We start from the raw sequence: 266,900 nt of genomic DNA on the forward strand, positions 1-266,900 counted from the left end.
CCTACCTCAGTCTCTAGAAGGAAGGTGTAGATATACATTATGATGTTTGCTATCAGAACAAGTTTCAGAATAAATTGCACACCCTTAGATATGAGAACTCTTTCCAGATTATCCAAAATTGCCAGAATGATCTATCCAAATAGAAAATGTGATGTATAAAACAATGCAAACCCTAGTCAACAAAAAGTTGGCCGACATGAAAAATATAATATACATAACTCAGCTTCTTTCATATTTTAATATTGGTAATAAAAAAGTAGCAATCATAGCGGCGGCAGTAGCGGTAGCAGCTGCAGTGTGAGTCGCAGTATTAGTAGCAGTAGAGTATTAGTAGTAGTCATAGTAGTAGCAATAGAAGTAACTCTTAGTCTGTAGTAGTTATAACAGTTGTAACGATAGCTGTAGTAATGTGTTAAAAAATTTGTATGTTCAAGTAATCATAAGTGAACTCTTACGTGTAACTGTATATAAATAAAGTTAGTAAGAAATCTATTAAAATAAATTTACTAAAAGTTTCATATTACACACAAGGTTTGTAACACTCATCAGATAAAATGCTTGGTCTACTTACTATTTTAATAAATTTCTTACCAAATTTATAAAAGGCTCTACTTTAGTGTCGTACACTTCGTGCCAGCTTTTAGCCTATAATTTAATGTAATATATTAATATATATATATATATATATATTAATATATATATATATATATAAGAGCCTGATAGGCTATAGAAAGCCAAGACAGAAAAGGTCTGTACCTACCATACTGACCGAGTTGGCAGACAAAATGAACCCGGCTGTAGCTTTCTAGAATTACTATAAGGCTCTGAAAGAACTCAACTTTGAGTAGCCAAAGAACAGGTCAAAGATTTAACATGTTCCAAATCAGACCAAGCCATACCAGGCTGGGCTGCCAGATGTGCGCTTAGAAATCAGTTCAAAGAACCTTGGAAGCCCATTCTAACGACCAGTTCATATTTTCTTACGGTCTTCTTTGGGTTTGATTCGACACCACAGGAGCCTGCTCCAAGAATGTGTTTTTCCGAGGTTATCCTCAGAACCGACTCAGAAATAAATTGGCCAGCACGCAGTCGGAGATCTGCCTTAAAAGCGGCAGGGCCAACTTGCCACATGCCCGTCTGTCACACTCAGAGGAAAATTTAGAAAGCTACGCCGACTGATTTAAGAGTATTTGGAACTCAGAAACTTGCTTAACAAAGCAAGGGTAGTGTAGAGTTGATCAAGGCACAAGCACTGAACCGGCCCCATTTTACCAGTTACTTCTTTCCTGAAAAGTTAGAAGGGTGGCTCATGCAGTTCCTGATCAACCCCGGTTGCACTAAAAACTTGCTGAGCTAGCTTTTGACAAGCACCCACAGGAAGGAACTTGCTGGAGAAGAATAACAGCTGCATTCCCATGGCCAATTAAACCTGGCTGCCATTCTACAGAGTTGTGCAATTGCCCATAGAGCTTCTTGGTGTAAAGGTTGATGAAGTTTCTGTGGTGAGTCACATCAGCGAGGAAGCCACCTTAGGAACGTCATCCTTAATGACGCAACGGTGTACAATAGAGTTTTAGGAGCCTGTGGTCTCTGTAGATGGTCGGCCCCTGGCCTGTATAGACAGATACATGTGACTGTTGCTCAGTGAAGCTCAGATGAAAGGACATAGGCGTGCCGGCCGAGACCAAAATGGGCAATCCGTGTTGAGTGACTACTGCTCATTACGGGTCATAAAAGGCTGTTCAAGTGAGCCACTGTTGGATAAAAGCTTAAACCAGCCTGGATCAAAGGGAAGCGTAGTCACGCAGTGCCTCAACCTCACGGATCAAGCCTCACACCTTCGAGCAGGCATTACGGATAAATAAGTAAAGGACCACTTGCGCGGAAGTGGTCCTCTACTCCCGTAGGAGTGGAAGACTACCACATGGGACTGGAAAACTTACACAAGAGTGGAAGACCACCAGGTGGATGACAAACCATCTCTCTCTGGCTCAGGTGTCCCACCTCTAAGTACGAGTAAGCCAGATGCCCTTTGGTAATACCTTTGCACCGGCTACCTTCCAGAGACTAGTAGAGTGCATGCTACATGGCATGCATTAAAAAACATTGCAACTTCACTTGGATGACATCATCATCAATGCCCTGACTTTGACACCCATCTGCAGCAATTGGAGGAAGTGTTTCAGCATTCAAAGGAAGCCAGGCTGAAGTTGAAATCCTCCAAATGTGAGCTGCTCTAGTCAATTTGCGCAACTTGGGCTAAATGATGCCGGCTTAGGCTGCCGACAGTGCAACCTCATCAAGCTGAAATTCGGAGAACCCACTTGGGAGCTTGCCATAAAAGGTCAGAACTTATTAGATAGACTCGAAGGAAGTCTAATAGCTTTTTAGGAGTCACCATGATCGCATGCCAGACACTTAGTCACACAAGTCTGGTCACTGCCACGGCAGCCAGATGAGCTTGCCTAGGGCCAACTGGGGCCACCCTGAAACTCTATGATACAGCGTGAGTGATGACTTAAGGAGAGGCCAACAAGAATCTGGCTCAGATTCAAGCTCCTGGCCAGGTCCAGTGGCCACCATGTATCATGCTATGTTGCTCGAGCAGAAGATTTGACGCAGGATCAGTTGAAGCTTGGAGAACAGGAACTCTGGTAGCCACACAAGATTCGGCCATTTCTCCGGCTGCGAACAAATGAGGTACAGGAGGCCTTGACTTCTCCTTAACAACTTGCAAAACAACTCTTTGGCAGACTTGCACCTTTGCTCACTTTGGGGTGGGTAAGATGATCAGCTGCCTACAGCTGACAACGGGAGGCTCTTAGTTAATTTGCAGCACTCAAAGTGAAACTTTGATGCATGAAATTAACAGGAAACTAACAAGTAAAATGAACTAATATTAACTTTTCCGTGTTGATGGTTTGAAACAAGATAAACAAGATATTTCATTGCATGCACTAACAAGTTTGTCAACTAAAGAAAAACTAGTTCATACTTCAGCACAAAGATAGCTGCAGCAGTTGTGAATCTATTACAGAACTCTTTTAGAGATGGTGATGTTATGTGATAGTAGACCAAGATCTGGCACTGGACGGTACTGTGTTTAATGAATTTGAATAAGGTTTGAAATTCAGAAGGAAACACAACATATTAAAAAAGCCAATAACAAAGTACCTTAAAAACATTTTGTCTAACACTTGCATTCAGTTGCAGATCAGCCCATGATTATTTGATCAACTTGTTGGCAATAGGAACAAATAGAGAATGTTATAAAAAAGAACAGAAGAAAACGAATAATGTGGATAGATTGTAGAAAGTTTTATCGTCAAACTGTTTGTCATAATTATTCTCTTTCTTCTCTTTGTTCTGTGAGGTCTGAGTCAAAAGGCCAGTGTAGTCAAGTAGACCATGTGCCTGCTATCTCCATTGCTTCATATCAATAGTGGCACATATGAACTTACCTGTGAAACTATGAAAATTGACTCAAAAACTGCCAATGATATCAAAAACTGATGGTGAAGAATGGTGTCAGAGATGAACTTCGTCCGCTCATGGTCTGCCACAACCTGCTGATAGCTCTGCAATGGTCTCAAGCAGTAGCTGGCATCAAATGCCTTCCAAATGATGAGAACCAGGGCTCCCTTAGCAAACATCATCACTCCAATACTGTTTCCTGGTGAGCCCAATGATTTCTACATTAGGCTTTAAACAAAAATTTGCAACTTTTATTTCACCTACAATGTTTATATACAACTTCCGCAAGTAGTACTTCCGCTAGTAAATTTACTCAGTATCACAGCGTATGAAACTTCTCAACTGACAAAATTTGAATGTTTTATCAACAAATGCTGACCTGTCATCGTTACAAATTTCTCCTACTGGTTCATGCATTCTTTCCATTTGGAGGTACGTGTAGCTTCCTGTTGAAGATTACCAGCTATCGGTTCAATAACCTTCCTGTATTTTTTGCTCCTATGTAAACAACCACCTAAAAATGTCAGATACAAAATACACAATTATATTATAAATATAATATTTATAATATAGTCATTGTTATTATTAAAATTATGAAGAAACAAACAAGACCATCTATTCTTGATTACTTAATGTAGTCTAAAGCAATAAAATAAAATGGCATGAAATGAAATTGGATGAAAGGAAACAAGCTAGAACGTAATATGAAGGAATGTAATGGGATAGAATGAATAAATTGGGTTGGGGTAGAATGGGATGAAATCTGTCAGAATGGGAAAAAATGGGATAGAATGGGATGAGTTAGAATAGGAACGGGTAAAACGAGTAGAATGGGATGAAACAGGGCAGAACGGAATGGGAAGGGACAGAAGGAAAAAAGTGGAAGGAGGTGAAATGAGACAGAACAAAACAAAACAAGATGACATGGGACAAGAACAGGGCGAACCGGGATGGAACAAAATGAACTGGATGAAACAAAATGGAATGAGACAGAACAGGATAGAACGAGATGAGATGAGACTGAATGAAGCAAGACGGAATTGGATATGACAGAATGGGATGGGACAAAATAGAACAGGATGAAATTGGATTGTGTGAAACGAAATGGAGTCTGACAACACTGGACGAAATGGAGCAAAACAGGATGAAACGGGATGTAGCGAGATGGAACAAGATAGAAAGGAATAAAACAGGAAGGAACAAGATGGAACTGGATGTATGTATAACTTTTGTTGGCATTGATAATCTTCACCAAAAGTGGCGTTTTTCCTTACATTCCAAAAGAAATTTTTAAAAAGTGGAAAGACAGAAATCAGAAATTATTGTGTAAGTTGAACAGGCGTGTTTTAAAGTTGGTAATCTAATAGTATTGCGCAAAAGCTGGAATATTGAATTGTAAGTTGCAGTAGCAGAAAGTTCATAAAATGAAACATGCAATGAAGGATTTAGTATGTTGATGTCGTGAAATATAAAATCATGTTGATCATATATATATATATATATATATATATATATATAAATATATACATGGAAGAATAAATATGAGTATCATGGGCATAGTTTACATAGAATTTTGAAACCTGTAACACATATGCGAAAATGAGCAGGTTTGGTTTTAAGCAATATGTTCTAAGATTTTGTGCTATGATGAGTAGAAGTGTGGTAAGCTGGAATATGTGATCAATAGTACACAAATCCTACCATAGATTTAAGTAAGAAGACTATCCTTTTCTGTTGTCAATATGGTGAGAGGGGAAGTATATATCAAAGCCATTAATCAGATGATAGTGGAGACATCGCAATTAAAACAGTAGAGCTATCTTGTTGTTTATAAAATACCTGAATTGCCTCAAAAAAAAACATGCTTGGTGAAAGCTTGCTGCAAACATGATCAATATGTTTAGGCCATGCAAGATCATCACTTGTGCTGAAGCGGATAATTTTGTTGATCTATGACAGACAGAATGTTATGCTATCTGAGAGAATTTTAGACAAAATGTGACAGAATCTCCCACATGTACAAGCATATTGAAAGATACAGTATCTATATTGAGATAAAAAGTGTGACTTGTGCATATTGATCTTCATACAATTGGGTGCTCAACACTGGTGAGTTTGTTTGATGGTAGAATCACACTCTCGTTTTAATAGTTTGATTTCGGTGTTGCATTCAACCAAAAATGTGGCATAAGTGTATGCATACACAGGGCACTCATCAAGGACATTGTAAGCAAATCATTTATGTATATCAAAAATTGAAGTAGCAAAAAAGGATCCTAGTGGCAAGTCAATTGAGATTGACTATAGATGGGATAAGATGGATGGGGTAGAAGAGGATAGCATGGAATGGGATGAAATGGGGTGGTATAGGTTGGAATTTTATGGAGTGGGTTGGAATGGAATAAAAAAGAATGGAATAGAATGAGATAGAATAGAATAAAACAAAATAGGGTTGAGCAGACCAGAATCAAATATGATAGAACAAAATACATGTAGAACGAAACAGGGTGAAATAAAATTTAAGAAGTTGAATAAAATGCAACAAAATAGAATAAAATTGTATAAAACAGCTCTAAAAACATAAAATTGTATAAAACAGCTCTATAAAACACTGGTGGGAAGCTCCTTACCAGGAGCTTCCCACCAGTGTTGTGGTTTATTAAGGCCATACTCATCACATAGACTTCTATACATAGACTTCTATGTACTTTTCTGATATGCACAGGTTACAACGCTACAAGCGTTGTAACCTGTGCATATCAGAAAAGTACATCATCCTCACAAAACCAGAAATGAGCTCACTCAACAAGCGTAACGAGCTAGCTTCCACATGCCGACATTCTATCAGTCGTTATAGTAATTACACCTCTCTTACATATATAACTCAGTTGGACCAAAACAATTTTATCTGATGATTGTCTGCGTAACAGACATGAAACTAATAGTAATGAAGTTGTTTTTTATCTAAGGTTTTACATGAATAAATTTTATATTTAAGCTCTGATCACTCATTGAGCACTATTTGGCAGCTTTAACACACTACATTGGAATATATATATATATATATATATATATACATATATATATATTTATATATATATATAAAATATTTATAAGTGGAACTTCACTCTATAAGTTAAACATTTTATTACTAATAGTTTCATGTGGTACAATCAGTATCACACTCTTCAGATAAAATGTCTAAAAAAATGTCTAAAATGTCTTTTTAGACATTTTATCTGAAAAGTGTGATACTGATTCTACCACATGAAACTATTAGTAATAAAATGTATAACTTATAGAGTGAAGTTCCACTTATAAATATTTTATAATTTAGCTCTGATTTATCATTGAGCACTCTGTAACGAACTGTGCAGCATCCACTTTGTCTATATATATATATATATGTATACCCATATTTCCGAGTTAGGAGTTGAATAAATATATACCAGTTAGGAGGTTGCGGAATATAAGGGATTAGGAGTTAACGCAAATATATATGGGTAAGCCTCCTATATGGTCTAATTTATCTACATTGTAGATATATATATATTTATTCACCTCCTAATTATTATATATTTTTATGGAAATTTTAGGAGAATATGGTATCATACAATATATATTCATCGCCTTATCATACTTTGTATATATGCATACTAGAAAAACTGTCAAAACTTGGAGAATGTCTAGATGGTTGTTGTAAATTACATATCAATTTGAAGGTAAAATAATTTATACCTCAATGAGTAAGCAAAAATAATGATTACCAGTTAGCAGATTGCTACAAATTACACATAAATTAGAATGTTACCATTGTAACTTATGTAATAGTTACAATGGAAACATTACATAGCATGGCATAGCTTACATACCCTTTAGTAAGATGCCGTAACTTATATCATTTAGGAGTTTGCTATAACTTGTTTCTTTTAGAAGTTGCTCTGATTTACATATAATAAAGTATGTTGCTATAACTTATAGATCATTTGAGAAATTGATATAATTTGAATTTCACATAGTTGGTAGCAATTATCTATATATCAGTTAGGAGGCTGCTATGGATTATATATTAATTAGGAGGCAGCTGATATTTATATATCATTTAGGAGGTTGCTATAACTTACATATCATTGCAGAGGCTGCGATGAGTTACATATAATTTAGGATGATGCTATCATTTATAGATCACCTAAGACCTTGCTATAATTTGAATTTTCCATAGTTGATAGCTATTATTTATATATCAGTTAGGAGGGTGCAATGGATTATATATTAATTAGGAGGCTGCTGATATTTATATATCATTTAGGAGCTTGCTATAACTTACATATCATTGCAGAGGCTGTTATGAGTTTCATATAATTTAGGATGATGCTATCACTTATAGATCACCTGAAACCTTGCTATATTTTGAATTTTCCATCGTTGATAGCTATTATTTCTATATCAGTTAGGAGACTGCTATGAATTATATATTAATTAGGAGGCTGCTGATATTTATATATCATTTAGGAGGTTGCTATAACTTACATATCATTGCAAAGGCTGCTATAAGTTACATATAATTTAGGATGATGCTATCAATTATAGATCACCTAAGACCTTGCTATAATTTGAATTTTCATAGTTTATAGCTATTATTTATATATCAGTTAGGAGGCTGCTATGAATTATATATTAATTAGGAGGCTGCTGAGATTTATATATTGTTTAGGAGGTTGCTAGAACTTACATATCATTGCAGATGCTGCTATGAGTTACATATAATTTAGGATGTTGATATCACTTATACATCACCTAAGACCTTGCTATAATTTGAATTTTCCATAGTTGATAGCAATTATTTATATATCAGTTAGTAGGCTGCTATGAATTGTATATTAATTAGGAGGCTGCTGCTATTTATATATCATTTAGGAGGTTGCTATAACTTACATATCATTGCAGAGGCTGCTATGGGTTACATATAATTTAGGATGCTGCTATCACTTATAGATCGCCTGAGAGTTTGCTATAATTTGAATTTCATATATTTGGTAGCTACAGTACTATTTATATATCAGTTAGGAGACTGCTATGAATTATATATTAACTAGGTGGCTGCTGCTATTTATATATCATTTAGGAGGTTGCTATAACTTACATATCATTGCAGTGGTTGCTATGGGTTACATAGAATTTAGGATGTTGCTATGACTTATAGATCACAAAAGAGTTTACTATAATTTGAATTTTATATAGTTGGTAGCTACTATTTATATATCAGTTAGGAGCCTGCAATGAATTATATAGTAATTAGGAAGCTGCTGTTATTTATATATCATTTAGGAGGTTGCTATAACTTACATATCAATGCAGAGGTGCCATGGCTTACACATAATTTGGGATGTTGCTATCACTTATAGATCAACTAAGAGTCTGCTATAATCTGTACAATAAAACAACAATCTGTATAAAACAACAATAATTGTTGTTAGAACCTACATATTGTATAGTATGTTAAACTTTAACGTAGGAATCAATAAATTTGTATTTAAAACAAGAACAGCCACCATGCTTGATACTAAAAAATTCAACTAGTCAAGTACCATAGAATGGTCGTTGCTTAGTCACCAAACGGAGTAAATTTATTCAGACGTCAAGTTTAATGCGATATTACAAATGCCTCAACAACAAGAAGACCCTGCTGCCAGTTTAATTTTGCAGCTTCTTGAGTAAGTTGTGGGCTCGGGCATAAGTCATCATTATAATTTTCAAACACCAATTTCTTTTAACAGTATACAGCTCTGGCATTTTTGGTAGTTTGCCTCAATCTTCCGATCATGGCTTTTTGAACTCTCAATTTTCTTTTAGGCTGCATAACTTTCTGCTCACTAATATAAACGAATAATGTAACTCAATATTTGTAAATATGGTCTATGTTATAGTTTCTTATTCAGTCACATATCGCTGCTGCACTGCATACAAAAACTTAAAAAAAATTAGTTGGTAACAATGCATGGACGCAACTCAGTTACTGTGATTGCTAAAATGAAACACACACATTTTTGCTTGCTGTGCATATTATCTACAGTAATAATATGAATTACTTGCACAACATACTTAGTTACTCAATCTAACATACAATAACAGCAATGTCTTTCTATTCATCTTAAGCCACTCTTAGAACGTAAAGTAAAAACATTTCCCCACTCGGGAATGGAGTGTCAGGTTGCAAAACCTGCGCAATACCACAGCACCGTAAATTGGGTAGATTCCAAACAAGCCCATTGTGCCTATGTAGAACCCAGGGGAAAACTTAATGTCACATAGAGAGCCAATAAAAATACAATAACATTCTATCTTGAGGGAATTTTCGCTTTTCAAAACTTCTTTCTTACTGCAATTTATTGTTAGCAATGTTCAGTCGGGCTGGACCCAGCACAGTACCAAATTTTTTCTAACTTTAGATCTCTTGACTTTGGGTGGTTTTATGGATTAATAGTAATACTGAGTGCTATTATTCACATTTTACCAGTAATAATAATGCCCTGAACTGTCAAGAAATTGATAGAACATTCTACTCAGACACATTCACTTAAATTTGGAAAATGACCCAAAAAGATATATTTCTCATTGTGTAGTGAATTTCTGATTGTTTTTAGTCAAGCACAGCGTTCTAAGTAATTTTTTGGGCTTGTCGGTTTGACAGTAAGTTGTCAGTAGACTGGCTGCTGCGGCATATTTCCTTATATTTAGTTTTTCTTTAAAAGAATTATTATAATTTATCTTAGAGCTTGTTTCTTGAATAATACATCATAGTGTACAGTGCAGTACAACAGATAATATCTATTGTTGGTATTGTATTATCTATCATAGTCATTGTTTTATGCACATTTTCTGTACATAAAATAATAGCTAAGACTGCTTGATACAAAATAACTATACAAGTGCATTACTGCATAGTTGGTCTCTTTTAGTCTTCAAAAAGAGCACATTTATTGACAAATACAACGCAATGATAATAAGAAGGTTCAACAACATAAAAAATTCAGCTGGCATTTTTTCTCGCAGCCTTCTTTAGCAAGTTGTTGGCTCGAGCCCGAATCACTGTAACACTTCTGTTAGGCAGCGTTGAGTGTTTAGCATCCAACACTGATCTTGTTGGCAGTTTGCCTGATTTTTCAGTCCAGTACTTGTCAAATTCTGCTATTTTCTCTGCACTTTACCGTTTTCTGCTGACTGAAATAGTAAATAATGTGAATTATCATTTATAAAAATCTGATAAGCTATGGCTTTGATGAATCACATATCATTGCTCAGCTCCATTCAAAAGTTAAATAAGCTGGTTTACGTGCTGCAAGTCAAAACAGAATTGATGGTTTCTAAGATACAAGTGAACAATAAGGACATTAATGCTCGTTAGTGTCATTTCTCATTTAGTAATATAATACTTAACCAATGTATTGTTATTCAAAACACACATATACTGTATAAGGTACTTTGATGACCACTTCTATATACTACTTTAGTAGCTAAATATGAAACTAAATGGTGTGCCACTTGCATGCATGCGATAGAGCAGTTTGGATTTCTATTTGCTTCAAATTATTAGAGAAATTATCAGGATTAACATTCATTGAGCAGTCTCAATGGCCAGTGTTCAGAACGATTGCTGCTAAGCTTAGTGTGACCTGACTGGGTAGCTATTTATTGAGTCATTAATTAGGCTAATACTTGACCTATGGGGTCAAGCAATGTGATTAAACACCATTGTTCAGGTGTTCATTGAAACCACTAATGCCTAGATTGCTTTAGATACCTAAATGCCTCTGACTAGGAGAGCTATGTTTTGTAACCTGACAGCAGCAGAACACAAAGACTAGTGTCAGCATTTATGTAGGCAACGAATTTGACTGAAATACTTGAAAAGTTAGACACCTTTATTTTTTCTACTGCATTTGAGCTACAGCAAAATAATCACGCTTGGTTCCCTAGTACATTGTGTTAGTTTAAAGCCACTTATCATAGCATCACCCACATTTAATTTGATGTCTGAAAATCACTCTTCGGTGTTGATAATCCATGTATGTCACTCTGCACTTATTTAAAATCAATGCATTTTTGATTAGATGCTACTACACAAAGAGAAATATACCCTTGGGTTCTTTTTTTAAATTCATGCACTAGTGATTTGCAAATATATGAAAGCAGAGCCTTATTTAAAACTAAAATCTTGTTGCGTCAATATTTGCAAAGTTATGCTTGCTATTTTAACCTTGACCCAAAACTCCAATATTATAACATTCTGAAATACAGCTAAATTGACATAAGGTAGAATCTTAATTTGAAGGCCATGTTCATTCGAGTGCTATTCTAGAAGTGTTGAAAACTAGAGTGTCACCCTTTAATTCACAACCACATCCAGCTGACTGCGACTTCAACATTCTTTGATCTTTGGATCCGATTTTGGACAGGATGGATAGAAAAATGTTGACAAATTTTTACTAACAATGACTCAGTTACAACAATAGCAATTAATACTTTTGTCAATGCATATTGAAGCGAGTTTTCTAACTTCTAAGCTTTACAGTGTTTTCGTTAAAGCTTTGAAAGCAGCACCGTGGAAATAATTAATAACTCTATCAGGCTGATAATAATTTTATTGTTTAAGCGGCCTTAATAGTTCGGCATATATGAAAAAATGGTTTAGCAAATATGATGAAATCTGTACTACTATTTGAGGCTAAAATTTCTTGCACATGCTACAGCTTTAGAATAAGCAGTTAACGATGGCATTTTGCAAGCTCAACGCCCAGTGTATATGTTATCACTGAATCACAGCTTAGTTTGTGTGTTATATAGTTTTTTATGTGTTTTTTTCAAAAGAAGTAACGTTCACTTGAACGGCGGCGTTCTATCTTTAACCATCATCTATTATAGTACAGGTCTAGTAGAGGGGCGTTTAAATAAATGGGAATTCAATTAGAGATTACATAATATTTTATTAACCCTTTCACCGCTGCATGCGCATTTAGGCGAAATCAATGGACGACCGGCATATGTGCATGTTGCGAATGTCCTGGCAATTGCGTAGTAACTTAATTTTATTATTCGTTGACAACATAACTAACAGTCTTTAAGACTTTTTATGGTATTGACAGTGTTGTCCAAAAGTTTCCCTGTAAAATTACCCTAAACTCACGAAGCAATTTTAAATTTTTGTTTAGGACTTCTCAACATAAAAAGAAACATTTGTTCTTTCTGATTTTCGAAATATTTAGTGCTATTATAGCTTTCGCAAGTACATCCAGAATTGAAAACAGATAATTACTTATGTTGATAACATTATTGATGATTGTTGATGACTGACGGATTAAGATTTTAGTGATTACACATATAATTAAAGTAGCAGCTCCAATAGTGACTCCAATGGTGGTCAAAGTAATAGTTTTTGTAAGAGTAAGGAACATGGTAGAGCATTGTTTTTTGAGATTCGAAGGGATCGTAGCTTCACATAGCATTAGCAAGGCACGAAGTAGGAATGCATTAAGTTTTTTGAATAGTACTATTTTTAACGTGTTGGAAAAATAAAATCTATAACAAAAAGGTTTTAGATAGAGTTGAAGCTAATAAAGATTGAACATATATTATGAAGCACAATCGACAATTTTTGCCACTATAATTGGAAGGGTTAAAAAATGCAGTGCCATGGCATTCAAACATAGATTTTATAGTAATATTATTTCTTATAAATTTTTTGAAATAAAACTTTTATTAATGTGGCACGCTCTTGTGGAAACTAACCGTTAATCAGCAACATACCCCCTTCAAGAAAGCGTCCAGCTGTGCTTCGTACCATTTTCCATCTGGTGGATATAGTGCTTGGATGCGGTGACCAGGTTTCTACCAAAATAAGCAAAACAATTTTAATAGCCCAAACAGATGTTATGCAGATTAAAAAGTGATGCAAAAGATGCCTGTTGTTTTTAGGTTTTTCAGCAAACCCGTGTCCCTACCTCCCATTACTAAAATTCTATGAAGCTGTAATATTTTATCTCATGCGATATTCTTCTACAAAATTGAAACATAGATTTTAAAGCTTCAACAATTTAAAGGATTTCATTTACTCCAGTCACTTACTTATGACTCAGCCTCTAGTTTAAATCCGTATCAAATTACGACTAAAATGCATCAACTTGTTAATTACAATGAAAATAATACATTATCATAACTTTATACTGCCCTAAGCAAGCAAAACGCCCTATCTGAAAAGTTTTTCAAAATTCACTTTTTTGTGCTTATATGTAATTTAGGTTGAGATCTAACATGTCTCGAAATTTCATATATCTGAGACCACCAGAAATAGCACTTTTCACAATGTGCAAAACGCCCTATCCACATTTACCACACATAAAGTGGCAATCAAAGCGCTCTATCTGCAGATACAGCGTTTTGATTGGCCTGAACATACACAAAGTTGGACATTATGAGCAGCATTATGTAATCAAAGAGTATATAAACAAAGGGAAGCGAAACTGAAGCATATATATTTGGTTGTTTCAAGGCAGCTCATACAAGCTAGTGCACTTCTAAGTGCTCAATCTTATTGCAATATTTTTTATCATAATATATTTATTATGACAAGACGATATTTAAGTGACAAAAGTCTCGTTTTAAAGATCCGACTCAGAGATTTGATGAAAAATTTGTTTTAATTACATGTCCATTGGAAGGTTTTGCTTTTTTAAAATACTGACATTATTGCACTCAGTTGTTTGCTTTAAATTATTTTTAATAAAAGCGTTTGATCTTTTTTAAACTACTATTTTACTTATTCCTTTCATTTCATGACATCTGGTTTGAAGGATACCTAGATCTTTGATCATCTCTTAACCTTTGAGCTAAATATGGCTATTACAGGGTTTTAATCCATCTGTTGACTGGATGAGTAATAGGAATTGCAACATATATCATTTTGTTGACTAATTGCGGGTTAATATCAGAATTTAAACTTGTAATCCTTTGATAATCCAGTCATGGCAAATGGTCTTGTGGCAAACTAACAATGAGAAACCAGTCCAATTAAGCAATCAAAAGGCCCTATCTGCAGTGATAGGGCGTTTTGATTGCCTAGTGCCAGCTTAGTAAATTGTCAATTTAAGCAAACAAAATGCCCTAAGTGAAATAACTCCTTTGATTTTAAAGTTTCACGAAAAAAAAATTCAGTAAAGATTGTTGGATATCTCACCATAATAAATAAAAAAACAACTAAAATACTGCTAATACTGATGCCAGGCTTGACCAAAACGCGTTTGTGCTTGTGCTGAACAATTTACAAATATCAAGATACAGCGTTTTGCTTGCTCAGGGCAGTATAGTATAGGCTACTAATAATTCTGCCTGTTTGGTGCTATCAATCAGCTAACACTACTAATCAGAATAAAAAGCATCCATAATTATTTTAATGCTTTTTAAAAAGTTACAAAAGTTAGGAGCATCGACAGAGTCACAGATATTCATCAATTGCTGGCTACTGTGCTATATGTTACCATAACTATTTTAATGTGTGTCGGTTAATCTCACAAAGCTACCCTTGTGTATAATTACAAAGTTATCATTTTATGAAAATTAGTAATAATTTCATTCTTTTAGCATTATAAAGTTGGGGTTTCTTGACCTTTTTAACTTGACAATATTACGATCTTGCAATTAAGGCAGTAAAATCCAAATCCAAATTAGCTGCGAAAACCTATGCATTGTTGTTTGCCGTCGCAATTTGATGACATGAGTAAGTTGCTTAGATATAGTATTTAAAGTGGCTCGCCCTAAAGGTCAAAAATGGCCACTACCGGTCTAACCTTTTGCATTGGTATTGAGGCGAAGTAAAATACTTTTTCATGATGCCTTTTCACCATAATATGGTACAATTAATTCAATGACAAAATTGGCAAAAGTAATATAAAACAATTGTGACAAACAAATATACCAATTGTGACATGATTAGTCTGTTCTTCTGCTGCTGCAAAACCCTAAATGGCTAGACGCGTGAAAAAAGCAAAATGTTTAGCGGCTACAATCTCGCTAGAAGGTTGAACTTATGTGATAAGTCTTTAGGTTGTGTAGGAATGAGAGGTTGGCTTGTTTCTTACAATCTATTTAATCAATTGACTAGCATGCAAGAAGATAGCAAGCCATGCCACATTAGGAGAATGAGTCACTTTAAGCACAAACCACAATTGCATAAGTACATAGGTCATTTCTGCTAGTGAGAAGACCTTGGAGAATAAGACCACATTATGCAATTCTGTGAAGATTTTATTACTGCAGTTATACTTGTGCTGCAATATTTCTAATAGAGTGAAAAGCAAATGAGCTGCCCAACCACAACCTCCTTCATTATAAAGTTACAAAGAATAGGAATAACAACAATAGCTTTCATTCGGAGGCTGAGGCTATTGAGAAGTAGAAAGTGAATTAGCTAAGCAGGCAATAGTAGAACACACATAATAAGAGCATAGGCATCATGATTGATGTGTATGCAGGCAATGAATTTATGTACAATTTCACTACCAAATATTTTAGTAAAGCTAGACACCTTTGGCTAAAGAGTGCTAGATATAGGTCAAAACAAGCCAGTGACAAATCTCATGTTATGCATCCTTGTTTGGACACTTTATTTCTAAAGTGTTTAATGCATTGGAAGTTTAACATAAAAGTGTGCCAAGAATGCACAAAGAACATTGACAGCAATAACTGCATAGTACTGACAGCAATAACTGAATAGAACATGATGTTTAATTAAAATGTAACATAAAAATAAACGTTTTATTTTGTTTTGGTAAGCTTGCAGCAAAAATGTTTGCTGTGCACATAAAATATTGTTTTGCTCCAAATACTTTACAAACAAGTAATAATAACTTTATTGATGCAAATTGTACTGAAATTATATTTGCTACGAGCACCAATGGAAGTCAAAATAAGTAATACAATTCTTACAGACCTTTTAAAAACAATGGCCTTTGCTGCTACAGAAAAGTGAGCAGACCCATAGGAAGAGAAGTATATGTTCTTATACTGCTAAAACTACCTTTGGTTCAGAAATGAGAGTTGAAAAGAGCAATGAATTATTATAAGCATTGGCAAAATGTTTGGGATGGATAGGAAACAAAGCTGGGTATTGCACATGCTGGTAATTTAGCTAATGTAAATAGATTTCCTACACTACCTAATTGAAAGCATCAATGCAAAATCTAAATACATGTAAATACTTACTAACCATAGTACAGAGTGACCGTTTAATGTTTGTTAACATAACATCCGTACCGCTTTGAGCATCTTGAAATTATATTAAAGTTGCTTTCATTATGAGCTCCCTTTGACATTTTAAAGTATTAAAATGGGCAAATACAAGTTGCATTTTCAGAGAACTTTTAAATTCAAGTCATATGCCACAAAAAGTTCCTCTGCGTTGTTTGTAGTATATTCTAAAAGTGCTAACACTACATTTGTTTTAAATTTTAAAGTTGACACAAATAATTGAGCAAATTATGTAGCTTATTAGTAAAACTTTTGTTAACATCAGCAAACAAACTGCATACATGCTGCCCGATACCGAAGGCCAAAAATAATAATATATATTGCTATTTATATTTTAACCAATAGTTTTGCAGTTTTGTTATTGTACAGTAATTTGTATAAAACCTACTGTATTTCAGGTTTGAGTAACTATGAGTTTTAGTAGTGTTCTGGCCCTTCCTATCGCGTGTTTTCAACATTTTGAGGTAATAATTAAAAGCCATGAGTTGAATTGCGCAACTTCAGCAGCATCTTATATATATATATATCATTCGCCAAACTCATTGTCTTGAATCATCAAAGTTCACTAAATCATTCAAAAGGAAATACATACACTTGTATCTCTAATTATTTTATAGCTTTACCCTTTTACTGCCACCCATGTACAAACTAAGCTACCGGCCTACCGCCAGCCATTTCACCGAAAATTGCCAATTTAGCTTCATGATATGTACATGAAGCATGTATACTATTTTGTTTCAACTTCAAAGTTTATCTATAAACTTTTTGTAATATATTTTATTTTGCTAAAATGTTAACGTAAAGTGCTATGCAAAAATCAATGTACCTTCACTTTGTGCATTGCTAAAGCTATGTGAAGCTACAATCGCTACAAAGCTAAAACGATGCTCTACAATGTCCCTTACACTTAAAAAACTATTATTTTCACTATCATCAGAGTCACTGCTGCTAATTTAATTATCTGTGTAATCACAAAAATCTGAATTTGAATTGACTATAATGTCATCAACATACATGTAAGTAATTATATGTTTTCTGACTTGCGCGATACTTAACAAAACTTACACAAAAAATGTCCATTTTTATTTTGGAAATTCTCAAAAAAAAATTTGAAACTGCTTGGTTATCTTAGACTAATCTATTAGAGAAATATTTGAACCACACTGACAATACCATCAAAGTTTTAAAATCATCCGTTATGTTTTTAATGAATAATAAAATTAGGTGACCACGCAATTGTTGGAAAATTTGCAAAAATATGCATACGGCAGTTGCTGATAGATTTAGCATAAATTCGCATATGGTAGGGTAAGAGTAAAAACCAACAAAATATTTGTCAATCTCCTGCCTCTAAACATGATATCTCAAATCTGATAATTACTCTCAGTGTTGACTGAGTAACTAAAAGTGGTAATGAGTAACCATGGAAAACTATTCATTTTATATAATTATGCAATTGCTCAGCAATTGCAACCATGACTCATAAAGACTAAGAAGAGCAATACTAAATCTCTTTGCTACGCTACATTCCTTTGATTGGTTTGCGCTATTTATATTATGTAATCTGCCAATAATAGATGAATAGAACACAAAAGTGGCATAATGGTTTATGTAAGCGTTTAAATAATACAATGCCTGTAAAAATTAACAACTTTTCTTACTGAAGCTATGGCTATATCAAATTATTACACTAATTTTTGGCTCTCATGTATAATGTGCTATTTTACAGCAACTTATTGCAATATCGCATACCTTTAATTTGATGTCTGCAAATCAGTCTTTGGTGTGGGCCATCAATGCTTCTCATCCAGCAGTTATCTATAACTAAAGCGTCATTGATTATTTGCAACTATACAAAGAAAAACTACTTTTGGGCATGCTGTTACATTCTTACGTCAGGTATACATTTGCTAGTTACAGTAAAACTTTGTACAGTATATTTTGTGTTGGTGAATTTAAAGTTTTGCTTATCATAGTGACTTTGCCAAAACGTCAAACTTTACTACATTTCAAAATACAACCTTACTGATATAATGTTTTATAGTTTGTAATCTATAATTATGTATATGTTAAAAAATATTATAAATTTCGGTAGATGAAACCTTGATTATTTTGACATATTTTTTATGAAAACCAACGTGTAATTAGCAACATACCTTTTCTAGAAAAGAACATCCAACTTTGTCTAATACTCTCTACCATCTGATAAATATGCCATCTTGGCAATAATGCTTACCAAGTTTCTACAAAAATGAAAAGATAATTCAAGTAGCATAAACAGATATACAAACCAAAATGAATGCAAAATACACATTTTAGTTCACTGGTTAGGTTTTTTTTGGCAAACTTGAATGTCTGCCTCCTACTACTGAAGCTCTATAAAACAGCTAAGCTCTTAATTACTACACAATTACTACACAAGATTCAAACTAAATACTAAAAGTTTCAAAATTCAAAGGCTGCATATACCCACTTACTTGCTTATGCCTATGCATGTACTACTATTACTTACAAAATCATAACTGAAATACGCAAACTCTCACTATTCATGATAACAATAATACAATTACTTTATGATCATGTTATTCTAATAACAGTTTTGACTGTTGGTAGAACCACATTAATAACGTTACTTATCATTATAAAAAACATCAAAAATTATAATAATAATAACTGAAAATAGATTAAAGTTGGAGAATTAACTGATTCACTAAAATAACTATTAATTGTCAGCTGGCGTGTCTGTGTTGATGTTACAAAACTGAACATTCGTGTAACAATAATAAAGTCAAAAATTAGGACTTTACAAAAAGTTTTGATTTTTTCCTTTTTGGTAATATAATGCTGACCTTTCTTGACTTTTCTATGCAGAACAATATCAGCAATTGGATGACATAAACGGATGTAAAAAATATATCAAACGTGTTCTGTGCTACATTCCTTAAAAATTATAATAATTGAAACATACTTTTTTCACGCTAGTCCTATTTCAATATTAAATAAAATTTATACTGCTTTTCTACAACTGTATGTTTCAAGTAAATAAACTGTAAATTGACTAAAATAACATGAACAACTTACCGAATGTGACTTGCTCCCTTACATGTAGTCATTCTGCTGCTACCAAGCTCTAGTAGACTACATGGGTGAAGAACTAATAGTCCTAACAGCCACAGCAACATTATAACAGCCACATCTCTCTAGCTGTTATATACTGTGGTTATACTTTTGCCACTTTACTTCAATAAATTTAAAAAATCAATTCTTCGACTAAAAAACCATCTCTCAGGTATTGCGTTTGGATGCAAAGTTTCAAAAAAAGATTTATTTTGTGGCTGGATGCAACGGCATCGAAAATATGAATTGTACTGATTATAGACTTATTTAAACTTTTACTACAGCCATGCTTAAACATCAGTTGAAACCATAATGTGCAATTATTGTGAATTTTCACAAAAGAGATCAGATCAATGAGAAACCTTGCAAAAAAAGGGAATGCTTAAATGGCAGTCTTGAAAACTATAAAGAGGGTCAGCAAATAAATTGTAATGTATTGTAGTTTGTTTATATACAACTTTATTTCTCAAATCTAATAAAGCTATCATGAATATTAGCAAAACTGACTGTATCCGACATAGCTGCTAATTCTTTGTATTTGCTGATGCTTAGTCATAAACTTATTGCAATATGTTTTTAAATAGATTGTGCTATTAACTGAAACGATACCAAAACAGTTAAAAGTAAGAATGTTTTAAAATTGATATATGCCTCCTAGTTCCATATATAAGAGCCTCCTAGGGTTTATAATTTATTGATAAAAAATTACACATTTATGTTGGAGTTGTCTCCTCTTTTCCATATATATGAATATATATATATAAGGCGATTATGGGAATCATGTTTAAAATACTTCTATAGGGTTGTTAAGCACTATAAACACTGCTAGAATTAGGAGGCTCCCTGGACGCCTCCTAATTTTTCAGAGCCTCCTAACATGGATTATATATTGATAGAAGCCTCCTAGTTGGGAGATATAGTTCTATATATATACATATATATATATATATATATTTATTTATATATATATATATTTATTTATATATATATATAAAATATTTATAAGTGGAACTTCACTCTATAAGTTAAACATTTTATTACTAATAGTTTCATGTGGTACAATTAGTATCACACTCTTCAGATAAAATGTCTAAAAAAATGTCTAAAATGTCTTTTTAGACATTTTATCTGAAAAGTGTGATACTGATTGTACCACATGAAACTATTAGTAATAAAATGTTTAACTTATAGAGTGAAGTTCCACTTATAAATATTTTATAATTTAGCTCTGATTTATCATTGAGCACTCTGTAACGAGCTGTGCAGCATCCACTTTGTCTATATATATATATATATATATATACATATATACATGTATATATATATATAGATTAATAGCTCAGATAATATGTTTACCAGCCGGAAAGTGTACATCAAACCTACAGTAGCAATTCTAAGTGAATATTGACATATAAATATTTAGTTTCCCTAAAAATTAAATCTAGACAAATAGGATCAATAAAAATGTAAGCTATAAATCGTTCAAATATGAGATTTCTACTTAGTATTGAAATTGCAACACTTAAATAGGCTTGAGAGTACGAATAACTAGATGAACTTTTTCTCTACAAGGAATGTTTACCTACTATGGCTACTACTATTACTATTGCTACCACCACTACTGTTACTGTTAATACTACTATTAGTAGTATTAGCAGTAACTCTCAGAGAAACGGTTTTTCTGCAAGATCATAAACTTGATTTACAGTTCTTTAAAAATTGTCACTTTTTTGGTAATACCACTATTAGTAGTATTATTACTACTAATCACTCCTGCTACTATTGCTGTAACTATTATTATTACTAGTACTATTACTACCACTACTATTACTACTAGTATTACTAATACTCCTACTATTACTACTACCACTAATATTACTACTACTACTAATAATATTACTACTAATATTACTACTACTACTAATAATATTACTACTACTATTACTACTACTACTACTACTACTACTAATATTACTACTATTCATACTACTATTACTACTATTAATACTACTATTACTACTAATACAACTACTACTACTACTACTTTTACTGCTAGTATTAATACTACTGCTACTACTATTATTATTACTTTCGCTACTACTTTCAGAAAAAAGGTTTTTCTACTATCATAAACCTTGATTTACAGTTCTTTAAAAATTGTAGCTTTTGTTTCTCTTAAATTCCTAAAATATTTCTATAGAAGACATTCTTTAAGCATGATGAAATATAATTTAATGGATATATATCAATTTTTTGGAGTCGACAGCCTACAAAAACTTTTTAACTTTAACTTTCCTGTAATTCACTTTTTAACATGAACATAAAGCAGAAACTTGCTTACCATTAGTTGATAGGAGCCTCGCAGGTGAATCTGCAAAATTTCTTTTTATCACTCTAAGTCATTCAGGTTTTACTAAAAAGACAAAAACACTTTACCTAGTGTACAGGTGCTCAAGTAGAAGCTACAAACAATACATTCCGCAAAATGACATATATATTATTTTTCCTCTCCATAGTATTTTATGTTTCATAAGGCAAACAATTTTTGACAGCTGAACCAATACTTTTGACCAATAAAACCTTTAATGCATTGTATTCATATTGAGTCAGGATGGTTATTAGTGACATGTTCTACAGAGCCAATGCTCAGCTGTCTAACATCAGACTTAAAATTGTGAAGGTGACCTCAGATCCAGAACTATTAAATGAGAAAGAAAAAACCATAGTCCTGTACATTATTGACTGTTTGTTTTATTTATTTCAAGTAACGCTTACTATGCAATATTGAAAAAACCTTTCAAATACATAGCTTTGTTGGATTGTTGGTTTCGTCGTCAAATTTAAACATACCAGAGTTGTTTTTTAAACGTCGTGAACCATTTAGCAAAGTGTTGTCACTTGAGCCAGAATTCATAGCTCGTCTGTGTCCCACAGCAAACATTTTTCTGATATTACAACAAAACAGTGTATACTAAGTGTACACTTGTATAACTTTATGTCTTTATGTCTTTTATAACTTTATATCTGGCTTTATGTTTTTGCCTCCAAATATGGAAGAAGTTTGAGTCACATACAAAAGCATTTGCTATTTGAGAGTAGTCGCATCGTTAATACTGGTGAGACAATAGCAAGAAATGTGGGCATAGTAAATAAACAAGTGTAACAGATCAAGGACAAAGTCAATTCAAGGTTACCACTTTGAAGCTACATATAAAACCCTGCTTGTTATGCTGGCCAATAAAGGCCCTACTAAAAATGATAGCAAGTCTAAACCCTGCATGTTATTTCAACATATCAAAAACTCTTGTAATAGTAATTAATTGAGCACTTAGCAGTACCCATACCAAGACCTTACTTGTGATATTAACCAATCATATCCTACTGAAGTAGTAATCATATCAAAGTACAACTAACAATGTTAGAAGCTTTTTGTTGCTAACGAATAGTGTTCAACTCTCCAATAATATTATAATCCATGTGACAGATTGCACAGAGTGAGGTATAGGGGTGAATGTGGGAGTTCCACATCTGCTGCCGGTTGCTTTTGGCAATGCAATCGACAAAAGTTTCAAATGCTACATTTGCCCTACAAGGGTAGCCATTAGCTGCCACACGAAGATGCTGGAAGAAATAGTAAAATGTCATGGCTTCAAACAACGGAGTAACAAAATATGAATAAATTATGCAGTAGAAATTATTAGAGGCATCCACGACAAATTGTCAGCTAAGTTTTCTCCAGCTATTCCCTTTTTATTGGTATTGAAAGATAGCATTTATTTTATAAAGTAAGCACAAGTTATACGTATATATCTATATATTTCTCAACGTTTGTGCATATGTCTGTAGTTCCAGCAATAGCTATTAAAATCTTGAAATAAAGAATCCATATTGCCTAAGATTTGATCTCTAACCCACCAGTTTGCAAGTCCAACCCCTTATCAATTCAGCCACACAAGCTTGATGTATTCATTAGGTGATTATTTTGCTAAATGAGAGCAAATACGCTTGTCAGTGACTTGTATTGAACAGTGATGCAGTTGCCTTTCTTCTAGTTAATGAATTAAGTCATTAGAATTGATGAATTGATGAACAGAAATGTCAGGGACTATTAACCTGCGCACAGACATATTAATCAATGCTTTATCAATACTGTAATAGCGGAGCTTATAGTCTGTACAATCCTTAACCTCGTGATTGGCAGTTATTGGTGGTGAAAGTGAATGCTCTATTGTAAGTAATATATTACTAGAAACTCCCCTGTCACACAGCCCACGACCAAAGTGATAATGGAAAAAAAGGGTACTGCTGGTTGTTGAAAAAGTAGTTACAAAAGGTCAGAATTCTCTGAATCAGATGAGTTGTTGTTATTATTTTGAGTAGCGTGTTGTTGAACATTAGCATTTGACGTTGATGGTTGCTGTGAGGACCTTCTATTTCTCCTCCGTAATAATTGGGTGGCACGTGGACGGCCAGTGTGACGACATGGTGTTCTAGGAGGTTGTATGTCCATGATAGTTGTCAAGTTGTTTTGAAATGAAATTTAATAGGTCAATTATGCAAAGCAAAAGGTTGTATAAAAATCAGACCTAATCTACTACTATCTCAAACCAATGTTTTACAACAATAAAATAAATATTAATTCAAGCTGTAGGCCTAACCTACCGTACGTAATTTAACTAACAACAGCAATAATGAAATATATTTATTATATCTTTGAAATGCAATATTAAAAGTAAAATGGCAAGCTGCTGTGTAATATACACAGTTTGAAAGTTGTGTTGGGAAGTTGAAAGTTGGTTGTGTTGAATGTAGAATGGTTTTGACAGCGATATGTAACAGAAAGCAAGCATTAGCATCACAGGGGTCCTTTAGCGAGATATTGCCAAAGTCGAGGCCAGGCCGTAGTCTACACACAAAAAAATAACAAAGGTCCACGTAGTTATGAGCAAAAACAAAAGAATCCACCCAAATATCTCACCAATCCGATGAGCAGCACACACAAAAACTAAACCAATCGACAGAACCACCCATCATGTCACAATATTCCAAGTTTCAAGTCATGTCTTGCACAACTCACCTTATGGTTTCTCAAAACTTGTCCCGAAGTCCCTATTAATTTGAGACTGTCCGATTGCTGTTTTAGAAATGGTCACCGCTAGCCTAGCCTAACGTCCTGATTCAACATCTCAGTAACTATCGGGGCATTGCTGAATGCTCCCGAACTTTTTGATTCCCTCTTTTAGCAATGCCCCGATAGTTACTGAGATGTTGAATCATGATGTTAGGCTAGGCTAGCGGCGACCATATCTAAAACCGAAATCGGACAGTCTCAAATTAATAGGGACTGTGGGACAAGTTTTGAGAAACCATAAGGTGAGTTGTGCAAGACATGACTTGAAACTTGGAATATTTTGACATGATGGGTGGCTCTGTCGATTGGTTTAGTTTTTGTGTGTGCTGCTCATCGGATTGGTGAGATATTTGGGTGGATTCTTTTGTTTTTGCTCATAACTACGTGGACCTTTGTTGTTTTTTTTGTGTGTGTAGACTACGGCCCAGCCTCGTCTTTGGCAATATCTCGCTAAAGGACACTTGTGATTAGCATTAACGCGTCTGGAAGTTTTCTGCAAACTCAAGTAAAATAAAGAAATATTCTTGTCACAAAGGGGCATTGTAGTTCGGCCCTAGCTTGTAGATAAGATGTAAAGAAATTTGGCTAATGTTCCAATTACCTTCGGTAATTGAACAAAAAACATAGGCTGATGAACTGTGTACCACATTTTCGTACCTGTAAATCGGTCTACGCCTCAAACGGTCTACGTTAATTAAAGAAACCTTCGGCAATTAGACAATTTCATCATTATATACTTCGATGTTGTAAATTCTAACGATTATTCTTATAATTAAATATTATATTTTTTTATAAAATCAAATAATTAATTCAAATAATAAAATCGGCAAAAAAGAAACGATAACTTTTTTGTACTTTTACGTTAATTACAGAAACCTTCGCTAATTAGACAATGCTACAGACTGGTGAAATGTGCACATTTTTCTCGTGAAATGTGCACCACTTAACAGTTCTACTATTTGTCGCACGGCCTTATTGGCGTTTCGTTGGCCGGTCTTAATTTTGATTAGAACAATCTTGTCAAGTTCTTATCGTGATTTTTGGCCAAATTGATCTATTTATGTATAATTCGATCAGATGGGTTATTTCTAGGGTCGTGCAGTAACCTTTCAAAGACTTGGTAACATATTTAAATAGGTTTATGTGTTTTGGTATCATTTTTATATTTAAACGATTCTACACAAAAATGGTTAAATTTGTTGATGAGATTTCGGTACAAGGGTTCGCGACGGCCGTTAATTAATAATTTTCGGGAGTTGTGTGCACATGTGCATTTATCATAAATCTCCCAAACCAGTCGCTTCGCTTGTGTTTGGTCGTTGGATAAATCTTTAATGGGTATTTGAATATAGTTAAATCAAAAGTATTAAATGTTTTTCAAGATATTATGCAGTATGTAAAAATGCATCAAATATAACTTCCTTTACTTGCATCAACAATGCTTTGCAAATAGGCATTTTGAATCTCTGGATTAAATATTGTTTCATATCTGGTTACATAAAAGCAGTAAAATGTAGTAAGTCTTCTGCATTTTGTATTTTTTCGAAAATTAAAAAATTTTTCAAATATGTATATTCATGAATCTATGAAAATCCAGATATACAGTTTTGGTGAAACTCACTTGAGACTAAAAATTTGAACCAACAATTTTGATAGCCTAGTTTTTAGCAGCGACTAGTCAGTGAGTGGCAGTGATAGCTACATCTCAACAAAACCATAAACTATTTGTGTTGAAAAATTACAAAAAAGTTTATGTAATCATTAAGGTTTCGACGCACAATGTATGACTACCAGAATTGTCCATGATTGCTAAAGGTAGATATATTTCATATTCAAAGTGATAACAATTGTTGCTTTGTTTGGAAGAGTAAGTAATATCTGCTTCAATTTTTCTGAAGTCTGGTTCCCATGCAGGCCGCAAGTACCAGCAACAAGCTTCCCAAATCATTGCAATAGAAACCTACCTTTAGTTAACAGTTGTGATTGCAACAGTTGAATGGTGTTTTACTTCTGCAAGCAAATGGCAAAACGTCACAAAATGCAACGAACTGGCAAAAGGCGTCATGATATTGTCTCCAGCGAATCCTGTCAGATATGACAGTCATGCTTATCAACTTTCTACTGCATCTAAGCCATGCAATTACTGGTTATGTCAAATTATTTGAACACAAATCGCTGAACCTTGTGCATCAACATTTTGCTGTGAAAGATCGCTGTAGTTGTTTCGTGGTCATTACAAAAACCAAAGTTTATGCTCTATTTAGGAGTGTTACCAAACAATCACTGTTAAAAGCCAAAAAAATAGCTAACAACCTTTAAACCACAAGTTAATTGATTCAAAATAAAAAATACTTTTTTATAATGTTTACTCTTATAAGAGTTATGTTCTTCCATCTGTTGAAAGCCATGATTGGAGGTTACGAAAAAGATTGCACCATAACGGATTTGAACTTATAACATTCACAGTTGCAGGCGAGACACTCTTACATTTGGGCTAATCACCAACCTTTCAGCATATCAGAAAATTAAACATTCCTACTGGTTGTGCCTTATAGGCTCACTTATTGACCTCTCATAATAATTGGATAATCTCTCAGTAATACTATATGTAAAGGATGAATAGATTTGTAGATTGACAAGTTGAAAGCTAATCACACTTGCAGCTGGAATGAGTACAGGCTGAAGCAAACTTGAAAAATTTTGAGTGATCCTACAAACACTAGCAGAAGCCAATGCTCTTGTTGAACATTAGCAGGTTTTTGTGTGTTAAAAAAACTTTGTTTTGCTTGGCTTTCTGAATGTTTTAAAATAAAATCCGAAACTTAGTGTAGGACAGTGGTTTGATCAGTAATACAACAAAACTGGTTTTAGGTCAAAAAGCAATTTTATCCTGAAACTGCTTAAAGTAATTACATAAATAAGGAGACACAAAAACTAGCAGTTTGCGAGGAAGAGTTTTTTCCGCCAATCCAATCAAAACCAAATTCGCTCAAGGCTGTCTTTCTCCGACCTAACCTGAAAGAATATGTACTAGATGATTATTTTAGCGTTTCGTCAAGACTACAGAACACATGTTTAGTGGTTAGTGTTAAAGCTTTAGCTAGCATAAACAAAAAAACTTTAACCTACTATGTGTTTCTTGTTTGTGGAAACATTCATACTAGAGCTAAAATTATAGCATGGCCACATGCTTTTCAAAGTGAGAGTTGTGTTCACTCAATGAAGTACAATTACAACTTGGTGCTTTGAAAGTAACAAACAATGCTGATATGTACTGAGCTCAATATAGTGTCAAAACAGAAGTTGTGTCAACATGGCTGTCAAACGTGCAAACTTGTTTGACACATCATTTAAAAGGCACTTTTATTGGGTGGTGAATTCCACCAAACATGCACAGCCCTTTTGTCAACGTGTAGAATATACCAAGCACATACACATAGCTTCACAACTCAGTCAAATTTGAACTCATTCAGACAAACTCACCCTTGTAAACATACCCTATAGAAACATAATAGCTCATAAAACACTCAATTCACCCCAGTCGAGTGACCACACCCATACAGGCTCGCCCACTTTATCTCAGTCAAATGACCACACGCATATTGTCTTGCCCACTTTATCTCAGTCAAATCAACACACTTCTACACGCTCCGGCCACTTTATCTCAGCCAATATGTACTTAATAACATAGAAGTACGACTTGTTGCAGAGATAGAAACAAATGATGTCGCCGGCAGCTGATATGTACTGAACTTTGTGAAAATAATGAACAGGAGTTGTGTCAACATGGATGTCAACTGTAAAGATTGCTTTACACGTCATTTGAACCGCATCCCGTTCAGATGGTAAATTTTACAAAATATACGCAGCCTTCTTGTTAACATGTAAATACACAAGAACGTTCAACCAGAATATAACAACCACATCCACATAGCTTCCCAGCGCACTCAAATGTAAGCACATACATACAAACTCATCTTGTCAACATATCCTGTAGAAAAATACTAGCTCATAAACACACCCAGTTTATTCCAGTCAAGTGGCCACACTCATGAGGCACACCCACTGAACCTCAGTCGAGTGAGTACACTTATACAGCCATGCCCACTTTGTTCCAGTCAAGTGACCACACTTAGACAGGCTCACCCACTTTATCCCAGTTGAATCAACACACTCGTATAGTGGGTATACACCCCTCTAGTGGGTACATTTTTCAAGCACTCCCAAAAAATTACAATTACACAAAAATGCACAAACCCGAGCAGGTCAGCCAGTTATTACACTTTGGATCAACATTGGCTAAAATGTACTTTTTTGTTCTTTTTTTGTTGATATAAAATAAGAATCATAAATAAATATATTAAAACAAGACTTTACAGGGAACGAAAAAATAAATTGAAGTGGGTAACAGCTGTGAGAAACTGTCCACTCTAAAAATACTAGATGAAACTACAAAGAGCTGTCATTCCTGTAATCAAATGTGGTCTCAGCTATGCGTTGTCAGAGAAAGTGTATAATGGGTAGTTGGATCAATAAACTGTTGAATGCCTGATCTTAAAAAATATTCAATATAAGGAAGGTTGGGTATCGAGACTTTATATTTTTATAAGAGCAATTGACGTGTATAAACCTCTTAAAGTACAATCTTTATTTTGGAGTTGTGTGATCTTTTTTTACTTATTTTAATAAATTACGATCCTTGATTCTTTTTACAGCCTCCAAGATTGAAATGGTAGTTTTCAAATATTTAAATCATGTGTCTAAAATGTTTATGTGTCTGTGCAATAAAACCTATGCATAATAATGTTCTATACTTATACAGTGCAGTTATCATCATTGTTATTGGTATCAATGTTATTGTTATTGGTTGTATTGGTGGAGTCCTTAGTAAATAGGTGACATCCTGTCTCATTAAGAATGTGCACGGAATGCAACCTATAAAAAAGCATCAAAGGTATTATGCATCGAGAAATCACTACCCAGGTAGCTCGTGAAAACACAACCTCTGACATGGGGTTCGTTTCATCTATTGTTGGCTGGATGAGACTGCTGTTTAGCCACATCTGCAGGTTGCTGTATGCCAGATATTTACATAGCCGCAGCATATCAGGAGAATCTTCTCTGAGGGCTGAGTTCATCTTGTATCCACGAAGTATTATGAATGTCTGTAAAAGGATCTCAAGTCCAAGAATTATATCATTACATATGCCCAGAGTTCCGAGCTCTACCACTGACTTGCCATTGAAGATGGTTGTGTCGTTGTGAGCCTGGAGGTGAAGAGCTTCAGTCCTTTTTTCTGGGTCAACGATTGACAAGATGGCGCAGACAGGAAAAAGATGGTAAATGATCAGAGCAACAGTAGCAGCCAACATCGTTAGATCTCCAAAGGTAATACCCACCTGAAATATACCAATAATGAGTGTATTCTATCGTTGTGTTTTCATTGTTTGAATGGGTTTCGAGTAGCCAACTGCCTATGAATTTGCACCCTATCGTTTCAACAATTCATAGATGTCCTATAAATATCTTTCCACAATTTGCTATGTATCCTTAAACCAAACTTGTTAAAGTAAACTCACTTTTGGCTCACGGTCACTTTTCGATTTTTGTGTAATTAACTAGTTGCACTAACTAAGCCAGGATGCCTGATCGCAATTGTATTTTTGTGTTACATATTCCCGGGTTCCATATCGTAAGATTAGAACACGGAACATATTACTTAGTAAACAAGTCTTATTTCAGAAGTTTTAAAAAGTCAAGCAGGAACAATAGTATCAGTGGAGTGTTTTTGTAGCAGAAACACATGTGGTTGTGTGCGCAAGTGTACTGAATCCTTTTTATCTCTACAAGAGAGAACTTAGCCGAATATTATAAATCTAGATCCATCAGCATTGAGCGTATGAATGATGTTGAAATGTACTCTCACAGCAAATGCCTTTGCACAAATTTAGCAAAGTTAAACGACGTCAATTGCTTTCAAATTCTATCATTTCCTTGATTCAAAGTAGAAACAACTCCAAACCTATTTGAAGCATGGAAACACAGGGTAAATAGATATTATTTGTCTGAAATGTTTATATTATTGATACAATTATAGCTGCATTGTCATTTTATTTAATTTTTCAGATACACAATGCTGAAAAGTTGAGTCTATCAAGCTTTTATGAACACAAAAAAACTGAGAGAATTGTTTATAATCTAGATGCATATCTAACTACAGTATTGTGCAAAAGTATAGAGCTGCCTAAAGCAAATTAATAATTTTAAACTTTAAGTGTCTGTAAATCTCTTTAGGAAAGCAGTACAGCAAATAAACCTGCATCATTTTAATTCTTAAAGTGTCCTTAATCTGTTTTTACTGTTAATGAGCTACAATATAAAGTATTTAAGTGGGTTACTCTTTTAAAAGTCACTAGTAAAACCATAACTTCTGAAGTCTCATTAGTGGCTGTCTTATTGAGTTATTAGTAAAGTTGAAATGATTTTTTATAGCAAAGACAAAAACACTAAAATGAAGAACACACACTAGAAATTGGATTGATATATCTTAGGTTTGAGATAATTAGAAAGAAGTTATCAAATCTGAAAGTGAAATGTATGGAAACAAACTGGGTGGCTTCATGCTTTTACACGTGACTGTATTTAAAATTTTTCTTCTAGACAGAGTTTATTTCATAAGCAGGTGTTGTACATTTTGTGTACAGAATTCAGAATTTCTGTAAATATTTTTAATGGCTGGAATAGAAATTCGTCGTTTGCAACGAATTTATTTTATATCGCTTCATCAAAAAAAAGAGCAAAATATAGGCAACATACGCTTCGCCCGTAATAGGGCTAAATTTATCTTCCGAAAATTCTGACGAGCCATTTGAAAAATACACAGCCAGCCTCTATTTGAGTGCCGCCTACAATTGGCCGCTACTATAAAAGAAGTGCTGAAATATAGAGTGCCATAATAATCAATTAGAGGTTTTACGGTAAGTTAGATTCAGAGTTTATGTTTCACGTCTGTCTCAAAGGTGAAAACTCTCTATTTAGTACAGTGTAATCTTACATTATCTTTCAGATCATAACCACAAAATGCACTGAAGTTATTGTAAGTACCTATAGTTACCATAGTTACCATAGTTACTAAGGTTAACATATTGTTTTTTTACTATTTTTTAATGATGAAGATTTTGATGATTTTTATCAGGAGATAATCGCATTAGCTAATTACTATGAGTTTCTATACCATTCTATATACATCTATAGCCCACAATATTTTTGCATTATGGCGTCAACACTGAAACAAACTAAAATCATATAATGGTATGCCAAATAATTTTTTATTGCAGGCGCCGCAAAACAGACTACATTAAGTTTTAGATATTACTTGCTAATGATTTCACATCTACATTTAAACACCTTTAAGTTTTTATTTTTCTTCCTAATTTATTTCAACAAAACACTTTTTTCATGATATGTAATTTAAAATTTACAGTTGTTTGAAACAGTTTGAAAACCTTTACACTTGTTTTTATTTTCCTCTTAGTTAATTTGAACTGCACAAAACTATTTTTCTCATTATATGAAGTTTAAAATTTAGAATAGTAAGTGTTGTGCATGTTAAATGTTGGAATAGTAAATGTTACATGTTGAATAAAAATAAATTTTCTGCCCAAAGACCTTTTTGTTACCCAAGCAGTGCCAGGCATTTAACTAGTTTATATACAAAAGGTAAAATTGTGTTGCCAAAAGATACAGACAAAGTCGAAAAGAAAGATTATTACACTTTCTTGTCTTTCTTTCCCAACTTCGGTTGTGCTTGGCTGATTCTCCTCCTTTGGTGTGTCATTGCATCGAGTCACATCACCTTTTGACTGGCAATACAATCAGGAACAAATTGTTGGACAATACCAAACTGAGCAAATAAAATAGTATGTTCAATATAAATTAATTTAAAATAGACTAGAGCTTCAGTTATTCTAATTTACTAATTATAATATGAGAGAATAGCACAAACTCAAAACAAAGTGAAGGTATATTGACATAGTGCAATCATATGAAAAAGATGAAAAATGGGTGAAATGTATTGAAATAGATAAGTCTAAAGGTCATGCTTCAACATCAAAGAAAATAGTGAGAAACCGCTTTACATTTTCGATTGTCCTAGTCAAAACTGTAAAGTAGTTTCACCTTGCAGAGCAATTCGTTGCCCATTTGCAAATATTCCACTACCTCGCGTGGGTAGCAACCCCAAATAGCACGAGTTGGGCAATGCTTTTAATACCTTATTGAAAAGTGCGGACTGTGTACACCCACTGTCAAGTAGCATGACTAATTTTTGTTGGTGTATCCGGACATAAACATAGTACGCGTTGATGAGCTGGCAAGTTTGTAATTTAGATTCTCCCACGCCGCGAGATTCAGGCAGTAGTTTGCCTAAACTTGCTCGTTTTCCGATTGTTTGGGCTTCTTGCAGTTGCGAGCCAAATGTCCTCTTCTATTGAAATTGTAACATTGAATTTCTCTTCGAGGCTGTTGGCTTTTCATTGTCGCTGATGTACCATCATCCCTTGCTGTGATGTGGCCATTTGCTTTTGCGTGTCCAACATCTGCTCCATAAATTTAGTCTGCAATTCTGCAAACTGCTTAAGCAAAGCTGTTTGGCTTGCCGGCATTTGCTCTGTCATTTTTTTCTTTATTTGCTGGGTCTCATCTAGCTCTACTCGATGAACATTTGTATCCAGGTTATTTTTACCAGGTTATGATACTTCTTAATAGCTTCTACAGCATCAGCCAGGGTACTAGGCGGAGATAAGCGCAGTGTCCTGGCCAACTGTGAGCTAGGCCGGATGGCTGCGATCAATTCACGCTTTGCCTGTTGGTCATGCTGATCGCTATCCAGTTCGAGAAAAGCCTTTTAAATTAACTTCTGCACGGTTTCAGCATATTGATACATATTATCTTTTGATTTTAATTTTACTGATTTTAATACGGCACTAGCTGTTTTTGTACTGAGACCATATTGTGCCCTAAGCTTGTGGCAAACTTCTTCATAGGTATCGCCACCCATTCCTTTGATAGTTGGACCTTCTAATGCCATTGCAAGTCGTAACCTTTTTTTTGTCCTGATTGTGGTTTGAAACTGCCTCGAAACAATGCAAAAACATTTTTACATCACTTGTCCCATCAAATTAGGGAGCAAAAGTAGACCGCCTAGCAACCATTACAGACATGTGCTCTACTTCTGTCATTCTAGTGTCTAAATCACATTTTTTTGCGGTACGCTTTTTTATGCACCATGTTTGGATTTAGAAAAGATTCATGAGAATTGCTTCACTATTATCCCACTGCTGCCACCAGATTAAACAACTATTTACATTTAAACACTTTTGCAACTTTTTTTTAATTTATTTCAGCGAAACACTTCTTTCATGATATAACATGTAAAAGTTAGAGTTGTTTGGAAAGGTTTGAAAAACTTTATAGTTGTTTTATTTTTTCTCTTAATCCATTTGAACTGCACAAAAATACTTTTCCCATAATATTAAGTTTAAAATTTAGAATGTAAATGTTGTATGGTAAATTTTTAAAAATTTTGTGTCCAAAGACTTTTTTATTACACGGGCAACGCCGGGCATTTAACTAGTTTATATACAAAAGGTAAAACTGTTCTACCAAAAAGATACAGACAAAGTCAAAAAGAAAGATAGTTACATTTTCTTGTCTTATTTCCCCAGCTTCGATTGTGCTTGGCTGATTTTCCTCCTTTGGTGTGTCATTGCGTCGAGTCACATCACCTTTCGACTGACAATAAAATCAGGAACAAATTGTTGGACAATACCAAACTGAGCAAATAAAATAGTATGTTCAATATAAATTATTTAAAATAGACTTGAGCTTCAAAAAATTTAATTTACTAATTATAATATGAGAGAATAGCACAAACTCAAAACAAAGTCAAGGTATATTGACATGTGAAATGCTTTTGTAGCAGAAACTCGTGTGTACGCAAGTGTACTGAATCCTTTTTACCTCTACAAGGGAGAACTTAGCAAAATATTATTGTTTTAAATCCATCAGAATTGAGCGTTTCTATGATGTTGTTGAACCGTACTCTCACAGTGAATGTTTTTACACAAATTTACCAAAGTTAAATAGCGTCTGTAAGGATTATGTGTACTTCCTATGCAGTTTATAAAATGTTAGATACAATTTTTGCTTGTCTCAGCCTTCAGGCTGCCTTGGTGGTATATCAGTTACTGATGGCTTGATTTGAATTCGGTGGGCTGCCGTGTGATTGGTTTGCGTTTGTGGGGCTATTTCTGTCAGTCAATGACGCGATATCTGTGTTGACGGCATGCGGTTTTTGTAACTTGCTTCTAGCCGGTCACGCAGTCAGCCAGTTTAGTAAAATCGATCCAGTCTTAATGTTGTAAGCAAATCACTGGAGCTTGTTTTATAATCAAATGAAACTACAGGAGGCAAAAGGTATTTACCACTGTTCCCTATTATAATATGTATCAATTTGTATCATTTCTTTTCTGTCAAATAATGTTACATTGTGTTACACTTGCTAATTAAGACTACTTCGTTCTATTTTTTAGTTGTACTGTTTTATTTTAGAACCAGGTTGTCGTGTGGTGTCATTAAAGTAAAGATAAATAAAGTTGACACTTACATTGAACCAGTAAAGTTCGTAACCTCAAAAGGAATCTAATAGTCAAAAGTCTAGCAATGCTCCCACATTGCTAAAGTGAAGTCTTTCTCCGCTAAAGATTGGAGCAAAGATTAAAGTTCGTTTAAGAGTTATGCAATCCGTTTGCAACAAAGTCATTCAACAGAACTGAAGTCTACAGTTAATTTACCAAGTAACCGAGGGCTAAAAGAATATCAGCCACCTAAGTTACAGAGACTCAACCCCATTCGTTACATTCGCTAAGGAAATACCCAGAGACAATTAACTTTATTATTCCTTAACATTTTCGACCCCAAGGCTATTATCGGCTAAACAATTCCAAGTCAACGAGCAGAGGTCAACATCACAGCTAAGTAAATGCGTTGTGCATTTGCTTGTGTCATCATATTGTATGGTCTGGTCAAACTGTATACGCGTGTACTCAATATTCACTGTTGTTCATTGCTAACTAGAAAGGAATACTGCTCTAGTTAATTCTGGATAAATTATATTAAAAGGTTTACAGTTTTAGCATACCTTTCCTCCATAGCCTTTTTGTAAAAACAACTTTTGCTTTCACACTGTTTTTCTTTTCATCTGTTTGTAAACTAAACAGGCTGACTGTGTGTATAATTCAAGGCAGTGGAAATTCCTAATACTTTGTTTTCACTGGTATCGCGCGTCATTTTGGCTGACAGACTGGTCCCCTGCACATCCAGTCTCACTGCTGTTCACGTTTGAGTGTTAGCTTGCAGTTTTGGTTTGCTTTCACCAGGTAGCTAGGCTTTGAAGCTCACTCGAGCATAGACATATAGCCTTAGTGGTTTCATATTTTACTGTATGCCTTATTTTTGACCGTCAATAATGTCAGAGAGCGAATCAGAGCCTGCTGAAAGCCAATCAGCAGATGCTGATTTAGCAAATGACAGTATACTTTCTGCGTCTAATGCTGTACATAGCCTAGTTCCTGAGAGTGTCTCAAACATTGAGGTTAGTGTTAGGAAATCAACTAGAACCAAAACGCTAAGCAGTGTGGCCAAACAAAACAAGTGCTTGGAATTAAATACTGCTCTGTACAAGCAGATTAACAAGGCCCAAGTGTATTTTGACACTGTATATAACAATTTTGAGCAGCTCACAGGGCTTGATGTTGCAAATAACACACTCGAAACAGTTGATGCAGTTGTACAATATGTCAATGAGCTGTATGATGAGTTATATGAACTTTCTGATAATAAAGTTGATTTGTCCGTCTCAAAACAATTTGATGAATATGTGGAAGAAGTTTCTGTACTAAAAGACCAAGTAAATGCCAGAATAAAGCTATTAATGGATACAAAGGCTGAAGAAATAGCAGAAGAGCAAGAGATCACAAGACTGGAAGAATCAATAGCGAAAATGAAGGAAGAACTGGAAAAACAGAATAGAATCTATGAAAGCAGGAAAGCTGACAGAGCAGCAATACAACGTAGGGCCTTCAGCCACCCCAAAGAGTTGTCCACTTCAGTAGGCTCTCAACGGAGAAGTTCTGTTCTGGATCCCCAAAGGGATAACTCTGAGGAAGTTTTCTCACATAAGCGACACTCACAGTTACATAGTTTAGCTTTCGAACAACAAAGGAATAACTTCGATGAAGTTTTGTCGCATCAACCACCTCAACTTACACCTATACAAGGAGCTACAGTCACCAATCAAGATGGAAGGATGCCCATTCAAAGACAAGATGATGGCATGAGTGCTGTAAGGGAGTTGACACAAAGTCTGGTAACTGCTATGAAGGCAACCAAGCGTTCAACACCAGCACCAACAATCTATGACGGCAATCCTATCAACTTCCAAGATTGGGAACAGGATTTCGAGGCCTACATTGAGTCAGAGGGACTTGTTGGAAAAGAACCACTTCGATATTTGAAAAAAATTGTGACGGGTAAAGCAAAAGATGCTATCAGTGGGCATTTGATGACCAACACAGAAGCTGCATACAAAGCAGCAAGATGTGACCTAAAAGAGAGGTTTAGAAGTAAGCATACTGTTAACAGAGCACTGCGAAAAAAGCTTGATGAATGGCCGCGAGTAGGTGCAAAAGACGCGAAAGCGCTACGGGATTACGCTGATTTCCTGTCACACTTGAGGGCAGCAATGTCAGATGTTCCGGAGCTACAGTCCCTTGATCTTAGTCAAGAAAATGAAAAAATGGCTGCAAAACTTCCAGACTGGATGATCAGGAACTGGGCAAGAAAAGTAAAAGAGCGCAGGCAAGATGAGTACCGCTACCCCACATTTGCAGAGTTCGTACATTTCGTGGTAGATCAAGCAGAAGTAATGGACGAACCTCTAATGAAAAATTTGGGTGGGAATAGAGATAACCCACGCAAACAGAAAGCAGCACCTAGCTCCAACACTAAAGTTTTCACTACTACATTGTCAGCTAAGGAGAAAGAGCAATGTAAATATTGCAAGAAAATTCACCTCACAACTGAGTGTTTTTCCCTAGCTAAGTTATCTGATGAAGATAAAGATGCGTTTGTGAAAGGAAACAGGCTGTGCTATGGATGTTTAGACACAGGTCATCAATCGAAGCAGTGTCCTCAAAAGGCTACCTGTAAGAGCTGCACTAAACGGCATCCAACTGTATTCCATAAGAATCAGTTCGAATGGAAACCTAGGAAGTCCGCTGTTGATCCACCAGAGAAAGAAGAAACAAAAGTGGTAGAGAAAGGAGCGCTTCCAAAGGAAGAAACAAGGAAACTAACTACAAAGACAACTAGGGCTGGAAAGATGATGCTAAGCATGGTTATACCTGTGTACGTATCAACCTTACAAAATCCTTCTGAAGAAACCCTCATTTACGCTATGCTGGACACACAATCCGATTCGTCCTATCTCAGTAAAGAAATCGCTCACATTGTTAAGCCAGCTTATTCTACCGAAACAGTAACTATCAGCACCCTTACGGGTGAAACTACAGAGTGGGTAAAAAGGTACAGCAATTTGCGAATCCGGGGTTACCAGCAGATTGAGTCTACAACCCTAGAAGCGTATGAATGGAGCGAGCTTTTGTATAGTGGTCAACAAATACCCAACAGTGTCAATGTTCAACATCTACCCCATCTCAAAGAACACGCCTATAAACTGCCACCTCCTTTAGATATACCAATTGGTATATTAATAGGCGCAGACTGTGTAGAAGCTTTTGAGCCTCTGGAATGTATACCAGGAGACAAGGGACAACCATTTGCGCAACGAACCATTCTGGGATGGACAGTTTTAGGTGGGAAAGAACAGCTAACAACAGTTGAAGGCAAACTGAATCAAAAGACTAAAGTCAACGCCACCTCAGTGTGCTTTAAGGATCATGATGAAACCACATTGATCTCACAAGAAGACATAAAATTCATGAATATAATGCATGAAGAGGCTCTCATCAAAGAAAATGGATCATATGAGATGCCACTGCCATTTAGACAACGACCGATCATGCCCAACAACAAAGTGCAGGCCGAAAAAAGGCTGATGGGTTTGAAGAAGAAGTTTGGTACAAATGAAACATTCCGCAAGGAATACACAACTTTCATGGCTGATCTGATAGAAAAGGGTCATGCTGAAGAAGTTCTTTCATCAGGAGAAAAAATCCGTACAGGCGAAGTGTGGTACATCCCCCATTTTGCCGTTGTGCATCCGAAGAAAAACAAGATAAGAGTGGTCTTCGACTGCAGCGCAAAGTTCGACGGCACATCACTGAACGATCACCTACTGCAGGGCCCAGATCTTTTTAACAACATGCTGGGAATATTGTTAAGATTTAGAGAAGAGCCTGTGGCAATAGCATGCGACGTTGAGAGGATGTTCTATAACTTCCAAGTCAACGCAGATGATAGAAACTACTTGCGATTCCTTTGGTTTGGAAACAGCGGAGAGATAAAACAGTATCGTATGACAGTTCACTTGTTTGGGGCTACTTCATCGCCAGCAGTGGCAACCTATGGCCTTCAAACACTAGCAGAAAGTCATAAAAAAACCTACCCTACGGCTTCTCAATTTATTCAAAAAAACTTTTACGTAGACGACGGCATTACAAGCGTACCTACAGTGGAAGAAGCGCTTGAGCTCATTGAAAGTTCGCGAAAACTTTGTCAAAAGGGAAACTTGAGACTGCACAAATTTGTTTCAAATAATGCACAAGTACTGAAAGGAATACCTGAATCAGAGAGATCAGTCAAAGATGTAGATTTGTACAATGGATGCTTCCTCACTCAAAGAACACTAGGCCTAGAATGGTCGATGAAAGAAGATTTATTGAAATTTACAGCCAAGGAGTTTCAACCAAAGCCTATGACACGGAGAGGAGTGCTGTCAACTGTAAGCCAGCTATATGACTCGTTAGGTTTTTTGGCTCCATTCTCTCTAAAGGGAAAGAATATCTTGCAGAAAATCAACAAAGTAGATGACGACTGGAACAAAGAGATTCCACCTGGTCTGATTCAGCCATGGAAAGAATGGGTGAAAGAGCTAGGCAACCTAGATGATGTGCTTATACCACGATGCATCAAACCGACTGACTTTGGACCCACTGCACAAGCAGAGCTTCACCACTTTTTTGATGCAAGCCTTAGTGGGATAGGAGCTTGTTCTTATATGAGACTGATAGATATAAATGGTAATGTGCACACATGTTTGCTTTTGGCAAAATCCAGAGTCGTTCCTAGTAAAGGCATCATTACAGTGCCACGCTTGGAGCTTCAAGGTGCAGTTGTGGCCACTCAGCTGCACTCTATTCTGAAAAAAGAGCTCAATATCAAAGTTAACCAAGAGCATTTCTGGACGGACTCGGAGATTGTTCTAGCATACCTATCTAACGAGAAGAAGAAGTTTCATGTTTATGTGGCGAATAGAGTGCGTGAAATAAAGATGACAACTAAAGCTTAACAATGGCACCATGTTAGCAGCTCTGAAAATCCCGCTGACATCGCCTCGAGAGGCCTAGATTGCAGTAAGCTACCAAATTCTATGTGGTTTACAGGACCCACGTTTCTCATGCAGCGTAACATACAGAGTAGACTGCAAAATGACCGCAAATTAGCCAAGTGTATCGCAGACGATGACCCTGAGGTAAAGAAAATAAAAGAGGTCAAGTTGACCAAAACTCAGTATAGTACCGCAATATATGACAAACTCCCCAAGTTCAGCAGCCTAAAAAGACTAATAACGTCTTTCGCATATCTGCAACAGATTGCACGGAAGAAATCATGGAGTGCGATCTCTACCCCCACAGTGACACAGCTGGAAGATGCAAAGCAATTGGTCATAAGGATTACACAAAGAAAGCACTTCTGGACAGAATTGGATGCACTACATAAAGGACAAACACTACCAGCCGCTAGTAGCATTATCGGTCTCAATCCTTACGTTGACAAGGAAGGCATACTTCGGATTGGTGGGAGGGCCACGAAATCAACAACTCTGAGCTTTGAAGAAAAGCATCCTATAATTGTTCCTAAGAATTGTCATCTAGCCAAGTTACTCATTAGAGACGTCCATAACAAAGCTCACCTAGGCATGGGTTACACCCTCAACATGGTGAGACAAAGTGGGTACTGGGTGATCTCAGGCACAAGGATAACCAAAGACATTGTAAAAAATTGTGTGGTGTGCAAAAAGTTGAGAGGAAGCTTCATGCAGCAGCAGATGGGCGAATTACCAGAAGATAGACTACAACAAACACCGCCCTTCACTATGACTGGAATCGACTGTTTTGGGACTTTCACGGTAAAAGAACGGCGTACAATGCTCAAGCGTTATGGCTTGCTGTTCACTTGTTTCTATAGTCGCGCCATACACATTGAAGTGGTTGATGATCTCACCACAGACGCATTCATAAATGCCCTTAGATGTTTCCTAGCTATCAGAGGCTCTGTCAAGAGAATATACTGTGATCACGGCATGAATTTTATTGGAGGAATAAATGAGATGAACAGACAGTTCACAACAATGACTAATGAGGAAGTAAAAAGGTATCTCATCAACAGACGTATAGAGTTCATCACCACAACTCCTACAGCTAGTCACCAAGGTGGAGTGTGGGAGCGCCAGATCAGAACTGTGCGTTCCGTGTTAAATCAAGCCATGTCGAAATATCAAGGTCAAATAGACACAGCATCACTCAGAACGATCCTTTTCGAAGTTGCATCTATCGTAAACCACCGACCTCTCTCTACCATGCACCTCAACAATCACGAAGAGGTGCCACTGACTCCAAATGCATTACTGACAGGAAAAGTTGAGTCAACACCTCCCCCTCCTGGAGACTTTGACAGTGAGGAAAGGTATTGCAAATGGCGATAGAAAAAGGTTCAGGCCATTGCTGAAGATTTCTGGAACTGCTGGAAGGTGGAATATTTGGACAACATAACGAAGCGACAGAAATGGACAACATCACAAAGTAATTTGAAAGTAGGAGACATAGTTATGATTGTGGAATCAGATCAGCCAAGGAACAGTTGGAGACTGGCAGTTATCGAAGAAGTTTTTCATGGACAAGACGGTCTTGTAAGAAAGGCAACGGTAAAGGTAGCCACAAAAATGTTGGATAGCAAAGGCAAACCTATAGAGAAATCTACTGTGCTTCAGAGACCAGTTCAGAAACTGGTTAAACTTTTGTAAATATTTGGTTATGTATAATGCAGCTTACGCATTCTGTGTTTAGTTTGTTTTCATACTCATGTATGCTGTGTATATTATTTTAGCTTTTGTGCTTCTAATTATCAATGTATGCACAACTTGGTTCCTGTCCTGTCATATAGAGTAGGTAAACGCCGCAGCGTACCTTGCAACTTTTGAAATTTATAGTGTAAATTTGGTGGGAGTGTAAGGATTATGTGTACTTCCTATGCAGTTTATAAAATGTTAGATACAATTTTTGCTTGTCTCAGCCTTCAGGCTGCCTTGGTGGTATATCAGTTACTGATGGCTTGATTTGAATTCGGTGGGCTGCCGTGTGATTGGTTTGCGTTTGTGGGGCTATTTCTGTCAGCCAATGACGCGATATCTGTGTTGACGGCATGCGGTTTTTGTAACTTGCTTCTAGCCGGTCACGCAGTCAGCCAGTTTAGTAAAATCGATCCAGTCTTAATGTTGTAAGCAAATCACTGGAGCTTGTTTTATAATCAAATGAAACTACAGGAGGCAAAAGGTATTTACCACTGTTCCCTATTATAATATGTATCAATTTGTATCATTTCTTTTCTGTCAAATAATGTTACATTGTGTTACACTTGCTAATTAAGACTACTTCGTTCTATTTTTTAGTTGTACTGTTTTATTTTAGAACCAGGTTGTCGTGTGGTGTCATTAAAGTAAAGATAAATAAAGTTGACACTTACATTGAACCAGCAAAGTTCGTAACCTCAAAAGGAATCTAATAGTCAAAAGTCTAGCAATGCTCCCACATTGCTAAAGCGTCGAATGCTTTCGAATTTTACCATTTCTATGAATCGAAGTGAAAGCAAATCTAAACCCATTTGAGGCATGGAAACACAGCGTTTGACAGAATTTTTAAACTTAGCAAAATCAGTAACTATTTTAACCAGTTTTCATGGGCCCCAACAGTTTCCCATAAGTCTTCAACTAGAATTTTCTGTAAATTTTTGAAAAGAGGATTGACAGCATCAAAGTTTTGGTTTTTTTGCAAAAATATTGTTGGACCAACAAATTACCTTAAAAATGACTTTGTTTCGAGAAAAAAAAGTTCTATTTGGGCTTGAACAGTGATGCAGTTTAGTGACAAACATATATTGCTGGCGATCTAATCGACTATTTGATAAATCTAATTCTCTCAACAACAAACCTTCCTGTATAGTTCTTTTACCAAAAGTTTTGTTTATGTTAAACAATATTTGTATAAAACGCTCACATTACTGATATATGTAGTTATAGCTGCATTGTCATTTTATTTAATTTTTCAAATACACAATGCTGAAAAGCTAAGTTTATCGAATTTTTATGGATACGACGAAACCGAGAAAATTGTTTATAATCTACATGTATCTCTAACTACAGTATTGTGCAAAAGTATAGAGCTGCTTACAGCAAGCTAATAATTTTAAACTTTAAGTTGCTGTAAATCTCGTTAGAAAAGCAGTACAGCAACAAAACCTCATTTTAAGTCTTAAAGTGTTCTTAATCTGTTTTTACTGTTAATGAGCTCAAATATAAAGTATTTAGGTGGGTTACTCTTTTAAAGTTCACTAGTAAAACCCTAACTTCTGAAGTCTTATTAGTGGCTGCGTTATTTAGTTATTAGTAAAGTCGAAATATTTTTATAGCAAAAACAAAAACATCAAAAGGAAAAACACGCGCTGAAAATTGGATAGATATATAAGGCTCTTAGGTTTGAGATGATTAGAAAGAAGTTATCGAATCTGAAAGTGAAAAAGTATGATAACAAACCATGCTTTTGCACATGACTGTATTTAAAATTTTTCTTCTAGACAAAGTCTATTTCATGAACAGGTGTCATACATTATGTGTACAGAATTCACGATTTCTGTAAATATCGTGTTAATGGCTGAAATAAAAATCCGTCATTTGCGAGTTTAATTTTGAACAATCATTTTCCGTTATGGTTACAGACTTATAAATTTATATGCAACATTCATAAATCCTTATAAATTTTGTGCCACGGTTTCATCTTCTGTATCTACGAGATATATATGTATATATATATATATATAAATATCAAATTTTGTGCTTTGGTTTGTCCAGCTGGAGCTGCAAAAAATTTTGGAAATAAAAGCTGCAGTTAAACTCTTGGAGATTGCAATCGCAAGTTTTAAACCAAGCACTTAACTACTGAGCTATACACTCCTTGACAATCCATCGCCCTTATCATATATAGTATACCGTATGCACACGCTAAATGTCGTAATATTTGAGCATTGCGCCTACGTGTTACGATGCCCTGCTATAAAATACTTTTTGCCTAACTCTATGAAGCACGATGCTTTTTTGTTATTTTTTTGTTAGGGCGAATTTCTTTCTGCCACACGATATCAACAATACTTTTTCTCGAAGTTGAAATTTGGTAATTTTTGTACCGATTATATAGGTTATTGTGAGATACCTATATGTTGCTCACCATGGAAAGTTCATCGTTTTCCATTATGGTAAAAGAAGATTCGCCAACAGATAATTGGTAAATGTTCAGTTAAAAATTTGAGGTCAACTAAAATATATACTAAAACTTCCTTCAAATACGTTTTCAGTAAGCTAAATTCATTTACCATAAAACCTCTAACTGAAAGCCACCTCTATTTGAACGCTACTTCCATTTGACCACCACATTGACTACCTTTGATTTTTATGAACCCATAATATCATGTGATCAGTAGAAAAGTGTTCACAAAATCGTATTAACATTTAATCAAGTAAATTATTAGCAATCAATTCCCTCGTTGTCCAACTCCAAAGATTTTTATTTTTTTTCGTTAAATCTTTGAAAGCAACACCATAGAAATAATCAATAACAGTCTAAGGCTAATAGTAATTCCTTGTTTAACGCAGTCTTGATACTTCGAAGTACATGACTGTGCTTATATAAAAAACTGTTTAAATTTACTTTGGTAGATTAACTTTGAAAGCGACACAATAGAAATGATTAATATTTGTCTCACGCTAGTAGTAGTTCTTTGTTTTAAGCGGTTTTAATACTTTGAAAAACATGCATATAGAAAAGTGGTTTTGCAAGGTTTGGGCTAAAGGTTACGTTTAGCAAGCAAACTTTTACGTGTTGCATTTGTGCTAAATGCAGCGAGAAAGGGTTTTGCTCTGCCAAAAATTGTTTGAATGTTAATATTGACTAGTTCAGCTGTGCAGAAGAAGAGTTGATGCCAGAAAATATTGTGGAAGGTATTGGACAACCAGAAGATGTTCGCTCCATCAAAAGCAACAATCAGAACGCAGCTATCCGAGCAAACGATAGAAATATTTTTGTTTTAAAAACGTTAGTTTTTGTTTCTTCATGTAACTTAAGTATGGTTTGTTTGTGGCACTTTTTCATGAACAATTATACGTTTGTATCATTTGATAGATCATCATTTTATAACTTATAAGTACATGTATGCAAATTTCTAGCATGTTATTTAATAGCATTCTTGCGGCTATCTTAACACGGCTTTTAATGGATAGATACTCATAATTCCACTTCTATTGCGCATAAAGAGCTAGTTTTGGCTGCAAACTGTAGCAAACATATCAATGGGTGAAATGGGCTTTTATAATGCAATGTTGTTAGATATAGAATATATGTTTCTCAAATTTTGTGTATATGTGTCTGTGTTTGTCCAGCTATAGCTATTAATATCTTGGAATTAAGAATCCGTATTGCAGAAGAGTTGATCTTGGACTGTCCACTTTGCCAGTTCAATGCTTGACCAATTCAGCCACACGAGCTTGATGAATTCATTAGGCGATATATGTCACTATATGGGAGCAAATACGCTACCGCTCTCCGTCACGACGCAACGCGATGGCGTAACATCATGAGAAGCGGTGGCTCTTATTAGTAAGCATACTAAAATTATCTATTGGCAATGTGCCAGGCAAATAGCAAGTGACAGTCAACTCTCATTACCACTCATTGTTTATAAGCTGATTTATAATACCTGGCAACGCCGGATAGCACAAAGGACACAGGCTATAATATCATCGCAGGTTAATTGCCAGCAATAGATATCAACTGGTAAAAATATTTCTCAAAGCATATTCGTTAAAAGATCTTTAATAAGTTGGAGGTAAGTTAGCAGATTTATTGCATACTAAAGGTTTTATATCACTCCACCAGAAAAATAGAGCAAAATATAAGCAACAGTTGCTTCGCCCGTAATAGGGCTAAATTTATCTTTTGAAACTTCTGATGAGCCATTTGAAAAATACACAGCCAGCCTCTATTTGAGCGCCGCCTTTGTTTGACCGCTACTATAAAAGAAGGGCTGAAATATAGAGTGCCGTAGCAATCAATTAGAGGTTTTACGGTAAGTTAGATTCAGAGTTTATGTTTCACGTCTGTCTCAAAGGTGAAAACTCTCCATGTAGTACATTGTAACCTTACATTATCTTGCAGATCATAACCACAAAATGTACTGAAGTTATTGTAAGTACCTATAGTTACCAAGGTTAACACATTTTTTGTACTATTTTTTAATGATGAAGATTTTGATGATTTTTATCAGGAGATAAATGCATTAGCTAATCACTATGAGTTTCTATACCATTCTATATATGTCTATAGCCTACAATATTTTTGCATTATGGAATCAACACTGAAACGAACTAAAATCATATAATGGTATACCAAACAATTTTTCATTGCAGTCGTGTCAAAACAGACTACATTAAATTTTAGATACTACTTGCTAATGATTTCACATTTACATTTGAACACTTTTAAGTTTTTATTTTTCCTCCTAAATTATTTCAATGAAACACTTTTTTCATGATAATGTAATTTAAAATTTACAGCTTTTTAAAACAGTTTGAAAACCTTAACAGTTGTTTTATTTTTTCTCTTAGTTCATTTGAACTGCACAAAAATATTGTTCTCATTATATGAAGTTTAAAATTTAAAATGGTAAACGTTGTATGTTGAATAAAAATAAACTTTCTGCCCAAAGACCTTTTAATTACCAGGGCAATGCCAGGCATTTAACTAGTTTATATACAAAAGGTAAAACTGTGTTAGCAAAAGATATAGACAAAATCGAAAAGAAAGATAGTTACATTTTCTTGTCTTTTTTCACCAGCATCAGCGGTGCTCAGTTGGTTCTCCTCCTGTGGTGTGTCATTGCGTCGAGTCACATCACCTTTTGACTGACAATAAAATTAGGAACAAACTGTTGGACAATACCAAACTGAGCAAGTAAAATAAAATGTTCAATATAAAGTAATTAAAAATAGACTAAAGCTTAAAGAATGCTCATTTACTTATTATAATATGAGAGCATAGCACAAATGCAAAACAAAGTGATGGTATATTGACATAGTGCAATGATATGAGAAAAGATGAAAAATGGGCAAAATGTATTGAAATAAATCAGTCTAAAGATCATACTTCAACATCAAAGAAAATAGTGAGAAACCTCTTTAAATTTTCGACTGTCCTAGTCAAATTTTTAAAGTAGTTTCACCTTGCAGAGCAATTCGTGGTCCATTTGCCAATATTCCACTACCTCGCGTGAGTAGCAACTTCAAATAGCACGAGTTGGGCAATGCCTTTAATACCTTATTGAGAAGGACGAATTGTGTACACTCACTGTCAAGTAGTGTGACCAGTTTTTGTTGGTGTATCCGGATATAAACTTAGTTCGCGTTGATGAGCTGACAAGTTTGTAATTTAGATTCTCCCACGCCGCGAGATTCAGGCAGTAGTTTGCCTAAACTTGCTCGTTTCCCGATTGTTTGGGCTTCTTGCAGTTGCGAGCCAAATGTCCTCTTCTATTGAAATTGTAACATTGAATTTCTCTTCGAGGCTGTTGGCTTTTCATTGTCGCTGATGTATTATCATCCCTTGCTGTGATGCGGCCATTTGCTTTTGCGTGTCCAACATCTGCTCCATAAGTTTAGTCTGCAATTCTGCTAACTGCTTAAGCAAAGCTGTTTGGCTTGCTTGCATTTGTTCTGTCATTTCTTTCTTTATTTGCTGGGTCTCATCTAGTTCTACTCGATGAACATTTTTATCCAGGTTATTTTTACCAGGTCATGATACTTCTTAATAGTTTCTACAGCATCAGCCAGGGTACTAGGCGGAGATGAGCGCAGTGTCCAGGCTAACTGTGAGTTAGGCCGTATTGCTGCAATCAATTCACGCTTTGCCTGTTGGTCATGCTGAACGCTATCCAGTTCGAGAAAAGCCTTTTAAATTAACTTTGCACTTTTTCAGCATATTGACAAATATTATCTTTTGATTTTAATTTTACTGATTTTAATACGGCACTAGCTGTTTCTGTACTGAGACCATAATTTTGTGCGCTAAGCTTGTGGCAAACTTCTTTATAGGTATCACCGCCCATTCCTTCGATAGTTGGATCTTCTAATGCCATTGCAAGTCGTAGCCTTTTTTTCTTCCTGATTGTGGTTTGAAACTGCCTCGAAACAATGCAAAAACCTTTTTACATCACTTGTCCCATCAAATTAGGGAGCAAAAGTAGGCTGCCTAGCAACCATTACAGGTATGTGATCTACTTCTGTCAAACTAGTGTCTAAATCACATTTGTTTGCGGTACACTTTTTTTAAGCACCATGTTTGGATTTAGAAAGGATTCGTGAGAATTGCTTCATTATTATCCTACTGCTGCCACCAGGTTAAACCACTATTTACATTTAAACCCCTTTGATAATTTTTTTTTATTTCTTTCAACGAAACACTTCTTTCATGATATGAAATGTAAAAGTTACAGTTTTTTAAAAAAGTTAGAAAACCTTTACAGTTGTTTTATTTTTTCTTTCAATCCATTTGAACTGCACAAAAATACTTTTCTCATGGTATGAAGTTTAAAATTTAGAATGGTAAATATTGTATGTTAAATTTTAGAAATTTTATGTCAAAAGACTTTTTTATTACCTGGGCAATGCCGGAAATTCATCTAGTTTATATACAAAAGTAAAATTGTGCTACCAAAAAGATAGACAAAATCAAAAAGAAAGATTGTTACATTTTCTTGTCTTTCTTCACCAGCATCGATGGTACTTAGTTGATTATCCTCCTGTTCTGTGTCATTGCGTTGAGTGACATCACCTTTTAACTGACAATAAAATTAGGAACAAATTGTTGGACAATACCAAACTGAGCTAATAAAATAGTATGTTCAATATAAATTATTTAAAATAGACTAGAGCTTCAAAAATTTTAATTTACTAATTATAATATGAAAGAATAACACAAACTCAAAACAAAGTGAAGGTATATTGACATGTGAAATGCTTTTATAGCAGAAACTTGTGTGGCTGTGTACGCAAGTCTACTGAATCTTTTTTACTTCTACAAGGGAGAAGTTAGCCGAATATTATTGTTTTAAATCAATCAGCATTGAGCGTTTCTATGATGTTGTTGAACCGTACTTTCACAGTGAATGACTTTACACAAACTTACCAAAGTTAAATAGCATCGAATGCTTTCGAATTTTACCAATACTATTATTCAAAGTGGAAGCGAATCAAAACCCATTTGAAGCATGGAAACATAGCATTTGACAAAATTTTTAAACTTAGCAAAATCAATTACTATTTTAGCCAGTTGTCATAGACCTCAACAACTTTCCATAAGTCCTCACTAGAACTTTCTGTAAAATTTCGAAAAGAGGTGTGACAGCATCAAAGTTTTGTTTTTTTTGCAAAAAAGCTTTTGGACCAAAAAATTACCTTAAAAAAAGGACTTTGTTTTAAAAGAAAAAGTTTTAGTTGGACTTGAACAGTGATTCAGTTCAGTGACAAACATATATTGGTGGCAATCTAATCGACTATTTAATAAATCTAATTCTCTCAACAACATACCTTCCTGTATAGTTCTTTTGCCAAAAGTTTTGTTTATGATAAACAATATTTGTATAAAACGCTCACATTACTGATATATGTAGTTATAGCTGCATTGTCATTTTATTTAATTTTTCAGATACACAAGGCTGAAAAGTTAAGTCTATCGAATTTTTATGGATACAACGAAACCGAGAGAATTGTTTATAATCTAATAATTTTAAACTTTAAGTTGCTGCAAATCTCTTTAGAAAAGCAGTGCAGCAACAAAACCTACATCATTTTAATTCTTAAAGTTTTTTTAATCTGTTTTTACTTTTAATGAGCTAAAATATAAAATATCTGGATGAGGTCCTCTTTTAAAGTTAACTGGTAAAACCATAACTTCTGAGTTCTTATTAGTGGCTGTCTTATTAAGTCATTAGTAAATTTGAAATGTTTTTTTTATAGCAAAGACAAAAACATCAAAAGGAAGAACACACGCTGAAAATTAGATTGATATATAAGGCTCTTAGGGTTGAGATGATTAGAAAAAGTTATCAAATCTGAAAACGAAAAGTATGAAAACAAACTAAGTGGCAGCATACTTTTGCACCTTACTGTATTTAAAAAATTTCTTCTATACAAAGTTTATTTTATGAGCAGGTGTTGTACATTATGTGTACAGAATTCAAAATTTCTGTAAATATCGTTTCAATGGCTGGAATAGAAATTCGTCGTTTGCGAGTTTAAATTTGAACAATCATTTTCCATTATATTTACAGACTTATAAATGTATATACGACATTTATAAAACTTATAGATTTATATACAACATTTATAAAACTTATAAATTTACATACGACATTTATAAGACTCATAAATTTTATGATGATCTATTAATTTTGTAACACAGTTTTGTCTTTTGTATTAATATGCCAAAAAGTAAAATTGTGTTGCCAAAAGATATAGACAAAGTCGAAAAAAATATTTTTACATTTTCCTGTCTTTCTTCCCCAGCTTTGGTTGTGCTTGGCTGATTCTCCTTCTGTGGTGTGTCATTGCGTCGAGTCACATCACCTTTCGACTGACAATAAAATCATAAACAAATTGCTGGACAATACCAAAACGAGCAAATAAAATAGAATTTTCAATATAAATTAATTTAAAATAGACCAGAGCTTCAAAAATTCTAATCTACTAATTATAATATGAGTAAAATAGCACAAACTCAAAACAAGGTGAAAGTATATTGACATGTGCAATGATATGAGACGAAATGAAAAATGGTCAAAATTTATTGAATTAGATCAGTCTAGAGGTCATACTTCAACAATAGAGAGAATAGTGAGAAGTAAGGAGTGGCCATAGCTGTGAATGAAAGCATAGGGGCAGATATTACCAAAACCAATAAATTAAAAATAATCTTATGCAATTTTTTCATAATGCTTGACTACCCAATTGTTAATCTAAATAGTCTTTAAAGCACTTTGGTAAATATTATATAGAAATATAATATTATTACTTAAAGTAATTTAGCCATATTTAGTATTTAAGTTTAAAGAGCAAATTCACTCTAAATAACAACTCGTGAGAGTTTTCGAAACTTATAAAAAAGGATAGCATAAGCAAGAGAAATGGTTTTCGAGATTCACTTACCATTGCAGTAATCTTGAAGACAATGATGGCTGCCGCAATGAGTGTAACAAACGAGCTGATTAGCTGTAGAATATAGGAGGTCAAAATAATACTGTAGGAAATGTCAATGCTGCCTTCCAAGCGCACAACAACAACCATTTGTAAAACGGGTAGTACAGTTGCCAGTATTGACATAAGCAATACGATGACACGCCTAACTATGTTCATCGGAGATCTTTTTCCACAATCTTGAGTTATAAATTGTTTCCATATGTATGGACCTAAGTTCACAGCTGCTCCTATTACCATGATGACCTCCTTGAAAAAAAACAGTAGTATTATGCGGCTAATGTTTCCCGTAGTAATTGAAGGTTGGCCCGCAGTTTCTGGGGTGTCATCGTCAGCGCCTAAAACAAGGAATGCCGCAGTGAGAAACCAATCATAGCAAGAGTTGCAGTATTATGGTAGTAGAGCTTATATAACTTTATATTTCTGTATAGCTCGTATAATACCTAAAGTTACTACAACTTTTTAATTTTATGTACAAATTTCTTCATTGCCTCATTGGCACTTTTGTTGAAATTGGCTCCCCTCTTATTGTTACTAGCGTTATATACATGTAAATAAGCAGTAGTAATGGCCATAAACAGTTCAAGTCCCTTTTTCATATAAAAACCTAGAGAAAACTACGCTAAAAACACTAAATTTACTTTTTGTTATAGCAATAAGCTCTTTCTGTTGTTTACCAAAAATAAACCTTTATAGAAAGTCTGACCCAAGGTTCTGGAAGGTTCTGGAAACTTGAATCAGTTACAGTTGTTCCACAGTTTGTTCATATGCTGCTGAGCTGTTGACCTGCTGACCTGCTGACTTGCTGACTAGCATTATGTAACCATCTGTTTGACACCCTAACCAATGCTGAAGCATGGCAGAGGTAGGAACTTTTGGTTGACTTCAAATTACAACAAATCATTTACAAAAAGGCTTTTGAGAAAAAGTTGTTTTATGAAAATTCACAGCTTGCAGTTATCTACCTACATGTATGTTATGTATATTTAGTTATCAAATCAGCTTATCATCAGCAATATGAAAAAATGGCTAAATCTATCGTAAATGGGTAAAAATTTCTTTTTAGAAAACCATTTTGAGTTTACAGTAGATAAGTTCCGCCTTAACATAGCACTAGTTTTCAAAAAATACCGTAAAACCTCTGTTGGCAGTGAAATAAACGTGATGTTCAAATAAAGGTATTATGGTAGTTCCTTCGGATATTTGTTTCTCTTGTTAATGAAGTGGAATCCATTAAATCATTTTCTAAGCGCATATTCATAACGTTGCAAAGTGAACTTTGTTAGCCATGGCAGCCGGAATTTAATTGCTACCGATTTCAAAACATGCTGCACAACTTACGTATTTAGCTGATGTGACAAATGACATAATCGAATAGGCAATGACTACTCCTGATTTTACTCATAATATTGTCTTTCAAGACGGATAACACTAATTTTTATTGTTATCCTTAACCTCACCTGAGCGTGCCAATATATTAACGATGAGAACAGATGATGCGAGGTAGAACTCGATGGCGAGTGGGTAGAGAAAGGGGCTAGCTCTGTCCACATACTTGTGATCTGTCTGCCAGGATTTTTTAGTTGCGTGATCTAAACACTCTTCTAGATCAGCTGGTAGGGTTGAACCATTAGCAAGTAGAGCATGACTACCTGGTCTCAAAGACAGCTCTTCCTGCAAGCAAAAGCTTCTAGACATTATTACCACACTATAGTATTTTTAGTAATAATTAATCTGCAAACATTTAGCTTTTATGAGTATTTAAACTTTTTCTCATTTTTATTTTGGAACTATTTGCAACCATGATTCGACAACCAGTAGTTGTAAACAAAAACACCATTTGTCTCTGTCATCATTTCTAGCTTGTAGCTTGAAAACATTTGAAATTAGGACCTGGGACTACAGATTTTTCCATAGCTAAAGTTTTCTATTACGAAAAAAGATTCAACATGCTTAATTTAATTCTGCAGAAATAAACTAAAATTAAAGAAAGAAAACATCTAACACAAAATCTATTTTATTGCATCTAAGTAATATTTGTATTTCATAACTATTAATAATTAAGAGCAATTATGAAAAAATTATTAAATATTATAAACTATTATTTAAAATTATAATAATTATGAGCAAACACCTACCTCGGTCTCTAGAAGGAAGGTGTAGATATACATCATGATGTTCGCTATTATGACAAGTTTCAGAATCAATCGCGCATACTTAGATATGAGAACTTTATCCATATTATCCAAAATTGCCAGAATGATCTATCCAAATAGAAATTGCATTGTATAAAACAATGCGAACCCTAGTCAACAAAAATTTAGCCGATATATATTATATAGCCGATATATATTATATATCGGCTATATATCGGTATATATATATATGCATATATCTATGTATACAATAAAGTTTAAGCTAAAAGTCGGCATATCTATATATACAAATATATATACAAATACAGTCAAACATGGATAACTCGAACTCCACGGGACCGAGCGAAAGTGTTCGAGTTATCAGAGCATTCAAGTTATCAGAGCACTGTCACAAGTCCATGTATTTATTTATTTATTAGTAGATACATGCACATATACAAACTATAATAGAAATCAAAAACATAAATGGCTTGTTTCAAATTAAATGCTTCTAATGTAAAGTTTAAAACTTTTTTATCAAAAAGTATAGGAGGTTTTTTTATCACTTGAGATTGTTTTGTTGTTTGAGGTGATGTTATTGCCAGGACGTTTTTTAGATTAAAATTGGCAAAACTTGATTGTTGTTAAAATGCTCAGAAGAAAAGACATCTTTTTCTTTTGAGCGTTTTAACCGTGATCAATTTTGTCGAGTTTTTTTAAGTTTATGCGAAGGTCACCTCACTTTTCCATGCTTCCAAAAGGCGATCGCTAAGCGGATGTTTGGTAAAAATCAAAGTTCACCAAACCTTTAGAAAAGTCATTGACAAAAACGTTTTGCCGACGGTAGTAATAACGACGCCTATGATTTACGAAAATTTGAAGTTTACCTCTATGATTTGAAATAAAGTGATTTTCTAAAGCAATAACAATCGTCTCAGTAGCCGTTGGGCAAAAAACTGTTTGAGTTAACAGAGTTGAGGTCGAGTTATCTATAGCAATTTATCATTACGTGAGAACGGACCAAAGAAACCGTTTGAGTTAACCATGTGTTCGCGCTATCCATGGGCGAGTTATCCAGAACCATCAATCAGCAGATGCCAGGTTTGAAGTAGAGGCATTGGCAGAAAGAACTTCAGTGGTCCAGAACCAAACTATCAGTCAGTCGCACTATTTACGCAGCAACTGACAAAACAGATCCAGTAGCTGCGGCAAGAGAAAGGTTTCCCTGAGAAGAAACCCTTGCAGGGCTGGGAGTTTGGGAGGCAAAAGGCACATACACAGGGATTGCCCAATCAAAAAGCTTTAACACTCAGATTACGGCAAAGGGTCGCAGCATTAGGGCCGACCACTGATTACACTAAGGCCCTGAACAAATCTATCCTCAGCAAAACAAACTTTGCCGATGCCATGTTGGAAGCCTGTCTTAAAGGTCAGCTCGACATGCAGGCAGTAGGAAACGTCCTGCCAAAAGGAGCTTTAGCCCTGAAGAGCCTAAGGAGCTATGTAAAACCAAGACGGAGGAAGCGTGTGCCTACCGCACTAGCCAAAATAGCAGAGAAGGAGACTCTGGCTGTAGCTTTCTAGAATTACTACAAGGCTCTGGAGGAACTGAACCTCGAGTGCCCAAAAGACAGGTCGAAAATTAAACATGCTCCAAATCAGACCAAGCCATACCAGGCTGGGCTGCCAGGTGTAAGCTTAGAGGTCAGCATGAAAAATCCTGGAAGCCCATCCTAACGACTAGTCCAACTTGTGTTATGGTCTTCTTCCGGTTTGATCCCACACCCAAGAAGCCTGCTTCAAGAGTGTGTTCTCCCGAGGTTATCCTCAAAATCGAGTCAAAAGGAAACTGACTGACAAACAGTCAGAGGTCTGCCGTAAAGGCAACAGTGCTGACTTGCCGTATGCCCGCCTTTCAGATTTAGAAAACAATTCAGAAAGCTGCTCGAGCAGATTCAAGAGTGTTTGAAACCCAGAAACTTGCCTAACAAAGCAACGGTACTGCAGAACTGATCAGGTGCAAGCACCGAACCGGCTCCATTTTACCAGTTATTTCCGCCCCCAGAAGTTAGAAGGATGGCCCATCCAGGTCCTGATCGACACCGGTTGCACTACAAACTTGCTGAGTCAGCTTTTGACAAGCAACCTCATGGAGGGACTTACTGGAGATGAATGACAGCTGCAGTCCCATGGCCGATGAGACCGGTGGACATTCTACGAAGTTGTGTGATTGCCCATAGAGCTTCTTGATGCAAAGACTGATGAAGTTTTTGTGGTGAGTCAGATCAGCGAGGATGCCACCTTAAGAATGTCATTCCTAATGACATACCAGTGTAAAACTGATGTTTCAGGTGCCTGTGATCTCTGTAGATAATCGGCATCTGACCTTTATGGACAGACACAGGTGATTGTTGCTGAGTGAAGCTCAGATAGTAATGGATATGAGGATGCCAGCTATGACCAAAATGGCTAATCGGTGTTGAGTGATTACTGCCCGTTATGGGGGATAGAAAGCTGTTCAAATAGGCCATCGTTGGTTACAAGTTTAAACCAGCTTAGACCATAGGGATGCATAGTCGCGCAGTTCCTCAACCTCACGGATCAACCCTACACCTTTGAGCAGGCATTACGGTCATGGGGGTAAAGAACTACCTGCACAAGAGTGGTCCTCTACTCCCGTGGAAGAGGAGGACTACCACATAGAACTAGAGGACTTACACAAGAGTGGAGGACCATCAGGTGGATGACGAACCAACCCTCTCTGGCTCAGGTGTCCCACCTCTAAGTGTGAGTAAGCTAGATGCCCTTTAGTTTTACCTTGGCACCGGCCACCTTCTAGAGGCTAGTGGAGCACATGTTACATGACATGCATTAAAAGACATTGCAATTTCACTTGGATGACATCATCGTCTCTGCCCTTGACTTTGACACCCATCTGCAGCAGTTAGAAGAGGTGCTCCTGCATTTAAAGGAAGCCGGGCTGAAGCTGAAACCCTCCAAATGTGAGCTGCTCCAGTCATTTTGGGCTACTTAGGCTATGGGGTTAGCACAGAGGGTGTATCTACTGAGAATATCTATCTTACAATGTTTTTCGAGAACCGCCTATTTCCAAAGGGCTCAAGGAATTCTAAAGCTTTTTGGGTATAACACGCTATTAACGACAGTATATACCTAGCTCTGCTACAACAACACAGCCTTTGCACCTTCTGATGCATCTTCAAGTTTTCAAATGCCCTTTGCTTTTCTTTGCTCCAATTCCACTACTCACTGGTTAAGAGAAAAAGTAGACTTGAGGCAAGAAAGAGCAGCGGGCTTTTGAAGAGCTGAAGAAGCATTTCTTTTTGGCCCTTGTGTTAGGCTACCCTGATCCGAGCCGGTCGAATATTTTGAATACGGATGGCAGCAGCTGCAGAGTGGGTGCTGTGCTGTCACAAGTTTAGGAATGGATTGAGAGGGTGATTACTTTTTTCAGCAAGCTCCTGGCACCTGCAGAAAAGACTTACTGTGTAGCCCGGAGAGAGTTGCCAGTATGGTGAAGGCGGTAAAGCATTTCCGGCCTTATCTTTTTAGTCAGCCGTTCCTTTTGTGTACAGACGACACTTCTCTCCAATGACTATGCGGTAGAAGGAGCCCTCAAATCAGGTGGCTAGAAACCTTAGCCAAGTTTCAAGACATGCTGAAACACCGAGATGGGCTCCTCCATGAAAATGCTGAAGAGCTCAGCTGACAGACCAGTGAGGACTGTCGATAGTGCGAGCTCATCGAGCTGAAATTTGGAGAACGGACTCACAGTGAGCTTGCCAGAAATATGTCTGATCTTAGTGGATAGACTCGAAGGAAGACCAACTGCTTTTTTAGAAGTCATTTCAGATCATGTGCGAAACGGTTAGTTACATAAGCCTGATCACTGCCAAATCAGCCAGGGGAGCCCGCCTAGGACCAACTGGGGTGATGACTTAAAGAGACGCTGATCAGAATCTGGCTCGGATTCGAGCTGCTAGCCAGGCCCCTGGCTACTAGCAATGTATCATGTCATTGCTCGAGCAGAGGAATTGACACTGAATCAGTTTGAGCTTGAAGAGCAGAAACTCTGGTAGCGACACAAGATTTGGCTATTTCTCAGGCAGCAAACAAATGGGGTACTGGAGGCCTGAACTTTTCCTTATGACCAGCCTCAGTGCTGCACGGTCTGTTCACCAACCATCAGCAAAACAACTTTATGGCAGACTCGCACCCTTGCTCACTTTGGGGTGGTAAAATGATCAGCTGCCTACGGCTGGCAACTGGAGGCTCTTAGTTAATTTGCAGCACTCAAAGTGAAACTTTGATGCTTGAGACTAACAGGAGACTAACAAGTAAAACAAACTAGTATTAACTTTTCCCTCTTGATTGTTTGAAACGAGATAAACAAGATATTTCATTGCATGCACTGACAAGTTTGTCAACTAAAAAAACACTAGTTCATACTTCAGCACAAAAATAGCTGCAGCAATTGTGAATCTATTACATTATTATTATAATTATTATTATTATTATTACATCTATTACAGAACTCTTTTAGAGATGGTGATGTTATGTGATAGTAGGCCAAGATCTGGCACTAAATGGTAAGTTAATGAACTTGAATAAAGTAGTTTCGGATTGCCTAAAAGTCCTTTCTGATACCGATGAAGGAAACACAACATATTAAAAAGCCAATAACAAAGTACCTTAAAGACATCGTGTCTAGCACTTGCATTCACATTACTTTAGTAGATAAATACAGTTTTAGTTGCAAGTCAGCTCATGATTATTTGATCAACTTGTTGGTAGAAGGAACAAATAGACAATGTTATAAGAAAAGACTCAGGAAAATCGATAATGTGAGTAGATTGTAGAAAGTTGTATCGTCAAACTGTTTGTCATAATTATTTTCTTTCTTCTTTTTGTCTTCTGAGGTCTGAGTCAAAATGCCAGCGTAGTTAAGTAGACTATGTGCCTGCCATCTCCATTGCTTCATATCAATATGGCACATACGAACTTACCTGTGAAACTATAAAAAGTGACTCAAAAATGGCCAAGGGTATCAAAAACTGATGGTGAAGAATGGTGTCAAAGATGAATTCCAGCTGCTCTTGGTCTGCCACAACTTGCTGATAGCTCTGCAATGGTTCCAAGCAGTAGCTGGCATCAATTGCCTTCCAAATGATAAGAACCAAGGCTCCCTTGGCAAACATCATCACTCCAATACTGTTTCCTGGTTAACCCAATGATTTCTGCATAAGTCTTTACACAAAAATTTATAACTTTTATTTGACCTACAATGTTTATATACAACTTTTACAAGTAGTACTTTCGCTAGTAAATTCACTCAGTATCACAGCATTTGAAACTTCTCAACTGACAAATTGTGAATGTTTCATCAATAATTGCCAACCTGTTATCGTTACAAATTTTTCATACTGGTTCATGTATTCTTTCCATTTAGAGGCAGCTTTCTGTCGAAGATTACCAGCCATTGGTTCAGTATTTTTTGTGTAGTCTTTGCTCCTATGCAAACAACCACCTAAAAGTGTCAGACGCAAAGTACACAATTATATTAGGAAATTATATTCATAATATAGTCATCATTATTATTAAAATTATGCACAAACAACACTATCTATTCTTTATCACCTAATGCAGTTTAATGTAATAGAATAGAATGGCGTAAAATGGGATGGAATGATAATGGATCAAAGGAAATACGAAACGGAATAGGATAAAATGGAATGGGATGGGACAGAATGAAACAGGTCAGAATGGGATAGAGTGGATTGGAGTGGAACGGGACGGAGTGGGACAACACTGGATGAAATGGAGCAAAACAGGATGGAGCGGGATGTAACGAGATGGAACAAGATAGAAAGGAATGAAACAGGATGGAACAAGAGAGAATTGGATGTATGTATAACTTTTGTTGGCATTGATAATCTTCAACCAAAAATGGTGTTTTTCCTTAGATTCCAAAAGAAATAAAGAAAAAGTGGAAAGACAAAAATCAGAAGTTATTGAGTGAGTTAAACAAACATATTTTACAAGTTGGAATATTGAACTGTAAATTGTAGTAACAGAAAGTTCATAAAATGAAACAAACAATGAAGAATGTAGTATGTTGATGTGACGAAATATAAAATCATGTTGATTATATAAAAAAAAATTGTTTCTCCACCCCGGTTATCCCAGACGGGTGGTAATTTCTGTTCTACATGTAACTCGGGTCTTTCACTAGAGACTTGGGAGTTTGGGCACTTGCCTAGAGATCTTAGCTGTTCCCAATAGCGCACTTTTTTGCAACTCACTTGAGTTGATTGCGGCCGGTATCTGGGCAAGCCACATTTTATGCGCAGGTGTTATTGCGCCTAGTGCCCCAATGACTACTAGAATTACAGTTGTTTTTACATCCCAGCATTTTTCAATCTCTTCTCTAAGAGGAGGATATTTCTCCACTTTTTCTATACATATATATATATATATATATGTATATATATATGTATAGAATACATATATATATATATATATTCTATACATATATATATATGTATATAGATATATATATACATGTATATATATATATATATATATATATATATATATATATATATATATATATATATATATATTATATATATATATACAGTGGTGTGAAAAATAAACGAACCGCCCTAGAATTTTGAGCACTTTCAAAAAATATGTTGTAGTAGCTGCCAGCCAATGTGTTCAAATTTAACTTTTTATATATCAAAATGAAGCTAAGAGTCTCCTCTATTCAGATATGCTATAAAAAACTTATTTGAGGTAGTTTAACACTTAAAATTCAGGCTTGGGCAGCTTAGTAGCACAAATACTGAAAATCAGAATAGTTTTGTCAACTAGCGTACTAACATTGCTACAGTTTTAACTTATTCATTTTGATATAAATTGCTGTGAACAAAATCTGCATAAGTTGGTGGCCCTGAAAAAAGCCGTTGGGGTTGGCTTGGGATGCTGTTAGTACTTGGTAGGCATGCCTTCAGCTTTGATAACTTCCTTACACCTTTTCGGCATGCTCTCCACCAATGGCGCCAAGCGGTCGTGAGTGATTACTCAATGCCAAGCGTTGATTACCTCTTCAATCAGTTTTACTTTAGTGGTTAGCTTGTTCCTTGCTATAATGATGCCAGTTTGGTACCAAAGGTTCTAAATGGGGTTTATGTCTGGTGACTGGGCTGGCCAGGGAAGCTATCGAACATTCTTAGTTTGGCACCAATCCTTAACTTTTTTCGCTGTGTGACAAGGCGCGTTGTCATGCTGGAAAATCCATTCATTGCTGTCAGCCCCATAGAAATCTTTTGCTGAGGGTAGCATTCTTTTTTCCAGAACTTTTAAATACTTTTCAGCATTCATTCTTCCCTCGCAAACTTCTAACCGACCTGGTCCTTTCATGGAGAAGCATCCCCAAATCATCACTGAAGTTGGATGCTTGACGGTAGGCAGAAGGCACTCGGGTTTGTACTCTTCACCAGTTCTTCTTCTAACATGACTCTGACCAGCATGATTTTGTGCTGTAATTTTGTGCCAACTGAGATTGGCTATAGATGGTATCGGATGGATAGGGTAGAAGGGGGTAGAATGTAATGGGATGGAACAGATAGAGTGGGATGGTATAGATTAGAATGCTATGGAGCGGGCTAGAGTAAAATATTAAGGGATGGAATGGAGTGAAATAGAACGAAAAAAAACAAGATAAGGCTGAGCAGACCAGAATCAAATATGATAGAACAAAAGACTTGTAGAACAAAACAGAGTGGAATAAAATTTGATGAAATTGAATAAAATGCAATAAAATGGAATTAATTCCTATAAAACAGAATATAATGGAATAGAACACAGCAGAACATAAGCTAGCTATTTTATAACCAGTAGTTTAGCTTGTAAGTATAATTATTAAGTTTTCTCCATTTTCTGGTATTATTATGCTTTTTGCTAACTTGAAGGAGTTTTAATCAAATTGGCAACTCTTTATCTGAAGGACTCTTAGCACATTGGTTACATCATTACGTCATCAATCTGTAAGTAAAAAGCATTTGATGATGTCATCAGAAAAAGCAAACCCAAAATTATACTCACACAATGTTAGAATTAAGTATAAGCCCTATTATAAGCAGTTTTTTTATACCATTTATCACACCTGTGCTATGGCTGGCTCATGTTTCGGTAATGTAATTCATATCCAACTTGTTCTATGAAAACTTATCTTGTTGAGTTTCTTTAAAGAGTGATAAACTATCACATAGTAGTAGCTGTTGCACGGCTCTGTAATCTTTACTATAATAAGAACAGTGTCCATTTACTCGGACTAATAGTGTTCAGACACACTCTTAGTGTGTCTGAAGCCACACTAAGAGCTTTAGGATAAACAAAAAACTTTTTGCGCAGGGATTAAACTTGGAGATACCAACTTACCGACCAGCACACAAACCACCTCACCACTCGATCTCCACACCCTTGTGTGTATTAATTATGCACATAGCTATTACTCATTATGATCTCTCGCAGTGCGTGGAACTGTCGAGCATACTGGTGTAATGTAGAACCAATCCATTCTTAACATGCAGGTCTCATCACTGTATTTACTAAAGTTACTAATCTCTTTGGAACCCTGTACTATAGTATAACACCATGGTATGACGGATTCCCACCAATAGGCTTGGAACTCACATCATTCAGAAATGTAGACGAACCATCTACGGACTGCGCCGTTTGACAACCTTGTGGCATGCTAGAATAATTGGGTAAATGGTTAATTGCTGTGCTTTGCCAGCAAACTGCTTTACAACCTTTTACAGCCTGTCACTGGTACTAATGAATGTTTGCTTATACATAGCGCTAGTAAGAAAATATAAAACTATCTTTACACATAAAATTTATTTGTAAATAACAGGTTACTTACCATTTCTTTTGCAAATAATCCCAATAGCAGTCAGTAGCAAGATTGTTCCAACTACTACAACAAATGTCATTGCTGCTTCTACAAAGTACTCTGTGACTGCGGGTGGGTTAGTCAGCCACCCCGTTAAAGGAGCGACTGCTGCAAAGCATATAAATATCATAGCCCCTAACACAAGGTTTAAAGTAGATTTTTTGACATTCATGCTGTAAGCTTGAATGAGCGAGTGTAACCAACCTAGCACCACTCTGCTACATGTTCGTTTGACTACGAGACTGTTTCTAATAGCATATCTACTGTTATCTCTGCTACACCTGTATAAAGTTCCTTTGCTTCATCGCTTTCTTCAAACACTAGTATCTGAGTTGTTAAGGAATATCATGAGCGCTCAAGTGCCTTATCTATCATCAGACCGAAACAATGATGGTATCTCTAGCTCGTTGAACTTTGCTCAGCTGCCTACACTAGTGTGGGCACTATATATATATATATATATATATATATATATATATATATATATATATATATATATATATATATATATATATACTCATGCTACAGACAGTACTGTTTCGGCTATTGAAGCCTCATCAGTGCAGCTCAGAGCTTAGGCAAGGGACACAAATCCCATTACCAATGAGAGTTGACTTCCTGCCACGAAACAACTAAGTTGCCTCGCAGACTTATATATATATATATATTTATATATATATATATTAATATATATATAGGCAGAGCATTATTGAGCATTTTTCAGTAGAGGTCGCACACAACAATTTCGCTATAAATATATATAAACTAGCTGTGCTACCCGGTGTTGCCCAGGTAATAAAAAGGTCTTTGGTCAAAAAATTGATTTGTATTTAACATACAACAACATTTTCCGCTTAATATATATATATTGAATATATATATTGAATATATATATTGAATATATATATTGAATATATATATTCAATATATATATTGAATATATATATTGAATATATATATTCAATATATATATTCAATATATATTCAATATATATATTCAATATATATATTGAAATGTATCATACTTAGAACTAAAATCAAAGTGCTCAACATAGGATGGAGCAGTATAAATTAGATAATTAAATAGTTCACTTATCTTTTTTTCAGCTACTGACAGTTTCCTGCTAGTTCATTCTTCAGGCTGTAGAATTCAACAAATGTAGTCGAAATATATATAGATTTGGCAACAAAGGTTGCCAAATTTATTTATATATACATATATATATACATATATATACATGTATAATGCAAAGCATTTAGTGCTGCTGGGGGCAATAAAAGATTTGTCAGGGTGTAAGACTAAATTGTTTCTCCCTTTTTCATTGAAACTATAAGATATGGAAGTAGCTGAACAATTCATTTTAGACCAGGTCATGTCTGAACTTCACCCCAAGCACCAGCCTACAGCTAGAAGTATGTTCTCAGCAATACTTACTCTGAGTTCTATTTGAAACTCCCTAAAAATAAACTTATTTCTCTTGTGGCTGAGATTTATAAGGATGACATCGATTTGTTTGGTTGTCCAGAAATTGTCTTTCAATTGTACCATGTATAGAAACAGGAAGCAATGATACAGATGTTTGTATTGGTATCGGGCACTTGCCTTTATACCAGCAATATGGCTTACTAACATTTAGGAAGAAACAAAACAGAACAAATGATATAGTCAGTAGCTTTTTGCGAAATACCTGTCTGCTGATATCTTACTGTCTGCTGATATCTTATTGTCTTTTGATAACTTACTGTTTTCTTATAACTTACTGTCATCTGATAACTTACTGTCTTCTGATATCTTATTGTCTGCTGATATTTTACTGTCTGCTGATAACTTACTCTTTTCTGATAACTTACTGTCTTCTGTTAACTCTCTGTCTTCTGATAACTTACTGTCTGCTGATAACTTACTGTCTGCTGATATCTTACTGTCTGCTGATAACTCACTCTCTGCTGATAACTTACCCTCTTCTGTTAACTTACTGTCTTCTTATAACTTAGTGTCTTCTGATAAACCGGTGAGCATCCAAGTTTGTCTCCCCCTTCAGCTCTGCTGGCTCTCACAAACATTGGTAAACTTTGCTGTGTTTGATTAAACTTTACAGCTAGGAGTAATGTTAGGGTTTGTTTAATAATGTTGTTAGTAGCAGAGTAGGTAGGTCCGTTACGAATACTAATATCTTGGCTTAATTTGGAGTGAGAGCTAAGTTTGTTAATTTGTTTATGACCATTTTTGGTGAAATGCAAATATGTCCGCCAGCTACATACGCCCTTTCTAAATGACTACTATGTGGTGCACATAAGAGCCACACAACTATTTTTTCAATCTGTCCATTTTTTTACGAATTTGTTTGTTTCCTCATCCACTGGATCCACATTTCTGTTATTCATCCACTTTTCCATTTTTCTGCTTGTTTATTTTTTGGCTTCTTGCCCACTTGTTTCAAAACCCGTTTATTTGTCATTCGCTGACAAGTTGCTTTTAACTGCTGGTTTCACCTGTCCAAATGCTTGTTTGCTCCATCTTTGTTCTCTCGATTTGTTTGCTCACCGAATTACTTCCTTAGCATGTCTAACTATTGTTTTCTCTACAGTCACTACATACCTTAAGTTATGATTAAAAAAGTCATCGCAACCCGAGGGCACACCGCTTCATAAAAAATATGCAATTGGCGTGTGTAATCACAAAAATGGTGTACAGTATATGGTAAGAGCGACAGATATAATAACATCGGTTCAGCCTTGTGGTGACGCACGCTTGTTTGTAGACTTGCGATTTTAATGTTTTGAGTTCAAATCTAGTATTAAAGCGATTTTTTGTTGCTAAAATTTATCGCTATAAAGCCTGGTTTCCATATGACAGCGCAATGATCGGGTCCGATGCAGTAACCGTACGCAATGCATTGCTTGGGCTGCGATGCAGTGTTTCCATAGCGCGCGTAGGCGCCATGCTTGCATCGGAAAGGGTACGTATTTTCTGCTTACTCTTTCATACGGGAGAGTGATTTCCTCCCGATATAAAAAACATGGTGACACACAGACGGTAAAACAACCCTCTGTTTGTATTGTAGGATAGGTTGAAAAAGTCGAGCTGTGTATTGTGGGATACATCATCGCACACACCCGTCGCAAAGATCCATTCGGCTGGATCCTTGTGATCGTCGCACGTTCAACGTGCGTTTGTCATGCGATGAGGTTTCCACATCACAGTTGGCCTAAGGACTACATGGTGCGCCTTATTGCGCACCTTGTGCTGTCATATGGAAACCAGGCTTAACCGGACAGACGAATGACAGACAAACACTGAGGTTTATATATATAGAATCTATATATCAGAGCTATTAATCTATATTATAGATTAATAGCTCAGATAACATGTTTAGCAGCCAGAAAGTGTACATCAGAGCTACAGTAGCAATTCTAAGTGAATATTGATATATAAATATTTAGCTTTCCTGAAAATTAATTCTATACAAATAGGATTACTAAAAATTTGAGCTATAAATCGTTCAAATCTGAGAATACAACTTAGCTTCGAAATTGCAATACTTAGACAGGCTTGAGAGTACGAATAACTAGATGAACTTTTTCTCTACAAGGAATGTGTTTTACTACCATGACTACTGCTATTACTATTGCTACTACTACTGTTACTAGTACTATTACCATTAATGATTCCTGCTGCTACTACTGTTACTACTACTGTTAGTAATACTACTGCTACAGCTATTACTACTACTATTACTATTACTAACACTACTACTATTACAACTAACACTACTACCATAAATACTAGAAGCTCCCTGGTATACAGAGCCCATGACCAAAGTGATAATGGAAAAAAGAAAGGGTACTGCTGGTTGTTAAATAAAAGTAGTTGTCAGTAGGAATTGACAGAGTATAGTGTAAATAAGAGTTGTTCGAGATGATATAAAATAAATTTGAGGGAGCACGACTCCGAAAAGGTGCAACGAACAATTTATTTTGGAGGTAAAGTTAGGTTGAAGCCAGGTATACAATTGGTTAATTGTTGATATTACAGTTGTATTTGGTAGTGTAATATAACTAGATATTTAAAGGTGAAAAACTTTAGAAGTGTAAGTATAGAAAAATGTTAGGAATGTTGTGAATGAAAAGTATATGAGGAATGTTAAGTTGTATATAAAGTAATAGAAATGGAATAATGGTATATGATATAGAATAATGTTGTAAATAAATTTATATGTAGGCCCTATATTAGTATATGTAAAGTATTCTGTATACAAACTAATAACAAAGGAAATATATAATAATAGGAATATAGAAAAAGAGACATATGAAGTATTTAGAGAAAGTTCATATATAGAAAATAATAGAAATAGTTTTGTTAGATAAGTGCAGTGTTCTGTTAAAGGTCGCACAGTCTAGTCTCCTCTCTTTTACGTTGTAGGATTTAGTCATTGATAGCTAATCGCGTGATGCACTCCCCAGCGAAGTTGTTAAGTTGTTAAGAAATGCTCTTGTGACAAAGGGGCATTGTAGGTTGGTCCTAGCTTGTACATAAGATGTAAAGAAATTTGGCTAATATTCTAGATAATTTAATGAAACCTTCGGTAATTGGACAAAAAACATAGGCTGATAAACTGTGTACTACATTTTCGTACTTGTAAATCGGTCTACGGTCTACGCCTCAAATGGTCTACGTTTATTACAGAAACCTTCGGCAATTAGACAATGCCATAGACTGGTGAAATGTGCACGTTTTCTCATGAGATGCACATGACTTTATGGTTCTACTTTCTGTCGCAAGGCTTTATGGGCATTTTGTTGGCCGGTCTTAATTTTGATTAAAAAGGCTTGTCAGGTTTTAATGGCAATTTTAGACCAAATTAATCTTATTAGTTATGTATAATCTGATCAGATGGGTAAGTTTTAGGATATTGTCGGCAATTTTCAACGACTTGGTAACATATTTAAATAGGTGTACATGTATCTGTGTTTTGTATCATTACTATACTTAAACGACTCCACAAAAAAATAGTTAAATTTGTTGATGAGAAATGGGCACAAGGGTTTGGCACGGCCGTTTATAAATAATCTTCGGAAGTTGTCTTCTCTTTACACACTCAATTACATTACAAGGTTTAAGGGTTACCAATATTTTACAGCCAGAGAGTCGTAATGGAATATTCTGTAATCTAAATGAAAAATTATTTATTTCTCAATGTCTGTCTTCTGTTCTCCTTCCGTATGTCCAGCTATAGTTATTATTAGCAATACTGAAGCAGATTTGATCTCGGACCTTCTCTTTCGCTAGTCCGATGACGTACCAATTTGGCCACAGAGATTGATAGACTAGCTATGCCATATATGTCATTATATGGGAGCAGATACCATGACGCAGTCATGGTATTTGCGTAGTATCTTACCATCATTAGAAGCCCTAGCTATTATTAGTAAGCTTACTGAAATTTTCCATTGGCAATGTGCCAGGCTAATAACCAGTGGTAGGCAGCTCTTTTTTCTTCTCATTGTTTATAAGCTGGTTTTAATACCCGGGCAGAGCCAGGAAGCACAGCTAGTTCACTTCGTAACATGAACATCAGGTAGAAACTTGCCTACCATTAGTTGACAGGAGCCAAGCAGGTGAATCTGCAAAATTTCTGTAGAGCCAATCTGCAGAGCAAATGCTCAGCTGCCTAACATCAGACTTGAAATTGAGAGGGTGACCTCTGACCAATAACTATTAAATGAGAAAGAAAAAATTTAGTCCTGTATATTATTGACTGTTTGTTTTATTGATTTAAAGTAATTCTAATCAAGCAACATTGAAAAAACTTTTGAAATACATAGCTTTGTTGGATCATTGGCTTGGTCATCGATTTTAAACATGCCCGAGTTTTTTAAAAACATCATGAACCATTTAGCAAAATTGTTGCCGCTCAACCTCATTCATAGCTCATCTGTGTCTCACAGCAACCATTTATCTGGTATTACAGCAATACAATGTATACTAATTATAAGGACTATCAGGGTATTCAAATAATTCTATATCAGTTCTATAGATCTCTTTCAACCGTTCTATCTGAAATTGTGTGACATTCTCATAATAGTTCGAGTATGTGTTGGTGTACTTGCCCTTAGCAGGTGGAATATACTTAATATTTCTGGTAAAATTTAATCTGCTGATAATGAAGGAATCTGCTTGCTCCAGCTCTTCCATTTTTGCTAAAACATAATAACAAATAAACAAACTTAAAGAGATGTCCACACTCCCAGGCTATATGAAACAGAAAATATTCTCAAAGTCAGCGTAGAAGGAAGAAATGTGAAGCTGGTCTTTTAAACAATTTTTTCTTTTGTAATTTGATACAAATTACAACAATATCAATAGGAAAACTTTTTATACAAAACAGATAAATTCTAAATCCTGAAGAAATAAATGGAGCCATGAAAAATACTTTGTCGTAATAATTTGCTCTCGCTTTGACTTCTTGTATGAATTTAAGCCCTTGCCTTCGGATGTCATTTGGTAATGACAAGTTTGACTAGCTGTTTTGAAAATATATTTACTAAAGAATGCTGCACTTTTACCCTATAAGAAAGTGTTGCAAGGAGCGGATGTATTCACATACAGTAAGACTTATCTTCTCTTTTCAATGACAAAGTAACTCTAAAAATGAAAGAAAAATGCTAAAATTTGTTTTTAGTATTTTTTCTTTGCTTGTAATTTATTATGCAAAAAATTGAAAGAGTGAAGGTCAAAACTGTTGGTACAGCAACAGATATTGTTGATAATAATAGTAATACAGATATGTTATAATATTACGATATGTAATATAATAATAACATATATTGTTTCAGAGCAACAGAGGGGGTCTCAGCAAAAATGTCACAAAACAAATAAAAAAAACAAATGTACTGGTAGTGACCAACGGTTTCACTTTCAAGTGTACTGGTCGTGGCCAGCGGTTTCACTTTCAAGTGTATTGGTAAGGACCAGCGGTTTTAATTTCAAATGTACTGGTGGTGACCAGCGGTTTCACTTTCAAGTGTACTGATAGTGACTAGCGGTTTCACTTTTAAGTGTAGTGGTAGTGACCAGCGGTTTCACTTTCAAGTGTACTGGTAGTGACCAGCGGTTTCACTGTAGTTGTTAATTATTCAGCAGTCTATAAAATTTACAAAAACAAAATGCTAATAAATTTTAAATCTATATTAGGTAAGTGCTACTTTGCTTTTTAAAATACTGAAACTGTAAAAGTGACATGACTTTTTGACTGTTTTTTTAAGTATTGCAGTTATGGTTAAGGCCATATTTGGCCTGATTGTGAGGCGCAGGACATTTGAATGCTTCTTCTCATACTTTACAGCCCAGATGTTAACTTTTGCTGTTATATATGCTGTTTTAGGCAGCACTTGACACCAACTATCACTGAATGAAGTTTCATCCTTGTCATGTAATGCATTGAAGAACAATTAAATACTAAAGCTGGTGTGACATGCCGGACTATAATTTGACATGAGAAATTACTTCGTGATCAATTGCAAAAATCTTATGAACAGATAAATATGAATGGATAAATCCATTACCGTTGCGGTATCCATGACATAACAGACTTTTTGTATCTGGGGTGCCGTAAAATAAACGACTCTACCGCATATCCAAATCATTTGCTAGTTTATATGACATACTTAAAGTGTGATAGTGTAACAACATGAACAGGAAACAAGATGTAAAAAAATTAGGCTCAAGTAGTAGCGAATCCTTTTTGAGTTTAGCTGCAACTATTGAGGAAATATAAATTATTTAATAATTTTTAGACTGAATTTATTTTTACAAGATTGTACTTGGATGAGCAAATCTGACTTTATGTTTTTGTCTTAAAATACGGAAGAAGTTGAAGTCATGAACAAAGGCATCGGTTATTTGAGAGTTGTCTCACCATTGATGATGGTGAGACAACAGCGAGAAATATGGCATAGTGAATAACAAAGTGTTACAGATCAAGAAAAAACTCTATTCAAGGTTACATCTATCAAACCATATTCAAAACCCTGCTGACCAATAAAGGCCTTACTAAAATTATAGCAAGTCTGAACTCTGCATGTTATTTCAACATATCAAACACTTTTACAATGGTAATTAATTGAGCACTTAGCAGTACCCATACCAAGACCTTACTTGTGATATTAACCAATCAAATCCTACTGAAGTAGTAATCATATCAAAGTACAACTAACAATGTTAGAAGCTTTTGGTAGCTAGAGAATAGTGTTGAGCTCACCAATAATATTATAATCCATGTGACAGATTGCGCAGAGTGAGGTATAGGGGTGAATGTGCGAGTTCCACATCTGCTGCCGGTTGCTTTTGGCGATGCAGTCAACAAAAATATCAAATGTTACATTTGTCCTACGAGGGTAGTGATTAGCTGCCACACAAAGATGCTGCAAGATACAGTAAAATGTCATAGCTTCAAACAACGGAGTAGTAAAATATGAATAAATCATGCAGTAAAAATTACTAGAGGCATCCCCGATAAATTGACAGCAGAGTTGTCTCCTGCTGTTTACTTTTTATTGGTATTGAAAGATAGCATTTATCTTATAAAATAGGCACAAGGTATATGTGTATACATATAAATATATATACGTATATATAAAACAACTATATATATAATTGTTTTATATATATAATTGTTTTATATATATAATTGTTTTATATATATAACAATTATTGAATATATAAATCTCAAAGTTTGTCATCTGCCGTTGGGTCTGTCCAGCTACAGCTGATTAGTATCTACATGTAGCAATGGAAAATCTGTATCGCAGATGATTTGATCTCGGAACCTCCCTTTCACAAGGCAATAATCTAACCCGTTAAGCTACATGAGCTGCAATGAGTTCATCGGGTAATATGAGTCGTTATCTGGGTTAAATAGGTTAAATAGGGTAAATATCTGGGTTAAATATCTGGGTTAAATTCTGGGTTAAATCTGGGTTAAAATAGCACTTCGCATTACGCAACGTCACTAAAGCTTGCTCCCACGGCTCTGATTAGTAGGTTTAGCAATACATACACTAGCCTACTCAAATTACTACATTACCTGTCACTGTTTATAAGCTGTTTTGTAATACCTGTGCAACGCCGGATATTTGGCTAGTATATGTATAAATCTTTTTGTTTGTTGTCTGCCGTCTGTCTGTCATTTGTCTGTCAGGTTATAGAGATAAAGTTTTAGCAACAAAAAATCACCTTTGTACTGTACATGAATGAGCAACATTCAAATCACGAATCTGTTAAAAAGCCCGCATAACGACAAGGCTAAACCGTACTTATCACACCATCGCTCTTACCATTTACTGTATATTTTTTTCATGATTACACATGCTAAATTAATAATTAATACAGTGTGATTTTGGATTACAATGCCCCTGCTATAAGATTTTTGGCTTACTGCATGTAACACGCAGTCGGTCTACTAATTACGACGAAATATTGAGAAATTATGAAAAGTATTGACGAATACGACAAAAACGCTGATATACTATTCGTCAAATTCCCTCCCACATGACTAGAAGAAATACGATGCTTGATTGCTCTATATCTCAGTTCAGCATTGTTCGTTATAAGTTATAATCAAAATGAAACTGAAAACAGATAAGTGATAGAATTTGACCCTATGACAAAGTTGAGGTTTAGTTTAGTAAAATATATACTAAAACTTAGCTTTGAATATGCGTTCAGTAAGTTAAATTTAATGTTTATGTCTGTCTCGAAGGTAAGAACTCCTTACGGTACGGACTGCACGTAGCACATTGTAATGTTACCTTTTCCTGCAGATCATAACGACTAAATATACTAAATTTACTGTAGGTAACTATAGTAACTAAGGCTAATATATTATTTTGTTGCTAACTTTTATTATGTTCAGTATGCATATACAATGTAGTGCATATATACTGTAGAACCTCCAATTGAACGCCACCTCCATTTGACCGCCACTTTGACATTACTTGATTTTTGTGAGCCCATAATATCAATTGATCAGTATAGAAAAGTGTCCACAAAATTGTATTAATAATTAATCGTTTATATCAATAATAATTAATTTTCTCGCTGTTCAATTTCCAAGCTTTTCATTTTTTCTCATTAGAACGTTGAAAGTAACACCATAGCAATAATCAATAACAGTCTCAGGCTAGTAGTAGTTTTCTGTTTAACGCAGTCTTTCTACTTCGAAGTAGCCTACATATATACAAAACGGCTTAAATCTATGATGGCAAATAAACTTTCAAAGCAACGCCATAGAAATGACTACTAACTGTCTCAGCAGTTCATTGCTTAACGCGGTCTTAATACTTCGAAGGACATGCACATAAAAACTGGTTCGCAAGATTTGGACCAAAGGTTACGTTAAACCGAGCAAACTTTTATCCATTGCATTAGTGCTAAATGCAGCGCATGAAAGTTTTGCTCTGCCATTAAATTGTTTGGACGTTAATATCAACTAGTTAAGCGGTGCAGAAGAAGATTTGAGGCCAGACAATATTGTGGAAGGCATTGCACAACTAGAAGATGTTCATTCCATCAAAAGCAACAATCAAGACGTTGCTATCCGAGCAAATGATGGAAATATTTTTGTTTTACAAAAGTTAATTTTTGTTTCTGCATGTAATATAAGTATGATTCGTTTATGCCACTTGTTCATAAATATGTATTTGTATTATTTGATAGGTTATTGTTTCATAACTTATAATTATGCAGATTTATAGTGTGTTATTTAATAGCATCCTTGTGGATATCTTAATACAGCTTACAATGAATCGATGCTCATAATTCCTCTTCTATTGCACATGCAGAACTAGTTTTGGCTGCAAACTGTAGCAAGCATATCAGAAAGTGCAATGATCTTTTATTCAACAGTATTAAATATAGATATAAAATAAAAATATGTTTTCAAATTTCGAATGAAATAAAAATTTAAAATGTCAACAAATTGCAAAGGAATAATAATATAATTATATAATAATAAATCTATAATATCATCGCAGGTCAATTGCAAGCAGTAGATATTAACTGGTAGAGATATTTTTCAATGTACATTTATTAGGAGATCTTTGACAATTTAGAGGTAAGTTAGCAAATTTATTGCATCCAAAAGGTATATTATCACTCCATCAAAAAAAGAGAGCAAAATATAGGCGACATTCGCTTCGCCCGTAATAGGGCTAAATTTATATTCCGAAATTTCTGACAAGCCATTTGAAAAATAGACCGCAAGCCTCTATTTGAATGCTGCTTCCAATTGACCGCTACTATTAGTGGAAGGGTTGAAAAATAGAGTGCCATGGGGTTCGGTTAGAAGTTTTACTGTAACTTAGTTATAAGTATGTGTTTAGTAAGCTAAATTTATTTAAGTTGAATTCAACGTTTGTGTTATACGTCTGTCTCAAAGGTACGAACTCCCTACAGTACGTACTGTACATAGTGCATTGTAATGTTACATTTTTTGCAGATCATAACCACTGAATACACAAAAGTTGCTGTAGGTAGCTATAGTTACTGAAGTATTGTACTATGACTATTGCTAGGTGTTGTAGTAGGTCTTACTAACCTATTGTTACTAATTTTTAATATGTAGGGCCTACTGTACGTATATAAAATTTTGATGATTTTCACCAGAAAGTGTTGGCATTAGATAACTACTCTGGGTTTCTATCCCCCTCCATACAACATTTTCGCCTTGCGATGCCAACACTAAAATGAATTAAAATCAAATAATTGTACACCAAACAATTTTTCAGTGTAATCATAGTAAAACAGACTTTATTTAGCCATTACTTGCTAATTATTTCACATTTACATTTAAACTCCTGTACAATTATTTCATTTTTTCTTATGCATTTATATATATATATACATCGGAACTTCAGTTCTCGAACGCTTCGGTTCTCGACCAACTCGATTTTCGACCAAAGATTTTGAGATTCGTTCATCTCGGATCTCAAACATAAATTCGGTTCTCGACTAAACCGGAGCATGCGCATTAGAATGGGAACAGCTCCAAAAACAGCATGGAAACATTTGTTAACAAACTGAGAAGCAATTTACGCTTCATAAATTTTTTACAAAAAGGGAGGAACCATTTGGGACAATGTCTCATCTACTGAAAATATTTGCTAAGGAAATAACTCCTCCAGCCGAGTTACCCTAAATTGTTTTGGAAGAGGGTTCTCCTTCATAAATGTGAAGTAAACTTGCCATTGCTGTTTATATTTTCTTTTTCCTACGATTTTTGATGTAACTGACCTGTTGTATTTTTGCTGTTTCATAATCAATTTCTGCAATTTTGGCATTGTATCTTAACCTTTAAGGTTTTTGATGTTTTAAGAGCAAAACATACAAAATGTTTACTTTCGTTTTGTTTTTCTATCATCATAAATAGAAAACCTTTTATTTAAATTAAACAACACAAGCGATATCTACCCATTTTTATTTATAGTATGCAGTAAAAAGTACAGTTTATGGTGTAAAATGTTAAAAAAATACTTTACCAATATTGTTTTTTTGCCGTGGAACAGATTAAAATATACATGCCTTTATTCTAATAAATAAAATTGTTTCAGATCTCAAAAAACTTGGTTTTCGAACAACCTTCTGGAACGGATTATGTTTGAGAACCGAAGTTTCACTGTATATAATTATATATATACATTTCTATATATATATTTCTCCAAGTATGTCTTGCGTCTGTCTGTCATCTTTCTGTCGTTCCAGCTATAGCTATTACTAGAATAGCTGTAGCTGGGCAACAATGCTGACACAACGTCATGGCGTACCACCATTAGAACCTACCACCTATTGACTAGCCTACTGGAATTACTAGCTTAGAATTAGTAAGCTTACTAGCTTTGTCAGGGCACACAGCCAACTGACACTTGAACTCGTTCTTGCACACAGCAACAAGTTCACTACTTAGTTATACTAAGTAACAAGTTTATCTTGCCTAGATGCGAATAAGTATATTTGAGTACGTATATACAAGCATTAGTGAAGGTTGTATACAACAGACTGTTGCATATAAAAAGTGTATTGCCTTTTATAGGTTTGGCAATACCAAAAGTATTTAGGCATCAGATAAAAATAACATCTGTCAGGATGTTGTAAGTATAATATGAATTTGTTATGAATACAAGAGCAGGTTGCGAGAGACACATACATAATTAATTTGCTGTATGAATTTAGTTACAGACACAAGAACAGACAATATCAGTAGAAATCCAGTTGCAAAACAAAGCACTAAACAGGTTATCAGTTGAGTGGGATACGAAGAGATAACAGGTGTCAAACAAACTGTAAAATTTTATTATTAAATATTCCAATGTGGGGAGATACGCGGATGGGTGGTCTGACAGGTGAATTGGTGATTAGTAACAGCTGTTGATTGCGATGTTTCTCGTTGAACAGAATAAAGGTCATTGTTGGTCGTTTTGATTTAGTTGTATTGTTCGTGAGGTATAGCTTGTAGCTATACCTTACAGCTTACTTAGTTTATAAGCTGATTTTTAACACCCGGGCAATGTCATGTGGCACAGCTAGTATACAGTATATCTATATGTATATGTGTGTATATATACCTAAGATATATATGTATATATATCTATATATATTTCTCAAAATATGTGTGTCGTATGTGGATATGTCTGTCTGCATTCTAGCTATAGCTATTAAAATCTTAGAATAAAGAATCCACACCGAAGGAGATTTGACCCCAGACCTTCCCAGTCGCAAGTCCAGCTCCGTACCAACTAGGCCACAGAGGTTGATTTCTTCGCTAACTGATATATGTCGCTACATGAGGGCAAGTATCCATCGGCTTTGCGTACTATGCAGGGTCATAGCATAACGTCAGAGAAGCTGGTAGCTCTCATTATTAAGCCTATTCAAATTTTCCATTGGCAATATGCCAGGCTGATAGCAAGTGGCAGGCAACTCTCATTACTTATAGGCTTATTTTTAATAGCCGGGCAGCGCCGGGAAGCACAGCTAGTATATATAGATATATAAATTGAGTAAGAAATTATTTAAAACTTAAATAAGCATAAAAATTACTAAAAGTTTCATATTAAACAAAAGTAACACTCATCAAATAAAATGCTTAGGGAGGACTATACATGAGATGGTCTCACAAACATGAAACTTTTAGTAATCTTATGCTTAATCAAACTTTAATCAATTTCTTACCAAATTTATAGTAAGCTCTACTTTAGTATCGAGCACTTTATGCTGACCTTTAGCCTATACTTTATTGTATATATATATCGTATATATATATATATACAATAAGCCTATACTTTATTGTATATATATATATGGTATATATATATACCGTATATATATATATATATCAAAGCAATAAAACAGACTATAACTTCAGATAAAACACTTGATTACTATTAGTTTCATGCTTGGTAAGAGCAATCTTCAGAAGACCTGAAGATTGCTCTTGCTAAGCATGAGCAATCTATATATATATATATATATATATATATATATATATATATATATATATATATATATATATAAACCAATTATTCGATTGTGTGACGTTCAAGTTCCATATCCATATTCTGAGTTTAGACTGTTTGAGTAACTTTAGATATGATGGTTTGTTAACCCTAAAAGTTACTGCTCGTACCAAGACACACTGACTTGCTGTCAAGAAGATATTTGCGAAGTAAACACAACCAGCTTGACGTACAGCTTAACATACATGACGTAACACTGTCATATATGCAGTATAAACACTGAAAAATTCACACGCTTGCATAACCAAAGACTTGATGTAATGCAATACTTGCCAAACAGTAAGCTCATAGCATTGAGATATGAATTGCTATAAATGAGTGAGAGGTCGACCACCTCCAATGGTTTGAATCGCTATTTAGAGATTGCTTCACATGAGCAGGTTCCTCAATTAACTCAAAGGTTTATACCTGACATAAACCTAACATAATCCTAACATATACCTATACCTAACATATACCTAACATATACCTAACATATACATAACATATACCTAACATATACCTAAATGAATTACACCATTGTTTAGTCATATCAGGTTTCCAAAGTGACTTGTATTGAACATTAATAAATTTGCCTTTTTTGCAGTTAATGAATTAAGTTGTTAGCATTGATGAATTTATGAACAGAAGTTTTATGGATTATTGACCAGCACACAGATATATTTATCAATACTTTATCAATACTGTAATAACAGAGCTTATAGTTTGTACAATCATTAACCTCGTGATTGGTAGTTATTGGTGGTGAAAGTGAATGCTCTATTGTAAGTACCATATTATAAATCTTCAATGCATGTTCAAATATAGTTAAACCAAGGTTATCAAATGCTCCTGAAGATGTTATGCAAATTGTAAAAATCAAATATGGATTCTTTTATTTGCATCAACAATGCTCTGCATGTAGGCATCTGAGTGTCTGGATCAAATATTGTTTCATGTCTGGCGGTTAAATGTTTTAAACTGCAGCAAAAGTCATCGCTGTTGAATTTTACTGTTTAGTTGTTACAAAATTATTGAGCAATTCAGTAAGTCTAACAATATGTTCAGGTGTATTTGAACTACTGAATATATGAAAAGCGAAAGTAGGACACCACGAAAGAATCCAGAAAGTAATTATGGAACCAAAGCACGGGTGTTGGTTAAACCAAGTGTCATTATGTAGGGCAGTTATTAGCAAGGTCATACGACATCAGCAATGTAAAACTAATACATATTTCAACAATAGCAACATAGACCTATCAACCTATTAAATATAGTTATATAATAGGTCGATGAATAGCAATCTCAAGTTGGCATATCATTACCTCAACATATTTCATGAGAAAATCTAACAAAAGTAAGTCACCCTAGCCATAAATATAACTTAGCTACTTTTTATGAATGTACCCTTTGTTTGACCTTTGACCTTTATGTGAACCAGAAATCACAGTCTCTGAATTCCTTCCCATTTGCAATTAATAAGGTCAAAGCAATCCTGTACTTACAATAATACCATACTTTTAATAATACCGTACTTTTAATAATACCATACTTTTAATAATACCATCCTTTTAATAATACCTTATTTATAGTTATATAAAATTTACAAACTAAATAATGTGATTATGTACAAAATTAAAAGATCTTTTGAATATATATATATTTACATGTATGTCTATTGAAATCCTGAAATGCAATAAGCAATAACTATTTAGCAATGTTTGATGATGTACGTTTGAAAAGTGTTTGGGCAAAGGCTGAAGCTCGCCGTTCAAACAATTTTTGGTTTAGATTTCTGACTTAAATTTGTTAAAATCCATTTGCTAAGTAAACCATTAAGAAATGGATTATGCTAGTGATAAAAGTTAGAGCCTGCTTAGCTAAACTAGGCTGTGTTTAGTAGCACAGTTTAATGATGGACTTACGCAAAGTTTACCATTCGGTATTATTATACCATTTGCCCGTTTTTTAATGTTTGATGGGTAGCCATAACGTTTCAAGATTAAAATCGATAAAACTTGATAAAGATTAAAATGCTCAGACCAAACGAAATTGCGACTATGATGTCTATAGTTGCAAAGAGACCAACAGAAAAGTGGTGCGTGACGCTGCAACTTGAACGCAATAGCCGATATCAACTGTTGGAACGCTAGCAACTAGTGATGTCATTTCAGCACATATTTGTCTTCTGAGCATTTGAACGGCAATCAAGTTTTGTGGATTTTAATCTTGAAACATCCTTACAGTCAGATCACCTCAAATATAAAAAATAATCGCAATTGATAAAGAATACTGACACTTTCTGATAAAATTTACAAAAATTTTATATAAGTTCATCTTACAGGTCGGTACATTTATATGTCGGAGTGAATCTTACAATACTTCGGTGATCGTCTGTCATAACAATATTTACACTATCGCAAACCAATCTGTGTTCACATCAGTTAATAGTGTGCGACATAGTGTTCTCATTATACTATGCGGTGGCAGAAGCGATGAAATGCTAGTCCCGCAGCGACTGTCATAAAAGAAAATATAAATCAAGCAATCCGCGACAGCCAATCACAATCGCCGAAGTGGTGCACATTGTACGGACTGTCGTGGATGCTCATGGAACTATTGGGAAAGTTTGCAGCTGCAATCTTTCCAAGCCTATCTACGTCACACCTTTATCGCTACCCCAACGATGCCATCGGATTACGGTGGCAAATAGCCGACAAATAATCATCGAGAGGACAACATCGGCATACAGCGATATTGTGTGAAGCAGCTTTTAGATATAAATAGTGACTGTGATAATGAAAGCAGCCATTAATTAGGTGAATAGCTATTCAATAGGCCAAAAGCCAGCCATCCAATAGGTGAAAAGACCCAATCAATGAGAAAACAGAAATTCATACCTTGTTTTGCTAGGGCAAGTTACAAGGATAAAGCATGCTGAGTTTTCATTGTTAAAGGTTGCTTGCAAAAAAATTCACATTACAGTTATTTGGTATCATAAGGTTCACAATGTTTTACTCTGCTGTGTTCTAGGTTCAAAACATGTGGAAATGTGATTACAAGCTTTTAAAAGCTCAAAAATGAACAGTTAATCGCAGCCATCACGAAACCGGCCATAGGTTGGAATTCCTCTCCAAAACAGCTTAAATGTGACATAGTTGAACACGATGTGCTTCTGTTTACAGTTTCATGCAATCTCGTTTGTCAACATATTTTCACAAATATACTCCACAAATTCAATAAAACCATGTCTATTGTCCTTACGCGTCTATTTCATCATCATTGTAATGCTGTCACTTCGAGCACGATATCTCAAAACTTAGCCTAAAATTTAGTTTAATCTTTTAACCTTAGCTCGAGGGGTGCATATCACTGTCTGATAACCATGAGGAGCCTGTTGGTCAACTGTGATAGTCAAAAAATGCTGCGGAAATTGTTCACACCATTTGGTCGGAAAATGGGTCACATGATTACATTACGACTAGATGGTATTGACCAAGCTGAAACGAAACTGTAAAGCAGCGAGCATCAATATTTGATAAGGCCTTTCCAGTAGAACCTGAAGTGTTTGTCATAAACTAGAGCTACGGAGAGGTTTTATATTGAGCATTTTATTGGCATTTCATTTTACGTGATTTTATCACGTGAAATAAAAGGCAAAATGTCAAAACAAATAAAAAAAATAAAGACAAAACAATAACCACGTCGAGTTGAGTACGTCATCAAAATAAAGGGATTCCAGCTTACGGTTGTTTCTTTAACCTGTTCGTTTTTGAGCTTTTAAGAGCTTGTAATAACATTCCCTCATATTTTGAACCTACAACACGGCAGAGTAAAACAAGGTGAAACTTTTAATACCAAATAACTGTAATGTGAAGTTTGTTGCAAGTCAACCTTTAAAGCTGATCCTTCAATGCTGACACTTACTTTTCTTGTACACAAATCCCGAGTAAAACGGAGGATGGATGTACTTACTCCAAGATTCCACTTGCTGCGAACTATTTTATCCTTGTAGGCAGAAACCAGCCTAGCCCAAGGGTTCCTCACTATCAGCAGTCTATTGGCTGGCCGATATTCTTCTAAGAACTGTTTGTATTCTTTTGTCTTATTCATCCTCTTCGCTACCCATTGCACTCCGAGCCTGGTGGCGGCGCTATGAAGGACAACGAGAACTTAAAATTGTGCCTCTTTTAGAAAAGATAACAACAGCGGTACATACTTTAATTCATGTTTGGTTTTGGTGAGATTAATGCTTGAGCGAGGCCATGAACCGTCAAACGGTTCATCAGAGTATGGCTATTCGAGATAATTTAGGCTTCAGTGGTTGAAGAAAATGTAAACAATACAAATTGGTACAATCAAAAATATTTTCCATTTAAAGTCTCTTCATTATTCTAAGGGAAGATTGCTTCAAAGTTTAAAGCAATAGCAGATAAATTTGTTTTCATAAATTGCCATTTGATACTATTTTATTAATTTGCTTCAACCACAATTTGAGTGATAGCTAGTTATGGGTTCTGCTGATTGTAATCTTTTCGGCTTGTATTCGCTCCCTTCGCATGTATTGTTTTAAACACGATCAAGTTTTATCAATTTTAATCTTGCACTGTCCTGTCACTGTCCTGGCAGTCAGAAGACCTCAAATAACAACAAAAATTGCAAGTGATAGAGAAATAACGATAGTTTCTGATAAAACTTACTAAAATTTTGTGTAAGTTAATATTTAATATGTTCCGCTGTTACCCCAAAGTCTAGCCCAATTCACCTACATACTAGGTGAACATACCTGCCAACTCTCACGCATTGGGCGTGAGACTCACGCAATCTTCCCAAAGAAAAAATAAAAATGCGTGAGATTTTTGCCCCAATTTCCACAATTTTATATATACTATCATTGATACATCAATTGCCCCAAAACCAAATCTCACGCATTGCCCCACTCTTTGGTTGGCAGGTCTGTAGGTGAATCTCTTGAGAAATTAATTGCAATACCGGCTACATCTGTCTGTACTTAGAGTTTGTGTTATGCAAACTTCATGTACCAAAAACTGGCTTTTTGGTGAGAAAATTTATTACCAACAATAAAGTATTTTAAAACAGACTTACACAAAGTTTTAGGGGATTTTATCAAAAATTATCAGTATTTTCTAGCATTTGTGATTGCTTTTAACGTTTGAGGTGTTCTTGCTGCCAGGATGGTTTAAGACTAAAATCAACCAAACTTGATCACAGTTAAAACTTTCAGGAGAAATATATGTGCAAAATGTAATCTCTAATTGCTATCTTTGCTATAGTCGATATCGGCTATGGCATTCAAGTTGCAGCGTTACGCGTCTCTATTTCGTCAATCTCTTTGCAACTATAGATGTCATAATCGCACTTTTGCCTGATCTGAGCGTTTTAACCGTAATCAAGTTTTGTTGATTTTAACCTTGATACATCCCGGTAGTCAGATCACCTCAAGCATAAAAACTATCGCAAATGATGAAAAATACCGATACATTCTGATTAAATTTGTGTAAGTTGATCATTAACTATTGAGAAAGGGTAAAAGGTAACCTACGTGTGCAAGTCTCCCTTCCACTTGTTACCCGTGTCCTCCATCAGGTAGTTTTTCCATGTTGTGCTTGAGCTCTTAGGGATTGCGCAGTAGAACAGCTTGTGTTTATCTGTTGCCATCCAAACATAAGTTGGAAGGCCAAAGTTATACACATATCCACCGTAGATGTCAACGTCCTTGTCACTCTCACAGAATTTTCTCACCCGAGTGACCAGATATTGGTTCCTGTCGTCATATGTGGCGTTAGTTTCTTGAGCCGTGGATTTGTTGCCACTGCCAGCACTAGTTGGCTGTGCAGAAGAACTATACCGAGATCTATAGATTGCAGAGTTAGTCTCACGAATTCCCAAGGTGATAACCGAGGTTAGGTTTTGCTCGGCTATTTTATCTGGCTTTTTTGTTAATATAAGCTCAGAGATGACTCCGTAAGACAGTGAAAAAGCAGATCTGTTGTTCAACAACAGCGATACCAATATTGCAGAAAGTACTAATAAGGAAAACAGTATTCGGTAGCGACTTGTGTAGCTGAAACACACCCGCATTGCTGTGACCCTCTCCTCTCGACAAATAACAACAGAGAAATAATAGGCTTTTCAAAGTACCTATTGATTTTCACAATCAGGCATTGAAGCGCAACGCTATTCTTCCCCTAATAGTGGGCTGCTGAAGCCATTAAAATAACACGAGACAATTAATTTTATTGCAAGCAGTAACAAAAAGCGTGGCTTCTATGTTGGATCATGCTGTGACTGTCTGCCCTTTTGTAAAATAGTTACAGCCAGATGGTCCCCTCCACCGTGTGTCACTATTCAATCTTGAAGGCGATCGAAGAACACTATTTTAAAAAGATACAGCAATCATTTGGTATACCTGAGAGTCAATAGATTGCTGGTTAGTATATATGTAGCCTAGGAAAAAAAAGCAATTTGCTTTTAACACAGGATTAATATTAATAGGGCTATGTACTGCTACCAGTACTACTATTATGTACTACTACTATGTACTACTATTATGTACTGCTACTATGTACTACTATTATGTACTACTACTATGCACTACTACTATGTATTACTACTATGTAGTACTACTATGTACTACTACTATGTACTACTACTATGTACTACTATTGCATCATCCGCAAGACGAAAATAGCAAAAATCTGTAAGTCAAGCGAGTTTTGTTACTTGCAAACTTTCATCTGTGTTTCGTGTCTACGGAAGATTGAAATGGCTCTTGCGAGTGCACACAAAATCTCGCACAAGCGACATTTTTATTTCATTTTACACATTATCCACACTCCAGTTGATGCCATTTTAATTTGAGCAGTTTCAAATGTGCCACGTTGACCTCCGGTGTAGAAATCCCCATCTTTTTTAATAAAGTCCCCGCATCAACCCACAACATGCGAATGCCCATTGAAACATTTATCATGGTAACTCAATGTGTGCACAACTCCAAGTCCATATTATAGAAACATAGTGATAGGAAACTGTCTTACATAATCGAAGGTGTTTAAACCAGAAAGACAAGTTTAAGGGACGAGAACAAAACAGATTTTGACAATATTTTTCCTTGTGACACTTCCTGACATAGCCTGGGGACCATACACTAAAACAATGTTTCAAGCGCTAGAATTAGCATTTCTAATGATTCACTCCGACAACTGCTAATACTCCTACCAGTATAGCAACAAGTTTTTATTATTAGCAGCAAAAAAACTAACCATATACTGATAGTATACAGAGTTACTTGGACAACCTAAGGTACCAGTACTTGTGCCAGCATGAGATTAGAGTGAACATACAATATAATATAGTGCGAACTCACCAGTCTACGCATCTGTCAGCAAGAGTGTAATATATCAATATGAGCAACAGAAGTAAAATGGATCCAGATTCCTTCATTTTGCATCACAAATATATGGGTTTCTTGAACATCAAGAAGGTTGTAAAACAGTTTTACAACCATCAATCGATGAGAAAGAGCGCAGCTGTAAGCTATTTTAAATGATGCTAATGGCTATGGGTCAGGTGCATAATATGTACTATTATATGTTACATCTTTTAATTATATATCTTTCTCAAGGTTGATCCTATGTATGTCGTTCTGGCTATAGCTATTAAAATCTTAGAGTTAAAATTCCGCGACTGACAAATTTGAACTCACGACAAATGCCTATGCAAGTTTCTTATCCAAGCGCTCTACCCCTGAGGTACAATAACATATTGATCTAAATGTTATCATATACTGTAGACCCTACGCGCGCGCTAACTATTTTAGCATTGATCACACACGTTGCGATGCCCCTGTTAAGAAATATTTTCCGTAAGGTTCAATTACTATATCTAGGGTCAAAGCCAATTCTTCTCACACGGACAATTATATTATCTCAGTGGGAAGAGCCTCAACATTATTGTTAACTTTGTTTATTTAGAGTAATATATTCTGAGTATGATAATAACACAACGTGTCTCATGGAGGAACAACGAGCAACTAACAAAAAAACATGGCCGCAACGAACAAAACATGGCCGCTACGAACAAAAACATGGCCGCTACAAAAAACAGATTGTCTTCCCTTAAGCAAAGGGGAATAAACTCCCATACAAAAACAAAAACCCAAAACTACATGTACACAATATCCTACACACCCCCTTAGTTGCAGGGTCCTTTGTTTTTTTTTTGTTTTTTTTTATAAAAGAAATAGACAAACCAAAAACCAAAAAGTGTAAAAACATCACACACAAACACCAAATCCTAATCTAGCATTTCCCAAACCGGCACCTATGCTACACCTAGTTTCAAGCAGAGTTCGTCGTATCGAGGTCGTGGGACAGGTTTGGTGAGTATGTCCGCTATCATCTCTACAGTGGGACAGTGTACAGTTTTTATATGCAGACTGTTGACTTCTTCTCGCACATAATGGTAACGGACATCCATATGTTTGCTTCTTTTCGTAGTCGCACTGTTATTTGCAATGCATATGGCAGAGGTGTTGTCGATGTACAACGTAAGCGGTGTGCACTCACATCCTGTTATATCCAAGTATAGTTGTCGGAGCCAAGCAGCTTCTCTTGTGGCGTCAAAAGCTGCTACATACTCTGCCTCGGCGGTCGACAGAGCAACAACACTTTGTCGCTTACTTAACCATAGGACTGGTCCTCCTGCATACATAAATACAACACCTGAAGTTGAATGACGAGTGTCATCATCAGCCCAGCTTGAGTCTGAATAGCCGACTGGTTTAGAACCGGACCTGGAGTAGCTGATACCGAGCTCTGGAGTAAACTTCAGTTTACTCCAGTTAAGTGGGTTTCTGTTGGCACGACTGTAAATCTACTGAGAACACTCACTGCATAAGCGATATCAGGACGAGTGGCAGTTGATAGATAGAGCAGACTACCGATGAGCGACTGATAGAGAGACTTGTCCGCAGGCTGACTGCCATCATCGGTACATAGTTTCACATCCATGGTCATTGGTGTGTGTACGGGGTTGCAGTCATACATCTTGTACTTCCTCAAGGTTTGATAGATGTAGTTAGGCTGGTACATCTTCAGTGACTCATCGTTTACTGCAACACTGATACCTAATACATAGTGAATCGGACCGAGGTCTTTCATTTTGAATTTCTGACTGAGCGATGACTTGATGTCATGCATAGACTTTTCACTATCACTAAGTATTACAATGTCATCTACATAAACAGCCAACAATGTTTGTTGACCACCGTCATTTCGTATGTAGACACACTGATCAGCAGACGACTGAGAGAACCCTAGTGATTTGAGATATTGATCGAGCACTAGATTCCAGCAGCGGGGGGATTGCTTCAATCCGTAAAGAGAACGCTTTAACTTGCATACCAAGTTTTCAGATCCAGGAGTGACAAAACCCTCGGGCTGTGTCATATAGATGTGCTCTGCTAGTTTACCGTTAAGAAATGCGGTGACGACGTCCATCTGGTGAATTATCATGTTTCGACTGAAGCCATATGAGAGCAGTGCACGCAGTGACGTTCGGTGCACAACAGGAGCGTATGTCTCATCGAAATCAACCCCCTGTTGCTGTGTGAAACCACGAGCTACGAGCCTAGCTTTGTAACGATCTACGGAGCCATCAGAGTTACTCTTCAGCTTGAATACCCATTTACAGCTAACAGACTGTCTACCTGGTGGTAACGGTACGAGATCCCAGGTATTCATATCAATGAGAGACTTGTATTCTTCGTTGGCCGCCCGCACCCAGTGGTTAGCCTCAGGACATGACATCGCATCAGCAAAACTAGAAGGCTCACTGAAAACATTATCAGTGGGTGCATGATGCTCAGCATTATTACAGAATTCATCGATACCAAACCGTATTGGCCTCTTAGTGTCGCGACTTGAGCGTCGGAGCTCACCAGGCAAGCTCACTCCATCATGAGGAGACAAGTCTAACATGAGCGTATCGGGTTCTGACTTACCGGCCTGTGGGATACCGAGCTTACTTTCATCACATATGACATCACGTCGTACTACAACCTGCTTACTCACAGGATCATACAGTCTATAAGCTTTCGACTGCTCACTGTAACCAACAAACATCATAACATCAGCTTTGACATCTAACTTCTGACGCAGCTCGTCGGGGATATGCGCATATGCTAGAGAACCGAATACACGAGCGTTACTGATGTTGGGTTTCTTACCATACCAACGCTCATAGGGAGTGATATGATCTCGGATAGCAGCAGTAGGTAAACAATTACGCACATATACAGAGGTAGCAATAGCTTCAGCCCAGAATGATTTAGGAACATCAGCTTCTATAATCATTGCTCTGGCTGACTCACACACTGTACGATTATATCGTTCGGCACACCCATTCTGCTGAGGTGTATATCTTGCTGTCAGCTGGTGTTGAATACCGTTTACTCTGAGAAAGTCACTAAACTGGTGTGATAGGTATTCACCCCCTTGATCACTACGTAACGTGGCTATCCTATTGCCGGTCTGGGTTTCTACCTTAGCCTTATAATCCTGAAATGCACTAAACACATCTGATTTGTTACATAGAAAGTAAACATGAGCATATCTAGAAAAATCATCAATAAAGCTGACAAAATATTTTCTACCACCTAGAGAATTTGTTTGCATTTCACCGCATACATCTGTGTGAACTAACTCTAATGTTCGCTTTGACTTGATACCACTAGACTGAAACGGCAATCTCGCCATTTTACCCTTAACACATGAGCCACACAGATCGAAGCTTACACTAGATAAATCTGCGCCATCTACGAGGGATTCGTTGTGAGCACGTTTTAGAGTGCTGATACCTGCATGAGCAAGCCGTTTATGCCAGATATCTATACCTGATGCTACATTGGCAGTGTGATCGATATCAGCTAGATCAAGATAATACAGTTTGTTTACCAGTGTACCCTTAGCAATGACCATGCTTCTCTGATTCTTGACCCAACACCGATTACGACCAAACTGCACTACATAGTCATTCTGAGTGGCTGCTTTGACTGAGAGTAAATTACCATTAAGAGCAGGTACATGTAAAACATTCTTGAGAGTTACAGTGCGTTGCTTAGTCTGACTTACCCGCACAGAAAGTCTTACACTACCTCTGGCGATGCCCTGAACTTTCGAACCATCAGCGACCGTCACATACTCTGGATTATCGAGCGTAGTGTACTCTGTGAATACATCCTTAGTCTGGCACATATGACTGCTAGCACCACTGTCTATAACCCACGGCTGTTGTACAGCATCATCATTGACAGCAGATTTGCTTTCTGGTACCAAGAAGGCTATTTCATCATCTGCTGAGGCAGTTGATGCTAGGTGTTGTGTGTGGCCACCACGTCCTCTGTACCTTCCACCACGACCTCGGCCGCGACTTTTGTTCTGTGGACAGAACCTCATATAGTGATTAGGGCTATTACAGATATAGCACCCCCTGACTTGTGAGCTATCGGCAGTTTTGGCTTCAACTGATAGAGCAGCATCAGATTTAACATTATGACTGGTGCTGCTGGAGATGCCGGCAGTTGCTGGTAATCTTTGTTCCTCCGACCGCTTTTGTTCCTCGTTAAGAAGAGCGTTCGATACGAATTCGAGAGTGAGTCTATCACCATGAGCCTCTAACGCTGTAACTAATGTGTCAAAACTCTCTGGCAAGCTACCTAATAAGGTCACAACTTGGTCCTCTTCACTTACTGGTGCTTTTATCGCGGCTAATTTGTTTGTGATTTCCTTCATATCCTTTAAATGGCTCTCGATGGACGCATTCTCACTCATAACTGTCCTGAAATATTTCTTCTTAAGGAACAAGCGGTTTGCGAGACTGTCTCTTTCGAAGTGCGATTGCAACTTTTCCCATGTGTCTTTTGCATCCTCACACTCTGTTATGAGATATAACAGTTCATCACTTATAGAGAGCACAATGTGACTGTGTGCTTTAGCTCTGCCACTCTGATACTGCTTCTTGTCATCTGCTGAAGCACTAGATCCAGGTGCTGTCTCAGAACCATCTACATAGCCAAACAGTCCTTTTGCAGTTAAGAGGTGTTTAGCCTTAAATTTCCATGTAGGATAGTTGTCTTTGGTGAGTTTGGTAATCTCTAGCTTATCACCCATCTTTATGTCAGCAGCACTGGGCCCATAACCTGTTAACTTTGTTTATTTAGAGTAATATATTCTGAGTATGATAATAACACAACGTGTCTCATGGAGGAACAACGAGCAACTAACAAAAAAACATGGCCGCAACGAACAAAACATGGCCGCTACGAACAAAAACATGGCCGCTACAAAAAACAGATTGTCTTCCCTTAAGCAAAGGGGAATAAACTCCCATACAAAAACAAAAACCCAAAACTACATGTACACAATATCCTACAATTATCTCTCCGTTCGGTCAGACAAAGACAATACGATATCTCATTTTTACATTTGTACCGGTATCGAGAGGTACCAGTATCATCGTATTCAAAGTTTTGATGGATAGCTTCTGGTGGATCTGTAACCTTTTTTAGTAACACACACGCACACACTTCTATGCACAAATTGTTATTATTAATTCAACCTATTCAAGGTTTTTATTTTGTTTTCTCAGCTTGTATCAACTGTATCATTACCAAATCATCTTTTAATGTAATCGTAGCAAAACTGACTTAATTTAGTCATAACTTGCTAATTATTTCACATTTACATCTAAACCCTTTTATAGTTGTTTTATTTTTTCAATTTGTTTGACCTGCACAAAACAATTTCCTCATGATATGAAGTTTGAAAGTTACAGTTGTTTGACAAAGTCTGCACACCTTTACAGCTGTTTTTATTTTCTCTTAAATTATTTCAACTACACAAAAGACTTTTTTTCATGAAATGCACATGTAGTTTGAAAGTTGGAATGGCAAATGTTGTTATATGTTAAATACAAATCAATTTTCTGAGCAAAGACTTTTTATTACTCGGGCAACGCTGGGTAGTACAGCTAGTATATGTTACATCTCTGTTATATGTACTACCATATTATGGTAGTACATTGTATGCAGGTGAAAAATTTGTGCGCACCAATTTAATAAGTGCCAAGAGTAGCGATAGCATTCTTGCATATGAAAAATACCATAAACACAAGAGACGAAACATCCGCAATGGCTGACTCTCCCTACTCATCAGTTTCTGTTTTACAACTTTTTAGTGATTTGGCCATACGCTATGTTTTCCTGACGCTCTGATGTGGATTTGGAGTTGTGTGCACGTTGTGTTACCATGTGATGAGTGCTTCATTGGAGTTGTGTGCACATTGTGTTACCATGTGATGAGTGTTTCAATGGAGTTGTGAGCACGTTGTGTTACCATGTGATGAGTGTTTCATTGGAGTTGTGTGCACGTTGTGTTACCATGTGATGAGTGTTTCATTGGAGTTGTGTGCACGTTGTGTTACCATGTGATGAGTGTTTCATTGGAGTTGTGTGCACGTTGTGTTACCATGTGATGAGTGTTTCATTGGAGTTGTGTGCACGTTGTGTTACCATGTGATGAGTGTTTCATTGGAGTTGTGTGCAGGTTGTGTTACCATGTGATGAGTGTTTCATTGGAGTTGTGTGCACGTTGTGTTACCATGTGATGAGTGTTTCAATGGTCATGTGCATGTTGCAAGTTAACACGAGCTTTTTGTTAAAAATATTGGGATTTTTAGGCCAAAATTGCTCAAATCAAAATAAGAATGACAGTAAAGTCTGAAAAATGTTTAAAATGGAATAGCTTGTGCGACGTTTCCTGGCACATCATTCACAAGTGCCATTTCCATATTTCGCAAGCACGAGACAGTCGGTAAAGATTTGCAAGTAGCAACTTGCTTGATTTGCGGATTTTTGCCCTTTAAATCTTGCGGATGACGCACTCGCGCACCATAGTAACCATAGTAACATAGTGATAGACACTAAGTTCTGCTTTATTTAAAACGACACGCTGACAATCAATAAGACTATCGGGATAAAATGTAAAGATCAATTATCTAGTAAGATGCTCTTCAACAACTGCATCAATGCTTACCAATTTCTGAGAGAATCCTTTGCTTTGAATTTGCTTCTGGGCCATGAAAAGGTTAGACCTGGTTCACATCGGACACCTTGAAACTCAACCCGAGTGCGACCATGTTTCCCATCAGATACCAAACATTTTCATTGGTATGGTACCATAATGCCTCTTATGCAAATGTTCACATACAATTAGCGGTTCATTAGTTTAGTACTGGAGAACTCTTAAAATCGCTGTAATACTGATCCAAATACTAGGATTCAATTTGTGTGATTACCCAACTAGTCTGTTGTGTTCTATAATCTGTTTTCTTCTGATCACCTCTGGCAAATTAAATCATTTATATAAAACACAAATTACGTTAGATATTCAATATTCTCAGGCTTATATAGTAAAGTAACTACGACCTGAATGCAAATCCATTTAGACCAACCATACTCCATATTCATCTACTAATTCACTTTATTTCATTAAATTTTGTCAGTGAGTATATCAGTACGTTCTAGCTTACAATATGTCATGCATGAGATTCGTGTAAACATGCAGATCACGCTACATTAACATAAACCCTACTAATTTCTGTCAGCAGTGAAGAAAAGCACAATATGCATTCATTCTGGGTGCCTCCTAGCGATATATTGATTGACCCGGCATAGCTACAAGTCCGACATTGCGGAATATCATCATAGCTGGGCAAATAGCCCTGATAGACCTCTCTGGCCAGGCAAAGCCCATGATTTCTACTTCGGTCGTCTTCTGCCCTTAAGACCTGCGAGATTCGGAGAAGTTTGAGTAGCAGTGGTAACTGTTTGCAAAGAATGCAGTCTAGGACTCCGGCCCTTCTCCGTGGAATCTAGGAAAGCACGTCAATAGGAGTGATAGCTTCTGGTGCAGATCAGAACACTGAGCATATACATCAAGTATAACAATCCACTAGGCCTGCATGGGTAGTTGGTACTGTAACCCCTGTATATATAGCTGGTACTGTAAATCCTGCATATATATAATGGTAATGTAAACCCTGTACAGTCATACTTCAACTTACGAGCTTAATGCGTTCCGAGACTGAGCTCGTATGTCAATTTACTCGCATGTTGGTGCAATTTATTTATATGTAGAACAATTAAATATATATTTATTGGTTTCCATACTCTGAAAAATGCAAATAAAACACTCAAAACAAGATATTGTAACAGAAAGGAAATGTTGGTTATTGTCCTAACTTACCACTTGCTTTCAAAAAGCAACAAATAAAAAATAATGCAAGGAAATGTGTTAAATTAAAATGTAAAATTAAATACATACAATAGCAGCTAAGGCTAGCATTTGCCAGAGAGAGAGAGAGATACAAGTAGTTATCCTTCATTACAACAGTTGACTTTGATAAATTTGGATTTTATCAAAGTCTTAAAAGACAAACTTAGAAGCAAATCTAAAAGCAAACTTTCATTTTTAACATAATTAAAATTTCTTCGACGTTCATAGTTTGAAGTTTCTCGCTAGTTAACTAATTTTTCCTTTGTTTCGCTTTCACGACTAGCCGGCCGTTTTAAGATGGACCTATCTAAGGACGTTTGCCTTTGTCGCCCTTTCAACATGTTGCGATTAGGACGAACACAGGTGTCGTCACAAAGGTTTACTGCATGACCACTAGCCAACTTGTCCGAATGTCTATTTTTATATTATTGTTAGATAGCACCGGCCTTTTCAAATTGCGTCGTTTCAGTTACGCTGTCACCGGCCAATTGTTTATCTTTTATCCAATGGCTGAGCGGTCTCTCCATCAGCGGTGATGAAGATCGCTGCGCCGTTTAGAAACTACGGTTAGTCCTTTTGCGAGCTAAATGCCCTGAATATAATCCTTCTGTTTGATAATTGTGGATGTATTTCTGTCATATTGCTGAGCTAGCTCAATCATGCATACACATTTCGCATATTTTTCAATAATTTTCTGTTTAATATCAATTGTTATCATTTGCTTTTTCTTTGCATTGTTTTTCATTTTACTTGCAAACTTTCGGTCTAGGCACAGTACTTTTAATTCACATAATTCTGCATTGAAAAGCGCGCACAAAAACACGGTACAAAAGTATAACCTGAGCAGTTGAAAAATACAGATTGATGCTGTTGTCATAAAACATCTCCGGCATACTTGGCAACTGACTCACGTGCTCGTATCTCAAACATGGCTCGCATGTTAGTGCTAAAACTTGTTGAAAAGCTGGCTCGTATCTCAAGTTTCTCGTACGTTGGAGCACTCGTAAGTTGAAGTATTACTGTATAGGAAGCTGGTACTGTAAATCCTGTATATATAGCTGGTACTGTAAATCCTGCATACATAATGGTACTGTAAACCCTCTATAGGTAGCAATGACTATAAACCCAGTATATATAGAAGATCCTGTAAACCCTGTAGGTGTAGCTGGTACTGTGAATACTGTAAAAGTAGTTGGTACTGTAAATCCTGTATATATAGCTATTACTGTAAATCATGTTCAATGAGGCTAGAAACTCTCCCGATGCCATTTGAATGGCACAGGCACAAAGTTTGTATACGAGGAGTATGATAAAGAATTGTGCACGAGGCACGCACATAAGATATTTGCATGGGGAATGTGTACAAGGCGTGTGTACGAGGCGTATGTACAAGACATGTGTACTAGGTGCGTGTATGTGAGATGGGTGGGTGTCATTTAGTATATGTGAGTCTCCCCTCTCTGTTGCACCAGGTTGCATTTCACCCAGTATCATTTTCACAACTGCCATGCTCAGACCGCCTCATAAATCAATCAGCATACATGTATACATTTTCATAAACAGAATTAGAAAATTAATGTTGGTTTGACATAAAAAAATTTTATTAACTAGAAATTCCCCTGTCATACAGCCCACGACCAAAGTGATATTGGAAAAAAGAAAGGGTACTGCTGGTTGAGAAATGCAATATTAGCAGTCAAATGGCACTGCAGTGCAATAGGAGAACTGCAATGGTAACTGCAATGGTAGCTGTAATGTACTGGGTGTTATTATGTACAACAAACAGCAATAATGAAAGGAAAATATTATTTATTATGTTTATATCTCTCCTCTGCAATAGGAGAAATGTAGTATTAGAAGTAAAATGGCAAGCTGCTGTGTAATATACACAGTTTGAAAGTTGGTTATGTTGAATATAGAATGATTTTGACCGATCTGCAACCAAAGTGAAGAAATGGGTCATGATCACAGAAACCATCGTTAAGTCGAATGTGTGAGATTTAGAGTTATCTACACTAGCAGAAGGAAAAAATTCTCAGTTATTTTGCAAAAAAAATTTGATTCCAGCTTAATTACAGCAGATTTTATGGTCAATAAACTGAATGCATGTTTACCATTAGTGCGAAAACATAGTTCTGAGAAAACTAGTGTTAAAGTTTGAGAAACGAAAACCGATGTACAATTTTGTTTTACATTTCAAAAAGTCATAGCAACCAATATCAAGAAGTTGTAATATTTATCTAAATTTTTGTATTTATATTTAAAAGATTATGCTAAATTTAAAAATCTACACAAATTTTAGTTGGTTGGCATAGAAATAGCTGTACATCTATAAGAAAGTGTAGGCCTATAACCTAATTTTGCAGATATTAAAATGGCTTGGCAGTACCGCGATATTGGGCACAGCCATAGTATCATCAACAAAATCTTTAGAAAAATAATAACAGTAACATATTGCACACCATCGGTCACTATATACTTCGATCTTATAAATTCAAATGATTATTCTTATAATTAAATCTTATAATCTATCTATATATATATATTTCTCAAAGTCCGTGTGTCTGTCTGTTGGAAATACGGCTATAGCTATTATTAGAACAGCTGAGCTGGACAACAATACAGGCGCAAAGTCATGGTTTACAGTCATTGGAAGCCTAATCTTATTAACTAGCTTAGTGGAACTTTCAATTGGCAATGTGCCAGGCTAACAGCTTGAAAGGTACAGTTGTTTGACAAAGTTTTAAAACCTTTACAGTTGTTTTTATTTTTCTCTTAATTTATTTCAACTACACGACACACTTCCCTCATGATATGTAGTTTGAAAGTTAGAATGGCAAATGTTGTTATATGTTAAATATAAATCAATTTTCTGTCTAAAGACTCTCCTATTACACGGGCAACGCCGGGTGGCACAGCTAGTAATCTTATAAAATCGAATAATCATTCTTATAATTAAATATTGTAATAATCTTATAAGAATCGTTAGAAAAATATCATCGTCATTTCCTTTAATTTCCCTGCTTGGGACATCAGTTGGAATACCAAAGTACTCATTATAAGTGCCCAAAATGTCAGTTATCTTTAAAATCAGAAAAAAAGAAACGATTAATTTTCAGTACTACTCCGTTAATTATAGAAACCTTTGTCAATTGGACAATGCCATAGACTGGTGAAATGTGCACGTTTTTCTTGTGAAATGCGCACGACTTAATGGTTCTACTCTCTTCTGTCGCACGGCTTTATTGGCGTTTCGTCGGCCGGTCTTAATTTTGACTAAAAAGGCTTGTCAGGTTTTAATGGCAATTTTAGGCCAAATTAATCTGTCAAGTTATGTATTATCCGATCAGATGGGTAAGTTTTAGGTTATTGTCGGGAATTTTCAAAGACTTGGTAACATATTTAAATAGGTTTATACGTGTTTTGTGTCGTTATTATACTTAAACGACTCCATACAAAAAGGGTTAAATTTGTTGATGAGATTTCGGTACAAGGGTTTGGGTACAGTGTTTATGAATCATTTTTGGAAGTTGTGTGCGCATATATGCATTTATCATAAAGCTCCCAAACACTCGCTTCGCTCGTGTTTGGTCGTGAGAAAACAACAATAAATTGACTTAAATAAAAAAGTCCAGTAACAGACTCAATCACTACCGCGCTTGCAGCCAACTAATTGCATCTAATAATATGGCAAATCAATATAATACATTAATATTAAACATTTGAAAGTTCTTTCAAAAAATTGTGGCAAGTAGCATCCACGGCTGGTATTGGATAGTGCCAGCGGATAGTCCCACTAATTATATTGGTTATATAATATTGGTTATTAAGCATTTAATATTGGAAATGGCCACAAGTAATATTGATTATTGATAGTCAGCAACACTTAACCACACTCAGTATTGGATACTGTCAGACTCAATTTTGAACGATGAAACTCTCACGGCATTAAGCATCAAACACTCAATATACTCCATATAAGGTATGAAGCTAACATCGTGCTTGTCGAAGCATCTGTCTTGATTGATAGACCTTATGCAAAGATGTATTTACTATAATAATCTCCAAACCCGTAGTATCTTTAAAACGTCAACCTTATAAGAAGATAGAATTTGTCTCTCTTTTCCGACCAGCAAAGGAAGTCTCTTCTTATCTAACAAGTACTGACAGTACTGACAGCAGCAGTACTGACAGCAGACAGCAGCAGTACTGACAGCAGACAGCAGCAGTACTGACAGCAGGCAGCAGCAGTACTGACAGCAGACATCAGCAGACTTATCAGACACTTATTAGCTACATGAGGCGCTACACGCTTCCATTTGTAATACTTCATAGCATTATACGCATTTCATGCAGACGTTAGGTTGTTCATCCAGCCTCATACAAGCCCGGGTAAATAAAAACATAAGAAAGGTTGGTATGTGGCTTGTATTAAAAATCTATAGTCTGAATTTCTCTTGTCAGTACATTGAAGTTTGTATATTGAGATGGGAGCGAGTACATGGGTTACTCACAGCAAATTTTAAACTATTCATATATGTTACCTTATTGGCAATAGTTTCATTTCAAACAGAAATGTTTTCCAAGTTATGCCATACAAAAATCATAAAACAAAAAAGGGTAACAGTCAGCCTTTAAAAGTCAAATAAATTGTTTGATAAATAGTGTTTAAAATACCTTTCTCTGCTAAGAGAACAGATATTAGGTTGAAGACTGTTAAAGCAGCTGGCAATGGTATTCTCAAAATAATTGGTATTGATTGTATGCAATTTGTTCATATCACTTAAGTTGAAATGAGTTGAGAACCTGTAACTGTTACGTGAAAATTGAGGACACAAACAATGAAAGATTTTGAAACCTTTCATCAAAAACAATTTTTTGAAACAATTCTATCAGGAAATATAGATACAGTGAAACATGGATAACTCGCCCTCGGATATAGCGAACACATGGTTAACTCGACTGGATTTGCTTGGTCCGTTCCCACGCAATGATAAATGGCTCTATATAACTCGAATTCAACACTGTTATAACGAACTGTTTTTTGCCCAACGGCTACCGAAACGGTTGCTATCGCTTTAGAAAATCACTTTATTCCAAGCCATAGAGGTAAACCTCAACTTTTCGTAATTCATAAGCGTCGTTATTACCTCCATCGGCAAAATATTTTTGTCAACGACTGTTCTAAAGGTTTAGTGAAATTTGATTTATACTGCTATACGATGAATAGCGCGGACTGGCCCGGCCACGGGCGCAAGGATTTTCGCCACGCACATACAAAACAAAAATCGCATGTTGTTTGTATGTGCGTGGCGAAAATCCTTGAGTGCGTGACCCGGCTAGCCCGTGACGAATATTTTTCCGAAGTTGATTCCGTGTTGAATCAACGTCGGAATGTTGAATGTTTAAAACGTCTTAAAATTTGTTTTTATTAAACGTATACGTTTTCTTAGCTAAAAAAACTATTCATCGTTTGACCTAAACACAGAATACGTGTGTACATTCAATAAGTATCCATTCAAAAAGCGTGAGTGATATACAATGTACTGTTAAACCTCGTAAAACTTTTAATTGAACTGCCTCGGAGTGTTGCTCTTAACGAATCCCAGGTAAAGTAAGGTAATCTTTCCATAAACTTCAAGAAATATCGGCAAAATTGATCGTGGGTAAAACGCTCAAAAGAAAAAGATGTCTTTTCTTTGAGCATTTCAGCAACGATCAAGTTTTGCCAATGTCAATCTAAAAAACGTCCTGGCAATAACATCACCTCAAACAACAAACCAATCTCAAGTGATAGAAAAATCTCTATACTTTTTGATAAAAACGTTTTAAACTTTACATTAGAAGCATTTAATTTGAAACAAGCCATTTGTGCTTTGATTTATATTATAGTTTGTATATGTTCATGTATCTACTAATAAATAAGTGAATACATGGACTTGTGACAGTGCTCTGATAACTTGAACACTCTGATAATTCGAACACTTTTACTCGGTCCCTTGAAGGTTGAGTTATCCGAGTTTCACTGTATATTCCTCCCATATGAGATTTTTTGTGTCGTTTGAGGTAATCTGACTGCCAGGATGTTTCAAGATGAAAATTTGATCGCGATTAAAATGCTGAGAAGAAAAGGATATGTCCAGACTTTTCCAAAAATAGCGTCAGCTGTCGGGCATATTGTTTATAAGTGATAGATATACGATCTCATCGGCATCTGGTATTCATATGTTTCCACAGCTTTTAGAGGAAAGCATCGGGACAAATTCTAACCAACGTATCTTTAACTTATTTGAAGCATCTATAGCAATGTATCTGAGGCTATATTTGAACAATCGTGAGCGGATATAAAATAAAATACATGTCCATGGCAACGTGTAACACTGTAACTTAAACACAATAGCCCATGTCTTAAGGAAAGGGACAAACAGGCAGTGTAGCTACTGACATTCTTAGATAAATCTTTTTCTTCTGAGCATTTTAACGCGATCAAGTTTTGTCGATTTCAATCTTGATACATCCTGTCAGTCTGATCACCATGAACAACTAACAAAACCTCAAATGATAGAAAATATATATACTTTCTAACAAAACCTTTTAAAATTTGATGTAAGAGACCCTTTAACTGCGCTTTATCCTTGCTCGCAAGGATTGTTCTATTGTATAACATATTATATATTTGTATTTAATATTTTCAGAAGGTTTATAAAATGTTTATAAAACTCACTATATGTCAAGCACTAGTGATATACCTGCATCTTTACAATTATTATAAAGTACACAATAACATTACTATTCCCACTATGGGTCACAAGAGAAGAGAACTCCAAAACAATGCTTTACAGCTGCGATATCCTCAGCAACTCGGCGGTAAGATTCAAGATGTTGCCTCAATACAGCAGATTTAAGCCTATCATTAATCTACCTGAGAGTGAAGGATAGCTCTTCATCGAAGAACTGGCAGTGTTCATATAAGCAATACTTCTGCAGACTGGGTGGCCTAGTGAAGAGCTCAGAGCAAATCATTTTCAATAAAAATGATTTTGTTAATGATAGCTTTAAAATGCCATGACACATGGTAGGGAAATCTTATAATTTTCAATGAGACACAAGTTGATTTATGCTGAATTCAACAATGTCATCTACAGAACTTGCTCAATGGGGGCTCTCTAGTGCTTTTTGGAGCCGATGTTTTTGGCTCTTATTTTTCAACATTTTTTCGGTCTCATGTAGCTTAGCATTGAAATAAAAGAATCATTTTGGCACAATGAAAAATATTCATTATTATATTTATTATGAATATTATTATATACTATTATTGTTATGTATGGATTCAGCTAAGCTAGGAATGTATTCAAACCGGTATTTTGAGAATAATGCAATATAGTGTTTAAAAATCAATCGTCAGTAAATTTCGTACATGTGGGCTAAGCCTGGCAAATATTCCAAAGTCTTTCTTTCCGCAAACTTTTTTCCGCAATTATTGAAATATTTTGGCTTATCTCGCCTGCTCAAGATTGTTCCTTCCATATTTGCCTTGGCAGTGCCAAAAAGAACTAGACTAAACTGGCCCCCCAACCATCAGGTGTCAAAACGCGGTCAGAAAAAATAATTTGGAGCCCTATAGATGGTGTCAAAAACCAACAACAAATAAATGGCGTCATATCGACCTATTCCGCAATGAAAAACCTTCCACATTCTCACCAGCATTAAAAGCTACTGCTAGACTAACATACAATATTCATAGACAATCTTCTATATCAACATTAAATATCGATTTAAATCTACTTTAACAGCAAAGCATGGCAAACCAACATCGAGATGTGAATACAGAATGAATCTTGCAAGTCCTTTGAGATTATCGAACAGCCTAAATCGACACAGCAAACAGCAAAAATTTTGTCAATTCAAACAGCAAAATATGGAATGGCTAGAGTACGAGTGATGAGGAGTATCACTAAACCAGGTTGTGAGAGGCCACAACTCCCCAAACTGATGGGGAACAATACAGTAGCTGTGTAGGGTGTTTTAGGTACTGACATACAATACCTGCGTATGACCTGACAATGGCTTACCTCTCTTCAGAGCCTTAGCTTTCCTCATTGTAGCAGCTGTTTGTGGGCTGATGGAATGAAGAACAGCAGCAGGTGCTGCCGGTTTTAAAGGCTTTTTCTCATTAACTTTTGTTTTCTTAACATCTGAATATGGAAACATATAGAAGTGAACATGGATCTGAAAGAGTACCCTAAATAATGGGAGGTTTGCGCTAGTATATAGTATATATATATATAGTAATTATATAATGAAAACATCCCCTGGTAAAAATCGTCAAAATTTTATATAGGTGCTGTATATATTAAAAAATTACAAACAAAATAGTATATTAACCTTAGTAACTATATTTACCTACAGTAACTTAATCATATTTAGTGAACTTATTGGTTATGATCTGCATTAAAATGTAACATTACAATATGTTATGAGCAGTGCTATGTACCTTCAAGACCAACATATACATAACAAAAACTTTGAATTCATTTCAAATAAGTTTAGCTTACTAAACACACATACTTAAAGCTAAGTTTTAGTATGTATTTTAGCTATTTTACTGAATTTCAACTTTTTATCACTAAAATTTTATAACTTAGTCTCTGTTTTCGTTTTCACTATAATTTTTAGCAGACCTGTTTAAAACCTTTTTCAACCTAATTTGGCAAAAAAACCCAAACGATGCTGTTTTCCTAATGAAGTGGAGTTTGGTTAGCAGGTTAAGAGAAGTTGTCTAACCACTGGACCTCCTGTATGAAGGGATCGCAACTCCAACTTTCCTATTGGATATAACTGGAAAATATCATTGTTTTACCCACGAAAATTGCTGAACTGAAAGAAATCGGTCACCATGTCCCTTTCAGGCGTTGTGAAAATATTTCCAGCGAACAGCATTTAGGTGTCTTTGTTATTTTGACGTACGTACTAAGCACATTGACTGCCAAATTTGAGTTCGGGCGAAAATTTTGTTGAATTCGTATGGTGAAATAAGATTTGTATGGTGAGCGGAAAAATCGTCATGTTTCACTTCGTAAGTTGGAAAAATCATATATCAGGGTAATTGTATCCTGAGGGTGCACTGTATATAGTTAGAAAGACTGCATTACAAATAAATGGCATCATATCGACTCATTTTGCAGGGGAAAAGCTTCCACATTCTCACCAGCATTAAAAGCTACTACTGTTAGACTAACATACAATATTCATAGACAATCTTCGATATCAAAATTAACAGCGAACTATGGAATGGCTAAAGTCGAAGTGAGGAGGAGTATCACTAAACAAGGTCATGAGAGGCCACAACTCCCCAAACTGATGGGAACAATACAGTAGCTATGTAGGGTGTAAAGGTACTGACATACAATACCTGTGTATGGCCTGATAATGGTTTACCTCTCTTCAGAGCCTTAGCTTTCCTCATTGTAGCAGCTGTTCCTGGGCTGATAGAGTGAAGGACAGCAGGTGCTGCCGGTTTTAAAGGCTTTTTCTCATTAACTTTTGTTTTCTTAACATCTGGATATGGAAACATAGAAGTGAACATGGATCTAAAGAGTACCCTAAATAATGGGAGGTTTGCGCTAGCTGGTTAGCTGAATGATTTTAGAATTATACACAGTATGCTATAAAAGCCTTGCCTGTGAGAATTGTGTCTGGTGTCACATTGACTGCATTTATAGTAACTTTTAGCGAATCACTTGTGCCGATTGTACAATAGTAAAACACGTCGCTTTTTCGCAATTACATTTCTATTATTTACTATCATGAAGCCTGGTGCTGCCCACATTTTTTAAAATTTTTAATCAGATAGCCTACAGCATGCGTAAACTTTTAACGTAGATTTCTACACTACTTCCACGACGACAACCCGTGAACACATTATAGTAAAGATTATTCTGTAAAACCACAAAGTGATCAATCAGTGAAGGGATTAGTGTGTCTGCAAGTAATAGAGTATCAGTCAACTAAGCAGAATGCTGCGGGTTCAAGACCCACACAAAGCAATCTTTTACAAGCACTATATTATTTTTCAGTGCAATAGTTTGAAGTAAAATTGCAAGGCAATTGAAGCTTTATAAGTATATAGTTAGAAAGACTGCATGAATAATTTAGTTCACAATTAAATCTTAAAGATTATTGGATATTCCAATTAAATTCTATTACCCAGTGTCGAAAGTAAACAACTCCAATATAACATATAACATATACACACACCATTATATGGGTGTGTAAACGAAGGAATTCAATGTCAACAACAGCCAGGAAATGTCATATACATCTCATGACATCAATCTTTCACATACAGTAAACTTTGGATTAAAATCGCCTCTACAAACGACGTTCCGATATAAGGGGTAAAATTTCAAGAGATATTCATCTTGATACAAGGTTTTAAATGGTTTCAACACACACAGAGGGTTCCAGGAATAATTAAATTCACATGCAGAGGTTGCGCAGAAGATGCTTAGAAAGGAAAACTCTAAAAGAGGACAACTCCAACAACAAATAGTACTGAAGAGAACATAACACCTACTTTTAGCTGCGACTGTTGACTTTGCCTTCTTGATAGCTTTTAAGGCTCGTGGATCCACAGATTTTCTCCTTGAAGAGTTGTTTTTATTTAAAATATTAGAAGTTGAACTCTCATCGCTGTCAGAAATTAGGTCATCAAGAGCTGTCGACAAAAAAATGGGTCGAGAGATATAATGGTAGCTGATAATACATAAGGGTAATATACTTCCATTGAGCACCTTGTATTGATCATTTAAAATGGTCACCAAGCTGCTAACAATAAGAAACTTTAAAATAATACAAATGCAAAATATATTAAATATTTGATAAGTGGAAACTGTGTCAATTATTTGAAACAGTATCCATCTATCAAATATTTAATATAATAATTTTCTATTAATTGAAACAGTTCACCATTACAAATGATTCGAAAATTAAAAAAAAAATTGATTAGGTTGAATAATTCTGTAACCTTCTAAAACAGATACTGAGAGAAGTCGATGAATAAATATTCTAAAGTTTTGAAAGTAGGGGTGACACGGTCACTGTAATGTCTAAAAGGCTGCAAAGGCATTCATAATCTGGGCCAAGACTTGACTATGGTTGCCAGCCGTTATCTGAGTATAATACTTCAGAAAATTCTCAGACAGCTTTGGAACAACCAAAGAAGGAATAAGAACTCCCATCAGTAAGTTACAATACAACCATAAACATCCTTCTTGTAAATGAAGCATCTATGCATAACTGCTCGACTGTGGAGTTGTCCACTCAGTACACAACCATTTTAATATCTCACCTACTGGCTTTACTTCGCTTGCGACTGCTCTGCCAGCAGCTGAGCCTTTAGCCTTAGCATAACTAGTCGAGGGCTTTGATGAACTTGCACGACTTTTCTTCGGAGTTGGCTCTTTTCTTTTTCCAAGAGATTTTCTTTTTGTGGATGGACAACTCTACAAAAATCTGATTACTTAATAAAACTAAGAAAAATAGGTTGTGCTGTTCATTATAAACAGACAACAGCTTAACAAGAACCCTTTGTCATACCTCATCCTACACTATCTTGTAAGTTTTCGCTAAAAGACAATACTGGTAATAATGTACAAAACATAGCCCACATGAGCTGCAATCGCAGGTAATCGCAGGTAATGCTAATGATGAATCAGTCATATCATGATGTGTAAATCTTCACATGAAATCCTGAACAGTTGATAAATGACAAAAACAGCAATCTCTCTTTGCCTCCTTTCATAGAGCTTTTTAATGCTAGATTTTAAGTGATTTCTGGCTTTCGCTGGACCAGTTTCACTCTTTCGACAGGAAGGAAATAGTATCCAGCAGGCAAGAAGAGGTCGAGAGATGCTAGCATTTCAATCCTGTTGCAGTGGCTGACCGATAGACAGGTCTGCCTATCCCGACACTCTAGATGCTGACACGGTGCATCAATGAAACATCAGTGCTTTTACCAATGTTTTTTGGTTCTGTAAGGGTGTACAGGTCACCCTCCCCCATTTCTATGTTGATTGACAGTTTAGTGGCCTTCGGCTTGACCCATGGACAGGTGGTGCCAGATTACATGTGTTACCAGTAGCAGGTTCAGATAGCCTGGCAAGAAGTTTGAGTATCGGTAGACAAGTGATATTAACATGAAAAGCTGGGAACTGGTTCCCAATGATGTAAGTTTTCCAAACCTGGTAGGTAAGTACTTGTCGAAGCAGTCCACCTAAGTCAAGTACTAACCAAGAGTGCATATTGAACTATTATTTGATGTAATAAATCAGGGCTAGCCACCAATAAACACACTTTACGTCGTAACTTCACCTCGCGTGCACATGAACTGATACAAATGGGCAGCATAGCAGTTAAATCAAATGGTCTTGACCTTTAAAAAATTATTCACTTCATGCTAAGTTGTTTTCTTAAGAACTGTTCTCGAAAATAAACATGGTAAAATACATATTTGCGCTGTTCCTTTTGTTAGAAGATGCTATGATGGAACAATGTTTGAATTAAGAGATCATGATAGGAGGCTATTAGGAGGCATCTGCAGGCAAAGAGACTAGCAACAGATGAGGCCAGTTAAGTGTTTCTTGGGTTGAAAATAGCTATCTGTTTGGAGCAAAAAGACAATCCATGATGTATCCTGCATATATCATCATATGGGCCAGTTATATGAGTACAGATATGAGATGGGCCAATCATATGAGTAGAGGGGTGAGGTGGGCCAGTCATATGAGTACTGGGGTGAGATGGGCCAGTCATATGAGTACAGGGGTGAGATGAGCCAGTCGTATGAGTACAAGGGTGAGATGGGCCAGTCATATGAGTACAGATATGAGATGGGCCAGTCATATGAGTCTTGGGGTGAGATGGGCCAGTCATATGAGTACAGATATGAGATGGGCCAGTCATATGAGTACAGGGGCAAGATGGGCCAGTCATATGAGTACAGGGGTGAGATGAGCCAGTCGTATGAGTACAAGGGTGAGATGGGCCAGTCATATGAGTACAGATATGAGATGGGCCAGTCATATGAGTACAAGGGTGAGATGAGAACATCGTATGGGTAAAGAGAGGTGAGATGGCAATTTCAACACACTCCGCTGCTCATCATCTATGATAAAAGTCATATTATTGTAAGAAAGCCACACAAAACTCCATGAAGAATAGCAAGTCCTAAGAGGCGCTGTTTATCAATCCGGTTCAATGAATTCAGCATTCAAATTATTGAACTCATACATATTGACAGCGACGGACTACATTGCGCACGTAATGACCAGAGAGTGACTAATAAAATAAATTCGAGGACTTTTATATTTGCCCAGTGAGCGTTGAATAAATTCTTACAACGTATAATGAAAACCTTCAGTGGAAATCCCGATAACCAGATATAAATTCCCATTACAATAGGGAAATCCCCGCAGTAACATCTCCAGCCAATTACACTGAAGCATCTCCGTTGACTTCAATTTCAGCTACGTATATTAGTGTTTGCAGATCTGCTGGGCTGTTATTTCCATCTGAACCTTAATGCAGCGATGGCCTACTCATGCTACAGATCTCGATACACAGAAAATGACTCATCTTCAGATAGCGAATTTGATGGTGACAGCATACTTCCAACTACCACCAGGTAAGCTTATGGTTGTACTTCAAGGAGTACGGAGGAAGAAGCTGGTAAGAGGTCTGCCTAGCATCTTGCTTATAAATCTCACGAATGCTTACTTTTGTTATCGTTCAAGATAAAAGCCTTTTTAAATTTCTAACAGCCATTAGAATATCTTAATGAGGATATACACCAATGAGAGAATGGCTTGTTATAAGTATGAAGTCTTACTTCAGAATGTTTAGGAGGCAGCAATGAATTACCCAAAGGTCATTTTTCAAAGGAAACAGCAGGCTTAATTGTACAAAAAAACTGACTTATGATCAATTCCACGTATGACACAAAATTTGTACAAATATTTGCCACGGCATTCTAAGCTCATTCTAAAAGAGAATGTCTGAAGTTCCTCGAGACCTTGCAGCTTTCTAAATCGGTACACATATGTATGTACGGATATATCTGTATGTATATACATGTATGTATATACATGCAAGTATGTATAATGTATATACATACATGTATCTATGTATATACATACATGTATGTATATACATAGATGTATGTACACAAATATTTTTCCCAATAGTTTAGTTATACTGTTAAATATGAATTTTCTTAAAGTTTTAGTAGCATTTATCAGAAATTATCGGTATTTTCTATCACTAGCGGTTGTTTTTGATGTTTGAGGTGGTCTGACAGTCGGGATATTTCAAGACTAAAATTAAAAAAAAAAACTAAATTGATCGTGGTAAAAGCAGTCAGAAGAACAATGTACACAATAACGTTACTAGCCAATATCGTTGCTATAGTTGATATCGCCTATTGTGTTCAAGTTGCTGCGTTACATGTCTCTATTCTATCGATCTCTTTGCAACTATAGACATCATAATCCCATTTTCTATAGATTTGAGCGTTTTAACTGTGGATCAAGTTTCATCAATTTTAATCTTAAAACATCCTGGCAGTCAGATCACCTCAAACATCAAAAGCAATAGTAAATAATATAAAAATACTGATACTTTCTAATAAAATCAACTAAACTTTTGTGTAAGTTCATATTTAAAGTGTGAAATAAATCAAATGAAATATAATACATTTTATGAGAATGCTTGTTGCAACATACCATAGCCTCGACACACAAAGTAAATATAAAAATGAAACAAGCTTGTATGTCAAGGTCTGAAAATACTATAGTCCATGACAATGTCGAGGTTATCGACTCAGTGACTTAAGATGATATACGAGTTATCTGTTAGTGGAAACACTCAAACCTCTTAATATAAATATAATATAATAAAGCGCTCTTAATATAAATATAATATAATAAAGCGCTCTTAATATGAATATTTGGTCAAATAGGCAACCCCCGCTTAGTGAAATACTTTGACATTTGATATTGATGAAACCACGGGTTGAGTTTAAATATTTCAACAGTGTTTTATAAGGACTTATTTATTAGACAAATAACAAGATACAACAAATATTGTCAATATATCTTGACAGATATAGAACATCTGGGGGTGCGAGCTTGCTCAATGAGTTGGTTGGAGGATTTCGAAAATTTAAAATAGGAGAGGAGAAAAGGAGGTATGGATACTTTCAGTGCCCAGAATGCCCCAAAAAATGGGAGAGTGGCAATGCATGGTGCATCTACAAGGGAATAACCAGAGGAAGCGAAGTTTGGGAGGTAAGGAAGGCTCTCTAGTTAACTTTTTGCGATGAGGGTAGAGCAGACGGAGACAGAATAGATGTCATCCTACATTTAGATATTATTATGAGGTCATACGAGTGGTTCGTGTTTATTTATTTGTAACACCGGCAGCAGAAACATGATAGTATCAAATATGTGCCTCCATGCTCTTTCTATGCCTTCCTTGAGTGATAGTAAATCTAGCTCAACAGAGTTGTAAGACAGCGTAGATCAACAGAGTTGTAAGACAGCGTAGATCAACACATTTTTTTAAATATACTAAAAATAAAAAAGTCCATCCTTAAAAGTACCTAAGTCGAATAGAGAATGACCAAGGCTGTTTACTCAGCATTCTGACTTACACTGTGGTGATTCACTTCTGAGCCAACATGTTCCAGCCGCATTAGGCTGATGGAAATAAGGAAATGTGAAGGAGTGATCAGAGCAGATATCACCAACATTAGTAGATCAAAACCCGAAGAAAGTAGAAAAAAGAGAGGATGTGATTAGAGAATGACACGTCTCTAGTTTAAAATATCTTTCAGTTCCTTTCGCTGATATTACGTTTGTTTTTGTATTTTTATTTATTATCTCAGTACAGGGCAATAAATAAACATACATTACACCACAAACACTATCACACCACAAACATCATCCCACAAACTATCATCACTGCACCACCACACACACTGCACCACCACACACACTGCACCACCACAAACACTGCACCACCACACCCACTGCACCACCACAAACACTGCACCACCACACACACTGCACCACCACACACACTGCACCAACACAAACACTGCACCACCACACACACTGCACCACCACAAACACTGCACCACCACACACGCCGCACCATCACACACACCGCACCACCACACACACTGCACCACCACAAACACTGCACCACCACAGACATTGTACCAGCACACACACTGCACCACCACACACACTGCACCAACACAAACACTGCACCACCACACACACTGCACCACCACAAACACTGCACCACCACACACGCCGCACCATCACACACACCGCACCACCACACATACTGCACCACCACAAACACTGCACCACCACAGACATTGTACCACCACAAACACTGCACCAGCACACACACTGCACCACCACAGACACTGCACCAGCACACACACTGCACCAGCACACACACTGCACCACCACAGACATTGTACCACCACACACACTGCACCAGCACACACACTGCGCCAGAACACACACTGCACCAGCACACACACTGCACTACCACACACACTGCACCACCACACACACTGCACCACCACACACACGCATGCAGAAAAAATTATCATAGCAGAACAGATGCGCATCATACACATCTGATGGTGGGTCATACCACAACCTCAAATTTTCTCTTCTCCTTGCAGCCGAGTTCGGAGCAGTCGTGTAAGAAATGCGATATAATGACTCCACCATATGAAACAAAGAAGCTAGATGCACCTGACCCTTTCGAAGTGAGACACGTCGACCAGAACAAGGCACACCTCGCAACACATTGCTCCAGATGCATTGCTGGTCGATTCTGTCGAGCTGCCTAATACTAAGAAAGTACGGAGGCTCACTCATTTGCAACTGTAACACAACCGACAATCTAACTGATCCCTATGAATGGCTTCCAAAGCTTCAAGAGATCTTATACTATCCTAATCTAACCTGTCCGAAGATATATTCATTTCTCATGACAGTTTTGGTTTTTGTGCAACTTTAAACAGAATATAGCTACCTAAATGAACTTTTGCAGCTGTTTGAAAATGAAGTGATTCCTCACTTGTCGCGGTGAGGGGGGACCGGCATCCCCCGAGATATGTGAAAATCCGTGAAATAGAAACTAATGTTTTAAAGCATATGTATGAGCCAAATTTTATCACCAGAACGCTTGTACTGCTTTCTAAGCATATTGTATTTATTTCCTTTATAATAAGTAAATAATTTGAGGTAATAAGTGAGTAAATTCAAGTTACCTTGATTGACTTTTAGTTTATATTTCAACTTCAGTTCCAATATATTAAGCCAGAGAATGTACTTACGTAGTGCAGACGTAGTTTGGTTTACATCTGGTCAAAATATTCGTACTTGTGATTAACTGGGTTCGTTTTAAAAAAATGTAATGCTTGAAATTTATGTACTTATGTATATTTATGTATTGTAATTTGATTGATGTATTTTATTAATTAATTTTCTTTTATTTTTTGACAACATTTTTGAACTGTGAAGTACCAAAACTATGAAAGGTGAGCCACAAAGTACGAGGGGTTGCTCTGGTCAGATATTAACAATACTTTACATATGAATATTGTTGCTTTTGGTGTGCATGTCAATAAAATTACCTCAGCTAAACAAGTTGAAGTCGTTTCATAAGCCTTCATAATTGAAAGATGAGAAATAATTTATGTATATTTGATTTGTTTAAATGAGTCATCCTCATTTTACAGTCAATGCTCATGTAATTCCTTCTATCTGAAATCAGCTTCATTTCAGAATTGTTTCACAGGACTAACAGATTCGGCATAAATAAAAGCTATCTTTCAAATCAATGTTAAATTATCAGAAAGTGCAGTATGGATGACAAATACTTTTATTTTTGTGTTGTGATAGCAGCTTGTTTAGATCTGCCAACTTTTTCGCACTCAAAAAATTTTGGACATGCAATTAATTAGATGAGTCAAAACTGCTGGCCTCTATGGGGTTCCTACAATGACACTCAGCTTGTTAGACTGTCACATATTGGAGTGGCACACTAACCAACTGAGCGAGTCAGCCTCCTTTCAAAGCATTCTGCTTTGTGACCATAGACCTATTAATTATATCATAGTATGGTTATTAGTATAGTTAATAATAATATAGCTAATACGTCTATGCTTGTGACAAAAAAAGGACAGGTGGATGGATCATGACCGATAACAAACATTTCAATAAAATAAGTGCCGTGCCATTCACCGAAGCTAAAGGTCGGGGATAAATGATTACTTCATATGGGATTGAAACCCATACATCAGGCTCAGCTGTCCAACATTCTACCACCCGTGATAGTGGTTTGCCTTCTGGCATTTTTGAATAGTTGTTATCTGTGCTTTACTTGCACACCTGACCATTCTCTCATGGCATCCCTGACTGACAGGGTTCTGCTATAGATAATATAGCTGATTCATTAAAGATGATCTCACACAAAGTTCAAGGAGATTTTATCCGAAAAGTATCAGTATTTTTCTATCATTTGCGATTATTTTGATGTTTGAACTGACTGCCAGGATGTTTCAAGGTTATAATCAACCAACTTGATAGCGGTTAAAACGCTCAGATGAAAAATATGTTTGAAATTATGTCGCAAGTTGCTCTCGTTGCTGTAGTTGATATCAGCTATTGGGTTCAAGTTGAAATGCTACGCTTTTCTATTCTGTCAGTCACTTTGCAACTAGAGACATCGCACCTTCACTTGATCTGAGCTTTTTAGCTGCGATCAAGTTTTGTTGATTTTAATCTTGAAACACCTTGGCAATCAAATCAGCTCAAACACAAAAAACAATCGCAAATGATAGAAGAATACCAATATTTTCTGATAAAATCAACTGAAATTAGGGGTGAATTCTTCGAGTGTTTCAAATAAACAGCTACTAATCCTTCTGCTAATAATAGTCAAACAATGAAAACTTTAAAATCGTCAAGTCGCAGCGATCTGAAATAAAATCCGAGCAAAGCAATCATCGCATTACCAGAGCAAACAGTAACAAACAGCAGCCAAAAGCTATAGTAGCCAAAATAGTTTCTTTGGTGAACTGGTCAGTTCGCCAGTCACAAATATCGGTCATACTTTAACACTATGTGAACAAATGAGCACGCGCTGTAAACGGAAAGAAATTACATGTACATCCAACCAGTGCCTATGGAACATACGTAACTACAGGAATGATGACAAAGAATGACGCAAATTTAAGGATATCGATCAGCCTTGCCAGCTTGTTGATAAACAACCGCGCCGAGATCTATTGCACAATATTTGGTCTATTGATAACAGGAATTCCAAATAATGAATTCAGTTTCTTTATGATATTTACATTTGAGATCCTTCTAGAACAATTTATACATGGCCGGGAAATTCCCTGCACTAGAAAAAAACCTTGCCTTGCAGTGTAAGATAAGCTATAGTGCTTTAACCACTGCGATAATTTGCGCTGGGGGAATTTTGTGAGTGATTATGGAGTGTGCAATGAGTAGTTAAGTGTTGCTTAGACTGCATCTGTGACACGCAATAGCAATCCATTTATAAAGGTGGAGTGGAGGCAATAGCCATGGAATTTGACTTGATCGGCAAGCAACATGGTTTTAAAATTTTTAGTTTTTGTCTTTTCGTATTGAAGAGCTTCTTTCTTTACTTAAAGCAATAATTCTGCGAAAAGACAATTCCTAACTTGAAAAATTTGGGGTCATTCATTAGTGAACGTTGTACTGTAGTAACCATGACACACAATAAACAAGCAATTTTTTCAGCCATAATTGCTCATTTTCATGCAAAATGAGCAGCAGAAATGGTCGATTGGACGGAATTTGTCACTTTCACTTGTTTTCCAAATGTTTTTCCCTTCACATTGATGAATAATCTCACAATACCTATAGTCTTCACAGAAAATATTATACTGATTAGCTGGAAAACTAACTCCATAAAAGAACAAAGATACTAAATTTCTAAGTGATGGTAGGAGATACGTGCTGACCCAGTCGCTGACTGCCCAATCGCTGACTGCCCAGTGCCGACTGCCCAGTCGCCGACTGCCCAGACGCCGACTGCCCAGTCGCTGACTGCCCAGTCGCCGACTGACCAGTGACAACTACAAAATTACGAAGCTCTGACTTCCAAAAATATAACTCAAGCTACTATAGACATTGTCTTAGGCACTCATTCGTAACAACTATAGACCCTCCCATACCTATATAGGGTGGTTTTGAATTTAAACTTTCTTGATTTATCTAGGATCTGATTGATTTTCTGGCAAGTCAAGACAAAAACGGACTTGATTGGGCTGCAATGGCCACACCAAGACTCCGTTGACTCGAGATGAAATTTTGTTTACTCGACTATTCGCAATTTAAATCTTTCGAAACAAAAAACTGGCAAGTTGTGCCAACTTTTCACAAGCACCTCCAATCAAAACCTTCTTTCTTGCATGTCTACCCAGCAGATATGTTGTGCCCGCTGGACGCGTTGTTCCCGTTGGACATGCTGTGCACAACATCAGGTGACCCACACTTACCCGAAGAGCTGATGAAAAATCAAGTTTACCATCATGAGTTATCTTTTCTTTCTTCATTCCATTCTTAAGGTACGACTTGAGCTGCCCGTAGTCTGGTTCCTCATCATAGTCCAGCTCCATCACATACATCATGTAGTCTATCAGGCACTGGGGTACCCCCTCTGCATGTAGAAAAATTAGCAGCTAGGATAGCCAAATACATGATTGAGAAGAGCTAACAGATACTTCGTAGCAAGTTATCTTGCCTATCTAGAACAGCCAGAGGCTAAGCATCGATCAATGCTTGCTATTGGTGGCTTGTCATTGCTTATATATGATGATGGCCAAATTCGCTGACCCCATTCCCGGACTGCATGCAGTTACTATAGGCCTACATGCTGATCTTACACGCAGACTAATTTACTGATCACCGACGCGAACTACATGTGCAGACAAAATGTAGTTGCACATGTGCTGACCACATGTGATGACCATATGTGATGACCATGTGTGCTGGTCACAAGTGCTGGCCACATTTGATGACAAAATGGACTGACTTGACCAACACATGAATAGTTCTGCCCAGCTGAAGCTGAGTGAGGAAAAGAGCAGAGAAACATTGATTTCAGAGTGATGTTATCCAACCAGTAATCAGTCAGATGCCATGAAGCAGTGGCAGGTCAAAGGTCAAATTCATTTTTATGGAAATTAGTTACCATGCTGAGGAATTGATTATCGAGTTATAGGTGGAGTGTCAAACTTGAAACTCTGCAAGGCACGCGTCAGTCTAAGAGTACAAAAGATGCCCAAGAAGGAGGAATTCGTGTGTACAACTGAAACTGCTACGTAATAGTTGAAGTAGGTGGTCGGTGTTGTTCAAGTATGTTGTGCACGGTTCAGACATGGTCAAGCCACTGTGTTGCTGAATGGCAACAAAATTGTTTATAAGTTGGACATACAGACACATGAGACAGTAGTTATGAACCTTGATAAAAGGAATTATGACAAATTTTAAACACCATATTTAAATTTATACTGCTCTAAGTTTTCAGCAAACTCCTGTTGATCAGAAAAGCAGATATGGCTTCATTTGGAAAACATTAAAATTATATATTTGATTAGCATCAATTTTCTTTCACAGAAATAGCCAAGCTCTTTCTTTTCGAGTTCTTGACAACAAAATGTTCATGTCATTGACCACTGCTCGTGTTTTGAATGAGCATCAACCATAATGTACATATTGTATTGTTCAACATACAACCATACATTTGAATATTTGAGACACCGTTGTCATATAGAAACTTGGCAAATGAGTCAGTTATGATGAGGCAAAAACTGACTTTACTGACTGTTGGATGTGAAATTGCAGGACTATTGCTTGATTGGAAAAAAATGGCTGTCTCGTTAAACAGAAGCAGCAAACATCACCTCCCAATCAGTGGATGATACAATACAGGATGATTTTATTAAATGGTGTAAAAAGTCGTGGGCAGACAATTCCGCAAAAGGTTAACATCTGAGAACAATTAGATAACTACTACTTATAAAATTACAACCTAGTTGTCAGGCGTAATCAGTAAAAATAGCCGAGTTTAAAACTCATTTTCAACCATCGCTGGGTGTTAGAGTTACACCGATTGCCAATGGGCGTAAATTCTTCAATTCTTCACAATTCTTTACAAAAGTATTCAAAGCTGTCACAACTTCATCAGAATTCAGTGTGCTGTCGTCACCGCATACGTCTCTTTTGCCATTTTTCATTGCAAAATCACTTCCTAGAGCTTCTAATACTGAAGTTGATGACATTGACTATTATGATTCTGATTTAGACATGGGATGATGTATAATGATGATTTATGGGTGATTAACCAATCATATCATCATCATCATATATGATGATGATATGATTTGATTGCAGATATGTTTACATAGAGAATATAAAAATCAAAAAGAACGTTAAACACGTGCTAATTCATTCACGTATGTCTTCCCCGACGAATGAAATAGTACGCAAAGATGCATGAGAAGACAACATCCGCAAAATATAACTCCATGAATAATATTGTCCGATAGGATTATTTACTACTACATGAGAGATGATATTTGTAATGCATGTGTCCTCATGGGGTAATACTGTTGTGTTCTCACTGTAATGTTCTTTATTCCAGTACTGAGTTTACAAAGAATTGGTAAGAGACATCCCAAGTATATATATGTATAGAGAGCTGTTGTAGCAAAAGTATTATCTTTGAATTATACATTAAGCAAGTAAACTTAATATGTAATTATTCCATAAATAACCGGTTATGTATGATACTATAGTGACATAGTAAATTTCATTCACGATGTAATGCATTGCTTGTTCATTGTAATGCCCTAACAAATACTATGTCTCTTGTCTGCATTGGGTCAAAATTTAATGCTTTTGAACATAACTTATCGGTGTGACTTTCAGATAACCTACTGCTTAAGATATAAAAGGCTTTATAGTTTAGTTTAGTCAAATTCTAACACATTCTGTCACACCCTCCTATGACTAATCATCTAAGACAAGCACAATAAAAAGTTAAAGTAGGTTAAAATGGCATTTGTTTGGTTAAATCAAAATTCATTTCCTGGTTGAAGCATTTCTGCCTCATTGATAAAGAATGTGCTTCACACGAATAACAATTCCAAATGAATCAAGGGCTGTCTAGGAACCCCCTCCCTAGTCTTACTTACGTGAGGCTAACTTCTTCAGTGACGTGGTAGTCATAAACCTAGAAAATAAACACAAAGATTAGCGAGTTAACTTCCCTCAAATAACAAAAGAGATAAAACAATAATAGAGTGATAATAATAAGATAAATAATAATTATAAAACAGATGTGATGGCGCAGACATCCAACTGGAGACAATGAAAAAAATTCATTACTATAGCGTAAGCATTGCAATGGTGAGTTGAAAATAACTCTTTATTTTTGACATCTGTGAACCATAAAAGATTCTACAGGCTTTGCTCCGATTCTTTGCCATTCTGTCTTAGACCATTGTCTTCCTTGAAAAAATATTTTATAACGCTGAGGCAAAGAATTGGAAAGGAAAATGTAGAATACAGTCAAAATGTTTGTAAATAACCTTAGGAGTAACTTCATTGTCACTTCAAATTCATTTAAACGTGAAATTGTGTGCTCTTCATGCAAAATTCCTAAACAGTCGACAAGGTAAGACAACTATTAAAGCTTGTAAAATCATGTGAAGTCTAGAGAGAGCTGCAGTTGAGATAAACAGACTGCAGTATTTAATGTTAGGTAACAAGTGTACCTACTCATTTTTCATAGCGAACACTTTGTTAGCCCGCACTCCCTCAGGTAGTGAGAGGCATGTTTCCCAGGGAAGCTGAGATACCAGCCATTGTATACAACAATAGCCTAAGATCTCAAGATCCCCTCTTCTTGAAGGCGCTGCAATAACCATAAAATAATAACTCTAGGATAAGTTTTATTGCAGAAATCCAAGACACACAATGACAGAAAAGAAATTAGAGAAAATAGTGGCAATATATTACATTCTCACCACAGCCTTTGTGTGCATCTCGGCTGGTGAACTCTATGGTGCCGTCATGAGCCTTGCGTGGGTCTTCTTTATATGGCTGGTGAACTCCGCTGTGGGTCACACATCGACAGCGCATTAACTACAGGTTACTTAGTAACAGTGGAGAGTAATGATGACATATAGTCATTGAAAATGAGCCGTGAGAAAACAAAAAGAGAATCAGACAACAAAAGGTGAATATATTCTACTAGAGTTTTAAGCTAAAAGGTATGATGAAAGGGGAAACGACTCTTGAGCCTACTTGTTGGAGTATATACGAGCGAGTCCAAAGTCAACAAGATAGACCTGGTGTGAATCCTTTAGCCCCAGTAGCAGGTTGGCAGCTTTTATATCGGCATGCACATAGTCATTTGTGTGCAGGTATTCTAGTACCTCCAGCTACAATAAGGCACCTATTTACAGACATTACAAGACACAGCGTATAGGCAAGTGTGGAGCTGGGATTACAGAGGATGGTGTTTGGGTAAACAGCCTTATGGACACAGTAAAATGATTGAGCGTAGGTTGACCACGAGTAATATATAATATAATCTTATTGTCTATATTTAAATCCGTTTTATATTATCGATCTATATATTCATCTATATTTTCCAATAAAAGAAATGACATTTCAAATGCTTCTTTCTTATTGCTTGATTGTAAAAATTATTCATCATTTTTGAAAGTTTGATAATTTCAAAAGTCAAAATAGTGTTCTAAGTCATAACAGAATTACCCAATGAAAACCTAGCAATGTAACAGTCAACACCAATGTGGTAGTACCGGTGACATCAAAAGCAGGTGCCTGACAAACACATTTGTGTCAAATATCAGTCAGAATAACAAATATATAAATATGAACTTACACAAAATTTTAGTAGATTTTACCAGAAAGTATCTGTTTTTTATCATTTGCGATTGTTTTTGATGCTTGAGGTGATCTAATTTCCAGGTTGTTTCAGGATCAAAATCGAAAATACATGTTGGCGATTAAAACGCACAGAAAAAGCTTTTGCAAAATAACATCACTAGTTGTTATCGTCGCAATAGTTGATATCGGCTATTGCCGTCAAGCTGAAATGTTAAGCGGCTCTTTTCTGTCGATCTCTTTGCGATGATGCTATAATCGCATTTTCAATTGATCTGAAGGTTTCCGCAATCAAGTTTTATTAATTTCAATCTTGAAGCATCCTGGCAATCTGATCGCCTCCAACATAAAAATCAATCTCCAATGATAGAAAAATACCGATACTTTCTGATAAATGTGTCAAAAATTACCTGCAAGTTCATCTTCGAAGCAGAAGTTCAACTAAGAGTGATGTTTGTCTACCTTTAACACTCCTAGGCTGCTGCTTATTCTGGTTTCGATAGTTTTAGGCTTTTTTCACATCAATATCACTCAGTTTTCACAAGAATACTAAACGAGTTCTATGAGTTTATTAAAAATCTATCTGAAGATTTTTGCTGCCATTTTAATAATTGCCCTAAATCTAAAAAAAAGCTTCACTTTCTTCCTTTTAGCCCCTTTACTTCCGCTCACACTAATTTTCCTGTGATGGATGTAATACTAGTGAGTGAAAGCAACAAGCATTCTTTATTGCATTATTTGAACAACATAAAGCAAAACAATGCGGAAGAGGGCTGTATGCACATCTACTGATTTATAAAACCACAATATTTCAACAAACTTTAGACACCCATATTAGAAATTTCTTCACATGTCGAGAAAAATACTTGTACAGTAATACTTCAACATACGAGTGCTCTAACGTACGAGAAACTTGAGATACGAGCCAGCTTTTAAGCAAGTTTTAGCACTAACATACGAGCAATGTTTGAGATACGAGCGCGTGATTCAATTGCCAAGTATACCGGAGGTGTTTTATGAGAACAGCGTCACTCTGTATTTTTCAACTACTCAGGTTATACTTTTGCACCGTGTTTTTTGTGCGCAGTTTTCAGTGTAGAATTATCTGAATTAAAAGTACGGTGCGTAGACTGAAAGTTTGCCAGTAAAATGAAAGATAATGCAAAAAAAAAGCAAATGATAACAATTGATATTAAACGGAGAATTATTGTAAAATATGCGAAATGTGTATGCGTGATTGAGCTAGCTCAGCAATATGACAGAAATACATCCCCAATTATCAAACCGAAGGGTTATATTCAGGACGTTTAGTTTGCAAAAGGACTAACCATAGTTTCTAAACGACGCAGCGATCTTCACGACCGCTGATGGTGAGACTGCTCTGGCATCGGATAAAGGACAAACAATTGGTCGGTGACAGCGTAACTGAAACGATGTTTCAATAAAGGCGAAAAGGCCGGTGGTTAAAAGGCGAAAAGGCCTATGTAAAAAGGCCGGTGCTATCTATAAAAATTATAAAAATAGACTTTCGGGCAAGTTGGCTAGTGGTCGTGCATTAACCCTTTGTGACGACACCAGTGTTCGTCCTAATCGCAACACGTTGAAAGGGCGACAAAGGCAAACGTATTTAGATAGGTTTATCTTAAAACGGCCGGCCAGTCGTGAAAGCGAAACAAAGGAAAAATTAGCTAACCAGCGAGAAACTTCCAACTATGAACGCCGAAGAAATTTTAATTACGTTAAGTTAAAAATGAAAGTTTGCTTTTAGGTTTGCTTTTAAGTTTGTTTTTTCAGACTTTGATAAAATCCAAATTTATCAAATTCAACTGTTATAATGAAGGATAACACTTATATCTCCCTCCCTGGCAAATGCTAGCGTTAGCTGCTACTGTACGTATATAATTTTACATTTTAATTAATCACATTTCCTTGCATTATTTTTATTTGTTGCTTTTTGAAAGCATGTGGTAAGTTAGGACAATAACCAACATGTTTTTTCTGTTACAATATCTTGTTTTGAGTGTTTTATTTGCATTTTTTAGAGTATAGAAACCAATCAATATATATTTAATTGTTCTATATATAAATAAATTGCACCAACATGCGAGTAAATTGACATACAAGCTCAGTCTCGAAACGCATTAAGCTCGTAAGTTGAAGTATGACTGTACATGCTTTTTGTTATACGATGAAGTGATCTAAGTTGATGTTGACTGTATCTGGTCGGTCTATCAGCAAAATTAGTTTAGATTTACAGGCAGAGGTTTGACACTCTAGAAGGCAGCCAAAGCTAACCATATATACTCACAACTTGGAGGGCTACAGTCAGCACGATCTTTAAAGGAAACTTTTTGTTACAGTCTAGGAATAACTTTTGCAGGTCCGTTTTGTATTGAGGGATGACCATGAATCGATATTTGCAGCCATCGTGTTCATGTTGGCCTGAGCTTATGTAGAGAGGCATTCCCAGTTTTTTAAGCCTTTGCGCCCCCATGTATTCCTCCACTGAATAAATTGTAGTAGGAGACAAGTCAATAGACAGGTACAAACAGGTGTTGTTAACAGATATGTCAAATGACAGGTACAAACAGGTGTTGTTACTAGGAGATATGTCAAATGACAGGTAAAAACAGATGCTGTTATTAAGAGATATGTCAAATGACAGGTAAAAACAGATGTTGTTATTAGGAGGTATGTCAAATGACAGGTAAAAACAGGTATTGTTATTAGGAGATATGTCAAATGACAGGTAAAAACAGATGTTGTTATTAGGAGATATGTCAAATGACAGGTAAAAACAGATGTTGTTATTAGGAGATATGTCAAATGACAGGTACAAACAGGTGTTGTTATTAGGAGATATGTCAAATGACAGGTAAAAATAGGTGTTGTTAAATTTTGGCATCATGAGTATGGGTCAGCCCTTACAGTCACAAGCACTGTGGATACTACTGTCACCACTGACATAAGTAGCAGGGAGTAGCACCCTAGCAATAGCATGTAGTGCCCTATTACTATAACATTGTAAGATTTTCAGTCCAGTAAAAACAGCCGCATAAAACAGGTGCTCAGCTACTGTACATATCTGAAGTATGCATCACAGGGCTGGGATTAACAGTTTTACCCACCTTTTTCCTTTTTGGCCTTTCTTTGATAAAAACTGAGTTCTGAGAAAAGTGGTCCATTGTCATGAGGTTCTATTTTTATAACGTAGTTCGAGCCAGTGCCATTTGATACATCAGTTACCTGCCAACAACAGTAAGCCAGTAAACCTTTTACCAAGATTATCATGTGGAGTAGTTTTTGATCAAATTTTCATAAAAGAACGACTAATTTTTTGTGTTCTATAGTGTTAATTGGAACATAAAACTATATGCTTGATGTGTAATAAAATAGACATGTTTAAACTATTTTCAGAAAAAATAGAATCTTTTTTGACCCAATCAAGACTTTACCAGTCAACATAGATTTGGAGTCCTAATTTTGTTTAGTATATCCATTGACTCAACAGTCTAATATGAATATCACAACTACCAACCTGATATAGTCTGCCGAAACCTCCACTACCAACTGGCTTGCCAATCTTCCATTCCTTTTTATACAAATCCTTGACTGTGAGTCCTTGGGCATCAATTGAAGCAAGTTGATATGCTTTGGACTTACCTTTACCTCTGGCTAACAAAGCAAAAAACAATACTATGACAAGAGGACACTAAGTGACAGTGAAAAAACCTAGGTCTCTATTTACGAGCCTATGAGTTTCAATTTTTTGCTTGTGCTGTTATAGAATTGCATCGTTAGTTTGTTACCAACAATAGAGTTAGTACTAGACTTATTCACTGTGTATTCAAGATAATTTACACTATCGGCAGACTCAACATCAACAAAAATTCCTTATAGCAGTAACAAAGGTTAGTATCAATGTGCTCAGATTGAATTTACAAAATATTTCACTACGTTTTTTTCTTAACAGACTGTGCTCCAAATGTACTGCCTGAAGAGACAAAAGCAATCAGCAAACGCTGTTTGCTATATCGTAATTCTGTGACAATATTCCAAAAGTACACACTAAGCTTCAGGGTTGGCTCGGTTTAAACCAATGGTCTAAACCGAGTGGTTTCAACCCGGTTTAAACCAGCGCGAAAAAAACCGGTTTTTATGGTTTAGTCATTATTTTTTGTGAAAAACATAATATTTTAAGCTCCTAGTGGTTCATGTGAAGTAGAAATGCAATTATATATAATTATCAGCTGTGGAAGTTTATTTAGGACACAGTAGCAAATTGATGGCAGAGTTCAAGTTGAAACTACATGAAATCCTAGCACAACAATGAATTAGTGAATTTCATTTTCAATTGGTTTTATCAAGTGATATGATGATCTCTTTACTGATGAAATATAAAAACCATGTGAAATAAACTAATCCAATCATCATTTCTAATAATGAATAAATACTTTCTCATGTCTGGCCAGTGAGAAAGGATTACTTATACAGTGCACCCTCGAGATACGATGTTAATCCGTTCCAATGTTTGCATCGTATGGTGAAAAAATCGTATGTCGGGGTATAGAAGCCATTGTAATTATACAATGGAAAAATGCAAGGTAAAAATCGTTCAAAATTTTATAAAAATGCGGTACATATTGAAAATTAGTAACAAAATAGTATGTTAATTTATGTTTTAGTATGTATTCTAAATTAGTTTACTGAATTTCAACTTATTATCACGAAAATTTATCCTTCATAAGTTTCTGTCTTCACTTTCATTATAAAATTTAGCGTATCTGGTTGAAACCTTTTTCAACCAGAATCCAATAAGGCCGAGCGATGCAGTTATCGAAAGCGGCCTCTCACACACCTGACCATTTAATGGCTACCGAAAAGACAAATGAAATTTTATTTACTATTATACAGGACGTACATACCTTTGGAGTAATGTGACTTTAGCTGGTACATGTAGCGAATAAAGCAGAGAGGTAAAAACGTATCAATGTTAATTATGTTGTTGTACACTTGAAGGTTAATTTAATACGTAATGAAATTGAATTTTTGGCAGGTGAAAGAAAGTTGTCTAGTCCTGTCCAATTTTTCTTCTGATTTAAAGGAAAAAATGCTGGTGCAATGCAGAAAACTGCTAGCTAGCTAACGCTTGTAAAAAGATCCAGAGAAGGTGCTACAGTAGTTTTTCTTGTATGAAACGTGCACAAGAATCAATGTAACCATACGTAAAAAGTTGGTACGTATTTATACACTAGAGGACAAGGCTTTAACAAGTTTCAGAAAGTAATGTGAATGCATTAACTATCTTGAGTAGCTAGTTATATGAGTTACATACATACGATGAATTGTATTCACATAGGAGATAACAACCCATCTGTAAAGACATGGTTAAACAAGAAAATAAAACAAAATCAAAAGGAAACAAACAAAATGAATAAAATATGAAAAACGTGCCACACAAGAGATAAATAATATATATTATACATTTATTGTTTTAATGTACCATTCTACATCAGTAAATTAAACACTTGAAACATTTCTGCCAATGTGGGGGTTTTCTGTATCTTCTACCTCTTCGCCCTTACTAATTGGTTGCTCCTTTTGAATGCTGATCGCGTGCATGGCCTTCTAACTCCTTCAAATCTTCAGTCGTAAGCTTCTTCTTGTGCTTGCTTTAATGGAGTTCTTGTTTTAATAATAATTGCAAATGCTGATTGGTTGCGATCATATTCCTTGACAATGTTAATAATACGGATGCCTTCTTCTTATTTACGACACCCAACTCTGTTGACATATAAATCATTTTTCTTTCGTTTTGTAACGTTTGTGTCGGTCTCAGATTCCATAGCTAACGAATTAGATGTAGATACTTGCAGTTATATACGTATGCTGACTTGAAAGTTTATAGTAAAAGATATAATAAAGCTACAAATGAATATTTGCTCTCGCTTGTGTATTTAACACGTAATTTTCCACATGGAATGCTGACATGAGAGAAGTCGATCATCGTGTCTCTTCTAAACGTTCTGAAAATGTTTTCGGCAAACTATGTTTCGGTGTCTTTTTTATTTCGACGTGCGTTATGAGCACACCGACTGCCAAATTTTAACTCGGGCGAAACTTTTCTCACAATCGTATGCTGAAATAAAATTCGTATAGCGAGGTGAAGATCTCACAATGTTTGACTTCGTAAGGTGAAAAAATCGTATATCAGGGTAATCGTATCTCGAGGGTACACTGTAATTTGAAATTACAGTCATTTGCAAAAGTTTAAGACCACTGTTGTAATTATCATCAAGTCACGCGTTGTTGGTACTTTTTTACATTGCTTTAGTTCCTGCTAATTGATTGATAAAAATAATATTTTCTCAACCTTAAACATGTTAAGAACAGAATATCAGTCTGCTATATCTATTCCAAGTGAACTTTTGGTGTGGCCACTGTGGTGTTTGATGACAGCCTCTAGACGCCTTGGTATACTCTCTATCAGGGTGCGGCAATACTGACGGCTGATTTCCTTCACCCATAAAACTTTTATGGCTTTTTTCATTGCCTCAAGACTTCCTGGCTGCTCTGCTGCTACTTTATTCTTCAATATCCTCCACAAGTTATTTTATGGGGTTGAGGTCGGGGCGGCTTTCTGGCCAGTCAAGCTCTGCGACTTTGTTTTGTTTCAAAAACTCTGTCACTATGTTTTATCGATGGGATAGTGCACCATCATGCATGAAGACTGTACAATTATGAGTACCCATGTGCAAGACCAATTTATCCTCAATGAGTTTTTGGCATTTTTCTCCATTCATGGTGGTGTTTTTCTCTAGGAAGACTAGACCTGCAGTTCCGATCACAGACATTGCACCTCATACCATTTGACTCAGAGGGTGCTTCATTGCCATGACAGTGTACCGATCAATATAGCGCTTGTCTCTAGGCCGCCTTACATGCTGCTGTCGGGATTTTAACAGTAGCAATGTTGATTCATCTGAGAAAAGAATCTTGGACCAATAATCTGCGGTCCAACTTTTTTACTTACTGGCAAAGTCCGGTCGCTTCTTCTTCATGGCTGGTGTCAACTTCGGTTTAGCGGCAGGTTTCCTCGATGGAAGTTGGAAATCCTTGCATAGTCTCCTTGATATGGTGCTCTGGAGATTCTTGCACCTGTTGTTTCCGAAGCAGACTTAATTTTTATCAATGAGCTGCTTGGTGAGTGCACCACAATTCTCTTCACCATGCTCTCTGTCCTCCCAGTTGTTATTCGGAGTCGGCCACTGCGCTGTTTGTCTTTGAATGAAGCAGTCACTTGCTGTCTTGTGATGGCCTGGTGTACAACTGTCTTGCTGCAGTAAAATCTTTCTGCTAGCTGTCGCTCAGAGTACCCTTCTCCTTTCAAAGCCACTATTTGAGCTCTTTTAGTTGGTAAGAGTAATGTTTTTTTGCCCAATTTTGTGTTGAAATTGCAAGCTAAAATTATCCGGGTGTTTGATCGCTTTGAGTAGTGTAATGCAACTGAGTAGTGTGTGAGTTGTGCAAGACATCAAGTTATGACTCAAAGTCATCCCTAATGAGACCACAAATGTGCTTTGATGATTTGAAAGCAGCATTTAGACTAAAAAATATCATAGTGTGAAAGCAATCATCGATAAGCCCAAAAAGCTGTGTGTAACTGGAAGGGGTCTTAAACTTTTGCAAATGACTGTAAAACAATAAAATCCTTTTGGGCAAAAGCTTCAAGTTTGCAAACTAATATTTTATTCATTGTGCACAAGCCAAAGTAGTTGGATTGTTACAATTCAGTTTATCAAGTTTGTTGTGTTTTGAAAAGTTTTGAAAGACAAAGGTGTTAAGGCAAAGGTTTTAAGGCAAAATGTAATAGGTGTGCTGTCGTAACGCGAGGTCACGAAGATAGGCTTAAAGCTCACGTAGCAAAATGTCAAGCTGAAAACACCAATTATGCAGTGATGCTAATATTCAAGTGATAGAAGTTGAGTCATCTGCCACAGCTCCAAACACTAGCAATGCATCTGCATTATGCTCTGCTCTACACTACCACACGACTAATCACTGAGATTAAAGTTTTTACTTATACATAGAGCTGTATGTAAAATATTCACTTTATGTGATAAGATTTCTGCTCTGTATTTCATCGATCATGTTTGATTTAAGACTCATTCTGAAATTTCCATATGTTTTCTCTCTTTTTTCCCAATAACAACTCCCACAGTACCATCTTTAACAGATGATTCCACATATGTATGTTCAATACTCAATCATGCAGCTATAGTAAGTGATGTTAATTCGACTTAAAATTGTAAAAACCTTGGTAAAATTATAAAAACCATAAAAACCGGTTTAAACCGAAAAAACCTGGTTTTTTTATCGGGTTTTTCATAAAAACTGTGGTTTTTTCCAAATCTGCTAAGCTTGCCCATCAAGTACACACCAATAGCAGTTTGCTATAGATGCTCATAAAACAGACCTATAAGGTATTTTTCTTTTAGGTCAGAGTAAAAGAGATCTACCATCTTACCAAAATTTGTGAAATGCTTTTCCCAATAGTGTCTCTCTAATTTCACCAACATACGACTACTCTACAGGTTTGCTACCTTAACGCGTGCTTTAGATGAGTGTCAGGAGCATGTGTGGTTACAGGATCTATTTACAGGTAAACGCTAAACTGTAAACAAGAGGTCAAGAAGACTGATTTTCAGTTGCTTTGCACGGGTACAATTGTAGAAGCATTTACATTGTAAGAGGGACGGAAGAGCAAAAGCTGAGAGAAAAATGAGTAAAGAACTGGGAGGATGATAAGTTCTTCATCCGAGTCAGTTATATACAGCAAAATATATATGGTCTCTCTCTTTTCGTTCATGCTTGCATTTCCCCACCACTCAGCTCCCCCAAAATATATGCAAGTGTGCCTGAGTTTATAAAATAATAAATAACAGCAATGCTCGCTATCTTCAAATTGATTATGACTAGGATGTGATATTACCATGATGGAAATGTTTGTCAACTTCTACACTGCTTTCTACTTTTACACAGAACTTAAGCAATTTGCATCTTTGCTCAAGAAAAGCAAAAAATTTATTCATAGTTTTTTTTTCGCAGCAGTTGTTGGAAACAGACAGAATTATTAAGTGCTAGTAGCTGAATACACAACATGGCTGCTGGGAGACTAATGAATGCCATAGCCATCTATACTGATGAAGCTAGCAATTGCAATGCGTTGTGCTTTTTGTGAACCGACTTTTAATTTGAAGCAATCATGGTCTTTTGCTCATTAAAAGCTTTTCAAGTTTTACAGAACCACAGGATTTTGATACGAAACTATAGCTTGAGATGTCTTCTTACTAAAAAGCCAAAATCAAAATAAAATAAATAGAAAAGAACTTTTTGCAATTTAATAATGCTCAGTCTATCTTTTGTGAACAGTCCTCAATCAATCGAGGCCAGATGCCCACAATAGGGTTGTTCAATTGGACCTCGCATTAGTTCGTAGATTTATTCATGTTATACCACCTAAGAGTGCAAGAGACATGCATCAGATAAATGCCAGTATAAACAATTTTAGGCCAGGTTTCCAAAAGCTTGATTCATATTTAGTATTTATTCAGACCAGTACCGGCAAGTTCAGTGTTTTTGTTTTGCTGATTTATTTAAGTTTTCTGATAGTTTTTGAGAGACAGCTATTGTGATAGAGACTGTCGTTTTTAGCACTGAGGAGGGATGGCCCAGAGACTGAGCCTTAGTTTTGATGAAGTTGTCTGGTCAATCCGTAATTTCAACAAATGATTTGTTAGAGCAGGATGGGTCTCTTCTCCGCTGAGGATTTTCATTAGCAGACACTGTTGCTGTCTTCTTTGCTGTAGCAAGATATAATGTTTTTCCATGGCATAGGTGATTCTTCTAGTGATTCCTGTTATAAACGTTCACATTTGGTTTTGAACCTGCTGCAAATTAGCCATTTCTCCCTTTTTACTTGGATCAAAGGCTGCAGTTGCATACACAAGATGAGGCAGAAAAAGAGATTCATATGCTAAAAGGTTAGCCTTCTGAGGCACCCAGTGAAGTGCACGCTTGATGCCTCATGTTCCTAGTTGCCTCTTAGCTGTTGTAATTTTAGATTGTATACGCTTATTGAATCTAAAATGGTCACTTTTAGGTAACAAATTTGTGCTACTTGCTTAAGTACTTTCCTCTTGTTGTATAACGGCATTGAAACTTTAATGAGGCCTTTGAACACTAAGATGTTGCTCTTGTTGACATTGAATTCAATTCCCATGTTAATGCCCATGTTTCAAGTTCAGATAGGTTTTGTTGGAATAATGTAACGTTTAAGGTGAATGAAACAGCCTAGTAAAGAGGTGAATCGTCGGCAAACAGAGTCACGGAGCAGTGTACCCTCTCTAGAATGTCGTTTATGAATAGTAAAATAGACGGCTAATAAACTTAAAATGCAGTCACGTTCTTTTAACCAACAAGAAAGTCTATGGAAAATACACTAACACATGACTGCTACTAGCTCACTCCAGTAATTTTACATCGACTTTAAACAAAAGCACTGAGCTAAAGTGTATGTGGTGGTTATCAAAAGCCTAAATTCGCTAATGTTTAAAACGGTAGAATTGTACCACATACATACTGGAAAGACAGAGCAGTTACAAATTTACTAAAAGTGCTATAGAATGTACGTATTAAAATACGTGTATTACCATTTCCTTTAGGAGGCATAGCAAAACAATTCAGATCAACGAGAATCCAGCAATTTTTAATTATTTGTTAAAAAAATTCCAGAGAGAAACAGCTATTTTCGGATTTGGCGCCAACTTGAACTGTTAACGGGAACGCCGGCTTGGCTCTCTTACTTGGAGCTAGTTTATGTTCTGAAGCTAAATAATATAAAAGCCAATAATGGGTACAAAACATGGCCTAAAATCTTAAACAGTTTTGGTTTTTACTATTTAACGCTATAGTGTTCTAGTATTGAGCTTTTAGGCGATGTCAAGGTTTGAGAAAGCTCCACCCTCTTGTTTGCGAGTGCGTAAACGGATTAGTACTCATTATCCAATGCTGCAATATTACATACTAGAATACCTTATCTTGACGCAGTAACTGTTAAGCAATCAATTAATTTACTGATTTATGATCGATTACGTTTTACACTGTTTTTCATTCAACATTTCGTCACGCTGCAGTAACGGTAGCAAGAGAATGGTTAAATCTGGATTTCCTAAAAGATTGGAGAACTAGTACCCATAAAAACATTTCCACCTAAAAAACCTACATTTCCACATAAAAAGCTTTTCGAAATTATTTAAGCTTATGATAGTTCATAAGTCCAAATTATGCATATGAGCAAATTATTGAGGCCGTTACCGATATACAAACAAGATCTGGTAAAAAAGCCTTTGCATGTAACATTGATCTTTACTTTTTCAGTTTCTAACCACTAGGGAACATAGACTAAATTAACACTATCTTTTGAAATTCTGCATACTACTCTTTCATGCTTTTCATGCTTTTACTAGACTAACTTAAGACACTTTAGTGAACAAAAAAGGAAATTACAAATCATCAAGGAGATCCTCCCTTTCCCCCATAAAAGAGGTCTAGAGGATAAATGAAGAAAAAATCTATTTAAATAAACTTCTGTTTCACCATTCCTTTCAATTGAACTGTGATTGCTGGGTTCCATGTTATCTTTTTTCATAGATAAATTTGTTTTTTTGTTTAAAAGCTTGGTTTGCAAAGTCAGCATGCAATCATTAAAGGTTAATGCTGCATGATTAAGCCAACTAATGTTACATTCTTATAAAAGATGATAGGAACTGTACTACACATTGATACAAAATAGTGATGCATACATTGAAGAGCAATACTTGACAAAGAAGAGACCATTTAAGAGCTTATTTGTAAAGTAGAGCTAGCTTTCATTTACATTCAGATATATGAGCTGCCCTAAGATGAGAACAGCTATACTTTTTACTGCTATTTAAAAAGAGGAAAGACTGCTAAATATTTGTCTGAAGGATAAGCGCACAATTCTGCTGATGACCCAATTGTTTATGCAAATATTTTAAATCAGCACTTACATAAACGGTGGGATGTCACATTTTCTCCTCTCTGTAGTATATTATTTTTACTTTTGTTTAAGGTTCATTAAACATATTAATGTTGTCTAAACTAGTTTTAGCATTTCATGGTAGCTTAATTTTTCAAAAATAAAAACTTTCAAGTTTGAATGTCTTTTGATGTTTCGCTTCTTTTCCTCAGGGCTACCACTTATAATTGCCTGTCGCCAAACTTTCTCTTAGACCATATCGATGAAGGGTCTTGAGGCACATTCTGATTGGTTTTGGATAAATGGCAAAAAGACAAGGCTGTTTAGTGGTGCAATGCACTATTTTCGAATTCCTCGTGAATACTGGCAAGATCGGCTCATCAAGCTGCGGGCCAGTGGATGCAATACTCTAGAAACGTACGTATCTGTAAGCAAAGGATATCTTCTGGATCTTTGCCTTATATTTATCATTTGATATTTCTGCCTTTGACTAGAAGCGGGTAGAGAGTTTGCTAGTTACACTTGCTGCCCATAAGTTTTTGATTCTTACATGTATGATGTTATGCAAATAAATTAGTAAGAAAGCTACAAGATTATCTATACATCTGTACTATTTTTGGTTTCAGATACATTCCTTGGAACCTCCATGAGCCAACGAGAGGCAAATATGACTTTCAAGGCATACTTGATGTTAGGTCAGCATTTAATTCATTATTCGTCTTACAGACACCTTATTTATAGTCTCACTTCTTCACTTTTGTTTGCAATAATCCTCAACTGGCAAGTTATCTGTGTATTTGAGTTGTCTATTCAGGGAGACCATACTATCAGCATCGGAAGCCCGACCATATGATCTTATTGCAATGTATTTTAGTAACATTTTTTCTCAAGCTTATCACAATGAACTGTGATGGTCAGCTGTTAGAATTTTTCTTGCAGTTACTTTTGTGCTGAGTAGGTAAGGCAAGTTATAATCTTTGCAGCTATTAAATAGAAGCTTCTTCACTCGCAATAGTTTACTAGATTTTGTTACTCTCCTAGGCTGTAAAGCTACGTCCCATTGACCAAAACTGTAAGTGCTGCTTCTCATCAGAGAAAGTAAGGTGCCAACAGCATAAATAATGCCAGGTCGTAACGTATATAAAAAGTTCATTTAAAATTTAGAAAATGAGTTTTGTCTTCGCTTAATAATGTTAAACCTTTTAAATTTTTGCAAGATTATTAGTCGGTTTTTATTGTTATCGGTTATTATTGTTTTTCAGTTGGCATCAGAGGTCAAAGCTTAACATTTGTCACTAATGATTGGCATTTCTTTATACAGATAGAGAGGTATCTCCTGCTACCATTTCGATGCAATCAAACTTTAGCCAACCTCTATGGGTTCAAAATGAGTTCATTGAAACAAGACCACTTCATTTAACAGTCTGATGGTTCTACATAAAGCTCCTTATCACTTCAATCAGAGAAGAATTCACTCATTTGACGGCATCAGATCTGATGTTTATATTTGTGTTTCAAATGCTTTCTGTACCAGCCAGTGATGCTGGTTATTTGGTACACTTGTAGAGAGTACATTCAACTGGCTGAGAAGTGCGGACTCTATGTAATAGTTCGTCCAGGTCCATATATTTGTTCTGAGTGGGATCTTGGAGGCCTACCCAGGTGAGCAGGGAATGACATAGTCTTTCTTCAATGTTCAATTGACTTAATTTTGTGAATTCTCATCGCTTTTTTCTGTACACAAGATGGAGGTATTACATGAGAAGGCGCAATATGCTTGTCTTTTCTTGCAAATTTTTTCCAGCACAGCTTCTACCTATGCGTGATGCATGTTTTCCTTATATATAATCAAGCAGAATTTTATTTACAAAACATTCAAGCATTCAACAGCACTGGTAAAATACAATTTACGATTTTGACAGCTGGTTGCTACGAGACCCACAAATGAATTTACGCTCAAACTATGAACCCTATATGGCAGCAGTTAAATCCTATTTTAAGGAATTACTTCCTCGACTCACAGATTTGCAGGTAAAGAAAACAACTCCTAGATTGTTTATAAATTTAGATACTGATTAATAGTAGATTGAGGAGATCAAGACTTCTCATACATTAACTGATAGCCTAAGCCTGAAAGAATAATGTCTTTGTCCAGGCCTGTATTCCCTGGTTGCAAATTGGGGCGGCTAATGTTAGGCGACTAGTTATGAGCATCTGTGGGTTTGGAGGGGCGGTATCAGCCCCCTCAACAGGTTTCTTTCATGTAGGGCCTCAACCGGGCATCTCACGTAAAGTTTTAAAAGATTTTATCGGAAAGTATAAACATTTTTTCTATTATTTTAGATTTGTTTGTTTTAGGTGATGTGACTGCCAGGACGTTTTCAGTTTGAAATGCTCAGAAAAAGACATCTTTTTTTCTTTTGAGCGTTTCAACAAAGATCAATTTTGCTGATTTTATTTTAAGTTCATCTAAAGGTTTTTACGCTTTTGTTGGGCCATTGCCAAACGGATGTTTGGTAAAACTTGACCTTTTGCAAACCTTTATAAAAGTCGTTAACAAAAATAGTTTGCCGATCATGATAATAATGACGCCCAAGAACTATTAAAAGTTAACGTTTATCTCTATGGCTTGGAATAAAGTGATATTCTACAGCGATAAAAACCATTGCCGTAGCAGTTGGGCAAATAACTGTTCGAGTTAATGATCTTGAGGTCGAGTTATCTAAAGCAGTTTATCATTGTGTGGGAACGGACCAAACAAATCCGTTCGAGTTAACCAAGTGTTCGTGATAAAATTTTACATCTTATGCGAGGGCGAGTTGCGAGACTATACTTAGCCGCCAAAAATTCCTACAAAGTTGGGGCGGCTCAGCCGGCCAGCTGCCCCAGGGAATACGTGCCTGTCTTTGTCTAAGCTAGTCTGAAGCATCTGCAGTACATCAGATGACTCTATTGTTGGCTTTTCGTTACAAATCATTTACACATATATATATTATATATATAAATCTCAATGTTTTTCTGTCGTTTATCTGTTCGATTATCTGATTCGAAAGTTCTAGCAACAAAAAATCACCTACATGGTGGATTTGAACTCACAACATTCAAATCTCAACTCTATTAACAAGTGCATGTAACCACAAGGCTAAGCCGTTCTTAACATTCCCGTTGCTCTTACTTTATATCTTTTTCACTATTGCACACGCTAAATGTGCAATTTTTTTTATTAATTAATATTACTTTTTGTGTTTATTATTTTTTTGAAACTTTTTTAAAAAGTAAATTTTTACTATTACCTATTTTTCAATTTGTAATTTTTAAATGTGCCGTTTCAAATGTGCCGTTACACCCCTATTTCCATTTTTTTAAGGTACGATGGATAAGTCTGCCAAGGCGAGGTACTTTTCACGTGGACAATTATATTATTTCGAGTAGGAATTGCCACTACATTTTTTCACCATTTGGTCAGACAAAGTATCAGACAAAGACAGCCTGATATCTCATTTTTATGTTTTTACCAGTTTCGAGAGGTATCAGTATCGGCCATCAACACTTTGAATACAACAAGTTTCTGCTGCAACAGTAAGCTTTTTATACACACACGTCAATGTAGTCATTGCTATTATGAATTCCACATAGATATTCCGGATTTTTATTTTGTTTTCTCAGTTCGTATTAATTGCAACAGTATCAAATCATTTTTTCATTATAGCAAAATAGACTATCTAGCCATTAGTTGCTAATAATTTCACATTTGAACATCTTTTTATTTTTCTCTCAATTTATTCAAACTGCCCAAAACACTTTTTATGATATGAAGTTTAAAAGTTTAGACGGTAACTGTTGTGTGTTAAAAAAAAATTTATTTTTTTGTGCAAAGGCTTTTTTATTACCCTGACAACGCCTGGCATTCACCTAGTATATATATATGCATATGTACATGCTATATATATCATAGCATGTACACATTGCATAGCATATGCATGTATGTGCTATATGCATTTATACGTATATATACCGTAAAACCTTTATTTGAACACCAATGCACGCTATTTTTCAACCCCTCTCCCATAGTTAGTGACCTTTTCTTAGAGGTGACGTTCAAATAGAGGGTGGCTCTGTATTTTCGACTAGCTCATCAGAATTTTGAAAAGATAAATTTAACCCTTTTACGAGTGAAACGATGCTAATCACACCGACATTTTGCGCTCTCATTCAGGCAGAGCGACATTAATGCCATTGCTTTCAGCATTTTTGCTAAATGTTTTTTTCATAAACGCCAAAGTATCAGACCGAGTTAAACAAAGACATACTTTGAGTAAAGAAATATTAGCTGGATGCAGTTATTAATTATTTTAATGGTGTCGCTTTCAAAGTTTTCAAGAAAAAATTGAATAGCTTTGGAGTCAGAAAACGGGCATTGGTAAGCCAGAACAATGGCTGCTATTACGTTATACGGTGTTCCTAAAAAGTATTTTCGTCGTTCATCAAAATGTTTTCAAGTCGTCACATCAGGTTGTATCCTATATTATGGACGAATCTGGAGACAATGGATCGGATTTAGAACTTAGTGACTAATAACCAGAGTGTAGTTCTGATGATTGTGATGATTGATCTTTTCAGGCACAGCGTTACTGAAACCATGGCAACCACTACTGCAATGACGAAATAATTACTTGTTATTGATGTAGTCGAGTCATTATTAGTACTATTTTGTCGGTGTTTTACTCGTGGCTTTCTATTATGGTTTCATTAAGATCAAAGAATGTGAAAGTGGTGGGCAAATAGAGGTGATGTTCAAATAGAAATTTTATGGGTTATATATATTACCTTATCAGCAATAAGGTAATATATATATAAATGATTTATATTATATTGAATTATAATCTACAGTATATAATATTATATATTATTTTATATAATACAGGTGTATATTATATTTAATATTATACATATCAATATATTATATATAATATATAAATTAAACCAATATAAATTAAATCAATACATAAATTAAAAACATTAAGAGCTGCTATTTTATGGACAGACTAAATGACATAGAAGTAGAAACTGAAGTAGAAGAATGACATAGAAGTAGAGACATACTGAGTTCATTACAGATACCACTAGTATTGTTGGTTATTTTCTTCTGCTTTTTCTCAGATGTAATATAAAAGATTAAAACTTGTCACACAAAGTCTGCTGTTTCTAAATGCAAGTCATCAAGACAGAGCATATTTTTCACAACTATCATCTGTTACTGTAATGGAACTAGTCTATTTGCAGTTGGTGGACTTCTGTAAAGCAGCATGATTTTAACTAGAGAGTAATGACACTGTTGACTCGCTGTATGTCGTGGTCGCTAGTTTTTGGCATAATGTAAACAATAAAGTTTTCGTTAAATTTATTTGCCGTTGTGACGTGCCATATACAGTATTCGTATCTATCATGGGTATCAGATATTTTTAAGTTTACGGATGAAGTAGACAAGACAGATGTTTGAGCATGTATGTTTCTGTCATCCGCTGTTGCTCACTTTAGTATGGCAGCGGTAAAGGACCAATCATAGCTTGGCAAGTGGAGAATGAGTACCTGACCATCAGCAAGAGCACTGATCATCTGGCAGAGCTCCAAAAAGTTAGTAAATCTTTAAGTTGGTTGCTGTGGATTGTCAGCATGTAATACAAGGAATAGTACAGTTAACAAGTCAAACGCTGACAACTGGTAGCCTGACATCACATCTCTAGTGTTCACTAATACATAAACAAGTAGGCCTAATTGGTAGAAATATTAACTTTATAATCATTGTTAGGAAGATAATATGACAATTGCCTGAATTTCTATTTCGTCATACCAACGTTATATATCAACCATCGTATGTTTCAGTTTATGAACTACAACCAGCATTTGCACCGTTGGTTTCAAAATCTTGTGTAAGCTATGCCCAGATCATTTTTATTTATTTTTCAACACAAATGATAAACATAGTTTTCTATTCCTTGACAACAATATGTTACATCTACCATTGTATGCTTCAGTTTATAAACTTTCTGCTACTATAACCTTCATTTCGCTGTTCTGATTCCTCTGCTGATCTAATTTCTCTGCTGATCTAATTTCTCTGCTGATCTAATTCCTCTGCTGATCTAATTCCTCTGCTGTTCTAATTCCTCTGCTGATCTAATTCCTCTGCTGATCTAATTCCTCTGCTGATCTAATTCCTCTGCTGATCTAATTCCTCTGCTGATCTAATTCCTCTGCAATATCAAATTTTAAAGCGGTTTTGTTCAACTCACTTAATATTTCCTCTTGTTTTGACTTCTAATAATTGTTTTGGCAAATAACGAAAAATATCATTTCGTTGGTTAATAATGCCAATATAAAGTTATACATACTATCATAATATTAATCTAAACCCTGACAAACAAATCCTGATATTTGCTTCATATGTCAAAACCTTCATCTTGTAACAAATAATCGGATAAGAGTACAATGTAAATTATTAAATTGCTTTTAGAGCTCAGAAAACAGCATTTAATACTCGAATAATTACATATTCATGTATAGAGTTAAAACAAGCACACACTATGAAGCTATGTTAAACCCTAAATTATATTAATTATATGATATAAATTATATGTAAAAATAAATTAATAATCAGTAAAACAGAGAATTTGAGCGTTACTCTTCTTTACGGACTCAAACGGAAGTGTAGATTTGACCATTTTAACTACAGTGGCAAAGTGAGCGATGGAAATCCGCAGGGTAACTTACTCTAAGTGACCCTAATTTGCACTGTATATACACTTGGTTTGAATTAATTTAATTCATATACTTTTCACTATATCAACAATTTGTTTTTATATTTGTCATCTGTTTTACTTTTCTCTCAAAATGAAATTGTTTTAACATTATATGTGAAAAATTGCCAAATAATTCTTAGGTAGAAGTGATTATGAGTCATGGTTTGACCGCTTCCTGTTCAGAGGACATCGCTTTGCCAATTTTAGCCATTTCACTTGCCTACCTAAGCAGACATTAGTGTTATATGAGTGTTACGGTTGTAATTATGTTAAACTAAGGATTTTATGCCGAATATTTAGCTGCAGCAGGACGAGTAGGAAGGTTGGGTTGGTAGTCCACCCTAACTTGATCTTGTTCTATCCTCTAGCTGATGTTGGAGTGCGGCTGCACAGAGCTTCTCTTCACCTCTGACAATGAGCAGGGCCTCCTTCATGGGCCTCTTAAGGGAGGTAAGTCTCACCAGCTTATTACTCACTCTCTCCTACCTGTTACTCCCATGTCATTGTACAGTAGACACTCCTAAAACGTAAACCTTCTGTAATGTAAATTCCAGTTAACATAAAGAATTTTTGTGAATCTTTTTTGTCGTATAAGGTAAAAGTTCTACATAACATAAAGTGTCAAGTCGGTGCAAGCTCTCAAATTCGATTCTTATGGCAAGAACTTCACAATTAGCTTTTAAAAATATCGTTTCTTCTTTTGCTGCACTGCGAAAAGAAACGATGCATGAGGGTAGCTCTATTATATATACTAGTACTATGGTAGTCTAGTTTGAGAGATCGTCAGGAGTGTCAATAAAACACAGACAACAAATAGCTGAGCAATTATTCAGAAATACCCTAATACCCATTGAGCGTCAATCTACCAAGCTGAATAGCACAAGTTGGAGTCTCATTGAAAGTGTTGTTTTATTCTAACTTTTAACTTTAGCCTCGGACAAACAGACACCAATCTTATTATAGTGAAGATATATTTTTGTTTTACATTATTCTAGACATATATAGTATTTTTTCTTTGCAGAATTGACCCTGCTGTGTAAAAGAAACATGAAAAAAAATTGATTTTCACTAAAATTGAAGGTGTGCACTTTCCGTAATTTAATAAAAAATTGCCATGATCGTGAACACTAAACCAAGTATAAGTGAGAAGATAAAAATTACTAATTATTGATACAAACCGACAGCACCATCGTTGTTGTACAGTCAATCAATGTTAAAAAGTTAATTGTAGTTTGTTTTCCCTTGAATGACCTGAGGGGAGAGTTTAGGAGGATCTTAGAACGTATTAAAACTTGACCTGTATTTTACTGCGCGTATTATGTATAATTCCTCTAACGTAAACATTCTCGCATTAGACTATTTACGTTGTAGGAGCGTCTACCGTATAATAATTGGCTTAGAGGTTATAGTAATACTTTAGGTCTGTATAATGCTGCCTTAGCTGTGTATAGTCACCTAACTTCGCATTTATAGTTCATTATTGCCTTTGCATGACAGACTCACTCTCTTGCTCACTGATAAATTCTCAATTCACCAGTGAAAACTGGTATTTAGAGAGGATTTCCATCTTTATTGTAACATTTGGTTTAGCTGCCTGCCGCAATATTGCTTTGAAATTAAAGTGTTTTTCGGATAAAAACAGATTTCATTGTTCGTTTCACATTAATTCAACAAGTTCGTTTATTTGTGCTGCACTTCTGTGAGTTTATGATGATGACTATAGTTTTTGCCTTTGTTCGATGATCTTTGGAGAGATTTACAATATCAGAGTAACTCCTGCTGACATCTCTTGTATTTATTTCCAGCTTCTCTGGTTTTACTTGTGATAATCAGTCACCAATCAGTGTTGAGCTGAAGTTATTAATTGCGGTCGATTGACCAATCACAGGCCATGATTGTTCTTCAGAGGTTTTATCTTTTCTTTTTGTAATAGTTTTATATAGATCATAGCTATGAAAATGGTGCTTCTTGTTGGGAACAGTTCCTGCACCTGTTTTGTAGCCCAATAAATGGATTGTTTGTAGTGGTATATTTCAAGGTCTCGCGCTAATATAGGGTTTATAAAAGTTAATGTACGACATGGTAGAGTGGCTACAATAAACTTGGGTAGTCTCCATCAGCAGTAAATCTCATTTAGTAGAGCAGACAACTCCCTTTTTGGAAATGTTCTGGTTTGGTGAATGTTAATTAGGTACTAGATATTGAAAACCATGTTACAATATTTGTGTGATACCATATCACGTAAAGCTAATAAGATACTAGCGTGTTCATAAAACTTTCTGCTCACTGTTATTTTTGAAGTGTAATAATCAAATGGTAATGAAAACTGTATACACTAAGCATTTATTCTATATTATCATTGCCTGTTCTTTATTATTTTTTGGTTGTTTTTACTGTATTGAGTTTTGTTAGCCAGTTTTAAACATAACCCAATCATGTTAGAAACTAAACTAGAGTATTATAAGTAGGTCGATTCTAAACTCTGTTGCTGGTTTCCTACAAGTTTTCAGTGCTTTAGTCTTACCTTCAGCTTTTTCGTTTGATCTCACTTTGGCAGCACCTACAAGATGTCACAACTGTTAAGTCTATATTTCCATTATCAGCTGCAACGAGTATAATGATAATTTTATTCAACTGCTTTGGTAAAGACCTGATTGCTTATTCATTTGAGGGTTTCAGTTTCTATGCGTCAGTCCCAGCGCTCTGGTCAAGCATTGAATTAGACCTTTTTCAGTGCGTTCCGTTTAATGTTAGCGCGAATCCAAGCTGCTAGAGGTTTCTAACACGTGTCCGTATCATGACTATCTTCACAGGCTTTTCTATACTCTTCTCCAGTGCTGATGATGGCCAACTTTCAAGACATAAAACTCGGACATGACATGCTCGAGCTTTGTAAAGCACGCCAGCCTGGCATGCCCCGCATGTGCATGGAATTTTGGACGGGCTGGTTTGATCACTGGGGAGACAAAGATCATCAGACTTGGTCGTTAGATGGTATGTAGATGCCTGGGATTTTGTAATGTTTTCTGTATGATGACATAGTTTACTAGCTTGTACTGACGTAATAAAACTTTCTACTTACATTCTTAAAAACATTAATTTTGAGCAAAACAAAACCAAGACAACATTACGACACCCACTACTTTGGACCACTTCCCACTCCTCGCGGTCTTCACCTAGCCTTGTCTAGATGGCCAACTCCAAAGGTACACAAACAAACTATTTTTAGTTTTTATTCATTATTTTTCTGTTTTTCTTATGCTCACTTTACTTTTAATTATGAAATAATATGATGTGAATAAATAATATAATTCTAACATGTTTTTGTTACAAGATTTTGCCATTACATGTATTTATAATTTATACAAATGTTAGGTCCGAGTTTTGTGGAGCTTTGAAATGAGTTAGGGCATTTATGTGATAAAATGGGTTTCTACTGACAAAATTTTCCTGTACAAAATGACTTCTGAAACGGATTAATTTCATTAGTAGAGGTTCCACTATATTTTCAATAATCGTTTATCCAGATAACCTGCATAATCTGATAAAATACTTTTATTGAATGTAAGTTCTACACACCAGCATTATCTGAATATTCCATGATTCAAATAAAGTTGGTTGTAATAATTAGGCTATACATCTGCGAAACCACCTTCACATGTTAAGAAGCATAATTGATGCTTTTTGGTCAATTTAAATTTTGTTATTATATTATGTTTACTCAAATTGTCATAGAAAAGTTTGTTAATATTTGAAATTAAAATACAATTCTTGACTGTATGGTGGAGGCTCATAGCAACCCTCATGAAGCTTTCACTTACCTAATGCTCAACTTTGATGATTAAAGGCTGACTCGCTACATCAGCTACACATGACGAAATTTTGGCACATGGTTGAACCTAGCTCTAGTACCTCCTGCACCTGTGCTAGGGCTCTTCATTTTTTATTTTCATCATTGAGTCACAGTTTTGTGTTTATCCAGAGTCTATGTACTCAGGCACTCCATGTACATACATGTACATGTATGTACCTCAACTTTGGTTTTATTAACTTGAAAGAATTCAACGAGACGCTGACGTACATCCTCAAGGAATATGGCAGCGTCAATTTCTACATGTTCCATGGAGGTACAAACTTTGGCTTCATGAATGGAGCCAATGAGCAGACAGAAAATGACCAACTTCAAGATGGGCAGGACTACCTTGCTGATGTCACCAGTTATGGTGAGTTGAGACTTCATACGACAAGTAATAGCAGGTTAGATTCATTAATAATTACCTTTAGTTTCATGCGACAACTGCTCTCAAGTGGTTGCTTTCAAAGATCATTAAAGGTTGACTTGCAACAAAATTCACATTACAGTTATTTGATATCAAAAGATTCACATTGTCTTACTCAGTTGTGTTGTAGGTACCAAATATGTGGGAATGTGATTACAAGCTCTTAAAAGCTCAAAAACGAACAGTTAATCGCAGCCACACGAGACCGCCGTAGTTTGGATTCTCTTTCCAAACGGCTCAACTATCCTGTAACAACTACGTCCCTAGTTTCTGTTTACACTTTCATGCAACCGTATTCGTCGAAATATTTTCACAAATATACTTCACGCATTCAATAAAACCATGTCTATTGTTCTTACGCGTCTATTTTATCGTCATTGTAATGCTGTCACTTTTAGCACTGATATCTTATTACTTTATCACTTATTACTTATCTTATTTAATTTTTTAGTCTTAGCTCGAAGGAGTACATATTATTGTCTGATAATCAAGACGAGTCTGTTGGTCATCTGTGATAATCGAAAAGTGCTGCAAAAATTATTTGTGAAGTATTGGGTCACATGATCAGATTACGACTTGATGATTAGACCAAACTGCCGAAACAAAACTGTAAAGTACCGAGCATTTATATTTGATACGGGTCTTCGGTAAAACCCGAAGTGTTTGTCATAAACTAGTGCTACGATAAGTTTTATATTAAGCTTTTTATTGGCCTTACAATTCACGTGAGAACATCACGTTACAAGACAATACCAATAAACAGATTCCAATCTACGGCGGCTTTTCATTTTTGAGCTTTTAAGAGCTTGTAATCACGTTTCCACATATTTGGCACCTACAACACAACAAAGTAAGACATGGTGAATCTTTTGATACCAAATAACTGTAATGTGAATTTTGTTGCAAGTCAACCTTTAAATAACCTGTCACAAGTTGCTGTTTCGCTTTACTTCTTCTGAAGAATGTGGAGATGAAACTAGAACAGCTGTAAACACTAGTGGTCTGTGTATTTTATTAGTTGCACATCCTTATGGAGGGTATAGCAGTAGTTGATTCTATGGATTTTGTAAAAATACCTGTAATCGTTAGATATATAACATTGATTTAATTTGGAGTCGGGTCCTCATGAACAGCATTTGAAGTGTGCAGTATTAATAGACTGGCAGTCTAATCGATACTTCAATCTGTTATGTTTACAGAACTTTTGTTTTACCACTAGTAAATGTCACAAGTCATGATTACAGAATAAATTATGAGAATATCTCACCAATACTCACACTCTAACTATATATGCTAAATAATGCTAGTTTATTGCGATCCAATACAAACCGTGTTAGGGTAACATGGCAAAAAAATTTTGGAATTTTAGAAATCCGTAAAAAGTGTTAACATTTCTGCATTGAGCTGTTTCTAAGTTTTGCACGTGCAAGTGTTGAGGCTTGCTCATCTTTAGTTAATCTAGAATTGCTTACAAAGTTACCTAGGATTACACAAACTGATATATAAACTATTGTATTTTTTCCCATAGATTGAACATTAGGCAGGGGAAAGCAAATTCAAATATAGTTTAGAACTAGAAGTTGCTTTATTTAAGTTTTAGAGCTTGCTAGCACATTTACTCATAGAAGTATTATTATAAGAATTTTAATGTAACCTTTTCATATGAAATGAGATTATTCGGTTGATGATCTCACAAATTTTTTTGATCAATCTGTTCTTTAGCAAATTCTGCCATAGCAGTTAACATAGCACGAGTTGATTAGTTGAGCCAGTGTTGGTAGCAGCTAACCAAATAGCAGCATGATCTATTGTTAGGAAGGTCAGCTAAGGCAGTACGCGGGTACAAGTGTGTATAGTTCCAGGTGCTGTCAGCTTCAGCATAGTTGCTGAAAAATTCAACTCTTGACCTCTAGCTACCATAATGCATGTAAACTAATAGTGGATGGAAAAAGATGTTAATAGTAGCAATAATAACAATAGATTGATTGTTATTATAATTGTCTTATAATAACAATCATTCTATTTTTCACATTGAAGATATTTGTTAAAGCTCACCCAAGTTTCTCATCTGTGCAGGCATGTCTGCTGCAAGCACCTGCTTACCTATGTTCTCACCTGTGTAGACATGCCTACTGCAAGCACCTGCTTACTCATACTTCTCGGTAATGTAAATGTAGCTGGTGCAACTAACTGCATAGCTGTGTTTTTGCTTATGCAGTCATGTCATCAGCAAGCACCTGTACCCCCATTTCTTATCTATGAAGAGATTTCTACTGTGAGCACCTGTACGTCCTGGTTGTATTCTGTGCAAAGATTACTTCTGCAAGTGTTCACTTGCTTAGTTCATTTGCTTGTGCAGACTTGTCTGGTGCGCTCACCTGTGATACTCACCTGAACAAGCATGTCAACCGCACACACTTGCATGTGTACACATGCCATCTGCAAGCACCTGTTTACCTTTGCTTTTTCCTATCCAGACTACGATGCTCTTCTCACTGAAGCCGGAGCAACGACACCCAAGTACGACAGAGCAGTACAATTGATGTCACAATATTCTAGCGAAGTTGTCTACCTCGCTGACTGTCCTGCTGCCACTCCTCTTCTAAAGCCAATCAAATATAGTGAGTTGCTGATTGCTTGCTGTTTCAACTTTCACTAAGTTTATGTGATGCAGATTTTGTGGATTTGGAGTTGTGTGCACATGTTGAGTTACCGTGTGATAAGTGTTGGAGTTGTGCACACCTTGAGTTACCATGAGAGAAGTGTTTCGATGGAAATTCGCATGTTGCGGACACTGCGGGAGCTTTATTAAAAAGATAAGGAATTCAACCCCCAGATGTCATAGCGGCGCACTCTTGTTTCATTTTTGCAGCACGTTCTTGAAAAAGGTCTGACTATATATCATGGAAACATAGTGTGTGTTTTAGCTGACGACTTAATTATACTAGCATGTGTTTGGTTGTTAAGAATAAAAAAAATTTTGAGCGCGGATTGGAAAAAAATAGACTGCATAAATGTATGACGTTTGACCGAACAGTTTGTCTCAGCGTTCATTATGTCTCGGCGTCTGCCAACAGAATAGTTCAATACGATGGATTTAATCTTTCCATGTTGTTTTTCCTTGACAGAGACTTGCGCTTTATACAAATACTGTTGTCAGAATAACTGCTAGTGATTTTTCTTTTGTTCTGACTCGGTAGGTAAAGCTGTTTCTAGGCAGCTGTCAACAGGTTTCTCTGAACCAGATGAGCTGTCACCAATTGGGTCAGTCAAACATCTACGTGCAGTTAAAAAACATTCATTTAACTTGTAGACATTTAACATTCATTTAACTAGATCACTTCCATCCGCCTGTGCAAGTTCTGACAGATTAGAGTAGTACAGATTAAAGCCATAATTTGGCTTTTGAAAAAAGTTCTTTTGACGTTGCCTGACCAAATCAAACTGCATATAGCAATATGTCTGCATCAATCGAATTGAAATCTTAGAAACCATGCTTTAGCTATAAACCCCATTGCAAATGGTTCATGATGGCATATGTAAATGTATTTACCTGGCCTGTCACACATGCCAGGGATTTTTTGAGTGTAGAATTTTGGACCCTCGTCTGGTTTATCAGAAACGTTGTTTATCATTTAATTAAAAAAAAAGGATTTTATGATCCAGAGTTGAAAAGCTGTCAATGATTTCAACTGGAGCTCAATTGGCACATGTATATGATAGCAATAACTTTCATACCAATATAGTATGTTTTAATCAACACCTTCTGTCCTTAAAACAATTGAACAAGTATTTTGTTAGTGGAAATGCCTGTGTATATTCCATTGTCTTTAAGAACCCTTTCATTGGAAATCAAAAACCAGCTAAAGCTCAATTTGCAAGGCTTAGCTGTAGCCTTTTGATGGACGAGTCTGGAATCTGCTGATCTAAGGCTATTTTATAGATAGCCAGAGTTTAGCCTCAAACAGCATCTTTATTGTTTACCATAGCTACAAAAGTGTGATAAGGCTGGTGGTGCCCTCACTGTCTATTATAGGGGAATCATGATAAAAGCTTGAAGATCAGCAATTTTATAAATTCATCTCAAAGCAAACAGTGGGATCATCTGCATGCGTAGGTAGCTGTATGGGTACAGGACCTGTGGTCATATTTTATTCTCATTTCAGCATTTTTAATACTCCTTGCTACTCCTCTTCTAGAACTCTAGAAACACTCAAAAATCCATTCCAAACTTTTGGTTCGAACAGTATAACCTACTGTTACCTTCTTGTTTGGGTGTAAAGACCAAATACATGTGCGAATATTCGCAAGTTGTCAGAACGCCTTTTGTCTGTTTTTATATAACCCATTGCACTTTATTGCATGCTCTGTGCTGCCCCCAGAATGTTTAAATTATGTCAGGTTTTCTGTGGATATAAGAGATAGAGGATATAGAGACAGCGAAGTTTATTATTCTGGCTCAGAATAATTATCATATACTATATATAAGATTTTACCATATTGTTATGTTATAGTGTATTATATATGCTATGATCTTACATTATATTTAGCAATATATACACTATATATAGAGTGTATTAGCTTATTGGCAATAATTTCATTTCAAATAGAAATGTTTTTTCAAGTTATGCCATACAACAATAATATAACAAATAAAAAAGGCAACAGTTAGCCACTAAAGTCAAATAAATAGTTTGATGAATGGAGTTTAAAATACCTTTCCCTGCTAACAAAATGAATATTATGTGGAAGGCTGTTAAAGCAGCTGGCAATGATAAAATTTCCAAAATAATTGTTAGATTCAGTATGCAGTTGGTTCATATCACATAAGTTGAAATGAGTGGAAAACCTGTAACTGCCCTGTAAGAAACGAGGACACAAACTATGAGAGATCTTAAAACCTTTAACTGAAGTAATATAAACATTTAGCATAGGTAGAGTAAGAAGATGCAAATATTTGGAAAGATTATTCGTTGGAATAAGATATGCTCGAATATAATTTCCCATCAGTCAGAATGCTCTCTTTTGCAACAAAATAAATCATCGGTTTGTAAAGATATCTTCAGCAATGTCATAGTGAAAAGAAGAACGGTGCTGCCAAACCTTCAAGATTCAGCTTGAATTTTTTGTGGCAGGTTTTTACTTTATATATTTCTGTATGGGGAATTAAATCATCTGTATACGCTCCTGAATAGCTATAATTATACGCTCCTGAATAGCTTTGATTTTTCTATTATAATTTTTGATGAGTTTTTTTTAGATCTAATATCCATAAATCAGCTCATCGCTTGGCGCCACCTTAAATGATGTTTAGCCATCCTTTAAAGGGAAACCTACGCACATGGTTGTATTATGTTAGCTGGCTTTTATGAAATCAGTCGAATTTAGATGTCAGACGGTTTTTTATGAGCGTGGCATGAGGCATGACGAATTACCTTTCAATTAAATCTAGTGAAGCTATAATTAAAACCTACACATTTCTATTAATACCAATATATTAATCAAAGAACCCGCTTGGCGTGAGTGGAAGTTTAGTCTTGTTTGTGGTTGGATTATGTAATTCATAGTCTCGCTGTAAGACTAAAACAGATATATATGCAATACATCATAAGGTGTTTGATTCATCTCCAAAGCCAAGTACAGGCTGAGTCTGTGTGTAGACAATCCCTTGAAGATTGAGTGTGTTGTCTGATTGGCTTACTGCAAGCAGAGGTTGTATGTTTTCAAGAGTGCTGTTGGACAGACAATGTCTCTGTGATTGTGGTTAAACATGTCTGACACCAGTGGTAGGGAGATCTCACCCATGAGACATGCCCAGCTGCAGATAACCATTTAAAATTGGATGTCATTTCGGTTACCACCAGTCACCACTTTTTTGGGAATCGAACCCGGACCTGTCGTTTGCAGGTCATACATTCTAGTCCACTAGGCCGCGGCTGCTCTGTAAGACTGAGTCCTTTGTCTGTTATAAATAGCATTATAGCTGTTGAAAAAAAAGATTTTAATCGCCACATTTATTTTATAGTTGATGTGTTAAGCTGAAAAATGTATTAAAATTTGAGCTATTTTCGAATTTTATAGGTTGAAACAAAACAGGAGAAAACATGTTGTTACAGCCTGTACAACGAGGGTTTCTAAAATACCTGCTACCTCTGGCCACTTACAGTTGAAAATCTGTGCCTACTGGCTCTGTATGACAATGTCTGTTTTAAAATGGATCTTTCAAAGAATTTTTACTCTAATTTTTACCTGTGTAGTTGCCACATCATCGATTTGTACTTTCTGGCTTGTGGCCTAGGTGATCTTATGACTGGTATCATAAATTATAGTTTTTTGTGGGAGTTGCGTCCTCACTTAGCAAGAAAAGACCATCATCATTTGTCAAAAATCTTCATTTGAAGAGAATTCCATCATTTTTTCTTTTGAATCAGCATTTACTAATCCAATCTCTAATATTGATAATTCTATTACATTTGCTGCATTTCATTTAAGAATTCATCTCCTTTCATGTAATCTTTAGTCTCAAGTAAGTGTGTTTGTTCATATGTCTACAATATGTATCTAAGATTTACTATGAGGACTGGAAATACACTGATTTACAGTTACACTTCGACATGCCGGGACCAAGCTCACATTTCAGTTCTCTCATATCGCAAATCAAATTTTCCTATGTGAAATAACTAAATACAACAATACAACAAAAAATACCAAAAAACAGGATGTTACAATGAAAAACGTGTTCTAATTGCTTTAATTAATTTAAGGGACCATCTACGCGCACAAAGTAACAAATACATATAAAGGGGTTATAATCTGTAATAGATTGTAACATTCTTAAGTGCAGTACTGTGTGGAGTTCTTACCCTCGAGACAGATGGTAGCGGCTAACCGCAATGTGAGAGACTTGATGGCAACGCATTCGGTATGCTACACTTTTGCGACGCAACGTAACATAACATACATTTTAAATTTTCCTTAGATGAATTTAACTTACTGTGCCCACACTTCAAAAATAAGTTTTATTCCTGCACTGAACCTAATTCTGATTATGTTTTTGTATTTCATTTTTCTTATTTTTTTCCGGGTTGGCGCTTTTTGCTTCAGATTTAGACTCACTTTCAATTTCACTTTTAGCATTTTTAAATCTTTTTTTTGATGATAAAAACTAAGCAATGCTGCTCTCACATACTCTGCCATATAGCAGCCACAGTGAAAATTGTTTCATATGATCGTATCTCAAATTTGTCTCCGCATCTCAATCCAAAACTTTTCTCAGGAATTTTCTTCAAATCTCAAATATCGCGTATGTTGGGACACTCATATCTCAAGGTATAACTGTATTTCGTTACCGTGTATATGTTCTGGCATGTGTACCTCTTGGGTTTCTGTTGTATTAGTGCAGTAGCAATGTCAACTGAAAGCTGTTTAGTTCTGCTGAAATCGGAGGGATGGAATATTTAGTGCTAGTAGAACATCAACATATGACACTTGCCTACATTGCACTTCCGAAGGAGTTATCAGAAGTTTGGTTCAGTTGTTTACCTATCCTCATTTGCCTATCATTCTTGTAATTGTCCTCTTTTTCACTGCTACACATCTTCCTTCATAGATGATGTGTCGTTGGTGAGCCATCTCTCACTCGATGCTGTCCTGCCACTTCTTGAAAGCAGCGATGTCAAGGGTAAACCGCAGCCAATGGAAATGCTAAATCTCAATGGAGGTGCTGGTCAGGCCTACGGCTGGTCACTGTATAGAAAACGTGTGGAAGCGTCTGGAAGCCTGCAGTTTGTCGGGCAAGTAAGAGATCGGACACAGGTTAGACTCTCCTGCGGAGTGATTCTTCGTGCTTTTGTCACATGTATTTAGGTGTATATAGAAGTCTATGGCTAGCTATTTAGAGTTATATCAACACAGAGCTGTAGCTGCATAGAGGTATATGTGTGGGAAATTATGTTAGCGTAGGGTTATCTCAGTATGCACTGATCAGGAACACTATTAATATGATACTCTCATAGAGTTACCTCAGTATGGACTGATCAGTAACACTATTAATATGATATTCTCATAGAGTTACCTCAGTATGGACTGATCAGTAACACTATCATTATCATATTCTCATAGAGTTATCTCAGTATGGACTGATCAGTAACACTATCTTTATCATACTCTCATAGAGTTATTTCAGTATGGACTGATCAGTAACACTATCTTTATCATATTCTCATAGAGTTATCTTAGGGTGGACTGATTAGTAACACTATCTTTATCATACTCTCATAGAGTTATCTCAGTATGGACTGATCAGTAAAATTATCATTATCATATTCTCATAGAGTTTTCTCAATATGGACTGATCAGTAACACTATCGTTATCATATTCTCATAGAGTTATCTCAGTATGGACTGATCAGTAACACTATCGTTATCATATTCTCATAGAGTTATCTCAGTATGGACTGATCAGTAACATTATCATTATCATATTCTCATAGAGTTATCTCAATATGGACTGATCAGTAACACTATCATTATCATATTCTCATAGAGTTACTTCAGTAACACCATTATGAGTATTATATTTTTGTTCATCGATGAGGAAAAAACCAAATATAAAAGCAGAATGCAGTTTTAGCGTCAGAGTTCTGAGAAATGCAAAGTGTAATAGACATAACAGGCACGTATGTCTAGGTATAAATAGCTCTTTGAAACTCCACAGACCTCGCTCTTATTTCTCTGAACTGTTTTGAGTCTCTCAGCTATTCGATACTGCTCTGTCCTATTTGTTTATACATACTGAGTTGAGCTTGAACAGAACATTTACATGAGGGCTTCTCTATTAGGGCTACTCGCACCTCAAAGGTATTCGAACTGTTATTCACAGAGGTCGCACGAATCCATTTTCATCTCTTCCATACATCAAAATACATATCGTAATGCCATTAGTCCTATAAGTTATTCGCGCATTTTACTCACTAACAAGTAACCACAGTTCGGTCAGATAATAGCAGAGAAAACAGTAACAGATAATAAAGTGAGTGTTTTATATCTTGCTGCTGTGTGAAAACATTAGACTCTTCTTAAAATGACCTTTCAATAACATATTGTTTTCATATATTCTGAAAATGTCCGTTTTTTATTGTTTTGACCTTTTTTGTTTTATTCAAAACAAGAGGGTTCGAGGTTGCCCATGTTAGTCATAGAGAAGCGCTGATCTACCTGTAGGTTGATTACTACTGTCCGCAGTTCAACTTGCATTCCAGTGTACACGCATGTGAAGTATCGGTACATCATGTTAACCAGTGCATAGTTGAGTTCTTTGTTTCATAGAGTTGATAAATCTTGTCAATAGAGTCATCTAACTAGATTAATAGTATTCTATTGTAAAATGTGTATTTACACTGCCTTTTTATAATACTGAAGGTCTTTCTGGATGGAAAGCCTGTGGCTACCTTTGATTGCAATACATCTGATTACAGCACCTCCCTGGTTAGTAGTTGTCTTCTTTCAGTTTCAACTATTTGATCAAATAGCAGTTGCATTTCAATGCTTTGTTTACATGTCGGAAAAAACTCCTTTGTGTTGTTATGCTTTAGCCGAGAGGAGGTATTCTAGACTTGCTAATTGAGAATATGGGACGTACCAACTACCAGCCTATAGACAAGGATATTCTCAATAATCAGAGAAAAGGTACTAGGATTCTCACCCATCAGAAGTTTGCTATGTCTTGTATCGAGTCTGAGTATTTGAGTTGCTATGGGATACTTCTAGTGTTTTACTTGCACTTTTTATCAGCTTGGTGCTGGATTTGCCTACTTGTTACTTAGAAAAATGTTTGGCAAGAACAGTCCCTTTTGGCTGTGTAGTTTTGTGAATGATACATTTGTTTAACACCATTTAGGGACTAGAATCATTTAACGGCTATTTCGAAAGCTGATCCAACTTTGTACCTCCGTCAACCACTTGTAGAATTGTGTACATTTTATCATTTTTTCTGTTTCCAGCAAATTGATTTTTGAAGCTCATAGCAATGTTTTTACACTCACGGATATCTTTGAAAGCGGAAATTATTGGGATGAGACGTCAACCATTACATCTTTTTGCGGTTGCTACTTTTTCCCATATTTATGTTGCCATGCTCTATCTCTTGCAGGCTTGAACAACCAAGTCATGCTAAATGGAGAGCTGCTGAGCGATTGGTCAGTCTATTGTCTCGACTTCAGTGAAAAGTTTCTCGCAAGGTATGACTCAGCAGTTTGACTCAGCTTTTATGTCTGCAGACAGAATAGCTCAGTATCAACTGTTTTGGAACAAAGACTCGTTCTTCATTTAAGTATCTGTTGGGTATCTGTCTTATTTTGACTTGCTATGAAAAGCTGTTACTAGACAGCTGTCAACAAGATGCTCTGTGGCAGGTAAGCTGTCAACAAATGTTCTGTCAGCAGTTTGGCCTGAATCAACATTTTAGACTATTGTAGTAAAGCTGAATTGTCAGGCAACTGTAGCAGAGATGACCATACATATATTAAAGAGTAGCTAATGCCGGGTATACTTACTCACTACAAACTGTACCACTTAGCCATGGAAACCTTAGGACTGGTAGAAGATGGTGTAGTCAACTTGACAACTGCTTCTTTGCTTGAATCTTCATCTAACATTTTGATCCTCTCTCGATAGACATGTGAGAATAATAGTTTACCAGGTTTAATCTCAGTTATGATTCTGTTGTCGTAGATCAGTGATAACAGATTCTTCTCAATCTTTTACTTTCAAATGTTTTATATTTTATTAGGTTGTGTATTTGGGCAAACTTGTCAGCTATGCATCGAACCTTTAGATGTGCTATCAGGTTGAAGAATGTTTTTATAAAATTCCTTTTGCTAGGAAGAGTCTCTTTTATCTCTGGCTGCTTCCTAACCTCATAAGCTGATGAGAAACCAATTAAGCTATATTACCTGTTTTGTTATCTCTATAACTCAACGTTTGTGTCATCTCTGTGGACTCGGTTGTCAGAATTAGAGGCTCATTTGTACAGCCATCTGCCTCAATCTAATTCATCCGCTGTCGAGTAGTACATGTTGCTTTGAAATACTTGACTGGCATCAACGTTCCCACAGGCTACTAAATGCAAAGACCTTTAAGGAAGGTTCAGGAGTAATGACTCCTGCACTGCTCAAGGGAAGTTTGGAAGTGACAGCCCCTACACCAGCGGATACATTTTTTGACATGCAGGTAAGAAGTTGGTGACAAAGGGCACATGCAGGTAAGAAGTTGGTGACAATGGGCACATGCAGGTAAGAAGTTGGTGACAGAGGGGCACATGCAGGTAAGAAGTTGGTGACAATGGGACACATGCAGGTAAGAAGTTGGTGACAAAAAGCACATTTGTATTTATTACTACAAAGAGCACCTGAAGTTGCCTCCACTTCTTGTAAGAAATAGGGACAACTGACGAAATCACAGTCTGACTTGTATGTTGTATTCATTAGATGAGGTGCTTGTTTGTCTCTTTTGTCAGGGTTGGGGAAAGGGAATAGTCCTAGTGAATGGCAAAAACCTTGGAAGATATTGGCCTTCTAAAGGACCCACAAAGACTCTCTACGTTCCTGGACCATTTCTCAAGCAAGGCTTAAATGAGGTAACCTTTATTTAGTTAAGCTAGTCCAGACCATTGCTTTCACAGCTATGATAATTGTTTCAGCAGATACATACCCTTTGTTTGGTATGAGTACACACTGGCTAGAGTGATAAACTTGATTTCAACAGTAAGGTTTGGTTCATATTAAGTCTATAGATGTCACATTAGTCTTTCCATCTCAGTGACCTTTTTTACAATATCAGAAGATGGAGTTGAACCAGGAATGTTTGATTCTGCTGATCTCCGAGAGGATGGAAGAGCAAGTCATTGATATGTTCCATAATCAGTGGTAGAATACACAGTGGAATCCAATAGTGGTGTATTTTATATAAATGGAGTACATATGAAAAAGGACACTTATTTGTTTTGTTAAACATTTATAATAATGTGTTTCTAAGCTATTAGCTACTTTTGGAAAATATCATATTTTGGCACAATGGTGTTTTAGTGTTTATTAGCCTTTTTATATTTTATTATAAGTTTACATTATACTATATATAATACATTATTTTATATTATACATAATATCTTATATTTTATATTATATTGTACGTAATATATTGAATATAATATTTTATATTATATATAATATATAATGGATAATATATTATATATAATATAATAGTTCTATATAAATTTATATTTTATTATGTTTTATATAAGTTGTTAGCTACTTCTGAATAAATTTTTACAGTGTGACTTGTATAATTGGAGACAAACTCACCGCTGCTCATAATTTTGCTATTCCTTGCTCCTATTAAAATGGCAGCTAATTCAAAAAACTTTTCTCTTTAAGAGTTTAGATACTGTTGGAACCTTTAAATGTTGGAGCAGAAGTTTAATAAGAATACATTATAATTCATTTAATTTTCTCCAAACGTCTGAAATATAAAATAGCTCTTTAGTAAATATATTACATTAAAGCAAATGCGCTGTATAATAACGTGAAAACAAATTGTAAAGCTGAAGTTATATAATGATTGGATCAAGAAACTGATAATCAGTCAAAAGATGTTTTTGTTATTATGTTACGAGGAAGTATTAGTTCAACAATGTGTTGATATGGAGGTAGAGAGGTAAGGATAAAGATACACTGTGTAATTTATTTTAACCTAGACTAGGAAATGTTCAACTTATTGTATACATCTTATAATCTTAATCTATATATATATTTCTCAAAGTATGTCTGTCTGTCACTCCGGCTGTAGCGCACGCTCATTATTTTACCGATGTGGCCACGCGTTACGATGCCGTGTTAAGAAATATTTTTCATAAGGTTCAGTTACTATATTTGGTGTCCATGCCTATTCTTCTCACGCGGACAATTATATCGTCTCTGTGGAAAAAGCCTCTACATTCTCTCACCATTCAATCAGACAAAGACATTACGATATCTCATTTTTATATTTGTACCGGTTTGAAAGGTACCAGTCTAGTCGCGTTCAAGTGTTTGATGAATATCTTCTGGTGTAACAGTTACTTTTTTTATACACACACACAATTCTATGGAAGAATTGTTATTATTAATTCTACATATTCAGGATTTTTATTTTGTTTTCTCTGTTCCTATTAATTGTATCATTACCGAATCATCTTTTATTGTAATCGTAGCAACATCGACTTAATTTAGCTATTACTTGCTAATTATTTCACATTTACTTCTAAACCTTTTTATTGTCGTTTTATTTTTTTTAATTTATTCGACCTGCACTAAACATTTTCCTCATGATATGAAGTTTGAAAGTTATTTGGCAAAGTTTGAAAGCTATAGATATGGTAAACCTTATATCTATGTTAATGGGTTTACTATATCTATGTTGAAAACCTTTACAATTGTGTTTATTTTCTCTCTTAATTTATTTTAATAATTTTGCTATCCTTAGAAAACTGTATTTTTAAAGTAATTTAAATTGTTGTTGGTTGAAAATGAAAACCTAATGTTCGTTCAAAACTTACATGATATGTTGGAAAGTTCATACATCGGTGTGGCCACAAGCAACAATTTAACTGTATGAGCATATGAAGCAGATAAGGGGAATAAATCTAATAAAGATAGCAACAGTATAGAAGTCGGCCAATGTTTTCTCTATTGTATGGATAGAATGGACAGTCTAGTAACAGTTAATATTTGTTTCTTAATAATGGTAATAACATTAGCAAGCATTTGATATTTCTTACTAATATTGTAAACCTAAAGGTCCGGTGTCAAAAAGTTGTCTGATATCTAGTGGAGTGAGAGTGACAGCCAGAGATATTCTTTAGATCCATGCTGAGTTCATGACAAACAGTATGTTCCGATGAATCATAAGCATCTAGGAGTTTGTATAGTATATCGTCTTGGACTGTCCAAGTTCAAGGTGAATTCATATGTACGTATATCTCTTACCCATAAAATAGTTTGTCTTGGATAATTATGTTTCAGGCCGTTCAAAGTCTATTATTGGTTGGGGTTAACTTCTAACCAGTTTTCCAGAATCACGAACAGTCTGTTGCAATCTCTACCTCTATTGGTCACTTTATCTAAGGAGTTATTGATCTTTTATATTTTGTTGTAACTTCTAATTAGTCAGTTATATTTCCTGTAGAGCTACTGGAATTGATGAGTTCAGAGATCTGCAGCTACTGAATATTCATAACAAGTGTTTTTTTTGCTCTTTTATGGTGTCTGTTAGTTCAAGCTAACCAATTGATCATAAAGCTTTATGCTAGCCTTTGTACCTGGCGGTCAACCATAGATTGTCATACTTTGTATCCCACCCTATCTTAATCCTTTTTATCAACTCAGTTGATATTGGCGTGTTACAGTAACCCTCTATCTTGTAGGTCCTCATCTTTGAGCTTGAGAAGGTGGAAACTAAACTTACCATGACAGGCTCACCTATCCTTGGGTAGCACCTATACTCTCATCGCAGTCACAGTCGTTGCTGTGCTCTGACTGTAGTCAAACTCTGCTTTGAGCGCCCTTCACAAGCCTATAGTCGAACTCTCTCATTTCCTGTTAGGCTAGTGACTTACCCAACCAGTTTGTGTATTTTAGCGTCGATTATCAGGCTTGCACCATGTTATCTTTGTGAACCTTCAAGTATGATCTTTGCACTCAAGTTATAGCCCCTACATCGGTCTCTATTGTGCACATACTAACCAAGCTCAGTCAACTAGGACTATGGCAGATTAGAGCAATAGCCAAACAGTAACTAAACCAAAACTTCAGAACTGGGTTTATTTATGCCAAACTAACTAAAGTTCTGATGTACAACCGCATAGGTCAGACCTAAGGCAGAAGATTGATGCCCTTCAAAATATTTCCTTTTTTATGGTAGTGCAATTCTATTCTTACATTCTGCATCATGATTGGATCAATTACTTGTAACAAAATACAGTATATATTTTCCATTTGCTGATGATGTGGTTTCATATACAAGATAAGCTGCAACCAAGCTGAACATGGTCAACATGTGATTGCAAGCTTCAAGGCTTATTTGAGGTTTTACTATTTCTCGCATGAAAAACTCGGTATTAAAAACTTAGGTTGCCGTAGAACCCCGACTTTTAAACACTTATTACCGTAAAACTTCTATTTGAGTACCATGTCGCTATATTTTTCCACCCTTCCCTTATAGTGGTATTCTGTTAGAGGTGGCGTTCAAATAAAGGTGGCACTCAAATAGAGGTTTTACGGTAAATTAGTCTCATCTATTTTTAGTTTTTTCCACTTTGAACTTGTCTGTTGATGCTTAAACATACACATAAGACGCATGTTTTTGTTTTACTGAAGCTATATTGTGTGCCTGTTTGTACATGTGAGACGGCTATAATGCTGGTGTTAAATGTATTTCTTTCTGAATCAGAATGTTGCTATTATTTGTGTGTTCACTTACATGTCTGTTTTGCTATCTGCATGTTTTCCTACTACCGATCTCCTAGTTTGATTGATGGTTGTCAGTTAGTCTCTTACCCTTAAAAAAGGTTTCGTAATGTCTGTATCTTGTATTTGGGCAGAGTGGATTTATCTTTTACAATTACCAGAGTATCTGTATCCCGCACACTTACCAGTGTATCTGTATCCTGTACACCTACCAAAGTATCTGTATCCGGTACACTTATCAAGGTTTCTGTATCTTGTACACCTACCAGAGTATCTATATCCTGCACACCTACCAGAGTATCTGTATCCTGTAAACCTACCAGAGTATCTGTATCCTGCACACCTACCAGTGTATCTGTATCCTGTACACCTACCAAAGTATCTGTATCCCGTACACTTATCAGGGTTTCTGTATCTTGTACACCTATCAGAGTATCTGTTTCCTACACACCTACCAGTGTATCTGTATCCTGTACACCCGCCAAAGTATCTGTATCCCGTACACTTCTCAGGGTTTTTGTATCTTGTACACCTACCAGGGTGTCTGTATCCTGTACACCTACCAGACTATCTGTATCCTGTACGCTTATCAGATTTTCTATATCTTGTGCGCCCAACAGAGTATCTGTATCCTGTACACCTACCAGTGTATCTGTATCCTGTACACCCACCAGAGTATCTGTATTATGTACACTTATCAGGGTTTCTGTATCTTGTACACCTATCAGGGTGCCTGTATCCTGTACACCTACCAGACTATCTGTATCCTGTACACTTATCAGGGTGTTCGTATCTTGTACACTTGTCAAAAAGTAAACCTTTACTTTTAAGATATCACTTATCTAGCTCCTCACTAGAATATGAATTTATATAAATTATCAATTAATATTTGGTTTATTAATAATGTTATCCACATGTACAACATCTTATAATCAGGTATATACACATATCAAAAATTATAAAAAAAACTCCAGAGGTGATGCTATAAAAGGACTCAGTGTCACAGTATTCATCTTGAAGCACCCAATATTGGGGTTACGCGTTGAAACTTGACTTTCAAAGTAGGAATAATGTGTCAAGTACTTAGTCAATCATTAGCATGTGTGAAAATAGTACACAAAGTTGTGTCGCTAAGATTATGTCTGACAAAAAGTAAAAGCAAACAGATTTGTATAACAACATAATAACAGCTATTATATTATATACATCATGTACAAGGATGGCTAAATGTATAAAGTAATAGTATATGACCCGTAAAAGTATCTTTAGGTATGGATAAATCCCACAGCAAAATAGTTTTCATATTTGCCTCACCCACAATAAACTCAGTGCTGTCACTGACTAATCAGACTAATTTACTAACAACATGAATCAGCAAGAAGAACTTTCTTTGGTGAATCATCTCTAATAACATTTGGATTCAAGTCTAGTTAAATGTTATGTCCTGGTTCAGAATTACTGGCTGGTTCGGCTGTTACAAAGTGGAGCAAAGTCTTGCTGTTAACCTGTAAGGGCTTCAGTATAGCTTCAATCTTTTGCATAGTAGAGTTTAGTTGCAGAAAAGTATTTTCAGAGCATAAATATAGATAATCAAGTTAACTAAGTTTTTGAACACTTTATAACGCCTATGAAAGCAAGTTATTGCTTTTTAGTCAGTGTTCAGGTAACTCTCTAGTCCTCCAAGGGGGATCTATGAGCTCAGCTGCGGTCCGTGTGCACAGCAGTTTGCAGGCTGTTGTTTAGTTGATGCTACCTCCTGCTAACGGGATATGGCTTTGCAAACACTTCTGTTTGTTGCCGCTTCGCCAAGGTAACAGCTGTTCGCTGCCTCCGCTGACTAATTGCCAACTTATATCTCTGGTTTGCATTTGCCAGGAGCCGGCACTTAGGAAGATGGTTTTTGAACATTGTCTGGCATTTTTTGATCTGATCTTTTGTCAACTGAATCTGCCTTTCGTACTCTCTCCCTTCTTTCGTCAATTTTTTTACCGTCTACAAAAGTTGCTTGGAAATTGAATAAACAAACAGTTAGCATGTTGAAGTTAAACAGGCTACGCGATGAAAGGGTCTAATGGAAAACACAAACTTTGCAAGTTTGTTATGCTAGATTGATGAGGAGATCGTAATCAGTTAGATTTCTGTCGTCGCAGGTCAATCAACACCGCTTAAAGGTATACAAATATGTAGGAATCTTTTTTAAGAGTAACCACTCGATGAGATAAGCAAAAAGATATTGTCATTTCAATATTCAGATGTATCGTTCTGCTCGTCTCGATAGAAAAATTAATTTGATCTTTATTAAAGCAATGATAACTAACAGAGGTGCTTGTTTTAATCATGGTCACTATCATCCTTGACCCTTTGAGTCCTAACCATGTATATACATGTATAAGCAGGGCTCTTCATCCTGGAAGGTATTAATAACTTTCCATCGACTGTAAAAGTACTTAGAATAGCAAAAGTCCTTTTTGAACTGAATACCATTTGAAGTTCCAAGCTTTTGTAATACAATGAAACAAGCGGAAATCAAACAGAGTAGTTAGATTTAATTTCATCACCTTTCGAAGGAGTGATGTTCTGGAGATGAATTAGCAGAACAGGATGGTTGCAGTACATAAAGTCTGATATATTGTGTATATTTGTTTTAAATAGAAAAACCAATAATTTTACTGTAATGCTCTTGTTGCTGAGGAAAAACTTTTTAGTTTTGTCTATTTTTTATTCTTCATTACCAAGAACTTAATCAGTGTGTCATAAGAAACTAGTGTTCTGTCAGCAGCAATTTCTTATTTTTTCTGCTGGTTAGAAGTGCCTTCAATATTTCGGCAATATCTCAAAAATTAATACTTTTATTAACTTGAAATTTTGAAGTTCTTCTTAAAAATATTATGCTCAAACCGACCAGAATTTTGTAACCCTACGTAAATTAGAAGCACGAAAAAAACTACGCAGCCAAGTTTACTCTGGTTTAGGATCAGGTGGAAAAACAACTCCAAATTATATCAGACCAGGCTTCAAAGTTTTACACTCAAATATTTGAGTATTCTACTTTCTAGTAATATACTCCGAATACAGTTTGTCAACTTTTCACATCTTTCGGACCGGTTTGTAGTCAGAAGAATGTGTGACGGAGACAGCCAGCACCCTATCATAACAAGGTCTAGGAGTCAACATTTGCACTTCCTGATATTTAAATTATTTTCTACACACAAAAATATGGTCATCAGAAAACACAGACAATCAACAAGTATGTAACCAATCACCAATTTAAAAATGGCCACCCTAAAGTGAAATATATTGAAAACAAGGGCAGCTGATAAGAACTTCACTAGTTGAAGTTTTAGTAGCCAATGGGATGATGAAATCAGCCTTTTTTTAATGAGACATGAAAGCAATCAATGTCGTTTTGATTTCTATTCTTAAGTCATTTCGCTTTGCAGACATGTGCTGATGGTTGCCAAGCTAAATACAGTATCTATGGCAACAAGGAGGATCAAATCTAGACAAATAAGTAACATAACTCTAGTTATGCTCCGTGTGTTTGAATAGATGATCTTTCAAATAGCAGTACGGGTAGACACAATATTTCGGCGTTGTAGATTTCCTTTTGCCTCATGAATTATTTTTTGTTATTTGAGAATTATTGTAGGATTCCGCCAGATAGGATATCTGGAGGTCATCAAAGGGCCAACAGTTGTTAGTAATCCATATTCTCTATAAGTATTCATAAGAAATAGAGTGCGACTTCAAGTCTCACTTTGTGCATTCCATTCTGCTTTTTCAGCAGTGAGTTGCAGCAATATTCTTTGGAATAGGATAGATGGAATATTTGCGAATATCGGTATATCTTAGCAGCAAGTATGTGAAACATCATTTTTATAAAAGTGAATATGGCCTGCCCAATAAATGTGCAATTATAAGTAGTTTGACTTACCTCTTCTAGCTTTTCTATTTTTTCCTTTTGCCTCTTGCGACATGCTGAAGCAGCTTTTTTGTTTCTGTCTCGTCTCTGTAGTATTTGTGGATCATTCGTTTCGAGCTGTAAAACAGAATAATGGAGTGAAGTTAAGTTTCTTTTAGGCTGCTTTTAGATACATGGGAGGTGCGTGATTGAGCTTTTTGTGGGCATTGGTAATCCAATTATGTAGTATTGCTAATATTGAGGAATTACAGTAGCTTTTGCCATGGTTGGGGTATGGATAACGGAGTCAGATAGATGTACCAACATTAGATAAGGGCATTCATGTTGGTGCATCATTCAGACCTGCGTTTCGAGACTATTATTATACATGTAAATAGTTTCAAGTTTCTATGCTGTGGTTACCGAAAGCTTGACTTGTAATAAATGCACTCGGTGCATGCAAAAATGGTTTTATTGGATTCCCCCATGAGTCATCAATAAAGTAAACAATGAGTAGGTCAATAAAAGCAACGAACAGAGATCTATGAGTCATTGAGTCTATGATTACACTTAGGACTAGATGAGCTCCAATCAACGTTAAATGCTTTTGGATGTTTTGTCAGGAGTACTCATTTAAGCGATTAAAATTCGCGATTTAGGCGATTGATTCGAATGCATCCTTACTTGAAGACTTCAATATATACTGCGTCAGAAAAAGTTCTGCAATGTACATCCTCTAAAGCTTGGTTCCCATATCGATTGTGAGACTCCAGCGGTAACATGCACAGCAAAACACTTGCGACGCTAGGCTCAGCGGCATCTGTTCATATAAAAGCCACATCGTTAATAATATCGTAAACATAATTGCGTAATCAAATAAAATGTTCACTCGCCATGCCGTTCCTATAATGGTGACCTTTACCCGTACAGTGCATTTTGGGAAGGTTTTGCCTGCGGCCTGTTTTGCCTGCGAAATTTGAACAGCGCTAAACTATTGCGATGCCGCCGACAACTACCGGCGGTCTTTGGCGATACCCGGCGCGTAGGTTCCCATTTCACCGCTAATAGCCTGCGGTGCTGTCGCCGGTGCTTTGAGACGTAAATGGTAATCAGGCTTAAGTGTTTTGACATACCTACAGCTTTTTACATCAGAACAGATATCTCACCTTTTTGGTGCCTGACAACGCGTAGGCATCACTCTCAGCATCTAGAAAGTCAAGGTCAGGTATAAGTAGATCTCTGTCTCCATTTGATGAAGATTCAGAGTCGGAAGAATGGAACTCATCGAGCTCTGGAATCCCATTTTCTGGAAGATGAGATGAGTACTTGGAAGGAGTGTTCTCCAAAGTGATTGGATGATCAATAATGGGCTCTGGAGTGACTGCTAAGTTGATTGGCTCATCTGAATCGTACTTTTCTTCCTGTCCTGAAAAACTCTGCGAGTCCTCATCTTCTGTGTTTAAAATCTTGTCTGGCAGCTTTTCTTGGTCTGTGGTAAAGCGAAAGACATATGAGATCTAGCATGACAGTAAAGACCAACCTCTGATTACAACTGTCTGGAAGAAAGTGTGAATCAAGAACTTTAACAGCTTTAAATATTCAGTTTTTTCTTGCTTGGTTTTAAGCTGAACTAGATTTTAAAATTTCATTGTTTGGTTAGCCCTTTCTGCGATAAGCTGTTGAAATGCTGAAATATTTGTACTTTAAATGTTGTGCGTGCAATACTTTATTTATGCTTATATAAACAAAGATTGCTTTCATTTTTTAGTGCAAAAGAAATATTAATATCTGTGCAGTTTACATCATTATATTGCATCACTATTTGCATCAGCCATAGAACATCAGTTGTATTGATAGAGAGTAATGTTAGTTAGTCGAGTTCTCGGTTAGCTGGATAACTATAATGACAAGATTAATCTTTTGCCATTTACCTGCATTAAATGCTCGTGTATGAGCTGAGCGATTACAGATTGCTTCACAAAGGCAAACCTGTCTGCCCCTTTACCTCACTTTGCATACCAATTTTTAAATTTACGTTGAAGTAATTTCATTGCGACTTCTTAAGCAAAACTGACGAAGCAGATGAAAACTAAAGGGAAAATGGAAAAAATATATAGACCTCATTTAAGTTGAGGTAAGTTATTCTGCATATTTCTATCTTTATTTCTCAACCTACGCATTGCTCAATATATGCTTCCATATTAGCATGTCAAGGGTAGCTCAACAATGGCAACCTTTTTTGTTATTTGTTACTTTGCTAAATTAGCTTATATATCATTTAGTTTCAAAATTATTTTGGATAATTTATTGGTTTTATTCCGATGCTTAATTGCTGACATCATCTATTAAAGAGTTATTATAGGTTTTTTTAATACTTTATTGGCAATAATTTCATTTGAAACAGAAATGTTTTTCAAATTATGCCATACAAGAATCATAAAAAACCAGTTAGTCATTCCAATGAAATAAATGGTTTGATATACAGCTTTTAAACCGTTTTCGGATTGCGGACTGAATTTAGTGAATTATCATGTATTATTATAAAAACCTTTCAGCAACATCCGTCCGGTTCAACATACAAACTAGTTCCGAAAATGGAGTAATATTCAACTGTCTGATGGTTTGACTGTGCAACAAAGAGTTTATCTAGTTTCTGAGAATTGCTAATCTATATATATATAAATCTCAAAGTTCATGTTTGTGTACTTCGGTTTGTCTAGCTATAGCTAGTAAAATATTAGAATAAAGAATCCATATTGCAGAAGATTTGATTTCGGAGCCTCTCATTCGCTAGGCAAATATCTTACAAATTAAGCTACTCAAGATTGGTGGATTCATCAGGTGATATATGTCGCTATGTGGGTGAAAATACGCTACCGCTCTCCGTTATGGCGCAACGTGATTTTATGCTTGTTCTCACAGCTCTTATTGGGAAGCTTATTCAAGTTAGTCATTAGCAGTATGCCAGCCTAATGGCAAGTGGCAAGCAACTACATTACCTCTCACCGTTTATAAGCTGATTTTTAATACTCGTGCAATGCCGGGCATTCCACTAGTATTACAATAATTATATTACAAAAATGACAAGCCATATCTCATTAGTAAGCCGTCATGCTTCAGTAATATCAAGAGGCTAGCAGTGATAGGAGAAAATTGAACGGTTGCTATTAACTGTCATCTGAAGTGGCAACCTTCCTAGACTTCCTTTGAACACTGGGATGGCCAGATCATTAAAAACCAGGTAGTATAGTGTACCTAGCCTGTTTATACTGAAAAATCTGATTAAATTTGGTTGGCTGCCAACATGCAGGAAGCAGTTATTGCCCATTGTGATGGAACAGGCAGCTTCTGAAAGCCTGAGAATCACTTGAATGATATATTTTATTTGTATCCATGACTATTCCACTATTGAAACTCTTGCCCTTGAGTAGTGCGTAATACAAGTTTGCTCTACCTTATCCAATTAGCATGTCTATATGTAGAAGTAGCCATTTTGAAGGCGACAATGAGAGTAGACTTTCTGCTCAGAAATCGTTACCCAGAATCTAGAGGAGAAAAATGGATGTCCATCGCCAATATAAATTGCTTATTCTTCCATTGTCTGTGAGCACAACTGGGCAATCTTACCCCATCCATACTACATCCACCATCATATGCTTCAGTTTATGAACTTTTCATTACTACGACCTTTAATTCATTATCCCGACTCCTCTGCAATACTATTAGATTACAAACTTTTAAAAAAACTTTTGTTCAATAATTCCTGATTTCTGTCTTTTCATTTGTTTTTGGCGTGTAACAAAAAAACATCGTTTTGTTAGTGAACCTATTGTCAATAAAAAGTTATACATACATACAAACATACGGCTTCCTTTTCTGAACAGGTTACGATACTAATCTTTGGACATTCTAGCAATCTGACAATTCTCTAAAACGTACAGAAGGAAGTTTGCTATTTACAAAATATTGACCTGTTTTGACCTAAAACTTCTAGTGTAAACCTAGCGTTCAGACAGACAGTCAGGATTTGCTGTATATTTTGAGATTTCAATCTTACGCTAATGCGTCCATTGGTGTCTAAAGCCTGGTTCCCATATATGTCGCAGAGCACCGGCGACAGCACCGCAGGCTATTAGCGGTGAAATGGGAATCTATGCGCCGGTTACCGCCAAGGACCGCCGGCAGTTGCCGACGGCATCGCAATAGTTTAGCGCTGTTCAAATTTCGCAAAAGGCCGCAGGCAAAACCTTCTCGAAATGCACTGTACGGGTGAAGGTCACCATTATAGAAACAGCATGGCGAGCAAACATTTTATTTGATTACGCGATTATGTTTAGCGATGCAGCTGTTATGTGAACATATGCCGCCAAGCCTAGCGTCGCAAGCGTTATGCTGCGCACGTCTCGCAATCGATATGGGATTCAGGCTTAAGCTTTACATGTATATTAGGACTAGCTGAGACCAGATTCCCATGCCCTTCTTCAAATCACATTGTGTGCAATGAAGCATAAAAATACTTGTTTCAACAGTTTTCACAAGTCTGATTGACACACTGCGGCAACTCTTGAAATATATGAAATAAAAAGTACATTGTACATGGTCATCTTTGTATACAGTAGTTATGTGCAGAGTATCAGTCAAGAAAAGTGTGGGTGTCACTTAAACAGAGGGTTCCTATCAAATAACTTGGCAACCAGATAACTTGATTCAATATCTTATCTTTTTGTAAGGAGAGGTTATGTGGACATACCACACAGCAAACTACTGTTTAGATTGATATACACACAAGTAAAAGTATATATAGGAGCAACTGTAATTCCAGTTGCCATAGGTGCATTGGGGGAAATAGCAAAATCAAAGGTTAAAGCAAGGTCAAATCTAGCTTGTCTAAATACCGGCAACGATCAACACAAGTCAGCTGCAAAAGAGTGTGGTATTGAGAATAGTTAAGATTTTGAGGCGAAGAGTAGATATGTCCTATATATTAACGGAATGCCTTATTGGCAACATAGTGTTTGTGCTGGTTGCAAAGCAACATGTTGTTTATCAAATATTAAAAATTTGAAGCTAGCGTTTTTATTAAAGATGAGCTAAGACCATACTTCAAAACTTTAATCAACTAAAAGTTGAAGAAATATAGGTCTAACGAGGCTGTATAACGACTGGGCCATAGTTGTACACGTTTGGTACTGTCGACAACATCAACTGTCGGCTGTTATAGGTTTAACTACTATGCCTATCATAACTAGGTGTGAATCAGGCTGTTATAGGTTTAACTACTATGCCTATCATAACTAGGTGTGAATCATCCACAATCATAATCATTGAGATTGTTTACTCCCACATGAATGCCATTGTCAACTTTATTGTGAGCAAAATCAGCGGTGACTGCATAATGGCATGAGTTGACCCATCAGTGAGTACAAATCTATTAAACTACTGATGTGATGTTAATGTTAATGACAATTAAACTAGTGATAGCGAACACATAAATGTATAAACAGTAGTTTATCTACTCGCTGCTAATAACTAGAGTTACTAGACCATCCAGGGAAACAAAATCTTATGTGAGGGGATTTTAGTCATGAACATTGGGGAAAGCACTAATTCCCTTCCATAAAGACATCCTTGTTTATATTAAGAATAGTAGGCGTGTATATGACTACTTAAATCTTTAACTTTATGATGAGAAGAAAGACATCTGGACCCTTGTAGGGAAATTAGGTCAACATATCTCATGTTCCTATAGACTAGAGTCATAAGAGGAAAAGGGATGTTTGAGTGCTCCCCTTCCTTGTTAAAAGAAACTAGTATAAATAAAGTAAATTACTATATTGACACAGTATAATAATAAAACTTACCTTCAGTTGCTTCTCTTGGTAAGTAACTCGACAAGTTTGTCATTTTTTTTAAAACCCTTCTCAGGAGGATCAAAAGTAAGTCATTACTAGTGCCGTACCAGTTGGAAAATCCAGATCACAGCAAATTTCCAGACCGCTATAAAGGTTTTTCCCCATTGAGCTTGCAAGGGGCGCACCAAAATCAAATATTCTCATCGGATGTCTTTTTTCTCTCAGATATTGTAATTTATTTTACAAAATCATTATTAAAGAATACAATTTTTTTAGTTTTAACTTTTTAAAATTATATTTGCATTTAGACTAGTAAAAAAATTAAGTTTCAATACCCCCATCTTGTATTGTTATGCTACAACCCTTTGTTTGGAATTTCCATTTTCCAAGCAAAATTTCCATTTTGGCATAATGGAATTACCACAGGCGTTAGTGACTATACATTATGTTGACACCAAGCCTGATGTATGTCTAATGGTCAAGTCAAGCGTAGCAGGGGGAAGTTTGGTATAATGGAGGATTCAATAAAGAGAAAGCTTTATTAAATTATGGTATATCACACAGAGCTAGAAAGGCAGCATCCATTAGTCGTCCTGAGTTCTCATTTTGGTTCAAAGAAAATAAAAACATAAATTTATTTTCAATTACACAAAGTATTATTGAATGAAAAGCCTGAGGAACCTTTTTAGTTCAAGTTCAAAAAGCTTTTGGATTGCTTAGTGACACTGATGTGTTTTCTTTACTAGCTCTAACGTTCAGCTCATAGTGGCAAATTTGGTTGAACACTTCATATATGTCAAAGGTAAACTCCTGCTTGTCTTACTAAAAACTAAGATTTACGAGAAGAACCATCGACCTATTTTTATTACTCATCGTGATTTAACAGCTAGTCACGTATTTTTGTAGTCATATTTTGTACTCTACTCTGTAGAAACCAAAACCAAGTTATTTTATCGTTTCTATTTTCTGCGCAGCTCAACGGATTGGTGTGTCGACCCGCAACTCCTATTATCGCTTTAAGCAGTTTTGGATGTATCAGCCATTCCTACCTATCAAGATACTTACCTAACAACTTACATTGTTAGCGCAATAATGCTGTAAGTTATTAGGTAAGTACTAATACCTTTTCTTATTAAAAAAGACAGTTCTTCTTTACTTGCTGATAGGAGAGGAGCAACTCACCTGTTGTTTAAAAGCTTTTATCGAAATTGAAAGGGCGGAGATAAACCGGAAATAGAAAGTTAGAAAGTACATCGTATGTAAGCTCTATTCTATTGCAATTAAGAAAACATCCTTGCTAGATAGACAGCGCGGCGTATTACTTCATTATACTGTATTGAAGAGATTGACTCTCAGATAACATGATGAACAACATAAATAAACGTTTTTTTATAATTTTATACTTACACCCGTGGAATGGAAGATGGTCCATGTTTACACATCTATCATAAGCTGGTCTGAGCGAATAAACTCCCACGTTCAACACTTGGTCCCATTGGAATATTGAGCAAATTATGGCGCTAGTTTTTGTGATAAGCACAGTACTAGAGACAATGTTCAGAGCGGAATGCTTTTGGTTTGCTTAATGCCTTTTTCTCCAATGATTCCATTGGATTCCCAGCAGTCTTGGAAATTCCACAAGGAACTGAATGAATCAACTATGAACGAGAAGGCAACTCCATAATAGCTAGATATAATACATGTAGGTAATACATACATTGTATACGATAAAAGGGGTCTTGTGATATGCCATTGTGTGCTATTTTGCATTATATAGTCATAGCTTTATGAGCTGCTCTGCTATATAGTAGCAGTATAAAGCCTGCAAACTTGAGTTATAGAATAGCTATGGTGGGAGCGGGGTAACCAACCACACTAATGCTAGTAATGTTGTAGAGAGAGCATCTCTTTTAGAAAGATTGAACAAAACCCTTATGACAGCTCCTATGAACTTGATGCCCGATAAAATGCACAAACTGCCTTTCCTATACAAGTGGATTAAAGACCATGTCATTTAAAGCTTGTCAATGCTTGAGCAAGTGTTACTCAAAAAATGAAACAGGCCGCAGGATCTAAACTCAAGAAGGCCATTTTACCAGTTGGCATAAAATGAAAACAGTTGAGATTGCATACAACTAACAGCATTAACCTTAAACCATAACTGCCACGAACAACTTTTATCGTATTTACTAGGTAAATCAGACACGCTGATTCCGAGTTTGTAATCAAAATAAAGATTAGGCCACTAACTTTCAGAGTAATGAAAGATTTTTTATAGCGTTTTAATACCGGTTTCGAAAACAACACGATCGGCATAACAAGCTCCGCCCATAAATACGTGACGTAACCTAGCTTTTTAGGAACAGAAGTTACGTAGGTATGTTTAGACCGATTTAGAATAATAGAGATGGGTGTTTTAAAATCCATTAATATCTAAATTCAGCCTTAAAAATAATATCAGTCTTTTCTGAAAGGTAGATAAGCTAGTTAGCATTGCATATTTAAAAAAGCGCGATAACAACGCTAGCTTGTGATAAAACCGCGCTTTTTGAGCTCATTTTTCTCGGCGTCCAGCCCATTTAAACGTCATGTAACGAGCTGCGAGCAATTTTAAATAGTTTATATCCCTTTCATAAAAAACTGAAATTATTTTACAGGCTGGATTTAGATAATAATGGGTTTTAAGACACCCATCTCTATTATTCTAAATCGGACTAAACATTCCGAACTTCCGTTTCTGAAAAAGCTAGGTTTCGTCACATATTTATGGGCGGAGCTTGTAATGCTGATTGTGTTTTTTCGAAACGGATATTGAAACGCTTTAAAAAAGCTTAAATGACTTTGAAGGTTAGTGGACTAATCTTTATTTTGAGTACAAAATCGGAATCAGCGTGTCTGATTTACTTAGTAAATACAATAAAAGTTGTTCGTGACAGTTATGGTTTAAGTATATACATGTAGGTAGCAAAGTGATCAAAGCCATGTCAAGGGTCAACATTCTTTTGCTAACTTCAGGGTTGCACAAATGGTGATGGGGTTGTTTATAACAATCAACACGCCGCTACATATATAACTACAGCAGGCGATATTGCATTCCATCATGACACATCATGCTATATGACACCCCTAATCTTTATTCTACATCCCATGACACTCGACCATACCGCACTCTATATAGATGGCCTGACTTATTGCTGAACAGTTGCCACTCCTAGCCGTGTATAGATTTCTCCCTCACGTGATAATGAGGTAGCCCGGCGTACAATTGGCAAGCTGCCAAATGGTGAATCATCACGATAACAATATTTTTTCCCCATGAGTGATATTGACAGTTGCTTGGAGACCGTGGCCATGCTTCAGAGTGCAAGTTGCTTGGCAACCATGACAAGTGTTAATAGTGTATTTTACCATTTGAACAGGCTTGTTCGGAGCAGCATTTTTAACCAGGTATGTACATACTGTAGCTATATCGCTACCACTATTATGTTTTAACAGTTTATCAGAACACAAAGTCACAATTTGCTACGCATTATCATATAATTAAATGCATATTTATGAATTGCTTTTTTATGCTAAAGCTATAAAACCCAGTAGGAAGGTTTTTATTATCAAAGGCTTACTTAATAAGGGATGTTTTTGTTTACTTGTGAAATGTTCAGTTTAGTTTATTTGTAAGTACCACCAAAATCAGTGAAGCCAATATATTCTAACGTTCATAAAGTATATTGTAACATTTTCTTCCGAGAAAAAAACTACTGCCGATTTATATGAAGATACATGTAATTTAGAGTTGAAAGTCTTCCACATTGATAAAGGTTGTATCTGATCAAAATTATAAGCGTTTGGTATTGCATAATAAGTTATTTATATTATTAAAATGTAAAAATATTAAATTAATAAAAATCTATAAAAACTACAGCAACCGGTACCAGTTTTTTCATAAAAGAAAATGCACAATTGGCCTCAAATAAATCATTACATATATCAAGACAAAACATCAATATTAAAAACATGAGTGAGTAACATAACATGGTAGTCAGTCACGTCATAACATGGAGTGAGCAACGAAGGCAAAGCATAGGTAGCACCGTCGACTGGTGACACTTAATGACACCGTCAGCTGGTGACACCGTCGCCTGGTGACACCTTGTATTCTAGCAAAATCTGTGCAGCTTATAGCACATATTTAATCTTGCTGAATGCAAAGTGCTTTTCTAAAAGCTCATTAGCAGCAAAACAGCAGCTTGCTGTGGGCCAGTGAAAGCTTATAAAATTGCCTCCTTTTCTTAAAATATCAACTTTCAGTTGATACCATAAGTAAATCGGCTGTTTTTCAGGAGTCTTTTTTCTAAAAGTTAGAAATAAACATTTAATGTTTTTTTGGGATAACCCATATTTCCTTTTAGAAAAATAAATAACGGGGATTGTCATCTGTCTATAGGAATGAGTATACGTTTATATAATAACGCATTGTCAATGCAGAGATTTTCCCTATGCAAAATGGGCCATGACCTGTCTAGTAATACTTGGAAATATTTTTTGCACTCGCCAGGACATGCAACCGCATTGAATGACTCAGTTTCTGGAGATAGTTAGCTTCAATGTAAGTAACTGCCGGAAACTGAAATTTTAGCTAGGTCATTTTAAGTCAAGGAATCGTCTTTCCTTCTAAAAATGTCGTAACCTTTTGATTATCGTTTTTTCCAACACTCATCCACATTGAGAGTGTTGGTAAGAAACGTTGTCAGTGTGTGTGACTCATTAGCACACCACACTGCTTTTCTAGTTTGATTTCATTGCTCATCAGTGCTGTAATAAGGAATTGTCTAAAATTCTCTCAGTCGGGAAAAAACTATTAGGGTACCAGGTTTGCTTTTTGAACGATTAAAATTAACTTAATATTTTATCCAATAACTTCGAAGAGAGAAAATTGTCATACTCGTCCGGTTGTTCCTGTTAGTCCTTTGAGTTGTTCGCTGCCTCTTCAAGTGATCTGGTGGTGTCCTCATCGTCTGAAAAGAGCCAATTATTATTTCAATACGTGAAAATACCATATATTATAATATATAATATGATATATATACAATACCGTTCATAGAATCTCATTGTCTATCTGTCCAGTTAAAGCAATAAAGTTTTAAGTACGAAATATATGAAAGAGAATTTGTACGAAAAAGATTTGTACTTGGAAATTCTAGGTCTACAGGCAGACATTCCACCCACTAAGCCACAAGGGCTACTTCCGAAGAAATGGAATAATTGTGCACATAATTATTATATCGGTTACAATACGGATAACGACATTGTGTGATGCGTAACGCCACACAAGCTGGCCTCACGGCTCTTATTATAGTGAGTTTAACAATTTTAGCAAGCTAAAGTTACTAGCTTAAGTTACTCAAATTTGCTAATTATAATATTGGCTAATAAGTCATCTAAGCTAATGACAGTTACATTACCTGCCACTGTTTATAAGCTGTTTTTATTGTGTGTGCAACACCGGGAATTCATCTAGTATAATACTATGGCAAACGTCACTTCCTCGACAACATAGCCAAAGAAAAAATTAACAATTAAGAATTAATTGAAATGAGAAAAATAAAATAATTGTAATAAATAAATAATAAAATAGTAATTGAAATAAAGAACAAACTTGGGAAGGCAAATTTATTGTTAAAGCCTGGAAACATGAGCACGAAATGGGATGAAAAGTGCTACAAAACTCGTGTTACAAACATTGACTGGCACTTCTGTGTGAGGTCAACATACAGATGTTTTTCTCGTTCATGCTGGGCAACTCATTTCCATTTAATAAATTAGCACATGAAGTTGGTAGTTTATTCTATTACATGTACTGATGGCCTAGCCCTAGTTCATAACTGTTGCATGAAAGAATAGGCGCGCATTGTTAGTCAAGCCACTTCTTATTGGTCAGATCGAAACGTAAAAGTTCTAATTAACCACCATCTTGTTATTTTATGATTAGTTTTTACACAAATATCATCATTAAGAAATTCTTGTTCGCTTGTCCGAGTCTGTTAAGATGAGAAGAAGAAAGTTTACTATCCGAATCACTAAAGAAAACCATAGATGTTCGTATACAGAGATATTCGTTCACTTTTAATGTAGAACCAATTAAAATCATTACAAAGGAGTCAATAATAATGGTGGTCCTACCACACAAAGCTGTCGTCAGAATAGTCACTTTTAAAATCACTGTCGTCACTTTTAAAATCACTGTCGTCACTTTTAAAATCACTGTCACCTTTTTCAAATTGGTAACCAAAACAAGCTCTTTCAATTTTCAACAACAATTTCTTCACATTCGTTATTTTAATACAAATATCTATACTGGTGGCACTGGGTTGCGTTAAAAATCTGAAACTCGCTAGGTTTGAACTTCTGCTAACCAAAAGCATGGCTCAACCAGCGACCTTCACAAACATATTGGTGATGTTTGGGAGCGTTGCTGATTACTCCGCGAAGAGTGACAGCCGTCTTAGGTTTTTAGAGCTATATTTCTTGTACTGAAAATAGACCGAGATTGCCTTTAATAATCACTGTCAGTCACAGACTTGGAAACGGATTTGCTGTCAATGTCGTGGCATTTCATTGCTTTAATTATTTGGCAGTCTATAAATGCTGGGCCAGATGCTTCAAACCAAAACTAGTGAAGTTTTGGTTGACCGTGGTGATTTATGAACAAATAATAAGTTAGTAACGGTACGGCAACACGTAACAAAATTTCCGTTGGTTCTAACCAAAATCACGAAATGATTGAAACACACAGAATTATTCTGCGCTGCTAGAATCGTGCTAGCGAGCACGATCTCAGCAGCTTTTGCAATTAGTATAGTCCAAGAGACGTATAATGACACACAATAGTAAAAGTATAAGTGCAAATCAACATAGTACACACGATGCAACTGCTTGGATTGCGTTATTGAATGTATTTATTGTTTGGACGCTATAGCTACAATTTGTTTATTTTTTAATTATATTTCCTTTTTAGCAGCAAAAGTTTTGTGGTAGAGAATGTCGACATCTCTAGCGCAAACAAGTCAGTTGCATCGTATTTACCATGATAACTTTCTGTAATAATTTTCTTGTGTGTCGCATTATGTTTTCGGACTACATATATCTTAAAATTTGCTAAAGTCGTGTTCGCTAACTAATAATAGCGCGACTTAGACAGTTACATCGTGCGTTCTATGTTGAAATGCTTTCGTATTTTTATTGTGTGTCACGGTACATGTCTTGGACTATACTAATTGCTAAAGTTGCTAGAATCGCACTCGCTAATAATTTGTTTAATCTGTTAAAAGCGTTCGTCGACGAACTCGGTGGGCATGCACAGCTCAAATAATAATTCTGTGAATTTCGACCGATTAATTCTGCGTTTTTCGTGATTTCGGCCAGAACTCCGAACCAACAAAAAATTCGTTACGTGCAGCCGTACCTTTAGTAATCCTATTTATGCAATCCTCGCCACCTACATTGGTAAATGGTCGTCTCGTCTGTCACTTTTTAAATATCCCTGTCGTCGGGTCGTCAGAATCGTCACAAAACATAGGAGGACCCCCAATAATGGATAATTAATTGCTAGATAACACAAATGTAACCAAACAAAAGGCTGGAATGAAACATCTAACTCTTTACTATAATAAGAGCTGTTTCTGCTGGCTGTCAGTCAGAAGACATGCTTAGAGTGAGGAAATAAGATTGCAAACCGCAGATGTCAAACCCAGTTCATGAGATTCTCAACCAAACACGCTACCACCTGCGTCTCTAAGTCACTAGGCCACCTTTTTACGTATTACATAAGTAAGTGTGTTTACTTTGTCTTAGTAAGAGAAATAAAGTGTTTGTATATATGCTCATAAAAACTGATGCTGACTGAATAATACATAAAGAAAATAAAAATGTAAAACCATAAAAATCATATTATGTGGTAAAAATGTGATTAAGATACTACAATAATTGTGCGCATAGCTATTACACACGGTGATCTTTCATGGCAAGCAGGAATGCCAGTATGCCAGCCTCAAACCAAGCTTGGAGGTTGTGAAAACAGATCAATTGGTTTGAACTACAGTAATAGCATTTAGCTTGGTAAAACGACACTGACAACTGGGACAATATGACACCCATTCGCATTTCTGAATCACTATGTTTCCATGATGCGCGGTGCTTCGGAGTTGTGCCCTCTCCGAATCATGGAAACGGCGGCTTCGCACTGAAACCACTGCGCACTGATCAGTGCGAAGCCAGTGCAAACTCGTAGCAAGGAAACAGCTACTGCGCAGTGGCTGCGCATAGCTCTCATGTGTGGAGACGGATTCTTCGAGAGCCGTAAACTAGTACAAATGTTATCCCGCTAATCTTGTTTTTTTCTATTCTTCCGATCTTCTTTCACCTATATTTAATTATGGTCTGCACCCACGCGGATGATGAGGTGATTACTTTCCTAGACTTTGTTATTGATGCCTACACTTTTCGAAAAATAGGTGGCAAGTCCTAAATTAACGTTTAAATAATATATTACTTAAAAATACTTATTAAAAATATTGCTTTATAAAAAATTGTGTTAAGGTTTGTAAAACCCTGTGAATGTGTATTGTAAATAAAAGTATAATGATGACCGAAGTATAAAAAGACCGTTTCTGACGTTCGGTGTCCATGATCGATTCAATTTCTCCATCAGGCGTTTCGATTAATACAATTTCTCTTCTCTGCTAATTTGCTGAAAACCACTGCGCAGCATGGAAATGTACAATCCCCTCGACTTCGGAGGGGGCTGCATCGCAGTACTGCGCACCATGGAAACATAGTGATTAATTGTACTTATAATTATGACACCTGCTGGTCTCTGATAGCACTCAAGAATGCCGGGGTACGAGGGATCCTAATAAATAGCAAAGGCTACCTCACACTATATCCCAGCATATCAGTGTTAAGAACACACTTCAATGATCGTCAATGATAACAATGTTCGCACTATCACAAACCTGTCCGTGTCTACATCAGCAAAATGTCCACTGCATAGCAATCTTATTACACAATGCCATTGCGGAAATGATGAAATACTTTTCCCAAATGTGTATACACATGTAATGTCGCATGTGCATACACATGTAATGTCGCATGTGTATACACATGTAATGTCACATGTGTATACATGTGTAAACAAAGGTATATACACATGTAGACACATGTAATGTCGCATGTGTATACATGTGTAAACAAAGGTATATACACATGTATACACATGTAATGTCGCATGTGTATACATGTGTAAACAAAGGTATATACACATGTATACACATGTAATGTCGCATGTGTATACATGTGTAAACAAAGGTATATACACATGTATACACATGTAATGTCGCATGTGTATACATGTGTAAACAAAGGTATATACACATGTATACACATGTATACACATGTAATGTCGCATGTGTATACATGTGTAAACAAAGGTATATACACATGTATACACATGTAATGTCGCATGTGTATACATGTGTAAACAAAGGTATATACACATGTATACACATGTAATGTCGCATGTGTATGTTGTATTATTAAGAGTTGTCTACCCCCATGCTTATATTGTTGCTAACCACGCCCACTGTTCTGGAAGATTCTAATGACTCATGCTCTATTGTGTGTGACTGATGAAAGACACTTATTAAATGTTGAGCATTCAGACAAACTGTGTTCTTTATCTAATTGTAATAATCTAACAGTGTATACATGTGTAAACAAAGGTATATACAAATATACATATTAGCATATACATATTAGCCTTTGCTATCACCCACATGGTCTCATCATCACCTTCTCTGGATGCTCGTTGTCTAGCTTTCATTTCTTTTGTATATATTCATATACATGTATTATTTTGATGAAATAAAGCAAACAAACATGTATATATACTCATTACGTTCAGTTTCTTTTTGTGCATATGTGTATAAATGTATATACTCCAGTATATACGCATCTGCACACATGTATGTACACACATAATACCTACAAATGTGTATTTATATGTATCTACACATACGTATACCTGTTCATAAACATGTATATATACTTGTGTTTACACATGTTTATATACATGTACTAGCTGTGCTATCCGGCGTAGCCTGGGTATTGAAAATCACCTTATTAACAATGAGAGGTAATAAGAGTTGCCTGTCACTTGCTATTAGCCTGGCACATTGCCAATGAATAATTTGAGTAAGCTTACGAATAAGAGCTACGGCTTCTACGGAGCTAGTTATGACTTTACGTCATGACCCAAAGCGCTAGCCTATTTGCCTCCATATACTGACATATTTCACCATGCCAATTGATCCCGCTATGTGGCTTAGATAGTAAGGTGTCGGACTGGTGAATGGGAGGGTCCGAGATCATATCTTCTGCGATACAAATTTATTATTCCAAGATATCAACAGCTATTGTTAGACATATACACGGATGACTTTGAAAAATGCACATATATACATTCAAGTGTGTATGTATGTGTGTGTTCAGTTTCCTTTTTGGAACCTTCAATGACTACTAGGAGTGACTTACACTGATGCAACGAAGGAACAATAAAACAAAGCAAAGACCAGTTCAAAGGTGTATTTATTCTCACCGGTATATTCTTCTAACGTCGTAGGTATAGTTTGAGGAACAGAAGGGTCATAATTGTTCTTCAAATACTCATCGTCGAGTTTACCCATCTTGGCAGGGGAATCGTCAAAGTTGGTCCAATTTTCCGAGCAATTCTATGAAATAAGATTCACCAATATGAACCCGTGTCATGTATTTAAAGATCTTATAATTGTGTGTATTACTTTTGCTATCGTGTTCACATAACTCTCATAAGGATGGAGTGAAGCTTCTCACATTGTTGCTAGGCTACATGTAAAGTGTTATCTACCAGGCTTTGTATGTAAGTGCCTATATCTCCAGTCGCACTGATATGGGTATCCATATGACCCTAGATGCTAGTGTCATGTCTATGGCATTGGGCTATGGCCAACACAGTGTAATTTGTTCGGAATGCTTGTATGTTTCTCAAATCTAATTTTGTTGGTATTATTTGTGTGTTAGCAGAAATAATAAGCTCTATATTGAGGTAATTAATTTCAATTAACGTGAAAAATGCTTAGAAGTGGTGCTGGTAGGGTGGGACATAAAGCATCATGAAACCAATAAACCAACTATTCGCATGCTCTAACTGCGTAGCCAGGAAACTATTGAAATGATACCTTAAAATCTTTAATCTGTTTACTGCTGAGCCAAACCTGTCATTAAATAACACATTGAATTTTCACTCTGTTTAAATAAATGCATTGGGAGTGTGCCAACTAGCACCTGCCCGATCCTGCCAATAGTCGGGCAAGTCTTATGGAACAAGAGCTACTATTATGTTTTAAACGTCTTGTGTGAAAAACATAGATATTCTATTCCTGAATTGCTCGTGTGAATGACATAGAACTATTCATAAACGACTCATGTCAATGACAATGAGTTATTTCTATTGTAAAGCTCAAACAATGCTAATTCTTAGCCCATTTTCTATCACATTAACCAGATATCAGTACTTTATTATTTTCTTCCACCAGAAGTCTGGGCTTCACTCCTAATTACAAACAACTGGCCAGTGGTAATTAAAAGCGATCACTTACAATGCTTTCAATTTCTCACATAAAGCGCTCAAATAGTGTTCTACCTCTAGTGCTTCCCAGATGGTTGGCACACTGGCTGGCACACAGATAGCTGGCACACTCTCTGGTACGCTGCAGGTTAAATCTTTCTCACACAGTTATACTAAGTATTAGGCACAAAACGAACCAATCACGCGAAAGGGTTTTATTTTTATTACTTTATTGGCAATAATTTCGTTTCAAATAGAAATTTTTTCTGTATTATGCCAAGAATTTATACAAGAATCATAAAAAACCAAATAATATATAGTTTGACTGTTGATATTTTCACTTGATGCTTGAAGCCGCAACTATAAATTCTTGGTGCTTTTTAGAAATACCAAAACATAGATATGATTTTAGATATTTCACTAGGGCTATAGGTAATTATTAATATCTAAAAGAATTAACGCAAGAAACAAATTCTCATTTCAGCTATATTAAAAGAAAGCATTTGCTACCAGAATTAATCTATCTGGGAGAAAGAGGTGGTTAGATCGCACCCTCTAAGAACATCAGCCGTAGCTAGCTTTGGTACCTCTAGCACATTCTTGGACCCACCAAAGCCTTCATTAGAGTGACAACTACGACACACGTAGCAGGTGTACACTATATACAGCTGTATATAGTATATAGTATAGTATGTGTATATACACTATACACACTATATATATAGGCTGGTATACACTATATCGTCGTTTGTCAGTATTACTTACACAATACTTCGGTGATTGTCTGTAATAACAATGTTCACACTATCACAAACCCAAAGCGTTTACATTAGCGAACAGTTCATAATATATCATTATACAATGCGGTCACGGCAATGATGAAACACTTGTCCCGCAGAAACGCTCATGAAAGAAAATATAGATCAAGCAATTCGCGACAGCCAACCACCATTGCCAAAGTGGTGCACATTGCACAGACTGTCGAGGATGCTCGGCAAACTATTGGGAAAGTTTGACAGCATTAATCTTTCTGGAAGAGGCCATAGGTTTATGAGGCACGTTCGGCGAATAATTGCCGAGATGACAATGTCGGCATATGGTGGCATAGAGTGAGCCAGCCTTTAGTCATAATGTTTCCAATACAAGCATGATGCGCATTTGGTGTTGTGCGCAAGTTGAGTTACCATGCAATTGAGCATTTCTATGGATATTCGCTCGATTTCGCCAGCATTTTGGTAACAAGACTAGACTGCGTCGTGATTATTGACTCCCACAGGTCAATAAATAGCAAAGCAGTCTTATCACGTTTAGCGTCATTCGGAACATTAGAGCGTTTGAAACTGCTCAAATCGGAATAAAAACGGCTGAAGTTTGAAAATATTTAGAATGCAACAGCCTGCACAATATTTTAATGCACATCATTCGCAATCTGGTGCTTCCATTATTCGCAAGTTTGATAGAGTCGACAAAGCCTTACAATTAGCAAAACTCCTTTAGCTTGGGGATTTATGCCATTTCCATAATGCGGATAACTTGCGGATTGGGTCAAACTTGTGCATCATGCTCGTCAGGGAAACATAGTGAGTGTGGAAAACTATGAAAAACAAAGTTCTTTTGCCGTTTTATTCAGGGACAGAGAAGTTCTGTTAGACTATGAGTATTGTTTGTAAGCTATCAGCTACAGCAATTGCGTACCGGTTATTACACATGCAGCGACGGATAGACATGAGTGTAGTCCTCAAACGATGAATTTTGATTGGTCAAGATTCTTTTATCATAGTCTATCATAGTTGTATCTAGTTTATCACTAGTACGTATTTAGTCGGCATGTATAACCAATAACAGAAGTAGATAAGTAGCCTGTATACACTATTAGATAGATAAAATGAAAGCCTAGCGTGATGTATTTAATAGATTTCCGTGAATGTGATCAAAGGTGAAACAGCAAGTGTAAATGGAATTGCTGAGAAACTACTAACTGCCACTTTAGCTATCATACCTGTATGTTGAGCTCATCCCAGAAAGCAACTTTCTTGGTTGTGGTTGACTTTTCCTTACATCGTTTTCGACTGTTACGTTTGTTTTCCTTGTTCTTCCTTTTCCGCTCTTCATCCTTCAGTTGCTTATCGGTCTTCTCCGGCTTGGCCGCCTGATAAATGAGTAGCAACTAGCAACTAAACAAAAGTCAATTTTAGACTGTTGAGACAGAATTAAGGCCTGTACAACTATCACTCAAATCAACGTTTAGCTGTGCGATGAACTACAATGGTTAGCTATTTTACGTCATTCCCAACGATAGGGTGTACATGCTATGAACGATTAGCTGTACATGATAGCTAACCAACAACCAATTAGAAATTACATTGGTGATATCACGGGTCCTTTTGTTGTCTTTTAATAATCTGATTATGCAATTCATCGCGAGGAGCGTAGTTCTTCGCCACGCTTGCGAATATGAATTGATACAATCTTTATAATTGTTGAAATTGGATCCGATGCTGTCAACAAACAGCCAATCAAGATGTTAATAGTTGCGATCATCGGTGTCAAAGTTCAACATGTTGAAAGTTTATCGTGTTGCCCGCTAGCAGCGATTACGTTGGCCGTTCATCGCAAAACACGTCATAGCAGTCCATCGTTGCAGTCAATTGCACAGCTAATCGTTGATTTGAGAGGCCTTTAGAGTAAGAAAATTATCAAAGGAATGAAACAATTGAATAAAGCCTGATTGTATCTCTGAGAATCAACTAAGAGATGGGACTTGAAGTAAAGGGGACTGGCCTAGTATCAGTATTAGTAGCGCTGACTCAGTAGTACATGTATTAAATTTCCATGCAGTGATAGTCTAGCGACACCGGGTGCGTCAGCGCTGAAGCGTCACCCTGGGCTGACAAGCATGTTTCCATAGGGGGCTGTAGTAGAGCGATGGTTGTGCATCGCCTTATATCAGTGCATGTCTGCATATGAAGTAAAAGAAAAGCAAGACTTATGCACACACGCACGCACGCACACAAGTTCGATGCTGTTGGTCGCTAAGTCCATTTCCATGGCACAAAGTTAGCGCACTGCACAAGCGTTTTGCTTTCAAACCGCAATTCTGAATCACGACAGAATGAGAGCAACACGGATGTTTCAATGGTGGCATTGCAACGCCACATGGGGAGGAGGGAGGGGGTTGATATGCTATCGCTGTTTGGCGACTCAGTAGGCCTATTAGCCTCTCAGTTTCTTGTACCGAGCTGAAAAAAAATGAATCTGCGGTCAAAAAAATATATATATGTAGCACAATGTACATATATATATATATATATGTTTTTTTTAAAATCGAAGTCAAGGTGGGGTCATAACAACCACCTATAAGATAAGGAATAGCCAGAACAAGTGAGTTGAGCCCCATTGTTCTATTATTATAGGGGAGCGAGCAACGTCTCATCTGTTCATTAAAGCTTTACATAATCCTTCAATGCATTGTTTATCTTTTGAAAGGGGATGATGACAAGCTCTCGCTGTCAATGTTCATAATAGTGATCTTAAGTCATTGAACTTCCTTATTAGATGAGCTTACCTCTCTAGGTACTGTAGATGGGATATCCAACGCCTCATAAGGCTGAATTTCTTCTGCGTAACCTTCATTTGTAGCTGCAACAAAGAGTCTACTAATACTTCCGCCATAAATTGTACAGACAGAGTCTGAAATACAGACTTTATATAGAACTTCTTTTGGTAAAAGCTGAGAGTGAGCATGCCCACAAAATAGAGCGTAAGGTCATCACGTAGAAGCAGCTAGACGGATGATACCCCACACAAAGGTTGAGCATTAAAACTTAGACGCTTGGGTATCAATGCAGCCTGCTAAACAGTGAACTAATAGGCAATGGATCACCAGTGTTAATGTCTGGCTATTAAACCTGCGTATACTTCCAATCAGAAGCAGGCGTGACATGTGGTTTGATGTGTGAGCTAAGGGGTATTTAGACCAGGGCAACTGTGTTTCCGTTTGGCGGAGTTGTGTTTCCACTGAGAGAGTTCAAGTTGGAATATCTTCTAGTGACTAGAATCTAGTCTGTTTACGATTTGTTATACATTTCTGCAAAGGATTATTATAGTAACTACTAACTAGTATTGATTTTAAATCGTTGGCCTACTGACACTATTAATGCTATTATTAGCTCATCCTTTGATATCACCATTATATTTACAGGGCTATTGCGAGATATGATTGGTCAACTCTATGTTGTACTCTGTCAATGACAGCCATCGATATCGGATAAACATAGTTACCAGCACTATAATACTGATCTTGTGTCTGTGGCCGGGATAAAACCGTTTTTACAACCACTTTTGATTTTTCACCAACTAGACTTGGTCAGCGTAAAGGCAATTCTGATGAATCATCCTAGTATAAACGTACTTTTATAATATAGTACTATTATAATATAATAATATATAGTAATATATTATCATGTAGGTATTAACTAAAGTTCTATTTACTTCCATTCAAGCGACTGTAGTTCACTATCAATATTTAGGATTGCAAATCGCTCAGGATATTTATTCAATAATAAACTGCATGTATCATTGTTGTGGTGTGGTGGTTGAAACCGTGAGCTGCTAAGAAGCAGGTTAGTAATTAAAACTCTGTTAGGGGAGGAGGGGTCAGGAAGGGCTTCCGGTCAAAAATTGTTGCTGTGCTATGGGAGACAATCCTGACAGAAAACCTATCGAAGGCAACTGGGAAACTCCCTCAATACCTTTCCATGGAAGCTTAGTATCCAAAGCCCGGTTTTCATCCCACTGTGACCGACCTGCGGTCATCGGCAGTACCCAAGGAGGCTGTATATTTTCAGCACCTATGGGACAGGAGGTGATCACGCAATTAAGGAATTTACTGCTGCTAAACAACGGTATCTTTTACGCATGAAGTTAAAATATAACGTGTGTTTCCGGGTCCAAGTCGTATTAATTTGTTCACTGTAATCAGAAATATATATTACCGGAAAATCGAAATTACAGAAATTGTATGCATGCCTGTGCACGGTTTTCAGTACCGGCGACATCCTGCAACCTACACCGGGACCCTAGAAAATTCAACTAATTAAGCTTTTCTAGTGGCCAATCTCAGCAGAAAAATTGCTGCCAACTCTCACCGGCCTGCTAGTTCTCAGCAACCTGCAGTAGCTGCCAGTTGCAGCACTGCCACTCCATGTGGAGGGGTGAAAACCGGGCTTTATACAAGCAAGTTGGGACGACTATGACATGATGCAACTCTCCCAACATTGTCATAACCACTGACACTCAGTGCAGGTGTTGGTTCAAAATGCATTATACAGTCCAAGGTCAGCATTTCTATTGCATTGGATTGCAGCTAGCATACAGCAATTATGTGGTACATCTACGTTCAAGGAACTAAATAGGAATGATAACTTTTATGTCCTTCCTTAGTACTAGGTTTACTTGAAGAGCCTTCAGGAGCTAGTTTAGTATGCTACCTACTACCTACGACAGTTACTACATACCTTGAGTGCCATCAGTCACTTCAACTTCATCTACTGTCAAAGGAATTATGGCTGTAATCACTCTTTCTTCTTCTTCGCTGATATAGGTTGACATCTTTAGTCATGCGGATGCGGCGCTGCAACACATAGCCAAGCTAGCTGTGATAATGTTAGCAAGCTATTTACCGAGTACCTACGTGCGAAAATGACTCATGTTATTACCACTGGAAAAAAACCAGCGTGTCATGATGAATGGAATTTCCAATAAGCTACTGTCAAAACTTTTGATATTTACCATTTTTACCACGGCATGCGCTGTGTGTAGATCTCAACATTTCACCGTTACCGGAGATAACTTATCCATTTTACGCCGCATATTGCATTTGCAATGGCGCTTTTTATACAAATGTTTCATTGCAGACCGATAAAAACCCTGCGCTTGATTTTGAACTATGAAGTCATTGTAATTTCATATAAAAACATCTTTTCTCCTATAGATTGTAAGAAATTGGATTGTTGTCTAAAGGAGCTACTAGTATCACACATTGATTGTAATCAGAGTCGCTACCCAATGCCGCATCTATAATAGCTTCAATGCAAATATGAAACAATAGCAATACATTTAGCTTGTTTACCAAGTGCTAGTAACTGTGGTCAAACTGTTAGGTAGGCTTACTAGAGTGGCTCTGGATATCAAACTAATAAACAAATCATCTCAACAGCTAAATCTGTTACCAAGTACTAACCTTATCATGAAATGAGGTGAGAATCCTATCACAGCAGTTACCATGACATGCCATGCGGTCTGCCTCCGAGTTAATGGGATTATAACAGCCATCCATTACTTCGCTCATGTACTGTACAGCCTCGAAGTACTGCTGGTGCAAGTTTCTAGATTGAAAAAAACTTCCATGCTGTTAGTTTTGTGTATGACTTATTTTGTTTTAAAATTATTTGCAAGCAAACATTCTATATTAACAGTAGCAATGTTTAATTAGTTATTGAACAAGTTCTGATTCTAATATTGTGGTTTTTGTCAAGGTTTTGCGGTATATAATTGGCAGCGCTCCAAATTATAGTCAGCCAGTTATAGCTAGATCACGTAATACGTTTGTTTGATTAATCTCAAAAGAACGTCGGTCGATTAATGTTATTTTGTAAATCTAAAGACTTTCACTGTGAGTTGTTTATTTACATGGACTTAGTAGGGCCAATGGCTAAACAATGCTACATTTTTTATATACTGAGCAAATGCATAGCCATAGGCTGCTTTTAAATACTGCAAGCACTTGATATGACCCTTTCTCCTTACAAAGATAGGTTTTTGGAACTTGCATGGCAAAGAGAGTAGCCAAAGCGACTGTTTTATCAACGCCCTTCAAACTTTCCTGAAACCATTAGGAATATAGGGTAGCTTGAGTGAAGCTATATTCTGAACTAGCACTGAGCAATGATTGAGATGCTCATATGGCATGAATATTGCGAGTAAGCCCAGGGTTGCTCTCACATTTCCTTGTTGACACAGGAGGCTTAATCATTAGATTTGTTCCTGTTACTCAGCGAAGTATTACACTATTAACTATCATGGACCAGCCTTGTAGTTCCAGTTAATGCGTATTAGAAACTTTCTAGAAGAAGTTTCTAGAAGCGTGTAAGGTGTCATTAGGTAGGACATTAGTAGCTTCAACTACCAAGTTATGAGGAGAGCTTTAGAAAAAACAGCGCACGCTTGCTACCAAACTGATTAATACTGTAGGAGTGGATAACTCATGCAAAGTCTATTGCCTAGTTCATGCAAGGGTTAATCTTTAATGAAATGTTGATCTTTTTTGAAATCTTGGAAAGAAAGTTGTTTGGGTCAAAATGATGAACCTGCAAAGCCTGGTTTCCATATGAAAACGCAAGGTGCGCAACTAGGCGCTCGACGTCGTGCGTAGGCCAGCTGTGATATGGAAATGTCAACGCACGACGAGCTCGCGACGTGCATACGCTGATCGCAAAGATCCAACAGAATGGATCCCTGCGACGGGTGCGCGCTATGATGTATCCCACAATACACCGCTCGACTTTTTCAATCTATCCCACAATTCAAACGGAAAGCTGTTTTTCTGAAGAAAGCGGTCTCCCGTACGAAAGATTAAGCCTGGTTTTCCTACGACAGCACAAGGGCGCAACAGAGTGCTGTTTTCCGAAGAAATCGGTCTCACATACGGAAAAGTAAGGAAATTACCCACTCTGTCCAATGCAAGCATGGTGCCTACGCGCGTTAAGGAAACACTGCGTCGCAGCCCAAAAAATGCATTGCGCCCGATCACTGGGCCCCGCACGATCATTGCGCTATCATCTGGAAACCAGGCTTTAGGGTTTTGAGTTGATCAAGCGGTATTAGGAGTTACAATACAACTGTGAAGAGGCTCGGTATAATTGTGCAGTTATACGCTTTTGATATCGTCCGATTGGATGAAACTAAAACTACACTTTTGGTCAACTGTTCGTTAGTAAGCGAGCCATTTTTTTGCAATTCGATTAATTATAACAAATGACAAGCCATAATTAATAATAAAATATGTCTCAGTTGCAAATGTAGCCAAATTCTAAAAAAATGGGAGCAAGGTAACATTAGAGAGGTCTTTAAGGGTTGACTTGCAACAAAATTCACATTACAGGTATTTGGTATCAAAAGGTTCACCATGTCTTACTCTGCTGTGTTGTAGGTGCAAAATATGTGGAAATGTGATAAGAAGCTCTTAAAAGCTTAAAAACGAATAGTTAATCGCAGTCATCATGAAAACACCAGAGTTTGGAATCTCTTTATTTGGTTGACGTACTCCAACAGTTTGATTATTGTTTTGACACGCGATGTTATCACGCGAAACTAAAGGCCGATAAAAGGCTCAGTATAAAACTTCTCATAGCACTAGTTTATGAAAAATACTGGGGTTCTACAGAAAAGCCCATATCAAATATAAATTCTTGCTACTTAACAGTATCATTTCAGCCTGGTCTAATCATCTAGTCGTAATTTGATCATATGACCCATACTTTCTGCTAAATCGCGCGAACAGTTCTGTAGCATTTTTTGACTAACGCAGGTGACCAACAGGTTTTTCATGTTCATCAGAGGATGATATGCACTCCTTCGAGCTAAGGTTAAAAAATTAAACGAATTTTTACAGTAGGCTTTGCGATATCAGTGTTCAAATGACAGCCTTACAATTATGATGAAATAGACACGAAAGGACAATAAACATGGTTTTATTGAATGCGTGAAGTATATTTGTGAAAATATTTTGACGAATGAAATTGCATGAAAGTGTAAACAGAAGCCATCTTTTTCAATTACATCCAATTTGAGCCGTTTTGGAAATGAATTCCGATTTACCCCATTTTTGTGATAGCTGCGATTAACTGTTTGTTTTTTAGCTTTTAAGAGCTTGTAATTACATTTCCACATATTTTACACCTACAATACAGCAGAATAAGACATGGGGAATCTGTTGATATCAAATAACTGAAATGTTAATTTTGTTGCGAGTCAACCTTTAAAGTGAATGAAGTTCAGGTTTGTGCAGAATATAGCTTGGCAGATTAATGCTTGAATTTTTAATTCCGACAGAATAGCCAGATAAATTTGGTGAAGTACGCCCAACCAGACAGAGACTATGTTTATTTTGATTTCATTTAGTTCACATTTGTATAATAGGTGAACTAGGCATAGTCATAGTCTAACACATCCTTCAAGAAGCCTATGATTAGGCTCGTCCATTGTTTCATACAGATTACAATCTTCTACGAGAGAATGAGCTTATAAGAAATGTTGGAACATACAACTTGGCATAAAAGAAGAACCTAAGTTTCAGTTCATAAATAACTAAATAAGACTTTGAATTAGTTTTATTTCATTTTTGTCTATTGTTTTGAAAAGTACTACCTTTTGGCTTTAAAAAGATAAGTTATCTGCATCTTGTGCTGGTGAAAACAACTGGTTCCACATTGGTGCCGGTAGTTCTGGTAAGGCACCATGGTGTAGAGGAAGTTGAAAATAGTCATGCGACAAAGTAGTAAAAGTGAAGCATCATCATATAAGGTTCGACTCTTCTGGAGTGGCTGTGACAAACGCTGACTTATAGTGAAAAAATTAAAGAACTCGGGGATGCAACAAGAGACAGCCACTATGTTTTCATGACAAGGTTGTAGCAAATTTGGAGTTGTGTGCACATGTTGAGTTGCAGCGCAATAAGTGTTTCAATGGACATTCGTGTGATACGAATTAACACAGGCACTTTGTTATAAAAGATAAGGATTTCTGCGTCAGAGGTCATAGCAGCACATTTGAAACTGCTTGAATCAAAATAAGAACGGCTGAAATGTGGAAAATGTTCAAAATGGAATAGCTTGCGCCACATTTTCTTGCATATCATCTGCAAGTGCTGTTTACATCTTTTGTAAGCATGAAATATTCCGTAAAAATTTGTGAATAACTAAACTGGCCTGACTTGCAGATTTTTGCTGTGTCCAACTTATGGATGAAATAACCGTGTCATAACAAAGGTGAGTTATAACTTGAACAGTTTTCCGATAGCCATCTTACCACTGAAGCACTTGTGTTGCGTATCCATGGCAAGAGGAAACCATAAGCTGAACTAGAACATACAGTTCTAAGTACAAAGGATTATAATGGAGTTTTGTTCTCATCAAATGCCAGTTTTGTGATTGCCTGCCGTTGTACAGAATAACCTGTTTTGGTGATTTGGTAAGGAGGATAACTTGAGATCGGACACCTTTTTTGGCTCACCTTGAAATTGAACTACGATCTACTGCCTACAGATGAGTCGCTTGATATTACTAGGCCATGGCTGATTAACAATAGGTAGGAAAAATTTTGATAACAGTAGTGTAAGGGGCATCGACACAACTGCTGCATTAACTCTTTCGCCGTAATAGAAGTAGGCTACAGACCGTAAGCCAATGTATCAGCTTATTAATATGGTTTCACTTTTCTTTTCATCACGAAGCCTACACATTAGCTAAAGCAATCAACCTTTGTCTCCAACAAAACAACCCTGTTGCCAATTACGTGCAACCAATCAAAAATCTTTTTGCTAAGAATTCCATTTTACTCCTCTTTCAAACGGGCAAACCAAATTGCTATCATCATGGCAATAATAAACTCACTGCGTTCTTTCAATGCAAAGGAAGCGTCAGAAATTTTGCGAGAGTGGGATTCACTAAACAATTTAATATTTATTTTGTAGAAAAATTTTTCTGAATAAGATGCATTTTACAGTAAAACGATATCTGCATTGATTCTCGAGATATTGCATAAATATTAGCGTTATATCGATTTTTTGAAAATCCATTTGGAATTGATTCAATCAGAATCATTCAGTCAGAATTTAATGCGGTAGTGAAAGGGATAAAGACAAGCAATCTGCAAACCCTGAGAAACTAACCTATCTTCATCTTTCTATTTATGATCAACGTCGGCTCAGACTTTCATTTCTGCCTTTGGCCAAGGATAGTTTCAGCTTTGAGTTCCTTCACACAAAATCATATACCCTAGGACACTTTTATTTCGCTAGTATTTAGTTTCGTGAGTAGCACACAGAATCAAATTTTGCTGCAACTTAATATTGCGGCTCTGATGAGTGTGAAAATATAGTGATGTGAAAATAAATGCAGTGGAACAAACAAATTAGATTCCTCAGGTCCAGTTCGCTAGTAAGAAAAATGTTTCAATTTGGGACTAGTTTGTATTTGTAAAATGAAGATAGAAATGTGTAGGCGAGATCGATAATTCAATTTGATCGCTTGCTGCCATTTGTTTCTTGGACTATTATCAATGATGTCTAGGTACCTCTATTTGACGATTTTATTGCGAATATTAATGAAAAAAGCTATATATTTTCACGTTTTCGCTCATTCGTTATGATAATTTAGTTTCGATCATGAAATTTCGCGGGAGGATGACTCCGTGAAAACGTGAAAGTTAGATGACGCGAATGCCTAAGCGTCCTAGGGTAGTAAATTTAAAAACGTCAACATTTCTACAACAGTCAAGGCGTGACAAACAATCACTTAGACAAGCTTTATAAATTAATAATTAATAACTGACCAATCATAAGGCAGATATACTCAAGTGCAGTAGTGTCTTGATGTGGTTTATATGATAAAGCGTACTAGCTAATTAAATAAACCATGATTTCATTGGTAAATCTCCAAAAGGTTGAAATTAAAATGTTTGCCCACCTAAGATTTACAAATAGGGGGTACATGCTGTCGTCAAATATCAACTAGTTGTAAATGATTTCCTAAATTCTACTAGTAAGTCAGCAGGACCTCATTGACTACGAGGTAGTATTAGCTGTTAAATCTTATGTAGCTGCTACTGAAGCTTGCGTTACGATTTTGCTAATTTTTTTGTAAATTTGGCAAATAATGATTAGTGGGATTTCGAGATCAGCCTTGATGCCGTTAGCATCGAGCTAAGTTGGAATTTATTACTAGCCCACTAGCTGGAGTAAAGCTCAGGCTAAAGCTTTGGCCTTAAAGGAAATGGTCATTTAGTGTTCAACAGAGTGAAGACAGCCAGTAAGAGCAAACCAAAAAATGTAATATTTATATTGAGCAACATTACAAACTGTGTAGACGATTATATAGGTTGATGTGACAATGGGTACAACAGACGCCAGGCTATTACAAAGTAACAGGCAAACTATATCTTTGAATAGCCTAAGAACTACGCCGGCTTACCTTACATCATCACAACCACTGTAAATATGATAAATAAGAGATAAATTGAAAAGAATAGCTATGTGTCAGATAAGTCATGGCATGTTTTTATCCCTTGCGTAGAACATAGGTTGGATATGATGTATTCCAGCTCTAGGCATTGCTTGAACGATATAGATTAGAGAAGACACCTAACACATTGCTGGACTTTTTACTCAGTGTAGAACTCATGCTAAAATCATAACATTAGACCAAGTTGAGATAATTGTATAAAGAAGAGATAGGTGTTAGACCTTCATGCATGCTTCTATAAGCTTAATAATACAGATAGCTGTAATCATAGGTAGAATATCATGTTATAGCTTAGTTGATATACATACTAGTAATAATAGGTAGAATATCATGTTATAACTTAGATGATATGCATACTAGTAATCATAGGTAGAGTATCATGTTATAGCTTAGATGATATACATACTAGTAATCATTGGTAGAGTACCATGTTATACATTAGATGATATACATACTAGTAATCGTAGGTAGAGTATCATGTTATAGCTTAGATGGTATACATACTAGTAATCATAGGTAGAGTATCATGTTATAGCTTAGATGATATACATACTAGTAATCATAAGTAGACTATCATGTTATACCATACATGATATACATACTCGTAATCATAGGTAGAGTATCATGTTATAACTTAGATGATATACATACTAGTAACCATTGGTAGAGTATCATGTTATAGCTTAGATGATATACATACTAGTAATCATAGGGAGAGTATCATGTTATAGCTTAGATGATATACATACTAGTAATCATAGGTAGAGTATCATGTTATACCTTAGATGATATACATACTAGTATCATAGGTAGAGTATCATGCTATACCTTATATGATATACATACCAGTAATCATTGGTAGAGTATCATGTTATAGCTTAGATGATAGACATACTAGTAATCATAGGTAGAGTATCATGTTATAGCTTAGATGATATACATACTAGTAATCATAGGTAGAGTATCATGTTATACCTTAGATGATATTCATATCAGTAATCATAGGTAGAGTATCATGTTATACCTTAGATGATATACATACCAGTAATCATTGGTAGAGTATCATGTTATAGCTTAGATGATAGACATACTAGTAATCATAGGTAGAGTATCATGTTATAGCTTAGATGATATACATACTAGTAATCATAGGTAGAGTTTCATTATATAGCCTATATAATATGCATACAATAATTATATGTGGAGTAGCGTAATATAACTTGGATGATATACATATCAATACTCCCACTTCAAATATCACGTTATAGATTAGATGAAGCGTCAGTCTTAGACAAGCAATTTATAACTTGTTTCAGATTAAGTGTGCTGAATGATATGCCAACTTCTACTTAGCCTTTTTCGATGCATTAATAAAGTACAAATACATATTCATTTAGTTATTTTTTTAGAAATTTATAAGCACCGCCTCCACACTGCACCATCTCGCCAAACCACCACTCGCAGTCTGAAGAGCACCAAGCGCAAAACAGCATCTGTTATTTATATGGAATATAATATTAGTTTCATTTGTAATTGAGCTGTTCTAGACAAAACTGCTAGATAATCAAATACCAGGCTTCTCCTGCTCCACTTTGAACATAAAATGTACATGAATCGCTGTTATTTCTATCATTTGTAAAAAAGCCAATCAAAGAGAAAGTCTAAGAAGAGATTAAAACTGAAGCTAACGAAAGACTACTATCAGCTGATGTCTATGGAAAATTGTTAGATAGATTAAAGTCTACCAAATTTAAGGTTACAAATACTTCTCGTAGAGTGGAACGTGTGTGCCATTTTCAATTGAATATTTTGACACAATATACGTCCCTACAACATAAACAGTCTGTTCCGATGACGTGTATGCTATAGGGATTTTATGTAATACAGAGCATAAAATACTTGTAAATAGATTAATCCATTGTAAGATTGTCCGATAATTACTTTTTTGAGCCTTGAAAAAGTTAAAAACTAAACATATTTTTTCGTTTTAATGACTGTACAGTAACTGCGGTATTATTGGTTTGTATCGTCAACTCTTTTTTCTTGATTAAATTATTACTTACGTTTGGCTTAGGGTCCACAGCTATTTTAATTTTACGGTAAGTTAATTAGAGTGCACACTTTAATAGCAATTTAAATCAAATTTCTTAATTTTTTCCACAACAAAGTCAATGCGGCAGAGAATAAAAGAAAAATTTTGTATATGCCCAAACTACGGTCAAAAAATTTAATAAACAACTCTATATGTTGTTTCTCTTTCAAGTGAGCCAACAAAGAAAATGATATTTTTAAGGCTAACTATGGGACTAATGCTACGCAAAATGAATTTCAGAACCACTGCTAACTTACCACCTTATGTTATATAAGAAATTTCTTACATAATACAAACAAAACTCTGCATATACTCTTTACTTTTAGTTGACTTTACATAAATGGAGATTTACGTCACAAGGCCTTCACTGTATTTTCATAGACAATCATTATCGTCATCTGAGTGTTAATGGTCGTGGACAATGACTCACAGATGAAATCACAAGTGTTAAAATACAAAGTTGAGAGTAGATGTTAAAGCATAACTGCCACGAACAGCTTTCATTGTTTGTTCATAGGTAAATCAGACACGCGGACTCCGATTTTGTACTCAAAATAAAGATTGGTTGATTAACTTTCAAAGTCGTTTTTGTTTTTGAAGGCTTTTTCCCGGTGATTCAATATCGATGTCATCAGCAACACAACAAGCCCCGCCCATAAATATGGGACGTAACCTATCTTTTTAGGGATGGAAGTTGGGGATGCTTAGTCTGATCTACAATTATAGAGATGGGTGTATTAAAACCCATTATTCTCTAAATTCAGCCTTCAAAATAATCTCTGTCTTTTCTGAAAGGTAGATAAGCTATTTAACATTGCTTGTAGCTTGCTACAAGATGTTTAATAAGCTGAACGCTGGAAAAAATGAGCTACAAAAGCATGATTTTATCACAAGCTAGCATTGTTATCACGCTTTTTTGAGATCAGTTTTCTCATTATTGTTTAAGGTAACTGAGTGAATGCTATGATACAACTAGTTCAAGAGACTGTCGAAGCTGCTAGAATATAAGCGAATGCTTACTTTAATGGGTGCCTCCTGAAAAGCTGTTATAAGCTCATCAAGCAACTCATCTTTTTCCCTCAGCTCAGCTTTGCACTAGAAAGTAGCCGCAGGTTAGAGTATAAGAGCGCATGCATTTGTCTGAAGTTTTAGCACTTTAACCTGACAATACTGAACGGCTGGTAAAGTAGGTTTGCAATGATTTCATTTCTCACTACTCAAGAATAGAGTAAAGCGATGATTAGTGAGAAAAAGCCAATCAAACTTAGGAAACAGGTTTAGCTAATAGCTACATGTAATCACAAGCACCATGCTTCCATGCCATGGTTAATTTGCAAGTTTGCGCCATCCGCAAGATGGAACCAGTCAAAAACCAACAACTCAAGCAAAATTATTGGAAGTTTCATGCTAGTAAAAGATGGAAACGGCCCTTGCGAATGATGAGCGAAAAAATTCAGCCCAAGCTACTCGCTTCAACCATTTTCCGTATTTCAGTCATTACTATTTCCAATCGATGAGACAGCAATGCGTTGCTATGGCTAGTAGTGTAGAATTCCTCAGTTTTATTAACCAAGTGCGCACATTAATCTGCAACATACGAATGTCTATTGAAACATTTGTCTCACAGTAACTCAAAGTGTGCACAACTCCAAATTCGCATCATTATTACAATGGAAACATAGTGAGCGGCAGCGGCTGACAGGAGCTGACTGGTTGGACAAGCTTGTTAAAGCAATCATGCGCTGCTACTCGCCGCTGACATAAATCTCTTTACAAAGAAGCAGCTAGATGGCTTTTGCACTCTTCTCTTATGGAATGTTTCCATAGTTATACGGGCCTTAAAAATGACTTACACAAAATTTTTGTAGATCTCATCCGAAAATATCAATATTTTTTATCATTTGCGACTGTTTTTGATGTTTGATGTGATCTTACTGTCAGGAAGTTTCAAAATTAAAATCGACAAAATTTGATCGCGGTTAAAACGTTCAAAAGACAAATACGTGTGAAATAACATCACCAGTTGTTATTGCTGCTATAGTTAATAATGGCTATTGTGTTCAAGTTGCAGCGTTACACGTTTTTGTTCTTTTGATGTCTTTGCAACTAATAATTTATTACTCATAATTGCACTTTTGTTTAATCTGAGCATTTTAATTGTGATAAAGCTTTGTTGATTTTAATCTTGAAACATTTTGGCAATCAGATCAACTCAAACGTAAAAAAAATCGCAAATTCAAAAAAATACTGATACTTTCTGATAAAATTACTGAAAATCCTGTGCAAGTTCAACTTAAACCCATTCACTGGGAAAAAGACAAAACATCGTTTATCGGTTTCATAGGTATACGACTTGAGCAACGTTTTCGATGGAACTTTATAAAGCCGTTGCTTAGTGACAGTAAAATACGACGCTTGTAAGATTAAAATATTGTCGTCAAGATATTTTCCTATAAATTATGATATGAAACGATTATTTGAGGGGCATTTCTCTTTGCTACAAGCCAAACAAATACGAAATCGCAATTCCATCGTAAAAATGTAAAATGGAAAAACCATCAGTCAGCAAGTGATTCAACTTTCGAAATAAAGGAATAAAACTGTTATTTGATCCTGCGGTGGTCAGCGATCATTTAACTGATCAATACAATAATTCACATGATAGTAGCGATGTCAACTCTAAAACTTTGAATATATAGATAAAACCCATGGTTATGGTAGCTCGGACAATGGTAAGGCTACATCACTTGTGCCGTGAAAGCGGAAAGCTAAAAAGGTGTCTCATAATGCAACACAAATACAAGCAATACCCATGCTACTAGCTTTAATACACTGGTCACTACTACTGAGGGATCAAAAGATAGGGCATATGTAATCACACAGGCTTTTAATGGTTGGAAAAATGTAACTGACTTAGATGGTGACAAGCCTTCAACGCTATACAAATTTTCCTCTCACTCAGACCCAACTTCACACCACCTGCTGATACTCCACCATTAGAGTATTTTGATTACTACTTCTTTTCTAGTGAGCAAGGTGCAAGTAGTTTATAAGAGCTTATAATCCCAGAATCTAACAATTATTATGAGTATACACAGTCACTATGTTTCCATGATGGGCATAATTCGCAAATTTGAGCTAATCCGCAAGCCATCTGCGTCATGGAGACAGCATGAATCCACTAGACACGCGAGTTTTGCGATCTGCAAAACTTTATCGAACCCATCGTGCTTGCGAATCATGGAAACGGCACTAGTGAATAATGCGCATTAGAATATCGATGGCTATTACATTATAAACACTTTCACGCTTCAGTCGTTTTTATTTCGATTTCAGCAGTTCAAGTGCGCCAACGTTTCGAACGATTGCTGCTAAGGTTAGAGTGACAAGACTGCGTAGCTATTTATAGAGTCATTAATTAGGCTAATACTTGACCTATGGGGTGCAGCGCTGGCATTAAATCCGCATTGACAGGTGTTCAATTGAAACGCTGAATTCGCAAGTAACTATACATTTGTGAATCGTTCGAATTATTCCAATCAAGCTAATTGTGCGAGTCCTGGAAACATAGTGAATGTAAAGATTTGAGTATCTGCAACCACAGCCCAAACTGTATTTACAGGAAAGTGCTACTATGGAGAGATGAAGGGCAATTATTGGTTTGTGTCTGAACAAGGGTTTGTGAAAAGCTCCAAACAAAGTATATTACTTTAATAAAAAACATCACAGCCAAAACCATCTAGCAAATATCGGCTGAAATCATGTATATTCATGAAATACCGATTTTATTGAATTGTCAACTAAAAATTACACAATTTCGGACATTTTTCGGAGATTTTGACTTGGCGAAAGGGTTAAGATGTTACAATGTAGGAGTATCAATACAGTTTTGGTATTGATTGGGTACAAAAGTTGAGCATAGTTGAATAGGGTCCAATTGGTCGATATGCACATGTGTGCTGATTATCATGTAAACCTACAGCCCGAAATCCATAAAAATAGGTTTTAGGTTACGGTAAACAAAACCTTGCCTCATTTGGTGCTCCATCATTTTGGAGTCATAATTAGATTAACTACCTTATCAGCTCCCTGTCACTGCCATAGTTGTAAGTTTTGGCATTTGCGTGGGTGGCCTAAATCAATGCATATCACATGTCACACTAGGCATAGGCTTTTGTTTATTTTGGTCATTCCCTTATAGGATATGAATGGGGAAGTTAAAAACACCCCGAAGGTTTTGTTGTTGTCGTTTAAAATAATGAGTCAGTGTAATCCCAATTCAGTCCAAGCAGCTTCTAGCTTTTGTCTGATGGTGCAATAAATGGACCTTGCACCTTATCTGACAGCATTGACAAAACTGGATGAAAAGGAGACAGCAGGTCGTCTAGATGTAAAACTAAGGTAAAAGTGGATGTAGAACTAGGCCAAGGTGGATGAGAAACTAAGGTCAAGGTGAATGGGAAACTAAGGTCAAGGTGAATGTGAAACTAAGGTCAAGGTGAATGGGAAACTAAGGTCAAGGTGAATGGGAAACTAAGGTCAAGGTGAATGTGAAACTAGGGTCAAAGTAAAGGCTGAGAGTTAATAAAGCTGCTTGGATACGGGAGACCATGAGTGTACCCACCCGCTGCAATTCAGCCTCTATCTGTCGACAGCTCTCCTTGCTGCACTCGTGTTCCTGCAAAAAAAAAGTTGTATGAGTGCATCAGCTGCCAGACTAAGTCAGCATTACAACTGCCTAAAAATGAACTTACACAAAAATTTTGTAGATAACATCAGAAAGTATCTGTATTTTTTACCATTTGCGTTTGATTTTGTTGTTTGAGGTGATCTGACTGCCAGGATGTTTCAAGATTAAAATCGATAAAACTTCATCAGGATTAAAATGCTTAAAATTAATTGAAAGTGTAATTATGATGTCTATAGTTACAAAGAGACCGACAGAATAGAGACATGTAACACTGCAACCTAAATGGATTAGCTGATATTAACTACTGCAATTATAACAACTAGTGATGTCATTTCACACATAATTCTTTTCTGAGTGTTTTAATCACGATCAAGTTTGATTGATTTTAATCTTGAAACATCCTGGCAGTCAGATCACTTCAAACATAACAAACAATCACAAATGATAGAAAAATACCGATACTTTCAGATAAAATCTACTAAAATTTTATGCAAGTTAATTTTTAATTAAACTTAAATCATTGAAAGAAAACTCTATGTAAGGTTTTGAACCGCTGAGAAAGTAAATCGTGACAAGGTTAGCTTAGAATGCAGCAGTATGAGACTCCCTGCACCTCAGCAGGTTGGTAGATGCGTGTGCTGCTTGAGGGACATAACTCCAAATAATCACGAATGTAACAATCACATGTTAACACTACTCCATAGGATACATATTATTAGATAATAAGTGTCAGCGCGTCTGTTGGATACCTTTATGAGACATATTTACATGATGCCTTAGGGGACTATCGCTGTCAGATATTTTAATGCGTTTTTGCTTTGAGATATTCTTGTGCGCTGTCTAGTTGTTACTTCTCAATGAAAGTCTTTATGTGGTATCTTTATGTGATAACGCTATATGTTCTCTCTTTCTGGGATACCTCCATATAAAATATCCACCTGATATTGCTATCTTATATCTCTATGTCATCATCTTATGAGATCGTTACATAACATGTTTCATGTGGCATCTTGTTGTTATATTTTTGTGTGAACCTTTGGAATTTAAAATTTGACATCTCAACCTGACATTTCTATGAGATATCGTAAGGGATATTTCTATGGAATACATTTTTTGCATAAATTGATGGGACCTATAGAAACCTGTAATCAGTTAAATATGGCTACCACAAAACACCAAATGCGATTAAGAGTGATATTGATAAGTCAACCCTTTACAATTCTGGCGGGATCAAAGCATGAACTGATTGAAAATCTCAATCCTGTTGATAGTAAGCAAAGATTTAAACTACCTGACGCAGCATAAAATTAAAATCTGTGAGTAGAAAAGTTGTGAGAGTTTTGGGAAAAATGCTTAGATTGTTGTATTTAAAGCAGATCACAATGCATATACACGTTTGCAACATTTTGCTATAAAACTTAACAAAACCAAAAATATAAACTTTTTCTTAACACTTAATTTTCCTTCTATACATCAACCTGCACTTCAAAGTTGATCAAAAGTTTAATGTAGTATTATGTTAAAGTTTCATTCTACAATAAAGTGACGAGGTAAAAAATAGCAGTTTTACACTTGTTTTCTAGCTGAAAAAATATTTACTTTCCAAGCTTTGTCTTATTTTAATGCTTTAATTAAACATTTAAATATTTCAAAAATCTCAAGTATAACAGTTGCTTGTAATTTAGATGTTAGTTTACAATAATGACCTCCGAAAGGCCTTGAGAATTTTGTTCTTCGCAAGTATTGCAAAGATGTTGTTGCAAATAGCTAGCTGATGCAGTGGTCTGGTCCTGCCAACAGACACAACACCTGACACCAACTACATGCTTTGTAAAATCCATAATTTTAGTTTTGGTAATTCTTTTGTTTGACTGTCATTTTCCACCTCGAAGGTGGAAAATGCAAAAAGCTCATTACACGAGATGATGAAATCATTTAAGTGGATTGTCCCGTACGCTAAGTACAAATCAGTGTTGACCAACCATATATTGTTTGGATTTCCTAATTATTCATTAAGAAATCCCAAAAGTATTTAAAGTGCTATCAAAAAACCAGCCAGGCTAAAACGGAAAAATGTTGAATCACCAACGCGTGACTCTCCTATAAATAGGTAGGGTGTCAGATGTTTGGTGTTTCCCATTGTTTGTTTGCTCAATATGAGATTTTATTATTATTTTATTACCCAGACAAATGAGTTTGCATTTCTTGCTGCTTTGCACAACAATAGATTCAAAGGGAAACTGCTTTCAACCCGCTGAATTTCTTCAGCTTTTCAGTTGATGAAATTAAGAGTTGATTTCATCAATTGAAAATCCCTACAGTCTCAGTTAAATCCCAGGCCAGGCTCTAGAATAAATAAATTTGGTGGAGAAGAACTTACGACAGCAAAGCTCTTCTCCATCTCCTGAGCTAACTGTGCAGAGCCACTCAGCTGAGGTCTGTATGCTGGATTCAATGCGATATCCAAAATCTTAGGCTATAGGAAAGAGAAAAAAGGATGAAATGAATGGATAAACAGGACAAGTTAGATTTGAGAGTCTATCGCTGTTCAAAATACACTTACACAAAGTTTCAGTAGATTTTATCAGATAGTTTTGAATATTTTCTATTATTCGAGATTGTTTTTGATGTTTGAGGTGATCTGATTGCTAAGATGTTTCTAGATTAAAACCGACAAAACTTGTTCGTGGTTAAAACGCTCAGATCTAGCGAAAGCGCGATTATTACTTTCATAATTGCAAAGAGACTGACAGAATAGTGAATTCACAAAACTTGATCTCAGTTAAAATGCTCAAAAGATAAAGACTTTAAAAATTATGTCAATCGTATTACTTCCGGTTTGCCCCTGTTGTTATACCAACATGGCTTGCGTTTAAGTTGCAATGTTACAACTCTCTATTGATGTGTATTTTGTTTTGTATTCACTCATGATTTTGGAAACAAACTTCAATTATAGCCTCAGATACATTGCTATAGATGCTTCAAATGGTTTAAAGATAGTTTGGTTAGAATTTATCCAATTGTTTTTCTTTAAATGCTGTGGAAACATATGAGTAACCAACGCTGGTGAATCTGCATATTTGTTACTTATTAACAATATGCCGATTATTGACACTATTTTTAGAGATGTCACTTCCTTCTGAGTGTTTCAACTTTGATGAAGTTTTGTCAATTTTAATCTGGAAACATCCTGGAAGTCAGATCACCTAAAACAGCAGACAAAATTTCAACTGATGAAAAATATCTATATTTTCAGTTAAAATATTTTAAAAGTTAACGAGGGTGGCCCTTTAACCTTGTGAGCAGCCCACCGTCATCCTAGCAGAAACGCAATGAGTATCATTGTAATATGTGGCAATTGTTTTGCAAAAATGTTATATTTATAGTTTGAATCAGGAGAAGACCTTTGGGTATTATTAATATGCTGTTACTTTTAACAAAAACAACTACATACACAGATTTAGTCACCAGACTGACCTTTTATTTGCATTTGATTGGCATAAAGACATTTAATCTAGATTGGCTTCTCTAGTGTCTTCAAAATCCTACTTGTGAAGTTTTGTAAATAATTTTAAAATTTTAAAATGAGTAAGAGGCAGGGTAATATTTACTTTTAAATGCTTCAGTTGATTGAAAACGATGTGTGTTCTGAACATGTTTTTATCAAGCACATATTTGTATTATTGGTTTGGTTTGTGAAGTATTAAAACTAAAGCTTCATGATTTCGAAAAGTCAGCAGATAATTTCATACTGCAAGTTTGCAATGTCAAATACAACTGCAATATACCATGATACGTTTATTTGTAGATGATTCGCAATATATCGCGAGATTATTCTTATGTAAATAAAGCTGATAAGTTTTTGTTAATATTTATTTGTATGTTTCAACTTAAAAAGAAACTGCTTTGTGTTCGTGATGGTTAAAAACATTTATTTCATGAATTCTATGTGCGTGGAAGGCTGTGGAATGAGCTTAATACAAGACTAGAAGGCCGGTGCGTTTTAGTTCCAGTATCGCTCACTCTGAAAACCATCAGGTGTAAGATAAATTGCCATTACACGATTATATTGTTTATATGATTATCGATATTTCTTTAAATGGGGGCGAATGCCAAACCGTCTACCTCCGAAATCACCACCAAACAATTAGGTCGCCATTTTGCAAAGCTCCAATTAGAACTACCCCACTTCATCGTACTCTAGTACATAAGAATTTTGTAGAGCATTACAACTTCTAATTTGCAATAGACATTTTCTGCGAACTACCGAGCATTTGTTTCCATGACACATTTCCTGAAACAATTCAAGCATAGTGCGAATGTGCAGACTTCAAAACTTAAAAGTTGCCCGCGTGATGCGACTGCCCATTATTATTATTAAGTTAGTACTGTGGATCAACTGTCACTGCTGGCTTTCCAAGCGGCTGTACAGCTATTTCAATGTCCCTGCATTTTGCCCGAAGTTATCACCGAAATCAATGGCATCTGGAAAATGAATACAAAAGTGGATTACGTACACAGCTTATGGTTTTTTGCCTCCAGTAATTTGCATTGGCTGATTGAATTATGAATTATGGAACTCTCATAACATTTTTAAATAGGGAGTCAGCCAATCGTATCACTTCAATAATATTGGAGTCTTAGATTGTATTCCCATAAAAAATATGTATTAAATCCGTAATAGATTATCATTTCAATAAGGTACAACGTGCTCATTGTGATCAATCTGGTGACCCTCTGGTGACCCTCTGGTGACCCTCTGGTGCTCAAGTTTAAAGAGCATTTAAATCTTTCAATTATGTTCTGGTTGCATCAACTTGATGCTTGAATCTAGGATAAGCTTTTTTGGAGATGTAATGTGAATTTTTGTTTGTTTTATTTCACATTAAGTCATGACATAACAAGATTATAGAAAATCAAGGTACAATGTGGGCCCATATGCGCAGTAGCGTGGCTATTGCGCAGGTGCAGAGCCGGAGTTAACAGATGAGATTGATTATCAATGAAGAAAACATGGTTGTCTAAGCAATAGAAATCGGAGCAAATCTATCCCAGAGAGTCCAGCAAGTACTGCTTTAAAGCAGCTCTACAACCATCATGACTACTAATTTTCCTCAGCCAAATTGGCAAGGAATTCCATGTTGATGACACAAGAGAAGCAACCCGTCTATGGCCACCGGTAGAGGAGGAGAGTGGAAGAGGTAATGAAAATAAGGAATGTTGAGTGTTGTTATGTGTTGACAAGTTAGTTTGAGATCTAAATTGTGTGAAGGCTAAAAGACATATTCTTAGTTGGTAAAGTTGTTGTATAGGCAAAACACGAGATCTTTTAAACAAAGGAGTTGACGGAAAATAAGAGTTTTATGATATATTATGCTCAGCAAACACTTCTGGATGACTAAAATTTTGTTTAGATAGCTTATTGGAGCGTTTCTCCATGCTGTGTATGTACAACGTGAACGCTTTTATTGCATCTAGCACTACGAAATGTGCGCTAGCAACACTCCCACTGCGACCACCACTGCACACTGTTCAGTAGGCAATACTGCCACTGCCCCAATACCGCTTACTGTTCATTAAAGTAGTTATACTGTATGTATAGTGCATACTACGCAGTAGTAGAAGTACGCATTGCAATTATACTGCATAGTGCATTGCTGAGACATGCTTACTACTGCTATGCACTGCTAACGCAGCTACATAGATATCCAGGCAAACATTTGCTGCAACCATAATGCATTATAATCAGGACATCACTGAGTACTTATTAATGAAGTTACGATTTTTTTGTAGCAGTCACAATCCTGTCCATAATGCAACTGGGATATTGTAGTACTACTCTCTACTGAACTTAGTGGGCAACACTCTTGACCTGTTTAACACCCCAACTCTGGGCTGTCAGGTCAGCTTGTGCAAGATATCTCAACAAATGAAGGCACTAACAAATATCTCACTCGCACCCTCGATGTCGCCCTGGATTTCACCTTCAAAGTCCCTCTCGATTTATTGTGAAAGCTTTTTGGCTTTGTTAATATAATCACAGTATTATAGATGAACTTACACAAAATTTCAGTAGATTTTATCGGAAAGTATCGATATTTTTCTATCATTTGCAAATGTTTTTGATTTTTGATCTGACTGCCAGAGATGTTTCAGGATTAAAATCGACAAAACTTCATCGCCTTTAAGAAGCTCAGACGAAGCGAAAGTGCGATTCTGACATCTACAGTTACCAAAAGACTAGAAGACTAGAGACACGTTATGCCGCAACTAGAATGCGGCATTACGCGTCATTCTAGTTTGTAGACAATTCTTCTGAGCATTTAAACCACGATCAAGTTTTGTCGATTTTAATCTTGAAACATCCTAACTGTCAGATCATCTCAAACATCAAAAAAAATCTCAAATGATAGGAAAATACTGATACTTTCTGATGAAATCTCTTAAAACTTTGTGCAACTCATCTTTAGGAGCACTTGAGGTAAATAGCGAAGAGTAAGTATTGGCTAAGGGTTGCATGTTTAGTTTACAGTTTGATCGCGTTGGGTAGTGAACAGCTAAAAGAAGAAGTTTTTTACTCCCCAAATAAAGTTTTGACAAGATATGACATCCAGTCATATCTCCGTGGTCCCGTAAGTGCTCCCGCGCTAAGCCCCCTGAGCAGATGGTCACAGTATATTTAGTTCCAGGATAAATCTGATTCAGAATAATGTGCCACACATGCAGCAGAGAGGAAATGAATCTTGATAATGAAATTAGCATTATTGATAATAATGCTACAAGGTTTGGTTTCTTTTAGCAAAAAACTGAATTAATCTAACTTTGATGGTGATGACTTTTATGGTACTGATGATTAATTAATTAAGTTCTTCAGTGGCTAGTAGAGTTTATAGGATAACTAGCAAGCAATGAGCCTCCGACTCGACTCGCACTTGTTTGTATTGCGCAATAGACGCTCCAACAACGTAAAGAGTTTGTAGTTCTACATTATACAAACTGTAAAATACACGTAAACAGCCTAATTTGTTCTGAGATTTTTTCAAACTCACCCCTTTGGCACTTCAGAAAAGGAAAAAAACTAGACTCAATGTTTTTCTTTAATGATTGAACAGTGTAACTGTGGTATTATTTGTTTGTATCAACTTTTCTCTTTTTTTCTTTTCACCTTCACTTGGTTTATGATCCATGATGATGGTAATTTTACAACAGTTTAAGAGGAGACACCTTCAATGTCACTTTACAATGCTTTTTCTTATTTTTTCTAGACAGCAAAGTCTATCCTTCAAAGGAAAAATAATAAAAACATTTTATACGTCTAAAATACCGAAAAACAAAATTATATCTTTGCTATAGTAAGTGTGGTGTCGGTCCATTCATCTATATATACATCATACATCGCCAGAGTTCATGGGTAGAATAAAAGATACCTTTTGACGCGACTTCAACTCGAGACATTCAGCTTGGAATATCAACAACGCCTGCACCAATCGACCGTTTTTAGGTGTTTCTGAATAACTGTGCAGCTGGTTAATCTCTGTGCTTTATCGACACACCTGACGATCTCTCAAGGTGAACTAGACTGCCAGTGTACTAGTATATATAACAGAGATTACCAAACACGCCATTTTCTCTGCCAAATGTGGCAAGAGAGAAAGGCATATTTTTAAGACTAACTCTCAGATTTTCATTGTTCGAATCGAATTTGGGAGCGTTCACCGGCTGGACACTTTACATTATATAGAATTTTTTAATTAGCATGAAGCAAAAGCTTTACATAAATTCTTTATGTTATGTAGAATTGACGCTACATGAGGTATATGATATATGAGCGCCGACTGCACAATTAGAATATTTGTTGATTGACGAGCTTCAGAAAAAATGTCAGTCTTCTATAGCGTAGAGCTTCTAGTTTTGTTTGATTGAATTAGATTTTGTTTGCATATCTACAAAATCACTAGCTGCTTTTCTAGTCGGTGGCGATTGAGAAGGTGGTGGGGAATGCTGCGAGGCCCTTTCACACTTTGGAAAGCTCATGTTTTAAAAAAGTGATTCCGGGTAGTCAGCCTCTCCCCTTCTAGATGCCCAGCATAATAGTCAGCAAATATTTTACAACTTGCCGGCTGACTCATGATAGCTTTTCTTTCATCTTATACATGTATCTTGTGCCATTACGTGGCTGCCGCACAGCTGCTGATAAGATGGCCAAAACAATAATGATTTAACCTCACGAGATAGCTCAATATTATGGTAATTTAATTTTCATCTCAGGGTGCTACGTGACTACACGCAAGATATTTTTCAATTAAAACGTTGATCAAAGGTCGACAAGGAATAAAATGGAAAGTTGGTCAAGCTTGTTGTCTAATTTTCGCTAGAAAGTTGTAAGCTGATATAGAACTGAAGTTCTTAAAGCCTGGTTCCCATATACGCCGCAAAGCACCGGCAACAGCACCGCAGGCTATTGCGATAAAATGGGAACCTACACGCCGCGGATCGCAGTGCACCGCCGGTGGATGCCGGCGGTCAACGCAAGAGATTGCGCATGTTCAAATTTCGCAAACGGCCACAGGCAAAACCTTCCCGAAATGCACTGTACGGGTAAAGGTCACCATTATAAGAACGGCATGGCGAGCGAACATCTTATTTGATTACGCAATTATGTTTACGATATTATTAACAATGTAGCTTTTATGTGAACATTAAACTGCGCCAAGCACCGCAAGTGTTTTGCTGCGCGATATTACCGCCGGTGCTTTGCTACGTATATGGGAACCAGGCTTTAGAGACTAACTTTGCTGCCTGGCTTCAAAAAGCTGATGCCACAGACTTAACATCAATAAGAAATAAGTTGTAGCGGGTTAGCATGTTATAAATTGGCATCAGTTTTTTATTTTGACAAAGTTCTTAACATGATACCTGTAGGTAACATGTTGACAACATTATTCACTGTTTTTCTTATGCGGATGTTGTAAATTTGGAATTGTGCTCACGTTTAGTTACTGTGCGATAAGTTTTTCAACAGACATTTACTCTGAGGATTAAAAAATGTCGCTTTGTTAAAAAATAAGAAGTTATATGCCAGCCGTCATAGCAGGACACTTCTGTTTTAAAGCAGCACACTGTCAAAATAGGAATGACTGAAGTGTGGAAAATGCTTCAAATAGAATCGCTTGCGCGGCATTTTCTCGGCATAACTCGTGAGTGCCGTCTCTTTGTTTTGCAAGCATGAAACATTCAATCGACATTTCTGAGTAACAAGTCGCTTGACTTGCAGCTTTTTGCTGTTTCATCTTGCATATGACACAATCATGCATATTAATCGCTTCATGTAGTAATATTGAATATAAGTACAGGTCGTTATCGACTTACTCTTACTGACATTTGGTTCTCACAGGCCGGTTGTAAGACGATTTGTACGCAAGTCGATTCGGTCTAAACACATACCTGAAAAAAGTTTTAGTATGTATTTTATTACACTTCAGACTTTTAACTGAGATTTCATCATGTATCTGTTTGTGAATCCATTTTTACCATAACGGATAATGCTGAACTCACCATGGCAAGCAACATATATCTCTTAATAACGCATATAATCAGTACACAAATCGCCAAATTTTAATTTCGAACGAAACAATTGTTGATATTGTATGACAGAAAAAATTCGCCTTAATAAAAAAATAACGAAAAAGCTTCATAAACAGAACGAAGAACAGCTTATGCTATGCCTTGAACTGACCTGCCTGACCTTCCCACAAACATGGTCTTAAAGCCAGGCAGCCGTATGTCGCCTAGGTCATGAGGCGACTACTTACTGTGTTTGATGTGGGCCTACGTGTAATTGCTATAAAAGACTGAGGCATTTACTTCTGCTTGAGTTTGCAATTAATTCTAGCTTATCAGTACACCTGAAGACATCTACTGACCAAGAAGATATAAAACTGACAAAGTGTCACTTACCAGAGTCCTCAAGGCTAAGTCCTTAAAGTGGCTTGGTGGAAAACTCTGACGCAGAAAGAACTTTAGCAAAAGCAGGCAGTTGTCGCGGTTACCCACCTGCAAACAAGCCGTATTAAATTGAGTGCATTGACACGTAGGCTCACGAAGCCTCAGCGTAAGAAGTGCATGGAAAAGATTGATTATCACGATAAAGAGTTCCTCATTTATTCAAAGTGTGAAAACAATATTATGTTTTTCTTCAGTGTATGTCATAATAGAAAAGAAAATAAAACTGCAGAGTAGAGGTTAATAAGGAGTTGGAATGAAATGAATAATGAATAATATAATTATTGGTTATTAATAATTAATTAATAATGATAATGAATAATGAAATGAAGTTTGTAGTAGTTGCTAATATTGTTTGTAGGATAACGATGTTTCCACCTTCATCTGTGATTGATAGCTGATAAGGGGACAGGTGTCAAAGATTTCATCACACACTTATATTTTACACCTCGCTTCACGTTCAAGAAATTGATCTTGAACGAAATTGATGTTTCAAGTTGGCGGTTAAGGATAGGCTATGAGATGCAGTGCGATTAAACAAATAATAGATACCAGAAGTTTGGGGTGAAATAGGTGTGCCAAAAAATGCACTATAGCTGATATAGCATTGGCAGTCTGGCTGTGCCAAAGATTGACTTCACATAGACCAACTACTTTCTACCGCGCTAAAAAAGTTTTATTGTTTACTTGAATGACTTCGTGTTTGACAAAACAATTAAACACTTTGTTATTATTATCAAGAGTTAACACTCACATGAAAAAGAAAAACATATTTTGTAACGCTGAATTCTTCTGCTGTCTAGTGGTCTTGAGATAAACAAATTGAAAACAAACTTGCACAAAAGTTTGGTAGATTTTGATAAAAAGTATCAGCACTTTTCTATCATTTGCGATTGTCTTTGATGTTTGAAGTAATTTGACTGCCACGATGTTTCAACAATAAAATTGAAAAAACTTGATCTGGCGAAAATGGTCATAAGATGAAATTGCTAATGAGCTTAACTTTTAATGAGTTAGACAGAAGGCCATTCAAACAAACTAGTCTAGCAATCAAGTTTAGCATAATTACGTCTGAGATGTTGAATCTTCAGAAATGAGATAATGACTGTGTAAACAAATAGTAAGCACCCATTACCCTACATTACACAACACTACACTACACTGCACTGCACTACCCTACACTACACAACCCTACACTACCCTACACTACACAACACTACACTACCCTACATTACACTACCCTACACTATACAACACTACATTACACTACACTGCACTGCACTACCCTACACTACACAACACTACCCTACATTACACTACCCTACACTATACAACACTACACTACCCTACACTACACAACACTACACTACCATACACTACACTACCCTACACTATACAACACTACACAACACTACACTACACAACACTACACAACACAACACTACCCTACACAACACTACACACCACTACACTACACAACACTACCCTACACTACACAACACTACACTACCCTACATTACACAACACTACACTACACTACACTACACTACACAAAACTACACTACCCTACATTACACTACCCTACACTATACAACACTACACAACACTACACAACACTACCCTACACTACACAACACTACACTACACAACACTACACAACACAACACTACCCTACACAACACTACACACCACTACACTACACAACACTACCCTACACTACACAACACTACACTACCCTACATTACACAACACTACACTACACTACACTACACTGCACTACCCTACACTACACTACACAACACTACACTACCCTACACTACACAAAACTACACTACCCTACATTACACTACCCTACACTATACAACACTACACAACACTACACAACACTACCCTACACTACACAACACTACACTACCCTACATTGCACTACCCTACACAACACTACACACCACTACACTACACAACACTACCCTACACTACACTATCCTACATTACACAACACTACACTAAACAGCACTACACAACACTACACTACTCTACATTACACAACACTACACAACACTACACAACACTACCCTACACAACACTACACTACACAACACTACACTTCACTACACTTCGCTACATAACCTACACCACACTACACTATACTACACCACACTACACAACACTACACAACACTACACTTCACTTCATAACCTACACCACACTATACTACACTATACTACACTACACACCACTACACAACACTACGCTACGCTACACCATACTATACTACACTACACAACTGCAGTACACTACAATACGGACAGCACAATCATCCATACCCCCAACAAAAGATAACAAGGTTGATGGCGGTTGAGCAAAAAGATGCGTTGGACACACGAGGCTACACAGTAGGCTGCTATGCTGTCTTTAATTTTTCAGAGATTTTATTTATGATCAGTTGTATTCAAATTTGACAGATATTCATTTGAAAAACAAGAATTAATTACGACGGCTTATCACAGTTTAAAAAGAAATCTTTTAGAAGGCCAATTGGTAGTTAACAAGAAAAATAATTTCAGCATTTGCATGTACATGTGTATCATCTAAAATTTGAGAGCAGAATCTTCAACATTGAAACTTTATCATTAGCGGTACCTTTTGCAACATCAATCTTTAAACACGCTTATAGCTAGAGACCTGACACTACCACAAATGTTATACAGCAAAACAGAAAGACAGTCAGGCTGCATGCGAAACACCAGTAATACCTTTAGCGAGTCAAGCAATGGTTGGAGCCTGAAATACAAACAGTTTTATTGGCAACACTACTCTGACATGAATCAGTTGGCAATGGTAAGGATTAAGAAGACTGGTGGCCCTTTTAATGCTGGTATGAAGCCAAAGAATTCTTTGAAGCTGTTGAAGACAGTTAAGGCTGGCCATACAAAGTTTTATACTATATCACCGTATACCAGTGTTAATCCCACAACGCTTTAGTGATCGTCTGTGATCATTATGATATCACAAAGCTACCTGCATTTAAATCAGCGACTAGTCCATGACAAGCGTTCTCATGTTGCAATTCGGATGCGGAAACAATGAAATACTAGTACCTCAGCAACTGTCATGCAAAATAATCTAAATCAATCAATCAGCAACAACCAATCACTATCACAATAACCCTTTGCAAGCTGTAGCGGATGCTTGGCAAACTATCGGAAAGTTTGACCGCTGTAATTTTCCTTGACGCATCTTCTTTGCTTCAACGATGGATCAGTTTACAGCGCACATAGTCGATCAAAAATTGTCGAGAGGACAATGTCAACATACGATCATACAGGGTGAATTAGCCTTTATGCAGCAGTACTAAAAATTACCCTTTCATTTTGACAAACTGTCTATAGCTTAGGTAAAGGTAACTCGAAGGATGGATGCACGATGAAATAAAGTTGAACTCACTAAGAATTCTTCCAGGTCAGGGCCGGAGAGACTATGGCCGAACTGGCTCACCAAAGCATTTATTGTATTCATAGCCCAGACATTTATCATAGCTTTCGTCTCCGGCTCATCACCTGTTGAGAATAGCAAACTGCTTAGAGTTGAACTTACATAAAATTTTAGCAGATATTATCAGAAAGTATCAGTATTTTCCTATTATTTGTAATTGTTCTTGTTGTTTTAGGTGATCTGACTGCAGGGATGTTTCAAGATTAAAATCGACAAAACTTGATTAAAGTTTTAGTGCCTAAAAGAAAATTACCATGCAAAAATGACGTCCTAGCTGCCATCGTTGTTGTAGTTGATATCAGCTATTGCGCTTAAGTTGCAACGTCACGTGTCTCTATTCAGCTGGTCTCTTTACAATTATTATAAATGTCATAATCAAAATTGATCCAAGCGTTTCAATTGAAATCAAATTTTGTTGATGCTAAACTTGAAAAACCTGGGCAGCTGATCTATTGAAACGCCAAAAACAATCACAAATGATAGAAAAATACTGATATTTTCAAACAAAATCTACTAAAATTTTGTGCGAGTCCATTCATCTTTAGAATAAATTGAAATGAAATTTATTTACCGTTTGTAAAAGATAAGATTTTACTTTTTCACAATTGTGTGTACGAGGCGTTGTATTAAGTATAATTCTATCGGTAACCAATCTAAAACTGGTAAATATGGTTTTTATCTCAGCTGTACAGCCAATAATGCGCGCCGATGATGCAAGACCTAAAAATGGATTACATCGTCTTTGCGCAAAGCTAAACAAGTTCTCAACTACTTACGGCCAATTCACTGTTTCAAAGCAAGAAAGAAACACTCCTCTTTATTTTTTTTGGTTGATGCCCGCAGTCATCTATCTCTCCTTGTTTCAAATAGAAAGTGATACTTAATTATACTATAACTAGATATTTCATTATGTTATTAATATAGTTGTGTACATTTAGATAAATGGCCGAGTTGAAAGCTATTCTACTTAGAAAATAAAATTGCTTAGAAAGTCTGGCATTGCAAACTCGGAAGGTTTTGAGAAACCCCAAACGATTTAACTAAGAAATTAGCACTGTTCCCTACTAAGCTGTGTGGAATGTTGGGATTTCCAGGAGTGAATCATTAGTTGGAAGATTCTCAAAACTTTAATGTACCAGTCTGATTGACATGTAAATACTCTCAGTTTAAAAAATTAGCTTTTTGTGTCAATATGTTTAATGGCTTCGCAGTAGTTGCATTTCAGCTGGGTGTCTAGTCAGGCAATGACCTTGTTTTCTACCTAAAGCAGCGCTTGTACTTGCACTACCCATGGTGCAACAGTAAAGCTATAATTTTAATCGGTTTTAAATACATAATGACATGGAAAGGTCAAAAACTGCCTTCCAGCCAAAATGGCAAATGACCACTTCACTATTGTTCCTCACACTCCCATTCGGAGGAATAGAAAAGTTTTTTCATATGACATGCAGGCTAGTGATAAACCTCTCCTATATTTGCACATGGTACATTGAGTTACACATGGTATATTGAGGAGAACTTAGTACATTGAGAAAAACATTGGATATTGAGTAAAACATGGTATATTGAGTAAAACATGGTATATTGAGTAAAACCTAAGCTATCAGGCTCAACCACTATCCTCCTATAGCAAGCATTGCTAATAAATGTGAGCTGTCATCTCTCCTTGCACAGCAATGCTAGAAAGGTGATAGACTAACTAATTAAGCAACAGAAAGTAAAGATAAAAATAACTTACTACTTATTGGAAAATGCCCTTCTTCAATCCTTTCATCAAAAGACTCCCACGCTCCCGAAATATTTGGATGAGCCTGCAATTACACACCTCATGTAATAGGCTTAACGAAGACGTCAGTGAAGACATTTAAACTACAGGATAAACCAAAGTCATAGAAGTTGAATCTTGCAACAAGTTATTCTACAAGTCAATCTACATATTTAAATGAGCATCTTCATTAAAGTAAATGCTGTGCAATCTGATCCTAACTGATACTATATTAAAAAAAGGGATTTTTCTAAACGTTGTAGCATACCCTGAATATTTCATGCTCCATATGAGTTATTGTATTTTGGATGATATACATGTATTTTTAACTCGCCGCCTCTTTAGTAGTAGTGGCATGCTTCTGTCAAGTGGTGACAATGCTTGTTAGTGTTTTCTAGTAGAGAAACACACCAACAGGACCAGTTTTATAAGCCCCTTGGGTGGTCCTAACCCTTATCAAGGGCTTATTCTGGAACTGTTAGATAAACCTGAAGGGATGCATTTTGCAACTCTCCACTCTGACAGAGCCAGGTAATCATTTCACTTGCCCAATGTGCGAAGGACAGAGCTGGATAATTAAGGTGCCCTCATTTTCAGTGTGGTACACAAGGCCTCCAAGTGATGGTCTAGATCCAAAAGACCCAGCAATTTAGGGTTGAGAGATTGCTGAGAGCTTTTGGTCAGATCGGCATTAGGCAGGGCTCGAACCACCAACCCCATGGTTGATAGTCAAAGACACTACCACTAGGCCAACCTGACACTATGACACTCAGTTCCTCTTTAGTATGACTAGTAAAACCAAATTAGTATGTATTCATGAGTTGAATAAGTATATTTTATGAACACCATGTACACTTTACAGTACTTAAAACTAAGTAGGTAAGAAAGTCGAATGTCTTTTTTACTGCAAAAACATATGTACGTTTAGTAAGTATTGTAGGTGTTTGGAGTGCAATTATTGTGTAGGAGCACAGAAAGGTAACCCCATTTTACTGGTTTGATCTTTGGCTTACAGGTTTGATCTATGGCTTACAGGTTTGATCTATGGCTTACAGGTTTGATCTATGGCTTACAGGTTTGATCTATGGCTTACAGGCTTGGCTGCAAACACCGAGGACATATTTCGACTATGCGGAAGACAGATACTTGCCCTAGCTATAATCATCGCTACTAAATTATGCAGTTCGTTGTCTAACAAAAGAGTAAAGGCTTCAGCTGTGTAATGGCCGTGATATTCTTGGTAGATTTTCAAGGTCTATTTTCTAAGTATTGTCAGGATATTTATAACGCAATGTGGATCATTTTTTGATTGTGTTTTGAAAAATAGGAATGCAAACCGCAATATGTAATGCGACTTTGGTTTTCCTCTTTAAATTCAGCCTAATTTAGCCTGTTATGTTTTAATACATGACGATTTTGAAACTTGTCTATTTGAGACATAGAGCTATACATGTCCATGTAGGCTATGTAGAAACATAGAGCTATACATGTAGTCTAATTAGAGAGACAAAGCTATACATGTCCATGTAGGTTATGTAGATACATAGAGATATACATGTAGGCTAATTAGAAAGACAGAGCTATACATGTAGGTTATATAAAGTCATGAGCTATACATGTACATGTAGGCTATTTAACGATATAGAACTATGCATGTACAGTGGAACCTCGGTTTTCGAACGACTCACAGTTCGAACAAATCGGAGTCCGAACAAAAAATTCGAGAAATTCTTGCTTCGTAGTTCGAACAAAAATCGGAGTTCGAACGCCCGTACGACCCGTGAGTGCGTACGTGAGGGTGGGATGCTGAGCGGCGTACGGGTGTAGATCGCTCTCTCCGTGACCAACTGTTGTCGCATGCGGACGCGCTGCGTTTTGCTCTCGCGTTTTATATAGGTGTACGAAGTGTTTTAGCCCCTAATCATTTTTAGCCCCCTTTAACGACACTATCGTGAACCACGTCCGAAAAGTGCTAAAAAGAAGGCAGAAGCAAGTGTCATTGGATAGATATTTTAAGAGAAAAGAACATCCTGTATCCTAAAAAATCCTATTCATAATTCTTTTCTTTATCCTTTTTTTTATTTTTACACGTTCATGTTAGCGTAATCTTTCGTATGGAAGACTACGATAACGCGAACGTATGATTAGCCTGGGTTACATTTATGTTTAGGTTATTTGTGTCTTTGCCATTTTGCTTAACATTTTCTGAGATATTCATTGCTTTTTATGTGTTGGTCAGCATTTTAATGTGCGATTTCATGCATAAAATAATGTATAAAATACTAAAAAGGTAAACATTCAGGGTGTTGGAACGGATTAAAACGATTTACATTATTTGTAATGGGAAAAATGATTTCAGTGTTCGAACAAATCGCTTTCGAACAGGGTTTTGGAGCAGATTATGGTCGAGAACCGAGGTTTTACTGTATATGTAATCTATTTGGATATATGCAGACATAGATATAAACTATATAAAGACATAAAGCTATACATGATTATGTAGGCCACATAGAGACATAAAGTGATACATTCACATAAAGTTTGCGAGACACAGTTTGACAGCTGAAAAATTATTTTTTGGGACTCAATTTTTCAGATGATAGTGACTAGATATATTACGCCTTTTATACAACAAAAGACACACACGTACAAACACGCATGCAGATGCATGCACATGCACACACACAAGACCCTTGCGAATTTCAACACACCACAAGCACACATGCATACGAGGATCTGCACGCACGCTAGTGTTGGGCCGGTATCTAATTTAGTGCCGGATCGGATATCCTTGCACTTTTTTATCGGTTTTCTCGGTATCGGTATCCTCGGTATTTACCATCTTCGGTATCCTTTGCCAACTAAGAAAGTTCGGTATTGTTGGTTCTGTCGTTCGGTATGTGGTTATCAGTGTGTGTTTAAACTTTAAATGGTTTAAAGTTTCATGGTTTAAACTTTAAATGGTTTAAACTTTGAACCATAACTGTCTCGAACAACTTTTATCGTTGTGCAAAAATTAGCCTGTGCAAAAAACATTCTTTAGTCAGCAGTATATTGTTACGGCAAGAAGACTCTTTGTTTTAGCAAGCCAAAAAAGAAAAGAAAGATAGAAATATAAGTTTCATGAGAGACGTTTTTACTGTTTATTCTATTAAAATATAGTTATTGATACAAACGTTATGTATAATAGAGCACAGATAGATAATGGCAAAGGGCTCTCTTTGTTAAATATACTGAAACAGTTTACAAAAATCTTCCTATCACATATTGTACGTAATCAGGTAATGTTATCACATAATTATACGCAGTTCAATTAGAGTCCATTCCGGTTAGAGTCTTTATACATCCTCCCATCTGGGGAGAACTCCCAAACTTTCGAGGCTGGTGGCATTATGTAACGTAATATAATAGTAGATACAGTAAGCGTGGAAATTTTCGTTGACTTTGTTCGCCAATGCGTGATGAGATTAGCATGTTCGTCAAAGAAGCGTTTTAAAAATCTTTCCGGATATCCGTATAACCATTTACCGATAGGCTTTTATGGATAAATACCGAGGATATCGAATCGGCCGCGGATAACTAGCTGTCACCGAAAATGATTGGTTTCCTCGGATACCGAGAATCTCTCGGTATCGGTAAGAGCGGATAACCCAATACCGGCCCAACACTAACGCTCGCACATGCATGCACTGACACACATAACCTATGCATACAACACGCACCACGTGCGAGTGTATGCACACGCATGCGCATGTACGCACACATATATATCAAATATTAGATGTATATATATTTGTAGACTTATTTTTTCATACAACAATATACATACACATATACACATGCATATATATATATGTATATACATATATGTGTATATATACATATACATATATACATGACATTTATACATACATGTATATATATAAATGTATAATTGTATGTGTATATGTATGTATACATATATACATAATACATATATTATATATACTACATATGACATATATATATATATATATATATATATATATATAACAATATAATATATACATAATATATTATATATATAATATATATATATCATGCAATGATGTACTTTTATAGTTGTGACTCACCCATGCTAGTCTCTTCAACATCTCATTCTCTGCCTCAAGCGCTTTAAACTTCTGGTAAATAAATAAAATTCAACTTTATAAAATAGTCAAACTTAGTGAGGGTCTGCTAACAGGATCTCAACCAGGCTGCTGTAGTGGTTTATTAGAAAGATAAGTGTTTGATAAGCCTTTCATTAGATAACTAGTCATACGCAATGCCGATGTGACACGATAAGGCAGGTCGCTTAACGAGCAAACACCTTTTTTAAATGACAAAATAGTTTGAGAGAGAAATATATGAGCTCCATCAACTGTTGGAGACAATGAAAACTTTTTATCTTTCAGGAGACTTTTTATCTTTCAGGAAACTTTTTATTGAGCAAAGAGATGAGATGCCAACAGCCGTAAACATTCTCACTGTATTGCCGTTAAACCTGCTCATGCACAACTTCCATGGTAACCCTAGTTTAGGTTTAAGTTTTAGCATTCATTTTAGTTTAGCTTGGCAAACTTTGGAACAAACCTAATAAAATATTTTTTGAATGTATTAATTTAATAAAGATTATATTTCTCTAGAAACATGTAGGATATATAAATAAATTGCAGTACATACAATTTTTAAAGCCTTTTTGTTGTTAGGATTGTGTCTTCTTGGCTCACTTTCCACTGGCTACAAACAACATAAAAAATTATTAAATTTCATCTTCACATCTAAAGCATTGACAATAATTCTACGTATAAATGATTAAACACAAACTGGAGAAACGCAAAGCAAACATTGAAAAAACCGTCGAGGATAACACAACTCCAGCCAGCCAAATGAACTTCTGCTTAAAAATGATGATTGCTCACAGCTACTGTACCAGATTAAAGACAATAAATGCTTTTAAAATACAATACTTTAAAATACAATACTTTAAAATACAATACTTTAAAATACAATACTTTAAAATACAATACTTTAAAATACAATACTTTAAAATACAATACTTTAAAATACAATACTTTAAAATACAATACTTTAAAATACAATACTTTAAAATTAATAACGCTCAAAGATCTTTGTTTTTCACTGCAGCAAAATTATTCAACAAATACTTATTTGTGATTCATAACTTGACTTCCAGTGTTATAAAAGTGGAGCTGACGAAGCGTTTGTGGGCGGCCGGTAACGGTGAAGCTACTGGTGCTCGCTCTTAACTGTGTCTGTCCTGCAAGCTGCCAGCGAAGCTGTCCTGTTGCTAGTCTCAAACTATTAGGCAGTCCTTTTTGCTTTATGACTGTATTTATATGTACATATCTGTACATTATATGTGTATATCTATGTCTCACTCATAGATTACACACAGTAAAGCATCGCCCACGCACACACTTCTGCAAAGTGTGATGACTTAGAGATATATGAAATATACAGGCAAGTTCTTAATAAACTCACCCCAATACTATCATGTATCGTGGTAGGACAGGAAGAATCCATTGCAAGGTTGATGTCACAAACACTACAAACATAATGCAAAACTGAAGCCATGTTGGTGTTGCCTTAGTCAGTAGTCAACCTACTAGCTAATACGTACAAACAGTCAGTCTAACTAAAGTGACAACACTGTTACCAGATTGAAACTCCTCTAGACTTTAGTCTCACAAGTGTTAGCACTTCACAGACACTTAGCGGTTCACAGATGTAAGCTAGCAATTAATTCAGCTAAAGATATGGTTTGAGAGAGTCCTTACCAGCGAAGTAGACGAACCCAAAACTGTTAGACTCCATTGCGACTTGAACTATATACGGCTTTTGGCTGATGAATCATACAATGGGGACTGTAGGACTAGCAGTATGTTATTCATTGCGTGCGTATGAGGAAATAAAGGATGTAGGAAGCTTCCAACACGCGAAGATTTGCAAAGGATTGTATAATGCATTGCTTGAAAGACCTGTCAACTAGCAACCGGATTAAACAGACCTGCCAACCTTGAACTATTGAATGTACCATGCAGATTGATTTGGTGAATTTTAAGTGACTCTCAGCTTGGTTGAGCACTTCAACGGATTTATTAGCCAAGAGTTAGAACATTCTGGAAAAGCTAGAGTATCCATGTAAAACCATTTTGAATGTACCTAACTTAATCTTTTACAATAATTTTAGACTTGAAACACTAAATAAAACTTACTAATTTTAACATAAAAATTTGTTGAAAATTACCGAAGGTTGAAATCGGTCAAAGATGAAGTGATTCATTATTGCATGATTGCTTAGTATTTGCATGTTTACATACACCTAGTTGTGGCGAGTTAAAAGGAACAGCAAAGCTTATCTAGGTATTCATGATAGCTCAGTCATCTGGCTATCCATAAATCCTGGTCATTCCCATGTGAGTTGAAAGACAACCATTTATTAAGGGTATTTAAAATTCAAACAGGTGTGCAGCCTCTCACATCAAATGGTTTCTCAGGTTTCAAACAATCTGTTTAGTTATCCAATATTCACCAGAACAATCCTTACAATGCTGTATTCACTGCACTCTTTTTTGTTATTTAAATGCTAGCAACAATTTAGAAAGGGTGCTATGGTTTGAGCAGATATCAGAAGCAGATGGAGAGTTTGATCAGTCTGATCATGTTCTAAAAGATTAGGTATATTAATTCGAAGTTCACCAAATTTAAAGTATTTAGTTGATCAGTTGCTGTTCGCAACTTTCATGGACAAATGCAAGAGTAGAATCTATTGGTTGATATACATATAGCTTGTTTGAAAGAAGGCCTAGCTGTGTTTTACTACTAATAGCATTGTTATTAGTATAAAGTTTTTAAATGAAGGAATGGAATGCTGCTTTTAATGTTGGAATATCTCGTGCTCTCACTTAACGGTTTTTGATGATAACTTTGCCAATTAGGTAATGGAAATCCCAGAAAACTGTTTGGATTTTTCAATAGAATCACAGCGCGTGACTAAGTATCTAGTTAATTTTATCAACGACAAATCAAATGTAAATGCTGTTGACGATATTAGTGAATATGAGACTTTACAAAACAGTGGAATAGCTGCTCATGAATCATTCAAAGTTTCTAATATTTTCTTCAAAACAAACTGCGTGCACAAAGCTTATGTAATTGGAAAACAAAAATTTGCAAAAGCATAATACTCGAATACCAACAGTCCAAACTGCTACAAAATCTTTGCCAGCTACTTTGAAAAATTAATTATGAAATGAAGAATGAAGCCCAAATGCAATCGACACAAAACTAATATTTCAGCAACTGATGAATAACTTTAATACTCATGTAATACAGTTTTTAAAAGAAAAATCTCAGTTATTGTGAGGCCAATGATCGTGTAAATATATTATGCAATACTGTTACATCAGTTGATACTCTTTAGAAGAACCTCCTTGAAGAACATCTGGTGAAGCAGTACCTTAATTAATGTTCTTGTCTTGCTAGACAGAACCTCTGATCAACGGCTGCCTTACAGTGACCTGAGGAACACATTGTTAACCAGATTGCTAGGTGACTCAGTAAAAATTTTCAATCGTAAAAGCTCATTTCGAGCATTAAAGTCTGTAAGAAAGCTCAAACAAGAATTCTGTTTTATTAAAAGAACTAGCAGGAGCTTCGATGTATAATCATTCCCTTTTGGAAAAATTGACAACCTCAGGCTAAACTAAATTTCATCACAATTGCATTATATAAATTATAAGTGCATCATTGGTATTCCAAGGCACACAGATAGTAGAAAATTCCTGTGATGATAATTTTGCTTATTGATAATAACCCGTAAGCGGAGCTACGTGCAGTAAGCGGAACTACCAGCTGTGCAAACAAACCCTTGAGTTTTGTAGCTTTAAACAGTGACTTACGACTAATGAATGATGCAATGATTTGATTAAAAGATAGAACGCCCATAATGGCATGTTATGCACATTGATAAAACTAGCATTAGCTGGCAGCCCTGGCTTTGTTGGAAACCTGCTTGCTGTAACATTAATTTTTGCTGTTGTAACATGTTTTCTTTTTTAATGATACCGTTAAATATCGAAAATAGTCAACCGTTAATTGTAGGACACAAAACTTACATGCCCGGTTTAATTGACTTCAATTTTTAAGCAATCTAATTGTTGAAACCACTATCTTATGAAGTATTTTACAATATTATAATTGAAGTAGTTGTGAAGCAAGCGCAACTGGCCAACGTTCAACTTACATCCTTGGGCTGTGAGAGCAGGCTGCCTTACAAAGAGCTGAAGGAGAAAGGAGATGAGTTACATACGACAAACAAAAAAATGAAGAAGGTAAGGAAAAGAAAGAAACTTTACAAAAATGATGACAGTTTTCATTATGAATAAATTTGAAAACTTGCTGTCAGCCCTTTTGAGTGGTATAACTGAGTTTACACAGTTATACAGCTTCTCAGTTAACCGAGTTTTCTCAGTTAATTGAGAAACATATGCAGCTAAAACAATTTTTTCATGGAATGTAACTGCACTATTTTGATCAGGTTTTCTTTGAGTCTTTACCAGATCATTTAGGCTCTTATATACTGTAACATATAAAAAATCTATTAGAAAATCGAGAGATGCTAGACTAAGTTCTACTATGCACTTAGTTGCTGTAGCACAATTGGTTAAGGGATGGACTGTGAAATAGAAGACCTTGAGTATGCTTGAGGGGTTCACTTTCAATTATGCAAGCCCTTTACACTTCAATTTATAAGGTGGTGGGGGTAACTCCCGGTTCCCTTTTAGATATGTCTTTAAGTTAGAGTATACCAGCATCTTCTTTAAAATAAAGACGTTTATGAGAAATGCTTAGTCAATCTTAAATGATTCAACCAAATCAGACAAAATAGAAAAAGGTTAGCACCTAAACCTTAAATAATTAGCCATGTCATGTTATATCAATATGGAAAATGTCTGATGCAATAACAGGTGCTCTAAAAATACTATAATATGCGTTGTTGAGAGGTCAATGTATTCCTTAATTCTTTAAAGTCCTCACCACATCACATGTTAATCTTTTTATTAGTCATAACAAAACAGCTGGTTTAAACAAGTATGTTTAAGTTATTTTCTCACTGCTTTATAAATCAAATATTGATCAACATCAGAAAGAAGGCTCTATCAGCCAAGTTTGCATTACAAAATAAGCTTCTGACTCATTATGAATTTTGTTTGTTAAAAAATAATATACAATGTATTGATTTAGATATTTAATTTTTTCAGTAGTCGGTTCTCACAATTTAGGTTTTGTAAGTCAAGTAAATTCTGCAGCTTTAAAAACCTAAGGTGTAGTTTTTTCTGCTCCAATCTTAAAAGAAAACTAAGTATAAAAGTATAAAAAAATATAATACAAACTTGCAATGAATAATTACATGTATTTTTGTTTTTGGTAATTTTCATATAATTTTAGGACTTAAGGCAATGAATCTATTTATTAAAACAGTCTCAGCTTGAAGCATACCTATACAACTGTAATATACAATCTGCAAAATTACAAATTTTTACAACGTTGAGTGTAATCCTAAATTTTTTTGACCTTATCTGAAAAGGTCAAAGCTGGAGAGAATTGCTGATGTACTTCGTGACACTGAGACACTCATGACTCTATAGCATGGTTATACCTGAATATGGGTATGTTGTTGTCAGTTAAAACAAAAAACAAAGGATGGACCATATTGCATATAAAAAGAATTGATCATAAGAAGACGCTGTTGTGGCAAACAAAACTTGGGCTATTTAGCATAGGAAACCATGTTAGGAGCCTTCTGTGTTCATTTTTCGGTAGCACAAGACACTTTTTACTACATTAGTGCAGTGCTCTTGATATGTGTGTATATGTACTGCACACATATGTAAATGCATGTATATATATGTATGTTCATGTATATATATGTAAGTAGTATATAGAGAGCAGATCTACACACAAAAGTGACGGATCCAGCGGGGGGATAGAAAAAGGGGGTTGTGAATTAAATTGGCTAGGGGTGTAGATTGAATCGTGTGGAGTTGAATGAGATGTTGGGGTTTGGGGGGAAATTGTGGTGTAGAGTAGGGGGTTGAATTCGAGGGGTTACGGATCCGCTCCTGGCGTAATCGGCGGATTATCTGTGGATGAGTCATCCGATTAGCGGGGGATGAGTCATCCGATTAAACGCGGATTATCGCGGGATTAGTCGGGGGAATCGTCGCGGATTAGTCGGGCGAATCGTCGCCGATTATCGGTGGAATAGTGGGGGTGAATATCTGGGACATCGAGGGCTGGATGGTTTTCCGGAGTGGATCTCGCGGATTATCGAGGAGAGCGAGAGATTACCTACCGGATGAGTGAGGGGGTTAATATCTGGGACACCGAGGGGTTGATTTTCCGGAGATTGTTATATATTTGAAACATGGAATATATATGAGAAAGTGTTTATGTGCAAAGTGGAGAATGTTATATATTTGAGAACGTTGAATATATATGAGAAAGTGTTTATGTACAAAGTTATTTTTTTTGAAGATTTGATGTTTTTGTAATGTTGAAGCTCTTGAATGGTTAAGAATTTTAAGGACTTTTATTTTCGTTTTTTTTTTATATATGTTGAATGAAAGATCAGTTTTATTACAAAATTATTCACTTTAAAAGATATATTTATATGTATTATTCATTATTTCCATCATCATTTCGTTTCAATAAAAATAAAATAGTTTATGTTTAACTTGAAATATATGAAATGTACAAGTAGATAAGTCACAATAAAAATAATATAGTATAAATGAAACATTGAATATATATAAGAAAATGTTCATGTACATTCTTGCTAGTCTATGTTAATATACAAGTGAGCAGCGAATATAAATGAATATATAATAATAAAACGTGAGTAAGATAAAAAGCTACTGAAGATACAATAAACAAAGCTAGGATTGCGCTAGGCCGTGTTAATATACAAGTGAGCAGTGATTATAAATGTATATATAATATTAAAATGTGAGTAAGATAAAAACTACTAAAGATACAATAAGCAAAACTAGGATTGTGCTAGGCCATGTTGATATACAAGTGAGCAATGATTATAAATGTATATATAATAATAAAATGTGAGTAAGATAAAAGCTAGGGTTGTGCTAGTCCATGTTAATATACAAGTGAGCAGTGATTATAAATGTATATATAATAATAAAATGTGAGTGAGATAAAAGCTACTGAAGATACAATAAACAAAGCTAGGATTGTGCTAGGCCGTGTTAATATACAAGTGAGCAGTGATTATAAATGTATACATAATAATAAAATGTGAGTAAGATAAAAGTTACTGAAGATACAATAAACAGAGCTAGGATTGAGCTAGTCTATGTTAATATACAAGTGAGCAGCGAATATAAATGAATATATAATAATAAAACGTGAGTAAGATAAAAGCTACTGAAGATACAATAAACAAAGCTAGGATTGTGCTAGACCATGTTAATATACAAGTGAGCAGTGATTATAAATGTATATATAATAATAAAATGTGAGTAAGATAAAAGTTACTGAAGATACAATGAACAGAGCTAGGATTGTGCTAGTCTATGTTGATGTACAAGTGAGCAATGATTATAAATGTATATATAATAAAATGTGAGTAAGATAGAAGCTACTGAAGATACAATAAACAAAGTTAGGATTGTGCTAGGCCATGTTAATATACAAGTGAGCAGTGATTATAAATGTATATATAATAATAAAATGTGAGTAAGATAAAAGCTAGGATTGTGCTAGTCCATGTTGATATACAAGTGAGCAGTGATTATAAATGTATATATAATAACAAAATGTGAGTAAGATAAAATCTACTAAAGATACAATAAGCAAAACTAGGATTGTGCTAGGCCATGTTGATATACAAGTGAGCAATGATTATAAATGTATATATAATAATAAAATGTGAGTAAGATAAAAGCTACTGAAGATACAAACAAAGCTAGGATTGTACTAGCCCATGATGATATACAAGGGAGCAGTGATTATAAATATATATAATAATAAAATGTGAGTAAGATAAAAGCTACTGAAGATACAATAAACAAAGTTAGGATTGTGCTAGGCCATGTTAATATACAAGTGAGCAGTGATTATAAATGTATATATAATAACAAAATGTGAGTAAGATAAAATCTACTGAAGATACAATAAGCAAAAAACTAGGATTGTACTAGTCTATGTTGGTGTACAAGTGAGCAATGATTATAAATGTATATATAATAATAAAATGTGAGTAAGATAAAAGCTACTGAAGATACAATAAACAAAGCTAGGACTGTGCTAGTCCATGTTAATATACAAGTGAGCAGTGATTATAAATATATATAATAATAAAATGTATTATTATATATACTCACATTACTTACTCTTATTTTATTATTATATATATTTATAATCACTGCTCACTTGTATATTAACATGGACTAGCACAGTCCTAGCTTTGTTTATTGTATCTTCAGTAGCTTTTATCTTACTCACATTTTATTATTATATATACATTTATAATCATTGCCCACTTGTACATCAACATAGACTAGTACAATCCTAGTTTTTTGTTTATTGTATCTTCAGTAGCTTTTATCTTACTCACGATTTATTATATATATATATATATATATATATATATATTTATAATCACTGCTCCCTTGTATATCAACATGGACTAGCACAATCCTAGCTTTGTTTGTATCTTCAGTAGCTTTTATCTTACTCACATTTTATTATTATATATACATTTATAATCATTGCCCACTTGTACATCAACATAGACTAGTACAATCCTAGTTTTTTGTTTATTGTATCTTCAGTAGCTTTTATCTTACTCACGATTTATTATATATATATATATATATATATATATATATATTTATAATCACTGCTCCCTTGTATATCAACATGGACTAGCACAGTCCTAGCTTTGTTTATTGTATCTTCAGTAGCTTTTATCTTACTCACATTTTATTATTATATATACATTTATAATCATTGCCCACTTGTACATCAACATAGACTAGTACAATCCTAGTTTTTTGTTTATTGTATCTTCAGTAGCTTTTATCTTACTCACGATTTATTATATATATATATATATATATATATATTTATAATCACTGCTCCCTTGTATATCAACATGGACTAGCACAATCCTAGCTTTGTTTGTATCTTCAGTAGCTTTTATCTTACTCACATTTTATTATTATATATACATTTATAATCACTGCTCACTTGTATATTAACTCTTTCGCTACCACGTTAATTGTTGACCAAACGATTATTCTGCCCAAGTTAATTCAAACGGATTTTCTAAAAAATCCGATATACCGTTAATATTTAAGCAATATCTCAAAAAATGAAAACATATATCGTTTTACTTTTAAATGTATCTTATTCAGAACAAAATTCTCCACAAGATAGGTGTAAAATTGTTTAGCAACTCTTACTCTCACAAAATTCCTGACGCTTTTCTTTGCGTTGAACAAACTCGGTGTGTTTCTTATTGTCATGACGATAACGGTCTGGTTTTACCGTTTTTGAAAAAATAATTAGAAATGGAATTGTTGAACCAAAAATTTAGTTGCACGTCATTGGCAACAAGGTTGTTTCATTGGAAACAAAATTTGATTGGCCTAGCTGATGTGTGGGATTTGTAATTAAAAGAAAAAGTGAAACCCTATTGATGAGTCGATACACCGTCTGATTGTCTGTATTTATATTACCGCGAATTGATGGAAATGTTCAACAAAAAAAAAATTTTTTTTTTTTTATTGGTTACACCTGATTGGCAAAAAGGTTGTTTTATTGGAAACAATTCTTTCAACAACATGTGGAAATTACTGTCTTCTCTTTGCAATATTTTGGAGCAGAGGATGTTCAATAGAAGATTTTTTAACAGTTATGCTAAAAATTTCTGAAACAGATACACGAGATCATGTAGTTCAAAAAACTATACTAGATAGATATGATTGGAATGAAAAAAAATTAGTAAAAGTCTTAATAACGAAGAAAATGAAGGTGTTGACAATGTACATATTCAAGGAACTTCCCAAATTGTTAAATTACTAGAAGATCTGACATAAATTTTTTTTTTCTATATTTTACAATTGAATATACATATATACTTTATATCGAAATAAAGTTGGTAACAAATACAACCGAATATTATTTACTTTTTGATATAAGTTTTATATATTGATATACTCACACTGAGTTGGAGCTATCCTCAAAATAATCCACATATTAATCCATGTATGCCCCTTTACTAGTTCATCATCTTCATCTATTTACTGGTCGAGAGACTGTTATGGAATGGTTAAGCCAAACCAAACAGGAGAATTCCATAGGTAAACCTAGGAAAACAATCAGGTCGAATGCCAAGGCGCTTGTCCACACAACAGCCCCTGAAAACAGCGACACTCAACGAACTTAATCGCGAGTAGCCGGCTAACAGAATTCTAGCTGAAGCATACAAGCCTTATGGTATCAACACTCGATCGACCCAAATTCTCAAATATAAGTAGGCATCAAGAGATGGTTAATGAGGCAGAATATTCCATCAGATTATGCAACGCTTATATAGTGAATTGAAGAATGATGGGTGTGTCCAAAGGAATTAATGAAGCGAAAATAGTAAACAGATTTTCGCGAAATTGAATTTCGCGAAAGTGAATTTCGCGAAATTGAATTTCGCGAAATTACACATTATATATATTATATAGTCAACTTTCGCGAAATTACACATTATATATATTATATAGTCAACTTTCGCGAAATTGATTTTCGCGAAAGTGAATTTCGCGAAATTCAATTTCGCGAAATTACACATGATATATATTATATAGTCAACTTTCGCGAAATTGAATTTCGCGAAAGTGAATTTCGCGAAATTCAATTTCGCGAAATTACACATGATATATATTATATAGTCAACTTTCGCGAAATTCAATTTCGCGAAATTGAATTTCGCGAAATTCACTTTCGCGAAAGTTGACTATATAATATATATAATGTGTAATTTCGCGAAATTCAATTTCGCGAAATTCACTTTCGCGAAATTCAATTTCGCGAAAATCTGTTTACTATTTTCGCTTCATTAATTCCTTTGGACACACCCATCATTCTTCAATTCACTATATAAGCGTTGCATAATCTGATGGAATATTCTGCCTCATTAACCATCTCTTGATGCCTACTTATATTTGAGAATTTGGGTCGATCGAGTGTTGATACTATAAGGCTTGTATGCTTCAGCTAGAATTCTGTTAGCCGGCTACTCGCGATTAAGTTCGTTGAGTGTCGCTGTTTTCAGGGGCTGTTGTGTGGACAAGCGCCTTGGCATTCGACCTGATTGTTTTCCTAGGTTTACCTATGGAATTCTCCTGTATGGTTTGGCTTAACCATTCCATAACAGTCTCTCGACCAGTAAATAGATGAAGATGATGAACTAGTAAAGGGGCATACATGGATTAATATGTGGATTATTTTGAGGATAGCTCCAACTCAGTGTGAGTATATCAATATATAAAACTTATATCAAAAAGTAAATAATATTCGGTTGTATTTGTTACCAACTTTATTTCGATATAAAGTATATATGTATATTCAATTGTAAAATATAGAAAAAAAAAATTTATGTCAGATCTTCTAGTAATTTAACAATTTGGGAAGTTCCTTGAATATGTACATTGTCAACACCTTCATTTTCTTCGTTATTAAGACTTTTACTAATTTTTTTTCATTCCAATCATATCTATCTAGTATAGTTTTTCGAACTACATGATCTCGTGTATCTGTTTCAGAAATTTTTAGCATAACTGTTAAAAAATCTTCTATTGAACATCCTCTGCTCCAAAATATTGCAAAGAGAAGACAGTAATCTCCACATGTTGTTGAAAGAATTGTTTCCAATAAAACAACCTTTTTGCCAATCAGGTGTAATGTGTTGGATCCAGCGACCAACACGTAGAGGCGACCTGGGTCGGCTTACTCTACCGGTCTGCATTCACCTTCCACAGGGGCCGTGTAAGTGTTGCCCGTTGACCAACACGCGGAGGCGACTCAGTCGGCTTACACCACCGGTCTACTACAACCACCTTACACGGGGAATTGCTCCCTGAGTGATATTATGCTCGTTCGACAAGGTCGACCTGAGGTCGACCGGGGTCGACAGTGTTTCTATACTCTACTCCCAAAGCACAGTCCGTAGACTGAGGCTTGGAGTAAATAAGTGCTCAGTGTGATTCTGTTATTGCGCAAGGTAACAGAAGAGTGTGGGTCCAAATGCAAAGCATGTATTGAACAACTTCTAGGCCGATAAACACGGCCTTAAATATAACAGAATATGCAAATGAGGTGGCTAGGGCCAACCTCCTCTAGGGGCGTGACTATATAAAATAACACAAGAGAACACAACTCTAATGATAATAACCAAAAAGGAGATGGTACTGCAGGTTTCCATCACACACGCCGCCCCTATAGACGACTACCGGCTATATATATAGAAAAAAAAAAACACAAGAAAAGAAAAAAAACACAAGAAATATAGGAACACACCAACTAGCTACAACAAAACAGACAAAGAAAAGGGAATATAATAATATGAGAAACCGCAATTACTAAATACCAAGAGAAATACGGATAAATCATGTCGACCGGGTCATCTAGGAGGTCGACATGCGATTTGCCAGGTCCTCCAGGCGACGAGCCGCCCGTCGGAGGTTGGAGGCCTCTTCTCGTAAAGCGTCCACTGTAACCCGGGGTCGTACGTCCCCCAGCCGGCTCTGGATGCTGCCTATTGTCGTCAACCTTCTAGGAGCTGGGACCGGTCGTTCCAGCTTAGGCGGACTGTACCACTTCTTCTTCGGGGGAGAGGGGAGAGGTGCCGGAGGTCCTCTTCGTGTAGGTGGCTTGGTTTTAATTGGCCCGTAGGGTATAGGCTTTTCAAAGGCCGGAGGATTATTTAATTGTACCTTTTTGCTCCAGGCCGGGTAGCTATCTCGGTCGACCTCGTATATAGTAATTCCCTTTCCACCGTGCGCCTTCCTTACTTCGGCATCCTTGATCCGAGCCTGATGTTTGGCAATAGTATCTCGAGATGTAGAATTTCTCCCACATTTGCAGAAAAAGCGTGTAAAGTGCTGGGCGATGTGGATTCTGCGCCGTCGAGGGGTAGAGAGTAGTTGTTGGCACAATGGACAGTTAGTACCTTTCTCTCGACATAGTTTCGAGATCGTTTTAGCTGTCTCTGCCGCAATCCATTTGGTTGGTAGTGGGGGGTGTGGAACGTGATTATCTAAAGAATCCGTTTCTGAGTCGTCCAGGGTTTCACCCGGCGCTGGGTGGAGCTCCAGTGGCAGGATCTTTACTTCTGGCAACAGGGGTAAAGCTCCGATAATCGGTGCCGACTTCTTCACGGTTTCTTTGGTGACTTCCATGTTGAGAAAAGATATAGGGGTGTGCGCCTCGAGTTGGTAACAAGTAATGAGCGCGTTCTGTCTGGGACCCAAAATGGCCGCCTTCTGACCTTGAACTCCGAGGGCTTCTCCCGATTGGACGGTGCTAGTGTCGTAATCGGCCAAGTACGCGGGAGGCCTCCTGATTCGTTGGGGCCGTGGTGCATCTCCAGCCCCGGTATCACTAGCCTGGGCTCCCATATTTTCTGTGGCTCTTTCTTCCTCGGGTATCGACTCGTCGCCAGGGTCGGGGTCAATCATCAAGGTAGGATTGTGCTCCCCTGGGGGAACCAAGGGGTCCCTCCTGGGAATTCGAAGGGCTTCTGACCTTCCTGGCGACTGAGGTATTCGCAACTCCGTTAGTTGGCTAGGCAGGGGCAACTCTGAAATAACTACTTCTGGGTTATCGTTTCCTCGTGCGATTTGCCTTCTGGGTCGGCCCCTCATGTTGGGACGGCGAGCAGGCTCGACTTCAACTGGGGCTCGTCTTTGTTGCACCGGACTGGGGCGACAGAGTCGTAACCTTCCCTCTGCTTGGATAGATCGCTGTCCATACCTCTCTATCTCGTAAGTGTGGTTTTCGTGACTCCTCAACACGCGATAGGGCCCCAAGTACTTGGCCGCTAGCTCCGGGTTTTCCCCTCTTCTCCGCCGCTTGCTTAGCAACCACACGAGGTCACCCTCATTGAATAACGGAGGCTCTCTCGCGTCGGTTGACACAATATCTTTTTGCCTATCTCGGAGGAGAGTATGGGCTTGTATCAACCGGTCGTGGACAGTCTGCACATACTCATGTATGCTTGCGAATGATTCTAGTCTATTCCCATACTGCAATTGGTCAGGAAGACGTAGTTCCCGACCCAACATCAGATAATTGGGTGTTTCTTTAGTCGCGGAGTGTGGTAACCCTCGCAGCGTCCTCATGATTTGTGGCAGTAGCTGGTCCCAATCTTCCTGTCCTCTGCCCAGCAAGAGAGCTCGTAGGGAGTCACCCAACACACGATTGTTTCTCTCGACCACCCCATTCCCTTCGGGGTGGTACGGGGTGGTCCGAGACTTATCGACTCCCCACAAGTCGCATAGCTCCTGGAATAATGAGGATTCAAATTGGCTCCCCTGGTCGGTATGGATAATCTCGGGTAGCCCGAAGTAACTAAATACCCTTTCGTCTAGGATCTGGGCTACCGTTGGGGCTGTAGCGTCGGGGATGGCTAACGCATCTGACCACCTAGTGAAGTGATCAGTGAGCACCAACACCCAACTGTTTCCACGAGGGGTCGGAGGCAGGGGTCTCACCAAGTCTACGGCTAGGCGTTGCCACGGCCTCCCGGCGTACAGCCGTTGTCTATTCCCGGAGGTCCGCCCCTTTCCTGTTTTGGCCCTCTGGCAAACCTCGCAAGAGAGGACTGCTCTCCGGATATCTCCGGCCATACCCGGCCAATACCAGTCCAATTGGACGCGTTTCAAGGTCTTCTCCACCCCGCAGTGTGTTTGCTCATGGGCTTTCCACAGGATTTCCTGTCTCAATGTTTTCGGGCATACCACCACTACCTTTTCTCGCCCATTCTGGGTAAGATGGAGAGTCAACACGCCCGACTCGTCGAGCTGGAGCTGGTGAAACATCCGGGCCAATCGTTGCAGCTCGGGGCTGCCCACTCGTAGCACGGCTTCTTCCACTCCTTTCCGGTCCCTGACGGCTTGGTAAATGACCCCTAGGTCGGTAGTGGCCCTCTGTTGTAGCGCCCGTACTTCGTCCAGCGGGGTTTGTACCACCGTCAGCTGTTCTGGACCCTTTTTGACTACACTTTCACCAGTTCCATCCAAATTTTTGGTTTCGCCAGTTATCTTGACGGCTTGTGACTGAGGATCCTGAGGTCTTCTGGGAGGGTGGTCCAACACTCTAGGTGTTCCTGCCCCGCCCGGCAGCCGTACCGGGACTGGACTGGTTGGTGTGAGAATCGGGGGGCCGTGCCCTAAAGCCGGTCTGTTGCCAGGTAGTTGAGGCCATTCATCCTCATCCAACTGGCGGGGGTTGGGACTGGATGTTCCGACGCCTCTCGGCGGCTGTACCGGAACTTGGTCCACTGGCACCGCAGTGTCCCAATTCGTTCCTGGGTTTATTAGGGAGTCGTATACTTGCGACCTCGTTGGCCCTTGATCCCGCTTCTCAATAACAGCACACTGCCGGCAGTCGACGCACTGTCGTCGACTCAATCCATCGGCGTTCCCGTGTTTATCGCCTTTTCGATGGATAATTCGGTACTTGTGCTCGGCCAGACTCTCCAGCCACCGGGCCACCTGGCAAGAGGGTTCCTTCCTCCGGTGCAACCAAACCAAGGAGGCATGGTCGGTTCGGATGGTAAACTCTCTGCCATATAGGTAGGGCCGGAAATGCCGGACAGCTTGTACCACTGCCAGTAGCTCCCTTCTGGTTACGCAGTAATTGCGTTCGGCGGAGGAGAGGGTCTTGCTATAGTAGGCTATGGGTCGCTCCGTGCCCTGCTGGACCTGGGATAACACAGCCCCAGTCCCTACATTACTAGCATCAGTATCTAGTACGTAGGGCAAGGAGGGGTCGGGATATGCCAGTACTGGAGCGTGTGTCAGCGACCATTTGAGCCTAAGAAAAGCTTCCTGTTCCTCTTCTCCCCATTTCCAGGGGACCCCTTCGCTGGTCAACAAGGTGAGAGGTTTGGCGACCGAGGCATAGTCCGGCACGTATCTGTGATAGTACCCAGTGGTACCCAAGTATGACCTTAGCTGTGTCACATCTTGGGGTGCTGCCCATCCACTTATAGCCTGAATCTTTTCAGGGTCGGTAGCCACCCCTGTGTTGCTGACTATGTGGCCCAGGTATTTGACTTGGGTCTGGAACAAGCTGCATTTGGAGGGCTTTAATTTCAGCCCGGCCTGCTTCAATCGTTCCAACACCTCGGCGAGCCTAGTGACATGACTGGAGAAGTCGGCTGACATGACGATGATGTCATCGAGGTACAGCAGCAGGGTTTTCCAGTGTAGCCCTTGGAGGACACGTTCCATCAGCCGCTGGAAGGTAGCTGGGGCGGAGGTCAGTCCAAAGGGGAGCACCTTCCACCTCCACAACCCACTGCGTGTGGCGAATGCCGACCGCTCCTGGGCCTCGGCGGAGAGGGGTACCTGCCAGTACCCGCTCATCATGTCCAAGGTACTGAAGAACCTACTGCCAGACAAGGCGTCCAAGCTCTCATCAATCCGGGGGAGGGGGTAGGCGTCCTGGCGAGTGACACTATTAAGTTTCCTATAGTCTACACACAATCGCCACGCCCCGTCCTTCTTCCTCACCAAGACCACCGGAGAGCTCCAGGCCCCGTGAGCGGGCTCAATCATGCCTTGCTTTTCCAGGGCCGAAACCTGTCGTTCGATTTCGGCTTCCTTCTCGTGTCCTACACGGTACGGGTGTTGACGGATGGGTTGTGCCTCTGGGAGGAGGGGGATCTCGTGTTGTACCAGGGTGGTACGCCCCATGTCTTCGCTCCCTTGGCTGAATACATCCGCATAACGGGTCAAGAGGTCTTTCATTCTTCGGTGCTCGGTAGGGGACGAGCAATGTGGTGCCGCCTGTCGGAGCAGGTCCAGCATGTGGGGTGGTACATTGGAGACAGGAGGGGGAGTTTCTTTGGAAACCTCGGCTTCTCCCTTCGCTGTCCAGGGGGCCCCTATTTCGTCCGGCCCGACCCCAGTGTATTGCCCCACGACCGTTCCTGCCGTCACACTGACGGGATGGTCGGTGGGGTTCATACAACGGATGGCCACTCTCCCCTTCTCACCGGGTTGGTGTAGGCTGGCGGCCACCATATATCCGTTCTTCGTTCCCTCAATTAACCCGACTGGCTGATAGGAGGAGGACGTGAGACGTCCGGCAACCAGGACCTCGGTTCGAGGGGGAAGCGTTGTGGCTCGCATTACCTGTACGCTGCTTGTCAGAGGTCGACCCTCTCGGTCAGTGCACGTCAACTTCTGTCCATTTAACACCAACGTGGGTTGCTGGAAGTTCATCTCGCAGTGGTGGTCGACCAGGAAAGGCATGCCCAGGATGGCATCCTCCTTCAGGGCACACACCACGAGAGACACAGTAACCTGGACACTCCTGACTCTGACCGGGAGAGTGATGAGTCCGTGGAACTGCAGCCGGGTACCATCTGCCATTTGCCCATAGTCCTCCCGGACCTCCAATTTGCTTTTGACGTCTTTAGGTAACCGCTCAAAGACATGTCGTCCCAACAAATTAGAGGTACACCCGGTGTCCACGAGGAATTGGACGGACTGACCTCCGATGCGACCTGGCAAGAAATAGCTGCTATTATGCGGCTTCCATGATTCGTCTCCGTGGGTCCGTCTGGCTTTGCTAGTCCTCTGGGGGCCCTTCTTGGAAGGCCGAGACGGCTTTGGCCAGACGTAGGTTTCGTCCTTGGCTTCTGAGAGTGGGAGACCTGCACACTCAGGTAAGGGTTGATATTGGTTATGCAAGGGGACCGGTGGCGAGCAGGGGGGGAGCCTGCGTCGCCTAGTCCGTCGTGGCTGTTGCCACTGTCCTTGCAAGGGTATATTTGATCCACAGTCAGTACTTCCCCCTACTGCTGTGGATGGTAACCGTTTCCCGGCCTCGTGACTTGAGGCCGTTGTCCTTGGGGGGCTTGGGGGCACCGGCGTTGGGTGTGCCCTGCCTGGCCGCAACCCCAACAATTTGGTCCCCTTTTGTCCACTCCCCGTTGTCCCAACAGCTTCCCTTCCCTCAGTCCATCTGCTAACCCCTTTATAGCCATCAGGACGTCGTTCAAGGTGGCTGATGGGGGTTCCGAATGGACGGGGGCGACTGTAGCGGGGGTAACTTCTTCCTCCTCCACCGTCATTATTAGGGGTCGGGCACCAGGTCGAGGAAGAGTGGGCTGGATTTGCAGGAACTCGTTCCCCGCCTGCACTGCTTCCTCCAAGCTCTGTGCCTTCATCGCTAACAGGTGGCGTTGGAGGGGCGTATTTCCCAGTGTCAGAGAAAACGCATCCATGGCCATACTGGACTGGTAGGATTCTGGGAGGTCAGCGTATGCTATTTTCACCAGACGCTCCATCTCTGTGGCATGTTCTTGGAGACTCGTCTTGGGTTCTCTTTTTAGGTGGAGTTTACTCCTAGCCTCTCTCGGGGAGAGCCCGTACTTCATGCGTAAAGCCGAGAAGATGGAGGCAGGTGAGTCCCCTCGACTGCATCCTCTGGCTCCTTCCTTCAGGGTCTCCCGCAGGTGGAGGAGCGTGGCCTTCTCACTCCACTCATTTGCTTCCGCGACCTCTTCGAACTGGGAGATGAATAGCTCTACATCCTCACTCCCATCGAACTTCGGAGGCTTGAAGTTGGCTCCCCCTCGGGGTATCTGTAAGGCTCTAGTGATAGCCTCTGTCAGTTGACCAATCTGGTCGACCTGCTGTAACTCTGCCTCAGCCAGATCTCTGGTAGCATTCCGTCGGCTGTTTGGCATAGTTACTAGGTTCGTCTTATAAGTCCTAATTACCGCAGTTCAATCCCACCGCTGCCACCAGTGTGTTGGATCCAGCGACCAACACGTAGAGGCGACCTGGGTCGGCTTACTCTACCGGTCTGCATTCACCTTCCACAGGGGCCATGTAAGTGTTGCCCGTTGACCAACACGCGGAGGCGACTCAGTCGGCTTACACCACCGGTCTACTACAACCACCTTACACGGGGAATTGCTCCCTGAGTGATATTATGCTCGTTCGACAAGGTCGACCTGAGGTCGACCGGGGTCGACAGTGTTTCTATACTCTACTCCCAAAGCACAGTCCGTAGACTGAGGCTTGGAGTAAATAAGTGCTCAGTGTGATTCTGTTATTGCGCAAGGTAACAGAAGAGTGTGGGTCCAAATGCAAAGCATGTATTGAACAACTTCTAGGCCGATAAACACGGCCTTAAATATAACAGAATATGCAAATGAGGTGGCTAGGGCCAACCTCCTCTAGGGGCGTGACTATATAAAATAACACAAGAGAACACAACTCTAATGATAATAACCAAAAAGGAGATGGTACTGCAGGTTTCCATCACAGTAACCAATAAAAAAAAAAAATTTTTTTGTTGAACATTTCCATCAATTCGCGGTAATATAAATACAGACAATCAGACGGTGTATCGACTCATCAATAGGGTTTCACTTTTTCTTTTAATTACAAATCCCACACATCAGCTAGGCCAATCAAATTTTGTTTCCAATGAAACAACCTTGTTGCCAATGACGTGCAACTAAATTTTTGGTTCAACAATTCCATTTCTAATTATTTTTTCAAAAACGGTAAAACCAGACCGTTATCGTCATGACAATAAGAAACACACCGAGTTTGTTCAACGCAAAGAAAAGCGTCAGGAATTTTGTGAGAGTAAGAGTTGCTAAACAATTTTACACCTATCTTGTGGAGAATTTTGTTCTGAATAAGATACATTTAAAAGTAAAACGATATATGTTTTCATTTTTTGAGATATTGCTTAAATATTAATGGTATATCGGATTTTTTAGAAAATCCGTTTGAATTAACTTGGGCAGAATAATCGTTTGGTCAACAATTAACGTGGTAGCGAAAGAGTTAATATACAAGTGAGCAGTGATTATAAATGTATATATAATAATAAAATGTGAGTAAGATAAAAGCTACTGAAGATACAAACAAAGCTAGGATTGTGCTAGTCCATGTTGATATACAAGGGAGCAGTGATTATAAATATATATATATATATATATATATAATAAATCGTGAGTAAGATAAAAGCTACTGAAGATACAATAAACAAAAAACTAGGATTGTACTAGTCTATGTTGATGTACAAGTGGGCAATGATTATAAATGTATATATAATAATAAAATGTGAGTAAGATAAAAGCTACTGAAGATACAATAAACAAAGCTAGGACTGTGCTAGTCCATGTTAATATACAAGTGAGCAGTGATTATAAATATATATAATAATAAAATGAGAGTAAGTAATGTGAGTATATATAATAATACATTTTATTATTATATATATTTATAATCACTGCTCACTTGTATATTAACATGGACTAGCACAGTCCTAGCTTTGTTTATTGTATCTTCAGTAGCTTTTATCTTACTCACATTTTATTATTATATATACATTTATAATCATTGCTCACTGTTACACCAACATAGACTAGTACAATCCTAGTTTTTTGTTTATTGTATCTTCAGTAGCTTTTATCTTACTCACATTTTATTATTATATATATTTATAATCACTGCTCCCTTGTATATCATCATGGACTAGTACAATCCTAGCTTTGTTTGTATCTTCAGTAGCTTTTATCTTACTCACATTTTATTATTATATATACATTTATAATCATTGCTCACTTGTATATCAGCATGGCCTAGCACAATCCTAGTTTTGCTTATTGTATCTTTAGTAGATTTTATCTTACTCACATTTTGTTATTATATATACATTTATAATCACTGCTCACTTGTATATTAACATGGTCTAGCACAATCCTAGCTTTGTTTATTGTATCTTCAGTAGCTTTTATCTTACTCACGTTTTATTATTATATATTCATTTATATTCGCTGCTCACTTGTATATTAACATAGACTAGCTCAATCCTAGCTCTGTTTATTGTATCTTCAGTAACTTTTATCTTACTCACATTTTATTATTATATATACATTTATAATCATTGCTCACTTGTATATCAGCATGGCCTAGCACAATCCTAGTTTTGCTTATTGTATCTTTAGTAGATTTTATCTTACTCACATTTTGTTATTATATATACATTTATAATCACTGCTCACTTGTATATTAACATGGCCTAGCACAATCCTAACTTTGTTTATTGTATCTTCAGTAACTTTTACCTTACTCACATTTTATTATATATACATTTATAATCATTGCTCACTTGTATATCAGCATGGCCTAGCACAATCCTAGTTTTGCTTATTGTATCTTTAGTAGATTTTATCTTACTCACATTTTGTTATTATATATACATTTATAATCACTGCTCACTTGTATATTAACATGGCCTAGCACAATCCTAACTTTGTTTATTGTATCTTCAGTAACTTTTACCTTACTCACATTTTATTATATATACATTTATAATCATTGCTCACTTGTACATCAACAGGGTCTAGCACAATCCTAGCTTTGTTTATTGTATCTTCAGTATCTTTTATCTTACTCACGTTTTATTATTATATATTCATTTATATTCGCTGCTCACTTGTATATTAACATAGACTAGCACAATCCTAGCTCTGTTTATTGTATCTTCAGTAACTTTTATCTTACTCACATTTTATTATTATATATACATTTATAATCACTGCTCACTTGTATATTAACATGGTCTAGCACAATCCTAGCTTTGTTTATTGTATCTTCAGTAGCTTTTATCTTACTCACGTTTTATTATTATATATTCATTTATATTCGCTGCTCACTTGTATATTAACATAGACTAGCTCAATCCTAGCTCTGTTTATTGTATCTTCAGTAACTTTTATCTTACTCACATTTTATTATTATATATACATTTATAATCACTGCTCACTTGTATATTAACATGGACTAGCACAACCCTAGCTTTTATCTTACTCACATTTTAATATTATATATACATTTATAATCACTGCTCACTTGTATATTAACACGGCCTAGCACAATCCTAGCTTTGTTTATTGTATCTTCAGTAGCTTTTTATCTTACTCACGTTTTATTATTATATATTCATTTATATTCGCTGCTCACTTGTATATTAACATAGACTAGCAAGAATGTACATGAACATTTTCTTATATATATTCAATGTTTCATTTATACTATATTATCTTTATTGTGACTTATCTACTTGTACATTTCATATATTTCAAGTTAAACATAAACTATTTTATTTTTATTGAAACGAAATGATGATGGAAATAATGAATAATACATATAAATATATCTTTTAAAGTGAATAATTTTGTAATAAAACTGATCTTTCATTCAACATATATAAAAAAAAAACCGAAAATAAAAATCCTTAAAATTCTTAACCATTCAAGAGCTTCAACATTACAAAAACATCAAATCTTCAAAAAAAATAACTTTGTACATAAACACTTTCTCATATATATTCAACGTTCTCAAATATATAACATTCTCCACTTTGCACATAAACACTTTCTCATATATATTCCATGTTTCAAATATATAACAATCTCCGGAAAATCAACCCCTCGGTGTCCCAGATATTAACCCCCTCACTCATCCGGTAGGTAATCTCTCGCTCTCCTCGATAATCCGCGAGATCCACTCCGGAAAACCATCCAGCCCTCGATGTCCCAGATATTCACCCCCACTATTCCACCGATAATCGGCGACGATTCGCCCGACTAATCCGCGACGATTCCCCCGACTAATCCCGCGATAATCCGCGTTTAATCGGATGACTCATCCCCCGCTAATCGGATGACTCATCCACAGATAATCCGCCGATTACGCCAGGAGCGGATCCGTAACCCCTCGAATTCAACCCCCTACTCTACACCACAATTTCCCCCCAAACCCCAACATCTCATTCAACTCCACACGATTCAATCTACACCCCTAGCCAATTTAATTCACAACCCCCTTTTTCTATCCCCCCGCTGGATCCGTCACTTTTGTGTGTAGATCTGCTCTCTATATACTACTTATGTATGTAAATGTATATATATAAATGACCAAAGTGTTAGAATAGGTTACCCGTACTGATCTTTTTTCAGCTTGATGCTTCTCTCTGTGGTCACTACAGTTCTGTTTCGTACTTCTGCTCTCTTCAGGTGACTGCTGGTGAAACATTTTCACATGTTGTCTCGTGAAGAGTGCAGCTGAGTGAAACATGCTTGTAGTGAATTTTAACTAATGATCTTTTTCTCTCACCCTGACTAAATAAATATTATATATTATAGTTAATATAATATATTATACAATGTATATTATGTATTATTATATATTAGTGTGTTATATTTTCATGAGTACTGCATAGTACTTACCTAATTGTAGGAAAGACAGATAACACCCTAAACCAAGTTTCTTCCGATCATTGTGGTTAAGTTGGGCGTCTACCCTATTCTCCATAAATCTCCATAAATCTGGACTAGTACTACTACAGAACTAACCAGTGCCAACTAATTTATTCTTTTAGAATAGCTTAACACTTTTAGGCCAGCAGACTGTTGAACAAAAATAAAACAGCATTTAGGAGTTATTCCCTCACTGTGGTTGCATGAAAAGACAATTCGTATGTAGAACGGCTGTTACAAGTAAAGTGTACTCAGCATTGTTGCACAGACAAAGAGATTTGATCATTTTTCATTGGCTATTCACTTAAACTTATCATTTGAGAATCACCTACAGCTGAGACTCACCTACCAAAGAGTCAAGAGGGTCTCAACTGGCTAATTAGGGAGGAACAGTTGATGCTTTTGCACTTTTTGGATGCATCCAAATTTGTCACCATTTCACTACAAAGTAAAATAATATACTAAGTTAAATATAAATTTCATACATTTTTTACCACAAACAGCAAATGAAAACCCTTAGAAAATGAATGACGAAGGCAAATGGAAAAAAATTCAGCAATATACATAATTGATAGTAAAGCAAGCAAGAGCTTAGGATAGATTGCAAAAGGAATTGAACAGTTGAGGTGAAAGGCTGAGGAGTTTGACTCTAAATATAAAACGCTATCACTTAGGTATCAGTTTAATTTACTAACCGGCTGAAATCTACAACATACCATAAATACTTTCATCTCTTCTTTGATGGCTATGTAGAAATCAATGAGTACTACTATTGCTATTATAGTCGCCCTTTTGTTATCTGTCTAACTTCTTGATATTTGGTTGATTTACAAATATGTGCTTGTCTATCTGGATATAAGAGTTGCAGAAGAGCTTAGAACAATTGTTCTCTTTGACCTTATCATGAGTTTCCTACTAGTGTTGTTGCTTATTGAAGTCATACCCATTGCATAAACTTCTGTACACTACACCCGCTACTGGGTTATGCTGCTCAATGTGTGCATCGTCTGATAGCTGCCTGCATCTACTATTTTATGTGTTGGATAGTCTGTGCATCTCTGCACCTGCACAAACTAATCATTTCCGTTGTGATAGATCAGTGTTTGAAGTTGTCTAATTGAGAGCCTATGATAAGCAACTCTATATTGGCTGCTAGGCAACCTTTTTTTCGCCACGTGTATGTCTGCTCGAGGTCGTAACCACCGATGCCTGCTGATAAAAGGCACATGGAAAGATTATTGTACCAGCCAGGCTCCTCATCATCAGTGTGCTGTTCCATTGTCATAGAAATCGAATGAACTTAAGTTAGCAACTTGTCCAAGATGGCCGTGGAGGCTGGTCAAGTTTTTATGCTCTAATTGACCGTCAGCTTCAACCGTCAGCTGTACACTGCATGCTCATCATCTTTTCTTCTAAAGTATAATTTAGCAGTGTCAGAGTTTGGGTAGAGTGCTCTATGCATGCTCAGTGCTTGTATGTTGCTATGTCTGTCATCTCCCTAAATTCCCTAGTCCACCATATTATGCATGCTGGGTACTTTATGGCTGGCACTGATAGGCAGTTATAGTCATGACTTGGCTCCAAGCTTTGTTAAACCTGCTGAACGTCTTGCTAGTACTTGATAAGAACCTTGTGATGCTCTTCTACTTTGTAGTTGATGTTGCTTTATATAATTCTTAAATACATGTACCCTTTATTTGTATTATTGATGGTACCTGTTGTGATTTCCAAGCCATCTGCATAAACGATACAATCTTTCCTGAGGATCTTTCCTTCTACGCTTTTCAATATCAAAACTCATTCCGTTCTGCATGCTGTGGACCTCAGTAAGATGTATTATTGAATCAATATAATTTTCCTTCTTTGCATACAGCTTGATGTTTCTCTTAAACTGATATCAAGTTCACTCCAGCAGACTGCTTAGGATGATAGTGAGCTGCGATGATAGGAAGTCACTTCGGTATCTGTCAAGCTTGATTTTGACACTAGCTAGTTGTTTGCAATTGGCCATCAATGCTGTCTTTTAGTGGATCAATAAAATCTTAATAAACCCCACAATGCAGACTGGGGTCTCTAAAACTGACCAACCTAACCATGTGGAATTAAGTCATAGGCACTCTTGCAGTCAATCAAAGTTTAGGAAAGATTAGTATATCTTCTGCTGTTTTGAGAGACTGTCTAATTTAATAGCAGATGGTGTTTAGCTCTACAGGTGCTGCTTTGGATTCACTTCTAACTACTGGTTGGTCATATGCCAAGCAATGCGTTTGTCAACTTTATTTGCGACTATTCATGAGAGCAGTTTTGAAGTAGTTCTAGCTAGTTCTAGGAAATCAACGCTTACATTTGTTCTTTCTCTATGGGTATAGTTTGACCCTTTTATCAGCCATTTTAGATGATCAACTTTTATTCAGCGTTCTATTGGCTTTTTTCATTTTAATGTGCAGAGATGTCAGTTTTTTCCCAACCAAAGGGTTTGATGATCTCAATTTTTATTTTTGCGAAACTCAAATTTTACTGCTCTCTTTGCGTTATGTTGAAGTTATGTTTATGACTGAGGAAGCTAGTAAATTGAAACTTGTGCGTAAAAATAATATTGACAATTTTTTAGATAAAACCAACTTGATTTTTATAACTATATTAAGCTTCTTATTGTAATTAAACTCAAGTATAGAGTCACTTTAAATCAAACTTGTATGCTCATGTTTCAGCCTTTATTCAAACATTTCATAAGCTTAAAAACCATAACTATTAGTTTTGTAGTAATATGCAGCTTGAAATAGTTCAGCTAACTTATAACATAATGTTATAGAGACTAGCTGAGAGAGTCGTATAGCCATTTATTTCAATGTCCATAATCATTGTAATGAAGCATTTGTATTAGTTTCAGAAAATCCAGTAAAGTAACATTTAATATTCTCTTTACTGTCATCAGAAATACAAGGGTTATTTCCAAACAGCAGGTTGTAACTAATGGTTAATTTAGACGGACATAGACTATATAGCCTGAAAAATGGAGAAACCTTGCTAAGTAATATTTAGCAATAGAAAACTTTCTATACTCACTTAACAAACCTTAACTGAAGTAAAAACATCACATGTCATATAAGAGTGAGTTACAGTAGCTATTTGATAGTAAAAAGTTAGAATTCTCAGCCTATCACGTCTTGTTCAACCAATCAATACTGGTAGACTTAATGTCATCTTTGGCAGTGTCTGGCTTGTAAACTTTAGCAGATAAAAGGCGTGTACAGATGAGGTGCATCATAAAGACAATCCCTAGTCCAAATATTCCCATTGATAAATAGAAACCAGCATTTATGTCCCAATTTACTTGAGCTTCGACTGAAACAGAATTGTATGTTTATGTAGTGAATAGCATAGTCGAAGGAACAACAAACTGTATTGAATAAATTTATTGTACATTTAAATAGGTTTTAGATGCTGTAACTTATAACTGTTTCATAGTTGTAAGTTGTACCATTGTAAGTTATAGCCATCTATGAAAATGTGGTAATTTTAATTGTAAAGTTTAGCATTTTGTGTTTTATGTATAAATTAGCTGTTATTAGAATAGAAAAGCGAAATAAAAGTTTTAAGAGTATTTTTGCAATCAACAGTTCCACGTTTTCCATCCAAGCTAAATTCATCATAATGTGAAAAGGTAAATTAAGTTACTTTGAATGATTCTATAAAGCAGATGAAATTGATCAATATTATTAGATGAAAAATTACATATTTTACATAATTTACATAATTTTGCAGGTAATAGTTGCACAAATTCCATCCAAGCTAAACCCATCATTATGTGAAGAGGTAAACTGAGTTACCTTGAACGATTTAACAAAACAGATAAAATTTATCAATAACATTAGATCAGAAGTTACATACTAGCAAGATGGGGAAGGGTCAAGGCTCCAATTCCATCAAAGAATAGCTCAACAGAGTAGGTAGTAATGGACTGCTCTGGTGACGTCAGCTCAAGACAGACTCCAAAAAAGGAAGACAACTGCAGTCCTTTGAATATCCCACATATTACCATTATTACATAGAAAACCACTAAAAAGAATATACAGAAAGATACATTCATTAGACTTGAAATTAATCTACAAACATACTATAAATATGTTTACTTATCAACTGTTTACAACTACTCATACCCTGTGCATCTAAAAAGGTCACGGTTGTATAGATACTGATATTAGTGAAGCAATTAAATTTACATTAGAAAATAGCTCATAATGTTTTTTTAGTTTTAGCTTTATATTTTATATCATAAAGATAACTCGATTCACTTTGAATACAAGCTATTTTAGTACATGCTGAAGAAGTTTATTAATTTTCTTGTACAAATCAGTGTAAATACTATAAAAATAACCTTTGACCTATTCACCTGTTGAGGGCTTCATAAGCATGAGCCCAACTGCTGAAAGCATTCCCATCTGTCCCACACAGTATATGACAGATGAGCTGACCAAGAAATAGTTGGTGAGAAGGGTGAGCCCAATGGTCACTATCAGCTGTGCTACTCCTTTGAGAATAATTCCTGACAAATATAACAATATGCAACTTACTAGCCGAGCAAGTCTATAAATATGCTTGCTGGTAACATGCTCAATTCTTGTATTGAGTCTTGCTATAAACTTTGTTTACTTAATAGCTTTTGTGGTTTTCATGTCTCGTGTATCATTTTTGCTTTCTTTGCTTGCATAGCCTAAAAGCTGTGTCAGAAAAATTGGCAATGCTGATGGTACATTTTCTTTATTTATAGTCTACACATCTTCTATGGCTACAGGTTACAAACTGTGACCACAGGCTACGATATACCAATTATGTTCACAGACTACACTATATTAATTATGTCCACAGACTACAGCGCATCGATTATGGCTATTACAGCTTTCATTAATAAAGTTAGTTGTTTAATTAATAAATAAATTAATTAAACATTAAGTAATGCTGTTTAATTAATTCATAAATTAATTAAACAGCTGTCAGTGATTAAATATCAGGTGAAATCACTTGAGCTGATAAGAGTAGTCCTTCTAACATACTGAGACTTAGACTTCAAGTATACTGAGATAAATAAGAGTAGGCATACAGTATACAGAGTCTTGAGCTAAGGGAGTCAAAAGAAAGATATAGGACTACCAGTAAAGACTAACAACTGATTTATAGATTTTATATATTGACAGAAGTTAGTAAAAAAGTGTGAAGTAAGGCTTATAGGCAAACAAATTGCCCAAAACATACCAACTTACCCATTTGACTTCCTACATGCACCAAAGCCGTACTATTAACATACTTATGGGTTAGGTTAGCTATGCTGTTGATGCTCCTAAGCTGCATGTTAGCAGCTTCAACTAAATACCTGTTTATTTGAACATCTTGTTATGTCTTCTTTATGGTCTCAATAATATTTTTGAAAGCAAATTTATAAACATTTATGACTTTACAACTTAGCGTGAGAGATCAGATTCGACCTGAAAAATGTGAGGAATGTTATCAAAATGACCGCTAGCCAGAATGACCCAAATATTGACTGAGTTTACATCGAGGCAACAACTCCAATATATCACCTACCTACAGCCTCTACCCTCTACCTCTACAATAATAAAACATAAGAACAAACATGTTTTATAGCATTTTCATGTACAACATGAATTACCCAACAGAAAACATATAAAATGCTCTAATACAGTTGTCCTTATAAATACTAAGTCATAATAGATTTCACCATTCCACAAACATATTGACCTTCTGTGTTTGATTTTTATAAAAATAATATTTTATTGCTTTATCTGGTGTCATAGGTGTTGCAGGCTATGCATTTCTACTAGTGGTCTTTGTGACAAAGATTGTTTGAGCTTCAATGTGCATGTATTCTGCCTAAAACTAAAATCCTATTACTAAAGATTAAAACAAAACTGTCTGCTCTGAAATCATTTTCACCAATGCCTATGTTTCGTTTTTGTAAAGCATTCATTAATATAAATCTCCCCATTGCGCTTCAAAAATTATATATACTGCTTAACACACAAATTACATAAAGTGGATGTTGTGACAGTTATCTTCTATGTTTGTTCACCAAAGCTAAACTTTCTCAGCTTATCCAAGGTTGTGGTGGTTACCAAGAATTGCATGAAAAAACAGAAAATCTTCCTGTGGTCAACAGAGCGACAAGCAAGTAGTTGAACACCTGCAATTAATGACTATAGGATTTGTATTTTAAATAAGCTTCTAAACCTGATCACTATGCGCTTGGTACACTAAAGCTGTGCATAAGCAAATGTAATTGATTTTTTATTATTTAATGTTTATGTTTTATTTGGCACCTTGCCTCGGGTGCACGAATATTTTTACATAAAATCGTTTAACAATCTGTTCCAGCGCCAGTAATTATCTATAGCAGTCTAAATAAGAGAGTTGTCATGTTGGCCCAAGAACTCAAATGACAATTGTATCAAAACATAAAGACGTCTTTTAGGACCTACTTTACTGGTTAAAGCAAACTGCTAGAACAGTCTCGGCAACTATATTAAACAAACTGACTCTTAGATGCTTCAGTAAAATTCTTATGATTAATAGCATGTCAGTTGATCAGTTGATCTGCTCAGCTTTGAAGGTGGGAAACTAGCTTACCCATTTATATAAGCTTATAAGTTACATAGCGCCAAAGTTTATAAGTTTATAAAAGTTATACAATGTTAACGTTTATAAGTTTATATAAGTTATATAATGTTAACGTTTATAAGTTTATATAAGTTATACAATGTTAACGCTTATAAGTTTATATAAGTTATAGGTTTACACATTTATTAGGCTCAATATGAACTTGCTAATTTATTCAGTTGATGACAATTGTTTTTTAAACAAGAATTTACGTGGACTATTTGTTTTTAGCTCTACTCAAAACATTAAAACTAACATTTTTCAACTTTTCCTTATACATGTAAATGACTTAATAAATAAAATATGAAAGCTCTAAAATTTGACCACATTTGAATTTACCGTGACCTTAAGGACAAATTAGAAAACCAAAATTTCGATTTTTGTACATAAACTACAAACTGGCAAAGTTATCGCAGAATAAATTTCGCAAAATTTAACTGGTCGTATTTTTTAATAAAAAACTTTATAAATAGGAAATAAATAACAGCAATTTTCAAGTTGACCTGAAACTGTATTGAACATGCTTTCAGGACAGAATCTAACCAACTGCTAAAAGTTAGTAAATTGTGCAAGGGGCAAATTTTACGAATATACAGTTGTTAAAAATTACGCAAATCCTGGTAAATAAAGTATGAAATTAATCAAAATTAAAAACGTAATAAAGTTAAATTTAGCTCAAAATGATATATTAATAAGTTAATGCTTTGTAAATTTTGTAACATTTGCATGTACAACATAAATTACTCAGCGGAACATATATAAAAGACTACAATGCAGTTGGCCTTACAAATAGTATATCTCAATAGATTTTACCATTTCACACAAAATATTGACCTTCTGTCTTTGATTTGCATAAAAATAGTATTTGAATTGCTATATCTGATGTCATGAGTCTTGCAGGCTATGCATGTCCACAGACGGTTTTGTAACAAAGATGGATTGAGCTTCAACATGTATGTGTCCTGCCTAGAATTAAAAACATATCAGTAGATGTGTTACTTGAGATTAAAGCAATATTGTCTACACTGAAATCGCTTTCACCAATGGCTAAGCTTCCTTTTTATAAAACTTTCATTAATAAGAATCTTCCCACTGTGCCTCAAACCTTATAAATATTGCTTAACACACAAGTTAAATAACATGGATGTTATGACAGTCATCTTCTATATTTGCTCACCAAAGCTAAATTCTGTCAGAGTAAATCCAAGGTTGTGGTAGGTGTAGTCGCCAAGAACCGCATAAAAACAAGCGAGTCCTCCTGTGGTCAGCAAAGCAGTAAGCAAATAAGTGATAATCTGCAATTAATGACGAGAGGATTTTGATATTTCAAACAAATTTTTAAACCTGAGCGCTCTGCGCATGCTACATAGAAACTAGGATTAAACAGATGCTGTTGGCTTGGCCTTATTTAATCGTTGTTATTAGTTTGGCACCTTGTATTTTTTGAAATAAGTTTGTTTCACAATCGCAATAGCAGTCTAGACTAGCCGGTTTTTATGTTGGCCTAGGGGCGTAAGAACAAATGGTTTCAAAACATAAAAAAGTATTTAAGAGCCCACGATGTTAATTAAAGCCAACTGTACCGGAACAGTCTGGGTAGCTTTAATAAACTAACTGAACCTCAGAGATTTTAGGGAAATCATTATGATTAATAGCATATTAGGCTGAAAACCATCCGTATTCGTAAGTTGATCTGCTTAGTCTTAATGGTGTGAAACTAGTTAGGTTTACATCTTTGTTACATCATCATGAACTGACTCCTTTATTTTAGTTGATAGTAATTTCCTTTTGAAAAAGAACTTATGCGGAATGTTTAGTTTTAACTTTGGTGAAAATTTGAAAACTACCGTTTACAGTTTTTAATATACATATAAATAATTTGATAATGTATTGCATGCAAAATCTATCTGCATTTGAACTTATCGAGACCTTGAGGGCATATCGTAAGACACAAATAGCGATCTTGCAAACTTCAAACTTAAACTGTAAAATTGAAAAGTTACTATTGCAAACCATTGGTAAAATTGTGAGTGATATTTTGTATTAAAAAAGCTTTGTGATAATATAATGAAATTTACAAAACTTTTTCAGTTGGCCCCAAATTGTAGGGTTTCAAAAAATGTCATCTAACCATCTGCTTAAAAATATGAAGTGGTCACTAAGTGCACCATGGGCATATTGTAGTATTGTTATAAATACATATACATGTATAGTTGTCTAAAATTATGCAAATAACTCTAAGTAAAATATGAAATTCGTTTAAATTAAAAGTGTAATGAAAGAAAATTAACCTTAAAATGGTGGATTGCTTAATTGATCTAGCAGCTAATAATTCTTGAATGCTTTCGGTTGCTGGAAATGGCTGTGTTTTCTTTTTAACACAACGACTTGTTGCACCAGATGTTAAACTAGAGCAAGGGCCTGGCGTTGCCAAAGGTAGTAAAGGATATTGAAAAGATCTAACCAAGTGAATAATATATTACAACTATACGTTTCATTTATTTGCAAGTGAATGTGTAATGTAACTTATAATAGAGCTATATGGTAATACTAATTAAATGATTGAAATGTGATCTTAAATAAGACCTTATGAATGTTCTGGGTACATTCTTAATACACTATTTCTGGCGTGCTTCTTAGCGCAAAAATATTTTTGAGTTTTTCCCAGCGATGGCAAGACACAGCCATTTTTTAGCATTGCCAACACTTGAACAGCCTAAAGAAAATTGACCATGAGCGAACACAGTTTCTGTAAGTTTCAGTCTGACAACTTCTAGTGTTTGTCCTTGACCCTTATTCACAGATTAGAAATTAAAGTCTCTTGAAATCAAATGGTATCAAAATGGTGGCTTCTAGAACACAGGCTACCACTTGTCTAATACATCATCAATTTCTAAAGCAAAGCTGTGGTAGGTCTAAGTTTCTAAGGAAAATAACTGGAACTTCATTTTTCAAAATGAATTTATGAGGAGGCAGACCCAAGGTCAGTGGCCATTTTGAATTTCTATTAAACTGTTTTATCTGAATCAACCATTTTGTTAATCGATTTGTAGCTCTTGTGTACACCAGTTAATTTGTTAATGAGTTTGGTATTAGCTGAATCAATTGCACCATTATCAGGAGCAATAATAACCCTTTCACCAATTCACCAAAAGTCTAATTGAAATATTTAAAAACATTTTGGATGTAAATTCTCCTTCTGATCTTTTTGGAATCAAAAATAATGCTTGGCCCAGTGAAAGAACTCTTCGGTGAATTTCACCAAGTAAATCTCAATTTTTTTATCAGCTAGAACCTTCTCTTAGTCTCGCTGATCAAGAATATAACATAATAATATATCAATAATAGATAATATATCAAGGGTTTGTAGGGTCTTGAAGGTTTAGTTTAGATGGAGTAGGCACACGAACAAACATATTTGATATTTTTATATTTGTTGCGGGCTCGTCCTACAACAATATAAGACTCCATATAAAGAGACATGTTGGGCTAGTTGCTCATGCATACCTATACAAAAAGTTGCTATTGATATTTATGTTATTCCAGTCAGGTTATCTTCTTGACATTCATAAACAAGCGGAATTTTTTAGTGTTGCAGCCCATTGGTTAACAAACAATTCCTAAACTGATTCTGTCAAAATGGGCGCTGCTGACAAGTAGAGTTGGAAGGATGGCAAAAATACTGAGCATACTGGCGGTAACTTGTTTAAATTGCTGATGACTTTTCCATTTTGAAGGTGCTGTCCATAGAGTTATCTCCTCTTTAGAGTGATAACTGTGGGTTCAACAACACGGCCGTTTCCGGTGCCAAGGAGCGTTTAGGCCACGCCCCTTTTTTGTGCTAGTCACTCGTAGTGATTGACAGAACAATAACATCAGCCATGAGAATGATCATGAATTTGCACAGTTAAGATAGTAATTATTGCTCATATTAAAGAAATGATGATTATAGTTTATTACTCTAAGATATGCTTATTATTTAAAGCAATTCAATACCTACTTGACTTGCAACTGACACTGAATAGATAGTGTTAAGTGAGTTAATGTAATTAGTTACTCATGGATAAGATAGATAGTCATACTGGGGTTGTATTACATTGGTGTGATGGCAAGCTAATCGACTGCTATCAACTGAAAGTATTGACATTGTATGGTGATAGAGTGATTCATTGACACCACAGTCCACAAACAGCCCTTGCATGTAATATTAGATTTCAAAACATATCAATCAAATACATAGACTAGCTTGAAGCAAAGATGTCCACTAGTTAGTGGACATCTTTGCTTGATGTAAGCAAGCAAAAAGTTTGAAAGTTAGAGTGGCAAATGTTGTTATATGTTAAATAAAAATAAATTATACTTAAGGATACTAAATTATAATTATTTAAAAAATAAAATAGACTTTTTTATTACGTTATTTATTAAACAATTTTTTATTGTAATCATAGCTAAACAGATTATATTTAGCCATTACTTGCTAATTATTTCACATTTACATTTAAACACCTTTGCAGTTTCATTTTTCTTCCTAATTTATTTCAACAAAAAACTACTTTCATGATATGAAATCTAAAAGTTGTAGTTGTTTGAAAAAGCTTGAAAACCTTTACAGTTGTTTTTTCCTCTTAATTCATTTGAAATGCTTAAAAATATTTTCTCATGATATGAAGTTTAAAAGTTAGAATGGTAAATGTTATATAAAAATAAATTTTCTGTTCAAAGACTTTTTTATTACCCGAGCAACTCGGGTAGTACAGCTCATCGTTGATGGCAGTCGATTAGCTTCCCATCACACTAATGCAATACAACCCCAGTGTGACTATCTATCTTATCTATGAGTAACTGATTGCATTAACTCCCTTACACTATCTATTCAGTGCCTTTGCAAGTTATGTAGGTATCAGGGATTACGTGTATGTCACAATTTCCATTTCCATAATTCATTTCCATATTATTTCCATTTCCATAGCACTTCCATAATTCATTTCCATATTATTCCCATTTCGATAAGATTTCCCTACTTCATTTCCATATTATTTCCATTTCCATAGAATTTCCATAATTCATTTCCATATTATTTCCATTTCCATAACATTTCCCTACTTCATTTCCATATTATTTCCAATTCCATAGCATTTCCATAATTCATTTCCATATTATTTCCATTTCCATAACATTTCCATATTTCTAAAATAAAATTTCCATATCCATTTCCCTAAAATTATGGAAATATTTATGTTTATGGAAATGGATATGGAAAAGTAAACATTTCCATAATGTGTTTAGCGATCCCTGGTAGGTATTGAATTGCTTTAAATAATAAGCATATATTAGAGTAATAAACTAATCATCACTGCTTTAATATGAGCATTAATTACTATCTTAACTGGAAATTCATGATCCTTGTTTAACCCTTATCATGGCTGATGTTATTGATCTAGTCAATCACTATGACTGACTAGCACAAAAAAGGGGCGTGGCCTAAACGCTCCTTGTTGGCACCGGAAACCCTCATGTAGTTATCACTCTAGGGAGACATAACTCTATGGTGCTGTCTGATGGAAACCGAACTACGTAAACAACCAACACCTATGATAAACTATGTACTGTTATTTAAAGAGCTTTATATTAAAACATACTGTAGCACAGCTTAAAACTTTCAATCACTAATTTAACCATGAGAAAATTTTTAAAAACTGGCAGCATTCCATATGCAATATTTATTTTCAGATGTAGTACTTAAAATACTGCCTGTAAATAGTATTTTATATCATATTTTGCTTCCAATCTAGGTATAATTATATTTTAGTACAATGTAATAAAGCAGTTGTATCTGACCATCTCTGATTGTCTTACCCTTGTGTGAAGTTTCAAGGAAAAAATGTAAATATAAAACGTTATTGCAGCAAATTATGAATTTATTAATGTTTCCATGACAATTACCTAGGTCGACTCACAGTTCTAAATGCTGTTTCAATTTCTAGCAATAGTATTACATATGATATTTATAATACTGTCTGCATTGCATCAGCATAGCAATAAAACTGTAACACTTTTGACACTAATACTCCAGCTAATCTCATTAGATTGCCGCCCATACGTCAGCTCATTTTAGTTGAGTTTAGTCCGTCTTTGATAGTCCATAAGCTTTTCAAGTTCAACGTACATGCAATATAATTCTGTAAAAATAACAACAGGAACAAAACACCAAGTGATAAAATGTATTTACTTTAATTAGGTTTTTCCTCAAACAAGTGTTACTTTAAAAAAAAGTTTTAGCAGAAGAATTATTCAATGTTTTTTCTTCAAATAGTTGTAATACAGCTTACAATTTTAAGCTTTACTTTTAGAGCGGATTTTTACAAGAAATTACAAACTTTTTAAATTTGCTTTTGCTTTGCAGTTCTTTTAAAATAAATACAAGCTTCACTTCTCTATTTTAACAGTAGAACTTTTGCTACAAGTTATGCTAACACTTATATAACGTGAATACGACCTGAGTAAAATAGGATGGAAGTTATCGCTCCCTGGATGAAAACCTGTTGAATTAAACTCAAGGAACAGTTACGGCTGATTTATATTTTTATTCAAGTTTTTAGCGTTTAACTGATCATTCGAAAGCTGTGCTAAGTTTTGCAAAACATAAAGTACTAGCTGAATATCCGGTGTTGAGAAATATACATATATAGATGTGTTCTTAACAACAATCCTATCATGAATAACTAATTCAACTGGTTGCTGACTGTCATTATTTTAGCGCATAACGCTTGCCCTCAATTTACATCTTCTTTAAAAGGTGACGAAAAGTACAGATAAAAATCATGAACAAATGTTCAGACCTTTAAATTCAGTCTTGTAAAAGTTATTTAAAATCTAAATTCACTTACTCCTTTAGTTTTTAAAACTGTCAGTAGAGAGTTATCACCTCCTGAACTTTCTGCAGACTTTGTCTCCTCATTAAATTTTTTCTCAAAGTCTTCTTCCTATAAAATAATTGTTCTTGAAAAAAATGTAGGTTGAACACCATTTTTCTGTTTACATGCTGCAATTTTGTTAAATATTCGCTGCTTTTTAGTTTTAAAACAGCTTTCCATTACGACTGATTGCTATTCCTTTCTTCTAAACCAACTATCTGTTGAAACTCAGTAAATATATTTATTATATACATTATGAATATAATATGCATGTATTTACTGTGCATATGCTACATAGACAATATTTTTTCTCTCCGTAAACAGAGCTTTTTTCACACTGATTTCGTGTCACCGTATATAAAATTACTATGAAAAACATTGACTTCTTAGTACGAGCTCTGCAAATGAGATAAGGCGTTTAACTACACTCTTTGAATATGTATCGCAGACACATGCAACATATAATATTGATTGATAGACGAACACAGATAAAATAACAAAGTAGAAAAACAGCTTAAGACATAATCGGGCAATGACAAGTAGAGCGTCTTCCTTTAAAATTTTTATTAGATAATTATAACTTGTTTGCAAATATTCTCAATTTACACAATGTTCTGCAAATTTGTGTGTGTTAGCTTGACGTTTCAGCGCAATTCATGTTTTGATAGAAAACCTTAATAGGGTTGTTGACTTCACTTTATTCCTTCTGCCTTTAGACTATTATTAGGAATGGTTAAAACACAATGATAAAATATATCCTTACGTTAGTTTCATCATCTGAGCTACCGACAAGAAGCACCTGTGAAATGCGGCTTGACTGACGGACAATTCGTATCACCTCTCTCAATTCAGTTTCTTTTGTTTCACTAAAAAGAGGGTAAAGTAGCTAAAACCTCAAAACCAAACGTAAGATTTATTGTTAGTTAGAGCTAGGAGCTCGAGTTTTAACACATTCAAAGCAACCCTGTAACAATTACATTCCTAATTCATTTAATCAAAAAAAGCAGGTAACATGCATACTCCAGTTGATCATTTACTTTGATTTTTACAAAAGTTTAGTTTCTATGCTCTGGTTTTTAGTGGCGAAGTTTAGACGCCAGTTTGTATGATGATGTTCTGTATATATGTGAATGTATCTGTGACGCATAAAGTACCTTTTCTCTATTTCCCTTTCCTTATCGTCAGACGTGTCATCAGAAATCTTTCCTTCAGGCTCAGTAGTTTTGTTTTCATGATGCAACATATTTCCACCAACTCCCTGGAGATGATATATTCTTGCCTTTTGGCCTGAAAGTGTTCACAAACCTTCCATTTAAAAAAAGTCATTTTATCAGATTTGACTACGTAAACAGTGCAGGAGGTGAAAATGTCACGTGCCATATTGGATAGAGTATGCTGGCTCCATATTTTATATTTGCACAAGTTACTGCGATACTGTTTGTAATTAAATAAATAGGAAAGCTTCTTATGCTAAATTTTAATTGCTAGGCTAAGATAAGTACCATGTTGAGTAAGCTATTTGTAAGGTTCAAGACAATAAAATAGCAACTTCAGTCAGACAGACTTTTAATAGTTAATTCTTTCTTCTGTATTTCTGTAGCATTCTGGTTGGTAACATCTGCGTTACTAGCGTATTCAGGAGTGTAAATAAGTGCAGCCACAAAGTTGAGGGTGTTCAAAGCTCCGAGAGTGATGAATGTCATGTTGAACCCAAGATTCTGCATCATGGAATCTACAAAAAAACGGTGTTTAAAGTCCTTTGTTTGTGGCTATGTTGTTCTAATTGCTGCTATAATTATTTTTACATGGTAGCAGACATGGTGCATTTTCAAACCAATAAACAAGTTACATAACACTGTAAGAAAATATTAGATATTGCAATATTGAGTAAAAAACATGTGAACAAATTTAAAGACAAAAAGGTTTTTTTAATACTTCAGGAGTAATCTATAAAAAAAAACAGAAATGAACCAACCTACTACTGGAGGCCATCCAATTTCAGCAATGTTGAAGCTCACCATCATGGCTATTGAGAGAGGAAGTTGGTGAGAGGGAAAATATATGTTGTTCATGGAGTAAGACACAACGTGGTTTAAAGCTGCACCAGTTCCTAAAAAATAAAATGTATTTTTACACAAGCTAAGCATAAAAAACTTTGTTTTTAGCTTAAAGGATGAACAAATCAACAAAATATCATAAAAACTTTGAAATTGGGTATGGATTTTATTCTTTAGCGTGTTAGAACTTTTTGTGTTCACATTAATGATGCTCCGAGTTAAGACCTAATGACCATTTCTAGAAATTTTTTGTGAAACGATTAAAATCACACAAATAATGAATTAAATAATTTAAAGATAAGATTGAAGAATTGGTTCCAATTCAAATATTTGCTTTAGTGATTATTTCAACTATTGTGGCATGTAATGTTTATTAAGCATTAGTTTGTGAGCTATTATTTTACCCAAAATAAAATTTAAAAATTTAATTACCTAAATATACCGCATTTAATTTAACTTATGTTTCTTATTTAGGTGAGTCATCTGTGGTGTTTTGATACAAGAATAAATGATCTCTAGTACCAGTAGCAAACCAGCACTCCCCTTGAAAGTTGGTAATACTTCACAAGGGGGAAATAAATTGTTTCAAGAAGAAGACACTACATGGCTAACAAACAAACAGAACATCTATTGAGTTCATGCAGTTGAAACTTAATTAAATGGCTCCAATAATCTGTGAATTCAGAGCTCTGATAACCATAAACTTTTTATATGGAAAAAGTGTTAAAACCTTTAATAAAATTGATCGAATTAATTTAACAATTCAGCATAGACATGACAGGACCTCACAATTTAAAATAGTATTCAGATGTCATTAAGAAAGTTATTACAATTGTTTTACCGTATAAAACACCACTTGCTAGCATGCCCTGCCATGACTGCGTAGAAAAGGCAGTAGCAGTCAGCCCTGTGACAGTGAACACAGCAGCGATAATTTGAGTCCGTCTCTCTCCAAGCTTTTGTCTTATTTGGTTGCCCGGTAGTACTGGAAATATATACCAGATTAAACTGCCAGCTCCTTGGGAGAATGTTGCTCTACGAAAAACTGGCGAAAATGAGCTGGTTGGTTGTGTATTATTATAGTCGATGCAAAAAGTGACACGCGTGTACTTAGATGTTGTCATATTTCAAACATTTAACTGAACTCTGCCAACTACAGACACATAGTCGTGATATAGTCTAATCTATATACATGCACATACCATATTTACTAGGAAGAGTATATTTTACAACATTGATGACATATATACCTATAATCCTAGATAGAGTAGGTAGCATATTATAGCTGTGATGATATGCATACCAGTATTCATTCATAGAGTGTCAAGTTATAACTTAGATGATATACATACCCGTGATCATAGGTGGAGTATCAGTTTATAACTTAGATTATATACATATCAGTAATCATAGGTAGAATATCACACTATAGTTTTGGTGACACATATACCAGTGTTCATAAGCTACATATCTGATGACAGGATAAATAATAGATAAAATCCTGGCAAAAACTTTCTGTTTAACCTTTCCCTATATTTCATACACAATTAACTGAGTAAGACTGAGAGTGACTTTTGTGCCTCTCATCAAACTTTCTTCTCTATCGTTTGTATGCTAGTATACTTACATAGAAATAATATTGCAAAATTTATTTTTGTAGCAATTAAGTGTGAAGTAAATATATGAATAACATTCTGAGTTAATTATTGATATATTTGGTCACTGTCCTATGGGCATACAGCTCATAACAAAATATTGAATATTACGGTTCACAAACACATTTGCTTTTCCCGATGAATATGAAGAGTAAAGGCTCGAGTTAGTCGACTGCTGACTTATATAATATACACACCTGTAATAATAGCTAGATAATCATGTCATTGCTTAGATAAAATAAATTTTGACAAGTCATTAAAATATTTACTTTGCATCAAGAATACAAAAGGCTAGTTTATATTATTGATATTCTTGATAAATACATGTACCAAGTTTAAAAATTTATTAATGTAAAGCGGAGACATTTGATGAGTTTATGATAGTTCTCTACTTACTATAGAATAAATTTTTCTTTTGATTGACCAATATGTAGGTAAACATTAATAAAACACAAAGGTATATTTTGCTTTTATATTCACGTACTAGTATAACTTTGCGTGACCACAAAACCGAGTAAATTTGCATAGAGCTAATTTAGTATGCTTGTAAGCTAGCTTTACCTGCTTAGCTATTTTAATAAATTTTAATACAAAGTAAGTTTCAAGTAGTGAAATAGACATGAATTTAATTTTCAATCTTGCTTGAGCCTAGAGAAAGTTTAGTAATAATAGTAAACACTAAATGGGATGACCAATTTTAAAGAAACATTGCTGATTATTCAATGTCTAATAATCATATTGAACCGGCATATTTGATAACAGTGGTAGTTCATGTCTGTTTTAAAAGGTTTGTAAACAACCTGCCAAACATTGTTATTAGGAAATCTATTTGCTACTTAGCTGGCTTACCTCCCATAAAGCACAATGCAGCTTGTACAGTTCCAATATTGGCCGAGAGAGTTCTTTCTCCATAGTGCCTCTGTAAATGTAGAGGCAGCGCTGCCATTGTAGAGAATGCATAGCCGCAGTTAAGTATGTTAGTTATCAAACCAGTGCATGCAACTAGCCACCTGTACCTGCTAGCTGAGAATAATTGGCTATTAAACATCTTGACATCAACTGTGCAAAGGTTTGCGTATGTGTGTGTGTGTGTGTGCTAAGAACGCTTAGTCTTTATTTTGTATGTTGGATATTTTCTCATAACAAGCAAATTAGGCATGTAACAAATCATAAGCCAATGAACACATGTCCAATGAACGCCAATGTTCACAGTTAGAGCATCTCATTGGTTAGCCATTAGACGCGGCACTGGGAATGAAGGTCAGTACCACTTCTTATATTATGATGATAATTGCTTCTCATGAGCCTATTAGATTTTTCAGAATAATTTTTGGTTAATCCTTGATATGCTGATACAGTAATTTGTAAAATTAGTTAGTATTTTGAAGATGATTTTTGCATGAAGCTCCACAGAAAAAGCTAAGTATAACAATTTGGTCAAATTGCCTCTACTAGACATAAACTCAGCTATGATCTATAATTAGTTTTTAGGTATTAATCTTGGTGTACTGAGCTCCTGCGTAGATAGATTATTTGTATTGCTATTCTTTTGCACTGAACTATCAACTGTTCTGGCAGCAAGTACACAATAGAAGCCATTTCAATGAAAGGGCAAAATGAATAAATAATGAAAATACCAACAGGCTACAAATTACAAAGTTTATTTTGAAGCAAATAATATTGATTGGGTCTGGTATAACAAGAATAACAAAAATAATTAAAGTCTTTTTAGAAAGTTGATATTGAACTACAAGCTGCAATACTTTTAACAAGGTGTGATAGCTTTTACACATGTTCATCAAATTACTTTTATATTAACTTAAGCTGTTCAGTGAATCAATCTCTAGCATCTCAGCAAATGAGAAAGCAAATGCTGCTATTAATAGTAGATATAGGAACACTTTACAAAAAGATCTATAAGCTGGTAATTAGTAAAAAAATCAGCAATTGCGTGGTTAACAGGTTTATTATTACCTACTGCCCTCATGTACTGTCAAATAATGAGCAGATCTGGAGTCCAAAAGTTTTTGCAAAAAAGAGCTGTTTTTAGTTGACACGTTATAGATACTAATTTTTTATCTAGTCTGAGCTGAAAGCAGAAATTGGTAGTTCCAGTCATCTGTATTTCAGTTAAGCCTATTCCTTTTTACAGTATGTCTGAGCCTTACGCTTATGTGGTGTTCTGGTGTACTAATACTTAGGTACACATTTCTCTCCTTGATATTTCATAAAATCTTATAACCTTTTGTGGTTATGCCTCTATGGTTATGTAGTGTTCTCTTGTAATAATGCTTACATACACAGTTATCTCCTTGATATTTCATAAAATCTTATTAATTTTTGTGGTTATACTTCAATAATTATGTAGTGGCCTCTTGTAATAAGACTTCTTTCTCTTTTTTCCTCTCTCTTCTTCTCTCTTTCTCTCTCTTCCTTCCTCCTTTTTTCTCTTTTTCTCTTTTCCTCTCTCTTCCTCTCTCTCTTTCTCTCTCTTTTTCTCTCTTCCTCCTTCTTTCTCTCTCTTGCTCTCTCTTCCTCTCTTTTTCTCTCTTTTTTCTTTCTTTCTCTCTTCTTCCCTCTTCCCCTCTCTCTCTTTCTCTCTCTCTCTCTCTCTCTCTCTCTCTCTCTCTCTCTCTCCTTCTTTTTGCTTCTTTATTCTTCTATCTTTTTTTCTATATATTTAAACTTTCTTGCATTCTCTTTGTTGGCTCCTACATGGACAGCCAAATACAAGATTAACAGAACCTGAAATTGAGTTTTAATTAGCAGCTTGAGGAAGGCAGATTCAAAATGAGCTACAACCTACGTATGTACAGAGAAATTTTAAATCAAAGGTTAAAATGTATAATCCTGCCTGACTTCCTTCTTATTAACTCTTTAATAAACCCTCTGATGCCTGTGTAAGAGCAACATTCCCTTTTAACCTATAGTGCAATTGTTGTGTCCAACCTGTACTGAAAAGTGCTCAGTGCTAGGTAGAGCATGTGTAAAATGTATTAAACCGTAGAACTAAAAAGTTGGCATCATTTTATTACTATTTAGTTTTGTACAGCTAAACCGACTGCACTCATCAGATAAAATTTGCCTAATAGAATATGCTCTATGTAAGTTATACATAGTCAGATGGTTAAGATGATTAAAAGGGATTACTAAGAATTACAGATGTGGCTTGTAAAAATTTAAAACAGATTATTAAGAATTACATATATTGCTTGTAAAACCATGATGAAAGTTAGGAAAATGTTGTTAAGTGTCACAACAGCTTAATAAAAACTTTGTGGCATGCCTACACTTATAAAGCATTTTGCTTTTTTTGTTAAGAAAGGCAAATGTGGCTTGTACACTATTAAAAAATTTTCCCAAAAGCAAAGCTCACACCTCCCAGATGTACTATTAAAAGAGGATGCAGTTTGTAGCATTTTCCAATCTATGCTGAAATTAATGTTATTGTCTTTTAATTGTCATATATGTTTTGATAGCTCTGTTGATACTCTCTTATTTGCATGCTTAAAGGTTGACTTGCAACAAAATTCACATGACAGTTATTTGGTATCAAAAGATTCACCAAAGATTGTCTTACTCTGTTGTGTTGTAGATGCAAAATATGTGGAAATGAGATTACAAGCTCTTAAAAGCTCAAAAACGAAAAGCGGCCGTAGATTGGAATCTATTTCTCTGACATAGTAATGAAATTTATTTATTGTCTTGTCACGTATGTGCTCACGTGAATTGAAAGGCCAATAAAAGGCTCAATATAAAACTTATCGCAGCACTAGTTTATGACAAACACTTCGGGTTTCACCAAAGACCCCGTATCAAATATAGATGCTCGCTACTTTACAGTTTTGTTTCGGTTTGGTCTAATCGGCAAGTCGTAATCTGATCATGTGACCAATACTTCGCAAATAATTTCTGCAGCACTTTTCGATTATCACAAGTGACCAACAGGCTCGTCATGATTATCAGACAATGATATGTACTCTTTCAAGGTAAGGCTAAAATATTAAACGAATTTTTACGGTAAATTATAAGATAACACTGCTAAAAGTGACAGCATTACAATGACGATAAAACAGATGCGTAAGAACAATAGACATGGTTTTATTGAACGCGTGAAGTATATTTGTGAAAATATTTCGATGAATAAGGTTGCATGAAAATGTAAACAGAAACCATCTACTACAGCTACGTCACACTTGAGCCGTTTTGGAAAGAGAATCCAAACTATGGCGGTCTCGTGTGACTGCGATTAACTGTTTGTTTTTGAGCTTTTAAGAGCTTGTAATCACATTTCCACATATTTTGCACCTACAACACAACAGAGTAAGACAATGTGAATATTTTGATATCAAATAACTGTAATGTGAATTTTGTTGCAAGTCAACCTTTAAATGAGCTTTTTGTGGTTGGTGTAGCCGTCTTAAATGTGCCTTCTTTGAGCTCGACATAGGGGTTAGTTTGTGTAGTGTCTGCAGAGGTCACTGTTGCCTGGTAAACAAGTGATCAATCAAGTTAAGCATTTTCCTTCTAGCGGGCAAGTCTGTTGTTGGCAGTAATCAAATTCTCCCGTTGGTGTTATGCTTAGCCGTGACTTGTTGTGACTCATAATTGTATGTCTTTTATTGTTCATGCAGCTATAGCTGATCTTGCAGTTTTTATTGTTAAGTAATTTATGTAGTTTGCTGATTGGTGAGAATTCAGCAGTAATGATTCTCATGAAAAGTTTTTCAATATTAGTTAGTTCACTCTTACTATGAGAAGGAATGTACCATTTGATTTTTCAGCGGCGTCTGTATGTTTTGGGTGTTGTAGTAGTGGGTTGCTGATTGTACTTGAGTTGGTGCTCATATCCGATTGTTTTAAGGACTTGTTGGTAAATTGGTGCTGCTCTATAATATGTGTCTTCGTTTGAGGCGATAGTTGATAACCGCTTGTTTATGGCTTCTGGAATGTTCTTCAATACTCTAGGAGGGTGGTTAGACTTATTGTGCACAGATGTTGGTGTGCAGTTTGGTTTTGTGTATGTCATAAATCTCCTGGTGTTAAGGTCAGGCGTGATGTCAAGAAAATTCATAATCTTTTTGTTAGCGTCAATTGGGATCCTCAAGTTAAACTTATTAAAATTGAGCATAGGTCTTTCTTTTTTCTGTCAAATTTTCTTGGTGTTGCTTTAGTTGCGCCAAATCCATATTCTTGGTAAAGGCCAATGTTGTTTTCGTGCTTTTCTTTTATTTGGTGCAGTAAGTATGGTCCCACTATTTCGTAGCATTTAACTCTCTCATAAGACGCTGCCTATTTGTTTGACATTACAATGGCCAGCTATGACGGGCTGAATGCTAAATGCATATGCTACAATCCTCCTTATATTAAGAGTAGACTAACTAACATTGGAAAATATTTCATGCAAATCAGCGCTACTGAACTTCCACCTAGCAGCAAACTACATAAAATATTTAATAACAACAACTGCAAGATCAGCTATAGCTGCATGAACAATATAAGACATACAATTATGAGTCACAACAAATCAACGCTAAGCATAACACTACCGGGAGAAAAAACCAAATAATGTAATTACTGCCAACAACAGAAGGAAAATGCTTAACTCGATCACTGGTATACCAGGCAACAGTGACCACTGCAGACACTACACAAACCAACACCTGTGTTGGGCTCATAGAAGGCACATTTAAAACAGCTACATCAACCACAAAAGCTCATTTAAGCATGCCAATAACAGACTATGAACAGAGCTATTAAAACATAAATGGCAACTAAAAGACAATAACATTAATTTCAGCATAGATTGAAAAATTGTACGAACTGCATCCTCTTTTAATAATATATCCGAAAGGTGTGAGCTTTGCCTTTGGGAAAATTTTTTAATAGTGTACAAGCCACATTTGTCTTTCTTAACAAAAGAAACAAAATGCTTTCTAAGTGTAAGCATGCCACAGAGTTTTTATTAAGCTATTGCGCCACTTGACAACATTTTCTTAACTTTAACATCATGGTTTTACAAGAATTTCCTAAGATTACAAGATTAAAACAGATTATTAGGAGTTACCTTTTAACTCTTAATAATCCGTTTTAAATTTTTAAACTAAATCTGTAATTCTTATTAATCCTTTCCAGTAACCATCGGATTGCGTATACCTTACATAGAGCATATTCTATTAGGGTAGACAAATTTTATCTGATGAATGGCGTCGGTTTAACTGTATGAAACTAAATAGTAATAAAATTTTACCCACCTTTTAGTTCCAAGGTTTAATACATTTTACACTTTTAACCTATATAGAACATTGTGTAACTATATATAGTCAAAATATGGTTTTGTGCCTTCACTTACTCATAGTCTAATCTAATAAAAAGACAGCATTTCATAAGATAACTTGCTTGTGATGTCATTATGAAAAAGCAGGAAAATTTTCTTGAATCAGTTAAGCGTGCAGTGGTAGCCAGAATTCATCACAATTAAATACCTCCCAGTCGCTGATGTAAGCAGACCTAATATTTTTTTAATTTTGTGTAAAGTTTTGTATCTAGATTTACATGAGAAAAAGTTTTTATACTGAAAAACAATGTCTATTGCTATTTGTTTGTGTTAAAAACTAATGTGCAGTAGCACAACAATAGGCTTTCGGTCAACTAATGCTAAGTAGTTAGAGCGTATGACCAAAATAATCATGTCCAAGTAAGTTGTGATACTTACTGCATTCTATATATTGTATATGCTATATGTATATACTTACAGAATCATAGACTAATGATGTGGAATGAACTATGAATAGTATAGTATATGATAATATAAATATGAAACTGCAGATATTTTGTAAAAGCAAACATATGGTTCTAATATAAATTTCTCACTGTAGGTTTTTATTTTGATTAGATCTTCTGTGAGTGTCAGCCAGCCTATTTTTGGGCTCTTATATACTGTAATATAAATAATAACATAAGAGAACTGACAGTTATTAGATTAAGTTCTACTATGCACTTAGTTGCAGTATCACAATTGGTTAAGGGTTGGACTGTGAAATAGAAAACCCTGAGTATGCTTGAGGGGTTCGCTTTCAGTTATGCAAGCCCTTTACACTTCAATTTATAAGGTGGTGGAGGTAACTCCCGGTTCCCTTTTAGGTATATCTTTAGGTTAAAGTATACAAAGATCTCCTTTAAGATATAGATGTTCGTGATAAATGTTTAGTCAATCTTAAATGATTTAACCAAATCAGACAAAATTAGAAAAAAGTTAGGACCTAAACCTTAAATCATTAGCTATGCCATGTTATATCAATATGGAAAATGTCTGATGCAAAAACAGGTGCTCCAAAAGTACTATAATATGTGTTGTTGAGAGATCAATGTATTTCTTAATTCTTTTGAAGTTCTCATCACATCACATTGTTACTATTTTGATTAGTCATCACGAGACAGCTGGTTTATGCAAGTACGTTGAAGTTGTTGTCTCACTGCTTTTTAAATCAAAATTTAATATTGATCAACATCAGAAAGAAAGCCCCATCAGCCAAGATTGCCTTACAAAATCAGCTTCTGACTCATTATAAACTTATCAAATCAACTTCCCTTCCATATTTCAGTGCAAGTGTTTAGTTTTCTAGTCAAATATTTAAATTATGACAAAGAATTTTGTTTGCCAAGATTGAAGATACAATATATTTTTTTAGACATCTAGTTTTTGCAATGTTTGGCTCTTATCGTTCAAGATATTTTTAAGTCAAGTAAATTGTGCAGCTGTAAATACTCAAGGTTTAGCTTTTATTGTGCCAGCACTTAGCATCAAAAAGAGCTATAAACAAACAAAAAAGTTAGTGTTTGGAGTATAATAAAAATTTTGTGATGAATAATTATTTTTGTTTTTGGCTACTTTCATATAATTTTAGGAATTCAAGTGATGAAACTATTTATTAAAACAGTCTCAGCTTGAAGGATACCTACACAACTTTAATATATAAGATATAATAATATTATATATAACATAATATATACAGCCTGCAATACATCAACTGCAAGAATAAAATGTTGATAATTGGAAGGTTTTGCAACATTTTGTGCACTGCTGAACATCTTTGGCTTTTTTTATGAAAGCTAGAAAAGATTGCTGATGTACTTAGTGACACTGAGACATCCCTTTGTGACACTGAGACATCCCTTTGTGACACTGAGACATCCCTTTGTGACACTGAGACATCCCTTTGTGACACTGAGACATCCCTTTGTGACACTGAGACATCCCTTTGTGACACTGAGACGTCCCTTTGTGACACTGAGACATCCCTTAGTGACACTGAGACATCCCTTTGTGACACTGAGACATCCCTTTGTGACACTGAGACATCCCTTTGTGACACTGAGACATCCCTTAGTGACACTGAGACATCCCTTTGTGACACTGAGACATCCCTTTGTGACACTGAGACATCTATGACCCTTTAGCTTAGTCATACCTGAATATATGTTGTTGTCAGTTAGAACAAAGCATAGGATGGGCCATTTTGCATATAAAAAAAGTGATCATAGAAATAAACTGTTGTGGCAAACAAAACTAGGGTTAATTAGCATAGGAAACCATGTTAGGAGCCTTCTGTGTTTATTTTTCGGCAACAGAAGCCACTTTTTACTACATTAGTGCAGCGTTCTTGATATGTGTGTATATGTACATACATGTATGTATATAAATGACCCAAGTGTTAACATATGTTAACTGTTCTTATCTTTTTTAAGATTGATGCTTCTCTCTGTAGTCACTACATTTCTGTTTCGTACTTCTGCTCTCTTCAGGTGACTGCGGGTGAAATATGTTCACAGCTTGTTCCCTGAAGAGTGCAGCTGAGTGAAACACATTTGTAGTGAATTTTAACTAATGATCTTTTTCTCTTACAATTACTAAATATATATTATATACTATAGTTTATACAATATATTATACAATGTATATTATGTATTATCATATATTAATGTGTTATATTTTCACGAGTACTGCATGAGTACATACTTAATTGTAGAAAAGACAGATAGCACTCTAAACCAAGTTTCTTCCAATCATTGTGGTTAAGTTGGGCGTCTGCTCTATTCCGTGTGTTTGGTAGAAACCTACATTGATAGGCCAAGCAAAGGCTCCATATATCTGGACTAATACTACTACAGAACTAACCAGTGCCAACTAGTTTATCCTTTTATAACAGCTTAACACTTTTAGGTCATTACTCGGCAGACTGCTGAATGGCAAAAATACATATTTAGGAGTTATTCCCTCACTATGATTGTATGAAAAGACATTTCATATGTAAAACGGCTGTTACAAGTCAAGGGTAGTCACCTTCTCTGCACCGACAAAAAGTTTTGCCCATTTTTTAACTGACCGTTCACTCGAACTTATCATTTGGGAAGTTATCATCACTTTATCATATCACCTAAAACTTAGAATCACCTACCAGAAAGCCAAGAGTGGCTCAATTGGCGAGTTAGGAACAGTTGGCAAGCTTTTGCACTTTTGGGGTGCACTCAAATTTGACACCATTTCACAACAAGATGACACTACAAAATAGAATACTATATTATGCTAAA

General features: G+C 36.0%; 9 protein-coding genes across 13 annotated transcripts; 4 read left to right on the top strand and 5 right to left on the bottom strand.

Annotated features, from left to right (window-relative positions):
* Positions 1-36,548: 36,548 nt before the first annotated feature.
* Positions 36,549-40,610, top strand: LOC137397563 (uncharacterized). The gene has a single exon (XM_068083855.1). It carries the CDS (start codon positions 36,549-36,551, stop codon positions 40,608-40,610), a length of 4,062 nt encoding a protein of 1,353 aa, XP_067939956.1.
* An 81-nt stretch (positions 40,611-40,691) lies between these two features.
* LOC137397564 (uncharacterized) lies at positions 40,692-42,026 on the top strand. Its single transcript, XM_068083856.1, has one exon. It carries the CDS (start codon positions 40,692-40,694, stop codon positions 42,024-42,026), a length of 1,335 nt encoding a protein of 444 aa, XP_067939957.1.
* A 26,850-nt stretch (positions 42,027-68,876) lies between these two features.
* On the bottom strand, positions 68,877-83,657 carry LOC137396916 (carbohydrate sulfotransferase 11-like). The gene is made up of 4 exons (XM_068083211.1): positions 83,119-83,657; positions 81,531-81,708; positions 71,267-71,429; positions 68,877-69,206 (listed from the first exon to the last, which is right to left on the bottom strand). Exons 1-4 carry the CDS (start codon positions 83,655-83,657, stop codon positions 68,992-68,994), a joined length of 1,095 nt encoding a protein of 364 aa, XP_067939312.1. The 3' UTR covers positions 68,877-68,991.
* An 8,472-nt stretch (positions 83,658-92,129) lies between these two features.
* Positions 92,130-128,773, bottom strand: LOC137396523 (serine/threonine-protein kinase VRK1-like). Of its 2 annotated transcripts, XM_068082828.1 has the most exons (14): positions 128,685-128,773; positions 121,511-121,647; positions 121,101-121,218; positions 120,281-120,477; positions 117,367-117,503; positions 117,087-117,175; positions 116,839-116,974; positions 116,253-116,290; positions 113,553-113,713; positions 104,262-104,415; positions 103,488-103,628; positions 102,350-102,469; positions 100,984-101,106; positions 92,130-92,507 (listed from the first exon to the last, which is right to left on the bottom strand). In XM_068082828.1, the coding sequence occupies exons 1-14, from the start codon at positions 128,701-128,703 to the stop codon at positions 92,395-92,397; spliced, it is 1,683 nt and encodes a 560-aa protein (XP_067938929.1). In that variant the 5' UTR covers positions 128,704-128,773; the 3' UTR covers positions 92,130-92,394. The 2 variants fall into 2 exon arrangements, with proteins under 2 accessions (XP_067938929.1, XP_067938930.1); XM_068082829.1 differs by lacking the exon at positions 100,984-101,106.
* On the top strand, positions 105,712-110,646 carry LOC137396683 (uncharacterized). The gene is made up of 4 exons (XM_068082998.1): positions 105,712-106,006; positions 106,460-106,595; positions 108,072-108,255; positions 109,674-110,646. Exons 1-4 carry the CDS (start codon positions 105,712-105,714, stop codon positions 109,842-109,844), a joined length of 786 nt encoding a protein of 261 aa, XP_067939099.1. The 3' UTR covers positions 109,845-110,646.
* A 1,477-nt stretch (positions 128,774-130,250) lies between the features above and the next one.
* On the top strand, positions 130,251-156,598 carry LOC137396242 (beta-galactosidase-1-like protein 2). Of its 2 annotated transcripts, XR_010978505.1 has the most exons (17): positions 130,251-130,450; positions 130,660-130,728; positions 131,600-131,695; positions 131,956-132,064; positions 135,572-135,667; positions 137,202-137,283; positions 139,669-139,827; positions 140,892-141,056; positions 143,591-143,734; positions 148,723-148,928; positions 150,534-150,599; positions 150,707-150,800; positions 151,264-151,351; positions 152,228-152,342; positions 152,629-152,748; positions 155,011-155,117; positions 155,572-156,598. XR_010978505.1 is itself a non-coding variant. In XM_068082424.1 (16 exons), the coding sequence occupies exons 1-16, from the start codon at positions 130,296-130,298 to the stop codon at positions 155,638-155,640; spliced, it is 1,833 nt and encodes a 610-aa protein (XP_067938525.1). In that variant the 5' UTR covers positions 130,251-130,295; the 3' UTR covers positions 155,641-156,598. The 2 variants fall into 2 exon arrangements, 1 of the variants encoding a protein (XP_067938525.1); XM_068082424.1 differs by lacking the exon at positions 155,011-155,117.
* An 890-nt stretch (positions 156,599-157,488) lies between these two features.
* LOC137396747 (uncharacterized) lies at positions 157,489-167,919 on the bottom strand. 2 transcript variants are annotated; one of them, XM_068083054.1, is made up of 4 exons: positions 167,774-167,919; positions 161,681-162,003; positions 160,548-160,652; positions 157,489-158,605 (listed from the first exon to the last, which is right to left on the bottom strand). In XM_068083054.1, the coding sequence occupies exons 1-4, from the start codon at positions 167,796-167,798 to the stop codon at positions 158,363-158,365; spliced, it is 696 nt and encodes a 231-aa protein (XP_067939155.1). In that variant the 5' UTR covers positions 167,799-167,919; the 3' UTR covers positions 157,489-158,362. The 2 variants fall into 2 exon arrangements, with proteins under 2 accessions (XP_067939155.1, XP_067939154.1); XM_068083053.1 differs by lacking the exon at positions 167,774-167,919 and adding an exon at positions 166,376-166,470.
* A 2,275-nt stretch (positions 167,920-170,194) lies between these two features.
* LOC137396799 (uncharacterized) lies at positions 170,195-184,325 on the bottom strand. Of its 2 annotated transcripts, none has more exons than XM_068083110.1 (6): positions 184,264-184,325; positions 183,539-183,654; positions 181,588-181,661; positions 180,022-180,171; positions 177,015-177,147; positions 170,195-171,378 (listed from the first exon to the last, which is right to left on the bottom strand). In XM_068083110.1, exons 2-6 carry the CDS (start codon positions 183,630-183,632, stop codon positions 171,323-171,325), a joined length of 507 nt encoding a protein of 168 aa, XP_067939211.1. In that variant the 5' UTR covers positions 183,633-183,654; positions 184,264-184,325; the 3' UTR covers positions 170,195-171,322. The 2 variants fall into 2 exon arrangements, with proteins under 2 accessions (XP_067939211.1, XP_067939209.1); XM_068083108.1 differs by lacking the exon at positions 184,264-184,325 and adding an exon at positions 183,813-183,906.
* Positions 184,326-242,725: 58,400 nt separating this feature from the next.
* On the bottom strand, positions 242,726-258,261 carry LOC137396298 (uncharacterized). The gene is made up of 11 exons (XM_068082504.1): positions 258,159-258,261; positions 256,496-256,639; positions 255,573-255,707; positions 255,162-255,329; positions 254,752-254,884; positions 254,361-254,463; positions 253,571-253,666; positions 247,861-247,978; positions 244,405-244,557; positions 243,903-244,070; positions 242,726-243,356 (listed from the first exon to the last, which is right to left on the bottom strand). Exons 1-11 carry the CDS (start codon positions 258,253-258,255, stop codon positions 243,172-243,174), a joined length of 1,500 nt encoding a protein of 499 aa, XP_067938605.1. The 5' UTR covers positions 258,256-258,261; the 3' UTR covers positions 242,726-243,171.
* Positions 258,262-266,900: the final 8,639 nt, after the last annotated feature.

Source organism: Watersipora subatra, chromosome 5 (assembly GCF_963576615.1).
Source record: "Watersipora subatra chromosome 5, tzWatSuba1.1, whole genome shotgun sequence".
Taxonomy (NCBI): domain Eukaryota; kingdom Metazoa; phylum Bryozoa; class Gymnolaemata; order Cheilostomatida; family Watersiporidae; genus Watersipora; species Watersipora subatra.

Bases quoted from the DNA above. Each gene is read 5' to 3' on its own strand.
- LOC137396242 (XM_068082424.1), top strand. From the start codon at position 130,296: ATGAAGGGTCTTGAGGCACATTCTGATTGGTTTTGGATAAATGGCAAA. The intron at 131,696-131,955 runs GTGAGCAGGGAA...CGATTTTGACAG, and splicing joins GATCTTGGAGGCCTACCCAG to CTGGTTGCTACGAGACCCAC. The intron at 132,065-135,571 runs GTAAAGAAAACA...TGCTCACTTTAG, and splicing joins CTCGACTCACAGATTTGCAG to TATGGCAGCGGTAAAGGACC.
- LOC137396683 (XM_068082998.1), top strand. From the start codon at position 105,712: ATGGGCCAGTCATATGAGTACAGGGGTGAGATGAGCCAGTCGTATGAG. The intron at 106,596-108,071 runs GTAAGCTTATGG...ATATCTTGACAG, and splicing joins ATACTTCCAACTACCACCAG to ATATAGAACATCTGGGGGTG. The intron at 108,256-109,673 runs GTAAGGAAGGCT...TTCTCCTTGCAG, and splicing joins GAGGAAGCGAAGTTTGGGAG to CCGAGTTCGGAGCAGTCGTG.
- LOC137396799 (XM_068083110.1), bottom strand. From the start codon at position 183,632: ATGTCAACCTATATCAGCGAAGAAGAAGAAAGAGTGATTACAGCCATA. The intron at 180,172-181,587 runs GTAAGCTCATCT...CTCATTTATCAG, and splicing joins CATCTACAGTACCTAGAGAG to GCGGCCAAGCCGGAGAAGAC. The intron at 171,379-177,014 runs GTGAGAATAAAT...GGCTCTTTTCAG, and splicing joins GACGTTAGAAGAATATACCG to ACGATGAGGACACCACCAGA.
- LOC137397564 (XM_068083856.1), top strand. From the start codon at position 40,692: ATGTGGTTTACAGGACCCACGTTTCTCATGCAGCGTAACATACAGAGT.
- LOC137396916 (XM_068083211.1), bottom strand. From the start codon at position 83,657: ATGCGGGTGTGTTTCAGCTACACAAGTCGCTACCGAATACTGTTTTCC. The intron at 81,709-83,118 runs GTAGGTTACCTT...TGTCCTTCATAG, and splicing joins TGGAAGGGAGACTTGCACAC to CGCCGCCACCAGGCTCGGAG. The intron at 69,207-71,266 runs GTGAGCTCAACA...ATTATGTTTTAG, and splicing joins CATGGATTATAATATTATTG to CAAAAATGGAAGAGCTGGAG.
- LOC137396298 (XM_068082504.1), bottom strand. From the start codon at position 258,255: ATGGCAGCGCTGCCTCTACATTTACAGAGGCACTATGGAGAAAGAACT. The intron at 244,558-247,860 runs GTGAGCAAATAT...TATATTTGTCAG, and splicing joins TCTGACAGAATTTAGCTTTG to GAATTATTCTCAAAGGAGTA. The intron at 243,357-243,902 runs GTATGTAACTTC...ATTCTGTTTCAG, and splicing joins GACCCTTCCCCATCTTGCTA to TCGAAGCTCAAGTAAATTGG.
- LOC137397563 (XM_068083855.1), top strand. From the start codon at position 36,549: ATGTCAGAGAGCGAATCAGAGCCTGCTGAAAGCCAATCAGCAGATGCT.
- LOC137396523 (XM_068082828.1), bottom strand. The intron at 116,975-117,086 runs GTGAGAATGTAA...TGGTTATTGCAG, and splicing joins AGATGCACACAAAGGCTGTG to CGCCTTCAAGAAGAGGGGAT. The intron at 102,470-103,487 runs GTAGGTGTTATG...TTCCATATCCAG, and splicing joins GTCAACAGTCGCAGCTAAAA to ATGTTAAGAAAACAAAAGTT.
- LOC137396747 (XM_068083053.1), bottom strand. From the start codon at position 166,418: ATGACAAACTTGTCGAGTTACTTACCAAGAGAAGCAACTGAAG. The intron at 162,004-166,375 runs GTAAGTTTTATT...GCTTTACCACAG, and splicing joins ACCAAGAGAAGCAACTGAAG to ACCAAGAAAAGCTGCCAGAC. The intron at 158,606-160,547 runs GTAAGTCAAACT...CAACTTTTGTAG, and splicing joins AAATAGAAAAGCTAGAAGAG to ACGGTAAAAAAATTGACGAA.